We start from the raw sequence: 288,358 nt of genomic DNA, 5'->3' as shown, positions 1-288,358 counted from the left end.
GCCATTTGCAGACCTGGGGTGAAAGTTTCACCCCAGGTCTGCAAATGGTAATGGAGTACCAGTACTGTTAAATAGGGTAAAACTTGCATGCAGTGCAAACTCATAGTCTAAATAGGTGCCTTCATTAAAAGGAGTTCTGTCCTGTTATCGGCTGCTGCTGATAATTTTTAAAATATGTTATTGGCACAATTATTCTTCTCTTCCAACTTGGAAGAGAAGATGAATCAGGTTTCAATTTAGAGATTCTCCAATTACTTTATTAACCTTCTTGCTTTCTCAAATTTGCTTGAAAATGCACCATTTACCCACTCTTTTTTCAAACTTTTCTCATGGGGAGAACCACCCCAAACCTCCCTTAAGTTGATGAGGCTCGCTCACTGCTCTTGCTTGCCGCGGTGCACTCCGAGAGAAAGTTTATGCCTCACCACTTTCAAATGTCACCAGCCACCACTGCTTTGATGGCCCAAAACCTTCCAGCAGGAGGCAAGCACACACAAGCCCTTGGAGAAACTTCACAAGCAGGATACAAAGCAATGTACAGTTCTTGTTCTCTCAAAAGCAGAAGCAGCAACTGCATGCCAACCCAGCAAAGCAACACACTGCAAAGGTGCAGTACTCCTCCTCACAGCTCTTCACCTATTTTCCTTGGCAGAGGTTCCTCTTGCAAAACACACAAGACGATGGACTGATTGTTGCACATTGGCAAAACATTCACCCCCAGTCACAGATCTGGGTTTAATCCATCGTTATTTTGCTCACCACACCACCCCAGTTCAGACAGGATAGCTTGACTCCAGTGGCGTAGTGAGCACGGTTCCTCTTGAGCCAGAAACAGTCTGTGGTTTTAGGTCCAATTCTTATACCCCTTTTGGCCTTTAAAGTAGGTATTCTTCAAAGGATTATCTTTGTTGTGCAGATGTTCTTGTCTTGCCTGGTCTTGAATCCAGACACAGTCCATGGGGGTGAAGAAAGCCTTCTGAAAGACCAGGCACAGCCCTATTCAGGTGCAGGTGACAGCTCCTCCCACCACTCTAGCTCAGAAAGGCCCATCAGCCTAGTGATGGTCCATCAGGATGAATAGGGCACACCTCAAGTCCCTTTGTGGGACTGTCTGGAGTGAATGCACAAGTAGGCCACTTTCAGACAAAACCAGACGTTGATTCCACAAGCAGGCGGAGGCACAGGATACTTAAACAAGAAAAAAGCCACTTTCTAACAGTGGCTTTTTCAAACACACAATTTAAAAACCACCTTTACAAAAAAATGTGTTTTTAAATCCTGAGCTTAGAGAGCCCAAACTCCAAATCTCTACCTCTTCTCAATTGAAAGTTACACATGTAAGATGTTACAAGGCAGCTTGTTCCAATATTAGCCTATGGAAGAGCTATTCCTTGCAATAGTGAAAAACTAAATTGGCAGTATTTCACTATCAGAACATATAAACCACACCAGCACATGTCCTACCATTCACATACGGATCACTGACGAAATATCGAGAAGAAGAATATCGAATTGGCAAAATATCGAAGGAAAAATATAGAATGCCAAAATATCGAAGCCCTATCTCCAAACAGGTAAGTACAAAAATATAGAATCCAAAATATCGTTGTAAAAAATATAGTTAGTCACAATATCGAATTATTTTAAATGTCTTAAAATTAATGTAAAATATTGAAATAAAACATATAATTAACTGAAACATACTTAAAAATACTTAAATTACTTTAAAATTAATAAATAATTAGGTGCCGATTCGGATCCTGGAAAAATTTCCCCCGTCCGAATAGAATCTGGACTTTTTTCCGTCCGAATCGTACAAGTAGCGTACAAACTGCCAAGTACGATTCGCATGGGAAAAACTCCATACGAATCACATCCGGAAAAGTTCCCCACACGTCCTCGGGTCAGAAATCCCCGGACGATTTACCGTACGAATCGGAAAAATGAAGTCCGACCGCGCAAGTACGATCACTCCCGTCCTTTCGATTTCACAACTGTATGGAAAAAACACCGTACGGACCGAACTCCCATAGCAACCATGGAGACACGTGCCCGCATACGTGCCGAACACCCCACCACAGACCCCGCATGTACGCGCAAAATGCCCCCCGGCCGCGGATGTACGCGCCGAACCCCCACCAGTGTATGCATGGAGCGTACCCCCACCCGTGTATGCATGCAGCGTACCAACTCCCCACCCGTGTATGTACGGACCGTACCCCCACCCCACCCGTGTATGTACGGACCGTACCCCCACCCCACCTGTGTATGTACAGACCGTACCCCCACCCCACCAGTGTATGTACGGACCGTACCCCCACCCGTGTATGCATGCAGCGTACCAACTCCCCACCCGTGTATGTACGGACCATACCCCCACCCCACCAGTGTATGTACGGACCGTACCCCCACCTCACCCGTGTATGTACGGACCGTACCCCCACCCCACCAGTGTATGTACGGACCGTACCCCCACCCGTGTATGCATGCAGCGTACCAACTCCCCACCCGTGTATGTACGGACCGTACCCCCACCGCACCCGTGTATGTACGGACCGTACCCCCACCCCACCAGTGTATGTACAGACCGTACCCCCACCCCACCAGTGTATGTACAGACCGTACCCCCACCCGTGTATGCATGCAGCGTACCAGCTCCCCACCAGTGTATGTATAGACCGTACCCCCACCCCACCCGTGTATGTACGGACCGTACTCCCAACCCACCAGTGTATGTACGGACCGTACCCCCACCCCACCAGTGTATGTACGGAGCGTACCCACACCCGTGTATGAATGGAGCGTACCCCCACCCATGTATGCATGCAGCGTACCAACTCCCCACCCGTGTATGTACGGACCGTACCCCCACCCCACCCGTGTATGTACGGACCGAACCCCCACCCCACCAGTGTATGTACGGACCGTACCCCCACCCCACCAGTGTATGTACGGACCATACCCCCACCCGTGTATGCATGCAGTGTACCAACTCCCCACCCGTGTATGTACGGACCCTACACCCAGCCCCCCCTGTATATATGGTGCGAAACACCACCACCAATGGACGGTGCGGACCAACACCCTGCCTGTGTTCGTACGCACCCTACCCCAGGCCCACACACCAGCACCCTCACCCAACATCGGGCATGTACGAGTCGTACTAAGCCATAGCAAAGGACAGCACTGTACAACAACATGGCCCATGTACGCACCGTACAGACGCTAAAAACACTCCTACTGAACCAGGACTAACCAAAAAAACACAAGGACAGTCAATCCGAGGCCCACAACATCACTAAACATATCCAACAAGGCCAAATACATCCTATACACTGACCTGCAACAGACAAACAGATAAACAGAGGCCCAAACCACTACCACTCCTTATAACACACCCACCCAAAGTTCAAACACAGCCACACCCACAAATGGACCAATAAAAAGGCCCAACACACACAAACCATGATCCTCTGCAACAGATCCACTGCTGCCAGACCCCAGAGACAACGCACTGCACCATACTTCAACCATCAATACACCTTACACTTGCACTCTTTCACACAACCACCATCACAAACACACCCTCATCACATTCACACACACACACCCACACACCCACAACCATCCACCCCCCCACCCCCACAACCATCCACACCCACACCCCACACCATGCCCACCAACAAGAATCCAAAGTTCACAAAGGTCGAGCTGGAGTCCCTTGTCGACGAAATCATCAGAGTCGAGCCACAGCTCTTTGGAACATTGTATTTGTATTTGTATTTGTAAGGAAATTTATATAGCGCATGTATACCGACAGGTCTCTTAGCGCTGACAGAAGGTGATTTGCAAAGTTAGCCCGATAAAGACAGTCCTGGTCATAGGGAACTTAGAAACTGTCTCTAAAAAGCAGCGTTTTCAGTATCTTTCGAAAGGGGAGTAAGCCTGGTTCTTTCCGTACGACGTCCGGCAGTTGATTCCAAAGGCGAGGCAAGATCACCGAGAAAGCTCGCCCGCCCTTGGAGGCCAAGTTGCTTCGGGGACAGACCAGATGGAAAGCGTCTGTAGAACGAAGTAGGTGTCCCGGAATATACCTGGCCAGACGATCCCTAATGTAGCTGGGAGCGTGACCATAGAGGGACTTGTGGGCGATACATAGGGCCTTAAATTTAGCGCGTTGTCTAACGGGCAGCCAGTGTAGCTTTAGAAGCAGAGGTGATGCATGAGACCTTCTAGGAAGGCTAAAGACTAACCTAGCAGCATCATTCTGTGCCACCTGGAGCCGGTTAGTGAGTTTCTGCGGGAGACCTAGGTACAGTGCATTTCCATAGTCAAGGCGAGATAGAGTAGTAGCCGAGACTATGGTTTTCATGGTAGAAGTGGACAGAATGGGGGCCAGTTTCCTCAATTGTCTCATAATACCCGAGCAAGTGCCCACCACAGAGGAGACTTGATGGCTTAGTGAGAGTTCTGCATCAATCTTGATTCCCAAGCTTTTCACAACTGGGGATGGGCATGGAGGAGTCCCAAGTTCTTTGGGCCAGAACAGGCCACCCCAGGAGTTGTTAATAGTTGGGATGACGAGGACCTCCGTTTTATCCGGGTTAATTTTCAGAGAGTTAGCAGTCATCCAGCTAGCTATGAATCTTAAAATGTTTTGAGCCGTCTCCTCTGACATTGGTCAGACGGACCAGCATATCAGAAAAAACTGCCATGTGGGAGAGGATAGTCAATTCCGTGAATGCTGTTGGGGCCACCAGAAGGACCAGGCATGAGTGCCAAGCCAGGTGGTACGATCTGCGGAGGACGGTCCGCCGCAAAATGACGAATGAGCACAACCAGGCCAACATCACTGGAGGAGGTCCGTCCCGCAGACCGGTACACTACCATCCCTGGGAGGAGAAGGTGATGGCCACGCTGCTGCCGTTGGGAGTAGACGGACTAGAAGGAGTCCGAGAGCCTGGTGAGTACACAAACAACTCACCTCACATGGGGGGAACGCCATATACAACCCAAATAACAATCATGCACGCAACCCCCCCAAAGCCAGCACCGGACACAACCACACTCCAAAAACAAACACATGCCACTAGCGCCTCCATGCCCCATGCCCCAAGCAAGGCCATGCCAAGTCACAGGCCACACAAAACACCAACACAAGACAGGATGTCCCCCATGCCGGGAGGGTGGGTCTCAAAACTAACATAGAGCAACTTTGAAGCACACAACAATGCCCTCAGCCCATATGGCTTAGGGCACAGCCATACCAACAGTGTGTCCCCACACATTACTGTTTTGCCTGCTAATGGTGGCCGCGTTGCAGGACGACATGGGTATGAAGGCACAATTTGCACATAACAGCAGCCAATGAAGACGCAGCACACTGAAAGAGTGTCAGCACACACCACCACAGCAGCAGCGCAGACTCAGACACTCCGCCCAATGGGTGCCCGCAGAGAAGAAACAAACCCACATGAACAAGCCAATGGCCTTTGCAAGACCTGCAAACTGTGTGTGCCCAGGAAGCTGGGATGAGGTGACAGAGGGTGACACACAGAGGGAGGGAGAGGGGCAGAGAGAGGGACACAGACAGAGGTGGACACAGTGAGACAGACAGAGGGAGGGAGGAGGCTGACAGAAGGAGGGAGAAGGGGAGACGGACAGAGGGAAGAGGCTGACAGAGGGAGGGAGAAAGGGAGATGGACAGAGGGAGGAGGCTGACAGAGGAAGGGAGAAAGGGAGATAGAGGGAGACGGACAGTGGGAGGAGGCTGACAGAGGGAGAGAGAAAGGGAGACGGACAGAGGGAGGAGGCTGACAGAGGGAGGGAGAAAGGGAGACGGACAGTGGGAAGAGGCTGACAGAGGGAGGGAGAAAGGGAGACAGAGGGAGACCAAATCACCCTTGGGTGGTGTGGCCATGTCCGCTCGTCAGCAGGTGGAGTGTGTGCATGTAGACAAGGTTTGGCAGTGCCTTAACCCCCCCCTTCAACCTTTGATAAACACTAGGCCATGTGTCAATCTGTGCACGAGTACATCCGTGCTGCAGGCACAAACAGAACCTTACACCCAGTATACCTACCCACTGTGTTCATCAGAACCCTGTCACAAATTGTTAAGTTACCTACCTGCATTCTCAAATAGCATGGAATAAACACAGTTTGGCCACGTACAGTGCAACACCTAAGGCTTGCTACGCCCGCTCACTACACTGCTGACTGCGTTCCCAAAATATGCATCAACTAAGATTGTGTCACACATAGTTAAAGTGTCGAAAGCTGTGGCCAAGGGACATACCCATGCACAAGTGCACTGTGTGAGGAATGCTAGCCCAATCCAACCACCCAGAGGAACTGTGCCAAATCAAAAAAGAATGAAACATGGATGTTGCATGTAACACAATTAACACTGTCTCTCACACACAGGTCAACGTCATCGATCTCCCCCCAACACTGGGGGGTAAGACTCACAGGACCAGGCTCTGCGTGAAGAGGACACCACCGGCAGCGACGACTCTCACCACTCCGTGGATGACCCAGACCAACCTGGCCCCTCTGGTGTCCAACCACCTGCAGCACCTGCGTCAGCTACAACTGTGCCAACCACCACCCCCATTCCTGCCACATCCCAGGAGACACCCAGGAGCCCTGCCCGCACACAACACAGCCAGTCTGTCCACGAGGGACAAGGTTCTCCGGGCACCCAGGAGGAGGCAGGCGACACCGCAAATGCCATCCCTCAGGGGTCCCGGAGACCCGATGTGCCCACAACGGCAGGCCAGGCGCAAGTGGGCAGGGGTGGTGGGAGTGGAGGGCGGCGGAGGTGCGAACCTGACCAGTTGGCTCAGGACCCAGCTATGGCACATGTCAGAACCATCCTGGACGCATACAGGCGTGACTCCAGAGGCATCGCCCAGGTAGTGGGGACCCTCAATGAGATGAAGGCCCTGCAGGTTGAGCATCATGCCAGTATGGAGGCAAGACTTGCAGAGCTCTTGGCGGTGCACAGGGACGTGAGCCAATCCCTCCGTCAGATCGCCCAAAGCCTGTCAAACCCTCCCTGTGCCACCAGGCGTAGAGCAGCACCAGACCCAGGGAGGGAGGAGGAGGAGAATTCATCTGACGGAGCGTCCCTTGCATCGACAAGGCAGGCATCTGAGGGTCCCCGCAGGAAGGTGGGTCGTCCCCGAAAAAGACCGTTAGAGTCAGCGGAACATCACCATCTCCCAGGTCACCTGGCCTGGCACCTGGCCCTCTGGCCCAACAGCAGCACAGCAGCAAAGGACATTCTCTGCCACATGGCCTTGCTGGTCACTGTCTGACCAATGTTGACAAAGACTGTGGCACAGACTCTGATGACTGTCAATGGCAAGGACACCAACTCCCCCTGTGAACTTTGGATTCTACACTCCCGCAAAGCACCTCTTGTCACCCCCCAAACACCAGCACTAATAAAATTCATCACAATCACAAGATGATGCCATCATTTTGCATTATTCCACTACATGTGTGTGTTGTAAAGTCAAACCATGCCTGATTACTGAATTAACTCCAAACATCCATACCCTGGGGTCTGAGTCTGGCACAGGACACACATGGGTCACAACGTACCATCCAAGACAGACATGGAGCACCATACTCACCCGTGATGGGCCCAATCTGCTGAGGGGGTGCCCGCACAACTGTGCCTACAGACCTAGTTAGAAGAGCAACTGTCATGCGCAGAGGTCAGGGATCATGTGGAGTGTCCTGGGGTGGGAGGCCCAGGTATGTGTAGACATGTGGCAGAACCATGTCCTGCATGCTTGAGTCAGGTGGATGTGGAGAATGGTGGGCCGGCCAAGGTTGGATGCATGGAGATGGCACAATTGGGTGTGCGTGGATTGAGAAGGTCATCCTGCAGCTGGCAGTGATCCACTCCCCCCATCTCTGTTGGATGTTGACGTGGCCTGGTTGCCGGATGTAGTGGCAGAGCTGTGCAGATGCACCCTGGATGCGGACAAGTATCATGGGATTTCTAACGCACATGTCCGTAGAGTGCAGGGTAGGATTTGACACGGATGTCGTAGTTGACCTGGGGGATGGTCTCCCTCTTGCCTTGAGGTGGATGGAACTGGGTATCTTGTGCATAATGCAGAGTGTGCTGCCGCATGAGGCACAGATGCTGCTGATCAGCATAGCACATGTCAGCAAGCAATCCATGATGAACACCATCTCGTTTGCGTGGACACTGGGTGCCTTTGCTGCAGGGCCTGCAGCAGCATGCGCCATGTCAAGGAAACAATGCCACAAGTAGCACACAAAGACAAGGATCTCAGGAAGGAACTATGTGAAAGGTGTATGTCAAGGAAGGAATGTCTGGTTCAACATGACACACACACACAATGGATTCACATGCAGCACAGTGGCCGTCGTGGAGACTGACATGCCACAATACCTACACAACCATGGACATCATGCACAATACAGAATCTAATCCCTGACAAACAGCTTGCATCTTGCTACTCTACACATAGACTCATATGCACCATCTCTGAGAACAATGCCAGACATGCCGCATGCACAGTGGCAACAGACCACCATTGACAGAGATGAGGCACCTTGGAGGCAGAGGGACACCTTTATTACTCGTGTGTCGGAATGCTAATGCAACTCTGTCAACACATACAAAGGTCATGTGGATGAACACGTGGGACCAACACTGGCACCCCCCTTACCGCCACAGATGCTGGAAATCCATGGCACTGGCACACAAGTGACGGGTTACAGCTAAACACCCCCTGCTGCTCACGGAGAGGCTGCTATACACCATTGAGCCCCTAATTGGGAATTCACACACCATGTCAACCCGGTGCAACCCGTATGTTTCCGAGGCCAGTGTTACACACATTGATGGCTCCATCACAATCCCATTACAGATGACTGTCACCAAGTCTGACCATCAATTCAGGTGAATTCTGCTCCAGGTCATGTGCCCCATGGTGATTCTACATGTATGCAAAGTAACCAAACATAAACAGGAGCAGTGCACACACATTCACAACAAATACCACTCCTAAAAAGCCGTGCTGCATCCCTTACCCGAAGGAGATTTTCAAACTTGTCCGTGCATGTAACGCTGATTCTGCACATGTTGCTGTGTTCATGAGGAATAGCAGGAGCACAACAATGCCACCAGCAGACAGCATGCGCAAGTACCTGTGGATGGGAGACACACCAGAAGTCAGCCAAAAGAAGCACATTTGCATGCATGTACTCGACACGTATTAGGTTGTCAACATGCTAGGTGACAATGATGACTCTGGAAAAACATTGTACTATTGCACCATCACTCGAGTGACACATCCAAACACACCTCAGACTCACTTGGAAGACATGCAGATGGACACACACATTGCAATACATGCCACACACAGCCCAATGCGTGCACACTCAGACATTGGAACTCACCACTAAGCAAAGAAGTCACGTATGAGCCGACTCCGCATGTCCTCTACCGCCTCCTCCACCTCCACATCACTTGCCTCGTGCCCAAGCCCTTCATCCTCCACGGGTGGATGGTCCTGCTCATCTGGATCCAGGATGAGTGGCACAGCTTTCTCCACTGCCATGTTGTGCAGCATGCAGCACACGAGGAATATCTTGCAGACCTTCACCGGTGCATATGGGAGTGCGCCACCGGTCTTGTGGAGGCAACGGAATCGGCTCTTCAGGAGGCCAAACGTCCTCTCTATCACTCGCCTGGTCCGCCCATGGGCGTTGTTGTAGCGGTGATCGGCAGCCGTGCTGGGATAGCCAGCGTCCCCTACATGGAAACATCATGGACAAGAGTGGGTCAGGAGGAGCAGTAAGACAGGAAGATGACGGTAAATACAGGACTGCCAGAGTATACCTGTTAGAAGGCGACCTCAGAGGGGCCCCGAGGGGGCCCTGACTGCCCTGAGACCCACCCTCGAGGTATCGTAGCCGGGCACTGGCGGGAGACTCCTCAGGGGAGGAACCTCGTTCCTAGGATCGCACACTCGGCGCCACACGACAGAGAGACACCACACAAGGAGTTCTTAAGAGCAAATCTTTATCAGATTGGAGTGGTAGGATCTTTATGATCAGCAAAGCAGATATATACAAGCAGAGCGTGTGCTCCCAGAGTCTTGGAGGGGGTTAGGAGGTAGCGGCACAGTCTTGGGGATATGGATCAAATGCAGGAGCGTACCCGGCGCACAGCTCACAATCCTCGAGCTGGGGGATACGCTTGTTGTTGTGGGGTCCGGCGGGACCAAGAGAGTCTGTGGGAGCCGCGAGTCACTAAGCAGGGCTCGGATACAAGTTTGGTGGTCTTACGATCTTCGAGGAGCCGCGAGTCACTCAGCAGGGCTCAAGCACAAGTTCGGAGGTCTTACGATCTTCAGGGAGCCGCGAGTCACCCAGCAGGGCTCAAGCACAAGTTTGGAGGTCTTACGATCTTCAGGGAGCCGCGAGTCACTCAGCAGGGCTCAAGTACAAGTTCGGAGGTCTTACGATCTTCAGGGAGCAGCGAGTCACTCAGCAGGGCTCAAGCACAAGTTCGGAGGTCTTACGATCTTCAGGGAGCCGCGAGTCACTCAGCAGGGCTCAGGTGTTCCAAGGCGAATCTGCCGGACAGTCCCAGAGCACCCCTTGTTATAGGGCGACTCCTCTTTGATGTCCGGAGTCTGTGCAGGCAGGGGTCTTGTCACCTGGGGGATGGTTGTCGGGGTTTCCTGCCATTGTCTTTTGATCCTTTCAGGGCCGGGTCGGGAGGAGCCCCAGACACCCAGCAGGCGTGGAGCCAGCCCTCGGGGAGGCCGGTAGGTCGATCGAAACCCACCGTCCCAGGGAAGCGCAGAGGTGTGATAGAAACTGCTCCTCCCTCTCTCATCCCAAGGGGAGCGTGATGTCCTCCAGCCGGAGTGGCGCCTCTAGGCCAGGGTCGCGCTGGGGCCGGGCGGCCATCTTGGTGCATGAAGTGGGCATGCGGGCCCGGTGTGGCCAAAGGGCGGAAGGCCACGGACGGGAAAGGCTGGGTTGGGTGCGTGCGGGTTCTGGTGGGAAGGATCGGCGAGGCCGTGGGTTTAGGGGCTGGTGTGAGGTGCAGGGGTCATGTCTAGCTATGTTACGAGGGCCGGGTCTAACACGCGTCCCCCCCAGCTGAAAGCCGGAGAGAACTACCCATCTTCTTGGGGGTTCTCTTCGCTGAGGCGGAAGAACCGGGAGAGGCCATCGGCGTTGGCGTGGTCAGTCCCAGGGCGATGTTCCACGGTGAAATCCATCCCCTGGAGGGAGATTGACCACCGCAGTAGCTTGGGGTTTTCTCCTCGCATCTGCATGAGCCATCGCAAGGGGCGATGGTCGGTTTGGACCTTGAAATGGGTGCCGAACAGGTAAGGGCGTAGTTTCTTGAGGGCCCAGACTACGGCGAATGCCTCTCGCTCGATGGTGCTCCATCTCTGTTCCCTGGGCAATAGCCTTCGGCTGAGGAAGGCTACGGGCTGGTCTAGGCCTTGGTCATTTACCTGGGAGAGGACTGCCCCGATGCCATGCTCGGAGGCATCAGTTTGTACCACAAACTCTTTGGAGTAGTCGGGGGCCTGGAGGATGGGGGCAGTACACATGGCCGCTTTCAGGGCCTCGAACGCCTCTTGGCAGGCAGGGGACCATTGCACCTTCTTGGGCTGCTTTTTGGACGTGAGTCCCGTGAGGGGACCGACCAGGCTGTCGTAATTCCTGATGAATCTCCGGTAGTAGCCCGTGAGGCCCAGAAAGGCTCGGACCTCCGTTTGGGTAGTGGGGGGTTCCCAGGCTAGGATGGCGTTGATTTTGGGCTGTAGAGGGGTGACCTGCCCGCTTCCGACCTGGTGCCCCAGGTAGGTTACCGAACCTTGCCCAATCTGGCATTTGCTGGCTTTCACGGTGAGGCCTGCCTGGTGCAGGGCGGTCAGCACCCTCCGAAGGTGCTGGAGGTGCTCACTCCACTCAGAGCTAAAAACTGCGATATCGTCGAGATATGCGGCACTGAATTTTTCCAGCCCGGCCAGGACTCTATTTACCAGTCGCTGGAAGGTGGCCGGGGCATTTTTCATCCCGAAGGGCATCACGCGAAAGCGATAGTGCCCATCCGGGGTGGAGAAGGCGGACCGCTCCTTGGCTCCTTCTGTGAGCGCAATTTGCCAGTAGCCGCAGGTGAGATCGAAGGTGCTGAGGAACCGAGCAGCCCCGAGCCGGTCAATGAGCTCGTCGGCTCGGGGAATGGGGTGGGCATCGGCTCGGGTGACTTCATTGAGTCCCCGGTAGTCCACGCAGAAGCGGAGTTCTGGTGCGACCCCGAGGGCAGCTGCTTTTGGGACCAGGACCACGGGGCTGGCCCAGGGGCTGTCTGAGGGTTCGATTATGCCTAGGGTCAACATTTTCGAGACTTCGGCTTGGATACAGGACCGGACCCGATCAGGGACTCGGTAGGCCCGGTGTCTCACTGGCGGACTGTCCCCGGTATCCACGTCATGGACACACCAGTCGGTGACCTTAGGGACCAGGGAGAAGAGGTCCGAAAACTGCCCTAGGAGCTGGCGGCAATCTTCACGTTGCTGGGGAGTGAGAGACGGGGAGAGGTTCACTCCCTCTACGGAGCCGTCCTTCTCTTTGGTGCACAGGAGATCGGAGAGAGGATCGGACTCCTCCTCGGACCCATCATCAGTGGCCAGTAGGAGGCTCAGCTCCGTTCGCGCAAAGTGGGGCTTGAGGCGGTTCACGTGGAGGACCCGGAGGGGGTCCCGGGGGGACTGGACATCCACCAAGTACGTGACCTGGCTCTTCCGCTCAACCACTTTGAAGGGCCCGGTCCATTTATCCTGGAGGGCGCAGGGTTTCACGGGGGCCATGACCCATACCTGCTGGCCCAGCTGAAACTCGACCAGAGTGGCGTTCTGGTCGTACCAGCGCTTCATCTCCTCCTGACTCGCCTCCAGGTTGGCCTCGGCCATCTCTCGGAACCTTCTAGTCTGATTTCGGAGGGTCAGGATGTAACGGAACACATCTCGGGGGGGGCCTCGGGGCGCCGCCTCCCAGCCTTCCTTGACCAGGCTGAGGGGCCCCCTGACGGGGTGCCCGTAGAGTAACTCAAAGGGGCTGAACCCCAAGGATTTCTGGGGAACTTCGCGGTATGCGAATAGGAGGCAGGGGAGCAGGATGTCCCACTTACGCCGAAGGGGCTCTTCCAGGCCCGCGATCATCTACTTCAGAGTCCGGTTAAACCGCTCTACCAGGCCGTTTCCTTGGGGGTGGTACGGGGTGGTGAACTTATAGGACACCCCGCATTGTTGCCATACGGACTTCATATATCGGGAGATAAAGTTGGTACCGCGATCGCTCACGACCTCGCGGGGGAAACCCATGCGGGAGAAGATTCCCATCAACGCCCGGCCCACCACGGGGGCCGTGACGGTGCGCAGGGGGATGGCCTCAGGGTAACGGGTGGCATGGTCCACCAGGACGAGGGTGAACCGGTGCCCTTGGGAAGTTGGGGGGTCCAGGGGCCCGACAATGTCGATCCCGACCCGCTCAAAAGGGGTACTGACGACAGGGAAGGGTTGGAGGGGAGCCTTGCTCTTCCCTCCGCTCTTCCCACTGGCCTGGCACGTGGGACAGGACTTGCAGTGGGCTCCTACATCTGCTTTCATTCTGGGCCAGTGGAAGTGGGTCACGAGGCGACTGTATGTTTTGTCCTGGCCCAAGTGGCCTGCGAGGGGAACATCGTGGGCCAGGCCCAGGAGGAGGTTTCGGAAGCGTAGGGGTACCACCAGCACCCGGCCGGACCCTAGCTCCACCGACTTCTGTTTGCTGTACAGGAGGTCATTCTCCCAATACACCCGGTGCGTCCCCGTCTGGTCGCCTGCGGCCTGGGCCTCTGCCTGTTGCCGGGGCCCAACCAGGGAGGGACAGGTAGCCTGCTCTCGGCAGAACTCTTCTCGGGAGGGGCCCCCCTCGTGGCGCCACTGGGCTAATTCGGGCAGATCGCCTAACTCGGTGACTGGGGTAGAGTCGGAAGGCGGGGGTTCGTCACTGGCGATCGACTCTTCTGGTGGGGGAATGGGGGGACCCTCGGCTGGGACCATCCTATCTTCAGGGGCCGGGGCGTCGTCGACTTCCCTCAGGGGGGTCAGTCGAGCCGCCATGGATCGAGTGGTGGCGCACACCTACTCAGGGAGGCCCATCATCCCTAGATGGGTCTTGCCCTCCACTTGTCCCCAGGGGGAACTTTCCAGGTCGTTCCCCAGGAGACAGTCGACGGGCTGGGAGGTTCTCACTGCAACCTTCAGTTTACCGACCACCCCTCCCCACTCAAAGGGCACCAGGGCTACCTTACATAGGCTTTCTGTGTTGTCGGCTGAAATGACAGGGCAAAAGACGTTGGGGAGGACCTGGTCTTCGTGTACTAAATGGCTGAGGACACCGGTGATGCTGGCCCCGGTGTCACGGAGGGCTTCTACTTGGTGGCCATTGATCGTTACGAGCTGCCCATATTTCTTGGTGTTAGAGGGCAGGGGGCTCCCAGGGACCATCTCTCTATCTCCTAATGATACTAGGGCCATAGCGGCGGGTTCCCATTCCTTGGCCTCCTCAACCTCCTCCCCCAGGGCTACATTGGCTATCTGTCTAGCGGGGGGTGCTGCCTGGGTGGTGCGTGGGGCCATGGGGCATTCAGGGTCGTTGGCGTAATGCCCGGGCTTCTGGCAACGGAAACAAGTGATCATTACCCGGTGCCCCCGTCTAAGGGGGGGGCCGGATACAGCTGGTGGGGGTGCCGGGAAAGGTGGAGGTTGGGACTTCGGGGGACTAGTCTGGGACTCTCTCTGCCCTCCCTGGTTTCCCCCCCCTCTCTGGCGGGGTGGTCCCTGACTGGCTCGGGGGTACTCTCCTACAGGGCCCCGGGAGACCCGGGTGTTGGTCCAGTGATCCGCCTCAACAGCCAGCTTCCTTGGGTCCGTGAGCTTGCTGTCGAGCAGATGCTGGCGTAGTTCCACAAAGCAGTTGGCCGCCAGGTGTTCCCACAACATAAGGTCGGTTAGTTCTTCCAGGGTGGTTACCTTGCTGCCCTTGATCCACCTATCGAAGGCTCGGCTGAAGAAATTCACATATTCCACCCAGGTGGTACCCGGGATCTTCCTGCAGTCCCGGAACCGCTGGCGGTACATCTCCGGGGTGAGGCCGTACCTTGTGAGGAGGGCCGCTTTCATGTGTTCATAGGAGGTTTGCATGGAGGTGGGTAGGTCGAGCAGGGTGTCTCTCCCTTCGCTCAGGAATCGTCCCCATAACCCAGCCCCCCAATCCTTCTGCGGGACCCGATGGGAGGTCATGGCGACCTCGTAGGCCCGGAACCACTGCTGAATGTCATCATTTTTGTAATATTCTTTGACCACATCCTTGGGGATGTGGACCTTCTGCTCCGTCGGGGTGGCCGCCTCCCGGTTCCCCGGGGGCCGCGTTTCTTCGCTTCTTGCTTTCAGTTCTATTTCCTTCAGGCTGCGTTCATGCTCCAGTTGAAGTCTCCTTCCTTCGTGTTCTCGTTGGAGTTTCTTCTCTTCTAGTTCTCCTTGTACTCGCAGCTGTTCTACTGCTAGCTTTTTCTCTGCTAATTTCAACTCGGCCTCAATTTTGAGTTTGGCTAATTCGAGCTCGTGATGGTGACTTTTCTCTCTGTCTGCGAGTTCCTCCGGGGATAGGCCCCCGTCTGGTACGAAGCCTCGCCCCTGGTTACTGCTGCGTTCTCCTTGGGAGGGTCCCGCTTCGTCGTGGGGCTCCCCCGCTCCTTCTGGGCGGGAGGCTCCAGAATCCACCCAAGCTTTCAGTGCCTTTTGCATATCTTCTTTGGTGTTGAGACCAGTGGTAGCGATTCTGAGTTCCTTACAGAATTGTTTTAGTTCTTTGTGAGTGTACTCTTCCAGCTGTTCCACCTGGAACACGGTACTGGCGTCGTTTTCTATGAGAACCACGGCGTTTCCTTCTGCCATCTTTGTCGGTAGTGCGTCAGCCGCTCACGGTACGATCTCTAGATTATGGGCCCGAATCCCGTCGCTTGCCACCAGTGTTAGAAGGTGACCTCAGAGGGGCCCCGAGGGGGCCCTGACTGCCCTGAGACCCACCCTCGAGGTATCGTAGCCAGGCACTGGCGGGAGACTCCTCAGGGGAGGAACCTCGTACCTAGGATCGCACACTCGGCACCACACGACAGAGAGACACCACACAAGGAGTTCTTAAGAGCAAATCTTTATCAGATCGGAGTGGTAGGATCTTTATGATCAGCAAAGCAGATATATACAAGCAGAGCGTGTGCTCCCAGAGTCTTGGAGGGGGTTAGGAGGTAGCGGGACAGTCTTGGGGATATGGATCAAATGCAGGAGTGTACCCGGCGCACAGCTCACAATCCTCGAGCTGGGGGATACGCTTGTTGTTGTGGGGTCCGGCGGGACCAAGAGAGTCTCTGGGAGCCGCGAGTCACTCAGCAGGGCTCGGATACAAGTTCGGTGGTCTTACGATCTTCGAGGAGCCGCGAGTCACTCAGCAGGGCTCAAGCACAAGTTCGGAGGTCTTACGATCTTCAGGGAGCCGCGAGTCACTCAGCAGGGCTCAAGCACAAGTTCGGAGGTCTTACGATCTTCAGGGAGCCGCGAGTCACTCAGCAGGGCTCAAGCACAAGTTCGGAGGTCTTACGATCTTCAGGGAGCCGCGAGTCACTCAGCAGGGCTCAAGCACAAGTTTGGAGGTCTTACGATCTTCAGGGAGCCGCGAGTCACTCAGCAGGGCTCAGGTGTTCCAAGGCGAATCTGCCGGACAGTCCCAGAGCACCCCTTGTTATAGGGCGACTCCTCTTTGATGTCCGGAGTCTGTGCAGGCAGGGGTCTTGTCACCTGGGGGACGCTTGTCGGGGTTTCCTGCCATTGTCTTTTGATCCTTTCAGGGCCGGGTCGGGAGGAGCCCCAGACACCCAGCAGGCGTGGAGCCAGCCCTCGGGGAGGCCGGCAGGTCGATCGAAACCCACCATCCCAGGGAAGCGCAGAGGTGTGATAGAAACTGCTCCTCCCTCTCTCATCCCAAGGGGAGCGTGATGTCCTCCAGCCGGAGTGGCGCCTCTAGGCCAGGGTCGCGCTGGGGCCGGGCGGCCATCTTGGTGCATGAAGTGGGCACGCGGGCCCGGTGTGGCCGAAGGGCGGAAGGCCACGGACGGGGAAGGCTGGGTTGGGTGCGTGCGGGTTCTGGTGGGAAGGATCGGCGAGGCCGTGGGTTTAGGGGCTGGTGTGAGGTGCAGGGGTCATGTCTAGCTATGTTACGAGGGCCGGGTCTAACAATACCCACCAACAATACATGCTCGTTCGTTGCGCAGCTGCAGCATCATTTCAGGCACCCTGCTACGCCTCATGATGTACGCATCGTGTGCTGATCCTGGAAAACGAGCACAGACATGTGAAATCACCATGTTGGCAAGACACACCGCAAGGGCATTAATGGAGTGGTAATGCTTGCGGTTACGGAAGGCTACCTCCTGTGCCTGTGGTGGTACCAAAGCCACATGTGTTCCATCTATGGACCCAATGACATGGGGCATCCCTCCCAGGGCATAGAACTCACGCTTGACAGCTGTCAACTGCTCAGGAGTTGGGAATTTAATGAACTCATCAAGGTGCTCCAACATGGCCTCTAAAAAATCATGCAGAACACGGCTGAACATGGTTTGGGACATCCCACCGACATGGGCAATGGTATGTTGAATGGTACCCGTGGCCAAGAAATGTAGGGCTGCCATCACCTTCATCTTGGGTGTCAGTGCACCAGGATACCTGTGTAGCGGTTGGAGGTGTGCTGCCAGCCGTGTCGTCAAGTCCTCAATCAAACGTTGGGGGAAGCGGTAGCGGCGTATACAGTCATTTTCCCGCATGTCAGCCAAGTCCGGAATTGGTCGAAGGAGAGGCGGAGGCCTGCAGTAAATTAGAAGGGACAACGAAGAGTGAGTACAGTACACCACCATTGTCAATGTACAGAGCACATGCTCAACAGGCAATACACATATGCTACATACAGAGTCGGGTCTGTGCAATGTGCCCTGGACACGTATGGCAGCCATGTGACACTCCTACCAAGAGCCAGCTACAAACGTTGATTCTCAACATCTTTATGCCATGCCATGTAACTAGCTGTGGGCCAGTGCAAGTGAGCAGGCAGACGCATTACAGGAGTTACAGACATCCAAATATGTGCAGAAGAAGGATGTTTATTGTACAGACAGGTTGCGGAACACTGGAGGCACAGGTGACATGTCATAGAAAAAGGACAGACCACACACCTTGCCATGAAGGATTGCATGTCAAGACTGATGACACATACATTGAGAGTATGCAGATATGTCCTTGTTTGAAACTCCGTGTCAATGCATACATACACACCTTACGTCGGATTACACATGTGTGCTGGTGTGCGTAACAGTGTGCCATGCCCATCTACACACAGACACATGTTGGTTGCAGCAACAGCAGATGCATTTGACCAAACACCTACAGCAAACCTATGGGAAGACATGACACACACATGACATAGCTACAGCGTGCAACGCAGGCATTCACTTGTCAGGGGTAAAATTCTGTGTACCTGGCATCAGGGGACATTTGCGGGTGTCGGTGACTGTGCCATGCCAGTGACGCATGGCCCACCAAGTCAGTACTACATGCACACATGTCAAAGGAGTGAAGGGGATGTGTGGCACATAGGGCACCATCACACGTGACATGTGTACACAGCCCATCATACTGTAATTAGCTTCACACCTCAGGAGTATGGTGCCACATCACAGCCTGACCCACCTGTGCCCGACACATGTAGTACTGCACAGACGATGCCTTGATGTCCAGCCCTGGCCATGTATGACAGCTCAATTTATTCCTGTGTGCCGCCTGTCACCACTGTCAGGTGTGAATCCCACCATACATACGCTCCGAGGGCGTGTGTGGGGTCCCTATCACTATGGTGGTGCTGGCGTACGTGTAAGCCATAGTGATATGGACCGTACACATGCGTGTACGGTCCCTATCACTATGGTGGTGCTGGCGTACGTGTACGCCATAGTAGTCCGGACCGTACACGCGTGTGTACGGTCCCTATCACTATGGTGGTGCTGGCGTACGTGTACGCCATAGTAGTCCGGACCGTACACACGCGTGTACGGTCCCTATCACTATGGTGGTGCTGGCGTACGTGTACGCCATAGTGATAGGGACCGTACAAACACGTGTACGGTCCGGACTACTATGGCGTACACGTACGCCAGCACCACCATAGTGATAGGGACCGTACACACGCGTGTACGGTCCGGACTACTATGGTGTACACGTACGCCAGCACCACCATAGTGATAGGGACCGCACACACGCGTGTACGGTCTGGACTACTATGGCGTACACGTACGCCAGCACCACCATAGTGATAGGGACCGTACACGCGTGTGTACGGTCAGACTACTATGGCGTACACGTACGCCAGCACCACCATAGTGATAGGGACCGTACACACGCGTGTACGGTCCGGACTACTATGGCGTACACGTACGCCAGCACCACCATAGTGATAGGGACCGTACACACGCGTGTACGGTCTGGACTACTATGGCGTACATGTACGCCAGCACCACCATAGTGATAGGGACCGTACACGCGTGTGTACGGTCGGACTACTATGGCGTACACGTACGCCAGAACCACCATAGTGATAGGGACCGTACACGTGTGTGTACGGTCGGACTACTATGGCGTACACGTACGCCAGCACCACCATAGTGATAGGGACCGTACACATGCGTGTACGGTCCAGACTACTATGGCGTACACGTACGCCAGCACCACCATAGTGATAGGGACCATACACGCATGTGTACGGTCCGTTGCAATGCTTTTGGGGTGCCCTAGGGCTGTGGGACGCACCGTACCTGTGTTGTGACATAGGATTGCCATAGGGGACACATGAGGGACAAGTATAGGGGTCTAAATGCATGCTGGTTGTCATGGAGACTGAGTTTCAGGTTTGAATTTTGCATCATGTGGCCAGCAGAAGTCGGTTGGAGACAATTTACTTTGTTGCAATGTGGTTGTTGACATTACATCATGCTCAATTTTAAAACCATGCATAGCCTGTCACTGGGGTAGTTTTAAATTGATTGGAGGACACGTAGGATGCTAATGTGACTGAGCCAATCACTCTGTACTCCTGTAAATGAAACAGGCCAGCAAGGAAGATATAAGGCAGCCAGGTCCCTTGAGAGAGCACTTGCCTGCACATCCCTTCATTACACAACACTGCTGCTGCTTGTCATTCCTCTGGCACCATGTCCAGGTCTTTGGAGAGGGCCCAGCCATTCACCATGGAGGAGAATATGGCGTTGCTGGATGTGATCATCCCACAGTACACCATGCTGTATGGTCGACCAGGGGAGCAGGTGAGTGCAGACCCCACTAGCTTAAACTGTGCCCCTCATTTTTACTGTGACTTCTGGCATTGTGGTTCCCGGGGGGGGAGGCAGACATGCAGGCTTCTTCATAGTGGTTCCCAGGGGGGGGGAGGGCTCATGTCTCCCATGCAGAGCATGCTGTAGTTCCTGTGTGCACAACGCACTAGCATGGTGCTTACTGTGACGATCCCTGCATGGTGCATGCCGCTTTCGGACTGCCTAATCCTCCTGGAAATGTTGTTCCTACAGTCCTGATGTGAGTCTGTGCCCCCCCCAGGGTGACAGGTGCCAGGACCCACAGATGTGTGTCTGTTCTGTGTACCTGTGGTGAGAGTGTCCAAATGATGTGTTCGTCCCCTGGACATTGGTGTGTGTGTGTGAGTCCCCTGTCATGTGGGTGTGTGCATATGTGGAGTGTTGCACCCCAGCTGCATGTGGGATGGATACACCCTGGCCATCTGATGTGAGCAGGGAGCTGTGCTGGATGACTGCTGTGCTGAGACAGCCCCACATGTGTGACACCCCCAGTCTAGTGGCACATGTGCAGAGTGAGGTTTGTAGCGGCAGTTGCCAATACCAGGTGATTGTTCAGTGCCTGTGTGTGTCTGTGTACTCTGCTGAGGTGGCGTAAGTGGGCTGGGGCATGTGACTGCTTAGGGGTACTGTTCAGATTCCTGTTGTAGCTTGGGATGCACAGTGTGAGCCTGCATCATTGATTGTGTTGCACCCCTCATGCCACCTGTGTGCTTTCAATGGCACCTACTGCATTTGCCCATTCCCAGGAGGATGATGTCACTATGACAAAGGTGCAATGAGTTGGCAGCATACTGTGGCCAGTTCAAACATGCATGATGTGTAATATGTGTGTCTCTGTGTCATTGATAAGGTGGATTAATGTACTGTCACTTTTGCATCCTCACAGGTAAGCGTCTGTGCCAAGGGGGAGATCTGGAAGCAAGCCGTCAGTGCCGTGAGGAGGACAGATGGTCGGAAGCGGCGCCTAGCCCAGGTGAGGAAACGCTGGCAGGACATCCGGTGCTGGACGCGGAGGATCTCACGGTTCCTGCTGGGGGACTCACCTGAGAGCCACAAAAACCGTGGGCGCCGCCGTCTGACCCACATCCATAAGCGTGTGCTGGCGGTGGTCTTCCGTGATCTGGATAGGCGCCTAGCGGAGAAGCAGCAGCAGGAAGGGGGTAGGTACATGTGTGTTTGTTGTGTGTCACCAGCTTTTGGAAGTGCGCAGTTGCATGAATACACTGCCAGGGTTTAAATGTGCAGTGCGTATCCTGTTCCCCAAAGTAAAGCGGTGCTGTTCTTCCTCCCTTCCCCTCCTTGCCATGTGTTCCCTGGTCTGTGTGTAGTCACTCTTGCACAAGGTCATCTAGGCTGGCAGTAACTCCAAGTGCCCAATGCTTGCAGCATCATGTGTGGGGGTGGTGTGTAACAGGTTTTTGCACGTTGCCTGTGCCCTGGCCAGTTCAGTCATTGTGGGGTCCATGTTAGTTGGCACTGATGCTGAGTCCCGACATGGGAGTATGTGTTTCATGTGTACTGCCTTACTGCCTGCCTGTCGAATGTTGTGCCCTCTGACATGATGTGCTTGAGTGTGAGATGTGCATAGTGCAGGGATGGTGGCTTGTGTTCCAGTCATATCCATCCAGGACCATGGAGTAGTGTGGCCACTACAGTCCCCTGGGGCACCTTTTCCTAGGTATCATGTGTGTCATCAGACAATGTGGACATTCTCTGTGTCTTCAGCATAGTTTGGGCCCTGTGTCATAGTACCATGGCCTCATTAGAATTCACGTATACTGTGCTACATGTGTCCACTGTACAGGGTGACCTAAATTAGCTGGTGCATACTCACAGGGGCCAGTGCCTGTGTGTCTTGGTACAACTATCTGATGATGGTTGTTTGTCAGTGATATGTGTGGACAGGCGCACCAGGGGTAGTTTGTGTGCGATCAGGATTAATTGCAGGCCATGTGTTTTCATCCCAGACTAAGAGGTGTAAGTACTTCCTCTGTCTCAATCACATTGCCTCAGGTAGGGGGGGGGGGGATGGTGCGGGCAAGGCCTACATGTCCAAACCTGAATTTACTGTATTACCTTTGCAGCATGTCCCAAGAGTTGCTAGACATGGTTGCTGCTCATCCCTTTCTTGGCTACGCTGTGTTACGCTGATGCTGTGCTAGATTGTCCCCAGAGCCTGGCTCCTCTGTACAATTTGATATCAAGTTATTTGCTATTGTGTCATGCTCTCCATATTTTAACAGTGGCATGGTGGGTCAACAAACTGTGTGTTGCAGGGACTACATATGTACCTTGTATTGTAGATGTTACTCTTGTAGCTTTTCAGGCTATGCACTGTGACCTATGTAGAGTTGACTCATGTGACATATGTATACAGGTGTCTGATTTCTCCTGTCTCTTCACCTTGCCCACAGCATCGTCGGGGGACTACGAGGGAGACACTGGCACGGACCGTGAGGAGGGAGCGAGCACCAGTGCCAGCAGTGCAGAGTTGTCTGGCACATCGAGTGGCACGGAGGCCGACGGGAGTGCAGCGGAGGACCTGTCCAGTCAAACCACCACCGACTATGACGCAGACGGGTCCGAGGCTGAGCACTCCGAGGGGGCGGAGGCTGCTCCCACAGCTGACACCAGCACTCCATCGCTACCCGCCCCCTCCATTCCGCTCACCGGCCTCCCACTTGCTTGTGTCCCTTCCCGGCGTGCTAGGGCACCACGTGTCTCCTTCTTGCCAGGCACCGCACCCCCTGCCCCTGTCTCCACTGCTGCCACCAATGCCGAGTCTGTGGACATCCTGCGGCAGTTGCAGGTTGGTCAGACTGCGATGCTTAATGTCGTCCATGGCCACAGCCAAGTGATCAACCAGATGGAGGCATACATGGAGGGCATTTCAGCTGCGCAGTCTGACCAACGCAACTTGCTGAGGTCCATAGACTCGACACTGACTGCAGCATTGGGTCTCCTGCAGCGCTACGTCCCCCCCCACCCCTGCTGCATCCACACTTCCCACTCCCATGCCTGTCCACAGCACACCCAGACGTAGCCATGCACGCACACCACCAGACACAGGCACCACACCACCAGGGAAGGCAAAGCGCACACCTCCTGGCATGCACACACAGGGTGAAGTAGGCACACCCACTGGGTCGGGGGGGAAACGGAAGACACGCAGCCAGAGTGGGAGTCCACATTCCTCACGACCACCACCCTCCAAATCCACTCCCCTCAGCTCTCCTGGCCAGGATTCCACCAAAGACTCCTTCATGGCCGCTCTGTCCCTGAGCCCCACAGTGACACCACCCCGCAAGTGGTCAAAGGAGTCCCCGGTCAGGGTGGTTGATTCCCCCCCCTGTCCCCACCCTCCCCTGGTAGCGCTTCGACCCATCCCTGCGACCCCCCCCCTCCTTGGGGCCTGTGGTTACTTCGGGTGCAGGGGAGACGCTGGGCGACCTGGCAGTAGTGTGCAGCGCCGTGCTCGAATCCACCTTTGGCGCTGCCCCACCCCATGTGTTGGAGTCGTCCGCCCCTGCACCCACAACATCTACCCTTGCCCCTCCTGTCCCTGCGGTGCCTGGTCCTTCCCCCCCACATGATGCCCCCCCCCTGTGGATGACAAGGTTGTCTGAACTGTGCAGGCAAGCTAGGGGACACGCATCCCAATGTGTCCCCCACCTGGATTGGAACTATGGACTGCCCTATGGGACTTGTGCATTTTGAACTCTTCGTACAATTCATTTTACAACATTGCTGAATAAAGCTATTTTATTTTCCTTGGCACACTACTGCTTTTCTGGCATTGCTGTTGGTGGTACTGCTCCATGATTTGGGGTGGCGATAATGTGTTAGGTGTCTGGGATATGTTGTAGTGTGCTGTTCGTGGGGTGGACCCTGTTATCTGTGTGCCATCACACGGTATTTGCTATCAAACTTTGCTCATGTTAGCTGTTACTGCATGGTGACATTGTCCCAAGGTGTGTACCTTCCTCTGTGGACCCTGACATCTTCCCTGCAGGGTGTTGTGAAGACATTTGTGCAATGCTGTGTCTACATTTGCTGGGTGTGTGACGGACCCCTTCAACTTTGGCCATGCATGCTGGCCAAGGTCTCCACCTGCATCATTTGTGTCATCCTTGGGGGTCACTGTACTTGTGACTGGAGTATATTGACAGGACTTCATGTGTACATGTTCCCTTTTCCGCAGTATGCATGTGTGTAATCCCAGCCTCGCACACATGTGTTTCGTGTTCTGCTGGGTCTTTGAGCACCTGACTGACAATTGTGGGAATTGTATCTGTGTGTACTCAACCCCTTTCGTTCCATGGGCACAGCTGGGGGGACTCTGCACCCACCCCTCCTGTGTCTGGGCACTGCTGGGAGTGATAGGCACCCACCCATCCTATGTCTGGGTACTGCTGGGAGGACTCTGCACCCACCCCTCCTGTGTCTGGGCACTGCTGGGAGTGATAGGCACACACCCCTCCTGTGTCTAGGCACTGCTGGGAGTGATAGGCACACACCCCTCCTGTGTCTGGGCACTGCTGGGAGTGATAGGCACCCACCCCTCCTATGTCTGGGCACTTCTGGGAGGACTCTGCACCCACCCCTCCTGTGGCTGGGCACTGCTGGGAGTGATAGGCACACACCCCTCCTGTGTCTGGGCACTGCTGGGAGGACTCTGCACCCACCCCTCCTGTGTCTGGGCACTGCTGGGAGGACTCTGCACACACCCCTCCTGTGTCTGGGCACTGCTGGGAGTGATAGGCACCCACCCCTCCTATGTCTGGGCACTGCTGGGTGTGATAGGCACCCACCCCTCCTATGTCCGTGCACTGCTGGGAGGACTCTGCACCCACCCCTCCTGTGTCTGGGCACTGCTGGGAGTGATAGGCACACACCCCTCCTGTGTCTGGGCACTGCTGGGAGGACTCTGCACCCACCCCTCCTGTGTCTGGGCACTGCTGGGAGTGATAGGCACACACCCCTCCTGTGTCTGGGCACTGCTGGGAGGACTCTGCACCCACCCCTCCTGTGTCTGGGCACTGCTGGGAGTGATAGGCACACACCCCTCCTGTGTCTGGGCACTGCTGGGAGGACTCTGCACCCACCCCTCCTGTGTCTGGGCACTGCTGGGAGGACTCTGCACCCACCCCTCCTGTGTCTGGGCACTGCTGGGAGGACTCTGCACCCACCCCTCCTGTGTCTGGGCACTGCTGGGAGGACTCTGCACACACCCCTCCTGTGTCTGGGCACTGCTGGGAGGACTCTGCACACACCCCTCCTGTGTCTGGGCACTGCTGGGAGTGATAGGCACACACCCCTCCTGTGTCTGGGCACTGCTGGGAGGACTCTGCACCCACCCCTCCTGTGTCTGGGCACTGCTGGGAGTGATAGGCACACACCCCTCCTGTGTCTGGGCACTGCTGGCAAGACTCTGCACCCACCCCTCCTGTGTCTAGGCACTGCTGGGAGTGATAGGCACACACCCCTCCTGTGTCTGGGCACTGCTGGGAGTGATAGGCACCCACCCCTCCTATGTCTGGGCACTGCTGGGTGGACTCTGCACCCACCCCTCCTGTGGCTGGGCACTGCTGGGAGTGATAGGCACACACCCCTCCTGTGTCTGGGCACTGCTGGGAGGACTCTGCACCCACCCCTCCTGTGTCTGAGCACTGCTGGGAGGACTCTGCACCCACCCCTCCTGTGTCTGGGCACTGCTGGGAGGACTCTGCACCCACCCCTCCTGTGTCTGGGCACTGCTGGGAGGACTCTGCACACACCCCTCCTGTGTCTGGGCACTGCTGGGAGTGATAGGCACCCACCCCTCCTATGTCTGGGCACTGCTGGGTGTGATAGGCACCCACCCCTCCTATGTCTGGGCACTGCTGGGAGGACTCTGCACCCACCCCTCCTGTGTCTGGGCACTGCTGGGAGTGATAGGCACACACCCCTCCTGTGTCTGGGCACTGCTGGGAGGACTCTGCACCCACCCCTCCTGTGTCTGGGCACTGCTGGGAGTGATAGGCACACACCCCTCCTGTGTCTGGGCACTGCTGGGAGGACTCTGCACCCACCCCTCCTGTGTCTAGGCACTGCTTGGAGTGATAGGCACACACCCCTCCTGTGTCTGGGCACTGCTGGGAGTGATAGGCACCCACCCCTCCTATGTCTGGGCACTGCTGGGAGGACTCTGCACCCACCCCTCCTGTGGCTGGGCACTGCTGGGAGTGATAGGCACACACCCCTCCTGTGTCTGGGCACTGCTGGGAGGACTCTGCACCAACCCCTCCTGTGTCTGAGCACTGCTGGGAGGACTCTGCACCCACCCCTCCTGTTTCTGGGCACTGCTGGGAGGACTCTGCACCCACCCCTCCTGTGTCTGGGCACTGCTGGGAGGACTCTGCACACACCCCTCCTGTGTCTGGGCACTGCTGGGAGTGATAGGCACCCACCCCTCCTATGTCTGGGCACTGCTGGGTATGATAGGCACCCACCCCTCCTATGTCTGGGCACTGCTGGGAGGACTCTGCACCCACCCCTCCTGTGTCTGGGCACTGCTGGGAGTGATAGGCACACACCCCTCCTGTGTCTGGGCACTGCTGGGAGGACTCTGCACCCACCCCTCCTGTGTCTGGGCACTGCTGGGATTGATAGGCACACACCCCTCCTGTGTCTGGGCACTGCTGGGAGGACTCTGCACCCACCCCTCCTGTGTCTGGGCACTGCTGGGAGGACTCTGCACCCACCCCTCCTGTGTCTGGGCACTGCTGGGAGGACTCTGCACACACCCCTCCTGTGTCTGGGCACTGCTGGGAGTGATAGGCACACACCCCTCCTGTGTCTGGGCACTGCTGGGAGGACTCTGCACCCACCCCTCCTGTGTCTGGGCACTGCTGGGAGTGATAGGCACACACCCCTCCTGTGTCTGGGCACTGCTGGGAGGACTCTGCACCCACCCCTCCTGTATCTGGGCACTGCTGGGAGTGATAGGCACACACCCCTCCTATGTCTGGGCATGTACGGTCGGGACATACACGGGTGTGGGTACGCTCCATTCATACACGGGTGTGGGTACGCTCCATTCATACACGGCTGTGGGTACGCTCTGTACATACACTGGTTGGGTGGGGGTACGGTCCGTACATACACGGGTGGGGGTACGGTCCGTACATACACGGGTGGGGTGGGTGTACGGTCCATTCATACATGGGTGGGGAGTTGGTACGCTGCATGCATACACGGGTGGGGGTACGCTCCATTCATACACGGGTGTGGGTACGCTCCGTACATACACAGGTGGGGTGGGGGTACGGTCCGTACATACACTGGTGGGGTGGGGGTACGCTCCATTCATACACGGGTGGGGGTACGCTCCATTCATACACGGGTGTGGGTACGCTCCGTACATACACTGGTGGGGTGGGGGTACGGTCCGTACATAAACTGGTGGGGTGGGGGTACGGTCCGTACATACACGGGTGGGGAGTTGGTATGCTGCATGCATACACGGGTGGGGGTACGCTCCATTCATACACGGGTGGGGGTACGTTCCGTACATTCCTGTGCCCACGGTTTGCAGGCCTGGGTATGTACCATCCCCAGGCCTTAAGAGCATGGGTACGGGCCGTACCACGCCCACCACTACGTCACCCCGACAATGGCGGTACGGCCCGTACCCACGTTCGAATGGCCTGGGTACGGGCCGTACCAGCATTGTTGGGGTGATGTGGGGGTACGCGTGGTACGACCCGTACCAACGCTCTGAGGGCCTGGGTACGGTGCAGACCCCCAATGGGGTGCCGTAGGGGTACGCACCGTCCCCAGCCCTTCAGGGCGTGGGTACGGGTCGTACCACGCGTACCCCCACATCACCCCAACAATGCTGGTACGGCCCGTACCCAGGCCATTCGAACGCGGGTACGGGCCGTACCGCCATTGTCGGAGTGACGTAGTGGTGGGCGTGGTACCGGTATTGTTGTGTTGCCGGTTCGCGTCAACATCCACTTCCGTTGTGGCGGACGCTTGCGTTGCTGGACACGGCCCCACCCCCTCGAGGTGACCAGGTCCTGCGGGGAACAACCTTTACAATGCAACTTTTACAACGCACTACACTTACAACGCAATTTTTTAAACTACCTTTACAACGCATTCCATAACATCGCATACTACCTTTACAACGCATACCATTACAACGCATAATATTACACTACTTTATCCAACACTTACCCTACTGTTGCACCCCCTGGAGTTAGGATAGTAATTTTTACCCCTATACTATCCAACACTTACCCTACTGTTGCACCCCCTGGAGTAAGAATAGTAATTTTTACCCCCATACTATCCAACACTTACCCTACTGTTGCACCCCCTGGAGTTAGAATAGTAATTTTTACCCCTATACTATCCAACACTTACCCTACTGTTGCACCCCCTGGAGTTAGAATAGTAATTTTTACCCCTATACTATCCAACACTTACCGTACTGTTGGACCCCCTGGAGTTAGAATAGTAATTTTTACCCCTATACTATCCAACACTTACCCTACTGTTGCACCCCCTGGAGTTAGAATAGTAATGTTTACCCCTATACTATCCAAAACTTACCTTAAATGCAATGTAATATTATGTGTTGTAATTGTATGCGTTGTAAAGGTAGTATGCGATGTAATGGAATACGTTGTAAAGGTAGTTTTTAAAAATGCGTTGTAGTGTCATGCGATGTAATGGAATGCGTTGTAGTGGATGTTGTGTTGTAAAAATTGCGTTGTAAGTGCATGCGTTGTAAAAGTATGCGTTGTAACGTCATACATCCGGTCCTGCAGGTCAGGTATGTCCATGTGTGATTTGTGACTTGGGTGGGGGTTATGTGTCCTGCCCCTGCCCCCCACTTTGCCCCTGGGTGTTATTCTGACCTTCTGCGGCGTCTGCGTCAGTGCCTATAGAGCAGGTGGACTGCTATGAGGGCTGGGATGACACGTAGGTTCGGGTCCATGGCTGTCCGTCGCGTACAGGTGCTCCTTGTGCGCGTAGTCCTGATTTCCCGGCAGTTTTTGGCAGCCGGAAAATATAATCCGTGCGGGGTGACGTCGGTGCGGATCGTACTTCCTGGTTCGTGAACCGCAGCCTGAATGCGTCCCGACGTCACGTCGGAGCATTCCCGGATCACATTCGTATGTATATTTTCGTCGGTCGGTGTTTGGTACAATTCGTACGGAAATGGTGTTTCCATACGAATCGTACTTGCATGTTTGTAATGTTTATTTCCCTGGTACGAGTCGGACGGAGAAAACGCTCCGACCGACGGTTCGTACCCGGTTTCTCCAGGATCCGAATCGGCACCTTAATGTAAGTAAAAAAAAATAATAATACATATATATTAACGTAATATTAATTTTAAAAAATGCAATATTTTTTGCGTACGATAGCGGGCGGGTAAAATTTACTATTACCACTCCAGTAAGTGCAATAGTAGGGAAAACGTTGGATAGCGGGAGGGTAAAAATTACTATTCCCACACCAGAGAGTGCAACAGTAGGGAAAGCGTTGGATAGCGGGAGAGTAAAAATTTGTATTCCCACTCCAGACAGTGCAATAATAGGGAAAGCATTGGATAGTGTAGGGGTAAGAATTAATATTCACACTCCAGAGAGTGCAACAGTAGGGAAAGCGTTGGATAGCGGGAGGGTAAAATTTACTATTCCCACTCCAGTGAGTTCAACAGTAGGGAAAGCATTGGATAGCGTAGGGGTAAAAATTACTATTCCCACTCCAAAGAGTGCAACAGTAGGGAAAGCGTTGGATAGAGTAGGGCTAAAAATTACTATTCCCACTCCAGAGAGTGCAACAGTAGGGAAAGCGTTGGATAGCGTAGGGGTAAAAATTACTATTCCCACTTCAGAGAGTGCAACAGAAGGGAAAGCGTTGGATAGCGGGAGGGCAACATTTACTTTTCCCACTCCAGTGAGTGCAACAGTAGGGAAAACGTCAGATGGCGTAGGGGTAAAAATTACTATTCCCACTCCAAAGAGTGCAACAGTAGGGAAAGCGTTGGATAGCGTAGGGGTAAAAATTACTATTTCCACTCCAGAGAGTGCAACAGTAGGGAAAGCGTTGGATAGCTTAGGGGTAAAAATTACTATTCCCACTCCAAAGAGTGCAACAGTAGGGAAAGCGTTGGATAGCGTAGGGGTAAAAATTACTATTCCCACTCCAGTGAGTGCAACTGTAGGGTAAGCGTTGGAGAGCGTAGGGGTAAAAATTACTATTCCCACTCCAGAGAGTGCAACAGTAGGGAAAGCGTTGGATAGCGGGAGGGTAAAAATTACTATTCCCACTCCAAAGAGTGCAACAGTAGGGAAAGCGTTGGATAGCGTAGGGGTAAAAAATACTATTCCCACTCCAAAGAGTGCAACAGTAGGGAAAGCGTTGGATAGCGTAGGGGTAAAAATTACTATTCCCACACCAGAGAGTGCAACAGTAGAGAAAGCGTTGGATAGCGGGAGGGTAAAATTTACTATTCCCACTCCAGTGAGTGCAACTCTAGGGTAAGCGTTGGATACCGTAGGGGTAAAAATTATTATTCCCACTCCAGTGAGTGCAATAGTAGGGAAAGTGTTGGATAGCATAGGGGTAAAAAATACTATTCCCACTCCAGTGAGTGCAATAGTAGGGAAAATAATAATTTAATATTTTATTAAAAATAAATAAATTAATTATGCCAAATAAAAATATTAAAATTAATTACCAATCACACAATATTATTATTATAATAATTAATTTATTATAAATACCAATGTTTTTAATTAATAACCTATTAATAATTAATTAATTAACAACCAATCAATACCAAAAATTAATCAATAAATGTATACCAATTAATAATTAATTAAGAATAAATTAATTAGCAATATACAAAAATTATTTCAATAATTAACTATTTACAATTAAATTAATTCCCACCATATTCCCCTATAAACCCACAACCCGCTACAAATAATAAATTAATACAATTAACATAATTATCAATTAAACAATTAATACTAATTAATTACCAATTAACACAAATTATTTACCAATTAGTAATTAATCAACAACCAATTAATTTTCAATACCAATTAATAATTACCTAATAACAAATAAATTTCTTCCCACCCTATTCCCCTATAAACCCACAACCCGCTACAGAAGTAAAACACAAAATTAAATTAAAAATAATTAATAATTCCTAAAAATTATTATTTAATGTACTATAAATAAATTACTTCCCACCCTAATCCCCTATAAACCCACAACCCGCTACGGAATTAAATTACACAAAAATTAAATAACATAAAATTCATTACTTTAAAAATATTCAAACATACATTCCAAAATTTATACATACTTTTAACACATATACTAACACCTAAAACACTATGAAAAAATTCGATATTTTTAACAACTATATTATGACTGTCGATATTACTTACTTCTATATTATTTAAATCAATATTTTATTTCTTACCTGATTTTCGATATTCTTCACCACTATATTTTGGCAATTCGATATTCTGTCCATTCTATATTAAAAACTCGATATTCTGTCCTGTCGATATTTTGAATTTGATATTATGTCTGTTTACCTTCACATACACTGCACCCTGCCCATAGGAGTACCTTGGACCTACTTTAGGGGTGCCTTACATGTAGTAAAAGGTAAGGATAGGGCCTGGCAAGTGGGAGCACTTGCCAGGTTGACATGGCAGTTTAGAACTGCACTCACAGATGCTGCAATGACAGGCTGGAAATATTTCCAGGACTACTCATGTGGGTGGCACATTCAGTGCTGTAGGCCCACAAGTAGCATTTGATGTACAGGCCCTGTGCATGCACAGTGCACTTTACTAGAGACTTACCAGTAAATCAAATATGGCAATCATGGATAACTATCATAACCATAATTTACACAGAAAGCACATGCACTTCAGCTGTGATTAAATGCCCAGAGACCTAAAGTCAACAAAAAGAGGGTCAGAAAAATTGGAGGCAAATGGCAAAAAGTCAGGGGATAAACATAAAAAAGGACCAGGTCCAACAATTGGTAATTACCCTGACCCAGATCCTGGCTCAAATTTCCCACACCCAATTTTACTACAGAGTGATGCAATGAAATGTTTCTTAAGTCCTAACCAAATGTGCTTTATTGAAGACATGAGTAAAAAGCTGGTTGGGCTTGCTGATCTATGAAAACTGGGAGTGGATGTGGGTGACATCAGCGTTGGGGCACTGATTGTTTTATATCTAGCAAATGGTTTTGAAATTGTTGATCACCACTTCCAGACGCAGGTTGGCTAAAAGCATGTGTCAAAACCAGCTCTTTTCTTAATTGTCTAAATTATTTCCTTAGTGACAGTTTGTCCCCCCACACTTTAAAATTGTCTCTAAGAAGGCGTCATGAGGCATTCCATAGGTATTGTCCCTTTCCCACTTTTTTATTCAGTCTTGGGGTGATCCTTTTGTTTAAAATGATGCATTGCATCTCCTTTTCTTACATGTGCTGATGCTCCTAATACAGATGGCGGTGTAGTGCCTCTGTACCGCCCACTGGAGGCTGCCTTCACTAGACCATGAGCCTGGCGTTTGGTGGTGTGCTGGTGGACCAGCAGTCCAGCCGCAGTCTTCACAAAGCCAATCTGTCCAACTCAAAATACGGCAGTCAGCTTATCGCCATCAGACTGCCACCACCAATCCTCACAAATGCATTCTTTTGTGTTCCTGTATTTTAATGCCTTCCAAATGTGTCTGTCCTCTCACATAGAATAAGTCAAAATCTTACTAATCCTTTGGTACAAGGATTTTTCTACGGAAATTGATTGCATTCTTCATATTTTGAAATAGATTATATGCATAATTTTCACTTAAAATGTCACATTTTAATAGTTGTTACATCTTACATAGGCAACGTATGTATTGAGTAAACATAAATAAAATGTTAACATTCACATTCCTCGTCATTATCTTCTTCTGAATAGTTGTCATCATTCTCTGCATCTGTTTGATTTTCATAGAGGGGAAGTCTGCACTTGTCAGTGCAGTTGAGGTCATTTAGAGAGCAGACACATTTTGGCAGTTTGCAATTCCTAATGCAGTTCCAAGCAAGTGGATCTGGCACAGCCTGAGGTGCTGGCTACCCCTCGATCCTGTCCACTACCGGTTGCTCTGCTCCCTCGTGTTTTTCCAACTTCCACCACCTGTCAATTGCACTTGATGTCTGTGGATCATTCAGAAGACACCTCTTTCTTATAGCAGCTTGATAATTCACATGTTCTGAATGATTTTTCGAAAGTCCCTGCAAGGTGAAAGTTGATGATTGTCTATCTCATCCTTCTTTGAGCAGAAGAGGTGATATCTCAAGTCATTCATGTGATGATCTGAAGATTTTAGTGCATACAGCAAGCATGATAATTGCTCCAATTTGCCCATTAGTTCTTCAGAGGGATCCCATTCCTCTCTGAGCTGTGAAAATATTTCCTGTGTATGTTTGTTGGCAGACAGGATTTTGATTTCACTTACGTTTCCTTTTCCCACAAATGCGCTTACTGTATCACATCCGGTAAATGTATGGACACCTATCATAGCTCAACAAATATTTTCACCAAGAGTTGAAGCTTTTTTCCTAATGTCCCAATGTCAAAGACTCCCAATGCGGATTTTAGTACCACATTTCAGAAACAATTTAGCCATGGTTCTGCTATGGAATCCGAAACACATCATAAACACATTGGTGTCATCTGAACTTGTCATTACTGCCTCATAACCCTCAATAGCAGCGACTGTAGCATGCAGCTACACCCATCTGCTTCTTCGTGTGTACTGTTGAGATCAGGCACTTCGTGGCTCCCTTTAGATTAGATTTTGTAGCATTTATCTTCACAGTTCCCAAACGCTGTTTTATTCTCAAGGTTTACAAAATACTCTGGTTGCCTCCATTCATTAACAAGAAATGCGATGAGAGTTGTTTTATTCCTTAAGTGGCTTAGGAATTTCCTCCACTGTCTCATAATCTGGAAAGGTGAGATGCTCTGTAGCTAGTGCCTGAGTTCTACCCTTTCGCTTGTCCTTTCGCTGTTCTTAATAGACATCCAATTGTACATATCAAACACAACATCTATTCTTTGACTCCTATTTCCTCCCCACAAAGCCATGGACAAAACCGACATATCCACCTCACCAAAGTTTGATTCCTCTCCCTTTACTCTCTGACAAAGAACCAAACCATCAATCAAGTGACTGAATTTCTAGGTATTTTCTCAGCAGAGGTAGAATTTTAGCTTGGTTTATCTTTTGCAACAGACCTTCTGCAGTTGCTAACGCCCATGGTAATGGTCGAAAGGGATGAGAGAGTTCATCCACCATTTGAAGATTCTGATTTTGTGCTGTCACAATGATTAGACCAAATAGTGTTTTGTTTGCTTTTATGATAATTGTCCTGCCATTTTTGTTCACTGCCTTCTTCTTGGACATGTTAGTGAAGGTTTGAAGTTTGTTCATTTTTATTGGGTAATGAAACTTCTTAATAGGTGGACTATTCTCAAGTTAAGTCTGTATAGCACTGTTCAACTATTTTATATGCCTTTATTATGTTGGATACTATGCCTTGCAATGCCTTTTTTGCAGTGAATAGACTAATGAGATCATGTAGACCAACAAATGGGTTAATCCAGCTTTTAACCCGACTAACAGCTCTCGTAACAATATCTTTGTCTTTTTCAATTTGTGACGTATGTATGTCTGCGTGAGGAAGATCTGATGTTACGAACCATTTCCCTTATCTGATCCAAAAAAGTGCTTCTTTGTTTAGCTGTCATATAATATCTTTTAACAACACCCGCCTTGTAGTTGTGTCTTTGTTGACTGTTACCTCTATTGCTTGATCGACTGGGAGTTGTCCAAATTGATTAACATCTGACAGTTGCCAATTTCCTTTTTATTAGGCACACATCAGAGCCAGCTACACATTTTCAACAATATCCACATATGACATCCAAAATTTGGAGGAATCTCCATTGTCATGACGAAGATGGTCCAGGAATACATCCCACAGCTGTTTTGCTTCGGCAAAGGTAGCATTCTGCAAGAGTTAGTTTGATCTCTGTTTGCATAGGTCTTTTGCAAAGTCATTAACATCCTTAATGAAAGAGCAGACTACCTGAATGTTCTTTTTGTAATTCTTCCTCACCCAGTGGATAAATTCCAACCAAGCCAGTTTAAACATAGGTTCATACATGCACTTGTGTACTCGAACTGCACAATTGTACATATGACCTTCTAGTACTGATGATATTGATCCTTCTGCTATCATGTCTGCTTCAATACAAAGGTCATGAAGGCCAGCGTCCTGCAAGAAAAATTTACATTCTTCTGCATACACTTTTGACTTTAATGATGTTCTTCTGTTTAAGCGTTTTCTCGTGCACTCACTCATTCCAGCATCATCACTGACACTTGCTTCAGATTTTTGCTTAATAGTCTGTAAATCTCTCTTCATAGCAAAACAATCTCCTGCACTTCCTGTGGTAAAATACTTGGGGAACTGTGTTGCTTTTAACATTCTCACAGTGTATAACAGTGGAACGTGATTCCTTACTTAAGCTTCCTCTAACAAAGTTTTCCATGATGAGTAGTCCTGCAGGCTTGTCAGCGTAACTCCATGTTGGAGATTAGACCATAAATGAATTATAGACTGAGGATCACAGGGACAGGATGTGCTTGTCTCAGTCTTCTTCATGATACTGCATGGTCATTCACCACCAGCTCTGGAAAAATAAATTAAGTAAACATTTATGCATTTTACTTGGTGGATTTAATATATTCATAATTATTTTTATAATTATTATCAATTTATATACATCACATTTACTGTAATTGTAATTTATAATAAAATTCACAATAATAAAAGTTATGAAAACTTTTCCGTTTACATCAAGATATCTTGGGAGTTGAGTGGTAACACACAAAAGGCTATCACATATGGCTGCGGAGTGAACATTCTTATATTCTTTCAAGCTTTAAAACCCAAGAGCACATATGCCCAGTAACGGGGTGACCTGTATTCTTCAGCCAGCTGGCAGTATACTTGGCTTACATATTTGGGCTCTCTTTGTGTCAACATGTGTTGTTGGTCCTATGCTGAGATCATAGAGGCTGATACTTACCCAGCAGAGGTCAAAAACCAGATTAGCCATAAAGCACCATGGCAGCTAAAATTAAAACAAGTCACTGTGCGCTCATTAACTCCAGATCTATAGTAAAAATTAGAAGTCGTTGACTTGATAGACTCTCAGAAGATGGATATTTTGTTTGTTACAGAATCCCAGGGTGACCCAACATAAGGGCCCAGATTTATTTGTTGCCACACGACCAGGCTATATGTCCTACAGGTTAGACAGAGAAATCAAAAGAGGCGGAGGCCTTGCCATTTCTTATTCAATTCACAATAAAGTGAGTTTTAAATCGGTTATGCATTGTGAAGCCCTTTTCTTTAGCATAGAATTGACCAAAGCCCAACTTTTCAACAGGCTACGTCTATATCGCCCCCTGCCCTCAGAAATTTTTTTTTCCAAAATCTTAGTATTATCTTGGAATCCCTTGCAAGTTTCACTGGCTTCACTGTCTTAGGGGACTTTAATTTTTATGTTGAAAATCAAATGGATGAAGACACCGAAACTCTACTCAGATGACAGCTAATTGTGGTCTTAGGCAGGTAGTGGTAGGAACAACCCATTCTGCAGGGCACTCTTTTGCAGGGGCGGCTGGTGACATTTGAAAGAGGAGGGGCGTAAAAGTTTGGGATAAGTGCTCAGTGGCAGACAAGCGGAGCGAGCGAGCCTGTCCATTATATGGGGGGATTCGGGAAGTCCCATGAGCAAATTTTGAAAAAGGTGGGAGCAAATGGTGCATTCCCAAGCATATTTGAGAAAGCAATGTGTGCATCCTCTCCTGCCACTTATGTGCAGCCATGGATGCACCTGCTGACCTGAAAATAGGGAAACTGAGGGCAAAAAGCATGCACCACCCCTTAGCTCAGCTTAGGTTCAGCAAATGTTGCAGTGATCAGTGAGTTACAAGTTCAAGGCTGACTCAGTCTTCCCAAAGTCAATTCGACAATAACCATTTTTTCTGCTACATACCAACAGACAAGGTAATTTGTGTCTGGGTTTTTAATATCAGAAACACAAACTGACAAACCATTGACATTACACTATAGCGGCACAAATTTATTGTTGTAACTATGTATTCAGAATTAAGGGGCTATTGGGTGTAACAAATGCACTTTGTGGACATGCCTGACCTTTTATCTCCTGCCACGCACATACGTTAAAAAAAACTTGCATTTCACACCCATCACAGATCACCATATTTATCTGATAATGATATACAGCGATTGCAAGTTTTGTCCACATAAATTACATTCAATGCCAAATATTTAGGCAGCCGATATCCATACGCAATGCAAAATTAATTTGTCTATGTGTGTGCTGTCATATCGTGAGTGCAAGTGAACTGAGAAGAGGGATGCCAGCGCGCTGCCATCTTGTCCTGAGCCACTCACAAGGTGAAAGGAAGCAAGGAGTTGTAACTGTAAACAGTTCAGAAGCCAGGGAAGGGCTATGGAGATCCGAGAGGCACAGGGCTTTGCTCTCAGCGGGTTCATCGTACCGACTTTAGTTATATTTCAGCTTTAGAACCACATTAATATTGCAGCTGCAGGCCCTATGAAAGTGCATCATAAAATAAGACCTTTTACAACGCAAAGCGGAGAAGCCTTTCATACCTGGCTACCTTTGCCACCACCTCCCCAACACATGACCCATGTATAATGTCAACCCCTACTCGTGGTTAGCTCTTCTACTCACCCTCTACATTGGCACACTCCACTCCTCTTTATATTGCCCCTGCTCCACCCTTCTCTTTCCTTTCTCAGCATGGTCTCATCTACATATTCTCATTCTGAACTCCCTTTCATTGTGCATGTATCTTTCTGCAGCCTCTCCTGCACATTTCCCATTCTTTCTCCTAACCACTCCTATCCCATAAGCTTGCCGTTGCCTTTGTATACATTCTCTGCCTGTTCCACGGCATGCATGGCATGCTCTGCTCTCTGCTCTGACAGCTGAGGCTGCTCCTTCTGGCTCCCGCATCTTTGGGGAGGCCCTGTGGTTCCAAGGGCCGGCCCAGTGAGCCGACCGGTTTGCACTTTTCTTCCCGCTCAATCAGAGCTGGGCATCCCCCACCCCCACCTCCCCGGACTGTGGGCACATCTCCTACTGACAGTTCCTCGTTCTCCATCTCGTCCACCGTATCCTCGGCCTCATCCCCAAGGGCCCGCGCATGCTTCGGGCACAGCCGAGAAGTCTTCCCCACAGGGGCTCTGTTGCATTTTCTGTCTGAAGCTTCACAACATTAAACCTTGGTGTGCCGGTCGGCGCTGCAGGAGCTGCGTAGACGAACTCTTCCACAGTCCACTCCCCCAGGTAGCTTCCATTGCCCAATCAGAAGGCACAAACATGCAGGGAGTGCTTCAGTGTTACCACCCACTTCACTTCATCCCTGCAGGCCAGCCCTGCCCCTTACCATTTAATTCAATGGCGCTCTGCTGAAAACGCCTGGGCCACAGCATAAGCGCCCCATTCAAAAGTTAATCATTGCCGCTTCCTCCGGCCACTCCCAACATGCTTTCATCACCCTCCTGGTGTGTGCCTCGAGGGCGAGCAATAGCCCTCGCCCCCGGCCAGCACATGCGCAGGAGGACAGTCTCTGACCGCACCCGCACCCCTTTCTTAAAGAAAAAAAAAAGAAACTAGAATTGACATAGCACAAAACAAGCAGTGACTGAGCGCTTAATTTAAAGCTGCTCCACATGTGTACATATTCTCTGACTCTCTCTTCTTCTCCCGGATAATAGTGGTGAGGCAATGCCCCTTTCGCCCATTAATACCAGCCACGACTGCTCTCTTGATGGTATTTCCATCAACAATCCTTCTTTAACCAACGTTAACATATCAGTCAGTCAGTCAGAAAAACTTTATTTCGGCTACAAGCCATAAAAGTTCATAAAATAGCATAGTATAATAACACAGAAAAAATAGACAAAGATAAAAACATGATTCTGGCATTCAATAATACATAAGATAAAAACAAAATAGTGAAAATAAATAATACAGGTAAAATTACCTTAATGAGGGAATAGTTGTCTTCTAATTAGCCACATAGAAAAAAGAAATTTGGATATCACTATAACATATACGGGGGACGAATCGTATTTCAACAGCCTAAAGAGATCTCTATGATTCGTAACCCCTATATTCTTGGCAAGTTGAATTATCCATTTTCTACGGGGAATTTTATATGCCGGGCAGAAGATTATAGCATGAACCTCGGTTTCATCAGTGGCACCACACCCAGGACAAGATTGCGTAGTTGAGCCAACCCATTTATTTGTTCTTGAACGGAGGGGAAGGGACCCATATCTAAATTGTAAATATAATTTTTGGGAAATTACCGGGTGAATCAAATCTATTGCAGACTCAAATCTATAGTCAATTTTGGCCTCGAGAAAGGCCGAGGTCAAATTTGCATTATTAGCTGATCGAATGATCTGAGTCAGCTTATGTTCCTCCAAAATTTTTGCCAATGATCTTTTTGGTAGGGAGGAGCAAGTATCCTCAGGTGAGAGCCAAAGATCTTCTCTCCCTATATCCCTAAGTGATTTTTTGACATAGGCTAACCAAGGGATGACACCTGCCTTGGGTAGCAATAAGATGGACTTCAGTTCCTCCTGAAAGTTAACAAGTTCGGGAGTGCTCCATAGTCGTCGCCAGTACATTACAGGTCTGGAGGCGACCATGTCCGCAATTGGTTGAATACCCAGGTCCATCCTGAGCGGCTGGATGGGGGTGCTCGTCGGAAGTGCAAATAGTTGTCTAAAAAATTGATTTTCTGACTTGGTTAAAATAAAGGATGGGTTATGACCCCATAATTCAGCGCCGTAGGCGGCCACCCCCCTAGCCTGGGTTTTATAAATCTCTACCAGAGGGCTAATTAATTTTAATTGGCTGTTTTTAAGCATCTTTAGAATCCCCCCTGATATCTGGACAAGTTTTAAGTTTACTTTTGAGATCTGGGGGGCCCAGGTCATTTTGTTATTAAGGGTCAAGCCCAGATAATCAAAAGTGTTCACCCGTTCTAGGGGCAGGCCGTCCAGTTTTGGTATAGGACGATTAGTAGTATCTGCATGGAACACCATGTATTTGGTCTTATTCACGTTAATGATTAGGTTCCTTTTCCTACAAAAGGAGGCAAAGCCGTCCAGGACTCTAACCATACCCATGGGTGATCTAGATAAAAGCAGAGTATTGTCCGCAAACATAAGTGCGGGAATTTTCCTGCCTGCCAGCTTGGGGGCATCTATATTGCTTAGGGCCAGAATGTCTTCAACCAGTCCATTCAAGAAGAGGGCAAAGAGGGTTGGGGCTAAAACGCAGCCCTGTCTAACTCCCTTTTCTACCTGAAATGGTTCTGTGAGTTCTCCATGGAGTCCGAACCTGACTCTGGCGAAGGTGTCTTTATGGAGTCGTTCAAATAGGTCACAGAGGTAGAGAGGTACGCCCATCCCTTTTAGCAACTCCCAGAGTTGGCTGCGGTCCACCATGTCGAAGGCAGACTTTAGATCAACAAAGGTGAGGTAAAGACTGCCCCCTTCTAAGATTATACTTTTCCAGTGGATCATTTGCAGCCTGAACAATTGGTCCACAGTTGACATTCTAGCTCTAAATCCCGCCTGCAGAGGGGTCAAAATGTTAGATTCCTCCATCCAGGTTTGTAGTCTCCCTAAGAGAATGCGGGCAAAGATCTTCTGGGCGACATCTATTAGGCTAATAGGCCTAGAATTAGCCGGATCAAGTGGAGAACCCTTTTTATGTATTGGTATGATTTCCGCTCCAACCCAGGTGGGTGGTAGCGGCATTCCTGCTAGAATTGCATTAAAGAGACCAAATAGATATGGGGCCCAAATGTCAGGTTCACTTTTAAAAAGATCGCCTGGGATTCTATCTAAGCCTGGGGCTTTATTGGGTTGGACTTTACTGAGAGCAACTCTAACCTCGCTGAGGGTGCACATCGGGGTCAAAGCCTGAGTTGGGGGAGGGCAAGGACTAGGATGGGGGAGGGGAATGGCCAATAGTGGAGTCTTAGAAGCGTAGAGTTCTTTAAAATAGGTACGCCATATTTCTTGTCCTAGATTGGGTTGGAGCGCTCGAGTTGAACCAGACGTCCCAGTTTTGACTAAGTTCCAGAATGATTTTTGGTCCCTGTTCTTTAGTGCGTAGGAGATTTCCTCCCATCTGCTGATTTCCCACTCTTTTTTTGCATTGTTGATAGTTTTCTTAAACAGAGCCCTTGCTTCCTTTATTTTTGGCTTAATGCCGTTTTTAAGAGTTATCAAAAGGAATAGCTTTGCTTCCCTACACGATTTATTAAACCAGGTAGGGTTCTCCCTTGTAGATTGTAAGTTCCTCTTAATAGCCCGACTAAAGTGGATCTCAAGGGTGGCACATAATTCTATATGTGTCACTCCGGTCAACTCAAAATCAAAGTGAGCCTCTGGTGTAGTTGGTGCTCCCATTAATTTCTCCAAAAGGGGATAGATCTCAGAGTACATTGCACCGAGTTTCCTATCAGATAGGGCGATTTTCTCCCATCTAACTCTTCGGGAGCCATCAGTTGTAATCAGGGGAACTACACTAGATGGATCTATGGGCGGAAGGTGGTGGTTTGTAAGCCCCTCCAAGGTAACAGCAGTGGGATTGTGGTCACTTTCGCAGCGTTTAATGACTTGGAAGTCCAGGATCCTTGGCCAGAGTCTCGTACTAAGCATAATGTAATCGATAATGGAAGTTTGGCCATTTCTTTCAAATGTTGGATTACCTGGGTTATCTGCAGGGAACCTGCCATTGCATGCCCTTAATGAGAAAGTAAGTGTTAATTGGGTAAGTTGAAGAACCAATGGCGTCCAAGCCTTCGTGGGGTAAGTATTGGAAGACGGTATGGCCCACTCTTGGTCCTCTTCCTGGGATACAGGGGAAATTAGCCCGTTCAAAGGTTCATAATGGCAGTTAAAGTCCCCACCGATTATAAGAAAATAGGTATTAATAATGGTACTCAGAAAAACGTCCAAACTAGTCAAGGTAGTGGACTCCTGGCCGTAGCTCACAGGACGGGAATATATGTTTATGAGGGTCAGTACCTGATTTTCCCATGTGGACATTACTAAACACATAATATCCGGTGAGTCGGTATTAATTCTCTTGGGTGCACATCCCAGGTGAGTTCGTACCCAAATGGTCATCCCTCCAGAAGGCCTTCCCCCATTTGGCCTTACTGCGGGTTCCCAGAAGGTAGCAAACCCCAGACGATGTTGGGGCTTCAATGCCCAGGTCTCCTGGAAGAGGCAGATATCATAGCCATCTATGAATTCCCCCCAATCAGGGAATTCTAACAAACGTGATAGGCCTGCCACGTTCCAGGACAAAACTTTCAGCCCCGTAGCCTCATTGGTGGATAGATGTGGCCTAGGTGAAGTAGATGTTATGGCCGGGGGTGTACTTAAGTTGCCACAAGTAGTGGTAAATATGAGGCCTAATTGTGTAGGGCGAACAAAAGAAGGGGTATTGTCAGAGAGAGTGTCAGGACAAAACACTATTCTCTCTGGGGGTAGTGTATCGATTGACTTCGGCTCTATTTGAAATGTTAACCCTATTTTGGGGCTTCCACCCAGATATAGGGTCGGAATCAGGATGGGTGGAATACCCGGGTCGGTACCTGTTGGAGAGGGATTCCTATCATCTAAGGGTTTTAAACAATCAAGCAGCGCTACTGAGGGACTTATCAGTGTTCTCCGTATTCCAGGGTCACAGCCAACATCCGGGGATGCCCAGTTGTCTGAGCCCGTAAGTGCCTGAGGCTGTAATGATGGTGCCGAGCTCTCAGTTAGCTCCGTCTGCAATGTGGCTATGGACCTGGAGTCAGAGTCTAGCTCCAGTCAATCAATGCAATCCAAGGGACTGAACCTATTATGACAGGGTATGTTAGGATAGGCAAGATGTATATCAGTCTCTTGGATTCCACTGAGGGCTGTACGCGGTCTCTCTGTAGTCATTTGTGCAATGGGTATGTCCCTCCTATGTTTGGGTGCTCCTAACGGATAAAAGTAAGAAAGGAGGGGGGAGTGGATTCCATCAGCCATATTACTCCAACCCCCCTCACCGACATGTTTTACCACCCTTGGATCTCTAAAGTTCACAATTATACAATCGCCCCTGATGTTCTTCACACCCCGGCCAACCCAATATACTCTTCGAACCATCAGAATTTCCACGTTCAAATTTGGAGGCAAAGGTCTATTTGCGTTCAGCCAGTGTATTGTCTTATACTTCAAAGACAAATAGGGTTCAACTCTATCTTGTGGGAGTTCGGGTACGCCTGTTAAAACCACAACATATGGACTGCATTCTGGTGGTAGGTCGAGTCCTGGGAGGGTCTTGGTGGTGGGGGGGGGGAGTTAGAACCAGAGTTGGTCGAGGGAAGGGGAGGAATTTGGGTTGAAGGACCCACTAAGTTACCTTGTTCACAAGGTACACTAACCTGTCGTACTATGGCAGGGCAAGCATGCCTAAAGTCCTTATTACGGATTGGTTCCCCTCCACTTTGGGCTAGGTTAAGAGCGGAAGGATGAGCGGCCACCTGGTCAGTAGATGAAATACAGGATAGAGTGGTCGGTTGATGGTAAGATGGATTCAGAGCTAGATGTACTGGTGCCACTGTGTTAGGCTGTATTTGAATTGGTAGTAATGCTAATTTCCCTTCCAGAGCGGCAAGGCGCTCAACTAAGGGAGACAGCCTTCCATCGATTAGGGCAGCCATTCTATCCCAAAAAGCACTAGGACTCATTCCCTCAAGAGCTTTCAAACATGGAGCAATGGGTGTAGGGGGTACGACAAGGTGTTGGGTCGGGAAGTTAACTAAGTCGTTTTCAATTAGGGGTGTATTGTTATCTTGGTTAGGGACAGGCGTCTTCTTTAGTTTCTTTGTAGTGGGACATCTCACAGGAGCCTCTTCGCATTTTTTGCCTTTAGTAGCAGGGAGGTTCACCCCGGGACGTTTGCTTCTGATGGACCGATCCGTCATGGATCTCGTTGTGGCACAATTTAATATAGGAGCTGGGGAAGAGTGATCGGGCTGATTATGCCCGAGTACAGTTGGATTAAGTTGAGTGGGGAACAGCCAGAGGGGATGGATCGTCTAGCAGAACCTCAGCTGAAGAACCACCTAGTGTAGATGGCACAGAATTATCTGGGGAAGGGATGGTCATAATAGCTCCCAAGGATGATCGCTTCCCTAACGATGGATCTAGGGATAGCCTACGTTCTGTGGCGGCGATCTCATAGGCGAGGACATTACTAGCGCGTGTAATAAAATTGTCCAGAGTCCCTACAACATTACAGCCCTTAGGGGCCAACCTCAATAGACCGGTAGCCATTGCTTGTTACCTGTGGCGGAGCACGCTTTCCAAGAGATATGTCCAGCCCAGCCTCAAACAGTCTCGAACGGCCCGCTCTTTGCCCGGTCTTAGCCCCGCGCTTAGACCCACGCGCGTCCCGCTAGCGCGTGTGGGCGGAGGAATGTTGATAAGACGAAGGGAAGCGGGGGTGGGGGAGGAGTCGGGAAGAGGTCCAGGTGCAGCTGGTCAGCGTCACGCACAGCACCCTGGTCCTCGCAGTCCCGAATGCGCCGGGTACTCGCAGCAATCCAAATGTCCAGTAACACCCTTTCGCCGATCAGAGGCACAGCGTGGCGATTTGGGCAGCGTGGAGTCGGGTCACAGATGATGATCCAGGCAGCAGGCAACAAAGTCCAAACCCTCGAGCGGCTCCCGCGAAGCGGGGGCCGCGAGGCGCAATGAAGGTGTTAGGGTCACAGATAAGAATCCAGGCAGCAGGCGGCAAAGTCCAAACCCTCGAGCGGCACCCGTGAAGCGGGGGCCGCGAGGCGCGATAAAGGTGTTGGGGGAGGAGTCGGGAAGAGGACCAGGTGCAGCTGGTCAGCGTCACGCACAGCACCCTGGTCCTCGCAGTCCCGAATGCGCCGGGTACTCGCAGCAATCCAAATGTCCAGTAACACCCTTTCGCCGATCAGAGGTACAGCGTGGCGATTTGGGCAGCGTGGAGTCGGGTCACAGATGAGAATCCAGGCAGCAGGCAACAAAGTCCAAACCCTCGAGCGGCTCCCGCGAAGCGGGGGCCGCGAGGCGCAGTGAAGGTGCTAGGGTCACAGATAAGAATCCAGGCAGCAGGCGGCAAAGTCCAAACTCTCGAGCGGCGCCCGCGAAGCGGGGGCCGTGAGGCGCAGTGAAGGTGTTAGGGTCACAGATAAGAATCCAGGCAGCAGGCGGTAAAGTCCAAACCCTCGAGCGGCACTTGTATAGCAATCAATGCCGTTAATCCAGCTTCCAATACCACGATAGCAACAAGCCCTCTAGCAACACCTTTTGTTTAAATCTGCAGCTCCCATTGTAAACAAAACCAAAAATAAAAATGGAAAAAAAATAGAGAATTACAGTAACCCGCTCGCATATCACCTGTGACCTGGTCAGATCATTTAGTAATAACATTTGACATTAACTTACAATATCCCTCATAACAAGACTGGATAGAGCCGAAAAACCTCACTAACCAATCGCGGCACAAAATATCACCTGACAAACTACAGAAAACCTTGCAATCGCAATTGAGATTGATAGCATTGTTAATAAATATAACTCTTGGCTAACGTCTGCCGTCAATTTTCTTGCTTCACCTAAAGTATCTCACAGCAAGAGATCACACTCTATGGCACCTTGGTTCACTGACTCTCTTAAAGACCAAAAACAAAAATGTAGAAGGCAAGAGCGCATCTTGAGAAAGAATTATTGTGAGATTGAGAAAAAAAAGTAAAAATTAGAACTGTTTGCCTATGATCTACAGATAGGGAAGGAAAAGGCTTCCTAATTCAAGCAAAAAATAAAAGATGCTAAGAACTCAGCAAAAAAAGTTTTTCAAACAGTAAAGAAACTTACATCATTAGATACAGATATGACGAGCTGCTAAAGCCAACATTATTGTAACAGCCTGGCAACTTTCTTTCAAAACAAGGTCAAAGAGGTATTTGACATTTTTCCCTTAGCAAACTGTCATCTGATATTGCCTCCTTTGACTCCATCCATGAGAATTGTAACCTCTTTACTAAATTTAATGAGCCTACTCAAGAGCAGGTGATCACACTCATAAACTCTACAAATCAGGATCCCCACTTGACAATTGTCCCTTACTATATTTAAGCTGGCACCGGAACAAATTGCCCTAAACCTTACTGCAATTTATGAGCTCATGTTTAAGATGGGCATCTTTCCTAATCAATGGAAGACCACTTCTATATTGCCTCTTATTAAAAGAAAGCATCACTAGACCCAAAAGACACAAATAGTTACAGACCCATTTCAGGACTACCTTTTCCAGCAAAAATTGCCAAACAGATTATGAATCAGCAATTAGCTGTATTCATACAAGAAAATAATCTGCGGGATCCAACTCAATACGGATTTAGAAGCGGGTACAGCACAAAAACAGCCTTAATTACGCCAACAGAAGACATAAGAAAAATATTAGCTCAAGGAGATAGAGCAGCTCTTATACTACTCGACCTCTCAGCTGCGTTTGACAAAGTGAATCTTGTGCTTCTGATGGGTCGTTTAGCAGACATAGCCATCGGAGGAGAGGCTCTTGCTCTCCTAAAGTCTTTCCTGACAAGCGGGAAACAATACGTTTCTCTAAAAAATGTTGCATCAGAATTCTTTTCACTACCATGTTGTGTGCCACAGGGATGGTCATTGAGACTGACCATGTTTAATGTCTGTTTTTCCAAATTAGCTACCTTGATCAGACTGTTTGGGTTCTGGCAGACCTCCTACTCAGATGACACACAAATTGCCATCTCTCTAACGGAAAGTGATCTTGACACGGATTCAAGATTCAGAAAAAGTATTCTAGGATCAACACATGGATGGCAACCAATTGCCTAAAATTGAACTTCAATAAAACAGAGGTCATTGTTTTCGGAAAATCACCCTCTTTCTGGTTCCGGTCGTGGTGCCCCCTGTGCTAGGTATTTTCGCTATTCCAGTCAAAGCAACCCACAATTTAGGAGTGGTTATCGATGAGAAACTCGCATACAAAGAGCAGGTAACTGTAGTCTCCTCCTCAGTTTTTACACCATCAAAACTATCAAACACATCCTGCCTTTTTTGCCTCCCTCTTTGCAAAAAACAGTAGTCAATATGATGGTGCTTTTGAAACTTGAATATTACAATGGCCTCTATTGCAATCTGCAAAAAAAACATATGAACCAACGCCAGACCTTGGAAACTGCAGCCGCTTGACTGCTATTAGGCATTTCCAAATTTAAATCCCTAGAAAGTGCTCTTAAAAGGCTTCATTGCTTGCCAATAAGACAGTGAGTGGTATTCAAGTTGGTGTGTAATGTGTTTAAAGCTCTGCATGAAATTGGCACTGACTAGTGGAAGAATAAATTCAAGGGGTATAAGCCATCAAGAACCCTGAGCTCCTCCATAGCATACAACATCCTGGTTCCCAAATACAAGCGCACCTTGTGCGGAGGAAGAAGTTTCATCTTCAGTGCTTCAGATTCCTGGAGTGACCTTCCTTTACATTCAAAAACAATGAAAGATCTTTTGGTTTTTAAGAAAGCCTTAAAAACATGGCGTTTTAACTGTATTTAAAGGGTTCTGTTGATGCTGACACAGTAAGTAGATCTGTAAATGAGCTAGAGCCAAGACACCTCTGGGTAAACGCTGCGCTTTTAAAAATAAATTGACCGAACATAACTTTTGAAATGTGCATGGGGCAGAAAGGATTTCTTAAACATTTTAGATGTTAAGAGACTTCAACCTACAGTCAACATAACTTCAATGTACATACTGATGCACACAAATGCTTTTAAGATTCAATTCACTCCTATATATTTATACTTACTGATAGACAAAATTCCTCAAGGGCCCAGAATATGGTCAGTTGTTCGCAACAGTAAGACGCGTCTTTTACCCAGGACTGGTCTGTTGGGGCCTGTTTCCCTCCCCAGCATATTGCGACCCTACGTTTGGACAAGAGCAATAGCAAAGCAGTGAGTCTGCGGTGGGTATTTGCACGTCGATGATGTCTTGCACTGTGTTGAAGAGCTTGCGCCAGTTCCACACTAAGGGGCTTATTTACAAGTCCCTTGTGCCACCGTTGCGTCACTTTTAACATGGGGAAAAGTGACGCACCTGTGGTGTAAGGGGCATGTAAATAAGCCCCTGAATGTATATAGGTGGTTTGCGGTGCCTGGCAGCGCCGGCAGTGCAGGTCGAGAGATACCGCCATCTTAGAGAGCTGCGCTGGTGTGCGATGTAACGGGTGTGTGCACTTAAAATGCAGAAGGGCCAGACGGAGATTGGCTGATAAGATTTCTAGCTGGCTGCAACAGAACGACCATTGGGATTCGGACATGTGTTGGGCTAGGTCAGTGTTCCAGGCCTCGCGGGCCGTCGGAAGTACGATTGTATGAGCATGTTGCATATGTGTGTAGATATAAGTTATCAATTTGCACTGTGTAGGGTTGGTGTACATGTATTCCAGAGCATGAAGGGTTGCTGGAGGGGAAGGTGCTGTGTAGCGCTTGGCATGCTCTCGCAGTTGAAAGCATAAAAACGTGTCACGTGGCACAGGAAGCGTTGGCGCTTTAGATGCTGTGAGGGAGGGGAGCGGTCGTCGGGGAACCTATCCACAGATGTTTTATGGCCATTTTGGTTGCACGGCGGAGTGCGCCCTTGTCTTGCAGTGGCGGGAGAACAGGGTTATTGGCCACGGGGATTGAGGGAGCATACAGTGTTGAGTCCGGCCTACTTTCTGAGTCCATCCCTCACCCTGAGCAATCTTCCCACAGTGTCAATTTCAGCTCTAAGAATGTTGTGGGGGAGGAAGAATGCTGTTGCGAGTGGCCAAAGGGAGACTTTGTCACTCTTGATGGCCAGGTGTGGTTGGAATGGTGTGAGATGGAGCCAATAATATTAAACTTGGGCCAGCGCACATAAAGCATAGAGGTGCTCCTAAACCCCTTTGTGGCTGTGGAAGTGGAAGCAAACTGCAGGGGGCCAGGGGGTTGTCTCCCTGCCGACACTAACGATATCAAATTGTTTAGCAAATCACGTGGTGAGTAAGAGCGGGATAGTTACAAACAGGTAGAGGGATTCAGGAAGCATGATCATTTTTGCCATAGCGATGCGGCCTTCTATAGTTATCATAAGTCTGGACCATATCGGAAGCCGGTCTTTTAACCAGTCGGCTGCACGGCCATAGTTTGCTTGCAAAGCTTCCCTGGGTCCCTGCTCAGCCAGATTTCTAGGTATTTGATGAGGCCTATGGCTCATTTCAAGGGGTATTCTGTGGAGAATTGATGGGTGGCATCAGTTAGTGGAAATAGGACAGACTTTGGCCAGTTTGTTTGGAAACATAAGTATCCTCAAAATTGCACCACTTCGCATGTCAGGGGTTCCAGATTGGTCTGGGGGGCATGCGCATTAATGGTGATGTCGCCATATAAGGATATCACTAAGCCGCTGGATGTAAAGCCTTTCCCTTTGTACATGTGGTGCTGCAGCAACCCAACAGCTAGAGGCAACGGTGAATAAAAGGCCTGCGTGACTTGAAGTGGTGGAATCCAGTGGAGCAGCCGAGATCTGCGGGTGTAAGTGGCGCAACACTGCAAGTATTGTGCAGAGGTTGTCTGATGTCAATCGGCCCGATACAAAGCCGGATTGGTCGAGCCACGCAGTCAATGGCATAAGGGTAGCAGTCAGTTTGCCAGAGTTTTAGTTCTAGATTTGAAATCTTGTTAGCAATATTTATTAGCGAGAACGGGCGATAGGAGCAGCACTGCTCGGCTAGCTTGACAGGTAAGAGCAGGGTGACTATGACAGCCTCCCGTAAGGAAGAGGGGAGCGAGCCCACAGCCAGGGAGTCCTGATACAAATCTAAACGAGGGGGAGCTGGCATCTGGGCCTGTTCTTTGTTAAAGCTCCCTGTGAGAACGTCAAGGCCAGGAGCTTTGTCTCCCGGCATGCCCGCTGTGACCTGGGACATTTCTTCCACCATTATGGTGAGACTAGGTATTACTAATGTGGGCTATCTAACCATAGGAGCTGTATAGTGTCTAAGCATGCCTTAAGCTCTGCCTACCCGGCAATGGGGGTTGCGGCGTATAGTTGAGCTTATTTATTTATTTATTTATTTATTTATTTATTTAGCGTTTTATATAGCACGAACGTGACCCGTTAGGGTGTCAGAGCGCTTAACAGAGATATAGCAGTCCCGAATGCAAAGAACATAAACATAAGCATGAGGACAATATAAAACAGTATATAACAGCGGACAGTAAAAGTTCTCAGTACTTAAAATAATATCTGAGACTGACCGAATACATGAGATTACAAATGATCTTTTACAGTCAAAGGACTCAGAGTTCAAAGTTTAGCTGAGCGCTTGTCTCAGTAGCTTAATCAGATAGGGGGCCCAGGAAAAAAACTGTGTAGATCCCAATAGGTATGGATTCAGGAAGTCATTGGGGGGCCCTCTGATTATAAATCAGTAGCGAATGGAAAGATGATTCGATAGACAGATGAATTAGCTCATTCTTTGTGAAGAGTTATGGTAGGAATTTCCCCATTAGGAAGAGCTCCGCCTCCTCCTTGAATTTTGAATGGGATGGTGTTCTTCCAATGCTTGGCGGTAGCGAGTTCCCGATTCTGGGTGCAGCGCCTGAGAAAGCTCTGTTGTATGTTTTCTTCTTTTGAAAGAGCGGCGGTTTCAGCACATGGTCTTTTGTGCCTCAGGAGTACCTGCCATTAAACAAAAAAAACAAAGGTTCCTGTGGACACTTAATGATTAATATCAATATATATATCTGCACAATCGCGATACAATGGAGATACATGGATGTCAGAGAGAAAAATGACATGTAACACAGAGCATATAGAGAAACAAGGTATTTATATGACAAATTCACATTTGTTATAGAATTTTCAGCGCAAAGTGTCCCAAGTCAAAATGGCGTAAAAACAATGTTTCTATATTTTTACAGAAATTACCATTCAGTGGATACACAATAAATGATAGCAGCCTCCTAGTATAATAGTAGGAACTGAGAATTGGTTAGCTTCAAATTGTCGAAGGCGTTTCGACCCAGCTAACAGTGTGGGGTCTCATCAGGACCTTTCAATGGAGGGACACCTGAAAATGATAATCAATGTGTAAATGGGAAGCAAAGTAAGCAGAGGACAGAATCTACCCGAATTTCACAACCGAGATTGCTGTTATACCTGTTAATGACTGCCAGTTAGTGTGGTGAGCACCTGTGGGAGTGAAGAGTAGCAAAGGATACTCACATAGGGCCCAGGCGGGCACTGTATGGGTAAGGGTAAAGAGGATTATTTACAATAGGAATGTATATAAAACTGGAGTGTACCAAGTAACAACACATGGGCGTGTATCACTTACCCTATGGAGGGGAGGGTACTGGCAATTAGTAATATCCAATGGTCTGCTGGTCAAAATATATCCAGGGGGCAGTGTCTGAAAAATCATCATACCACCCTGTCAAAATCCATGTTAACATATATTGTAATAAGGAAAGGGTTAAGAGCTTAAAGGCTCTCTTACCCCGTGGTTGGTCGAGGCCTGAGATAATTGGGGGGCCTTTGTAGGTAGCAGTAAACATGAATCTGTTTCCGTGGAGGAGTACCTGCCTCCTCCGGATATCATCATTTTCTGGGCAAGGTACCCCTTTTCAGGTCTCGCTGGCGTTGCAGCGCGAAGCGCTGCCGCCAACGATTACTATTGTTGCCTAGTTGCCTCCCAAGGGAGACAGACCGGGGCACGCGCAGCGATCGGGGTCTGTGGACGCGCAGACGCACACACAGACACACGCGCGCGCACACACCCCGCCGCTGCCGACCCCGGCTGCCTAACGCGCGCGCACACACCTCATTGCTGACTTGCTCCACGGAGACGGCTTGTTATAGCAAGGCATCCTCCTGTTTCCCAACGGAGAGCAGAAGATAACACATTTATACATAAAGACCGCGACTGATACTGTAACTTTGTGGAATTTCTGATAAAGATACATGCGTGTGGAAAGCTCGTACACCCAAGATAAACATGCAGTTTCCTGCAGCAGTTCATCAATGAAGCCTGGTGCATCCTAGTTACCCTAAATGAAGCATGCCTAAATTAATAATTATGTTCTAGCAAATTTTAAGTCACTTACAGTATTGACCGTATTGACCGGCTGACTCTCTCCAATTCAACTGGTTGGAAGCGTAAGGGAAGTACGCCCCCTACCACTCGAGCTATGAATTTTTCAGTATTAAAAGGATTCAAAACTCTTCCTTTTCATACCAGTTGGTACTTTTGAAAGCAGTGTATGATCACCTATCTCACTTGTGCACTTGCTATTCCCATCTCAACCATTGTGTTCATCGTTCAGAAGCCACCTATCGGGAAGAATTGTAGTGCTTAAGAAAACCCTTCAATAAAGTTTTTAAAAAAGCTTGCAGGTCTGTGCACTATTATTACGATCAATTATATACTTAAGTGGCGAGTATATCCTATAAATAATTCCAATTAATTGTTGCAAAACCTAAATGTTCACATCATGTGTAACACACCTTGAGGCAGCCCTGTCTTTGTAGACAACAGCAGCTCTTCGCAAGTGTCACTATTAAAAGTGAAACTGTAATTCCCAGAATGCAACGTGCTACTGATTAAGAAGCCAAAACAGCCTAAGACGTTACATGCTAGACGCTAGGTGGTCTTCTGACTTAAGCCTAGTACCCGCTCACCTTGAGTCAACGATTGCGTCTCCTGCACTTCTGCTTCCTTCAGTCAAAGCCTTTGGAGCAAGGGCAGCAGCAGCGGCCTCTGTGGATAAGCTTCTCTGCCTTCATCCTTCTCTATTTCTTCAAGGTGTCTCCGCAGTGCAACCTGCGTGAACAGTTGCTCTACACTCGCAGTTCGTGAGCTGCAGGTACGTTGGAGTGGCAGCAAGAGTGACGCGTGGACCGACAGACGGGACAACACTTTACCAGCAGCTAGAAACACAAGGACTCGCCGCAGCAGCATGGTAGCAAACGAACACCCCAACTATCCCCAACCACTAGACAGCGCCCAACAGATTGCTTCTTGTGAGCGGCCATGTTGGGTGTAAGTAAATTAAATGTCGGATAGAGAAGAAGCAGGAAAATGCCCTCTTACTCACCCTGTACGTCCCCCGTTGAATTACAAAGCAACCGTGCACATTTATCGGCTTGCCAGCATATCCAATTTTACATTTTTACCATAACTTACCTACGCAAGGGGTCTCGATTTTTATTGTGATTAATTTCGCACCCGTGTGAGCTTGTAAACATAAGGAGCCACCCAAGTTTAGCAATGCGCGAAAAGTGTTGGAATAAAGCAGAGGTACCATATATTTTTTAGGCGGAGAAAACGTGGACATGTATTACTTGGACTACAATTGGTAGGTACCGTGGCCACAAAATAAGGACTACAATACTAAATGTCAGTGTTTATCACCACGTCTATGTCAGACCGGATGCTTCAGATTATGCATTCTCCTCTTTGCTTTATTTAACAGCAGCCACGTCAATTAACAGTCATTTACAATCCAATCGGTCTCACAATAGTGAAAGTTAGAGCCGTTGGCTTTGGAAATGACAATGTGTCTTAGTTATGTTTTCATGTTTGCAATGAAATGATCATTTGGCCTATCTAAAGAGATAGGAAGCAAAGTGAATGGAGTGGAAACAGTGGAAAGTAGGGGTAGTACCAGTAGTACTTTAAAAGAGAGGAAAGAGGATGTAGTCTCACTGCTAGAGCTGCTGACTTTGAAGTTGGGAAACCACACTGCTAGAGCTGCTGACCACGGTTGGAGCTTCGGGGTCGACTCCACATCCCGTCATTCTGGGCAAATCACGTAAACCCCCGGTGTCTACCAAAACAAGCATTGGTATAGCCAATAGGTCTCGCTTTTGGAACCTTATAAGTATTTAGTTATGCAGTACAATATCCTTGGTGCAACAACATCAACTGTTGCATGTCTAAACACTTATAAGGTCCCAAAGGCGAGACCTATTGGCTATGCCAATGCTTGGTTTAATAAGTTACTACTGCTGAACCCTGCCTTACATGGTTCTCTATATACCTGTTAATCATTTCGAGAAATAATCATAAAAGTGGATAGTTATTTCTAAACAGAATGACATAAAGAGAGTCTAAATCGATGCTTAGAAGGCCCTTCCCCAGTGAGCCAACAAGCACTGGCCTCACACATGTCTGATTGGTTCACTGCACCCTTTGTAGCAGACTGTAAACACAACATGATACTGTCAAGAAGTTAAATAAACTCATTTGGAAGTTTCCAAGGCCTGCAGAACACAATTTATTGCACACAGATGTCCGTGAGCTCTTGCCAAAAATGAAAATATTATTTCAATCTTTCTTTCATAAGCACATTGTCTGTTGACCATTTGTGGCCCCTGTGCTCCGAGGCTGCCACTGAAAGTGGAAAAGAATATGTTTATTGAAAAATATTGTACTAACACAAATTCATATTGAGAATTAGGCTTTGTTTGAAAGGGACCCTGAGCAGGAGGCCCTTCAATGGACATTTATTACATAAAAAGTTTAAATCTCACAAAATATGAGACCAGATCTCCAAGACAGACAAGCAGTGCTTTTTTTCAGTAACCCTATTGTGGGGCGTGCAAAGCTGCGTGACTCTCAGCTGTGTTGCAGTGAATGTCATTTAGGGGTCGCCAGGGGTCACTGCTGTGACTCCTGGCATGCCACTTGTGACCCCCGGCACTGCCTTTGCGCCCGCAGTGGCAAAATTAGTGCTAGTAACAGAAGCAGCTCGTCCTTATGGACATCGGTGGGGGCTTCATTCTCCTTGCTTTTAGTCTATTATTATTATACTTACAGTGAATAATATTACATTATTCGCTATTACTTTAATATTAAAAAATAGTACAACTAGCTGGAATATGACTTTCCCTGGCAGATGAGGTAAGTAAAAAAAATGCTTTTAAATATATGAATGTAGTCTGAGTGTTTGCAGTTTTGAGTGTGCTTATGTCAGAGAGAGTGTGTATGTGTGAATGTGTGAATGTGTGCGTATGTGAGAGAATTTGTTTATCAAGCATGTGTATGTGTGAGTGAAAGTGAAGGTCAATGGGCATGTGAAGTCACTTCCAGTACCACTGGCATTTTGGTGAATTGATGTCCATGTGTGTTGCCTACTTAGGAATGCAGTATGGAGCACAAGAAGTTGTACCCCCACAGTACCTTATTACATACCATTACATGCCTCTTTGAATTAGCCCCAAAACAACTAAAATAAAAAGAATCATTGCGGATATTCCTGTACAGATAGAAAGAACTGTGCCCTCTCTGCACATTTTCTAATAGGGTGTTAGAAGTTTCTGTCAGACACACAAAATGTGGAACTACTTCCCGTAATCATAAATGTTTTTGTGTAATGAAAAACTTATAAATAAAAATAAATAAAAAATTAATGCTTTTGTGAAGGGGTCCTTGAATCTTGTGAGGCTTCCACTGCAGAGAAGGCCAGGGGCGTAACACAGGCCCCCACATCCCCCGCGGTGCGGGGGATGCGGGGCCCCAAGCTCCAGGGGGTCCATTCAGCACAATGCTCCGGCCCGGAAGCTCCTGATTGAGCCCCGAGGGCGCCCCTCCACATACCTTGCAGGGGGGCCCCCTCAAGGTTCCTTACGCCACTGGAGAAGGCCTGTCAGGGTAGCAGGTACAGTCAACTGCCCAGAGCTCCATGCTCCTATCCTGTGCAAAGTCCTGCTGCCTGCTTAACACGTCCTGCACTGAGCCTGTCCTAAGCTGACCACCCCTCGGCTGTCCCCTCGAACCACCCCTTGACACCCCACCTCCTTGACTAAGGTTTGTCGGCTCCCACCCACCTCATATATGCAGGCAAGACTTAAGGCCATCATATGTAATCCTGAAGAAGGATGTTCTGCTGTGGTGCTGCCTGTCAGGAAGTCCTGACTTGGGAAAGGCTAGGCAAGTTTTACTTTGCATCGGGCAAAATTGTGCAACATCAGGAAACTTTGCACAGCTTCTCTGAGGCAGAGTTTCCTAACTTCAAGGAAAAGCGTTCACCCTCTGCAGTGTTTGCAAGTTTACACATTGGCGCTAATCATCAAACGTGCATGACTCATTAGAATGAAGTTGGCCATACGCTGAGATCTTTCTAAGACAAACCTTAGATCCCCATTTGTAGATGACCACACTTTTTGGTTAGGTTCCTTTTTTTTTCCTCCATTTGCCCAAGATAGGTTGGTGTGTGTTTGCGGCGTGCCCCAATTCCATTCCATCTTCAAGTCACAAAAGATGCTGGAAAGGATGCAAAAAGATTCAGTCGCAGGAGGCCCATCTGTTATATTTTGAGCGCCAAACCCTTTTCAAGTTTCTTTGCATACATTTCGACCACAGCAAGGCAGTGCTGTACACGATGGTTCTGGGATAATTAATATGTATCTTCCAGGGGCATGGCTTAGAGCCCGACGTGGATGGCGGCGTTCATGTAACGCTCCTCGAGACAGCCCGGGGCATCCGCATAAAAAAACATTGATAACCACTTACTTATGGGATAATATTCATAGGCATCTGGTTGTGGATTATTTTGGTCCACATAAAATATACACCGCTCGAATTAAGTGTTAGAATTAGTTTTGAATAATTTATATGGATGTCCGACAAATTAGTAATATCGGCAAGGTTGCACTATGCTGCAATTTGTTTTCGAGCTTCCTGCTTTCTCTTTTCATTCTCCTTCATTTTCTTCTCTTTCTCTTCTCGGGTTCTTAAACTATTAGCCTATATATATCATTCCACATGGCTTATGAGGACATGGTGTCTTTGTTTACACTATCTTAAATTTTATGATAAAAGTAACAAAATAATATAAAGAAAAAAACTCCTTTTTCTCTTCTTTTTCTTTGCTTCTTTTCCATGGGAATTTTGTTAATAGGTTAGAAATGGTAAAAACTATTAAGTATAATATTGTTGGTCTGTCTTTGATGTCTGGCAACTCATGGTTTTTTACACTGAACAAATGCAATACTGTTAGTTTGTTGTATATAACTGTATGCAATGTGGTTATGGAGTATGTAATATGTAATGTACATGGTGATATTTATGTATTTATTTGTATATTTATGTGTTTGCATCTAACAGCCCTGAAGAAGTCCGCTTCAAGGACGAAACGCGTCGGCTGTGCTGTTGAAAACAATGATATTTATGATCTTGCCTTTTAAAATGAAAAAAATGAATTACTGTTTTTTGGAATAAAAAGGAATTGGTTTTGAAGAACTCTGTTGTGGAAAACAAATCTTATAATTGGTCTTCCTGGTTCTTTGATATGTGGTGCATCTAAGCCGAGCCCCATATGTCCGGTTATTAATAATTCTTTACTGGCCTAGTTGCTCACTCAGTGTATTAGAAGCTCCTTGGGTGTGTTTTGGGCTCATTCTGGGGTTATCCGCTTTATCGTGTTATTGATGCCACTAGTCGTTGCTCACTTTAGCGCCAGATGGCAATCAACGGATTGGGTGTGTTTCTAGTTGGTGTTCTTTGTATATTCTCTCTGGTCACTGCTCGACATAGCCTTTGTTGCAAGAGCTGTGTTGTGTAGGCTGAATGTCCCTTGGGCCTGGTGGCTTTCTGCGCATTGCTCTGCTAAAGCTCCCTTACGGTTGGCATCCGTCTGGTCTGGTGGTCACTGAACTCTCTCTGGTTGTAAGGAGCCTGAGAGTTGCATGGTCCCTCTGGACATTGTGCCCAGACCTTAGGGTGTATTATGAAAATTGAAGCTCCCTTAATGTGCACATTTGTTCAGTCATCATTCTGAATGGTTTGCTCAGGGTATAAGTAGCCTCAAGGTTTCTACCTTTCTCTGCAGGTTTACAAGGTCTGTGTTGTATAAAGCTGCCTAGCCGTGTTTCTTGGTCAAACTTTCTGTTCTGTGGATCCATGATAGTGGCTGAATCCGTCTCAGACTGAAGGATTCGAAGAGGACAGTTGTATTTAGTGTCTGGAACTCGGGGTTTATTAGGATTTTAGAAACTGTGATTGTTGGCATCACCCCATACTCCTCTCCTTACATTGCGCTACACCTCACATCTCCATAATGTGAGATGATGGGATTTAGGGTGATTCTGATCATTGTCCACCTCTATATTGGCCTGTGGCACTCATTAGCCTTTGGTTCCTGTAGTCTCCTGTGTGAGGTGATGACTGTAGCTTGGAGTCTCAATGCTTCCCCCTTAATTTTGCAGTGCCTTGAAGCTCCTCAGTTTGGGTCTCCCTTAAATATTAACTGCTTGTGTTTGTGCTGTTCGTTCATGGTGTCAGAAGCTTACTTTGGACCAGTGTCCCTGGTACGGTCCCTGTCGGACCATGTCATTCTTTCCGATTAGTATCTCCTAGTTCATTAATATAAGTAATGTTCTCTTTTGTTCTGCAAGATGCTCTCTCACTCTAAGTAAAAGATATTTGCAATGCAATAGGTCTCGCATTTACGAGAGTTTGAGCTATTGACATTGTAAATGACAATGCCTTTTATCTATGTTTTAAAAACCAAAACATAAATAAAAGGCAGTGTCATTTCCAATGCCAATAGCTCAAACTCGTGTAAATGCGAGACCTATTGCATTGCAAATCCTTGTTATTTTAGTGTAGCGACTTATGTGTGATAGAGGCCTGTTGGAGTTGTACTCTGGCTTCGGATGGTAGCCAGTTAAGAGCTTTTAACTGCAGAGAGATGTGATCAAATTTTCTAGATCCAGTTATGAGTCCTGCGGTTGCGTTGAGACAGACTTTTGGTGGAGCTGGTGAGATCTTTGGCAGGCCAGATAAAGTTGAACATCTGTATTCGATCCTCGCGCTGACCAATGCCTGAACTGCCATTTTGAGGTCTGACGTTTCTAGGAATGGTTTCAGTTTTCTAAGACTCAGTTTTTAAGCCAACAAGTTGATGTGGCTTTGCATGTTCAGGTTCTTGTCCAACGTGATTCTTAGTGATTTGGCTGAGTCCACTAAGATCGGAGTGCAGTTAAGCGCAGTGATCAGTGTGGTCCATTCCTTTATTTCAAAAGAGATTTATTTGGGGGGAAATGAATAAGAATTCAGTTTTTGGCTTGTTTAGTTTAAGCTGGTTACTTGTTAGCCGTTGAATGGTCATCTTTAGCTCTTTATTCATTGACTTGATCTCCTCCAGTGACGAAACTTTAATGCAAATCTGTGTGTCGTCAGCATACATATGAAACAAGACGCTGACGTGTTGTAGTCTCTCAGCCAGAAGTTCCTTGTAGAGGTTAAAAAGAGTTGGGGAAAGAGTTGATCCTTGCGGTACACCAATCGTAATAGGGGACGGCGATGATAGCTTTTGATTAACTAAAAATCTTTGTGATCTGTTCTCCAAGAAAGATTTAAACAATTCGAGGACAGTTCCCGACAGTCCCATCCTGCTTCCGAGTCGATCTAGCAATGTATCCTGAAAGGTCCAGAAGAATTAGAAGACAAACTTTGTCGCAGTCTAGAGCTTGCAAGGTGTCATCCACTATCTGAAGTATTGTAGTTTCTGTACTATGGTCTGGTCTGAAACCTGATTGGCAGTCGTCCAGATGATTACATTTAGAGATGTGTTGGCACAGTTTTTGAGCAAAAACCAAAGGAAATGATGGACGGAGTGTTGAACATTGCAAGCACTCACCCCCAGTCAACTGATCTGGGTTTAATCCATCACCGTTCTTTAGCCCACTCTGCCACCCCAGTTCAGACATGGCCATATACAAATCAGTCTGACCCTGTGCCTCATGGGCACAGTCCAGCCCGAACTGCCAAGCCATGTCTTCCCTGGACCGGAAACAAGCTTTCTAGGACTGGTTTCTGGCATTTCAGCTGACTTCAGCCAGGCTTGCTTGAATCCAGTGGCAAAGTGAGCAAGGGACTCACGTCTGAGCATACCCTGCCAACTTATGGCGAACAAAGCAAAAACCAAAGGAAATGATGGACGGAGTGTTGAACATTGCAAGCACTCACCCCCAGTCAACTGATCTGGGTTTAATCCATCACCGTTCTTTAGCCCACTCTGCCACCCCAGTTCAGACATGGCCATATGCAAATCAGTCTAACCCTGTGCCTCATGGGAACAGTCCAGCCCGAACTGCCAAGCCATGTCTTCCCTGGACCGGAAACAAGCTTTCTAGGACCGGTTTCTGGCAGTTTTTGATGCACACAATTTTCTAGCACTTTCGCTAATAAGGGAATATTGGATACAGGCCTGGAATTATTTGGTTCAGGAGTGTTCGATGTTGGTTTTTTTATGATGGGTATGACTTGCCCAGTTTTTAGGCAGTCTGGTAAGGAGCCTTGAGACAGAGAGGCGTTGATTATCGTGGTCCAGATATAGACAACAAATTGGTTGGTTGTCTTCGAGAATTTCAAAGGGAGAGGATCGTTGAAGTGGTTATTTGACTTTGTAGACGAGAGGATTTTGGAGATGTCGTTATTGTCATATAACTTGAATGAAGACCATTGAGCTTCATTTTTGGGCACTGCTTGGAGGGAGTGTGAAGGTTCATCGATCTGTGAAGCCGACAGGAAGGGTAGTTTTAAAGCGGCTGCTCTAAGCTCACTTCTCAATGAATTGATTTTGTCTGTGAAAAAGGACGCAGTTCCACCCAGTTTATTAGGGGTATTGTTGCTTCTTTAGAGGATTTGGCCAATTTATTCAACTGCAGCTTTACCATTTCAAAGAGTTTATATGGTCTATTATGAGCATTCTCCAGTTACAATCTAAAGAAATCTTTCTTTGATTTGAGAATGCTTTTGTTGTATGTGTTTCCGGTCTTTCATAGTAGTTTTAGTTGGGGGGATGATGGGTGTTGTCTCCATTTCTGTTCGGTTAGGCTCAGCTCTCTTTTTTCGTTGTTCAGGGCACTTCTAATCCAAGGATTTTTGTCTGCATCCATGATTCTTCTCAGTTTTAGAAGAGCAACTGAATCGATTATATCTGGCATCATTGCATTGTAGTGGTCCATAAGTTTCAGACATTTGTAATGTTAGAGGGCGGGGGAAGATCCTTCTGGCAAAGCACAGCCAGTTTCTCATAGTCTAGGTCTTTCGTATCTCTAATCCATCTCTTTGGTTTGACAAATTGTGTAGATCTTTCCTTTATAACTCCTGGAATTTGGAAGGTAATAGAATGTTGGTCTGACCAATCGCATGGAGAGATCAATGTGATAGAGAGCTCACTGTCCTCGAGAGTGGGGCTAGCTTTAAACACCCCCGTAGTTGTTACTCTATTCACAGAAGTAACAGAAGAAACAACTCTATCCGGGGGGTGGGGGGGGGAGGGTCATATGGTCATATGGCTATTGGTGGAGTTCAGTGATACACTCTGGGTTATCTGAGTAACTGGTGCTGTGGGTTTAGTGGGTGTAGAATTTATGGTTGTTGCAGTTAGAGGCACAGGTCGGCTATGTTGTTTAGACAATGGTTGACCGTAGACCTGTTAGCTTTTAGGTGGTTGCAACCCTGAACCCAAGGGGAGGAAGTAGAAATTCATAATCCATGACATTGCAGGGTTGAGACTGTGAGAAGTTGAATGGGAGGCAATGTCCCCTCTCCCTTATATGGGCATGGGAGCGAATATATAACATAACAGCTGGAGGGAACCTGGGCATCCGTCACAGTTAGAGTGCACAGGAAGACTACAATACATGACATGCCTGGGGAAGGGGAAGGAGGGGGTTGGGAGGGGAGGTCGTTAGTTCATAGGAGACATTTGTCTGATCTGCATTATGGCCTTGGACAAGGCAAGAGTGATACTAATGTTGTATTCTGAGAAGGGTTAGTGTGGGTAAACGAGGGAGTAGGGATGTTGGGGTATATAATGTAGCAGAGGGATCGCACAAGCAAAAATTACAAGACATACAGGTTGTAATGATAATGGTAATGGAAGAGTGCGGTTTGCAAGATAGCTTGAATCTAACCAAAATGAAAGTTGTAAGACAGGTGTAAGTTTGAATGATTAAATGCTCAAAAAAAAGTTGTTTGAAAAAAAAACCAATTGGGGTTGCAACCCTGAGTTATGTGTCGGCTGGTCAACACGATTGGAGGTATAGGGATGGACCTATCTTTAATCATAAGTGTTAAGCATCTATTGCTGAGACATGCTTGATTGACCTCTGAGTGCTGTTGTTCGCTGTCCTGAGGCTCTAAACTCGTTGAAATGAGCTAGATAGCTGGCTTTTTTGTGCCGTCTTTGTGTCTGCTCTGGTGGGAAGATTACTTGGCGGTGAGTTAGATTGGGTGCCCGGGTGCTGAGTAAGTCTTGTGGGAGTGTTATTAAGTACCTGCGCTTTCAGATTTGTGACGTTGCCACCGATTTCTTTTGGTTCTTGTTAGCCGCTTGAATAAGTACTGTGCTGTTTTTATAGATTGTTATGTCTAGATCTGCTCTTAGATCGTGTGAATGGGCGATCCTTAGCTTGGTGCCATGCGGTATATTTTTGGTTTCTTGTGTTTTTAATAATTGTATTAAGGTTGTCTGCCAAATTGCTATTTTTCTAGTGAAGAATATCAGTTCATTTACAATGATGCCTTTTTTATGTTGAAAGAAGAATCACAAATCAGTGTCTCTGTGTTTTCTCAAAAGAATGTATTTAAAGATTTTAGCTGCAGCCCTGGGGAGGTTGGGGGATAGTGAAGGAGTGTCTGCCTGCTATTTTTAGGCATGATCCTGCCATGTTGATGGAAGGTGCTTTCGCCAGTTATAAGAGAGATTACTTTCCCCTTCCCCTTCCAATTCCAAACTGTGAAAGTGGACTAAAATGCCCGAAAAATTGGAGGCTTTTTTTCCAAAGTTTCTGAACAGGAATCTGTATTGGCAGATGTTTCAAGATGGACACATCTTCGCACGCAGCAGACCGCTCTAGGCTGGAAGTCCTCTTTCCCTTTCCAATCTAGACTGTCAGTCCTCTTTCCCTTTTAATTATTTTCCTATCTCCTAGATTTAGCCACAGTGAGGCAGAGTTTGGCCATGTTGGTCCTGAACAGGACCCGACATAAATTAAAGAAGAATAAAGATACGTATAAGTAAAATACCATAAAACAGAAATAAAAATGGCCAATGAGAGTGGTGCAATGAGCCTGAACAGCAACGTGCTGGCTTTTTCTGCAGACTGAGTGCTGCCACGCCCTGTGCACTACCCATGTATAGGAGGAGAGGGACCTCTCCAATTGTACCTAAGAAGTGTTAAACTGTTGCTCTCTGCGCTCTCTGTGCAGGCGGGGGGGGGGGGCTGCAGCCTCTGCAATTGGCTCAGATCATCCCCCTCCATTTCCTGCAGTCACCGCACTCCGCCGACATGCCAGAGCTCCTCCTGCCAGGACTGTTGGGATCGGGAATCCCCCCGCAGAGTCAGTGAGTCTTCAGACCTGAAAAAGCACTCCAGGAGAGCCCCGCCTGCTCTGCGCTTGCTCCAGCGCTGCCCTCACCATCCGATCACTCCTCGGGCGGCAAAGTAGGAGGGCTTCTTAGGTGGTTTGCTCCCTAGGCAGGCAAAGCAGGAACCAGGACACCTCCACCTCAGGATCTGCCTCCTCAGGCCCCGCAGACTCCTCCGGGCCCGTCGACCTCCGCAGATGCTCCCACCACAGACCATTGGTCAGAGGCAGCCAGTTCCCAAACACATCTGCGACGCTCTGATGAGTGAGAAAAACAGTGCTCTTCCTGTGAGTAGAGCGGGGATTGCACGTGAGTAGAACTGGGGATTGCACTTGATAAGATTCCCTCAGCTGGGGTGGTAGATGGCCAGGGTAATACATGGATATCTACCTGTTGGTAATCCCAAACCTGGTAGCCTCAGTGAGGTGCTCCTGTTTGGCAGCTATCTTCCTAGAATGCATACCTCACATCCAGTAAGTCAAATGGGTAAGTACAGATTTGACCATCTGTATTGTGGAGCACAAATACATAAGCAGATGCATGTGGTTTGCGGAGCAACCCAGCAATGATCTGGGGGCAGTCTCCCTTGCTATACCATCAGGCTTGGGACTCTGTCTAAATAGTGTGTTTAATGAGGCACCTCCTCTTGATATTCTGCCACTTTTTCAGGATACTGGCCAATACAGAGCCGTCTTGGATAATTCGGATTCCAAGGCTCTAATATCAGGATCAATTCTGGACACTGACCCACATCTAGCCCTGAGAACACTGTGTTGCTTTGCAATGTAGGTGCCCCGTATGACCACCTTAAAGGCCCCCCACAACCCTCAGAGGGAGACCGCACCAAGCCTGTGCTCTGCTCAAAGTATTCGATAATGGATGCTCGGGTTTCCTACCTATACACAGCGTCTTGTAGTATTCCAGGTGATAGGCACCAGGTGAATGCTCGAGGTAGAGTGTGAGGGATCTCCAGGATGAGTTTTGCCGGCACTTGAGCTGATAAGGTGTATGGCAAGTGAGTTATTGATTGGTCCATGCCCGCATATCTTTGGAGATCAACGAAAGATCAATTCTTGACCATGTGTTATGGTATGTGGAGATGCATGTACCTTCACAAGTATCCCAATGATTGAGGCACCAGACGTCCTGCAAGTGATTGTCAGAGATCAGTGGGTGTGGGAGTTTGACCGCCTGAGGTGGGGGTGCCTAGAAATACTGGCTCTATCCTTTACATCTTCTAACAAGAGATTAAGTCTTCTCTCCACAGCACAGAACAGGGACCAAAGCCGGATATTAGTTTCCACACCTCTTAAAAAAATAAAACCTGGATCATCCATGTTAGGGCCATACAGAGTGGCCAGGGTCATGGGATATGTATAAAGTGTGATTACCCTCGTGGAAGTTCCGTACCTTGGCCGGGTACGAAAGTGCGTATGCTATTCCAGCTTGCGGTAGTATCCTCCTGGCCGGTAAAAAGTCCCAGCGGGCCGCATGGACCACCATTGTGAAGTCCAGATAGAAGGAGATATTGTTGCCCTGGTGTTATATCGCCCCTTGCTTGTTGACCAGCTTGAGGACAGTGTCGCGGTCCCAATAGTTGAGCAGGCAGGCAGGCTACAATCCAGCAGGGAGGGGCTCCCACCGGAAGTCTGGGACCTAGGGACCTGTGAGCCCTCTCTACTATGAAGACTGAGAATAACTTCACTCCAAAGAGCTCACGCAGTAGGGTCTTGATGAAGTCCTCCATTCTAGAAATTGCTGTGATTTCTGGAATTCCTACTATGCAGAAATTGTTACAACTGGAGCAGACTTCCAGGTCTTCACTTTTGGCCTTCATTAGCTCTAGTACTTTATCCATTCTCAAGAGGTGTTCCTCAGACTCCGGTGTCTGAGACCTGATTCTCCACCCTATGTATAGCCGAATCAAGTCAATTTGTGACCAAGTCCAGTTTGGAGTCTATGGTTTTCACAGTGGCTCTAACTGCTCATTTGCTCTCACTACAGTTTACTCCCAGTCTTTCATTCCTATATCTTTGTTATTTTACTCTTTCATTGGTTCCCTAAGGCCCTGACCCTTTTTGGAGTTTGAGCCTTGGTGCACCTTTGCCACTTTTTTCCCTTTTCTCAAATGTCTCCATCCTGGTACTGCAGAGAAACTTACTTTGATTCTTAGGCAACATTCCTGGTTGCCTTAGTAGCTAGTCACAGATTACCTGCACCAGGAAGTCAAACCTTTATATGTCTGCTTTATTCTTGTTTCCTTAATAACCTTGTGCTCCCGCTCTTTCTCTTTTGGCGGAAAACTTGCAGCCCCTCTACTTAGTCTTAGATGCTGTGCTTTTATTGTTGGTCTTGTGAGTTCAGTCCTATTCCTCAACTTCAAACCTCTCTTTTCTCATTGCACATGGGTTCTCATCACTTTCCTGAAGTTTTACTCAGGAAGTTGTTAGATCCTCATTAGAGAAGGAGGGCTTGAGTTCAATATCCTGCACTTGTTAAGAAATGGGTCATTACACCCTGCAGCTCATCTAAAGGAGGGAAGGGCTAGGCTGCTGAAGTGAGGTCTGTCTGATGGTAGAATGATCTGCCATTTTGATACAGGGGGTCCTGGGTAATTGTACATTTAGGCAAAGAGGAAGAGCCACATACAGTACAAAATTAGCCAGGATTTGGTAGGGAAATTCTCTTGACACACATGATGCAACTAGCATCTCAGCATCACCTCCTCAAAAAATTCCTGCACCTGAAACATTTCTGTGCTTGGAAATAATACACACGAAGAAAGAGGCCTCCTGCTGAAAGAAGAGGGCTCACTCAAGTACTAAAAGAATCTTGCATTCAGGTGCTGGAACTGCTTTGCAAGGGTAAATTGATACACCTCCAGTTTCCTGCTTCAGAGATATAAAAAAGTGAAAGACTCCAGACTCCAAAAGTGTCTAGCTGACCACAAAGGATTGGACCCTGCAAGATACTAGGCTGGAGATAGACCTGGTATCTAGAAGCTTGCCTTAACAAGCTAGGGGCCGAAGAACTGATCAGAAGGTTCATTTTTTCTACCTATGGATGACAGGCAAGGTGCTGAGTCTTGCCTAGTGAGGTCACACCCAGGATGGGCAAGGAAACCAGATTTATTCTGCTCTGTGCTTTTCACTGCATTGAAAATAGATTCAGAAGGGCCAGTAATAAAGGTATCTAGTCTGAAGGATACCTGCCTGGCTCTAGGAACCACCTTGCTTTGCTGGAGGATTTTGAGAACCCCAAAAAAACGATTATGAAGGAAAAATATTGAACTGTGGCAAAGTGGCATATCTGTCCAAACTTTTTAAGTGACCTTGGTGGCTGCGAAATCCAGCTTTATAATCTTCTAAACGTTTTGTAGCCACAATCAATGACCAGTCAGAAATCAACAATGAGGCATCTGAGTTTGAGGGGTACTCACAGGTTCCAGCCTTGGACCTTGCCCTGAAGAACGATTCTAACTTCCATTTAAGGGACTAAAGTCAGAAGATAAATCTTTGACTCAAATGACCAGCTCGGTGTATCTGACCTCCTCTCCATTGCAGTTTGCCTGAATTGCCCCTAGATCCTGGTCATCCATAAACTGTTGGTTTTCAATAGCACTTTACATTTTCTAGATGCTTTTAGTAAGCACACTCTAAAATTTCATATCCACGTTAAACCCTCATCCAACCTTTTTGCTCAATACATTTTTTGCTATTGTTCTATATTGATTTTGGAATTTTATGGTTTTCATGACTTTGAATTTGTTGTCGTTGCTTGAATCTAATATGCACTTTTCTGGGGAATTGCTGCCACATGCTTCATAGCTATCAGGGGCTGAGCAGAGATTCTTCAAGAACTTTGTTTTCCCTAGCAACGATTGTGTTTATTATGCTGATAGGGTGTCACGGCTACCAAAACCAATAACCCAATTTCTGACAGTCCACTGAATATATTTTCTTACAAATCACCGGGAAGGACCTTGGGAGCAGCCAACCACAGAATTCTCTTTTTGTAGGTCTGTACTGTTAGAAATGGCCAGCAAAGGGAGCATTTTGTTTGGCTAACTAGCACCCAAAGTTCTACTATGGGTACTAATAGAAACCAATAGGCATTCCACTTACAACCTGAACTGTTCCATTCAAAAATACGTTTTTGGGAGTAGCGATGCTTTACATCACACAAAGGATGGACACTTACAGACAAAGGGCCTTATTACAAGGTTGGTTGGACCACTGGTCGGAGGCTTTCCGACCGACATGGTAGGTTTAAAGTCTGACCGATATATTATGTTGATGGCGTTCAGAGTTTAAACTGGCAGGGTAATCTGAAGCGGTACAGAGCTCATCGGCCAGTCGGAAAACACTCATAATCCCTTAAGAGCGTTGTTTCCACTTTCGGGATTATGATGTTGGTTTGCGACAAATCCTTATCGGCCTTTCTGACATGGATTAGCTGTCAGAAACTGACTTTGGGGGCCCCTATCAGGGCCCTCTCCCCCTGGTCCTCCGCATTTGGGCCTGGGGGGCACCAATGGTGTACCCCTAAACAACGTTGCACTGTGTGACAGGTACCGTGAGGTGACTGCCACACAGTGCAGGAATGTTTAAAAACTTCAATTTTTCAGTGGGAGCTTGTGCTGTGGGCAGTTAAGGCCTGCCGTACAAGCTCCCATTGAGAAATGGAAGTTTGTGACCGCACCATTGGCTTGTCGGAACCGCCGACCTATGGTCAGGTGGTTCCTTCTCTGAAATGGTGCGTCCAACCGACATCGTAATGAGGGCTAAAATATTTTATGAATCAGGGAGTTAAAGCTTTATTTCATGTGTAAGGATATCGTACTCCTGAAAAATTATTGGTAAGCAGTGCCAAAATCTGGAGTTAAATACGAATAATTATGGAAAAAAACTTTGTAAATCATTCCTGGCAATTCTGATGTAATTTACACCCCATAACATGGTAAGACACAAGTTCTCAAAGAAGAGGTTTAGCTTGTTTGTATGGCTCTATGAGAGAAGATCTACTTCACTTTTTAAAGAGCAACGCTTGTTAGTGAATTCATCAGAAAATTGCGCATGGAGTTCTCAGGTGCCTTTCACTTCCCCAACATAGATTGTTACTACACCAGCATGAAGGGAGAAGCTGACTTTTGAAAGGCTGTCACGGTCACACTTTAATGTGACCTAGTTAGTGTACGGGTACCCTGAGCACAATTTTTAATTTTGAACTGTAAGGTTGAGCCACTTACATAGCTCCAAATTTGTAAATTTGTTGCATTTGTAGGCAGCAACACCTGCTGTTTATTTATTTGTGTATTTATTAATGTATTTATATGATGTTTATTTATTTATGTGTTACTATATTTATTCATCTTTATAAAGTGTAACACTCTGATAATGTATTTTACTTCAGAACATTAGGCTGGAGAAATGCAGAGTATAACAAGCATTGGTAAAGCCAATAGGTATGGCATTGACTACCAGCTTTTTTGCAACGATTGAATTTTGAGTTTTGTCATGGTGTTGGACCTGTCAGCCTTAGGGTGATCTTCCCCCAAACCTTTTGCTTTGAACCTTTACGGTTTTGCTGTATCGTTTTGTTTGCCATAGGACTCTGAGCACATTACGACTGCTAACCAGTGCTAAAGTGCACGTGCTTCTTCCTACACATGCCTGTGATTGGTATATATCTGATTGCCCTATATAACTTACTTGTAAGTCCCTTGAAAAATGGTACCCCATGTACACCAGACATGTAAGTTAAATGCCACTAGTGGGCTTGCAGCACTGATTGTGCTACCCACAAAAGCAGCCTTTTGAACCTGTCTCAGGCCTGCCATGGCAATACATGTCAGCGCAGTTTACTGCCACTTCAACGTGCCATTGAAAACCTACTTGCCAAGCCATAAACTCCTCTTCTAGTACATATAAATTACCACTTAGGTACACCCTAGGCAGGCCTAAGAGCAGGGTGCTATATATGTAAAATGTAGGACATTCACCTTTATGTTTTGCATGCCCTGGTAGTGACAAACAGCCTATTTATTTTTCACTACTGTGGGGCCCACCGCTCTCATAGGGTAGCAATGGTAATTCCTTAATATTATTTTAAGCTGTAATTCCTAATAAGATGTGAGTAGCTTTTTGATGTTTCAGATGTTTTAAATGGTATTGATTCATCCTACTTACTGGTGAGGTTGGATTAACTTTACTATTTTAGAAATGTCAGTTTTAGAAAGTGGACATTTCTCTGCATTCACTGCTCTGTGTGTCTGACAGCCTGTCTCCGTACACGTCTGGGCTGGGTGACAACTACATTTGTGTGTCTCCTGTAGACAGCCACAGCATAGGACATTCAACTGCATCTGCATTCATCTGCATATTGATGGATCATCATGGGCAGGAGGGAGCAGAGGAGAGAACACTTCACTTGAATAGTTAGTGTCCTGTCTCCACACAAGGGCTAGCTAGAGTGGCAGTCCATACTGGGCTGGAAGGGGGCCGGTGCACTTCAGAAAGTTCTTTTAAAGCCACCCCCTACATCAAACACACTTCTGGGTATAAATACAAGGTCCCTGACCCCATCTAATCAGAGAATTCCAGACATCACTGGCTCTATAGCTGCATATTGCCAGGAAAGACTGCTGTGCTGCCAGGAGGGTCCGCCACTCTGCTAACTGCTCTGCTGTGTTGGCCTGCCGCTTGCTGAGCTGCAGGAGGGACTGTCACCTTGTGACCTTCCTTGCTGTGCTGGCCTGCTGCCTGCCACCTTTTGCTGTGATACCCACCAAAGTGGCTTGTTGGCTTGTCACCTTTTACCCAAAGTCTCAGTGCCATCAAAGCCATTACATTTCTGCTGTGGGACTCCACTCTGCATCAAGTCCGGCATTAATCCTGCATCTACAACACTCCTGAGCCGGTTTGTCAGCATGCCGGCAAAACTCTGAACGCTTCACTGGGCTGGAGGGTCAACAACTCTGCTCTGACCCAGCACAACTGAAATATCGAGTGCATTGCCCCCATAACACTCCCAGCATCTGTTACCCCGATGCTGCAATGCCAAGAAAAGCCCTTGCTGTGCATCCCTGCTGAATTCCCCTGGATGACGGCAGTCATTGTGTCAGCACCGAATGCCCCTGTGTGCAGCTCAGAGGCTATGTGCAGACATCAGCAATAGCAGCATGAGACCCAGCGGCTCTAGAAAGGTACTGGGATTCTGACCTTGAGCAAGAGGTCCGTACACCCACCTGCTCACTTGCAGCCCACCTGCTTTTCTGCATGCCCAGGTCCCAGCAAACCCACGCCGTCCCATCAACAAGTGCTGCTTGGGCACTACAGGTGTCCATGTGCACAGAGCGATCCCCGCTTGGTATCAAGAAAACTGTGAAACCCATTTGCACTACCGTCCAGAATCTTATAGTAGCAACTGCATATTTTTGCACTATGATTCCCTTGTGCATTGAGAGTAATAATTTGACAAGTATTATTCGGATTTATATTGTTTTGGTCTCATTTTGTTGATAATGCAGAAAGCTATTTGTCTAAACCTATGTAGAGTCTTTTTGTGGTTTATTCATTGTGTTACTGTGTGTGTGTGTTGTACAAATACTTTAGACATTGCCTTTTTAGATAAGCCTGTCTGCTCTTCGCTAAGCTACAAGATGGTGAGCACAGGTAATCTCAGTTGTGCATCTAGCTTACCCTGACTAGAATGGTGGGCTCTGCCTGGCTTGGGTGTCTACCTTAGCCAACCAAAAACTTCATTTCTAACACATGGTGTTTGCAAACTTTATTGTTCGGAAAGCTGCTGGGCCCTCATCAATGTAAACAAACACATTTGCCAAAGACAAAAAAAAATGTGGGTAATAAAAAAGCACACATTGTCATAGTGCTCCTTGACACTGATGGGAACTCATTTGTGTGTTGATGTGTTTCTTGTGAAAGGGCACCAAGCCATAACTCATTGTGAAGTCAGTCAATAACTGAAGTGGGCTGACACATTGCCTCTTGATGCATGCTGGAGTGCGTGGAAGAAAAATGTGGATGACAGAACCACAGACTAATGTCTGGCTGAATACCCTTACAGGTAACTATGTTGTACACATAATTTAAGCATAATAAGAAGATGAGAGAGAAGGAAAGAAAGAAAGAAAAAAAGAAAGAAAGAAAGAAAGGTACTTAATGAAAGTAAAAGGAAAGAAACATACTTAATGAAAGTGAAAAGAAAGGAGGAAAGAAAGGAAGAACAAAAGGGAAAAAAAGGAAAGAAAGAAGGAATGGTAGACATTTAGGGTTCCACAGATAGAGCACCCTCATGACCTGATATTCAAGAGTTCATATGAGCTGCTAACATGGCATGAAAAAGCATCTGTCAGATAAACAAAGGCCACTTCAAAAGGAATTTACAACAGGTTTGACAGGAGACAGGGACTTATAAAGCTGGAATGTGCCCTATGCTCTCATCTGGTGAATAGCCTCCTGCTATCACATCAGGCTCTACAAACAAAGGCAACATTAAAATAAAAATACAGAAAAACAAAATACACTGGCACTGAAGGGAACTACCTTGTGTGTCTATGTGATCCTTGTGAAAGGGCTAAATGGAGTCACTCAAAGTGAAGTTAGCCAGGAGCTGAAGTAGAGTTACCCACTGCCCCATCATGTATGCGATACTGTGCGAAAGTAAAATGTGACTGACACAAGAACAGACCAATGGATTAAGAGAGGTTGAATGAAGTCCCTTTATGTGAGTATATTATACATACAACTTCAGTAAAATCAAAAGGTCTTAGCTAACTTCAGACCTAATTAAAACAAGTGAGGCTGTAAGCTGTGCAGTCAAGCCAGATCTGAGTATGGGAAATCTTTCTAAATCCTACGTACTCATACATGAAACCCTTTTGCCATGTATGAATGTGGCGGGTGCACCTATGTGTATGCATGCATGTGACTTCCAAGGGCCACTGCAACAAATATTTTTTTATTAGTTTCTCCAAGTGAAAAAAATAATTCCTATGGTGAAATCTCTTGAATTATCCCAATCGTGTCACCTCCCAATTCTCATTCTAGATAGTGTTGTTTTCCCGTCCTTGGTGGCAGTAAAACTCTGACCCTATCCAGAGCAGGTATGAGACAGCCAAGAGTGTGTATGTGCCACACACACACACAACTCAGTTTCTGCCCCAAAGAAAAAACACACACATATCCCTTGAAAACTTTTTGGATTAAGCTGATATTATGCAATACTTGGGCAATATTATATGTGAGAAAATACATTTATCAGTTTAAATTAACATCTGTAAATTCAAAAGCAGAATATACACTTTAATTGGAGGTTTTTGTAATGTAAATGGGGATCCTTTACATTGTTACTTGTTATCCTAAAAATCTGGAATTGCATCTCCCCTATGGAAAAACGTCGGACACACCTGGCTCAAAATTTGATTATAAAATCAAATATTGAATGATTTATTTGCCCGATTTTTGTTTTGATACAATTTTATTTGTTCACTATACGTGTTTGAACTGTACACACAATGAACATGTCCTGTGCTGGTGGAATATGACATTTCTGGGGAAAACATTTCCTCTACTTTTGTTATTAAGATTCCTAAGAATCAAAGCAAACTTTTTATTTTGCTCACTTTATATTAAGCACTTAATTATCTAAGAAACTTGGGCCTCTGTTCATCTCTGTGTCTGTTTAATAATGGAATCTACTATTTTCAGGTAAAGGATGAATTATTCGACCAAAGAAGTTCTACCTTGCTGTGGGAAAACCAGGACAGTTTCCACTAACATGGAATAAAAAAGACTTCTCCACAGTTCAATCATGTACAATGAGGCCCTAATGAAACACAACACAAGTTCACGGTTGAGTTGAAGCCCGCTTAGCCCATATTCACGATGGGCTCAACAATGGAAATGTCGGTCCTTCCTGAGTTGGCATTAGAGGTTGACCGGTTGCTTTTTGAGGGTTTCCCACTCTTATAGTTACCGTTTTCCACCCAGGCATGCCTCAACGGAGGGGAGATAGCATGCAGGGCGTGGCCTTGGGCAGCGCTCTTCCGCCGGCACACGCACAGGAGAGACTTGAGTTCCGTACGGAAGCTCTCATTCAGCCAGCAGTAGATGAAGGGATTGTAGCAGGTGCTGCTCATTGCGAACCAGTGAAAGGCAAAGTAGAGCGCGTTGTTGCTGCTGATGACCTTGCTGGACATGAGCACCAGGTAGCAGTTCAAGGGGAACCAACAGACGGCAAAGACGACCACCACCAACATGAGCATCTTGAGGGTCATCTTCTTCTTACGGCGGTGCGCGTAATACTGTTCCATGGTGATGTCCCCTATGGCATTACGCAACCACAAGTTCTTGGCCACTGTTGTGTAAGTGATGGAAATGACCAGCAGGGGTAAGACGTATAAAAGTACAAAGGTTCCCAAGTCCAGATATTTCCAGAAGAGGTCTGATGGCTGGGGGAAGCTGTGCAGACAGACCATCCTCACCGTGGTGCTGGAGAAGAAAGAAAAAAGATTTTCATTTGACAGATATAAAGAACGACTCTGAAGCATGGTGAATGTAGTACTGGTTAACATGATGAATAAAACACTGATCAGATTTTATTCTGGATTAAAATAGTTTTTACTGAATTTGACTCACAGTTCAAAACCTGAGTAAACCAAATATTAAATGTATTTATTTAAAAGAAATGTCATCACTACATACAGACACATCAGAAGATGTATTGCTTCTTCCTCAGTTGTCACAGTGGTGGCAGGACTGGCTGAAGTGAGCGACTGCCTGGGCAACAGTAAAGCCGAGAAGGCCTGATGCTCTGGCAGCATGGCGGTAGTGCATGAGAAGCATGCTGAGCAGGCCTGATACATCGGCAGCATGGCGGTAGTGCATGAGAAGCATCCCGAGCAGGCCTGATGCATCGGCAGCATGGCGGTAGTGCATGAGAAGCGCCCCGAGCAGGACTGATGCATCGGCAGCATGGCGGTAGTGCATGAGAAGCATGCCGAGCAGGCCTGATGCACTGGCAGCATTACGGTAGTGCATGAGAAGCGTGTCGAGCAGGCCTGATACACCGGCAGCATGGCGGTAGGGTAGTGCATGAGAAGCGCGTCGAGCAGGCCTGATGCACCGGCAGCATGGCGGTAGTGCATGAGAAGCGTGCCGAGCAGGCCTGACACACCTGCAGAATGGCGGTAGTGATTTAAAAAGCATGCCAAGCAGGACTGATGCACCAGCAGCATGGCAGTAGTGCATGAGTAGCACACCGAGCAGGCCTGATGCACCAGCAGCATGGTGGTAGTGCATGAGAAGCGCGCCGAGCAGGCCTGGTACACCGGCAGGATGGCGGTTGGGTAGTGCATGAGAAGCACGTCGAGCAGGCCTGATGCACCGGCAGCATGGCGGTAGTGCATGAGTAGCGTGCCGAGCAGGCCTGATGCACCGGCAGCATGGCGGTAGTGATGAGAAGCATGCCGAGCAGGACTGATGCACCAGCAGCATGGCAGTAATGCATGAGTAGCACACCGAGCAGGCCTGATACATCGGCAGCATGGCGGTAGTGCATGAGAAGCATCCCGAGCAGGCCTGATGCATCGGCAGCATGGCGGTAGTGCATGAGAAGCGCCCCGAGCAGGACTGATGCATCGGCAGCATGACGGTAGTGCATGAGATGCACCCCGGGCAGGCCTGATGCATCGGCAGCATGGCGGTAGTGCATGAGAAGTGATCTGTGTAGGTCTGATGCACCGGCAGCATGGCGGTAGTGCATGAGAAGCATGCCGAGCAGGCCTGATGCACTGGCAGCATTACGGTAGTGCATGAGAAGCGTGTCGAGCAGGCCTGATACACCGGCAGCATGGCGGTAGGGTAGTCCATGAGAAGCGCGTCGAGCAGGCCTGATGCACCGGCAGCATGGCGGTAGTGCATGAAGCGCGCCGAGCAGGCCTGATGCACCGGCAGCATGGCGGTGGTGCATGAGAAGCATGGCAAGCAGATTGGCACCATGTTGAGAGCCAAGGATGATAGGCATGGGCCAGGAAATGTAGTTTGATCATCTGTTAACTGCCAGAGTCCATTGCAGATTTCAACCAAAATGGGTTAATTAGTTGAAAGAAGGTCTTGCCACAAATGGGAAATTAGGGATTTGGATCTTAAAATAATGTCAGAAATTGAAGTTTATCAAGAGCCTTTTTAAAGCCTCTGTACTCCCTTAATCCTGTCACTCGCATATACATTTCAGATCTTTCTGTTCACCAAAGCAGCCTCAGAATGAAATGTTCTTCTGAAAAGAGGGTGAAAAGCTACAGCAGCACTTTGGTATTACTACCTCAATGCTGGTCTCCTGGCATGCATGCAGTGCTGCAGTATCTACTTCTGATAATCTGACACAGAACTTCCCTGGAGGTAAGACACAGGGATCCTGATCCCACAGATGTGGCTGTGGGTGGTGTAACTTACTCTTTCCGTTGCACTGGATTACTCCTGACTTTCTCCTGGATTTAAATTTGCCGCCTGCTCCTAATAGGTGGCAAATGAATGTGGTGACTTCTGAGTTAGGTGTGTGGGAGGGAGGATGGCAGGAATAGAGGAGGGAAGAGGAAGGCAGATTTTGCCAGGGAGAGCACGTATTCCAAATGCGGAATGACGCAGGGGTGCTGCCACCACTAAAGCCTCATGTAATTTTCAGAAGTATCAGGTCTGGTCTCCCACACCTCATTGGACAGGTCTGAAAACCCGACCCTTTCAGAATCAGGTGGCGTGGAATTCAATGTGGTATTTGCACTTTGCCTGGCTTGCAATGAGGAGCTAAGAGGGGTTGGTCATTCGAGATCTTTGGAGAGAAGGAGATAATTGATGGAATGGACGGTAGTGTTGGAGAGCGGCTGACTCCTGCCGCTGATTATCTTGGTTCCCTGAAAGCCTGCAATGAAAAAAAAGACTTCCCCATCCCCCAAAAACAGCAAGAATGTTGCATTATTGTCTTTAAATATTCGACTATTGGATTGTAACATGACTCAAAGAGAGCCTCTTTTATGAATATGTTATAGTCCAATTCAGGAAGCGTAGGGCCCTGTGCATGTAGTGCTGAGTGACATCACGATTGCTGCATATAGTGCCTTACAGGGTGAGTGTGGGGTACCGAAAGAAGGATTACTAAATGCAAAACAGGATAATATGGGGGAGTTAAAATGAGTCGCAACATCCAGTTCAAACTGCCAACATATTTTTATTGTTGACGACTTGCACAATACAAGGATCACATAGCGCACCCAAGGTATATGAATAGGGCGACATATGTATACGTCAACATTTTTAACAACAATATAGGATTCATTGCACCCAAAATACAAGGAGAATCATAAGTAAAGAAAAATAAAAAGAGAAGAAAAACAAATGTGTCACATTACCACTCGTTAATATCCATTGCAATCTTAAGTATAAAGAGATGTTCCTCCATGTGAGAAGTTGGCCTGGTATATGCTGTCCACTAGTTATAATCGGCACCTTGCACCAGTCCAAACAACCCTTATTGATGATTAGGTTAAAGACAACCTTTATTGAAAGCTATCCTAGAAGTAGCTATGGAGAGCAGCCTTCAGGCTAAGTCTTGAGGAGTGTAAAGCAGCGTGGTTTACCAGATTATAACCTCTTGAATGACCAAATGAAAGGAGAACCACAAATGGTATATATAAAATATAGGTATTTATTTCGAAACACTCTCTAATAATCTCTTTATCAGATTAGAGCACAATATACACAATATTAAATCACTAGAACGACAGTAAATAGCACAATATACAATGGGCCCCAGGGGAAGAACAAACCATATATTAAGAAAGTGGTATAAGAACCACGACTTGACTAAACACAGTGCCTAGACCACATAGAATTGCTGGGACCCCAAGGAACCTCCCAAGGTAGTGACACAGGGTTACCCACGGGGGTCGTGTTCAGTGTGAGACCACAGCCGCAAGCTCCGTACAATCCTATGGGAAAGTCGCGGTTGGAATTTTAAAAATTAAGGACACTTAGGAGAGGACTTGGAGCAAACCCTTGGAGATTTAGAAGGTTTTAAGGCCAGCCCATTTGAGCACCGGAGTACTTGTGTTACCTAACCCAGGGAAGCCGGGTGCATAGGTGTCAAATAGTGTTGGGAATCTTCGTCATTTGCAATGGAGAGTTGCTGCAAAGTGCTTCTGCCGTGAAGAGGAAAAGTGTCCTGGATCAGAGATGTGAAGAATCTGAAAACAGAGGGGACAGAGTCTGTGTCACTTCAGGGTGACCAGGGGCACGGTAGACCAATGCCCACCGATGTTGGGTGTTTCAGGCGCGAAGAAGTGAAGCTTGACTCCACTGCCACGGAGACCAGGAGACGTCGACGATGACCACAATCCACAGGCGAGCTGTCCCACAAAGGATGTCGAGTGCTGGGGGGTCAGTGTTCGGTTTGGAGACCAACAAGCCTTGGCAACGGCAACCCACATGGTAAAAAGGCTTGGGTGTGGAACAGCAAGGTCATATGGACTCCCCAAGCATTGGAGAGTCAGGGCACATCTAGAGCAACCAGGTAAGCCCACTGAAAGTTAAAGTACCCACAAGTCGACGGACAAGGGATTGCGAAGGGACCTGGAGAGGAATCATTAAATACCAGCCCACAGGACACTCGAGGAGTGTAGGCCAGTAATCTTCGGTGGAATCAATGTTAGGGGTCTGGACTACAAGTAGCCCAAAGCACAGCCAAAGGGATCGCCAAAAAGCATATGCTGCTGCAAATGTGCACGGGGTTCGGGTTGCACAGTCCCCACGAGGGCTTTGGATCTCAGGTGTGCTGAGAGCACGGATCGGCCTCGGGAAAGCTTGAAAACCCACCTCCTGTGTTGCAAAATCTTCGGAGTCCTTTAGGAGCTGCATAGTTGCAAACCGGACAGATGTGTTTTTGGTGCCTGCATTGCAGGGGAGTAACTCCTTTACTCCAAGGGAGATTCTTCGGTCATCCAACATCGTGTAGATAGTTGAAGTTCTGGGATTCAGTAGCAGAGTTTCGTCCAGGTAAATCTAAAGTCCTGGAGTCAGGGGTTCCTACTTTATACCCTAGGAAGGGGTGGGACAAACTCTGGGGACCCACCTATGGGAGGGTCAGGACAGAGGGGCGGCTACACCCATGTCCTTTGCCCAGTTTCACGCCAGAGCAGGGCCTGGTAGCCCCTGCAACCAGTTTGAGCTGGACTATGCACAGGGACACCGAATGTACCCCCAGTGCAGACATCAAGGCACTCTTGGAGTGCACCCACTCAGCCCCAATACACTAAAGCCTGTCTGGGAGCTGTTCACACCGCCCTCTGACAGGAAACCTATTGTCCAGCCTCCCCTCCTGGAGTTTCGTCCAGCAGCAGGAGGGCAGACACGTGTCTGTGGCTGGCAGCATCCATTTTGTGATGCCAGGGTTCTGTGAAGCTGGTACCGGGTGTACTGGTAAAGTCATATTTGCCCTCTAGTAGGGTGGGTTTTGCTAGTGTGAGGCCCAGGAATAAGAGGTGGCGCTTGTATCTATTCCCACCAATGTCTTCTGTGATATGTAGTATAGCTAATCTTGGCAAGGGTGCAACATCCCATCCCAAAACCTCTGAGAGGCACATGAACACGCCTCTCCAGAATCTCGACAGCGCTGGACAAGACCAGACAGTATGTAGGAATGTGCCCTCCATAAGTCTGCGGCGTAAGCATTGAGGGGACGCAATAAGCCCAGCACGCCACAGCCTGCGCCTTGTATAATAGGCTCTGTGTAAATATTTGAACTGGATAAGAGGCAGACGAGCTGCAATTGCTGCACTATGAGGGGATTCCAAAGCCTCCACCCAGTCCTCCTCCTCTAACGGGCCTAGTTCTTGCTGCCATGCCTTTCTAGTTTTGTGGATGGTAGTGGGGGTGTTGTTAAGGAGAGTGCAATTGATTTTGGGTATCTTATGGTCCCCCAAGTCGCCCATGAAGACTTTAGCCTCAATGGGATTAAATTCAGGAAGCTCGGTAAGGCGGCATATATATGGGGTAAAGGCATGCCCAAACTGAAGATATCTGTAAAATTGTGTACGGGGCATACTGTATTCGACCTGTAAGTCAAGGAAGGACTTAAGAGTGCACCCATGCATCACTGCTCCCACCTTGTCTATTTCAATGGCCTCCAAGCCCCAAAACCCGGACAGATGTGCCACTTTCACAAGTTGTCCGTTGCTCCATAGTGGAGTTTCCCTTGTAGGTTTTCCCCACCAGCCCATTTGGTGAAGCACAGACCTCCAGAGCCTAAAGACCGTGGTTGTAGCTGGTGGCAGTTCACAGAGGAGTGTTGCTGAGTATAAAATCTAGTGAAGAGCGTTTTCTCCTAGTAGCCAGCGCTCCACCTCATAGGCTGGATCCTCACAGTGACCATACCACCAATCATTGAGGACAAGTAAATGGGAGGCCAAGCAGTAGGCTTGAACGTCAAAGGGTAGCCACACCGCCGGAATAGGTAGATTGAAAGCAGGATCTCAGGGATACTTGCAATGCCCCACCCCCCACACCCCCCAAAGAAAGCAGGCCAGGATAGCATTTAGTTGGCGAAACTGCGTTGGTTTTATCAGATAGGGATGATTTTGCAGTTGATAGAGGAGACGGAGCAGGGAAACCATTTTAAAGATGGCAGACCTACCAAAGAGAGTTAGGGGCAAATAGGGCCCCACACATGTCTGGTCACTAACCTGTGCCCATAGAGGGGCTAGGTTTCTGTCCCACGCCAATGCCTGGGATGATGAGAGATAAACTCCCAAATATTGAAAGCCATCAAACCCCACCACTACCTCCCGCAGCCAGTCACCCAGCCGCTCTCCGCCCCTCAACAGCCATAAAAAGGACTTCCCTCGGTTCATATAGAGACCAGATGTATCTTCAAAAATCTGCATGATGCGGAGGAGGCGTGGGCCAGATCGGTCGAGGTCTGTAAGAAAAAACAAAACATCATCCGCCTAGAGTGCTATGCAGTCGGATATGCCTGGTGCCCACTCACATCCGCGTAATTGCGCGTGAATGCATATCCAAGCCACTAGTGGCTCCATGGCAAGAGCAAAGAGATAGGGGGAGAGCGGACAGCCTTGACTTGTCCCTCGTTCAATAATGAAGCTCTCTGAAGTCGAGTCGGCCACTCGGACTGAGGCAGTTATGTCTATGTAAAGTAGGTGGATAAAGCTCAGCAATCGGGGACCAATATTGAGACGAATGAGCAAGGCAAACAAATACGTCCAGCTGAGAGAATCAGAGCCTTGTTCATGTCTGCCAGCAGGAGTGCGGCAGGGGTATCAAGCTTGCTATCCGCAGCAATTACATTGTGGGCTCGCCTGATATTATGACGTGTAGTGCAGTTTGGCATGAATCCTGCCTGGTCGGGATGGATCAGATCGGTAATATAAGGGGCTAGGTGGTTTGCTACCAATTTAGCCAGAAGGTTAGCTTCCACATTAAACAGAGAAATCGGGCGATAAGACGAGTACTGTTCCGGTGGGCGACCCGGTTTCAAGAAAACGACAATCTCTGCATGCCACCAGTCTGGCAGGAGAGCGCCACTCTCCAAGGAAACCTCCAGCACTGCGAGGTAGAGCTTTAATAGCAGAGGATGGAACTTCTGGTAAAACTCGCATGGGGCCAAGTGTTATTGTTGAAGAAAGAGGCACAATGAAAGGATTATGGTAAATAATGCTGCCTTACCTTGTAGATTTTTTGCAGGGCCTCAAACATTTCTCAGTTTCTAGAATTATTATATGCCAGTTTACAGATGTGACTAGGCAACCACTGATGTTGTGCCATGTGCATGGGTAATGGGGATCGAGTAGTCCCTGCTTGGCAAACTAGAGCAACTTCTTGTCTCTTAGGCTAAGTTTAAGTGGAGCGAGGCTGATATATGTGTCAGCTGTATTACACAACTAGTAATGTCATCTAGTAATGTTTTAGAACATATTACTCAAAGGCACAATGGCTTTCTATAAAACAGAGTAGATTTCTGTACAAATTTTAAAAAACGACTGGTTTCGATTAAAATCCAACTATCAGATTTGATGGCATGGAAGGATTAAAAAAATATATAATTTATATATTGGTGAGAGGGTGTAGCCTTACAGCTAGAGCGATCGATCTATAAGCTGGGGAACAGGGTAAGAGGCATATTATCAACGGAATGCGATAATTATCGCAAAGCACACTTAGCGCGTCTTTTACTATCGCCGGCTATCGCTGGATTACATCGCCATGTTAGCGGCGGATTATCAATACTTTGCTCAGAGGTGATGTAAAATCCAGCGATAGCGGTGAAAACCCGCAATAGCGCGAGAATTCCAGTGATATTTTGACTGCGCTAATGTAAACTTGGTAATAGGCAGGCGTGGACTCAGCCTGACAATCCACCTCCCATTGACAAGATGGCTAAATTCAGGTTTTAATCAGGCATTAAATACCAGCGATAATAACGGTTAGCGTGACTTTTATTATCACTTTGAGGGTCCGGGCCGCATTGGTAATAGAGGGAAGTTGTGTTTGTGACTGTTTCCATGTTGTTTTAGTGAGGAACGCATACTTTGCATATCATTAGCGATAAATATCGCTGACATTCAAAGCGGCAAAAGAAAACGGCTGCTATCGCACGGAAACAAGCGCTAATGCATGTTAGTGCGCCCTTGTTGATAGTGCGATAGGAAAATCGCCGATTTTCTGGTGATATGTGCCGGAAAGCGGCAACACTTCTCTCGATAATATGCCCCTAAGAATCTCGGCAATAAAGCTCAACATCCTGTGATTCTGGGCAAATCACTTAATCTCCCCGTGCCTAAAAAAAATGAACGTGTCCATTTGTAACGAAATGTGTGCTCATGTAAAGCGCTCTGATACCTGATATCTTCGGGTCTGATTTCCGCTATATAAAACTCTAAAAAAAAAAAAAGTGCAGTGGCTCCTGCCACATACACGAATTGCGAGTAATTATGTGGAAATCACTTTGGGAAGACACACTTGCATTTTTTGCCAGGTCAATTTCAGTGGGGAAATCCTGATTAAATTCACTAGGGGAAGAAACCCTGGCAATTAAAGAGACATAAATGTTTTGAAGCCGAAAGCAGCATTTTTCAGAAGTTGATTGCCCTTATCAGGAACAACTGGTAATATGTGCTGTGTATTGAACCCAGTGAATAATACCCCAGGGTGTGATAAAAACTACAACGAGTACCCGGCGACTCGCAATATGGACCTGGGAGAAAGGAAAGTTTTAACAAGAGCGATTACACTTCTTTCGGGGTACTCTAAGCAAGAAATAAAGAAGTTGCATATGTCTACGAAAATATTATTTTACAGTGATATCGAAATCAACAATTTGGGCCTTATGCTAGGAGTAGCTTGAACTAAACACCTCAGCTTTCAGTAATTTCTTAGGAGACTGTCTCAGGGAAGAAGTGATCATTACTATAAGCGAATTTAGTTGAAATTACTATATGGAGCAAATTATGAGGGGGTCATTTCTCTTGATTTGATGTAGTTGCTAAAAAATATCAAATACCATTGTAAAAATAAAAGACTCTAGAGTGATTGACCAGCATTATATTTCTGATCTTGCAGAAATTCCTTGTGAATTTTGAGGCAAAATTAGGCCATGCTGTGTGCGCTTATCTCCAAATTATTATTAAATTATTGGATTATCTCCAAATATCATTTGGAGATAATAGCGTTCTTATCAACATGGCGGGAGCACTTTCAACACAAATGTAATGCTAGAACGCCTGCTCAGAACTTTTAAAGTCAGAATCCGTTTCAATGAAACATAAAGTGAATTGTTCTGACACATAGGGATTTTTCTCCAAGGCCTGACTTTTTTTCCTAATTTTCTAGCTTGGCTCCACCATGCAAAGCGTGGTGCATCCGGCTTGAATACTTAGAGGCCCATTACGGTGTTGGGAGGATCATTTCCACCCGACACCGCATCGCTCATGGGACCACCAACACCCGGTCGATGGTCCCAACCACCTCACTAGGATGCGACTGAACCCTGTTCGGTCGCATTACTACATTTTACAATGGGAGCATGCATTACAGCTGCAAACCGGCTGTTATGCATGCTCCTATAGTAAAATGTGAGGTGAGGTTCATCCCTGCACCCAAAAGGAGGCACCTCAAGGTGCAGGGATCAGCAAGGGGGTGCCCCTCAGCCTTCAACCGGAGGCCGTACACCAAAAGGGGCCCCCAAAGATGCTTTCCGATATGGTTTCCATGTCAGACAGGCCGGCATGGTAACCATGTTGAAAACCATGATCGTAATCTCAAGGGCAGAGGCCAGCCCTTGAGATTAATAAATGGCTTCCGACTGGGGGACGGGCTCTCCAAGCCCATCGGATGCCAGCCGGAATGACCGGTTTGTTTCCTTTTCGACTGCCTCCATCCTGTTGAGGCGGTCAGAAAGGAAACTGAGTGGCTGATTCCAATGTGGGTGTAAAGGCTCCGATCCTAGGTCGGAGCCTAAACGAACTGCATTGTAATCAGCCCCTTAATATTATAAGGCCCACCCTAAGTAGGACAGGGTTTGCAGTCTAGCCAGTGACACTGTGTTAAACAAATATGCCAAGATGGAAGGCACCCATTCTCACTGCAACCTAACTTGAATTCATTTATTCAACTAAAAACATTCTTGCAAAGGTTACATTTTATGCAAAGATTGTTTTGGGGCGTTGAAGACAGGGTATGCAGATGATCTAAATTGCCATAAATTATCACATAAGTAATTACAGAAGTAAAGATTTAGGGCCACATGTATCAACCAATTTTGCTATCGCAAATAGGCCGATTCGCAGAATTGACCCATTTGGGAACGCAAAAAAAGGCTTTTTACATGTATCAAACCCTATTTTGCGATTCGGTAACCTGTTACAGAATCACAAAATGGGTTTGCGTATTGGAATTAGAAAGGGGTGTGTTTAGGGCATCCCTTCCAAATACCGAATTGCAATGGTATGAATGTTTTGTGACCATAAATGCAGTCGCAAAACATTTGCATTTTACCACCAACTTCAAGTTGGTGATAACCCATTCGCAAACAGGAAGGGATGCCCAAGGGACCCCTTCCCATTTGTGAATGTTTGTTAAAGCATTTTTTAAGAGCAGGCAGTGGTCCCATGGACCACTGCCTGCTCTTAAAAAATGAAAGGTAAACTTTTCATTTTTATTTTTGTAAAGCAACCCATTTTCCTTTAAGGAAAACGATCTATTTACAAAAAAAGATTTCTTTATTTAAAAACAATCACATACATTGAGGTTTGCTGACCTCAATAGGCCACCATTGCTGTGATTTTTACGATTCCTAATGGGTCCCAAATTATGACCTACCAGGGGTGTAACACAGGCCCCCGCAGCCCCCACGGTGCAGGGGGGCCCGAGATGCAGGGGGCCCCCTCAACACTTTACTTAGGCCTGACAGCTCCAGATTAAATCCGGAGCGGGGGCCCCTCTGTGTACCTTGCAGAGGGGCCCCTTCAATTTTTGTTACGCCACTGTGACCTACCTCATTTATATAATGAGTTAGGTAATTTGAGACACACTGGGAATCACAGAAATTGTTCAACACAATTGCATACATGCTGTTTTACGATTTCCTAATTGCAAATTGCAAGGATTCGCATTTAGGGACCCTGTTCCAGGCAGGTAGCTCTCCACGCCGCACAGCTCCACCTAACTGTCCCCGTGCTCCCGCCCTCGCTGCTGCGAGTTCGAGCCACCAGTGGTGCTTTCTCAGTTTTTCCTGTTCACCGTTTTTTGCCTTGTCATTTGCCTTTTTACATGTCTGCTGTATCTCTATTCTCTCTATTCTTTCCCGCCTATTTTGCCATTTCTGTTTTTTTTCTCCATAACCTCTCTCTAACTGTTGGCCTTTTGCCACCTCACTTTCCCCCCGCTGCATCCCCTGCGGCCCCCGCCCCCTCGCTCACCCATTCGCCTCCCACCTCCCTTTCTTAATGGCGGCTGTGGCACGCCTAAGGTGTGCCTAAGGCAAGCCCATCTGCACCCGTCTGTGCCTGGAACGTGCCCAGCATTAGACCCCCTGGCTCCCGCAAGCGTCACGACACCCGACGCCGATACAACACCAAATTCCTCAACGAAATCAACGTCGGCCGATCTCCCACCTGCTTCCAGGCCACCCCGAAACTCACCCACGGACCCTTCACCTGCCGAAGACGCCTCTTCAACAGACACCAAACATCGGCATGCCCTGCCCCTCCCTCCAGAGCAGGTCACAACCATCTCAGATGCATACTTCTTAACACCCGCTCCATCCACAAGCACGCCATCGAACTCTGGGACCTACTTGACTCATCCTCCCCGCACATCGCCTTCCTGATGGAGACCTGGATGAACCCCTCCTCGGCGCCCGACTTTGCAAATGCCATCCCGGACGACTACAAAATCACCCGCAGGGACCGCACCAACAAACCTGGAGGAGGAATCGCCATCGTCCACAGGAACACCCTCAGAATTTCGACAAGCACCGAAGACACCCTCAGCACTGCCGAACACCTGCACTTCCAGATCTACATCGATCCCAACACCACCCTCAGAGGAACCCTCATCTACAGACACCCGGACCCCGACCACAGCTCAGCGACTCTATCACCGACGTCATCAGCACACATGCCCTTGCATCCACAGACTACATCCTCCTCGGAGACCTGAACTTCCACCTCGTGAACGCCAACGACAGCAACTCCATCACCCTGCTCGACAACCTCGCCAACCTCGGACTCAAACAGCTAGTCACGACACCAACACACTCCGCCGGACACATGCTCTACCCCATGTTTTCCGCCAGCAACCACGTTACCTTCAGCAACACCACCGAACTCCACTGGACCGACCACCGCTGCATCCGCTTCTCCTTCAAGAAACACAACATGCACAACCACCCGGAAGGAATGACGGCCGTCGCAGAATGGATAAAGAGCAGTAGTCTGAAACTGAACTCTGACAAGACGGAGGTCCTCATCCTCGGCTCTACCCCCTCTGCCTGGGACAACTCCTGGTGGCCGGACATGCTGGGAGATGCACCGACACCCATCAACCATGCACGCAACCAAGGATTCATCCTGGACTCAACACTCTCTATAACCCAGCAAGTCAACACTGTCTCCTCCTCCTGCTTCAACACCCTCTGCATGCTTTGCAAGATCTACAGGTGGATCCCCACCGGAACCAGACGGCTAGTTACCCAAGCCCTCGTCAGCAGCAGGCTGGTTCGGCAACACCACCTACACAGGAACCACGGGCAGACTCCAGAAAAGACTGTAACGCATACATAACGCCTCCGCTCGCCACATCCTCGACATCCCCCGACACAGCCACATTACTGCCCACCTGAGAGACCTGCACTGGCTCCCCATCAACAAGAGGATCACCTTCAAGCTCCTCATCCACGCCCAGAAAGCACTCCACAACAGCGGACCATCATACCTCAACAAACGACTCACCTTCTACACCTCGAACCACCAGCTTCGCTCCGCTGACCTCGCCCTCCCCACCATTCCACGCATCCACTGAACAACCATCAGTGGCAGATCAGTCTCCTACCTCGCCACCAAGACATGGAACACCCTCCCCTTACTCCTGCGACAGACCAAGGACCTGCTAACCTTCAGGAGACTCCTCAAGACCTGGCTGTTCAAGCAGTAGCAGCATCCCCTCCCCAGCGCCTTGAGACCCTCACTGGTGAGTAGTGCCCTCTACAAAGGACTGACTGATTGATTGATTGAGGGAATCTCAAAACGGTGTCTTCAAACACCTTACCCTTAATATTTTTTCAAAAAAGCATTAATTTAAGATTTTTCACAATGCAAGATGGCATTGCAGTTGCCTTGACCGGGCAAACTTTGAAGAAAGGTGTCACCGTTGCTCCTACATTCTTTTAAAATTAGCCTTTAATAGTTTTGGGAGAAGATTGGTGTACAACAAATTGAGCATTTCTAGTGCCAGACACATGGTTAAGTGTTCTCATAAATAAAGTGGTGACAATGATTGAATAGTTTTCAACCAAACCAGGAGTTAAGCAAGTATTTGTACTCATCTCTTTTGTTTAAAGTATTCATTGCTGACTTTCCAGTTGCTTTGATGGTTTAAGGTTGGAGTTCACATCCCTACGGTTTCCTATGCTGTTGACATTATTCATGTGTATTTCTGGAAATAAATATTCATCAATTTGGAAAACGCTATGGCAATATTCTTTGCTAGTCCAAAATCACCTAGAAATGGTTTCTGGTGGCAATTCGATGGGCTATGGAGATTAGTTAAATTACTTTAGGATTACAATTAATAGTAAACTAAAATGGATACCTGAATTCAAAGTAAAAAATTTCCTGCACCTGCCTCTATGAAATGTCCAAGGCTATTCAAAAACAATCCTGGGGTCTTGTTAGAAGAGTCTTTGAAGATAGTCTATGTCTTCGGTTTGCAACGAGTAGCTCGGGAGCTATTGGGAGCTCACCAACATTCTTGACGTAGCTCCCCAAAGTGAAGCTCAGCCCAGTACCTCCTTCTGAGGGGATATGCACGTTGCTCATCTCAAGACCTTTAGAGTGGCAGCCAAAGTACTGGAAGGGCACCATGCTAACACACAGACATATCTATGAGCCGGCAAAGTGACCATCTGTATGCACTCTTAACCTTACAAAGACACAAGCCACAAGGAGATTGGACATGTCGTAGGCCCATCTCTCTCATTCACAATATGTTTGTGAACAATGGGCCAGAAAGAAGAATGCTGGCAGTAACCAGAGTAGAAGATAGAGCAGAGTCACATAGTGTGGGATTTCAGGAACCAGAGAGAAAGTGTGTGAGTCGGTTGCATGTTCAGCCCTAGAGCTGCCGGGAGCAGTGGCTAGATCCAGAGCTGAGATCCACTTCCAGGCCCCACGTTGCCTACATCTTTGTGTGTGTATGCATGTGTGCCCTTTTCTGTGTGTGTCTTTCTGGGGGAGTGTGTTTGGCATTGTGTATCTCTTGGATAAATATGATTGGTTCCTGGAAACAATGGCTAGTGTCAAAGACCACAACATGCACAAGGCTTTCTTTCAAACGGGGTTTCAACTCTGGCACAATTGTGTTAGTTGGTGGCATGGTAGTGGCCCTTGCATAATAACTTTCATCTTCGACATATATTGGCCTAGTTGTACATACTCTAAGCCATCAGTGACATATTGTGCGCATGACTGACCTGCATCTCCAATCACTGGCATCATAATTGCCATTACTGCTGTATTGTTAGCATCCTGGTCATTGTGGTGTCCATCCTTGGCACGGGGGTACTTCTCATACAATGGAGAGCTTCATTGGCATATTAGAGGGATCTTTGGCATTATGGCATGTAATCGTAGGGCCTGTACATTTGAAACAGATTCTGTTTATGAGAAGCATTTCGTACACTTGTATGTTTGGGGCTGTATATTTACAAAAAATGGAACCTTGTTTTCTGAAGGGAATATTATGTTATTTTCATAATGGAAAATTTAGGTTTTTTTCCCAAGATGGAAGAAGTGTGTGGTAGAAAAATGTGTTAATTTTCAGAAACTGATATGCTGAAGGAGACAAAATGGATGTATTTGGAAGACATATTTAAAGCTGGTAGTTGTACTGTCTGATGGCAGCTCAGGGTGTATTTCCTTGGGGAGAAGTAGCTCTCAGTATTGAAAAGGCCATAGAACCTGGTCCATAGTGTAAAATGGATCCAGCTGTTGTATAGTGAGTGCCAAATTGGGAAATGGAACCTGAACTGGCTGGGAGCAAATAGTTTGAAATTCGCATCAGACGTAAAAACTATTACTCTTGTGGAGGCCATTGTTTGTTTGAATTTTCAGGATAATTTAGATCACACAAATTAAATCCTTTGAGACCTGCTTAGCACTTTTTTTCACAGAAATAAACAAAGAAAGTGTAAACATTTTATTGAAACACAAACTAAAACAAAGTAAATTGTTCTGACACGTAGGGTTTTTTCTCCAAGGTCGGACATTTATTTCTTATTTTTCTAGCCTGGCTCCTCCATGATAAGTGCAGTGTCGTCCAGGCTTGAACATTTAATATTATAATGCCCACCCTAAGTAGGGCAGGGTTTGCATTGTTCATTCATTCATTCATGCCAGCGACATTTTGGTGGATGGGCTGCAATTTAAAGATTTCCAATGGCAGAACAAACTCAGGATCCACCATCAGATATCTGTGTTTCCACTACTTCTGCATTATGCGCGGTAACAACAAATTTGGTGGTACGGGAGAACGCAGATCTGCAGGTGTTCTGCCACCCTTCTAAACCAAAATATCTCTCTGAGGTACTTTCATGTGTGGAGAAGATGGTATACAGTTTCCTATTTCTAGGACGTTTAGACGGTATATTTAGATTTTTTTTTTCTTAATTTCTTCAGTATTTGAAAATGTTTTTCTTATAAATATTACTTTAGATTTTTAACTTATGTTTGCTTGCACAACAGCCTCTTTGGAGTCGAAAGTGATAATTAAGCATAAATGACAATTAACGAAAATAGGCCTTCTGGCACTTTGGAGACAATACCCACCAGGAGAGGACATAATTCTCTGTAAATGGGGACTTTCATGGCCTAAAGCTAATTGCAGGCCTCAAAAGCTGTAAATCCTTGTTATAGGTGTCACACAGAGACCACTAGTTGCATTTTGCCTACACCTTTCAAGTGAAGTATTGTCTTATTACTTACAGGTCATCTTCATTACTCCTGGTCCTGTTGTCCTCGTCCCAATTATGACATATGGAGATAACCATCTCCCAGACATAAAAAAAGAACAAAATGAATGCTGGTACCCTCTACACCAGCCCCTCCCACCAGGAGTGCTTAACAAGTACTTATCCAGCATTCGTTCTGAACTACCGAACCACCAACAGGAAGGCCAGCTGTTCTGGAGGGAGGGAGGGGTGTCATGAATGGGACGAGGACAACGGGACCCGGAGTAATAAAGATTACCAGTAAGTAATAAGGCATTACTCCCTGGGTCCCCAGTCCTTGTAACATTCATGACATGTGGAGCATACCAAAGCCAGAAACCCAAAGCTATACGAACTTCCAAATCACACCCAGGACACCACACAGACATCAGCAACCAAAGTGAAGCCAACAGAAGAACCAAGAGACGAGAAAGGTGAACAACAAAACAAACAAGGAAGTCCACATCACAGCCCCACAACCATAGCAATGGACAAATCATGCCACACAGCCCAGGAGGCAGCCATCCCACCCCGGGAACTCCCCTACATCCCTGCAAGAGGAGGAGCACCAGCTAGGGAACAAGCCAAATAAGCACCTGTCACAGCCATCAACCGAAGGACAGCGAGAAGGCCTACTCCCCAATAGGAAGAGGGCCCAATAGAAGCAAACAAGGCCACAGAAGCACGAAAGACCCAGTGCAAACAGAAACACCAGCAAAGCCTGGGTCACAAAACCAAAGTACTGGACGAACCAGAGCCCAATGCCTGTGCCAGTAACACCAGACCCTGAGACAAACGGAAAGTAGAAGCCACCACAGGCACAAAGGAGGCAACCAACTCCAAAATCCACAGAAAAAGGACAAGTAGGGCACCCTGGCCACCAGAGTCCCCCAACAACCTAAACCCCCGAGCGGAAGGAATTGCCTCCAGAAAACCACCACGAAGGAGAAAAAAGGAATGAAAACCACACTAAAGGCTCGAGAGTATGCAAACAGCAGAGACTCCAAGCCCAAAGGCAAAGCTACTGAAGGGAAACAGTGGCATCACCACAGGATGGGAAAGAGAGAAAAAGGCGCATCAACCACACCACCAGAACCACCACATCAGGCCAAGGACCCTACAGGGCATGAAAAGCCTGAAGGCCACACACTAGGCCCTCAAGGTTGCCACCAACCTGCGAACTTCAAACCTGCCCAGAGACACAGCAGCAGACCTGACAGAGATCACCCTAAAGGGGACAACTGAAGGAGCCCACTCCTATGGTGAAAGGCCCCACAAGATAGCCCTGAAAAGAGCAGAGGGGAAGTAGGAGATTCCACAAAAGCCACATGCTCCAAACAGGAAACCAAGAGCGGCACAGTCAACAATGGGAGAGTACCACCACCACCTGTGAGTACCATCGTCGACCAGCCCCAAAAAGTGGGAGGTCCCACCACCAGGGCCAAGGTAAACACCAAGAGGACTAGCCAAGGAATGGACAACACAGCCACACTCCTGACTCCTGCACAAGAACAGCGGACAAAAAAACATTGAACAGGCACACAAAGAGGAAAATACCAAATGCGAAAAAGACAAACCCAGCTAGGGAAGAGGCACTGACCAAGGGCCAACCTCCCACCAACCGGACAGGCTTGGCCACCAGTGACCGCAGAGGACCCCAGCGCCACTGAAAATACCCAGAGGAGGGCCAGGCCACCAAAAAGATCCCAACAAACACCAAACAATCCATCCAACACAAATGGCTCTGCACTCAGAGCAACAGGTAGGTTAGCGGTAAAGGCAAATTATCGTGCCGGGACACCTCTGCTGGAGGTAGCTGTTTGCGCTCTACAAATGGCGATATTACTATTATTATTATTATTATTATTACTTCTGGAGACATACACACTGTGCATTCCTCAAATTCGGGAACCGGACACCGGTGTATGATATTGGGATAATTACTATTTATTTACTCATCGTAGTATCGATCTTACAAAAGAGCCATACCTCAAAGAATCTTTATCATAAACCTATTAAGCCCTGAAGAAGTCCTTAGGAGGATGAAACGCGTCGGCAGTTTTATCCATTGTGTGCTCTGTTTTAAGAAATGTTCTATGAATTGAAAGAATAAAAGGAACCATTTTCTACAATCAAAAACGATCACTGTTCTTTTCATTTGGAAAGACACCAATTTTTTTCTTTTATATTTAATTATGGACAATAATTTGCCTTTACAGATAACCTACCTGTTGCTTCGAGTGCACAGCCATTTGTGTTTGATTTGTGTCAATGGTTTGTATACCACTTTCTTGGGACGTATGGGGGTCAAGTCCCAGGTTCACGGCACCTAGTTTTAATCATAACCATAGCCATGATGAAGTATAACGACTAGTGCAGGATTTTCTTACCCTGACCCTCCTTTTTTGTTCTCTGACCAAACAATCCATGGCAAAACACCCTGCACCAATCACCAGCACAGATACTGGACGACTGCCAACACACCAGAACCAGGAGAATGAGAACCGGAGTTGTGGAATGCAAAGCCAGAGGCTCTTACAAAGATCGCAGGTGAGACGGGGCCCCAAACAACTGGAAACACTGCCCAAGGAAACCACAGACACCCCACCTGGACAGTAAAATACGTGGGGACTGCCAGCGACCAGAACAAAGCTAAGCACAAAACCTCACCAGAGAAAAAGGCCAACAACAGGATTCAAACCAAGACTAGTCACCCCCAAAGGATGGACACCACTAGCCCCTAAAGTGCACTGAACTGGATCAGGATAGAAAAACCATAGAGGACCAAGGGTGGAAAGAGGCAGATCCCCAAGTCCATGAGACCAGGGGAACAGAAGGGCCAAACCTGAACTCCAGGGAATACCAGCCCACAAACAACACCCACCAAGGACAAAACCCCACCAGCAACCCCGGGAGACGAACCAAGGCATAAAAGCAGCCTCCGGAGAACGACAAACCCAGAGGCTAATATAGGTGAGCCACCAGAAAAACACCCAGAGCAACCAGCTACCACACACCCATGACTCACCAGGCAGGGCAAGGGAAAGGGGACACAGGGTTAACCAGCCCAACCTGTGCAGGAGGAACCCCCACAATCGTACAACAAGTCAACCAATCAACCAGGAGACTAAAGGTCTTCACAAAGGGAACACCTCATGCGAGTCCCAACACAACCCGCAGAAGGAGCTAACAACTAAGCCCCACGACCGCCCAGAGCAACTGGAGCTGCTGCCAGCCACAGTCCCCAGATCCCCAGGGAACACCCCCCCCCCTCCCCAGGAGTGCAGGCACCGTGCAACCAGGCAGCCAGAAGAAGGCGCCAAGAAGTGTAACCAAAGCAGTCAAGGGGTGAAGAACTGAGCCACACAGCAACCCCAAATAAAGCAGTGCCAGACTACAAGGGCAGGGACGCCAGAAAGCACATCAGTCAAGCAGGGAGGCCAAGAGCCCAACAGTGCCGATGCCAACAGAAACGCCCAAAAACCCAGCTGACTGAGCCTGACACCAGCCAGTAGAAACAGGAGAAAGAACCCTCTGCCGGCCACAAAAAAGTGCAGCCGAAGCACAGCCCAGAAGAACAAGCAACAGCACCCAAACACCCAGGCCAGTGACCCGAGGCCAGAAAAAGTGAAAGCAGAGGCCCACAGAAAGGTATGCAGCAGGCAACACCCAAACCAGCAGCAGTGCAACAACTGCCAGCCCTGGGAACGAAACGTAGCAGACAAAGACGGCCCCGGCGCAACCCACAGGGCAGGGAGAAGAAGCACCCCACAAAATGGCCAGCTCACATACCTCCAGAAAGACAGCAGAAACAGGAGCGAGGAGGTCCCCTACAGTCCTGGAAACAAATGACCCAGGGGCCACCAAACAACTACACCCCAGGAAAATGCCAACCTAAGCAAGGCAATGGCTCAGACTGTACTGAAACCCAAGATTGAACCAGGCACCTTCAGATCTTCAGTCTAACACTCTCCAAACTGAACTATTTCAGCCAGCCGGGTGCTACCCTCGAGGGCAAAGAGACACGCATACCGCAACCAGCCTCATCCAAAGCCACAAAGGCACCATACCTCAGAAGTGGCCAGGAAACCATGGCACAAGCTGCACATGACACAAAGAAATGGATGGGAAACCAGAACACTCATGTGGCAAACCCACAAAAGGCGAACCACAAGGGACCAATGCCCACAAAGGCTGGGACCGGACGTATCCCCAGGAGGCAAGGCCGAAGAACTCCAAACCTGGGAGAACCCAGACCCTGCAGACATGGGCAGAGAATGCACAGCCAACACGTTAGGTGCAGCGCAACCCAAAAAGAGCACAAATATGAACAGTGAGGTAACAGAAAAATGCATGCAGAAGCCACACCTGCCCAAGTGAGACCCAGGCTGCGGAACAAACTGCTGCTTAACCCAACAAGAGAACAGAGGGTCCGGGAGAGGAACAGCTCAGAAACGGATCCACTCAGTCACAGTAATTGCAGGGCAACTGTAACGAAGCTGGAAGCGCCTCTAACACAGCCTATACCCAAAACAAGAAGAGAATGCCACCATCAACGGCGTGTCCCTCCAGAAGACAGGACGACCTGGTCCCCCACTGGCTGACAACCCCGCTCAGCTGGAATGCTGGCCAGGGCAGGGAAAACATGATCCAACAGGTCAATACAGGCAAGCCAATCCAAAAGGCAGAAACACCAATCCCACTAAGGGGGGGCTCCCAAGAAAGGCCAGGAAGCCACTATGTGGGCCTTACCACCTGGGCTGGCAGACTCACCTACCACAAACTGGAAAGTGCCACAAAAGGCCCCCTCCAGCCAGTTCTGGTGTACACCACCTGCCAGCACACCCGGGTAGCAACCACGCGTCTTTACCAGCAGCCCAGCATCCACATGAGCATCCCCAGGCCCAACTCCACTATTAAAAAAAAGGACTCTGCAATGCATCCTCCACCCGGCCCAGCCACCAGGAAGACGTGTGCCTGTAACCCAGAACTGCGCTGCAGGCCCGGCGCACCAGTCGCAAAGGGCTGGCAATCACACTACTGACTCCAGGCAAGCCCAGCAGGCCTGGAGGCAAGCGAAAGCACTGTCGGGGAGAGCCCAGCAGTCAGACTGGCAATCCAAGGGAGAAAAACAGAAGACCACCACCCCAGCCCATCAGGAACAGCACCCAGCACACCTCGTCCCAATCTGTCGGCAGAGAGAAAAAAAACAACAGAACGTATGCTGGGTAAGTACTGGTAAAGTCTACTTGCTGGTGGGGGGCGGGTGGGGTAGTGGGTCCCAGCATTCCTTGTGCTCTTTTTTCTGTCTGGAAGATGGTTATCTCCACATTTCATGAAGGGGACGAGGACTGGGGACCTGGGTTTAATAGCTGTTTACGTCATATACCTAGTTCTTACAAAGCCAACATCTCACACTACTAATACCTCCTCTCAATTACGTCATAAAAAACAGCTAAAGCAGAGTATCGTGTTGGGACTTAACAAGTGCAATGAGTGTGTTGCTCAAGGAATCTTACATTCTAATGATAGATTGAAAGGAATGCTAGCTCAGGAGTGGGAAGGAGGTCTCTGAAGTGAGCAAAAGGACAAGCACAAGTACGCGAAAGAAGGATCACGAACAGAAGAAACGGACAGAAGGGATGCACAATGAGAGATAATGTCAAAAGCAGACCACCCAATGAATAAGGCAGAATGGCATTGGTGGATTCAAAACAGAATTGCAAGAGATTTAAATAATTTGCACTGATGTTCCCTCATCTTACCCAATGCAAAATTGCTCAAGTTTCTGATACACCGCATGCGGCATAGAGAAGCAGCTCGCCAACACCCAGATGATGATAATGCAAATAACGCCCTTGACGGTGGACATCCGAGGTTTCAGCGGGTGCATGATCACCTGAAAAGAAGGCAAACGTTGTTGAGACCTCAGGTTAGGATGACTTGCACTTTGTCTTACACTGCAGCTACTCTGCTGTTCAAGGCAAAATTTGCAATGGTAGAGTCAACTTTATATTTAATTGCACTAGATGATACATTTCCAGCATCCTAACGTGCTTTAGTAGCGGTAAGAGAATGTGAAAAATTCTCAACTATGTCCTACACCTGTGGATGCAGTTTTACAAATAATATGGCCACAACTTTCCCATCCTATACCACTATGGAACACATTAGGAGTTATGCAAAGTGTTGGTTATAGTAAGTGCAAAATCCCACCCAGGTTTCCACACCCAGCAATATGACATCCGGAATTGACTTTTCCAGTAATATTTCTCAACCTGCTAAAATCTGGTGGAATATACTATTGCTGAAAAGCCCCAGCAATGATGAAAATTATATGGCAAACAACCCTCTAATTCCTGGTGCTATGTGTTATTCCCTATTCTGGGTCAAAGCTTGCAGCAAAGTGATACTAACACAACCTGGAATCAGTAATGCCCTATCAGGTATTACCATCCTATTTTTACAAGATAATTTATAGTGGGGTCCTAAAAGGGCTACAACGCTGAATCACTATCAATTATAACTAAACGCATCTACAAAGCCCTTCTCTCAGCATCCTTATACTACATCTTCATTGCTTTCCCAATGCATCCGGCCTGTGTTTTCCTTACACCTACATCCTGTCAACCCATTTCTTTTGTATCCCTCTCCCATAACTTCCTCTACTCTCTTTTAATCATGCTGAAACAAATTTCAGAAGTACCGTACCACTCTCCATTTATAAGGATCCCCTGGTGAACTTTCTTCTAAATCAATTTCTCAGAGGTAATGTTTTTCACTAAGACATTTGTCCCTCAAACAAAAGTCCTAAAGTAAAGTCCTGGGTCAACACTTACATTCTCACAGTGCACAACTCCTGCTAACATCTCCACCAGGTTCATTGGAGATATTTTCTTCTCAGCCGCTTCTCCTGCTGGTATCTCCCTCGGCTTGTGAATGTAGGATCTATACTCTCAGCTGTCTCCAGACTATTATGTGAGAATCACTAGGGCGGGGCTTTGGCTCCATCCATACGATGGGAGCCAGGTGTACATGCTTTGATTGAGCAGAAGTTGTGTGCTTCCACAAAAAAGGGCTCGCCCTCCATGCAGTTGTGATCATGTTGTTTATTTATCCAGCTGCTTAAGCTTGAACTATCAGGGACACATATGACATTGAAATGCTACTAAAGTGTTGTAGATAATTAGATAGTTTGCGTTGTTCTTCTTTGGCAGCAGCACAGACAGGAAGAGGGAGGGATGTGGTTAGCAGCGAGAGCGGCTGACTCTGGAGCACGGGGCTCATGGCTCCATCCCTGGCGGCAACTCAGCTCAGCATCATGCGACTCTGGGCAATAGCTCACTAAATCTCTCAAACAGCGCCCCCATACTTTTAAGGGTGATCAGTTAGCACTTTAGAATTGTGGAATTATTCATTCTTATTATATATTATAACCTACAAGTATTTTTTGGTCTGGCTTGACAGTGCAACTGTCACCTGACAGTTTAACTTACACCATTATTATTCTACCGAAATGCATATATACTCCCATGCTATTTACATGTAATGCTTCACATTACCCTACAACATTCCTTTAAAGTCAGACCTATGGGCATTGTCAAGGCTTTTTCATGTTCAGATATCGCCAAGGGAAGTATGTGCAATTGCACATAATTTCTGGTCATTTTAACAAAAGTTTACAAACAATTAGATTTGAACACCCGTAGTCTAACCTTACCACATTTCGAATTGTGTCAGTACTGATATTCATTATTGTGAATGTAACAAACTTTCAGACTTTACGAAGCTGGCTAATTTGCCACAATTTCAATACATCAACTTTGGCTAAAATTATACAAACAACAAAACCCCTCAACCTGCTTTCTGGAGTATTTTCACCTGCTACTTATTTGTTAAAAAAAGTACAACTTTTTGAAGTTGATAAAGATTTTTTTTTAAGCCTATTTAGTTATTATACTCATGTTTTTGGTCCATAAACCATTACAAAATTAGCCTCAAATAACTAACGTTCGTTCCTGTCGCTGAATTGTTCAGCACGTTCACGGGTAGAGATGTTGACTTCTTCGGTGGCCAGTGTCCTCTTCCCGAGGTTATGCAAAGTTATTTAAAAATGCCTTCCTTTAACAGGTCTGAGTCATTTTTATCACTTTCAATAATGTCTGCATGGATACCACAGAATCCCTGTGATAATTAAACAATATGAGAACAACATCTGGCTTTTCCGGAAATAGCATTCTATTTCAGACTTTTTTCATGTGCTGATGTCATTAGTCAGTTTCCATATCCACCGCAGACATCAGACTTCATTCAACATTATGTGGTATGCATTTTTTGATTAATTTTGGTTGGATGGGCTTTATTTGTAAATGTTGAGATATTTTGGGGCATATGTACAAGGCCATAGCGCCTACGGAGAGTCACTTTTTTGACGCTCCGGTGGCGGTATGCTCTGCATCATATTTACAAACTTTTTGTGGCTTAACGGTGCTTTATAAATATGATACCCTTTCACGCAGATATCTGCGTGAAGCGTGCAATGGGTGTTGCTGTGGGCGTTCCACTGCAACACCCATTGCTTTTTGAAGCTGCCCCAGATTTACAAGGATCTGTAAATCTGTGGCATTGCCAAAAACTAACACCAAGCGAGAGCAGGTGTTAGAATGGCGCACAAGGAGAAATGCTTTTATTTGTCCTCGTATTTGCTTTTTCTGTGTGTGCTGCATTCTGCAGCACACATAGTAGGAGCAAAAAGCCAATAATGATTATTTATGTGCAGGAAGTGATCTTCCTGCACATAAACAATAATTAGATAATGATGATTAGCTACTTCTATGGGTGCTGCACAATGCAGCACACATAAAAGTAACAAACAGCCATTATGGGACAGCTTCCTGCACATAAACAATCATTCCCTGCAATGCAGGCACCCTTACACTATAGTGCAAGGGTGCATGTGTTGTCGCTACAGGTGGTGGCACTAGGCAGCTAAATTTAGCACCAGCGCTAGGAAAACAGGGGTGCGCCATATTGTAGTAAATACAGCACATCCCTGCATTTTGAAAATGTCGGAGCACTGCGCTTCAAAATTTGGTGCACCTCCGCCCTCCGACATTTTCTAGCAGATATGCCCCTTTGTGTTAGCTGATGCATATTATCATGGGGCACATGAAAGAAGTAGTCATCTATTTTCAAAATCATTTCTGCACAATGCAGCTGAATTGGTGAACGTAAAATTACAGTTGACAATACAGATATGTGCATGTTAAACAACAGTTCACACACAGCAAATTGTTGTGAATGGAACTGGCGTATCAACGGTGTGCAGTCAGTCATGGTTGCAAGACACTGACTGTTTATTGTCTCGTCAGGTACATCAGCAAGCATTTCTAAAGAGGAATGCAGCCCATGGAGGATAGCGTTCATTATACAAAGTGTGGCTGTTGGTATTGGGGTAGTGTAGAGCGGCTTCCTGGCCAGAGTATACCCGACAGTAAATTCCTTATTGTTTCACTGGTTGTGGAATTGTGAGCCCTGCCTTTTGAATGCACATTGGTTGCAATAACGAACGATCGTGAAACAGTAATTAAAGACAAATGTCTCTTGCGACCCTGCGTTCCTCCATCGCTGCCTGCTGAAGGGCAGCTGTATTTCAAAATATAGACTACAGCTTGATTCCAGTGGCACAGTGAGCCCAGGACATTGTTCTGCATTCTGTCCATCAATTGTTCTTTTTGCATTTACCACCCGAGTGGGATGGGCATGCCCAGACGTGGGTCCCGTGCTTTCCATGCCACTGGAGTCAAGCTATCCTGGCTGATGAGGGCTGAAAGCCCGAAACCGGTCCTAGGATGCTTGTTTCCAGTCCAGTAAGGACCTGGCTTGGCAGTTCGGGCTGGACTGTTCCCATGAGGCACAGGGTCAAGACTGATTTGCATATGGCTGAGTCCAAACTGGAATAGCATGGCGAGCAAAAAAATGATGGATTTAGGCCCAGATCTCTGTACTGGGGTGAATGTATGACATTGTTCTGCATTCTGTCCATCAATTGTTCTTTTTGTATTTGTCACCCCGAGTGGGACGGGTATGCTCAGACGTGAGTCCCATGCTCTTCATGCCACTGGAATCAAGCTATCCTAGCTGAAGAGGGGTGAATCCCCAAAACCGGTCCTAGGATGCTTGGTTCCAGTCCAGGGAGGACCTGGCTTGGCAGTTCGGGCTGGACTGTTCCCATGAGGCATAGGGTCAAGACTGATTTGCATATGGCTGGATCCAAACTAGAATGGCATGGTGAGCAAAAAAACGATGGATTTAGGCCCAGATCTCTGTACTGGGGTGAATGTATGACATTGTTCTGCATTCTGTCCATCAATTGTTCTTTTTGCATTTGTCACCCCGAGTGGGATGGGTATGCCCAGACGTGGATCCCTTGCTCTCCATGCCACTGGAGTCAAGCTATCCTGGCTGATGAGAGCTGAAAGCCCGGTCTGAGTTTCTTTCTGAAGTCCACCAGGGAGGATGCTGTTCGGAGCTGGAGGGGCAGGTCGTTCCAGATCTGAGCAGCGATGAAGGAGAAGGAGTGACCCCGCTGCAGCTGTGATGGATGCTAGGGGTGAGCGAGGGTGAGTAAGATGGAGTGTAGGTGTCTTGTGGGCAGGTGGAAGTTCTGTCGATGGTCGATGTTTGATGTATGATGGTCCTTGATCACATTGAGCTCTGTATGCATGCATGAGGATCGTGAAGTGGTATTTCTTCTGGATGAGGAGCCAATTGAGGTTTCTGAGGTAAGGGGTGGTGTAAGTCTGTTTGAGGAGGTCCAGGATGAGTCTTGCTCTGGTGTTCTGTATCGTCTGAAGTTTTTTGAGGAGCTGGATGGCGATTCGGGCATAGAGAGAGTTGCCATAGTTGAGGTAGCTGGTGACAAGGGTCTGCATGACGGTCTTTCTGGTGTTGACGGGGATCCATCTGAAGAGTCTGTGGAGCATGTAGAGAGTGTGGAAATAGGAGGAGGCGACTGTGTTGACTTGTTGTTTTATGGCAAGTTAGCTGTCGAGGATGATGATGAGGTAGCGTTCATGGTCTTTTGGCTTGGGTGTTGGTCTGAGTTCTGCCCGCCACCAGCTGTGGTCCCATACAAAGGTGTTTTTTCCAAAGATCAGCACTTCTGTTTTGTCAGAGTTGAGTTTGAGGCAGCTGTCTCTCATCCGTTATGCCACGTTGGACATGGCATTGCAGAAGTTGGTTTTGGCGTTGGAGGTGTCCTTGTTGAGTGACAGTATGAGTCCATGGCATCTGATGACGTCTGTGAGGGTGGTCAAGTAGATGGTGAACAGGGTGGGGCTGAGAGGTAATCCCTGGGGTACGCCACAAATGATGTTCTTGGGTGAGGAAGTGAAGGGAGGCAGTAGGATACTCCGGGTGCATCCTGAAAGCAATCCACTTGAGGGCATTGTTTTGTATTCTGACATTGTGGAGTCTGTCGATTAGTGTGTAGTGGGAGTTGGTGTCAAATGCAGCAGAGAAGTCGATAAGGATCAGGGCCATAGTTTCTCCATGATCGAGGAAAGTTCTGATGTCATTTGTGACGGCGCTCAGTGTGTTCTCAGTGCTGTGTTTGGCATGGAATCCTGATTGTGAGGCATTGAGTTGGTGGTGTTGTTCCAGGTATTCAGTGAGCTGTTGGTTGATGGTTTTCTCAAGTACTTATGCTGGGTAGTGGAGCAGGGAGATTAGTCAGTAATTTTTGAGGTCGCTGGGATTGGCAGAAGACTTCTTTAGGAGGAGTCTGACCTTCCATATGTCTGGGAAGGTTGCAGCGGAAATGGAGGTGTTAGGATGCAGGTGAGTTCTGTGCTGATTGGGTTGGCTCTGAGGTTTAAGAGTAGATGGGGCGGACGTCGTTGGGCGTCCAGGAGTGGTTGGACTACATGATGGCTGTGGTTGTCTGGTTGGTGAGCGGAGACCAGATGGTTATTGTTCGGCTGGTGTTCACTGGTTGGTTGAGGTTGTTGAGGCAGAGAGTGGGGGCGGTTGGGTGTCAAAGTTGTTGTAGATGGTGGCAATCTTGCTGTGGAAGTAATCTGAGATGCTGTCGCAGAGTTCTTGGGAGGGGTGGATGATGTTCTCTGTGTCTGTCAGGTTGGAGTATTCCTTGACAATTTTGAAGAGTTTTCTTGGCTGTGGTTTTGATAAGGCCTGGGTGGAGTTTGTGGAGTGTCACTCCGCAGAATTATGCGGAGTCACAGAAAAACTCTGTGGAATTCCGCGGAGTGATATATTGCTCAGCCACCCCTAGACACACAATGCTGCACAGGGGCGACTTGCCTGGACTCACCACAGTTGTGTTCTTGCTGTAACATTTCAAAGACCCTTCATCATGCTTACATTTTTAAAGTTGCCCTGGTGCTGCCTGTCCACTAAGGCAAAACTCCACTTGCTCCGGATTAAGGGCGTGGCCTATCGGAATGGACGAGTTGGTGGGTCTGCAGACTGCACTTTGCTGTCACCTCGGAGGCCTCTGCTGGTTTTGATTTGGCCTGGGTGATGCAGCAATGTCCACCTTCCTGTACTGTGCCCTTGCAGCCAAGAGCTTGCGCGCGTGGTAAAGCACTGCCGCTCACTGACGAGTGCCTGAACTTGAAGCCCGTCTCCCTCCGAATAATCATACCATAGCCAAAGCATGCCAAGTCAAGCTGCTTTGACCATTTCCTAGCCTCTTGTTTGTCTTCACTTTAGGATAGCCTGGGACGTGGGTGCTAGTTCAGACACATTTGTCAGTGAGTGTCAGGTGCTGGGAAGGAGTGCTCTGTGACAAAATGAGTTCTGCTGTCCTTCTACTTTTGTCTTTCTTTTCTTCTGTTTTCTTTACCACCGCTTAAGTTTCTGGGTTGATAAAAGCGTTTGTTTTTTTGCCTTTATACGCCAGTTCAAGATAGCGATGATTGTTTATTTTTTAGTCCTCTGGCAGTCTTCTTTCATTCACTAACATTACATGCAGTTTAAAACGAATGCAGAGACCATGGCAAGTTAAGAGGCACAGGGAAGCAGGACTGACACGGTAAGAGATAGGAGCATGGGGCATGTTCAATCTTGAAGCATGTCTCAACACTTCGCTTGGCATTATCATCTTATTGACTCAGTTACATGTGACATTTTAAGCGTTGGGCATTGATGTAAGGTTTGCTCACAGGCCCTTTTATGGGACGGCTCACTTGGAGATGTGGTTTGAACTTTATTTAATATTTACAAGCGAAAGGTGCATTTCTATCCTCAAAACTTGTTCGAACATTTGGTTCGGTAATTCTGTAATTTGCGATGTTTAAGATATTGAAGACTGAACAGTTGTGTTGGCCGCTTGGAATGTTTTGCATGCACCTGTTGAGCTGCACACTAGAGAGCTTTAATGCTATAATCAATTATTAGTTGTCTGGGTGTGACTTGCACGCACATTTAGGTCCAAGTACCATATACAATTGATTGTGCAGCTCTGCTGTTATAGTGACGTGCGCATTCGTGTCACTCTTTGGCACCAGTCAGAATCCAAGTAGGGAACAAGGTATGACTGCTCCTCTCAATTGAACAATCACAACATGTCTGGAGTGTGTCGGAATTGGCTAATGAATACAGTTTGCATAAACATCAATAGTTTCATCATATAAAACAAAATGTGATTCTTGTGAATAATGAGTGCTAGTTTTGCGCCTGGGGTGTGAAAAGGAGGCCCATCTTTACAACGTTCCTCTGTTTTCAAAGGTTGTTTGATTCAGGGACACAACCAAGGGCCCTGCAGTCCCTGCCTTGAAGCTAAGTACCGTGCAAGTCTAAAGTTCGATAATGTCACCGCCGTGTGGCTAGTCTCAGCTGGTGAGAGCGCGGCTCAGTGTGTCGCATGCAACGCACCCCTCTGTCTTTATAGGTGACCATGAATGTGTTTGAATAGTGACAGACCACGATGAGGCCCTTCTCCCACTCAGGTTTAGCCATGCACATATTATCAACCCACAACTGGCTACGTCTTGGCACTATGGCGATTTATGGCTTCTTGACAGCCGCACCATAGTGGCTTGGGAGAAAGGCTTGGCAGCCACTGTCCTCCATGATGGAACTGGGTGAACAGCGAGAGAGAGATGGTAAACTCTACTCTGCCGGCTGTAGGTGGAGTTTTTTGCTGTACTTCATGCTCGAAGCAGGGATGTATGACGTTACAACGCACACTATTACAACGCATGCACTTACAACGCATTTTTTACAACGCATAATCCATTACAACGCATGACATTACAACGCATGACCCTACAACGCATTTTTAAAAAATACCTTTACAACGCACTACCATTACAACGCATACTACCTTTACAACGCATACCATTACAACGCATAATATTAAATTACATTTAAGGTAAGTATTAGATAGTATAGGGGTAAAAATTACTATTCTAACTCCAGGGGGTGCAACAGTAGGGTAAGTGTTGGATAGTGTAGGGGTAAAAATTACTATTCTAACTCCAGGGGGTGCAAAAGTAGGGTAAGTGTTGGATAGTGTAGGGGTAAAAATTACTATTCTAACTCCAGGGGGTGCAACAGTAGGGTAAGTGTTGGATAGTGTAGGGGTAAAAATTACTATTCTAACTCCAGGGGGTGCAACAGTAGGGAAAGTGTTGGATAGTATAGGGGTAAAAATTACTATTCTAACTCCAGGGGGTGCAACAGTAGGGTAAGTGTTGGATAGTATAGGGGTAAAAATTACTATTCTAACTCCAGGGGGTGCATCAGTAGGGTAAGTGTTGGATAGTATAGGGGTAAAAATTACTATTCTAACTCCAGGGGGTGCATCAGTAGGGTAAGTGTTGGATAGTATAGGGGTAAAAATTACTATTCTAACTCCAGGGGGTGCAACAGTAGGGTAAGTGTTGGATAGTATAGGGGTAAAAATTACTATTCTAACTCCAGGGGGTGCATCAGTAGGGTAAGTGTTGGATAGTATAGGGGTAAAAATTACTATTCTAACTCCAGGGGGTGCATCAGTAGGGTAAGTGTTGGATAGTATAGGGGTAAAAATTACTATTCTAACTCCAGGGGGTGCATCAGTAGGGTAAGTGTTGGATAGTATAGGGGTAAAAATTACTATTCTAACTCCAGGGGGTGCATCAGTAGGGTAAGTGTTGGATAGTATAGGGGTAAAAATTACTATTCTAACTCCAGGGGGTGCATCAGTAGGGTAAGTGTTGGATAGTATAGGGGTAAAAATTACTATTCTAACTCCAGGGGGTGCATCAGTAGGGTAAGTGTTGGATAGTATAGGGGTAAAAATTACTATTCTAACTCCAGGGGGTGCATCAGTAGGGTAAGTGTTGGATAGTATAGGGGTAAAAATTACTATTCTAACTCCAGGGGGTGCATCAGTAGGGTAAGTGTTGGATAGTATAGGGGTAAAAATTACTATTCTAACTCCAGGGGGTGCATCAGTAGGGTAAGTGTTGGATAGTATAGGGGTAAAAATTACTATTCTTACTCCAGGGGGTGCAACAGTAGGGTAAGTGTTGGATAGTGTAGTGTAATATTATGCATTGTAATGGTATGCGTTGTAATGGTAGTATGCGTTGTAATGGAATGCGTTGTAAAGGTAGTTTTTAAAAATGCGTTGTAGTGTCATGCGTTGTAATATCATGCGTTGTAATGGATTATGCGTTGTAAAAAATGCGTTGTAATGGTAGTGCGTTGTAAAAGTTGCGTTGTAAAGGTTGTTCCCCTCGAAGCAGAGCGCGCAGTAGGCAAAACTCTGCAAACTCCGCCACGGACCGGAGTTTGCCACCTCCCCTAGTGTTTATATGGATATGGATGGCTGCTCTCTTCGTGTCCTTGATGCTCAGGTGGTAGTTGGTGTGGGCTGATTTGTGTGTGGCTCTTTCTGATGGGTCATTGATGGTGCGACATTGCTTCTCGAGTTCTAAGCTCCAGGGTGTTCCTGCTGGCTTGTTTCAAGGTTTTGTTGATTTTTGCTGGTTGCAGCGGGGCAACTCTGTTGGCACATTCGTTGATCCAGGCAAAGAAGTCCTGGATGGCCTGGTCAAGGTCTGCTGCAGTTTAAGGTTGTGTGGTGCTGAGGGCTTTCTGGCTCAACCAGTGTGAATAGTGCCAACTTTGTGTGGTATGCACCAACATTGTCTGGAATGTGACGTGGCAGGACAGCAGTATCATGAATGATCTATCCTTAGAATGAAAGGGGTTTCATTCAATGCTTTCCAATAAATAAGGTGGGCATTGTGTCATTTCTTTACTTGTGGTTTGCAACTGCAGGAGTTGCATATGGGAAAGAGAAAAATGTGCAACCTCTATGAACCCTCCTTGCACAAGGTACTTAGGGGTGCATCACCTATGCTGTTTGTGCAATGGCTTGTACATTCTGATCGTGTGCCTTTGTGCATTTAGGAACTGGCACATCTAGCCAGAGTCTGTGTGTATGACGGTTATTCCCATAGGGGCCATACACACATATGATTACCTTGTGTCTACTTTCATGTCCGTCACCAGTATGAATCTTAATAGCTGTGCAAACAGATTTCATATCAGAGCCACATAAAGACAGAATTTCATCGCTTGTGAAAATAAAGTATTTCAGTATGTGGGCCCTCTCAGGTAATGCAAAATATTGGGGTTTCTGAGGAATTATGAGTGACTCCTTAGTCTCCCATACCAAACAGATATTCAATGGTCTTGGGCTAAATGGACCACCCTGAAGGGTTGAGGAGCCCTAGAATTATTTCCCCCTCCACCCCTCCTCCCTGCCCTTCAAGGGATTCAGGGGCATGGTACTCCCCTTCTTCCCTTGTGGGAACCAGGTGTGCAGCTCTAGCAACTACAGTGTTATACCACATTGTTAATCAGGAAACCAGCGCGCAGCATGGGTTGGTCGCAAGCCTATGACACTCAGGGGCATATTTCAAATATTTTGGAGTAGGGCAGCTCCACAAGGCTTCCAGCTGTGCTGCCCCATGTCAAAAGAAAAGGGCAGGAATGCACCGTAGCTACAAGATACGGTGCATTTCTGTCCTTCCTGTCAGCGCCGGTGCACAAACTGCAACTGAGCGCCAACGTTGGCACCCTTACACCATGGGGTGTCTGTGTTGTTGGCTTCATTATTTTGTGCGGGAAGGGGCACCTGGACAGAAACAATCAAAGGATGTGTTTTCCTCGTTCTATGTGTGCTGGAGAATTCAGCACATGTGGAAAGAGGAAAAACTGAGGAGAAATGTCAACATAGCTCCTCGTTACTGGCAAGGCTTTTGTTTTGGCGCTGCCCCAGATTTACTCCACGTTGTAAATCTGGGGCAGTGTCAAAAACCCTTGATGTTACATGTAACTACCCACAACCCTTGGAACGCCCCTTCCAAGCAGAGTAAGGCATTGCCTTGCTCCATATTTACAAGGCGGTGAAAATCCACGCAGGGTGGCTTTGCGGGGCCTTGTAAATATGGGCCGGCACACTGTCCTTGCGGAGAGTCACAAAAGTGACGCTCCGGCAGTGTAAAAGTGCTGCAGGGGCATTGTAAATATGCCCCTCCGTGTACCTATCACAAACTTGCGATAGCGAACTCTGTGCATGTGGTAGTTTGTCCTGGCGTGATGCCTGAGCCACTCTTGCGAATGGGTGGCTTATTTGGCTCGCTGTAAACATCCATTTTTGCTGACCTTTCTAACAAATAGATCACGATTGACTCAATAAGATACCATTTTCAAAGTGCACATGTCCAGGGTGTCATGCGGGAAGTAGCTAGACCTAGAACAGCTGATTGAGGACAAGGGTGAGAGCGCAGGCAGAACATTAAGAGCGGTTGCCATGGCAATGTTTTCCTTTGCTGTTGCAAGGTACCACTCAAGAATCTGATCCCTGCTGTAATGATTCCCGCCAATAGTTTGCTTATCCTTTCATATTTCAAAATGCAGCTTATTCCAAAGACCATTGCCATATTTTTCCGCTCGAAATGTGACTCCATCATATTATGAATATACCAAGTGATTTCACTCAAATTCAAGTTGAATGCCTGCACAAGGAACATTTCCATTATTTAAAAGTGACATCACCCTTTTCAGGACTACATGGACGCATGCCAACTAGCTGTAAATATCAATGCTTGCACTACCATCTAGACTGCCTAAGTGTTAGCCCTTGGTTAGCTGTTTAATTAAAAAGAATGTAGAGGAAATCTGCAATTTAACTTTAGGAAGTTCCACATACATTTTGCAGTAATGTATTAGTGTACATGTTAGCAAAATATTACTTTTGTTGCTTAATTCTTTCTGTGTGTCCACCGGTACATTTATTAAGTTTGCACTGCTGAGTGTCCCTTTTCATATATATAATATATGAGATAAAGTACACCCTACCACGCATTGCAAGGATACTGCAAATCACCGAGGAGTTCTGTGACCTCAAAGATGAACAAGACTGAAGGCTGTGTTCCTTTATAAGGTGATGGAACTCTGAGTCACATTACTCTTTTCCTGGTGCATTGCCTTCTGGCTGATATCGTTGCCTCATCGATCAGATGCCGTCGTCATCTCGCACCAAGTGTTAAGAATCTGTGCTTCCTCCACTTCCATGCTTTGAGATCCACCATCTACACCGATGAAGGAGAGATCCACCAGGCACATTTCTCTCTGCACCCGGACCACTGTCTGTTGACCTAGTTTCATTAGTTTGACCCATTAGAAGAACCCTTCTATTTGGTTCCCCACCCCAGGTGCTCTGAGGCTGCTGTTCAGGGCATTCAGTGCATTAAATAAAAGAACTAAGTTTATGAATAGCCACCAGTGATATGCATTCACTATACACATTCTATAGACTCTCTCAAGTATAATGTAGGGATAAAGTATGACCAAGGGTACATTATAAGGACATTGCAAGTCACAGAGGAGAATCACAACCAACGGCCAGGTTCTTTTGTAGGGTCACAAAGATGTCCTGCACCGAGTAGTTTATTTATTACACACATGGGTATCAAAAACCATTTCTCTTTCTCTAAACCCTCTGTCAAATTCAGAGCTTCTTGCTGTAAAATCTGTACAGTGAAAACGAACGTGCCAATATGTACTTTGTACTTCATTACAAGCACATATTTAATTAATTATAATGCAGAGTGGCTTTCAACTCTGTGGGATGTCAGTAGACATAGGGCTTGATTTAGAGTTTGGCTGACAGGCTACACTGTCACAAATATGGTGTGTATCCCGTCAGCCTTATTACAAGAGCCACGGAATATAATGCACTTGTAATGAGGTGGACGGGGAGTCCGCCACATGTGTATTGGACTAACCTATCCACCAAACCTTAAATGTCAACTGTATTTAATGACTACAGAGAAGTAGTAATATTAGTAATAACTTGAGTTTCCTATTTCTTTTCATACCACAGTTTCAGTTGCACATAAGTGGTGGAGTCAACAGGCATTAATATTACTCCAATTTGATGGCACTCAGTTAACCGACTCCAGAATGATTAAAGTTGAACTGATCTTGCTGTGATTCACAGTCTGGAGACCTGATTTATAAAGGTAACTTACACTCTTGAGTAACTTTACACTCTTGAGTAAGTTTACACTTTTGAGTAAGTTTACTTCTTTTCGGTTTTTGCAAACTGTACTTTTGTAGTAACTTACACTCTTAAAGTAACTTACACCTTTGTAGTAAGTCCAGAGGTTAGGACTTACTACACAAGTGCAGGTTCTGAATACTGGAAAGTAGTAAACTTACTAAAAAGTGTAAGTTACTACAAAAGTGCAGTTTGTGAATAGCACTTTGTAGTAAGTTTTGTAGTACTGTTCTGGTGCTACAAAATGCAGTTTGTTATTCATGCCTATGGTCTGCAAGACAGCAAATGTCAGCAGCGAGCATGCAACTCACTGAGCCATATTGTTGGTAAATGTAATTTGGCAGGTTGTTGTCTTAATATAACAGAGCAGTGGTGTCCCAACCGGACTGAAATGGTGAAATGCGAAATATTTATAGGTTTTGACCATATATGTCTTCTACAGCCTTCTTTTCGAGCGCGAATCTTTTATTTTTGTTTAGGAGCCGCCAGAAGTAATGCTGAATTTAATCGAGAAAGCAGCTATTACTCGCTGGGATCTGAAGTTAAGAAAAACAACTGGCTGATTTCAGGCCCTCTTCTCCTTTTGTACAGTGTGTTCCTCGTGTTCTGAGACAAAGACGTGCTCCTGTGTGTGCTTCTCTCATTTACCCCCCCATGTTAAGTCCAGTATCTTGGATACGTTCATTGCGCAGTATCCGGGCTGAGTTTGTAATGCGGTTACTTTTTCTAAGTTAGGATTTCGCTAGAGTCTTTTTTCTACTTTATAAATCCGACATGCTTCAGATCCATTTTCGTGTTCTGTCTGTACCGGGGTATGTGAGGAGTCATTTCCCAAACTTGATGATTATGTTTTTATGAGCAGAAAAGCAATTTCCTCTTCTGAAATCCGCTATTCAGTGAATCCTCAGCAGGCGCAGCGGGAATCCGTGGCAGATGCCTCTTAAAATGAGCGGATAAACCATGACTCTCTCTGGAGCCTTGTCGTCCCTAATATTATCACGGATGTAGGGTCTACTGCTTGCCCTTTGTAATGCTTCTCGGGATACTACCCAGATAAGATGTACCAGTTCCTCTTGCTTTCTGACAGGTGTTTATTTCTACCTTGGCCGCAGATTCTGTTTACATCATTAACCTAGAATCCAAGGGCCCGATTCACAGAACTAACTTAAAACAAGATCCTAAATTTACTACCATTTTGGTATTCACAGAAGGCACTTACTCATTTTGGGATTCACAGAAGGCCCTTACTCATTTCGGTATTCACAGAAGTTAGGAGTCCTAACTTTAGGACTCCTAAATGCCTCCTGTGAATACCAAAAGTCTTAAAGTTAGGATTTTTCTCAGTTTAGGAGTAGTAAAGTTAGGACTCCTATCTTTAGGACTCCTAAAAGCCTTCTGTGAATACCGAAAGTCTTAAAGTTAGGATTTTTCTCAGTTTAGGAGTCCTAAAGTTAGGAGTCCTAACTTTACTACTCCTAAATTGATTAAAATCCTAACTTTAAGACTTTCGGTTTTCACAGAAGGCATTAAGGAGTCCTAAAGTTAGGAGCCCTAACTGTACTTCTTCTAAACTGAGAAAAATCCTAACTTTAAGACTTTCGGTATTCACAGAAGGCATTTAGGAGTCCTAAAGTTAGGACTCCTAACTTCTGTGAATACCGAAATGAGTAAGTGCCTTCTGTGAATACCAAAATGAGTAAGTGCCTTCTGTGAATACCAAAATTGTAGTAAGTTTAGGATTTTGTCTTAAGTTAGTTCTGAGATTCGGGCCCATAGGGTTTCCAGTGTGGGCCCAGGAAGGCAAGGGCTCATGATACATTGTCACCATCTCCACTTGAGCTACATGTACGTGCCTTAAACCTCTGCCTTACCAAAGGCTTGCCTAAAAGACTGGCTTGGTTCATGCCCCTCTGGACCTTTTTTCAACGTTCCATACACACCCGATTTACAAAATCTGCCACAAATAACAACTGTGACACATTTTCATGTGTACATGGCACACATACCATATACACACCTAACAGTCCCAGATATTCCTGGGGAATTTGCATGTGACAGTTGATCACATGGATTTGCATGTAGGCATTTAATTTGATATGTTCTATATGGGAAGAGAATGGATGCTGATAAATGGACCTTTCCAAGTCAAAATCATTCCTTTTGAAGTCTGCTCCAATGGTGTTGTAGGACTCATTAGTGTATGAGCTACTAGGTACAATACTTGCATCTCAGAGCAGATGGTGACACTTGTGATCATGCTGGCCTGAAGAGTGGTCAGATACACGGCTACACAGAGGACAATGTCTTTATGATGCCACTAGATTGTGACAGGAGCCACTATACTGCAGGGTGGCTACATTGGACAGAGGATCCTACCTGCTTGGAGGTGAGAGAAGCTCCAATGGAAGCTAGTGACATGGAGTCTACATTTTGCACACCAAGCAACATTCCGCCATCTACTGTGTTTTTCTGGAGTTCAATGATAGTTACTTCTCCCACCGAGGCTGCAACAACAACAAAGTGATGTATGGAAAGCTTAAATTAATCTCAGCCACTGGCAATTGCTCAAATCCACTTTCCGGTCCATTGTTTTTCACCGACCATGCCCCCTGAATTTGGACCCAGACATATGCAAATCAGTTTTGACCCTACTCCAATAGAAACCAGAACACAGGCAACCCAAGACAGGCTTCGTCCTGATTGGGGCTCCTTCAGTAGGTTGCAGCTTGGTTCCAGTGGCACAGTGAGGGACTAATATCTAGACAACCTGTCACACTTAAGGTGCGACAGGAGAAATGGTGCATGTGCATAAAATGGTGGATAGATCATTCAGCCAAACTAGGGATTCCATCACACCATTTAGACGTGAAGAAAATGCTTGATTTGTGCTGATACAAAATCAGCCGTGGAGCCAACAGAAACCCTTGACCGGGTGGTTCATGCACCATAAGATTGCCTGGTCAATGTGGAGGTCTCCTAGCCCTATTTATGTTGGACTTACCATTACTCACTTGCTGTTCTTTGGATGGCCTGTGAGATATGGCATGTCAGGTGGGCAAATCTTAATACGGCACCCACACACAAGGAGAAACCTTCCTGCATTTTGGAATCACTATTATTTAGTTTTGTTAGAACAAACTCTTGCTTTGAGAGTTTTTTCTTGCATAACAATCCAATTTACAGAGTAGGCATTACAAATGTGAGTCCCTCTTCAAAACGATTCAGTGCCTTCAAGGAAACCACCCCAGTGCTGATTTCACTGAATGAACTGAGGTCCCTGCCAAGCAGGCACTCTTAAACATATCTAAGGGGTGTGGAACGATAGAGTATTAAATTAGTCACAAAAATTAAGGAGTGCCAGAAAAGTGAAAGAAACTGCAGCACACATGAATGTGTACTTACAAAATAAGGAAATACATAGAAATCTGAAAAAATCAGGAACAGTAATTGGTGGAATCAATTACAATAAAAAATAAAAAATGACTTAATCGTGAATATTTGATACTCTATGTTCCATGCCCTTTGGGTTTTTTGAAGAATGTCTTCTCATTAACTGCCAATCTGACGGTTCCTCTATTACTCATCAGCAGCTTTACAGCATTATGTAGTTGCTCCACATTACTAGATTTGTTTTCATTTGCTCTCCAATAATTGAATCACTACAATTTATTTGGTCTTACAATGCTGTGTTCTCCTTCAAGTGGCATATATCCTGAGGATGATGCTGTAATGATCCGAGGCTCGAAACACGTCTGCTCCCTTTGGCAACTAAGACTAGAAATTAACTAATTAGTAGAAATTTTGGACTCAGGGATTTTGCAATCTTCCCTGTGCATACTTTGGTCTATCTGTTGGTGATTACAAGATACATGCTTTATATTATTGGTTTATGTCTGCACTGCGTCATCACCTGTCATGGTGCATGGGTGATGTGCCAAATATCCTTTAAAATGCATATGATTAATAATACATCTAATTTTATTTTAAACATACTATTTGATTAATCTTGTTCTAGAATATATCCGTGGTGTTTTCAGTTTTTCGAAGGGAACTCGGAAATTTCTATTGGAAACTGAACAATTAATTGAAATGAGGGAAAATGAAAATTCCTCTCTCAAGATTTTGATTTATCTATTTTTTCATAAACACTACCTCCATGAATCAGTGTTGCTTGCTATAGTAAATGTCCATATTTCTCAGAGGTTTACAGAACAGCATTACTTGCTTTAAGTTGGTCTACACTTTAAAGTAGTCTTGTCATAGATCAGGAGGCTTCTGACACAAGGGTAAAGGATCCCCATTAAAAATTACCATAATGTTGCTCATTGTCAAAAGGTGGGTAGAGAAGGGAAATACATTCAACCAGCCTAGAAAGCCTTCACTCAGACTACAGGAGAGGGTTATGATCTCCACCAGTAGACTGCATTCAGATATTGTATTGTATTGTATTGTAATTGCATTTATATAGCGCTTACTAACTCTGATGAGGCGTTGAATCGTTTTTTCGGTGAGTAGTGCGCTACTCCGGAACCCATGAAGGATTAGTGTTGAATTAGTATAGTGAAATATGAAAGTAATTTGAGTGGTGGATAGGTTAGTCAGTTATTTGGATTCAGAAGGATAGCAGAGGGATACAAGAGGGAAAAAGGTTTTCTTTAATATAGCGCTTGTTACCCCTGATGGGGTGTTGAAGAGCATTTTTTTGGCGAGTAGCATGCTACTCCAGAACCCATAAAGGATTAGTGGTGAATCAGTATATTGAAATATGAAAGTAATTTGAGTGGTGGATATTAGTCCGTTATTTGGATTGAGAGGGATAGCAGGGGGATAGAAGAGGGAAAAAGGTTTGCATTTATATAGCGCTTGCTACCCCTGATGAGGTAGTGAAGCGCTTTCTTCAGTGAGTAGCACCTTACTCCGGAACAGTCAGTTCCTTTCCCCCTTTGTTCACTATGATGCATATTGGTATTACTGAGTGAGTGTCAGCATGGTGCACAACACACATATATTGGTGTGACATTGGTCTTAAACAAGGGGCTGTGTGCTAGTGGTGCGAGGATACCACGCATCTTCAGTATGATGAAACACAGGAGACACCCTTCACACTGTTACCACACTAGGTAAGGTGTTTTTTCCAGGACACCAATGGAGAACCAGCCAGAAGCACATCACCCCTTAAGCGAGTAGAGAGCAAATGCCTCATATAAATCTCAACACTTGAGTTTACCACCAAGGTCTGAAATATCACAGACATATTTATACTTGCAATATAAATCTAACAGTTAGTATGTTAGCAATGTTTATCCATAATAGTGCTTCCCAAACTTTTTGGAACCACAGCCCACTTTTTAGGATGCAACCCACATAGCTTTAACGGATATGAAGCAGGCACATTTTTACTATAACTGATGCATCCTGGGGCAGTGTGGTGTCATCTATAGGCAGCACATTTTCCATTGACATGGTCACTAATTTGCACATGCATACAGTTTTTTTGATAAAGCTATATTGCACACAAATGATGTGTGGAAATCGGATGTCAGTGAATTTTTATTATGTGCGCACCACTAAGTAGAGTGTCTTGATTTGTTCTCATCCTATTAACATCTCTGTTTTCAAAACAGTGCAAAATTAAAAAATGTGCTTCATATTTGCTTTCTTACCTGTTGAATGTGTGCAGTACTTTTACAATTATTTACATCCCTCCCGTTCCCACTTTATGTACTCCAACACGATTGTCATGTAATTCATTTTCAAATTAATTTTTCGGACTGCAAAGTGAGAGCTGTTTGTAAACATTAGACCCTATTAAAAAAATTAAACAGCAGAAGACATAACCAGACAGTTGACATCTGTTTTTGAAGCAGATCAAGTGTGACATGATAAATACAGAATATAAAGGCATCTTTATTTGTTGCTTGGACTTTGGAGACCCGCCAGATATCAGCTGCGACCCATCAGTGGGTTGCAACCCACACTTTGGGAAACACTGATCTACAACATTGTTCTAATCATTAGGACAAATTTACAAAGGTTTTGCTGTGAGTAACTCTTCTAGCCTGTAAGATTTAGCGACCGCATCTGTCATTTTGGATATGCTTTGCAGATTTACTATCTACTGTGGTAGTCATTATTTACATGTTCAATCTCCATTTGTCAAGCTAGCCGTCCTGTCAAATTGAAAATCAGTCTAACATCATGTTTCTGAAAGCTCCTACTATTCACATGAAAACTGGCTTTTGCGTTATCATCTTTAGAAAACGATGAATAGTCTTTTGATTGGGACAGTCATGAAAGAAGGAAGCAGAAAACATTCTCTTGAGATGTCTGGGAGAAATGTGCAGATGTTCAGCTCACAAGTTTAAAAGTGTCCTTTTTTAAAAGCCTCGAACACCATCAACAACATGGACAGGCTTAGAACAGAGATGTGTGCCTAATTTGAAAGAAATCAAGGCCCAGATTCACTAAGTTTTAGTGTTGGGTTAGTGTTACTTTTTCAAAGCTAACCCGACGCTAAACCTTTTTGGGGATTAACAAACCAACCCTAATTGGCATTAGCATTGGTCTGTATGGAAAAGAATCATAAAGCAGCCCAAAACTCTGCTTTGCATTACTTTGTGCCAAGGGGGCGTTACATGGGTGGAATATGGGCATCCCCATCCAACAAACCATGCTTTTTTATGCTAAACCATATCTACTAACCATCATCATCATCATCATCATAGTCTTTATTCGAATTTAAAAAAAATTCATACAAGACACAAACATTTAAAAAACACAAAAAAAATTACCAATCACATACCCTATATAATACATAAAATCATCCAATAAATACCTAAAAATTACTGTTAAAAAAGAATTAAACATATCAACAGACTAAAGATGGAAACACATTTTAAAATGCAAAACAAAAAAGGGAAGATAAAGCATCAATTGGAACAAGAAGACTTAAAGTCTACACCCCAGGAACATAAAGCCCTACGTAGGTACTCCCACAGTTTCCCCAAGAGCCTTTTGCCTTAGGGACCAAGCCCAACCCAAGAATTTAGCTAGGGCAATTGAAACAAGTGGAGAAGTGCTTGTGCGTAAGAGTCTTAGAGCAACAGCAGAGCTCCTTATGGCCAAAGTTTTGCACATAGGAGACAACCATGTTCGTCTAGGGATAGCGTATACAGGGCAAACAAACAGAAAATGGGCAATTGATTCCTCGTGAAAGCCACAGACAGGGCAAGTTCCTACACTTATACCAAACCACCCGCTAGTAAGGGCCCTGAGTGGTAAAGAACCTGCTCTGAATTGGAAGTAAAGTTTCCTTGCTCTAGTTTGGGTAATCAGGTCCCAATAAGGTTCAAAAGCTGGAATAACCTTCGCCTCCAAATATCGGCTAGTCATCGTAGGGGCGTTAGAATCGCTCCAGACCCGATAGTTTACCCGTTCCCAATAGAGCGTTTTCAGAAGGCTCTTGGGAGGAAACACGGCAGCCACTGGGTCTTTCCATAGCCCCTCCAATCCCAGGTCTAACAATGTCTCCCGGGGACAGGGTTTAGTGCCAAAAATAATGCCGCTGAAAAGCAGGCATAATATTTTGTACTTTTCCCTATACTTTACAATAGAGACTCCACAGTCAGGGTGAAGGCCTCCATATGGTAAAGTATTGGGAACAGCAAAAAAGTTAATTAAACTTGGAAAAAGTTAGTCACAATATTTGTATGTTAAATAATATTGTAAATTGTTTTAAAATATTTATTTTAAATGTACAACAAAATGAAAAAAATGCTATTAACCAAATTTTGAATTAAATCTTGAATTCATTTAAGAATATTAAATCAAATAAATGTTCTTTTGCAGACATTTAAATGAAACAATACATGCCCACATAAAGTGAAAAAAATATGTATTATGCATTTATAGTAATAAAATTATATTAAAAATTATAACAGTGATATGCAGGTAGTTATAGTTAGGACCTAGTTTCCATAGGAAAAGCATTTTTTGATTTGCCAATATCTTTGGCGCTGTTTGCTGAATCTTTGTGAAATTTTCCAAAAAACAGGGTAGGACTGCTCAGTTTGTATGTTGGAAGTTTCGTTTGATTCATCAAGTGGGGGCCGAGAAAAAAGGGGGTCCCTGCAGCCCCGGGGACCACCATCTCCCCGGGGCTGGTATCTATAATAATTATAATGAGTGGGGGGACTCAAGCCCCCACACACACCCCGGGGACCACCACCTCCCTGGGATTTAGAAGAGAAGGGAAGGGGCGGCATTACCCCCCTCTTGGAGCCCTAGCAGGCCCTGGGGAACACCACCCCCAGGGCCGGCTCTTGCAGTGTCCCGGGGTGCCCACCCCCGGGACTATGCTGTGTGCTATCGCAGGACGGGAGCACAGCTTTGCTTCATTGAAGCGAGAGCAGGAAAATCTGCTTTCGCTTCAATGAAGCAAAGCAGATTGCTTTTGAGTAAGGGGAGCTGCATGTTAGCAGCTCCCCTTGCTCAAAAGCAATGCCGGCTCCCGCAGGAGATGGGGAGCCGGCGGGACCGTGGGGGCATTGGGGTTCCCCCAACGGAAAGGGCCGGCCCTGGGGGTGGGGTCCCCGGGGCCAGGAGTGGCCCAGGAGTGGGGCCACGTGGCACTCTTCCTGTTTGTTTTAAGAAAAAAAAAAAGAAAATGCTCAGGCCCCGGGGATGGGGTTCCCAGGGCCAAACGTGGCCAAGGGAAGGGGGGCCACACAGCCCACCTACTATAAAAAAGACATAAAAAAAAGAAACCGGCAACTCGCCGGGGGCCCGCCCCCTCCCTACAGCCCTCTATAAACGTGTCCCCTGGCATGTTCTAAGTTGGGGGATTAAGTCCCCTTGAATACTGATGGTCTCTGGGGGCCAACTAGCCCACCAGGTACCTCCAGTAAGCGGCACAGAGCTGCATTGCAGAGAGGTTGTCCTAGGCCACGCCCCTTTTTACCCCACTCTGGAAACACGGCTTCTGGTGCACTGCTGGTGGGGCGATGAGGTCCTCTTGTGTCCTGAGGACATCAGGACACAAGTGGACTTCATCCTCCGAGCAGTAGTGCACCAGAAGCCGCGTTTGCAGCGTGATGTAAAAAGGGGAGTGGCCTCAGAACACCTCTTTGCAAAGCAGCTGTGTAGTGCTTACTGGAGGTACCTGGTGGGCTAGTTGGCTCCCAGGGACCCTCAGGATTCAAGGGGACTAAATAGGGACATTATAGTTAGAAATTAGCATTTAAAAAACCTTAGAAATTTACTGAAAACAACATAGGTTTTAGGGATGTTATAGTTAGAAATTAGCATTTAAAAAACCTTAGAAATTCACTGAAAAAAACCAGAGGTTTCAGGGATGTTATAGTTAGTTGGACATTTCACTTGTACAAAACCAGAGAAATTTGGCCGTTATAGTTAGTAGACATAACTATAACTTGCTCCCCCGCAATGCACTGCTGATGAAGTCACATATTACATCACTCATGACATGGCCAGTGACATCACTGATGATATCACTCTTGACATCTCAAATGACATCACTGATGGTAATAAATGGCTTTGTTTTAAGATAGTGATACATTTATACTGAAGATGTAAGGGTGGTTGGCTTTATACATTTCCATTAAAATTTTTAACAATGGAAATTACCTTACCTTCTGAAGTTTTAAAAATTGGTTATTATCAAGAAATGGTTTTGTCACTTTATAACAGGTAGTTAATTTCCCGTTTGACTGCATGTAATACAAATTCAGTGAAAAGTATGGAAGAAATATGTCAGTTAAAAAATAAGTTATTTCTAAAAACCGGAACACACTATGAAAAAACAAAGAGAGGCATATAGACTTTGTTCGCAAGGGGAAAAATGTATGCTAAATGTGAGAGTCGCTGTTTTCTATAAATTTATTACAGTTATTATATTCAGAGAAAAGTCACATTTCTGTATCAAAAAAATGTTATGATACCGGAACAAGATGTTAGGGGCTGATTACAATGAAGGCGAAACGTCGGTGGCGCTCTCACCACCATCTGAACCACCTTCTCTGCCTGCCACATTAGGATGGCGGGCGGTGTGATGGCGGTCGAAAACACCAACAGCCACGCATCCAACGGTCTCCTTGAGCCGGCCGATGTGGCGGAGGGCCTCGCAATCCCTGCAATGGTGGTGACCCCTACCAGGCAACACCGTAGGGATTACGATGTCCCTCCCTGCCAGCCTTTTCATGGCGGTTCACCCACCATGGAAAGGCTGGCCCTCTGATGTAGGCACTGGGGGGCACGTATGGTGCCCCCTTCACGTCCCTGCACCAGCATGGTGCCTGTAATGTAGTACAGGGATATATCAAGTAACCTCTTTATGTATTGCCGCATGTTCTGCAGTCAGCACCACCCGTTGCAATACAAAAGAAAGACATTGCGACTGCCTATGTCAGGATGGCCGACAGTCTTTTCGGCAGTCCCGATTTCTGATAGGGTGCCATCATAGTCAGCCCCTAACTTTTTTACAGTTTAATTTTAGGTGTTGGTTTTCGGGATTATAGGCATAAAAGGTGGAGAGTTAATTAATTGCTATGTGTTTTAATTAGTTTTTAATTAATATTATTTGTTTAAGTGCTAATTAATTATGCTAATTATGCACACAAAAAAAGAAAATCTAGATGTGGGTTGTGAGTTGTGTGGTGTTACAGGGTAAGAAGTACTCGCCCCAGCCCAGTTCTGAATGGTATCCCCCTTGAAAGGGTGAAAACGTATACTTACTTGGGGATTACATTCCAAGAAGATCTGGGCTGGGGAGGTCAGGTGGTTAATTCCACACTCAAGTTGACCCAAACAACAGGAGGTATGGCTAGATTGTTTAGCGGCACGGTTTTCAAACCAGCGGCTCCAGTGGTAGAAATCTTTAAAACCCAAGCCAGACCTGCCTCAACCTATGGAGCAGAACTATGGGGTCATTCCAAAATAGATAGTCTATCGAGGGTTGAAAACTCCTTTATTAGGAAATTATTAAGTTTACCCCCTAGCACCCCGTTGGTCCCAATTAGACTAGATTTGGGACTGCTTCCTATTGAAGAGGTGGTGGCGGCACGGCCTGTCCACTATTGGAAGAGATTATGGTCTAACCCAGACCTGGAAATTTTTAGAGATGAATTTCTGGAACTCTGGCCCACACTTAAACATATGAAGATTCCCTGGTTAACCCACATAAGGGATACTTGTTCCAAGATTGGTCGCCAGGAACTCTGGGATACCCCAGAAGGTTCCTGTCTATCTGTTTCCAAAACCAATCTTGCTGAAGAATTAAGATATTTCCATCTAACACGCTTGCACATGAATCCAAATATAGGCAGGCTGACTGAGCAGTTCCTTCAGATTAAACCGAACTATGGGAGGGAGTTATTTTTGGATTTTATTTTCCCTCCCATTGCCAGGAAATTATATGTTCAATTTAGAATGGGTACCTTACCACTCAGGTCTTTTACTTCTAGATGGGACACCAACAAAAGCATTTCATGCCCAGCATGTGGCTACAAATTGGAGGATGAAATCCATATGTTTTTTGTTTGCCCTGCGTACCTCACCCACAGGAAACGTTGGGTAAAATCAATTTGTAAGAACCTTGGTTTTAGAGACTGCGCTAATGCCCTGCGAGTTTTAAAATACGACACCCATCCCCCAATTGTGTTCGCAGTTTCACGTTTTTTAAATGCTGTATGGTTCCAGCGTAGGAAATTTTCCACCAATTATTAATAATTTTAATCTGATTATTTTATTCTGTTATGGTGGTTAAAATGTGATCTGCTTTTGTTGATATATAATTGCTGTATTGTATTCTTGCTTTTATGGCCTTTGTGGCCGAAATAAAGTTTTTTTGGATTGGATTGGATTAATGTTTTCGGTAATAAATTATTTCTGAATCAAAATATATATTTGTTTGAAAATAATTATTTTATTTTATTTAATATAATATTTGTAGGTATTTGTGATATGTATTTAACATTATAATATGTTTTTATTTTTTTAATGTTTAATATTGAGTGTATTTTCATTTTTAATATATATACTTTTTCATTTACTTTACTTCCCCTACTGTTGCACTCACTAGAGTGAGAATAGTAGTGTTTACCCCTCTGCTATCCAACACTTTCCCTATTGATGCACCAACTGGAGTGGGAATGGTAAATTGTATCCTTCAGCTATCCAACACTTTCCCTACTGTTGCACTGACTGGAGTGGGAATAGTAAATTTTATATCTCCGCTATCCAAAACTTTCCCGACTTTGGCACTCACTGGAGTGAGAATAGTAGTGTTTACCCCTTCGCTATCCAACACTTTCCCTACTGTTGCACTGACTGGAGTGGAAATTGTAATCTTTACCCCTCCGCTATCCAACACTTTCCCTACTGTTGCACTGACTAGAGTGGGAAATTTAGGCTTAAATGTTTTAATAGTTTAATGTTCTTTTTTAAAAATTAATTTTTTTGTTGATGATATTTTGTTTGTTTTTAATTTTGAACTCAATGGAGTGGGAATAATAAATGTTACCCTTCCACAATCCAACACTTTTCCTATTGATGCTCTGACTGGAGTAGGAATAGTAAATTGAATCCCCCCGCTATCCAACACTTTTCCTACTGTTGCACTCATTGGAGAGAGAATAGTAATTTGTACCCCTCCGCTATCCAACACTTTCCCTAGTGTTACACTCATTGGAGAGGAAATAGTAATTTTTACCCCTCCTCTATCCAACACTTTCCCTGCTGTTGCACTGACTGGAGTGGGACATTTAAGTTTAAAGATTATTAAATAGTTTAATGTTTTAATTTATAATAGACTTTTTTAATAGATTTTCTGTTATTGGTATATATATATATATATAGTCTTTATTACAGGACCACAGCAAAGCAACCAATTGGGACAAGCTTCACTGCCGCCAATGGGAGAGCTAATATGATATTTAAAGGAGGGAGGTGGGATAACCCTGAGCTACTGACATCTGAAGAAGGCGATTGACGCCGAAACGCATCGTGCCTAATGAGCTGTGAATAAATGGTCTCTCAGAAATTCCCTGCTGTGTCCTCTGATTGCCCAGCAGTGTAGCGGTCTCTTTTTGTGATATTTTGCGCGTGTTGCCAGTCACGCGCCAAAGAGGACCCATCCAGCAAGAGGCCTGAGGGAAAGCTGGCAACCAGGCAGTTTGACATTCAGGGGATTGAATCCCACAGGCCTGCCCCAAGATCAGGCCAGGCAAGTGGACGCTGCCAGCTGACAGTCCGTGACTGCACAGAGGATCATGGTGACTGCATTGTCGATCCACAGCCCGGTTTGACATTTGGAATTGTGGCTTGGACGTAGGGGACTCGAGGAGCCCATGGACACGCAATTATGGGGTGCTCCCAAAGCATTAACTCCCCTCGCTTGTTTGACAAAGCAGCGCTCAGTGCGGACAGAAAGCTGTTCCGCTGGTGGAATTTACCATTACAGTGCATGCTGGGTATAGGAGTCTTTATTACAGGACCACAGCAAAGCAACCAATTGGGACAAGCTTCACTGCCACCAATGGGAGAGCTAATATGATATTTAAATTAGGGAGGTGGGTTAACCCTGGGCTACCAGCGTCTGAAGAAGGCGATTGATGCCGAAATGCATCGTGCCTAAATAGCTGTGAATAAATGGTCTCCCAGGGGCGTTATAGTTAGCTGGACATTTCCCTCGTACAAAAACCTAGAAATTCCCCTGTTATAGTTAGTTCAGCTAACTATAACTCGCGCCCCCGCAATGCACTGCTGATGACGTCACATATTACATCACTCATGACATGGTCAGTGACATCACTGATGACATCACTGATGACATCTGAAATGACATCACTGATGACATCACTGATGACGTCATCCAGTGAGTGTGTGTTTCTGTAAATTTTAAATATGTTTAATATATATATAGGGAAAAACCTATGGAAGAATGAGTGGGTGTATAAGTGCGTGAATGGATGATTTAGTAGGTGCGTGACTGACTGTATAAGTGAGTCATTAAACGTATCTTACTGCAGACTAGTGACTAAACTGTGTGAATGTTTGTATCTTTCTATCTGTTGGTGTATAAGCGGTTGCATGGTTTTGTGAATACCTATATGAGTGTGTCTATGGGTTATTGATTGGTTGTCTGAGTATCTGTTTGGGTGCCTGAGTGTTTGTGTGGGTGGGGTGTGTGTGGCTCTGTGCATACATATGTGAGTGGGTGATTCTATGGGTGCATGGTTTTAAGAGTGCATCTGTGATGGACTGTATGGTTGGGTGACTGTATGTGTGGGTGTGTTAGTGATTGAATGTATATCTCAGTGGTACATGTGTGAGTAACTACATATGTGAAAGGCAGTATATATGTCTGTAAGAGTATATAAGTGGGTATATGTGAGAGCGTGTGATTGTGAGAGTGGCTGTATGGATGAGTGTGTGCTTGTATCAGTGATTGTATAAGAGCATAAGAATGTGGTACTATTTTTATGAGTAAGTGAACTTGTGTGTGTATAACTGCATAGGTGAGTTAATGGGAGTGTGATTAATTATTTGCATGACTGACTAGGTGTGAGAGTACCTCTATGGATGATTGGTGGTGTGTGAGTGTCTATGTAGGTGTATAAATGCATATGATAGTCCTGTACTGAGTGACTGTACAGGTGAGTGAGTGGATGTGTGTTTAGATCTAAGAGTCAATGAGTGGGTATGAAGTTATTGGTATTGGAGTATCTATGGTTTTGAGAATGCACGTCTGAAATTTTGATTGAGTATATCAAAGGGTGTGAGAAGATGCACTAATGTATCACATGGATGACGTCATCAGTGATGTCATCAGTGATGTCACTGACCATGTCATGAGTGATGTAATATGTGACGTCATCAGCAGTGCATTGTGGGGGCGCGAGTTATAGTTAGCTGAACTAACTATAACAGGGGAATTTCTAGGGTTTTGTACGAGGGAAATGTCCAGCTAACTATAACGCCCCTGAAACCTATGGCTTTTTCAGTGAATTTCTAAGGTTTTTTAAATGCCAATTCCTAATTATAACGCCCCTGAAACCTATGGTTTTTTCAGTGAATTTCAAAGGTTTTTTAAATGCTAATTCCTAACTATATCAGGCCTGAAACCTATGTTTTTTTCAGTGAATTTCAAAGGTTTTCTACATGACAATTTTGAATGTATTAATTGTTATACTGATTTTTGTGATACTGATTTACTACATTTTTTAACTATTTATTTTTAGATATATTTTTTTATTACATTATAATTACATTATACATTACAATACAAAATATACTTTCTCAGAATGAATTACTTTAGTTTAAATACTTGGCAAATAGGCAACAGACTTTTAAGTGCAGTAGTTACAGTTGTTGCAATGGGCAACACAATTTCAAACACAAAGCAACATTGAGCTCAATGTGTGTTTCTAGTTAAATGCAATTAGTTACTTTATGGATTACTTTTCTAACCACAAGACTGGATCCTAGATTCAGTCCTTGGACATCTCCTGTAAACAGTTGAGTAAAAGCGCTTTGGTTACAGTAGTGATTTTTAAGGAATATTATTGTATTTTAAAAGATGACACTTAGAAACTTCTTCCCATAGAAACACCAATGTTATCCTATGGCAGAAAATTCACTTAGCAGGTAAGTAGTGTTATCGTTACTTTTTCTTACTCAGTGGTGGATCCTGGACCCAGCACTGGCCAACCTCCTGTAAACAGTTGAAAGAATGTGTTTAAGTCATACAGACGATTTTTTAGGAATATTTTTAGTTTGTGAAAATAGACACTTAGAAAATTTTCTGGTGAAAACCACACAATTGATTCCTATGGAAGGAAATACAAGTTACTGGTAAGTACGCTTAGAATTACTTTTCAGGGTCAGTGCTGGGCTAAAAGATGCAGCCCTGGGTTCTCTCCTGATAACAGGTGAGTAAATCGGAATTCAAAGTTCGGCTGATTTTAGAGGAATATTTGTACGTTTCAAAAATGGACACTTTGAAAATCTCCTGGTGAAAACCATACAATGGATTCTTATGGAAGGAAATACAAGTTACTGGTAAGTACGCTTAGAATTACTTTTCAGGGTCAGTGCTGGGCTAAAAGATGCAGCCCTGGGTTCTCTCCTGATAACAGGTGAGTAAATCATAATTCGTAGTTCGGCTGATTTTAGAGGAATATTTGTAAATTTTAAAAATGGACACTTAGAAAATTTTCTGGTGAAAACCACACAATGGATTCCTATGGAAGGAAATACAAGTTACTGGTAAGTACGCTTAGAATTACTTTTCAGGGTCAGTGCTGGGCTAAAAGATGCAGCACTGGGTTCTCTCCTGATTACAGGTGAGTAAATTGGAATTCGTAGTTTGGCTGATTTTAGAGGAATATTTGTACAATGGTGAAGGAAGGGGAAGGGGCCTGAGGTGACGTGTGCAAACACGCCCTGTGGCGCCTTTTAAGTTGGGGAATTAATTCCTCTTCAATCCTGAGGTCCCCTGGGGGACAACTAGCCCACCAGGTACCTCCAGTATGTGCTAGGGAGGTGCATTGCAGAGAGGTATTCAGAGGCCACGCCCCTTTTTACAACACTCTGCAACACAGCTCCGTGGCACTTACTGGAGGTACCTGGTGGGCTAGTTGGTCCCCAGGGACCCTCAGGATTGAAGAGGAATTAATTCCCCAACTTAAAAAGCGCCACAGTGCGTGTTTGCACAGATCTCACCTCAGGCCCCGCCCCCTACATTCACCACTGTGCAAACGTGCCCCGTGGCGCGTTTTAAGTTGGGAGATTAAGTCCCCTTGAATCCTGAGGTCCCCTGGCGGCCAACTAGCCCACCAGGTACCTCCAGTATGCGCCAGGGAGCTGCCTTGCAGAGAGGTGTTCAGAGGCCACACCCCTTTTTACAACACTCTGCAACGCAGCTCCATGGCGCTTAGTGGAAGTACCTGATGGGCTAATTGTCCCCTAGGGGACCTCTAGATTGAAGAGGAATGAATAGCCCAACTTAAAATACGCCACAGTGCGTGTTTGCACAGTATCACCTCAGGCCCCGCCCCTACCTTCACCACTGTGCAAAGGCACCCCGTGGCGCGTTTTAAGTTCGGAGATTAAGTCCCCTTGAATCCTGAGGTCCCCTGGCGGCCAACTAGCCCACCAGATACCTCCAGTAAGCGCCAGGGAGCTGCGTTGCAGAGAGGTGTAAAAATGGGCGTGGCCACATTACACCTCTCTGCAACGTAGCGCGCTGGCGCATACTGGAGGTTCCTGGTGGCGAGTTGGCCCCCAGGGACCCCCAGTATTGAAGGGCAATTCGTTCCCCCTCTGCAAACGCGCCAGGGGGCGCGTTTGCAGAGTGATGAAAGAGGGGGCGCTTCGTTTTTTTTTTCATTCGCGGGATGCGCAGGCCCTACCAGCATCCCGCGGTCCTTGTGGGACCCCCTGAGCAGGCCTAGGGGGCCAGGGTGTTTCTACCCTGCCCCCTTGTCGCGTTTTGCGTCTTTGTTTTTGTGATTTCTTGGCTGCCAACACTTCCTGATTCAGAGTGTTGGCAGCCAATTAGCATTCAGCTCGGGCTCGGGAGGGTTCGGGGAGGGTGCGGGGAGGACCCGCGGATCCTCCCCGGCCATAGATATATATGTACATTTAACTCTAATTTTCTCAGGAACTACTGAACGGATTCACACCATTTAAGCAAAAGGCACGAGTCCGAACTGAGGATTACCTCTTTGCCAAATTTGGTGTCATTCCGTTCAGCGGTTCGGGCTGTAGCTGCGACAACAGATCCTATGGGAAATTGCATGGGGAAAACGCGTTTTGGGACCCCCCTTTTTTCTCAGCTCCCACTTGACGGATCAGCGTAGGAGCGGAGCGGAGCTGGCCACAAGTTTGGAAAATTTTGCGAGGATTCGTCAACCGGCGCCAGACTTATTGGGAATAGAATGTTGCGGATTTCCTATGGACAATAGGTCCTAACTATAACTACCTACTGGCGACCGCCAGTAGGTAATATATATATATATATATATAAATATATATATATATATATATATATATATATATATTATCTACTGGCGGTCACCAGTAGGTAGTTATATATATATATTATCTACTGGCGGTCGCCAGTAGATAGTTATAGTTAGGACCGTGTTTCCATAGGAAATCCACAACATTCTATTTGGAATAACTTTGGCGCCGATTGACGAATCCTCGCGAAATTCTCAAAATAGGTGGGGCACTCCGCTCCCCTCCTTCCCTGAAAGTCTCGGGGGGATTCGTCAAGCGGGGGCTGAGAAAAAGGGGGGGTCCCAAAACGCGTTTTCCCCATGCATTTTTCCTAGGACCTTTAGTCCGAGCTACAGCCCGAACGACTGAACAGAATTACTTGAAATTTGGCAGAGAGGTAGCCCTCAGGTCAGGGATGTGCCTTTTGAAGGTCTCGTGTAAATCTGTTCAGTATTTCCTGAGAAAATAGCATTTAAATCAATATATATATCTATAGGCGCGCTCCGAGCGCGTACCGTAAGCTTACTGTACGCGCATGCCGCCGTGCGCGAGCGCGATTCTGATTGGTTGTTAGATCTTAGTAAACATTCGAATCAGTCGAAACCAGGAAGTGTCGGCCGCCATTTTGTCTCTCGCAGTCTAAGGGGGTGAAAAACAAAGGTGGAGAACGTGGAAAGGGGGCAGGGTGGACAGTTCCTGACCCCCTAGCCTTTGTCAGGGGGTCCCAGAAGGACCCCCAAGGGCAAAAATTAATTGTAATTTTTTTTCGAAAAATCGCCGAATGCGCGTAGCGTACGCGCACGGCGTAAACGGAAAAATTCCGCAAACTTCGCGCAACGATTCCGCGACTACGCGTACCGTGCGCGCACGGCAAAAAAATAAAAAAAAATAAAAAATACATAACTTAGCATTTAAAAAACCGTACAAATTCACTGAAAAAACCATAGGTTTCACACACGTTATAGTTAGGAATTAGCATTTAAAAAACCTTGCAAATTCACTTAAAAAACCATAGGTTTCACACATGTTATAGTTAGTAGGACATTTCACTCGTGAAAAACCAATGAAATTCCCCCGTTATAGTTAGTGCAGGCAACTATAACTCACGCGACCGCAATCCTCTGCTGATGACGTCAGATATTACATCACTGATGACATATGTGTTTTTCTGAAAAAAAAATATTTGTAATATATGTATAGCTAAAAATTAATGGAAGAAGACATGGGTAAATAAGTGTCTAAATACAGTGATGTAATATCTGACGTCATCAGCAGAGGATTGCGGTCGCGTGAGTTATAGTTGCCTTCTAAATAGGCCAAGCTATAGGAACTCTATTAAAGATAGCTGATTTCCTGTTCAACAACGATGGTGCAATGCAACCAAATCCTCTGGCAAAATAACTGTCTGTATGCAGGACCCCTGTACTAAGTACAGATATTGGAAGCAGGTATGAAAGATACACATAGCCCAACTTCTCCTATACCATTGCATCCGTATTTATATTACATTGTTTCTCCAGCAGCCCATGCTACTATTCACGCTGCGTAATATGTAATTAATTGTTAAATCTATAACCTTTGAAGGGAAAGCGCTACTAGTTCCTAGGTATAGGTAAGGTTACATGAATTCTGTGATTCTGCAGCCACAGCGTTTTCCACACAATTACAGAGTTACCACACTTTCTACACAATCTAACATCTTCTACATACCATGTATATTTAACAGAAAAATATTTATCAAGGTTTTGCTTCGCCCTTGTACCACGTAAGGGCACGCATGGGTGACAATACCTAAATGAGTTTAATCAAACCATGTAAGGCCACCTTGTGTAATCCTGCATGGCTTGATAAATCTAGGGTAACACAAGGCAGTGCAAATTGGTGTCATGCATTATTCTGTGCAGGGAGACGATCCATGGGTGGAGTGTGGGTGTTCTCACGCATCCACCCATGCATACTGACACATTCACAAATTGAACTGGGAGTATATCAGAATTGTATGCCTCCCGACCAGAGGTTCAACAATGAGAACTATCTTTATTTCTCCTATTGGAATGTGGTTAATTAGTAGGTGTCGGTAGGTACCTTCCACTAGAAAAAAGACCACAATCATAATATAAGGTCAAGTCCTCAGGACACAAGAGGACCTCATCGCCCCACCAGCAGTGCGCCAAGAGGTGCGTTTGGAGAGTGGTGTAAAAAGAGGCATGTCCTTGGACCACCTCTCTGCAATCCAACTCTGTGGCGCTTACTGGAGGTAAGGGGGGGGGCCGTGAGGCCCTCCCACCCTATTATAATAAAGCCCCGGGGAGGTGGCTGTCCCTGGGGCTGCGGGGGGGCCACGTGCCATCACGCATAAATCATAAAGCCCCTGGGAGGTGGCAGTCCCTGGGGCTGTGGGGCCCCCACAGGCCCCTGTCTACAGAAATGAGGGTTGCCCCGGGACCTGGCCCACCCGGGGGCTTTAAAAAACGAAGCACGGGAGCCCGCGCTTCATGTTTTTTTCATTTTCGACAGGGTTCACGAACCCCGCGTGACACGGCCGAAAATGTAAAACAAATGCTTTTTCCCCCATGAGCAGGCCTAGGGGGTCAGGGTGTTTTTACCCTGCCACCTTTTCTTCTTTTTAATGTTTTACTCACCTTTTTCCTTCTCCCTCGGTACCGAGTCACAAGATGGCTGCCAACACTTCCTGGTTTGAAGTGTTGGCAGCCAATCAGTGGCAAGCTCATGCTCTGGAGGGCTCAGCCAATCAGATCTCACAATTCTCAAATATCGATATCTGTAAATCTTTAAGTATCTCAAAAACTACTGAACGGATTTGCACCATTTAAACAAAAGTGTGCTGTCTGGACCAAGAGCTATCTCTCTCCCATATTTGCTGTAATTCCATTCAGCAGTTCAGGCTGTAGCCGTGTCTAAAGCTTCCTATGGAAAATAACATGGGGAAAACACGTTTTGGGACCCCCCTTTTTTCTCGGCCCCCACTTGACGAATCACCCTGAAACGTTTAAGACAGGAGCTGACCTGAGAAAACAATCAGTTTTGAAGATTTCGTGAATATTCGTCAAACAGCGCCAAAGTTATTGGCAGATCAACAAATGCTTTTCCTATGGAAACAAGGTTCTAACAATAACTACCTACTGCACATTTCTCCAATTCCAAGGAGCCCCCGACCCTTCAGGGTGGCCTCGTTACACAGTGGGCATGGAGCAGCCCACCAACGTCAGCACGACAAGGAAAAACACTGAGGCCCTTTCCAGGGATGAAACAATTTATTTGCAGTGGCAACAGCACTCCTTCCCCTTTCTTTACGCGTTTCAGCTCTCGCCTTGGTTACAGGTGGCAAAATTTGGTCAAAAGCAACGTGCTTTGTGCTGGTTTAAAATACATAATGTCACATGACCTCCTGATGGAAATACAAGTCCCACAATGCAATGCACTGTACAGGCTATGGTAAGTTCCAAAAGGAATTTCAATAAATTCTCTTTAGCACAGATGTTCTGCTGTTAATTATATCGTTATATATATATATATATATATATATATATATATATATATATATATATATATTCACTGAAAAAAGCCCCGTTATAGTTAGTTCAGCTAACTATAACTCGTGCACCCGTAATGTACTGCTGATGACGTCACATATTACATCACTCATGACAATGTCAGTGACATCACTGATGACATCACTGATGACATCTCAAATGACATCACTGATGACATCACTGATGACATCATCCAGTGACTGTGTGTTTCTGTAAAGTTTAAATATGTTTAATATATATATAGGGAAAGGCGTATTGAAGAATGAGTGGGTCTATAAGTGTCTAAATGGATAATTTACTAGGTGCGTGACTGGCTCTATAAGTGAGTGATTAAACGTATCTTACTGAATGCATGGGTTAGTGACTTAACTGTGTGAATGTCTGTATCCGTCTGTCTGTTGGTGTGTAAGCGGCTGCATGGGTTTGCGAATAGCTACATGAGTGTCAATATGGGTTATAGATTGGTTCTCTGAGTATCTGTATGGGTGCCTGAGTGTTTGTGTGGGTGGGGTGTGTGTGACTGTGCATAGATGTGTGAGTGGGTGGTTCACTAGGTGCATGGTTTCCAGAGTGCATCTGTGATGGACTGTATGGGTAGGTGAGTGTGTGTATGGGTATGTTAGTGAGTGAATGTATATTTCAGTGGTATATGTGTGAGTAACTACATATGTGAAAGGCAGTATATATGTGTGTTGGAGTATATAAATGGCTATAAGTGAGAGTGTGTGATTGTGAGAGTGGCTGTATGGATGAGTGTGTGCTTGTATCAGTGATTGTATAAGAGCACAAGAATGTGCTAGTATTTGTATGAGTAATTGAGCTGGTGTGTGTATAACTGTATAGGTGAGTAAATGGCAGTGTGGTTAATTATTTGCATGACTGGCTAGGTGTGTGAGTACCTCTATGGATGAGTGGCGGTGTGTGACTGTCTATATAGGTGTATGAGTGCATATGGTAGTCCTGTACTGAGTGACCATAAGTATGAGTGACTGTACGGGTGAGTGAGTGGATGGGTGTGTAGACCTAAGAATCAGTGAGTGGGTATGTAGTTATTGGTGTTGGAGTGTCTATGGTTTTGAGAATGGCTGTCTGTAGGTTATATAAGGGTGTGAGAAGATGCATCAAATTATCACATGGATGATCTCATCAGTGATGTCATCAGTGATGTCATTTGAGATGTCATCAGTGATGTCATCAGTGATGTCACTGACCATGTCATGAGTGATGTAATATGTGACGTCATCAGCAGTGCATTGCGGGGGTGTGCGTTATAGTTAGCTGAACTAACTATAACGGGGGAATTTCTCTGGTTTTGCACGAGTGAAATGTCCAACTAACTATAACTTTCGCTAAAACCTATGGTTTTTTCAGTGAATTTCTAAGGTTTTTTTAAATGCTAATTTCTAACTATAACGTGCCTGAAACCTATGTTTTTTTCAGTGAATTTCAAAGATTTTTTAAATGCTAATTTCTAAATATAACGTGCCTAAAACCTATGGTTTTTTAAATGAATTTCAAGGGTTTTTTAAATTCTAGTTTCTAACTATGCCTACAGAGGTAGGGCATGTGAAGAAAGAAGAAACACACAGAAAGAAGCAAAAGAAATGCAGAAAGAAGCAACAGAAGTCCACAAAGACAAAGAAAAGTACAGGAGGAAGCAAGACATGCGCAGAAAGAACCAACAGAGGAGCAGAAAGAGGCCTTGTTGCAAAATCATCCTGTCCCCACAACTTTTTCAGACGGGTACTGGTGGTAACTGACTCTGACTAACCAGTTCTAGAGCCAGTGTTATGCTAAACGACACTTAGAATACAGTGAAAACACCTACATACACTAGGGAACACTATGCGTTGAGGTACCCATGTGATTTGCATGACCTCCTCTGTAAGGCCCTAGCACATAATGGGGCAGGGGGATTAAAACTACCTATAAGTCAGAGGTGCAGAAATCTGCCACTTTAACTAGTAGTCGCGTTTGCAGAGTGGTGGAGAAAGGGTGCTGGGCGTCCAACCAACGCTTAGGAATTCCGCTGCGTAGGACTTACAGGAGGTACCAGGTGGGATTCTTGGCCCCCAAACTCCCTCAGGACTAAATTGGACTTCATCCCCCATCCTGTAGTCTGCCATGAAGCATGTTTGCAGAGTGGTAGAGAAAGGGAGTCATGGCCTCCGAAGACGTTTTAGCAATCCCACTGTGTGGGAATTACTGGAGGTAACAAGAGTGGTAGTTGGCCACCAAGGACATCCTTGGGGGCCAACTTCCCAAAATATTACCTCCAGTCAGTCCCACACAGCAGCACTGGTAAGTACTCGTACCTGGCCACACCCACTTCACCCACCACTCTACAAACGCGCTCCCTGGCATGCTCTTGGATGGGGATTGAAGTCCCCTTCACTGCTGGGGGTCTTTTAGGAGCCAACTAGCCTACCTTTTACCTCCAGTAAGCCCCACACAGTGGGATTGGTGAGAGGAAGACATAGGCCATGCCCCCTTTCTCAACCACTCTGCAAACGCGCCCCGTGGAGCGTTTTAGGTTGGGTGATTAAGTCCCCTTGAATCCTGGGGGTCCCTGGGGGTCCCTGGGGTCCAACTAGCCCATGAGGTACCTCCAGTAAGCGCCACAGAGCTGCATTGCAGAGAGGTGTTAAAAGGGGCGTGACCTGGACCACCTCTCTTCAACGCAAGCCTGTGGCACTTACTGGAGGTACCTGGTGGGCTAGTTGGCCCCCAGGGGCCCTCAGGATTGAAGGGGAATTAATTCCCCAACTTAAAACATGCCACAGGGCTTGTTTGCACACATGTCACCTCAGGCCCCGCCCCCTGCCTTCACCACTATGCAAACATGCCCCGTGGCACGTTTTAAGTTGGGGGATTAAGTCCCTGTGAATCCTGAGGGTCCCTGGGGTCCAACTAGCCCACCAGGTACCTCCAGTAAGCACCACAGAGCTGCGTTGCAGAGAGGTGTAAAAAGGGGCATGGCCTGGACAACCTCTCTGCAACGCAGGCCTGTGGCGCTTACTGGAGATACCTGGTGGGCTAGTTGACCCCCAGGGGCCCTCAGGATTGAAGGGGAATTAATTCCCCAACTTAAAACGCGCCACAGGGGCTGTTTGCTCACATGTCACTTCAGGCCCCGCCCTCCCTTCACTACTGTACAAACTTGCCCCGTGGCGCGTTTTAAGTTGGGGGATTAAGTCCCCTTCAACCCTCAGGGTCCCTTGGGTCCAACTAGCCATTCAGGTACCTCCAATAAGTGCCACAGAGCTGCATTGCAGTGAGGTGTACAAAGAGGCGTGGCCTCACACCACCTCTCTGCAACGCAGCCCTGTGGCGCTAACTGGAGGTACCTGGTGGGCTAGTTCCCCCCCAGGGACCCTCAGGATTGTAGGGGAATTAATTCCCCAACTTAAAACGTGCCACAGGGTGCGGTTGCATAGTGTTGCTGGGAGGGGGCAGGGCCTCTGGCGCGATGTCAGCTTTTTTAAATACATTTTTGGGGAAGGGGGCTGTGTGGCCCCCCTTCCTTTCCTTTTTTTTAGGCCCTGAGGACCCCATCCCCGAGGGCCTGACCCCTAATTGATTTATTTCATTTTTTTAAAAGGGAAGGGGGCCGCGCAGCCCCCCTCCCAAAGCCATTTTGGCCCCAGGGACCCCATCCCCCAGGGCAAGGCCAGGGGGATGGGGTCCCTCCCCTCAGGAGGGGACTGCGTGGCCCCCTCCTGAGGCTTCTGTTAGCCCCGGGGACCCCATCCCCCTGGACTCTACCTTGTTTTTTGTTTTTTTTTACTGGGGAGGGGGGCCATGTGGCCCCCCTCCCGGGCCACTTCTGGCCCCGGGGACCCCATCCCCAGGGGCCGGCCCTCTCCTTTGGGGACCGTGGGGAGAGCCCCAATTTCCCCATGGACCCAGCCAGCTCCCCGCCTCCTGCGGTAGCCGGCATTGCTTTTCCACATGGGGAGCTGCTAACATGCAGCTCCCCATGTGGAAAAGCAATCTGCTTTGCTTCATTGAAGCAAGAGCAGGTTTCCTCGGGGAGTGTGGGGGGCTCGAGCCCACCCCCGAGGGCTTGGGGGGGCCTTAGAGGCCCCCCCATAGATTAAGAAGCATTGCATTGCCAATAGGTCTCGCCTTTGGGGCCTTATAAGTGTTTAGCCAGAGCTATTGACGTTGCCAATGTCTTTAAGCTGTGCTGTAGAGAAGTGTGGCTGCTGTGTAGCTTGCTGAAAAGTTTTAATAAAAAAGTGTCAGAAGCCTTTTTGTTACCTTATATATGACCAAGAAGGCATTATATATAACAACCATATTAAAAAAGTATTTACAATAAAAAATGTCCTCAGTTTTCTTTTGTTCTTGCTATGTTGGTAACTTGTTTCTGCCTATTCCAATGGTTGTTTGTTAAAGCTTTTTTTGAGGGGGCATAAACAATCGGAGGGTGAAGGTTGGGAACTAGTACCTCTATTATAACACTAGCAGCGGCCAGATGCTAGGGGAGAATCAACAGATGCCAGATTCTTAGAGCAGGCTGAGGTGGTGCTGAGGGATGCTGAGGTGGTAGTGATGGTGGTGGTGCTGACTGGTGCGGAGACGATGCTGAGGTGACGCTGAATGTTAATCAGGTCTTGCTGAGTGATGATGATGTGGTGGTGTACTGGTGCAAAGGTGATGCTGAGTGATACCGATGTGGTTCTGTGTGATGCTGTGGTGATGCTGAGTGATGCTGTGGTGGTGCTTAGTGGTGCCGTGGTGGTGCTGAGTGATGCTGTGGTGGTGCTGAGTGATATTGTTGTGGCGCTGAGTAATGCTGTGGTGGCCCTGAGTGATGCTGTGGTGGTGCTGAGTGATGCTGTGGTGGTGCTGAGTGAGGCTGTGGTGGTGCTGAGTGATTCTGTGGTGGCGCTGAGTTCATTACACTTCGCTTAAACACTGTTGTGTAAGGGGAAGCTGATTTCCGTGTGAAGTGCTATAATGCCCTTGGTTCAAGTTTGCGCTATAATTATGCAGGACAGGCAAGCGGGTGTGGCCTAATGAAATGTAATCGGACAATATCAGGGGAAAGCACTACGTATTCACAGCTCAGGGAGTGCTTCTTCTTATGACAAATCTCCTAATATCACACCCATTGCGGCTAGGACTGCGGATGTTAGAATTGGGTAACTAGGTTAGAATCTCGGCTCAGGCACAGCATCATTTGATACCGTGCAAATCGCTTCGTTCCACTGTGCCTAAAAACTGTTGTGTAAGGGGAGCTGATTTCCGTGTGAAGCGCTATAATGCCCTTGGTTAAAGTTTGCGCTATAGTAAGGCAGGACAGGCAAGCGGGTGTGGCCTAATGTAATGTAATCGGACAATATCAGGTGAAAGCACTACTTATTCACAGCTCAGGTAGTGCTTCTTCTTATGACAAATCTCCTAATATCACACCCATTGCGGCTAGGACTGCGGATGTTAGAATTGGGTAACTAGGTCAGAATCTCGGCTCAGGCGCAGCATCTTGTGATTCCGTGCAAATCGCTTTGTTACACTGTCCTTAAAAACTGTTGTGTAAGGGGAGCTGATTTCCGTGTGAAGCGCTATAATGCCCTTGATTCGTTTCGTTTCGTTTAACTTTATTTCGGCTGTGTAGCCATAAAAGCAGAATACAAGAAAATAAATAACAAACACATTTGTATATACATAACCATAACCATAATCCAGAAATTAATTAATTTACCATGTAGCGGGCGAACAAAATATAATCATATACGAGAGCATTATCGCGTTTAAGATCATAAATACAATTATTAAATTAGCTAAAATCCAGACACTAAAATATTTTAAAACTACGAGGATCAGTGCATCTGAGATTCTATACAGGATAAGGCTTATCAGAAATATGTGATCTAACATTACAGTTTATAACCAGACCGTTTCCGAATAAGGTACACATTAAGTAAAAATCTACTTGTACCAAATACCACAAGTTGCGAGGTATTAGACTTGATTATGGGTTCTGCTTCGTTATAGGATCTTACCCCCATATTTTTGCATAGAGGTTTGATCCAACAATTTCTCGGTTTTTTATAAGCCGGGCAGAAGAAGAGTAGATGGACATCGTCTTCTTTTGCCCCCAGAGCGCAGAGAGTGCATATATCAGAACCATTTTTCTCCCCCCACCTACACGTGGTTGCAGCGGTCTGTAAGATCCCACATCTAAATTGCAAATACAATGTTTTTGCTAAAGGAGGGCCTATCTCGTCCATAAATTGCTCAAAGGAAGGGATATCTTTTATGGTCAAAAATTTCTGGGTCAGTGAGCCAATCGAAGAACTATATAGTACGTCAAAGTTGACATAAGACCAGAATGAATCCTTTACAAGTTTTTTAGAGGAATAAGACATGTTTTGGGGAGCATCCCATAGGTGGGAGAGCCCTAACCTCTCATACCACTTGAAAATATGTTTTAACCAGGGTATTTTCATATGACCATCAAGCTGGAATATTTCAATCAAACCACTCTTGTAATCACCCAACTCCGAGGTTGTCCATAACCTGACCCAATACAACAAGGGTCTTAGTATAGCTTGATAATCAGTCCTTTTAAGATTGATATCAAGAAACACTGGTACTAAAGGGGTTCTAGTCGGAATTTTGAGCAACCTACGTATGAAGTGGTTTTCTACCTTTTCAAAATTGTTTTTACAGCTGCATCCCCAAAGCTCGGCTCCATAGAGGGCCGCCGATTGCGCCTTTGCTTTAAAAACCTTGATTGCCGGCGTAATTGCTTTAGAGTGGCTTGCACCGTGCACTTTTAATATGGGAAGTGAATTCTGTTTAAAGGTCAGGTTGCTTTTTTCCAACTGACCTTTCCATGTAAGGTTGTTATCCAGCATTAATCCCAAGTAATTAAAACTATCCACATGTTCCATTTTTTGGTTTTCTAAGAACAGGTTTTTCCTAAATGACTTTTGTGGTTTGATGGACATAAATTTAGTTTTAGTTGGGTTTATTTCTAGGCCCTTCTTCACACAATAGCTTTGGAAGGAATCCACCAATTTTTGTAAACCCCTCGGAGTTTGTGAAATAAGAATGGTATCATCAGCAAACAATAAAGATGTAATCACCTCACCACCTAGCTTTGGGGAATCATGGTCAATATTACTTAAATAACTGGGAATGTCATTGACATATAGCGAGAAGAGTGTGGGTACTAACACACACCCTTGACGCACACCACGTTCCACCGGTATAGGCCTTGAAATTTCTCCACCCTTTCCCCATCTAATTTTTGCATAATTCCCTGTGTGTAGTTTGATAAGTTCCTTTAGAAGCTCGCCCAGGACCGCCATATTCTTGAGTGTACTCCACAACAAGTTGCGAGGGACAAGGTCGAAGGCGGCTCTCAAATCAACAAATGCTACATACAGGCTGCCCTTCCTTATGTTTATGTATTTCCAACAGATACACATAAATCTAAACACCTGATCAACCATACTCGTTTTAGATCTAAAACCTGCTTGATATTTAGTTAAAATCTTCTTTGCATCGATCCAGTCTAAAAGCCTATTTAAAATATGTCTGGCAAAAATGTTTTGTAAAATATTGATTAAATTTATTGGGCGATAATTGCTCGGATCGTAACGATCAGCCTTTTTAAAAATAGTTATAATTTCCGCCCCTTTCCAGGATTCAGGAATTGGTGTTCCTACCACTATCGAATTACATAGAAAATTTATATACGGCCCCCACACTTCTTCATCGTGCTTTAAAAGATCACCAGGGATTTTGTCAAGACCAGGAGCTTTACCCATCTTAACAGCCTGCAAAGCCAGAATAGTTTCATCTAGACTAAATCGCAAGGGAACAATACTCTCTTCTGGGCTAATCTCTGGATCCCCTGAGATTAATCCCTCCTTATCATTGGAATAGAGCTTAGAAAAATGATCACACCAAGTTTTCTCATCTAAATAAATATCCTTTGGTGATCTACCTTTTTTGTTTCCATTTGCAATTAAATTCCAGAATATACTCTGGTCTCTAGTCTTGGCCGCACTTAGAAGATCGTCCCAGAATCTACCATCCCAATCTTTTTTTGCTTTGACCAGGGTTTTATTGTATATCTGTCTACCATAGCTTATGTCCAGTTGATTCTTAGATTTTACTGCCTGTATCAACTTGGACTTTGCTATCCGACACTCTTTATTAGGCCATGGGTTCATTTGTTCATAATGGTTCCCTTTTGAGTTTGCACCCTTATTATATAGTGCACTTAAAAAAGGAGATAGATCATCTACCAATTTGGTATGCAGATCTAGGACGTCCTTGGAGCCCATTAAGAGCTTCTGTGAAGCTTCAACGGTATCTGAAAATGGGTTATAAATATCTTGTAATGATTTTTCTCTTCCCAAGATATGTGGCCATCTTAGAGCGCGCCTATTGTTTGTTATCTGCGGCTCCTCTTCAATAGCGTTTAATAATGCTTCTCCAGCTAGTCTCGAAGAGAAACACTTGATTCAAGTTTGCGCTATAATTATGCGGCACAGGCAAGCGGGTGTGGCCTAATGTAATGTAATCAGACAATATCAGGTGAAAGCACTATGTATTTACAGCTCAGGGAGTGCTTCTTCTTATGACAAATCTCCTAATATCACACCTGTTGCGGCTAGGGCTGCGGATGTTAGAACTGGGTAACTAGGTTAGAATCTTGGCTCAGGCGCAGCATCTTGTGATTCCGTGCAAGTCGCTTCGTTACACTGTGCTTAAAAACTGTTGTGTAAGAGGAGCTGATTTCCATGTGAAGCGCTATAATGCCCTTGGTTCAAGTTTGCGCTATAATTATGCGGGACAGGTAAGTGGTGTGGCCTAATGTAATGTAATCGGACTATATCAGGTGAAAGCACTACGTATTCACAGATCAGGAAGTGCTTCTTCTTATGACAAATCTCCTAATATCACACCCGTTGCGGCTAGGGCTGCGGATGTTAGAACTGGGTAACTAGGTCAGAATCTCGGCTCAGGCGCAGCATCTTGTGACTCCATGCAAATCGCTTCGTTACACTGTGCTTAAAAACTGTTGTGTAAGGGGAGCTGATTTCCGTGTGAAGCGCTATAATGCCCTTGATTCAAGTTTGCGCTATAATTATGCGGCACAGGCAAGCGGGTGTGGCCTAATGTAATGTAATCAGACAATATCAGGTGAAAGCACTATGTATTTACAGCTCAGGGAGTGCTTCTTCTTATGACAAATCTCCTAATATCACACCCGTTGCGGCTAGGGCTGCGGATGTTAGAACTGGGTAACTAGGTCAGAATCTCGGCTCAGGCGCAGCATCTTGTGATTCCGTGCAAATCGCTTTGTTACACTGTGCTTAAAAACTGTTGTGTAAGGGCAGCTGATTTCAGTGTGAAGCACTATAATGCCCTTGGTTCAAGTTTGCACTATAATTATGCGGGACAGGCAAGCGGGTGTGGCCTAATGTAATGTAATCGGACAATATCAGGTGAAAGCACTACGTATTCACAGCTCAGGGAGTGCTTCTTCTTATGACAAATCTCCTAATATAACACCCATTGCGCCTAGGGCCGTGGATGTTAGAACTGGGTAACTAGGTTAGAATCTCGGCTCATGCGCAGCATCTTGTGATTCTGTGCAAATCGCTTTGTTACACTGTGCCTAAAAACTGTTGTGTAAGGGGAGCTGATTTCCGCGTGAAGCGCTATAATGCCCTTGGTTCAAGTTTGCGCTATGATCATGCAGGACAGGCAAGTGGGTGTGGCCTAATGTAATGTAATCGGACAATATCAGGTGAAAGCACTACGTATTCACAGCTCAGGGAGTGCTTCTTCTTATGACAAATCTCCTAATATCACACCCGTTGCGGCTAGGTCTGCGGATGTTAGAACTGGGTAACTATGTTAAAATCTCGGCTCAGGCGCAGCATCTTGTGATTCCGTGCAAATCGCTTTGTTACACTGTGCTTAAAAACTGTTGTGAAAGAGGAGCTGATTTCCATGTGAAGCGCCATAATACACTTGGTTCAAGTTTGCGCTATAATTATGTGGGACAGGCAAGCGGTGTGGCCTAATGTAATGTAATCGGACAATAGCAGGTGAAAGCACTACGTATTCACAGCTCAGGGAGTGCTTCTTTTTATGACAAATCTCCTAATATCACACCCATTGCACCTAGGGCTGTGGATGTTAGAACTGGGTAACTAGGTTAGAATCTCTGCTCAGGTGTAGCATCTTGTGATTCCGTGCAAATCGCTTTGTTACACTGCGCTTAAAAACTGTTGTGTAAGGGGAGCTGATTTAGTGTGAAGCATTATAATGCCCTTGGTTCAAGTTTGCGCTATAATTATGCGGGACAGGCAAGCAGGTGTGGCCTTATGTAATGTAATCGGACAATATCAGGTGAAAGCACTACATATTAACAGCTCAGGGAGTGCTTCTTCTTATGACAAATTTCCTAATATCACATCTGCAAATAATGAATGAAAGCCCCGAGGGGTGGTTGTTCCTGGGGCTTGGGGGGGCCTTAGAGGCCCCCCACAGATTAAAAAAGAAGCCACAGGGGTGGTGGTCCCCGGGGATGCAGGGGGGGCTGCGTGCCCCCCCCACAACTCATTAATCAGGCCCTGGGGAGGTGGTGGTTCCTGGGGCAGTGTGGGGGGGATTGAAGCCCCCCCACACTTTATTTTTCACTGCCCCCGGTACATGGCCAACCTGCCAGAAGTAGGACAGGTGAAGAAAGAAGAAAAAACGCACAGAAAGAAGCAAAAGAAATGCAGAAAGAAGCAACAGAAGTCCACAAAGACGAAAAGTGCAGGAAGAAGCAAGACATGTGCAGAAAGAACCAACAGAGGAGCAGAAAGAGGCCTTGTTGCAAAATCATCCTGTGCCCACAACTTTTTCAGACGGGTACTGGTGGTAACTGACTCTGACTAACCAGGCCTTAGTATAAGTATAAAAAGTATAAAAAGGCTTATTAAGCGCTCTAATGCCAAACGGCGTCTTGGCGCTGTGGTGTGAGAAGAGCAACGGAGACGAGGGGACTAAAGAACTAGAGGATGTTAAACAGCCTAGACTTCAGAGCTTTCCTAAAGGAAAGAAGGTCTGGCTCCAGGCGAAGAGAGGCTGGGAGCTTATTCCATAATTGAGAGGCACAGATGGAGAATGTGCGGCCGCCCCATCTAGCACGTCTGTATCAGGCAGTACACATAAGGCCAAGATTGGCTGAACGTAGGTCACGACGGGGAACATAGGGTCTGAAAAGATTGTGGCAGTAGGTAGAGCCACCGCCGTATCGTGCCTTATGGACAAGGCATAATGCCTTAAGCTCGACTCTCTGTTGGACCGGGAGCCAGTGCAATGATCTCCTAGCAGAGGAGATGGAGTGGCTCTTAGGAATTTGCAAAGGGACACGAACAGCGGCATTCTGGAGTGATTGAAGTTTGCTGATCTGGAACTTGTCCATGCCCAAAAACATAGCCATGCAATAGTCAAGTCTTGACATGAAAAGAGCGGCCATCACCGTCTTCTGAACAGGAATAAAAGGAAAGATCTTACGGAGAGACTTGAGCAGGAGAAAAGAAGCAGAAGTTATGCTGTTAACCAGCGCTGACATATTCATCTTAGTGTCAAAAATGACGCCAAGGTTTCTAACCTTTCCCACAGGGAGAGGACAAAGTCCTGCCTCCGGTGCCCACCAAAGGTTGTTCCAGATTGGAGGTCCATTCCCGAATTCCATAACTTCAGTTTTCTCCGTATTAATCTTTAAAAAGCTCAGCGACATCCAAGCCATAAGACACATATGGAACCACCCCGCTGTTAACTCTGGTGTACCTGATAACGAGATGACCAGTTGCGAGTCGTTCTCATAGGAGAAGAAAGAGAAGCCATGCTTCCTCACAACGGCGGCCGGAGGTCTCACGTAGAGATTAAACAGGGCAGGGGATAGAGCAGAGCCTTGCGGAACGCCACAGGTCAGATTAAAATTATCTGATTTTAGGCCCTTCCAATTAAGAGATTGCTGTCTGTCCTGCAAAAAAAGAAGAAAGAAGGACCAGGGCTCGGTGACTAATGCCTGCCTCCTTTAGTCACTGCACTAAGACCGTATGGTTAACGGTGTCGAAGGCAGGCAACAGATCGAGGAGGACTAAAATAGCTCTCCCACCTCCGTCGACTGCCATCTGGATCCCCTCCGCTGCTGCAATAAGAGCAGACTCGGACCTGACCGGCAGTGTGACCGCATAGCGCGCTGCGCTTAGAATGGCAATAGTGCAATTTTCGGCTTGTATTTTTAACGATTCCCGTTTTTGGTATTTTATTTTATTTGCTTTCTTGTTCCCCTGGTTTTAAATCGCTGGCCCTCTTACTTGCACTATAATTATTGGAACACTCACCGCTCCTTTAGCGGGTCCCTTTTCCATCTCCACTACCTACGGCGGACATATTGGGGGGAGAGAAGGACGCCTGGCGGCGCTAGCTTTGTTGACGGTCTAGTCGTCAGAAGGACGCTAGACCTCTATTTAAGCCGGGTAAATCTAGTGGCAATTCTTGACCTGACCTGCAGTGTGATCGCATAGCGCGCTGTGCTGAGAACGGCAATAGTGCAATTTTCGGCTTGTATTTTTAACGATTCCCGTTTTTGGTATTTTATTTTATTTGCTTTCTTGTTCCCCTGGTTTTAAATCGCTGGCCCTCTTACTTGCACTATAATTATTGGAACACTCACCGCTCCTTTAGCGGGTCCCTTTTCCATCTCCACTACCTACGGCGGACATATTGGGGGGAGAGAAGGACGCCTGGCGGCGCTAGCTTTGTTGACGGTCTAGTCGTCAGAAGGACGCTAGACCTCTATTTAAGCCGGGTAAATCTAGTGGGAATTCTTGACCTGACCTGCAGTGTGATCGCATAGCGCGCTGCACTTAGAACGGCAATAGTGCAATTTTCGGCTTGTATTTTTAACGATTCCCGTTTTTGGTATTTTATTTTATTTGCTTTCTTGTTCCCCTGGTTTTAAATCGTTGGCCCTCTTACTTGCACTATAATTATTGGAACACTCACCGCTCCTTTAGCGGGTCCCTTTTCCATCTCCACTACCTACGGCGGACATATTGGGGGGAGAGAAGGACGCCTGGCGGCGCTATCTTTGTTGACGGTCTAGTTGTCAGAAGGACGCTAGACCTCTATTTAAGCCGGGTAAATCTAGTGGCAATTCTTGACCAGACCTGCAGTGTGATCGCATAGCGTTCTGCGCTTAGAACGGCAATAGTGCAATTTTCGGCTTGTATTTTTAACGATTCCCGTTTTTGGTATTTTATTTTATTTGCTTTCTTGTTCCCCTGGTTTTAAATCGCTGGCCCTCTTACTTGCACTATAATTATTGAAACACTCACCGCTCCTTTAGCGGGTCCCTTTTCCATCTCCACTACCTACGGCGGACATATTGGGGGGAGAGAAGGACGCCTGGCGGCGCTATCTTTGTTGACGGTCTAGTCGTCAGAAGGACGCTAGACCTCTATTTGAGCCGGTCATGCTGACGCGCAGCGGGCACGCGCAGCGGGCACGTGCAGCGGGCACGCGCAGCGGGCTCGCCGGATCTCTGCCTGAGTTCAGCCCGTCTGCGCCCGTCCACGCTCGGCCGGGCTCAGGGGCTTGGTCTCCTGGTCCGCGACAGGTATTCTCTTCTAGAGATCTACATTATTTAGATATTGGTAGGCAGAAGCTAGGTCTCACTATCATGACTAAGCTAGAGGATATGAATATCCTTCGACCTCCCAGAGGGAGGTCTGGGACTGACCCGCCTTCTCTGAAGCTAACCAGCCTGAACACAACGTCGCTTCATAAGCATCATCTTGAAATCTTCACTCTTCTTCAGGATGAGGACATTGATGTTTTAACTCTTACGGAGACATGGTTGGGCGATAATTCCTTGCCTGACATTATAGCCGCCCTTCCCAATGAATACGATGCGGCATGGCACAATCGTGCCGACAACGCTCGGGGTGGGGGGGTAGCAATCTTGTATAAAAAATACCTATAGGTCGTCAAAATAGCGGCTGAGACCGTAGATCTATCCGACATACTTGGAGTGAAGATTACTCTGAATAATTCATGCCTTGTGATTCTTACAGTTTACCGTCCTCCAAATTCTACCTCAGCATTTAACGATTTATTTGCCCCTATTATGTCTGATTTTCGCACAAGATACCAAAAAATTGTGGTAACTGGGGACTTTAACATGCATTGGGATAAAGCCCATAAAGATCCGGCAACTCGACACCTGGAGAATATTATGTCTTCACTTGGCATTGAACAGCTTGTAGATGTCCCCACACATATTAAGGGGCATACCCTTGATCTTATTTGGACCTCAGACCCAAAGGTAAACCTTGTGGACATTTTACCTTGTATCTGGTCAAATCATCATTTGGTGAATTGTGAGATCCCCACTGTTGGTTATCCGGCCCAAAAACCACTAAAACTGAAAAAAGTTCGTCAGTGAATAAAAGTTGATTCACAATCTTTGACCAGTATTCTTCCTGATTATGCCCAATCATTGGCCTCTAGTGGGGATTTAGATCAGGACTATAGGGACATAATGCGGAATTTGAGTCAGGCGATTGACCAGATAGCACCCGAGAAACGACAAAAAGCAAAAGGAGTAGGAAAAGGGGCTCCATGGTTCACCCCGCTTCTGAGGGACCACAAAAAGAAGCTCCGCCATCTAGAAAGGAACTGGAGGAGAACAAAAGATGGTATAGACCGGGAACAGTATAAAATCTCACTCAACTCATAAAAAAAGTTGATTATGGCAACAAAAGCAGAATTTTACGAAAGCCGCATAAATCAGGCCGAGAATATTCAGAAAGAAACGTTTAAAATCTTAACAGAGTTGAGTAAAAAACCAGAAACGACTGAAACCACAATAAAGGTTGATACTTTTCAACGTTTTTTTCTGGAGAAGGTGGAGACTATTATTTCTGAGATTGAGAATAGTACCTTGAATGGCCCGCTTCCGTCACAGGAAGTTCAAATCCCCTCGGAAGCCTCTATTTCAAGGTTCCCTGAGATAGACTCTCTAAGTCTTGAGCAGCTCATGAGTAGAACCAAGTCAGGTTCCCCGGCGGACCCGTGTACCCCCAGGGTTTTTCATCTGGCGCGTCCTATTCTACAAGATCATATCATCTCCTTTCTTAATAGCTCAATGGAGACTGGCCATTTACCATCGAGTCTCAAGGAGGCACGAGTTAAGCCTTTGTTAAAGAAGCCAGGAGCCGACCCGGCTATTTTTAAAAACTATAGGCCGATATCCCAACTGCCTTTTCTGTCCAAGGTTTTGGAGCAACATGTGCTGAAGTCCCTTTCCTTATTCCTGGAGTCACACCATCTACTCCAGGAGCGTCAGGCAGGGTTTTGTGCACACCACAGCACCGAGTTGGTGATGCTCTCGGTGCTGGATGAGCTTAGAGGCATGGCTGACAGTAAGAAACTGAGCGCCCTGATACTTTTAGACCTATCGGCGGCGTTCGATACTGTCAGCCATTCCCTGCTACTGGACAGATTGGCCACTTTTGGGATAAGGGGCTTGGTCCATCAATGGCTTCAATCTTTTTTGACGGGCAGGACGCAGAGGATTCAACTGGGGGACTGTATCTCCGATGTAGGTATTCTGGAGTGCGGAGTCCCTCAGGGCTCTGCATTATCCCCACTATTGTTTAACCTCTACCTGCAACCGTTGATTGACTCTCTAGTGAACATGGGTTGTCGTGTGTTTAATTACGCTGATGACACCCAGTTGCTACTGAGTATTGATAATACGGCTTTGGCGCAAACCAATGCCCAGAACATCCTTAGACATACGGTTGGCTGGATGACTGCAAACCTGTTGAAAATAAACCCGGAAAAAACGGAGGTTTTGGTGGTTTCGACCGTAGTCTCACCCTGGAGTGACCTGTATTGGCCCCAGGAATTAGGTCCCACAGCGATACCACGTGATAAAGTAAAAAGCCTTGGTATCAAGATTGACAATGAGTTGTCAATGGCCAGTCAGATTTCCTCCGTAGTAGGGATGTGTACCGGCTTGATCAGACAGCTGCGTAAGTTAGCTCCCCTCCTTTCTCTTTCCATGCTCCGTATGGTTGTCTCTGCTACAATCATTTCGAGGTTGGATTATGGGAACGCTCTCTACTTAGGTCTGCCTAAAACCTTGACCAATAGATTGCAGGTTGTCCTGAATTATGCGGCGCGACTAATTTTCAGGCTACCTAGAAGAACCCATGCCTCTCCTCTACTGCTTAAGCTACATTGGCCCCCTATTGAGCAGAGAGCGGAGTTCAAGAGCTTATGCACGGCCCATAAGGCAATTTATGGGCAAGCCCCCGCCTATATTAAAGAACGCTTGGAGGTCTATAAGCCCAAACAAATTCTTAGGTCTTCTGATTCCCAGCTATTGGTCTGCCCTCAATATAAGTTAGCAACCAAAGGAGGGAGATCCTTTTCGGTTTTGGCTCCACAGATATGGAACAAACTACCAGAACCGCTTCGGAGAGAAGTAAATCTCCTGCGTTTTAGGAAGCTGCTAAAAACGCTTTTATTTAGGGAGGCATTTGGCCCATTTAAATAGCTGCATTGTAGGCCTTTCTCTGCCTCTCTTACGCTTTGAATCATAGCTGTTTGTCATCGGTCTTGAGCGCCTAGAGACCTGTAGGTGAGTTGGTGCTATATAAACCGAAGTTAACAATAACAATAAGTGATTAGAACGGAAACTATGCTGAGCCGGGTCAAGTAAACAGTTGCGGTATAAAAATTCCGCAAGCATGGTGCTCATATGCTTTTCCATGATCTTGGCAACGAAAGGCAGACCCGAGATTGGTCGATAGTTTTTGAGCTCAGAGGGATCAAGCGAAGCCTTCTTCAGGATTGGTCTGACAGTCGCCGTCTTCCACGCAATGGGACAGGTCCCTGAGACGAGAACTTGGTTAATTAGAGGTGTAAGAATGAGGCTGATCTTATCTGCAACTGGATGCAAGACTGACGGGGGGACAGGGGTCAGAGACAGACCCTGACTTAGTGATTTTTAACAGATCTGTTACAGCCTCAACAGTCAGGGAGCCAAAACTAGAGAAACCACCGTGCCTAGTCTCGAGTGACGGAGTAAGTTGGGGGGAAATAACTTGACCAGGAGCTGGGATTGCAAGATTCAACAAATCATCATATATAGTTTGAACTTTATCTTAAAAGAAGGAGGCCAACTGATTGCAAAGTCCCTGGTCGGGGCGAAATAGGCAGCCCTGCTGAGGTTTGGTCAGATGAGATACGAATTTGAAGAGTTCTTTATGAAGGGCGATGTTATAGAGATCTTTACTAGCCCTGGTATAGTCCTGTCTCCAGCGGCGCTCAAACCGTCTACATTGAACTTTTAAGTGTTTGAGATCAGGGCTGTACCATGGGGCACCCGCCGGACGCCTGTTAAGAGTGGCTGTCTGTGTGGGGGCAACACGGTTGATTGCAGCCATGATCCAGTTGTTAAATTGTGCCGCGGCCACCTCATTATCTACATTTAAAATAGGGGGGAGATGATCAAGGGCAGCCATTAGGTCAGTGCTAGGGATTTTAGACCACCGCTGAACTACGACCTTAACTGGTGTTTGAGGGGGTTTCATACCAGCAAGCCTGGCCGCGACCTCAAAGTGGTCAGTCCAAGGAAGCGAATCGGCCCTGCAATAACTAATATCTGGGTGGTTAGAGAACAGCCCGTCGAGAGTATGGCCCCCTTCGTGTGTTGGTGCGGACACTAGCTGATGAAGGCCAAAGGCTGCCATAACATCACGGAGGCTGTTCGTATCAGGACAAGTGGTAGATTCCGAATGGAAATTAAAATCACCCAAAATGGAATACGAGTCTGAATCCGTACAGGATTCCATACAAGTCATAAGAGCGAAAGAGAAGGCTTGGCCACTGAACGCACGTTTAAAAGAATGCCCTTAAACGTCTTCAGTGAAGTCTGCTCCGCTGTCCTACTCAGAGCAGGTATTGTGCCTGTGCGTAGGACAGCCGGAGAAGGAAAGACATCCTTACCGCCGAAAGCGGTGTGGCATGCGCCGTCAGCTGGATTAGGCATAATATTGTGAGTATTAGTAAGCGTTGCAAAGTTACAATAAATGCAACGGTGCAAACCAACATCATCCTGAAGATTGAGTGTGACACTGGCCCCACAAGGTGGTGGCCGGAGCTTATGGAGTGACTGAGGAGTGATTAACATGACCTCCTCTGTAAGGCCCTAGTACATAATAGGGCAGGGGGATTAAAACTACCTCTAAATCAGAGGTGCACAAATATGCTACTTTAACTAGTAGTTGCATTTGCAGAGTGGTGGAGAAAGGGTGCTGGGCGTCCAACCAACACTCAGGAATTCTGTTGCATAGGACTTACAGGAGGTACCATGAGGGATTCTGGTCCCCCAAACTCCCTCAGGACTAAATTGGACTTCATCCCCCATCCCGTAGTCTGCCACGAGGCACATTTGCAGAGTGATAGAGAAAGGGGGCCATGGCCTCCGAAGACATTTTAGCAATCCCACTGTGTGGGACTTACTGGAGGTAACAAGAGGGGTATTTGGCCCCCAAGGACATCCTTGGGAGCCAACTTCCCAAACTATTACTTCCAGTCAGTCCCACACAGCAGCACTGGTAAGTACTCGTACCAGGCCATGCCCACTTTGCCACGCACTCTACAAACGTGCTCCCTGGCATGCTCTAGGATGGGGATTGAAGTCCCCTTCACTTCTGGGGGTCCTTTAGGGGTCAACTAGCCTACCTTTTACCTCCAGTAAGCCCAACGCAGTGGGATTGGTGAGAGGTAGACAAAGGCCATGCCACCTTTCTCCACCACTCTGCAAACGCGCCCCCTAGCACATTGTAAGTTGGGGGATTAAGTTCCCTTGAATCCTGAGGGAGCTTGGGGTCCAACTAGCCCACCAGGTACCTCCAGTAATCGCCACAGAGCTGTGTTGCAGAAAGGTGTCAAAAGGGACATGGCCTGGACCACCTCTCTGCAACGCAGCTGTGTGGGGTTTACTGGAAGCACCTGGTGGGCTAGTTGGCCTTCAGGTGCCCTCAGGATTGAAAGGGATTTAATTCCCCAACTTTAAATGTGCCACAGGGCGTGTTTGCACACATGTCAGCTCAGGCCCAGCCCCATCCCGTCACCACTGTGCAAACGCACCCTGTGGCGCGTTTTAAGTTGGGGGATAAAGTCCCCTTCAATCCTGAGGGTCCCAGGGGTCCAACTAGTCTATGAGGTATCTCCAGTAAGAGCCACACAGCTGCGTTGCAGAGAGATGTAAAAAGGGGCATGGCCTGGACCACATCTCTGCAACGCAGGCCTGTGGTGCTTACTGGAGATACCTGGTGGGCTAGTTGGCCCCCAGGCACCCCCAGTATTGAAGGGGAATTAATTTCTTAACTTAAAACGCGCCACAGGGCAAGTTTGCAGAGTGTTGCTGGGAGGGGCGGAGCCACCCGCACGATCGCGTCTTTTTTTTTCTTTTTTAAGAAGGGAGGCTGTGTGGCTCCCCCTTCCTTTTCTATTTTATGGGCCCTGGGGACCCCATCCCCCAGGGCCTGACCCCTTAATTTTTTGTTTTTTTAAAAATGGAGAGGGCCACATAGCCCCCCTCCCAAGGCCATATTTGGCCCCAGGGACCCCATCCCCCGGGGCATGGCCAGTATTTTTTTTTTTTATGATTTGGAGGGGGGCTGCGTGCCCCCCTCCTCATGCCATTTATGGCCCCCATCCCCCGGTGGTGGCCTTTGCAAGATTTTTCTTTTTAAATATCTTTTATTATGTGGAGGGGGGACATGTGGCCCCCCTCCCTGGCCACTTCTGGCCCCGGGGACCCCATCCCCCGGGGCCTGGCCTCTCGTTGGGGACCTTGGGGCGAGCCCCAATTCCCGCATGGTCCCTGCCTGCTCCCCACGTGCTGCGGGAGCTGGCATTGCTTTTCCACATACGGAGCTGCTGACATGCTGCTCCCCGTGTGGAAAAGCAATTTGGTTTGGATTTTGGAAGAGAGAGCAGGTTTCCTGCTCTCTCTTCTAAAACCCAAACCACAGGTTGCTATGGCTGGGCAGGAGCCGCAAGGCTCCCACCCTGCCATAACAAACAGCAGTGTCCCGGGGGTGGGCACCCCGGGACACTGCAGGAGTTGGCCCAGGGCCATCACAGGCTCCAGGAGGGGGGTCCCACAGCCCCCATCCCACCATAGGCAAAGCCCTGGGGAGGTCGTGGTCCCCGGGGCATGTGGGAGGCTTGAGCCCCCCCACACAGGTTATTTACATTAAAAAAACAAGCCCCGGGTGGTGGCGGCCTTCGGGGATTGGGGGGGCCTTGGAGGCCCCCTAACATTAAAAAAACAAGCCCCGGGGGTGGCGGTCCCCGGGACTGCAAGGGTCCCATGGGTCCCCCACAATTAGATTACCCCATGCCTCTGGGACTTGGCCCACCCGGGGGCTAAATAATAATGAAGTGCGGGAGCCCGCGCTTAATTTTTTTTTCCGGCCGGATTCGCACACCCAGCACAAATTTGGTCAATTTATTTTATTAAAAATGCTTTTGTGGGCCCTGGGGGTCCTTGTGGGACCCCCTGAGCAGGCCTAGGGGGCCAGGGTGTTTCTACCCTGCCTCCTTTTCTTGTTTTTTGCGTTAGTTTTCCATGTTTTCTTGTGCCTCTGTTACCGAGGCACAAGATGGCTGACAACACTTCCTGGTTTTGAGTGTTGACAGCCAATTAGAATGAAGCTCGTGATCGGGAGAGTGCGCGGATCTACCGCGCCTCTAAATATCGAAACTTTTATTTTTGAATTTTCTCAGCAACTACTGAACGGATTTACAACATTTTAAAAAAAGGTCTCTTTCTGAACCAAGGGCTACATTTTTGTTGTGTCTAAAGTTTCCTATGGGAAATTGTTTTTCCGACCTCTATTTTTTGAATTTCTCAGGAACTACTGAATGGATTTACACCATTTAAAAGGTCTCTTTCTGAACCAAGGGCTACCTTTTTGCCAAATTTGGTGTAATTCCGTTTAGCATGTCCGGGCTGTAGCCGTGTCTAAAGTTTCCTATGGAAATTAACATGAAGAAAACACGTTTTGGGACCCCCCTTCTTTCTCGGCCCCCGCTTGCCAAATCACCCCGAAACTTTCAAGATAGGAGCTGACCGGAGTGTCCCACTAGTTTTAAAAATTTCGCAAAGATTCGTCAACCGGTGGCAAAGTTATTGGGAAAAAAATAAAATGCTTTTAGAATGGAAACAAGGTCCTAACTATAACTGCCTACTGGCGACCGCCAGTAGGTGATATATATATATATATTGAATAGTGGCCTTAGAGTAAGGTGTGGGCATTTTCTGTGAATAACTACACTGATTACGCTTCTGTAGTGTTCTACATTAATGGTGTTTTACCTTGCAGAATTCTTTGGTCCAAGAGGTGTGCCTCAGTCCACCATGCTCCGTGCAAGATGAGTCCCCTCACTAGTCAGGTATATTTATTGTTTTGATGCAACTCATGCACCATGAGAATTTGCTACCAGGACGACCAGGTGCGATTTTCAGCTTGGACGAAGACTTGTTTCCCATGTGGCTCCAGGCCACCCTGGACATACCTTATTCAAAATCTCAATATTAGCAATTCTTGGGTAGGTCATATCTAAATTATCCCCTCGATTGAGCCTTTGCTGGCTGGTTTTTTTTTTCTAAAAAGAGCCTTCAAAATATTGAGAAGGAAAAAAACACAGTTATTTAATCAATGAAATCTCTGAGGCTCATTGATAGTTTGATGGAAGCGTCACCAGCCTGCCAAGTTGGCAGGATCCTCGCCTTCACCTTTCTGGTGGAGGACTCTCTCTTTAGTGAGAGATCCCTGTCTGCTCGGCATGGATCGCTGTGCCTAAAGCACACCCATTTGTGCAGATGTTACACTTTAGGTATGGCTGAATACCGAGGGGGACCTCATGTTAATGTGGTAGACTCAGTATTCTTGTTTGTTCTGCAGAATGATACCCCTAAAGTGGAGGTTTCATTCCACCACATCGACTACATCCCCTACATCGACTGTGCTAGCCGCTAGCTGCGCTTTTCGGCTGCTTTCTACAATTTTAAGATTCCCGTTTTGTATTTTGTTTATTTAGGTGATTTTCACCCTGTTTTTATCAACGCTGACCTTCCTGGCCTTATCCTTGCACTTTAAACCCCCCCTGGGGACCATCTACACCGCCTTTGGCGGGTCCGGGATCACGGGGTTTCGGGGGCTACTATTTTGAGCGCTATCTTGCATTGGGCTGGGGCACTCTCGCGCAATCTCGCGAGATCTCGCCCTTCTGAGCCTACTTGAGGCTGCGAGTGACGGCAGGTCAGCCTGGAGAAGGTGACCCTACATCGACTGTGCTAGCCGCTAGCTGCGCTTTTCGGCTGCTTTCCACAATTTTAAGATTCCCGTTTTGTATTTTGTTTATTTAGGTGATTTTCACCCTGTTTTTATCAACGCTGACCTTCCTGGCCTTATCCTTGCACTTTAAACCCCCCCTGGGGACCATCTACACCGCCTTTGGCGGGTCCGGGATCACGGGGTTTCGGGGGCTACTATTTTGAGCGCCATCTTGCATTGGGCTGGGGCACTCTCGCGCAATCTCGCGAGATCTCGCCCTTCTGAGCCTACTTGAGGCTGCGAGTGACGGCAGGTCAGCCTGGAGAAGGTGACCCTACATCGACTGTGCTAGCCGCTAGCTGCGCTTTTCGGCTGCTTTCTACAATTTTAAGATTCCCGTTTTGTATTTTGTTTATTTAGGTGATTTTCACCCTGTTTTTATCAACGCTGACCTTCCTGGCCTTATCCTTGCACTTTAAACCCCCCCTGGGGACCATCTACACCGCCTTTGGCGGGTCCGGGATCACGGGGTTTCGGGGGCTACTATTTTGAGCGCCATCTTGCATTGGGCTGGGGCACTCTCGCGCAATCTCACGAGATCTCGCCCTTCTGAGCCTACTTGAGCCTTCCTTCGGTCGCGCAGCGGTGACGCGCAGCGGGGCGCCTTCATCGCGCCTGAGTCCAGCCAGAGTCCTGCCCGTCTGCGCTCGTCCGCGCTGAGGACGCGCTGGACGGCTGGCCCCTGGACTCTGGCAAAATGTCCTCCCCCCCTTGCAGCTACTCTTTCAGCCAAATGCTGGCCCTTAAACCTCACACAAAACGCTGCTCACACTCTTATGAACCTGATGACTTTCTCCTCCCATTGCGATGTGGATGTCTTTCCACGCTTAGTCCTCGTAACTCCGCCCCCACCCATCCTCTCGTGGAACACCCCGTCATATCTAGTCCTCACTCAGTAGGAATAGAGGGCATCTTGGTTAATGCCCGCTCCCTTGTCAAGAACAGGGTTATGTTCAAGGAGATGGTTTTGGATAGAGCACCCACCCTAGTGTTTGTGACCGAAACATGGGCCAAGGACTCATCCGACCCTGACCTAATCGAGGCGGTCCCTGAAGGGTACTGCCTGGCCAGACTCGATAGACAGGGACGAGTGGGAGGGGGGATAGCGATCCTTTTTAAAGATCACCTACAATGTCATATCGTCCCTATTCCCGATTTTCCTGATAGTTTTCAAGCACTTTATTTTACAATAAAGTAAGCGCAACGCCCCTTCTTCAATGGTATCTTAGTTTATCGACCTCCCGGCTCGAGGACCCACTTTACGCACAATTTCCTTCAGTCCCTTGAACCTTATTTTGGCCGAGACAACCTTTCTATCATGGGTGATTTTAATTACCACCTAGAACGGCTTGACCTTTCTGATACCTCCTGTCTTACGGAGGCCCTTGAATCTTGTGGGCTCACGCAACGTGTTTTCGGAGCCACACATCGGGCAGGACACACTTTGGATGGTATCTTTTCCAATGATCCTCATCTGACCACTAAGGACCCGATTCATCTATCCTGGTCCGATCATCTGGCGGTCCCTTTTCTTTTGAAATATCATAGGATAGACTCCGGTAAAAAAGGGAACCACCTAATGGAGACTGCCAGAAACTTCAGGAATATCAACAGCGACTCTTTTAAGCCCTGGGCTGCTAGCCTTACTATCTCCGGCCTAGATAACGTACAGACTGCAGTCGCTCGCTTCGAAAAGGTCACCACCGAGGCCTTGGATAAATTGGCCCCAGTACAATCTCGGCGCCGAGCCAGAAAGAGACCATCTGCCCCCTGGTTCTCTGACTCCCTCAGGCTCCTTAGGCAAGAAGTGAGGAGAAAGGAGAGGCTTTGGCATACTAGCTGGGACCTCAAGAACAAGGAAGCTCATAAACTCCTCGTTAAAAAATATAAAGCTAAAATCTTGCAAGCTAAACAAGATTACTTTGTTACCGTGACCTCCTCGCTCTCCTCCCCGAAGGAGCTCTTTAAAACTGTTGATTCCTTGGTCAAACTGCAAGCCCCCGATCCTGTTATTCCTTCGCAGGTTCTATGTGATAAGATTGCCTCCTTCTTCCACACTAAAATTGAGGATATCCACTTGGCCCTCGAGGAACAAAGAGCTGGTCTCAGTGCATCTACACCTGGGGTAGAGATGAGTTTAACCATCACAGAAATCTCCCCCTCAAGCACCCTGGACTCTTTTCCCCCGTTGGTCTTACAAGATCTGGAGCTATTGCTAACTAAGACCAAGTCTGGTTCCCCTTTGGATACCTGCCCACTGAAAGTCATCAAGCAGTGTAGGGATACCCTCTTACCTCCTCTGCTAGAGGTAAGGAATCTAGCCATTAGAGACGGTATTTTCCCTATAGAATGGAAGAAGGCGGTAGTAAAACCCCTGTTGAAAAAGGCCTCCTTGGACCCGGGCGTCTTAAAAAACTACCGGCCTATCTCTCTGCTCCCTGCCCCAGCGAAGATGCTTGAGACTCATCTTAACAGGCATCTCGCTGTTTTTGTGGAAGGCTCGGAATGCCTAGATCCCTCCCAGCATGGATTTAGGAGAGAATTCAGCACCGAGTCAGCCCTCACCATCGTGCTCGATAAAATCCGCACGACAGTAGATGAGGGCCAGACCTCTCTCCTGGTCCTGCTCGATTTAACTGCGGCTTTCGATACCCTCTCCCCCTCAGTCCTTACATCTCGACTGAGGGAGGTGGGGGTGAAGAACGCAGCTCTGGATCTTTTGACCTCGTTCCTCACAGGGAGGGAACAAAGAGTCAAGCAGGGGGAGTTCCTATCTCCATCCCGATCTGTGCTATGTGGGGTCCCTCAAGGGTCAGCACTTAGCCCAACCCTTTTTAATATCTATGTTACCCCACTAGCCAAACTAATAAGATCTTTCGGGATGGAGGTAGTCTCTTATGCAGACGACACCCAAATCCTCGTCTCTCTTCCCCATTCAGATGAACTAATCGCCTCCAGGTTTAGATCTTGTATGGAGGCGGTTGGTCATTGGATGATTCAGAACTCTCTAAAACTGAATGGGGAGAAGACTGAGGTGATGGTGTTCGGGGGGAAAGAAAACATCTGGTCAGCCAATTGGTGGCCTGACTCACTAGGGACATGCCCTTCCCCTACAACATCTGCCAAGAACCTCGGGGTGCTGATAGATCCTGCCCTCGACTTAGGCAGCCAGGTGAGCAGAACTGTTTCCACCTGCTGGGGTCTGATTCACACTATACGAAGGATCAGGAATTATCTCTCCCTGCAGGCAAGAAAACAAATAGCTGTTGCGCTCATCGGATCGCGCTTGGACTACTGTAATGCACTGTATGCTGGGCTTAATAAAGGCCAGCTGCAGCGCTTACAGGTAGTCCAAAACGCCATAGCCAGATTTGTTCTGGATACCCCCAGACGCTCTTCGGCCACTGCAGCCAGAAAAACGCTGCATTGGCTGCCGGTAGAACACCGAATCCGGTTCAAAGTTCTATGCATGACCTACAGAGCCATTGCCAAAAATAGCGACACAGGAATTGGGTCCATCATCTCCCACTATATTCCCGGAAGGAACTTGCGTTCCTCTGGGAAACTGCGTCTGACTGCCCCCCGTGTGCGAAGAGCCAAATGGGGTGGTAGAGCCTTTTCCACTCTGGCTCCTAAGTGGTGGAATGACCTTCCCCTGGACCTGAGATCTCTCCCGTCCTTACAGCACTTTCGCTCTGCTCTAAAAACCCTTCTCTTTCGGCAAGCCTACATGTAAGGTTTCCTGTCTCCTTCTCTGATCATTTTCTGATCTTTTCTGTTAGGCGCCTTGATACCTGTGGGTTATTGTCTTGCGCATTACAAATTGCCTTTCATTCACCAAAACACATACAAATGTCCCTAATGCACGGGGACTTGTCTCTTTTCATGTGAGATACATGTGTTTGTTTCCTGTGTAGGACTGCCATGCTTGACATGGTGATCCCATCCAAGAAAGAAATCAGTGATGATGGTCTGGCTTACATGAACCAAGATGACTGTCAATGTGAGCTGGTGGCCTATGTTGGGTGGCACTCTGCTCTGGGTCAGGTGTCTCTAATGTTGAAGCCAGCTGAGCCTTCACCTTGAGAATCCGGTGGGTCCCTCAACTCTAGTCGAGGCAGGGAACCTCACATTTAGCAGGAAGAGAGCTCCACCTGTTTACCGCAGGACCCTCACTTGGCCGAACTCTAAAGGACCCCCTGGGAGTTTGACTTAGAATGAGTTGGTAACGAAAAATCCTCTGCTTTGTAAAGGAAAGAGTAATTCTGAGTTCTATTTGATTCTGCAACAATATCCCCATGGGAATTTTCTATTAGGAGCTGCCACGTCCTCTACATTTCAGGTACAAGTACAATATGTTTGTTTATGGGTCGCATGTCCAGTTTAGTTTTGGAAAACTATTCATATAAATATCTAATAGATTGATATATCAGACTCTAATCTCTCAGGATATTCAATTATCTACGAGGTGAATATCCCACCATTGAGCCCAAGTACATACATACATTAGTATATATGTACTTGCATGTATGCATGTATGTATGTATGTAGTTATGTATGTATGAGTACAAGTACATACTTCAGCTTTCTTTGGACACCCCCTAACTTGCAGGTCACACCAATCATCCCGAAGACGAGTACACTTGACATGTTTCAGCCTCAATAGATCTACGTTCAGATCACTCTTGTTACCTGGTGTCGATCCAGAGCGATGGCGACCAGAGTCAGCACCGAGACGTGGACCGAGCAGTACTGCGCGAAGCGGCTCAGGTGACACATGAGCTTCCCAAACACCCAGGTGCTGCTGACGAAACGGACCTGTGGGACAACCATCAACAGAAACCCATAAACATACAGATGATCGGTACTTCATAATGTCTTTACACAACAACCAGGAGGCCTTTTAAATATGACTCAGAGTTTTGCCATTGGAAAACATGACTTTCTACAATAAGTGCTCGGTTTAAATATTTATAAACAGTGATTGAAGCTAATGTGTGCAAATTAGGACTCGCAAATGTGTGTTCTACAGAACATTCGACGAGCCCTGGGCCTCGGATTTTCGTCTGCTGTCTTTAATGACCTTCACAAAGTTTTGCAAAGTTCTCCTGCGCCTTTGCCCGGGGTTTCCTCAAATGTATCCTGAATGCGCGACCAATAATTCTCGTTTTACTCCAGTTTAATGTTCATGAATATTTTAGAGGGAGGCTAGCAGCTCCCCTGCGACTTGTTAAAGAAACAAGATCGACATTTGCATACATATAAGTGGGAGGGTGATTACAGAATGTAAAAGGTAATTCGTGTAATTGAAAAATGGCGACAAATCACAAAATGCACCCCGAACTATGGTGGACTGCCCTGGAAATGGAAATACTGTTCTAAGGCACAATGCACCCACATCTAGGTCACACATCAATGCCACAACAATGAACACCACATGAGAAAATGTATATTAAACATCCCATAGAGCATATACATTAAATGAAACTTGCAAAGTGGCATAGAAAATATTTCGAGGCGTTTGTAATTAGAAAGGAAGGATTTGCCCACAAAGCTCGCCCTTCCGACACCGGCCCCTGCATGAGTCTACACTGAGCCTTGGCAAACCCGGCTTTGAGCAATCACTGGGCTCTCACATTTCCATTGAAGTATTTTGTTGCTGAACTCTTTTGCTAACTGATGAATGCACGAGCCTGGTATGGTAGAAGTCATATGTTAGAAAGCTTTGCGTTTAGTGGCGAGTGATCCTTACAAATGCATTCTTTTTATGGGAATGTTTCATCCCATCCACAATCCCCTGGCTTCAACCACCATAGTCCTGGCTACTGGCTCTTTGCTATTCTAATTAAACGTTATTAATCCATCCGGGTTATTCACCAGTATATCAGATAGAGAGCGGATGTGTGAGAGAAAGTGTATGTGCACGCATGCGTGTCTGTGTGTGTGAGAAAGAAAGGAAGAGATAGTCTGGGTGAGCCTGATAGATAGAGGCATATTTATGGGGGCTGTGGTTTCAGAATGCTTGCACCACACAACGTGGTACATGCACGATGCAAACCTAGAGAGCGAATGTGTGAGAGAAAGTGTATGTGCATGCATGCGTGTCTATGTGTGTGAGAAAGAAAGTAAGAGATAGTCTGGGTGAGCCTGATAGATAGAGGCATATTTATGGGGGCTGTGGTTTCAGAATGCTTGCACCACACAACGTGGTACATGCACGATGCAAACCTAGAGAGCGAATGTGTGAGAGAAAGTGTATGTGCATGCATGCGTGTCTATGTGTGTGAGAAAGAAAGGAAGAGATAGTCTGGGTGAGCCTGATAGATAGAGGCATATTTATGGGGGCTGTGGTTTCAGAATGCTTGCACCACACAACGTGGTACATGCACGATGCAAACCTAGAGAGCGAATGTGTGAGAGAAAGTGTATGTGCATGCATGCGTGTCTATGTGTGTGAGAAAGAAAGGAAGAGATAGTCTGTGTGAGCCTGATAGATAGAGGCATATTTATGGGGGCTTTGGTTTCAGAATGCTTCCACCACACAACGTGGTACATGCACGATGCAAACCTAGAGAGCGAATGTGTGAGAGAAAGTGTATGTGCATGCATGCGTGTCTATGTGTGTGTGAGAAAGAAAGGAAGAGATAGTCTGTGTGAGCCTGATAGATAGAGGCATATTTATGGGGGCTTTGGTTTCAGAATGCTTGCACCCCACAACGTGGTACATGCACGATGCAAACCTCTGAATGGCTTCACAAATATCGACTAATGCAAGGCAGAGCAAATCGCTGCGTTGCCTTACTCTGCCCAAGGGAGGCGGTCCATGGGTGTTGCTGTGGATGTTCTTATGCAACTCTCATGGCTTTTGATGCACTCCCAGATTTACAAGGAGTTGTAAATCTGGGTAGGTGCCAAAATCTTACGCCTCCCCAGGTTTGTTCCTCGTTCTATGTGTGCTGCATTCTGTAGCGCACATAGAAAAAGGAAAACACCTTTATAAATAGTTTTTGTGCAGGAAGGTGACCCTTCCTGCACAAAAACAATCCTACCTTCAACACGGGAAGACTTGCACCATAGTGCAAGGGTGCTTGTGTTGGCGCTAGACTGCTGAAACTGAGCCAGTGCAGAGGGAACGGACAGGAATGCACCATATTGGAAAAGTAGGCTGTATTCCTGCCCTTTCCCTGTGACGGAGGGCAGCGCGGCAAGGCAACTTGCTCTGCTGCCCTGCACCACAATTCCAGTAAATATGCCCGTAGAGAGAGAGAGAGAGACACACACACAGACAGACAGACAGAGTGTGTGTGTGTGCGCGTGCGTGCGTGTGTGTGTGTGTGTGTGTGTGTGTGTGTGTAGACCAGGAATGTGCGCATTAGTTCTGCGTGCATTAATATAGGACACACTTCGGGTTGTGAAGGTCCTGTCATAGCCCAGGTTCTCACCCATCGCCAGGTTCACATCTGGTCCCACTGAGGGAGGGACAGGGTGGAAGCTATTCTGGCGAAGCCGAAGGCCTCCCTCACCCATCATCCTCACTGTAATCTACACACAGACGTATGTACTCCTCCCTCTTCACCTGAGGTCCTACACTCTCGTTATTCTCAGCTTAGGCATCTGTGTGTCACAAGCCCTCAGCTACCAGCCGTCCACGTGGCCTCGGGACCCTGAAGCTGGGGTGGACTCTACTTCCCCATCCCTACTTCCTGCCTGTTCAAATCCACCTACATCTTCAGCCAGGGATGAGTGAAGACCTATTTAGGGCATGTGTGCGGCCTTCCAGCATACACTAGCATTAAAAATGGTGTGTGATATCTCAGTGGGCTAATGCATCCACTGCAGTGACATATGGGGCTTTGCTAAGGCTTTCGATCTTCCAAGGCTAATAAAATGAGTAACTTCAAAACACCAATAGCGCCAATAGAGCACTCCAGTGTGAATGTGAGCGCTACAAATGTGCCTGTTATGCTAAAGGTCTGTCTAGCGTTAGAGGCTACCTCAAGATTTCCAGATGGCTTGTTGGCTTTCATGTTACATTGGCGAATTATATCTTTATTCTAAAGTACAGTAAGCTTTTCGAACTGTACTTCTACCAGATAAAGGCTCACGCAAAGCAAAACAAGTCAGCCGAGAAGTGTTTTTAATTAGGAAAGTGTTTAACGAAAGGAGGAGACGGGTTATCACGACCAACAAGAGTTAAACAGACGTATCGAATGAAAAATGTAATATTGGACGATCGTGACAATTGTGAGCGTCTAGAAAAGAATAACACTTGCAAAACACAGGCTGGCAGTTATTGAGAGTTACTGAAACGTGTTGCCTATTGTCTACCAACCCCAGATGGTCTAGAGGCAGCTACTGTGAATAATTCTGCGGTTTTGGAAACAAACTGTGTATTGTTTGACAGTAATTGCGCATATGTTTTGTGGTCGAAACAAAAACCTAATACAAATCTGCGAAGTGCCCTCGAAAATCTTTTTGTTATATAAATACTTAAGAGCTGCAGCAATTTGTTCATGGCGCCACCAGAAAGGTACTGACCAGGGTTGGATTGGGATTCAAAATCGGCCCGGGCACGCAAAAAAAAAGTGGCCCATATTTGCATATTGGCCTTCCTCAAAACGCTACTTCGGCGAATTTTTTTTCTTTTTTTTTTAAAGGGGAGGTGGATAAAAAAATGCACGGATTCGTTTACACTGGTGACTGAAAACAAGTGAGGCCGCTTCTGCTCAGGCCCCCTGCCCTGCTGAATATGCATACATTAATGGGACAGCCCTGCCAGAGAAAGAAAGTGACACCCTTGCCTGTTGCTAAACGGGAGGTAATGAGCGCCCATCTACCTCCAGAAAGGCCACTCAGACACCCACTGGGCCGCTGGCTGAATCGAAACAACAGCAACACCTCCCAAATCTGCCCCCCAGACTGCTCCAAAAAACAGCCAACATTTGGAACTCAGCGCCAGCCCCTCGGGCATTGCCCGAGTGCCCGCATTACCAATCTGACGCTGGTACCGACTCTGGACTGACTGTCAGCTTGTTCAGGTTTGTCTTAAACAGCGATAAAGAGCGACCTAACAATGTTCGTGAATCGGTTCAGTGAGTGCATGGCTGAACCCCCCTGCCACACCAGCCTGAGTGTTCTCTGCTGCTGTGTGAAGCAGTGACTCACACTGCAGTGAAAGCACTGCTCTTGTTCCTTGGGAGAAGCTTGTGTTGTGTTTCTGGGAATGAAGCATTTATTCTCCTTTAACATTCCTGGAAATCATATTTCTGACCGGTTTAAGGTTAAGCAGATGTCATCAATACGTCTAAATCAATGTGTGCAATTCAATAGGTCATTAGTGGTCTCTCGTCTTTGCTAGAAGCAAAATGAAAAGCATTTTTACCGGCTCAATGAATTACATTGGTGACTCTGTTTATGTCTGTTTGTTGTAGAGAGCCCATCTCACGTCTCACCGCGGCAATCATGGTGCTAAAAACATGTCATAAACCAGTTCATTTCTGCTGCATACTAGTTCTCCTGGTTAGGCCAGGGGTAAAAGCCATGTCTTCACATTTTTCCTGAATTTCAGATGGTTTGTGTTAGACCTGGCATCTTTTGGAGTGGTTTCCCCTGTTTTTTTGCTTCTGGCCCACTCTTTTGACTGTGTGCTGAATTTCATTTTTGTTAGCTTTAGGACTCTGGACACTTTACAACTCCTGGCCAGTGCTAAAGTGCAAGTACTTTGTGTCTATAATCTACGAATAATTGGTTTCTCCATGACTGGTATATTTGAGTTACTAGTAAGTCCCTAGAGCAGTACAGCATGTGTACCCAAGGCCTGCAAATCAAATGCTACTGATGGCCTGCAGAACTGATTGTACCACCCATATGAGTAGCCCTGTAAACCTGTCTCAGACCTGCCACTGCAGAGTCTGTGTGTGAAGTTTTAAACTGCCATTTCGACCTGGCAAGTGCACCCACTTGCCAGACCCAAACCTTCCCTTTTATGACATGTGTGATACCCCTAAGATAGGCCGTAGGTAGGCCCATGGGCAGGGTTCAGTGTATTTAAAAGGTAGGACATGTACTTGTGTGTTTTACATGTCTTGGTAGTGAAAACCGCTAAATTCATTTTTCACTACAGTAAAGCCTATTTCTCCCAAAGGTTAGCACTGGAGCTGCCTTGTAACATCTTACAAGTGTATCTTACGATTTGGAGCAGAGAGAAGATTGGAGTTTGGTGTCTCTGGACTCACAATTTAAAATACATCTTTTAGTGAAGTTGTTTTTAAAATTGCAGGCCTGAAAACGCCACTTTACGGAAATGTTGGCATTTTCTTACCTTTCTGTGCCTCTGCCTGCCCTAGAATACATGCCTGGGTCAGGGAGATAGTTTGGCTTTTGTGCATTCATTCTAGACAGCCACACAAAGGGAGCTGAGGTATGCCAAGCATACCATGATGGCCACCATGCTGGTGAGCCTTCCTGAGCTAGAGTGGTGGGAGGAGATGACACTGACACCTGAATAGGGCTGTCCCAGTCCCCACACAAAATAGTCTTCACCCCCCTGTAGTGTGTCATGAGCTAGGGCAAGGAAGGGCAGGGTCCTGTGCACTTCAAAGACCTTTCTTTGAAGTCTCCCTACTTCAAAGGCTACAATGGGTATAAGTACTGGACCTCTGAGACAATGTACTCAGAACACTTCTGGACTTAGGGCATTGTGCCAGAAAGAAGAGCAGTTGGGCTGCCAGGAAGGGCTACCACTTTGCTGTTTGCTTAGCTGTGTTGCCCTGCTGCTTCTGTCCTGGGAGTTAGAGGACTGGGCTTTGCTCTCTACATCCTGCTTTCTAAAGTTTCTCCAAGGACTTGAGTTGAGCTTGCTTCTTGTTGGAAGTTTCAGAGTCAGCAAAGACTTCACCTACAGCACCTGGGGGGCTCCTTTGCTGACAGCCCTACCTGCCAAGTGGTGCCAAATCTAGTTCCTGGGCCCCTGGAAGTGAGTTTTTGGTGCTACAAAGAAGAAACCAACGCATTGACGCAGAGCATCACTTTGGAACTGTGGGGTCTCTGCCAATTCTAACAATGTGTTGCTGCCTGCACTGAAGCTGTGATCCCTGCTTAACAAAAAGACTGCAACTTACAATGCAGGCTTTAATGATGCCCCCGTGCCTCTGAAAAATTGCCACTGTATGAGTCGCGAGCATCGCATCACTGAAATCCGTGACGCACTGCTCCAATGCATCACCTGCGCTGCCGCAGCAGTGCAGCGGAATACAAGCCTCGTGGCTTGACCACTGATACCTCACCGACGCAGCATCGCCATCAGAACCGACACCTCGCCGACAGCGATGCATCTGCTCCCATGCGCAATGTGGTGTCTTTGGGCACCGGCTTCGTCATCAACACCCCACAGTAGTTAGGAACAGAGGTATTGCACCTGCAGCTGCCTCATTACCTCCCCTGTGCTTCGCATATTCTGAGGGCGTCAGTGACTCCACGACTCTGCACCACCTCCAGGAACTGATGCCTCACTTGCTTCAGTGACGCCTCACATTCTTTGTGCAACGCACTGTCTCCGAGCGCTGACACGCCAATGACCTGCATAGCGCTAAAGAAGCGGCGCTGCACCTGCATCGCATTGCCTCACCTCCCCTGCGTCTTGCATTGTCTTTGATTTCCAATGCATTGAAGGTACAGTACTGGGCTCTGCGTGACTCCTGATGCTGGTCCTCACTCCACTGAGGTAAAACTGAACTTGTGGATTCGCACAGGTTAAGCACCAGTTGGAGCTATTGTTTTCCAAGTGCTATACTTTATTTAATCTTTAAAAATTCATACCTTGATTTGTGTATATTGGATTTGCGTCGTTTTGGTCTTGTTTTACTCAAATAAGTATTGACAATTTTTCCAAACTGGTTTTGGGTACTTTTGTGGTGTTTTCACTGTATTACTGTGTGCGTATAAATACTTTACACATTGCCTCTGGGGATACGCCTGATTGCTCTTTGTCAAGCTACCAAGGGCTGGTGAGCACGGATTATTCTTAGTGTGTAACTTACTTACCCTGACTAGAGTGAGGCTCCCTACTTGGACAGGGTGCATATCTCTGTCAACTATAGACCCCATTTATAACAACCTGGCTCACTTTTAAGTGCGTCCAGGACCAAGTTGCACTTATGGGCTGCAATTACCGAAAAGGCTCTACCACCAATTGTGGTTCATTCAACTTTCAGCACTGTAAGGTTCAAATGAAAGTGATCTTAAAGTACGTGTGGGACAATATAGTTTGAAACGTGAACAGAGAGGTGAAATATTTTATTGATGTACCATTCTATGAACCAAACAGCGTGATTTGAACATTATTGGCAATCAATGCAGTTGTGCACCTGTGGCCAATCTTGCTGGAACATTCTGAACTGCTGTAGTTTTTCAATAAGATATACTGATATATCCGGGTGGGTAAAGTTGCAGTAATCCATGCAAGGTGACACAAATGCATTTAAAGCAGTGATCTTTTGAGATGAAGTAAATAGATGGAGCACTTGTTTTAGTGAATGCAGTTGGACTAGGCAAGTTTTAGTCACAGTTAGTACTTGACCTGTACATCCAGGCTTTTACCTGTTGGCACCAATGAAGGAAACATTTCTAAGCTACCCGGCCAGAAGGTAGGTGGGAGTAGTGTCATGGGTTTAAGAAGTAGCATCTCATTTTGCATAATTTAAGCTACAGATGGTTAAAATGTATCCAACACTACACTTTCTTCAGACAAAGGCACAGATTAGATGCAGCTTTAGGGTCACCCTCTTGGAAGCCAGCTGCTATGTGTGTGTCCTCTGCACATAAGGAAAGGCTTGAGCCAAGTGACTTCATCAACTGAGCCAGTGGAGCTACTTTAACTGGAAAAAATCGATTTGATAAGAAGTCTTCAAAATATGTTCAGACTGCATCTTGAATCGAGATATTCTCAAGCATTATAGTATGGTTTGCGGTGTCAAACGTAGCTGTTAAATCAAACCATATCAGAGATGTTGGTATGTCCCTAGGGCTGGGGCAATCATCAGCTCAGAACTATGTACTTTCTTCGAGGCCAGCCATTTGTGATCGATTTAAGAAATTATTTCAATCAATCATTCAATAACTTTATTCGATACTTTTCAGTAACATAAAATACAACAAAATAGATAAAAAGCTTAAAAATGTTAAATGTCGCAGAGACATTTTAAAACGTAAGCTTTTTATCTATTTAGTAGTATGCTTTTTATGTTGCTGAAAAGTATCGAACAAAGTTATTGATTGAAGAAATTATTTGATGTTTCATATAAAAATCTGAAAAAGAAAGTGAACATTGTCACTTGTGTTTTCACACCTGCTTTCCTGAACACTTGCATTTACATCAATATCATGGAGTTTTTTCTGTGGCATTTCCTTCTAGATTGTGAATCTAAATGATTGGGAATGAATTTTTATTGGATTGCGACTGATCACACAATAGCAGGATTTAGATTTCACTTACAACATGTCTGCAGGATTTTAATATGTATGGCTCAGCTCCAGCATCTAGAGCCCATCAGGGATAGTATTGGGATGTCACCAGCCAGCTGGACTTGCACCTCCCAGCCCCTGAATGAGGCAAAACCGAAGAGCAACACATGGACCAATCATGGGACTTCATTTCAGCACAATTCACCTCCACATATCTTCAGTTTGCAGTTGTGCTACACTTACACACTACACAACAAAGAAAGCTGTGAGCTGTGTGAACCGGGAGATGGGTGAAATCCTCTGTGGATTACTAACATTTTAACAGAGGAGGTTTGCTCTCTTTGATGATACATTTTAAAACACAATTGATGTTCACTCATATTTCATCATCGTGTGTTCACTTTTATTATCAGATCCTTTTTTGCTAAGTACTTACAGTCATACAACTGCATTTGCATGACTAAAGGTGTATTCCTTTTTACATGTGTTGTGCATGCATTTTAAGAGACACACACACAGTCAGGTAAACTCTCCCATGCATTGATACAGTTATTGAAATCATTGAAGTCCAGGTCCTCACCTCTTCTTTAGATTGTTTTTACTCTCGAATGAGACTGTGGGAACTGTGAACATGCTCTCGAGCCCCCCAGTGCACGTGCTCTGCCCCTACACAGAAGGTGATATTTGCCTTACTAACTTTGTAAGTAATCCCACTGTAGCTTGGCACAGGAAATGCACCAGTGGTATAACATGTGCATGGTTCAATGTTGCACATGGACTTCAGTGTGCATTTAACACCACCCACGTGTGACCGGAAAAATATGGTTTAAGACATTTTTTTATTGGCTGGCTTCATCATAATAGATAACCACATTTATACATAACTAGGTGACCCCTGTGTGTTCCCGGAAGCCCACAATGATTTGTGCATAGTGTCTAAAGTAAACAACAAACAGCCTTTGCGTGTTTGCATAAAGGTGATGGAGTTAAGCAGTCACGTGGTCTCCCACTCGCTAGGCTCGAGCACCCTCCTCCAGGCATGCAGAATGTTCCCTGCTGCTGCTGCTGTGCAGAGTGAAAGGGAGCAGTGACTCACCCTGCAGTGAAAGCTTTGCTATTGTTCTCTATGAGAAGTGGGTGCTGTGCTATAAAACACATAGCTGCGGGATAGCTCTGGCAATATTATTATTGATCAGTTTAAAGGTTTAGCAGAAGTCATCAGTATGTTTAAATCGATGTATTTAGTCATATAGATTATAAAACTATTCTCTTTGCTATCACAAAAAAATAACTTTCACAGGAACACATGAATTCCATTTCTGAATCTAAAAATAAACATTGCCACTGAATACACGCATCTGCATCAGTGTCACAGCTCGTTGACCTTGGCATATCATTGAATATTGTGAATCCAAGTGATGGGCAAGGAAAGGGTACTGGATTGCAACAATCCATGCCAGTGCATAATTGAGATTTCACTTAGAACATGACTGAAGGATTTTAATCATTATGACTCACCTCCATCATTGAGCATTTGATAGAATGCTAACATCACCCTGTCAGTGGTGAACCTCTCAGCCTCTGTGCAAGGCAGAATATACAGGGAAGCCATGGACTGATCATTTTCCAAAATTTCAGCTCAATTCATTTCTATATATTTTTAGTTTGCAAATGTCCTACACACAGAAAAGGCAGCCTTGGTTTGCCCTCAGTCATGATAAATTATGTATGAAAGTGGGTTCTGCTTACTTAATCTCCCTACATGTTCTGCTTCTTGCTACCTGATTTGTTGTGTTTTAATATGACTGATCTTATCAGCTGAGTCTCTTTCACTGTAAATTCTGCAGAAATGGACGGGGTGTGCTAACTGCCAGTGTCCCCCTCTGAAGGCCACTGTTCAGCAGCTAGGGTAAGAGGCTCTGGGCTGGTTACATGAGAACACGTAATCACACGTGTGTGCACATGAGTGGGTGAGAGTGTGAGACTACCATCTAGCTCAGCCTGATGTCTGCGCACAGGTAGCCTGTCGCAGAAGGAACTTTTCAGGTATTGGTGCTGACCTGGGGTAGTCCTTTTATTGGCAGGGGGCATTCATAGAGTTGGTCTGAAGAGTTTACTAAAAAGAATGAGTCTTCACTGCATTACACATTATGGACGAAATATGCGCCACTGCAGTTTTGTGAGTCTGAGGCTTAGCAAAACCAGTCAGATATCCATTTTAGAATAAGCATTCACAAAGTGCCGATCCACAGTCACGTTTGTGATAACTGTACTCCTTATGGAACTTTAAGAAGTGTCATATTTCCCTGACTCTACCATAATGAGATTCAAGGCCTTTGCCCCCCCCTACTGGGACAAGGTAATCAGTCTGCAGCCCAGCAGGAGGATCAATAGTGCCATGTTCAACTTCCTTTTTGCCTTCACCCTCCTTTTTTCGGAACTTGTTTTTTGTTGGCTTTAAGAACTATGGCAAGTTTTTCACTGTTAACCAGTGCTAAAGAACTTGTGAGCTCTCCTGGTAAAATTGGCTTATACCCAATAGGCATAATTAATTTACTTCTGATATTACATGAGCCCAGAGCCTGTAAATTAACTTCTAGTAGTGGGCCTGCAACACTGATTGTGCCATTCAATTAAGTAGCCCTTTCACCATGTTTCAGGTCTGCCATTGCAGAGCCAGGTTGTGCTGTTTTGTTTTAAGATGCCATTTCAAACTGGCAAAATAAACCTTTTTCCAGGCCCTAACTTCCTTCTTAGTACATACAAAACACCGCTAGGATAGGCCCTGGACACCCAGAAGAGCAGAGTGCAGTGTATTTAAAAAGTAGGGCATGTACTTATAAGATTTATATGTTCTGAAAACTCTTGTAATCGTTTTACTCTATTGCAAGGACTGCCTGTTCCATAGGATAACATCAGAATTACATTTAATGAGCTCTAACTTCTAAATGGGAACAGGTAAACAGTTCATGTTCGGTGTCTTTGGAATGGTCATAAAAAAAGTCTGGAGCTTCTGATTGGATTCTTGTATTTTCTTATTAAATTCTACTCTTTTTTCCTACATTGGTGTGAGATTTCTCTTGTGTTGTGTTTTCACTTTATCACTATTTGAAGTGCTGCATGCATATTTTACACATTTCCTCTCAGTTAAGTCTGACTGCTTTGTGCCAAGCCACTAGAGGGTTGAGAACAGGTTAATTTAGGGCTTGCTTGTAACTTCATCCTGACAGGGATTGTAGTTGCTGCGCGAGTAGGGTTTCACCCCTCCTCAACCAGTAACCAAATTTCTTACATGCCAATAATGCATGGCCCACCTCCTGGGAGAGAAGGTGGTGGGAGGAAACCTTAATTTGCTAATTAACTCTTCACACTGCACTGACAGGGGCAAGTCCAAGCCCACAGAAACAAACGAGGATGGGCAGACCTCGGGAGCCAAACACAGGAGGGGCTCACCTTTGCAGTTTTGGTGGGAAGAGATCAGGCAGCTGTATCAGTTGGGGGAAGGGCTGAGGCTCCCAGGGAAAGTATTTTCATAGACCACTTGAAGTCACCATCTTTAAAAAAAAAACAGAATGTTGTATAGGAGGGTTGGGGCAGGGGTGGACTGATGATGCGGAACCTTAGGATTGAGCAGAGGTGAGTACCCTCCAGAACATTTCACCCCCACTAAAATCCCCACATAAGAGAGAGACGCTTGTGACGGCCCTGCTGAAAGGAGAATCCACCTAACTCCCCATGGAAGACTTAGGGACTTTCACTTCATCTGGTACTCAGGAGTCGGATGAGTTTCTCCAGAGCCAGTGCTGCTATCTATTGTACGCCCCCAGAGGAACAGTAGGGGGAAGTGCCTGAAAGGGGAGCCCTGGAGGGCTCTCCTCGAACTTCTGTGAGCTGGCTGTTGGCTCCATTGACACACAAGTGTCCATCAGGTATCTAGGAGGCTGTGTGAACTGGGGAGTGCAGCAGGGAGGGTGTTTCATGTCTTGACTAAGGAGGAATTGTGGAAGATAGCCCCCAAGCAGAAGAGAGCATCTGGAGTCCAGGAAGAGGACAGGTCTGGCAAGGGAGCAACTAAATCAACAAAAAGTAAGATTTAGATGCATAAGGCCTGGAGAGAATGCTTTTGGTCACTAGAGCTAACAACCATGAGAAAACTTAAACCAAAATCAGCAAAATTGGCCCTACTGGGCAAGATAAACCAAGACCTGAAGCTGCATCTCCTGGGGGGACTATTCAAAGAAAAAAGTGTGTGGCACTTTGCTGTGGTTGTGGAACATGCCCTGGGGGAGGGTTAAGTCCCTGGGGTCAGCGCAACCTCAATTATTAAATGTTTTATAGGGATGGGACATGCATAGGACCCTTACCCTCGCAAGGCCCAAGGTACCCTATCCCCAAGGACCCAAAACAAAGCAATTGTCCCACTGGACCCCCATTCCCCTTGGACACAAAGTGAGCGCTGATGCACTTGTTGCTGGTGGTGTGCTGTCCCCACTCCCTATGCCCATGCCTAAGGAGAGTGAGGTGTGCGAAACATCATTTACCACAAAGTCTAAACCAAACACTACCTTCATAATGTGGTCTGTACAGTGACCAGTCTTTACCACTGCATTTCTTTACCATGCAATTCTTTGCAACTACTTGCCATAGGGGAAGCGGCATTGGACATTGAAGTCTAATGCTTTCCTTACTGTTGCGTGGACCAGAGTTGAAATACTAATTTATACCTCTCCAAAGTCCAGCGCTTTCTCCTAAGGCACAGTGGTTGTGCGTTGTAAAGACTTGCGTGGTAAAGGAATGCTGTGGTAAAGATGGCTTATTGTAAAGACCATGTTGTAAAGCCATCCGTTGTAATGGCTTGCGTGGTTCAGCCGCACATCTGTGGGGTGAACCTCCAGCATTATACCCTCATTGAACAGGCAGGGAAGAATGAGATGCTGGCTCCGGTGGTATTACCAGAAGCAACTGCAGACATGGGCTTCCTGTGCTGCCGCAGTATAAAGCCGTGGTCACAGGCACCCGGTACTGAAAAAAGAAATACATGCAGCACAAGGCCACATTTTGGATAATACAAGCCATGGATACAGCACAGAAGTTGTGTCTTTAATAGGCAAGCCATGGGGGCAGGGTCTCATACCATAAACCCACTGCCCTCTCTTAAAAGGAGCATATTTGCTCTGGTTGTAAAGCTTGGAGAACGGGTTCTTCCGGGGGGCTTCCACAGTTCTGCAGAGTGTTTGAAGGACCTTGGTCCACTCATGCTTCTGAAGAGTGTTTGAGGGCTGCAGGAAATCCAACATAACTCCAGAAGATGTCCAAACAAAAGTTGCCGTATGTGTCCCGGGGGTTAGTTATATTGATGTCCACAGGAGAAGCTTGCTTGGTTTCCAAACACCTCATAGAGCCTGTGCGCTTGCACTTGGGCTTGGGAGTGTAGAGACACCTGTTGGTGGGTCCTATGGATGTATTTGCAGCAGTGTAAAGATATCAATAAGGCTCTGGGGCACACTATTTAACATGATGCTTTATTGACAATGTTCATAATGTAAGGTTTTCTGCTACAATGAATAGTTTTGAATGATGGTACTATTCCCATTGATTGCAAAGGCATTCTGATGGCAAATTAGTTTTCTGCTTCTACTAATGTGCGGACACCCTGAAAAGCCAGTAGGAATGCCTTATTGATACTGACACACCTTTATATGTTATGGAGGTAGTGTAGGCAGGGGAATTGTGCGTTTAGGGATTCCTGGGGATGTAACTTTTCTATTGATGTCACCAAAGGTATTTCCATTTACCTGATTGTATATATCTATAAGTGAGGTGTAGTATTTAGTAGTGTTTGCATAATAAAACGAATTTTCTTATTACAATTAAAAGCACTGAATAGACAATACTTTAATATATGTGGTTTGTTGCATTCCAGCAAGCTCGGGTACTAGCCCACACCACCTCCCCTGAGTAGGCCTTAGCCTTTTCTGCTTTGTGAACCTGAGAAGTTCAAGTGCTACAATGGGGTGCCTGGTCCCCAGTAAAGGGAAGTCTGCGGACCTTTTACTTATAACTCAGAGCCATTGTAAATCTTCATCATTTGTTCAATTTCATTATCATATTTTTTGCGAAGTGCTTACAGTCACATAACTGCATTCGTAAACTTACATGGGGCAAAATATTCCACCCTTTTTACATGTATGGCACTGCATTCTAAGTGACACATACAGTAAGAACTCCGCGTAAGAAGCACACTGACTCAGATATTAAAACCATTACAGTCTTACCCCCAACCCCCATCTTTTTTTGATTTCTGGAATGCGACTCTGGGCACTGTGAAAATCTCATTCACTCTCTAAACAGAAGGAAACAATGTCTAAACAAACAACTGAATTAATCCCTCTTATATCCCTCCACTATTTTTTTCAATCCAAATAACAGATTAACATGCCCAGCACTCAAATTAATTTCATATTTCAGTATACTAATTCACCACTAATCCTTTACGGGTTCCGGAGTAGCATGTTACGCACTCAAAAATCACTTCAACACGCGAAACACCCGTTACATTACATTACAAAACATGTTTTTACCCCGCATGCTATTACAACAAACACATTCCCTACTGTTTGCACAGACTGGAGTTGGAATAGTAAATTATACAATTACAAACTCCAGTGCACCCCCGACAGAAAGTCATTGTAACAACTTGCGTTGTAATGGCATGCGGGGTAAAAGCATGCATTGTAACATCATACAACCCTTTAACACCTCATCAAGGCTTGCAAGCACTATATAAATGCAAACCTTTTCTCTCCTCTATTCCTCCACTATCCTTCTCAAATCAATTAACTGATTGACATATCCACCACTCAAATTTCTTTCATATTTCACTATACTAATTCACCTCTAATCCTTCATGGGTTCCGGAGTAGCATGCTACTTGCTGAAAAAGCACTTTGATGCCTCATCAGGGGTAGTAAGAGCTATATAATACACTTACAATACAATACAATACAATTATCTTATAGGTAAGGCCACTGCAAGGTGGCACAGGAAATGCACCAATGGCATGAAAGTTCATTTTCACAAGTCTAATTCAGAGCGCACTTATTCCATCCACATGTGGAATTGGCAAACATGGTGCAGGCCTACCACAGGAGCAGGCTTGACTGGCTTCAGAATGACAGTTTTGTATGCTCAAAAGCTACCTTTGTACATTAAGTAAGTTACCCCGGCATGTGCCTGTCGCCCACACGTCTCAGTGCCTTGTATGCAAAGTTACAACATCCTAAATATTAAAGATAGTATGGGCCCTATTTACGAGAAACTAAAGCAGCGCGGTGCCGCAAGTCATTTTGCTGCACCACGCTGCATTAGTTTCGAAGCACAGGGATGTGACATATTTCAAACATTATGCTGTATCTCTGTGCTCTTCCCTGCGCTGGTGCACACACTGCTGCCATGATCCGACGCAGGCACCCTTGCACCATGGTGCAAGTATGTCTGGGTCCTGGGGAGAATATTTTTGTTCAGGAAGGGACACCTCCCTGCACAAAAACAATCAATTGAGATGATTTTCTCTTCCAATGTGTGCTGTAAAATGCAACACGCATTGAAAGAGAAAGAAACGAGGATAAATGAAAAAAATTCTCCTCGTAGTGACTTGCTACACAACCCCTGGGGTGGCGTTGCAATCTGATGCATTTCAGGTTTACGATTGCTTGTAAACTTCGAAATGCATCAGTGGACATGGGTGTTGCATGGGAACACCCACAGCAACACCCATGTTAAGCCCCTAACACGCAAAGTGTTGCATGAAAAGGGGATATATTTACAAGCACACATAAAGCCACGCAGATATCACGCAACAGGTTGGGCGACCGTTGCGTTATGAAATGTGTCGCACCGGCGGCCCAAGGGGCTTGTAAATAAGCCCCCAAGTTCCTACAGTGTCTACATACAAAGTGCTCTTTTCACTGCACAGGCTGATTTCGATGTTTTCCATAGACAAGCCAGGTTGTAGGCCATGGGAGCATAAGTTCCTCAGAACCTGGAGCCTGCTTCCTTCCAACTCGAACAATGGCTTCTGGAATACTTTTCAGGCACATAAACATGAACTGCTGCCCAGGTAAGATGGCTGGACTGTGACAACTCTGTGCTGATTAGTTCACAGTTGTTATTGGTCATTGTCTAGTGAACAGAATGAAAGTGACTTTGACCCGCTTGCTGATCAAAACGCAAATAGGCATGGTAAAGACCAAGAAGAAGAATTATTCTGTGTGGGCCCACGCGTGAAGAGGACTGAAGGGTGCCTTGCTCTCCACCTGTGCTGAGAATTGGAAGCGTTTTCTAAGTTTCTACTGCCTAGCCTTCTGTTTTGTCTTGGCAACATAAATGTCAACCCAAGTTAGTAGAGAAAATCTCAAAACAATTACAATAAATGTTTCTTTAAAAAAAAACACTTACATTCTTAAAATTCATGTAACTCCAGCAACATTGCTTTGAAATCCCCCCACACGTGTCAGCTGTGAGAAGTTGGCATGGTATATGCTGTCCACTAGTTCTAGTGGGCACCTTGCACCTGTCCAAACAACCCTTATTGATGATTAGGTTAAAGACAACCTTTATTGAAAACTATCCTAGAAGTAGCTATGGAGAGCAGCCTTCAGGCTAAGTCTTGAGGAGTGTAAAGCAGCGTGGTTTACCAGATTAAAACCTCATGAATGACTAAATGAAAGGAGAACCACACCAGGTTTATAAATAAAATATATGTATTTATTTCTAAACACTCTCTACTAACCTCTTTATGAAGCTAGAGAGCAAGGCACACAATCATACAGTTATTAAACGACAGTAAATAGCACCATATACAATGGGCCCCAGGGGGAGACCAAACCATATATTAAGAAAGTGGTATAAGAACCACGACTTGACCAGACACAGTGCCTAGAGCACGTAGAATCGCTGGACCCCAAGGAACCACCCAAGGCAGTGCCACATGAGACCCACGGGGGACGTGGGCAGTGTGAGAACACAGCCACCAGCCCCGCACTTTGATATTTAGACGGTTCTAGTGTTGTAAATTAAAGCAGAATGTGATTAAGCATTTACTGAAAACATTAATGCTTCCCCTTTAATCGTGTTTTCCTCCTCATGTTGGCCGAAGTCCGGACTCCATTTTGTATTGACATGCTGCCATGTGTTCACCACGAGGAGAGTCCGACCTCTGTGTTAGTTGCTCTTGTAATCTGCCTAGCAACAGTTTATAAATAGTCCTCTTGTCCATCTGGCGCATGCCCAGACTTGACCACATCTGTTATAATTAGCTTTGCTTGACCATGTGTTTTCACGGGCCTAAGGAGTGTGTTAACTCCGCCCATGTATTGATTTGGTATCGAGAATGACCCTAAATGGTAATGTTCTCCGACTTCATGTGGTATCCACCCACTCATGAGCCCCTCTGTTGTGTATAAAAGGGGACTGTGTACGCAAGTTCTGTGTGCTACTCCTTGCAATACTGAAGAGTGTTGTGTGGATTGTAGGACCACCCTTAAGGGTTAATAAACGTTGTCTTTGTACTTTGCAGTTTCCGTGCCAACTTCCTTATAGATTTCGTTACAGAAGAGCGAACCCTTGTCTCTTGCGGGCCTAGCTGGGGCTTGTATTCATCAATTGGCGCCCGTCACGTGGGGCTCATCGGCGACTCGGATGCTCGAAGGACTGGTCGCGACGAAGGTGAGGAGTTTGGCCGGGGACGTGATCACTGCCAGCGGCGTCTTAGCCCTGGCATCCCGAGGTTTTTTCTTCCTTCCCTTCCGAGCTGACCATCTGGGTGGCGCCGGTCATCGACTGAGACCTCTTCTGTCGGTCCTGCCGTGAGAGCCGTTTGGGCGATTGTGGAGCTTGGCAGTTGGAACCTGGACTCTTGATTGGTAAGAACCGTTGTACGGTACTTGCTCCGAGTTTTGAAGCCTGGTCTGGCTATTTGAGTTTGATTGATGGTGACTAGTCATATTTTTGAATTTGTCTTTGTGAAAATATATGCGTTGCAACACATATAGGCAGGTAATGTGGAGAAATTTCTCCGGAGCTGTGTAAACTTGGAACGGCGCAACGATTAAGTGCCATTTTTACTTGATAATACTGCATATTTTGCATTATTCCTAGCATGCCTGCTTTTAGCGCACTCCGTAAGTGGTGCTGCTGTTTGGGTAACCGGTTGAACCTCGAGGAATCTGCTCCAGCTCCCCCAGAGGGGACTCCTAATAGGGATATGTACGTGAAGCATGGTCTTTCTTCCATAATGTACAGCACGTTGTGGAGGAAATATACCAAGAAGGATCCTGAGTTGCGATGGCCTTTGTATGGATCGTTTGATATACGTAAGATTGAGTATGTGGAACAGTGTATGTGTAAGCGACGTGCTCGTCAGGATATGTTTGAGTGTGTGCGATTATGGGTGAAGGAAGTGCGTGAGCGAGAGAAGCGTGAGAAAGCGCTGTTTGATAAAGAGCAACGGAAGAATGATCATATGCGAGCGCAGGAAGCGAAGCATCGGGAGGACAAAGAGCAAACGGACAGACAAGAGAAAGAGCGTAGGCTACAAGTTTCGGGTCAATATGTTGTTCGCCAGCCGCTTTATCCTGTCCTTAATAATCCTGATGATGATTTTTATTTGCTAGATCGCTCTCCGCCCCCTTATGTTGGCGCATCCGCTCCGCGGCCGCAAGATTCTGACCCGGCTTTGGGTAAGGTAGACACACGGTCCATGCTGCCGGCCGAGCAAATGGCTGAGCTTCGGCAAATTTCCTTCCGTGCGCTTAAAGGCAAGGTATCCATGGAGGACTTATTTCAAATTTGGGGGCCATGGCAGGAGAGAGATAAAGTGTATTTTTTGGGTCATTTCGCGGATGAAGTGATTAATGCTTTCCGAAAATATTCTCATGTTTTTGAGCCTGACGAAGTGTCTTCGGATGCAAGAGCAATACGTAACGGTGCTTTTTCTCCCTCTAAGGCTCCTGAGGCGGCTCGGCGGCTGTTCGCCTTACGGGACGAGGTGCTGGCCCTTCGAGAGAAAGCACGCCAACGAGCGGAGGAGGAGAAGCGGTCGGATTCAGTTGCGGCAGGGGGCCACCCATCCGCCTCCCAGTCAGATAAGGATAATGTAGTGCATGCTAAACCGATGCGAGAGGCGGCACCTTTGTATGTCCCTCCGAAAGGAGCAGGGACTAGCTCGGACATTAACTCTGCCGATGCTAGGGGATATTTTGTGTATAATTGGGTTTATACTCCTTGGCATAGGGCCGATGTTATGGCGTTAAAGAATGCATTGCCTGACCCCCGCAAGAATCCAGCGGCCTTCTATGAAGAAGTCGAGGGGGCCTTGAATTCTTGCATTATGACCTTAGCGGATATAGATCTGTTCTTTGGCCTTATTCTACCACCGGACACGTGGCGGTCTGTCCGAAAGGTGGATGATGCAGTTGCTTTTAAGGCCCGGTGGTCTGAGCTTGAGGATGAGGATAGGGAACGGAAGCCCGCACAGAAACCACCCCAGAATATTCTAGATCTCCCTGCTGCTATTGTGGCTAAATTGAAAACAATAATCCCCCCTAAAAAGATTGACTGGAATATGTTAGCGGCATGTAAGCAGAAAGTTGATGAGTCAGTTGCAGATTTCTTCACGCGCTTCGAAGAAACGTTCCATGACTTTAGTGGCCAGTCGCTTACCGACGACACAGGCCGCCACCTTTTCGCGGACAAATATGTGGCCAATCTGCTGCCGGCAGTTGCGGCCCGGTTAAAAGCGAGTGAAAGTTCTTGGTCCTCCGCGACACCGACGGCCCTTCTGACCATCGCTCAGTATTATGAGCGTCAGGAGCACGAGGCGAAGGGCCAGGAGGAGAAGAAATCGAAAGATCTCAAAACCAAAGTGATGTTAGCACAAGTATATGGCCCGCCCCGCCGGGGTAATAATAATAGGGGAAGGGGCGGATCTTATGGTCCCCCTTCGGGCCGATCTGATTTGAATAAGAACCAATGTGCGTACTGTAAGCAGTTGGGCCATTGGGCTAGGGAGTGCCCAGCATTGCGTGCTTCGCGGCAGGGGCACACTCCGGGTGGCCAGAGAGGTAGAGGGGGCTTCTCGAACTTTAGAGGAAATTCTAACGATGATGTCCGTTTCGGCACTGCTGGGCAGCACCGAGATAGCTCAAACGTTTTCGATCGCCAGCATCAGTATCATGTATCGGACATCGATCATTCGGGATATCATGATTCTCAGCATGCATAGGAATGCGTAGGATGGGGGTCCGAATCAGTTGAGGTGCCGGTCGATCAGACGGGTCCTTATGTATCGGCTGAGGTTTTAGGTTCTACTGATCAGTTCCTAGTGGATACAGGAGCGACACGTAGTGCATTGTCTAGGTACTTGGTTCCGGGGGCTCCCCCATCCGGCTCAATAGTTACATCGGTAGGGTTTGACGGTACACTCTCCCGAAGCCCTCTTTCACAGCCCCTTGCGTTTAAAGTTGATTGTTTTTCTGCGCCTTGTCCGTTTCTGCTTGCTCCGTACACACCGGATAACATTATGGGCCTTGATATGTTAAAGTACTTTAGGGCTACAATTCGTTGTTCCCCTGAGGGTGTGAGGGTGATTTTAAATGACAACTACCCCCGATCTGGGCGGATGTGTACGATCTCAGAGGATGTGTTGTTGGCTACCCTCCCCCAAGCTTTATGGGCGACTTCGGACACAGATGTGGGACAAATGGTGATTCCTCCGGTCCACATTAGTGTCCAGGAGGGGGCGGTGCTACCACGCCTCCCACAGTATCGTATTTCCCAGGAGGGCGAGGAAGCTCTCATACAGATTGTGCAGGATTTGATCGCAGTAGGAGTAGTGGAAGAAGTTCCCTATAATATCTGTAACAGTCCGATTCTCCCTATTCTGAAAAAGGACACGGATGCAAAAGTCTATCGGTTTATAATTGATTTGAGGGAGGTAAATAAGATCGTGATACCTCAGTACCCGGTGGTTTCCGATATCACGACGTTGCTTACCTTGGTTCCGCCTACGGCGACCGTGTTCTCAGTGATTGATTTGAAAAATGCCTTCTTTTCTATTCCCATTCACCCTGATAGCCGATTTCTTTTTGGGTTCACATTAAACAATAGATCTTATCGTTTTTGTAGAATTCCCCAAGGCTATACAGAAAGCCCTAGTATTTATAGTCAGGCCTTGAAGCGACAGTTGGATTCCTTTGTTTTACTCGAGGGGGTCGCCCTCATTCAATATGTCGATGACATCCTGTTGGCGGCTGACACCCTGGAGTTGTGCGAGAACAGCACGATAGCCTTACTTTCCTTTTTAGCATCCCACAATCACAAGGTCTCTAGGAAGAAATTGCAATTCTGTAGACCAAAGGTGACTTATTTGGGTCACCTTTTGTCTAAGGAGGGGCGTGCACTCACACCAGATCGTATCCAAGTAATCTTGGACACACCGAGGCCATCCACGCAGAAGGATGTGCGTGCATTTTTGGGCCTCGTTTCTTTTTGTAGACAGTGGATATTGGGGTTTTCACACATAGCTAAGCCATTACTAGCGCTCTTGACAAAAGACACGCCTATCCCAATCCCTTGGTCAGATGAGTGTGATGCTGCTTTTCAGCAATTGCGACAGGCCCTTTGTTCAGCACCAGTGTTAGGGACCCCTGATTATACAAAACCCTTTTCGTTGTATGTGCATGAGAAAGATGGATGTGCATTGTCAGTCTTAGTACAGATGCACGGCGACAAGCAGCGCCCTTGTGCATACTTTTCGGCTGTACTTGATCCTGTCGCCCGAGCATTGCCGGGGTGTTTTCGCTCGGTTGCGGCGACAGCTGTGTCAATACGGCAGAGTGAAGGAATTGTATTGTCCCATAAACTGTTGGTGTTAGTTCCCCACGCTGTTGATGCCCTGCTTAATCAAACAAAGACGCAGCATTTGACCAGTGCCCGTTTAACGGGATATGAGTTGACGCTTTTAGCTCCTCACATTACGTTAAAAAGGTGCGTGACGTTAAACCCGGCTACATTGTTGCCATACCCCGAGACCCAGCCTGAGGCGCAGAAAGCGCATGATTGTATTCTTGTGACTGAGGAACAAACAAAGGGTCGTATTGATCTCCAGGATACGCCCTTTTCAGATGTAGATGGAGAGTTGTGGGTAGATGGATCATGCCTGAAGCTACCAGATGGTACGACTTCAGCAGCATATGCAATTACCACGTTACAGACGATAGTGGAGACAGCACGCATACCGCAGAAATCAGCTCAAGCGGCGGAACTGATAGCGTTAACACGAGCGTGTGAGCTTAGCACAGGATTGTGTGTGAATGTTTACACAGACAGCCGCTATGCCTTCGGAGTAGCGCACGATTTCGGCCTACTCTGGAAGGAGAGAGGGTTTCTAACGTCACATGGGGTGCAGATAATGCATGGGGAGTTAGTCCACAATCTTTTAACTGCATTGACATACCCAAAGAAAATTGCCATTGTTAAGTGTAGCGCCCATAGGAAAGTGGTTGATAAGGTTGGAGAAGGGAATGCGTTAGCGGATCGAGTAGCACGGGAGACTGCGATGCAGCCCGGTACTACTGCCATGTATGTAGTGAAGTCACAGGTGGAGAGATGGCATGATGCGAAGGAGGAAGTGCGAGAAATACAAAAGACCGCTTCTGACAAAGAGCGGGAACAATGGGCTAGCGAAGGAGAACTGGATGACGAGGGTTGCTGGAGAAATAAGCAGATGGATAGATGGAAATTACCCACGGCTTTTGTACAACCTATGGTCCAGATGGCACATGGGCTAGCACATGTTGGAGCTTCCGCGATTGTGAAATTGCTTACCCAAGTCTGGGAGCATCCAGAGATTGCTAGCACGGCAAAGAGGGTGGTGCAGACCTGTATGATCTGTCTGAAGTATAACCCAGGGAAAGGCACGCGAACTCCAGCAGGAGGATTTGCGACACCCACTGCACCCTTTGAGGTTCTGCAGATGGATTACATCCAGCTTGAGCGCTGTAACAATTTGAAGTATGTTCTAGTAGTGGTTTGCGCCTTTAGTAAATGGGTCGAGGCGTACCCTGCGAAAGACAATACTGCAATGACTACAGCGAAGCTATTGCTGAAAGAGTTTTTCCCCCGATACGGCGTCTGTAGACTTCTGTGGAGTGATAATGGCCCTCACTTTGTAGCGGATGTTATAAGGTATGTCTTGAAGGGCCTAGGCATCACCCAGAAGTTCCACGCCGTGTTCCACCCTCAGTCTGCAGGACTAGTCGAGAAATATAATGGTACACTGAAGCTTAAGATCGCCAAAATTCAAGCTTCAACGTCTTTGACTTGGCCAGACGCTTTGCCACTGGCGTTATTGTCAATTAGGTCGGTGCCACACTCTCGAACCGGCCTTACACCCTATGAGATTGTATTTGGACGCCCAATGAATATTTGGGGTCCACCAAGACCTAAGGCTGTGTATGATGTACCTTGTGTGATGATGAGTGATTATCTGGCACAGTTAACGGATAACTTGGTTTCTATTCATCAACAGGTCCGAGAGGCGCTCCCTGATCGGTCTACCGGTGAAGGACATGGTCTCCGGCCTGGGGATCATGTCATGCTGAAGGTTTTCGACAGAACGAACAGTTTGGAGCCGAGATGGGTCGGACCTGAGCAAGTTCTTCTTGCAACGAGGACGGCAGTGCGAGTCTCGAACAGGAAGAATTGGATCCATTCCTTGCACTGTCGAAAGGTACCGCCCGGATTGGTGGAATCTGCCGTGCTGACCGATCAACGAGACATCTTAGCAGCAGAAACAGGCCGTGCTGCAGAGCCAAACGACACTGAGGAGCTCTTTTCGGACCACACGACTTCTGGAGGAAGGCGATATCATCTGCGACCAAGGAAGTGAGGTTTCCAGTACCGGGACATACTGTCAGAACGGCCCTTGGGTTAGTGAAACGGAGAGCCGATGAGGCAAGGGGGGGGGATCAGCCCTGCATTAGTGTAGCGACACCCGTCTTGGCCCGCTGGTGAAGAAATCAACCGCTGCCCAAGGGGAAGAGTTCTGACAGACTCTTAGTTTCAGGAAGATACCAGGGTATTGTTTCCTTTGACATGGAGAAGAAGAAAATCCTTTGTGCGTTGGGGTTCATACTAACAGTAGCTATCGTTGGTATAACCACATGGTTCGTGGAGGAGGCAACTCCTGCCCGAGAGACACTTGTGTTGACGACTCCAGTGCCTGCGGAGCACTACTTTTATACATTGCCATACCAAGAGTTGAAGCATCGACAATCCTATTTGAATAACACTTTTATTCAGATGCTGCATCACACCCACGTTGCTACGAACGCTACGAACTGTTGGATATGTGGGATGATGCCAGCCCATCAGAAGAAAGGAGGTACGCCATTCATACCCCTTCCTTTCTCTCACAATGGCTCTTGTAGAGCATGGTACACTCTGTTGTTTGCCACTCGAAAACCGACAGTGGGACGATTGCTTTTCAGACTTAATAAAGAATGTCATCAGGACAGAAATGGATATCCACAAGCAAATGGAACAATTTGGGAATGGGAAGAGTACCGACCGGACAATGAATCCATTCCCTATATCTTCACGAATACCAGAGACACTGTGGGAAAGGAAAAATTTGTGATCCAAGTGGCCCAAGCCCAAGCGGACCTGTGTGTCCAGAGTGTGGGTTTTATCCCTGTTGGTGTCAGTGATTGTATAACTGTGTTAAACATTGATGGGTTAAATAATAGCACCTTCCTAGCATCCCATAATACCTATTTTGTATGTGGAAATAAAGGTTATTACCGTTTGCCGGCTGGGTGGTCTGGGGTATGCTATGTATCATTCCTATTACCTCCTGTATTTCTAGCACCCGCGTCATACCATAAGGATTTGAAATTGCTGAATAATGTGACTATAAATAGATATAAACGTACTCTATCTATTAATGAGGTGGATCAAACTGATACTAGCTTGCAACAGTATATTGATTTCAACTTAGGACTGTTTTTCTTTGTTGGAGCTGCTTTGAATAGTAGGAAGATCCGGAGATTAACGAGAGTGGTAGAGGCTGTGACTAATCAGACTGCTGCTGCTCTTGGGAATCTTACGGAAGAATTACAGATAACCAGGATTGTTGCATTGCAGAATCGTATGGTATTGGATGTGATGCTAGCTGATCGAGGAGGAGCCTGTAAAATTATTGGAAGTAGCTGCTGTGTGTTCATCCCTGATCATACGCCATCCGTTTATAATGCCATTAATAAGCTGCATAAAATAGCAGCTGAAATCCACACAGAAAACAGCACTTGGTCCTTTTCTGGATGGTTTTGGGCGTTGATTACTGCCTGGGGTTGGAAGGTTCTAACTGGTCTCTGTATTATTGTAGCAATTCTGTTCCTTTTTTGTATGTGTATTCAATGTGGACCATTGTGCTGTTCCGTATGCATTTCATTTTGCATTCCAGATAAGAAAGCTATTGCCGATGTTACCCGCCAGAAGGGTCTAGCTAAAGAGGTTAAGGGAATGATGATAATTGACATATACGATGATTATTCTTGGAAACCGGATGTCTTCAGTAAATGCTGAAAGGGTCGTCTGTTGTAAATTAAAGCAGAATGTGATTAAGCATTTACTGAAAACATTAATGCTTCCCCTTTAATCGTGTTTTCCTCCTCATGTTGGCCGAAGTCCGGACTCCATTTTGTATTGACATGCTGCCATGTGTTCACCACGAGGAGAGTCCGACCTCTGTGTTAGTTGCTCTTGTAATCTGCCTAGCAACAGTTTATAAATAGTCCTCTTGTCCATCTGGCGCATGCCCAGACTTGACCACATCTGTTATAATTAGCTTTGCTTGACCATGTGTTTTCACGGGCCTAAGGAGTGTGTTAACTCCGCCCATGTATTGATTTGGTATCGAGAATGACCCTAAATGGTAATGTTCTCCGACTTCATGTGGTATCCACCCACTCATGAGCCCCTCTGTTGTGTATAAAAGGGGACTGTGTACGCAAGTTCTGTGTGCTACTCCTTGCAATACTGAAGAGTGTTGTGTGGATTGTAGGACCACCCTTAAGGGTTAATAAACGTTGTCTTTGTACTTTGCAGTTTCCGTGCCAACTTCCTTATAGATTTCGTTACAGAAGAGCGAACCCTTGTCTCTTGCGGGCCTAGCTGGGGCTTGTATTCATCACTAGGGCCAGCACCCATGGGAGCATCAGAGTACTCGTGTTACCTCACCCAGGGAAGCTGGGTGCATAGGTTTCAAATAGTGTCGGGAATCATCATTGATTTCAATGGCATTGTGCTGCAAAGTTCTGGTGCTGTGGAAAGGAGAAGTGTCCAGGGTGATCCAAGTCCGGATCAAAGGTGTGAAGAACCTGAAAGCAGAGGGGACAGAGTCTGGGTCACTTGCCAGTGACCAGGGGCATGATAGATGAATGCCCACCGATGTCGGGTGTTTCAGGTGCGAAGAGGTGAAGCTTGACTCCACTGCCACGGGGACCAGGAGGTGTCGACGATGACCACAGTCTGCAGGCCCACGAAGGATATCAAGTGCTGGGAGGTCAGTGTCCGGATTGAAGACCAACAAGCCTTGGCAATGGCAACCCACGCGGTGAGAGAAAATGGCTTTGGTGTAGACCAGCAAGGTGCTGTGGACTCCCCAAGCAATGGAGAGTCAAGGAACGTCTGGAGCAACCAGGTAAGCCAATTGAAAGTTAAATTACCCTTCTCAGGGACCCACAAGTTGACGTACAAGGGATCGCAAAGGGACCTCAACAGGAATCACTAAATGCCAGCCCACGGGCCATTCGATGAGTGTAGGCCAGTAATCTTCAGTGAAATCACTATTCGGGGTTTGGACTACAAGTAGGTCAAAGCACCGTCTCAGGGATTGACAAAAAGCATATGCTGCTGAAAATGGTTGCTGTGTCCAGGGATTCGGGTTGCGTAGTCTCCATGAGGGATACAGGCCTCAGACTTGCTAAGCACGCAGATCGACCTCAGAGACCATGGGAACCCACCTCCTGTGTTGCAATCTTCTTCTGAGTCCTCAGGAGCTTCGGAGATGCAAACCGGACAGATGCTTCTTTGGTGCCTACCAAGCATGGGAGTAACTCCTTTACTCCAATGGAGATTCTTCAATTATCTAGTTCAATGTAGGTCATCGAAGTACTGGTTTCTGTAGCAGAGTTTCGTCCAGGCAATATTTAAAGTCCTGTAGTCAGGGGTTCCTACTTTATACCCAAGAAAGAGGTGGGACAAACTTTGGGGACCCACCTATGGGAGCAAAGTCTCCACAGTAGCAAAGCCACCACAGCAGCTACACATACAGCTGTGCCTCACATGGAGGTCTTAGTACCAAAACGGACGGCTTCAACTGGAGCCCAGACACGATGGGGCATATTTACGTGCCCCTTGCACCGCTGGAGCATCACTCCAGTGGCGCAAATCACAAAATCATATCTATGAGGACACACAAAGCCACTATGCGTGACTTTAAATCGCCTTATGGATATGGAGTAAGGCAAGGCACTGCAAGTCGCTGCGTGCCTTACTCTGCGCTCGGAAGGTGTTCCATGGGCATTGCGGTGAATTTTCCCACGCAACACCCATGGATTTTGATACTTCCCCAGATTGACAAGCGCATGTAAACCTGGGGAAGTGCCAAAACCTTACGCCTCCAGAGGTGAGGCGTAACAAAGAGAAATATCTTTACTTCTCGTTTTTTCCTCTTTCTCTGTGTGCTGCTGAAAACGCCTCTTAAGATTTTTTCTATGCAGGAAGGTGCGCCTTTCTGCACTAAAATAATCTTGCTGACAACACAGGCACCCTTTTATCATGGTACAAGGGTGCCTGCGTTGACGTAGGCTGCCCAAACGGTGTCAGCACAGGAGGAACAGACAGGAATACACCTTATTGCATAAATACAGTGGATTCCTGACCTTTCACTTTGGCGTAAAAAAGTGCAGCAAGGTGACTCGCTGCGATGCCCTATGCCAAATCCCCATAAATGAGGCTCCTTGTACTTGAGTTTGAGGATTCTTATAGGTTTCAGCATACTACTTTGTGCCAATAGAAAGAGAAAACACTAGTGGCCTGATATACAGTGTGGTGGGCTTCCCACCGGCCTGCTATATCTGGAGGTACCCTCCTGCCTGGGGAGGACCCCACTGTGCTGCAGGTGTGCTGTAGACAGGCCTGAATGCCAAGTGGGTGCCAGGTTTCGTTGGCCCGCTCTATTTTTGTTCTTTTTACCCAAATAAACTTGTTGATCTGGAATTTAATTGCATAACGCAAACACTGCCTGCACATAGAGGTCTTTTGAAGATTTTCTTGTCTGGGTCCACAATGGTTTGTGGGTAGCAGGGAAATTCCTTGGCCGTCGCCCCTCCCTCGATTGGGCAGAGCGAGCAGTACTGTGATCTGGCAGCCTGAGGGTCGGCAAGCAGAGAAGTCTAGACTTTTCAACAGTGGCGCAGGCTGAGGCCCTGTTAATCCCATCGCACAGATCTCTAAATGATGCCCTTAGTCCCAAGGTAAGCATCTTTCCTGGTGCAACGTCCAATGCTTGCCTCACCCTGCTCTTTTGCAGCTAGGATCTGCACATAGGCCCTGCTAATCTGCGACCCATGACTTCGATTCGCATTTTATTATTTCTTGACCCTTTTGCTGTAAAACTTTATAAATGCATATCACGTTATCTTTATCCACTTCAAATCATTTTTGTCTTATTTCATTTATTACAGTTTTACATTTTCCCAATTCAGTTTGGAAGTATTATTGCTTACATTTTATAATGTAACATTATTTTGCAGCAACTTAAATACTCCGCTTTCACCTCACTGGGAAACAAAACTTCCTGCTTGTGCCATGGTCACCGAGAATTGAACATGGAACTGTGATTTAGCTTAGCCAAGATACTGGGCTATTGATGAGGTGGAATTCCATAATTAATGAGTCAGCATTTCACAAGGGCACATATGGTGCATCACCATGCACACGACTGCCGGAGTCCAGGCATTAAAGACAACCACCCACCAACTGTTAGCCCATTCTCCAATCTTTTATAGCATAAGCAGCCCCAGCCAGGCATGAACTTTCCATTCTTACACTCCATTTGTGTAGCCAATAGATGTTTTTTAAATATTGGTGCTTTGCTATTGACTGTTTAAAACAGTCCAGGCTGCACTGTTCTCAGTCGCTTTTGGTTTCTTCCTTTCTAGAGTGGTACTGTAGGCCAAAAATGACAGCCGCAAGCATTCGCCAGCATGTGGGCCATTTGCAAACTTTCCACCTATCATCCTTTGTTGTTTGAATATGACACTCTAAGTGTGACTGGTATCCCATATGTGGGTCCACTGCTCACTATACCAAAACTGGGTTCCATACTCACTATGCCATAGGTGGGTCCCATGCTTACTATGCCATAGCTGGGTCCCTTGCTCACTATGAAACAGCTGGGTCCCTTGGTCACTATGCATCCCTAGTAACCTTGCTCGCTATGCCATATCTGGGTCCCTTACTCACTTTGCCATAGTTGGGTCCCTTGCTCACTATCCCATAGCTGGCTCCCTTGCTCACTATCCCATAGCTGGGTCCCTTGCTCACTTTTCCATAGTTGGGCCTGTTGCTCACTATCCCATAGCTGGGTCCCTTGCTTACTTTGCCATAGTTGGGTCCGTTGCTCACTATCCCATAGCTGGGTCGCTTGCTCACTTTGCCATAGTTGGGTCCCTTGCTCATTATCCCATAGCTGGGTCCCTTGCTCACTATCCCATAGCTGGGTCCCTTGCTCACTATCCCATAGCTGGGTCCCTTGCTCACTTTGCCATAGTTGGGTCCCTTGCTCACTATCCCATAGCTGGGTCCCTTGCTCACTATCCCATAGCTGGGTCCCTTGCTCACTTTGCCATAGTTGGGTCTGTTGCTCACTATCCCATAGCTGGGTCCCTTGCTCACTATCCCATAGCTGGGTCCCTTGCTCACTTTGCCATAGTTGGGTCCCTTGCTCACTATCCCATAGCTGGGTCCCTTGCTCACTATCCCATAGCTGGGTCCCTTGCTCACTTTGCCATAGTTGGGTCTGTTGCTCACTATCCCATAGCTGGGTCCCTTGCTCACTTTGCCATAGTTGGGTCCCTTGCTCACTATCCCATAGCTGGCTCCCTTGCTCACTATCCCATAGCTGGGTCCCTTGCTCACTTTTCCATAGTTGGGTCTGTTGCTCACTATCCCATAGCTGGGTCCCTTGCTTACTTTGCCATAGTTGGGTCCGTTGCTCACTATCCCATAGCTGGGTCGCTTGCTCACTTTGCCATAGTTGGGTCCCTTGCTCATTATCCCATAGCTGGGTCCCTTGCTCACTATCCCATAGCTGGGTCCCTTGCTCACTATCCCATAGCTGGGTCCCTTGCTCACTTTGCCATAGTTGGGTCCCTTGCTCACTATCCCATAGCTGGGTCCCTTGCTCACTATCCCATAGCTGGGTCCCTTGCTCACTTTGCCATAGTTGGGTCTGTTGCTCACTATCCCATAGCTGGGTCCCTTGCTCACTATCCCATAGCTGGGTCCCTTGCTCACTTTGCCATAGTTGGGTCCCTTGCTCACTATCCCATAGCTGGGTCCCTTGCTCACTATCCCATAGCTGGGTCCCTTGCTCACTTTGCCATAGTTGGGTCTGTTGCTCACTATCCCATAGCTGGCTCCCTTGCTCACTATCCCATAGCTGGGTCCCTTGCTCACTTTGCCATAGTTGGGTCCCTTGCTCACTATCCCATAGCTGGGTCCCTTGCTCACTATCCCATAGCTGGGTCCCTTGCTCACTTTGCCATAGTTGGGTCTGTTGCTCACTATCCCATAGCTGGGTCCCTTGCTCACTTTGCCATAGTTGGGTCCGTTGCTCACTATCCCATAGCTAGGTCACTTGCTCGCTTTGCCATAGTTGGGTGCCTTGCTCACTATGTCATAGCTGGTTCCCATGCTTACTATGCCATAGCTGGGTCCCTTGCTCGCTATGAAATAGCTGGGTCCCTTGGTCACTATGCATCGCTAGTACCCTTGCTCGCTATGCCATAGCTGGGTCCCATGCTTACTATGCCATAGCTGGGTCCCTTGCTCACTATGAAACAGCTGGGTCCCTTGGTCACTATGCATCGCTAGTACCCTTGCTCGTTATGCCATATCTGGGTCCCTTACTCACTTTGCCATAGTTGGGTCCCTTGCTCACTATCCCATAGCTGGGTCCATTGCTCACTATGCCATAGCTGGGTCCCTTGCTCACCTTGCCATAGTTGGGTCCGTTGCTCACTATCCCATAGCTGGGTCCCTTGCTCACTTTGCCATAGTTGGGTCCTTTGCTCACTATCCCATAGCTGGGTCCCTTGCTCACTTTGCCATAGTTGGGTCCCTTGCTCACTATCCCATAGCTGGGTCCCCTGCTCACTTTGCCATAGTTGGGTCCCTTGCTCACTATCCCATTGCTGGGTCACTTGCTCACTATGTCATAGCTGGTTCCCTTGCTCGCTATGACATAGCTGGGTCCCTTGCTCACTATGACATAGCTGGGTACCATGTTTGCTATGCCATAGCTGGGTCCCTTGCTCGCTATGCCATATCTGTGTCCCTTGCTCGCTATGCCATAGCTGGGTCCAGTGCTCGCTATGCGATAGCTGGGTCTCTTGCTCACAATGCGATAGCTGGGTCCTATGCTCGCTATGCCTTAGCTGGGTCCCATACTCACAATGCCTTAGCTGGGTCCCTTGCTCGCTATGCCTTAGCTGGGTCCCTTGCTCGCTATGCCATAGCTGGGTCCCTTGCTCACTATCCCATAGTTGGGTGCCTTGCTCACTATGTCATAGCTGGTTCCCTTGCTCGCTATGACATAGCTGGGTCCCTTGCTCACTATGACATAGCTTGGTAACATATTTGCTATGCCATAGCTGGGTCCCTTGCTCGCTATGCCATAGCTGGGTCCCTTGCTCGCTATGACATAGCTTGGGTCCCATGCTCGCTATGCGATATCTGGGTCCCATGCTCGCTATGCCTTAGCTGGGTCCCATGATCGCTATGCCTTAGCTGGGTCCCATGCTCACAATGCCTTAGCTGGGTCCCTTGCTCGCTATGCCTTAGCTGGGTCCCTTGCTCGCCATGCCATAGCTGGGTCCCTTGCTCACTATGCCATAGTTTCCAAACTGCACGTCACTGATGAGGCCAAGCAGGCTACAGCTGGGCTGAGTCTGCTTGCGTTACCGTCCAGAAGGTGTCTGGTTGGACGGTCTGGGCTAGACCATTGATATTACAGCCAAACCAATCTGATTGTTTTTGGTTACTTACTCCCAGTCTAGAGTGGAACAACGAGAAAAAAAATGATTGATTTGAATCAGGTCATGTGACTGATTGTGGCTGAGAGTTTTTTACCTCTTTGCATTTCACATTTTCATCCTTGGTAATGAGAATACAGCTCAAGATAAGATGCGTCTGTTCGATTTCCTTCTCGAAATAAGTGGTGCAGAGTTTGGCCCTGATTACAGGCTTCGTGGTACTGGTGGGGTGCAAACTCTGCCTATGAAATGTATGTGACTGTGCGCTAACACCGCGCCAGTGCTATGTAGTTGCCACTTATACACCGAAGTGTGGAACTGGATTCACAGGATGGAAATCCACATGAATTCCCATTTCCTGTAGGGGTTTAGTGCACACATTTACAACCTGCTTCGAGCACCTGCTTCCAATACGGGGTAAATGTATGGCAAATGGCGGCAAAGTTGGTAAATGCTTGGGCTGTGTGGGGTTGGTTGTGGTGTGGGAAGTAAGGAGTAGGGAGAATCAGATTGTGGAACGCTGTTCCATTTAGAATCAGGCACAGTGGAATTACATAGAATGATTGTGTTCTGCCTGTCTATTAATCAAGGCCTAGTGTGACATCACAAGGACCTTTATTTAGTGCGTCCGCACTGGCAATACAGCATAGATTCAGGGGCATGGCATTCCTTCATTTGAATATGGCCACGCCCCTTGTACAAGAGTGGGTGCTCACTCCCTCACCCGACATTGAGAAGGTGACGGCATTGCACAAGGGGAATGTCCATCACAGTAGCTGCCTCACTAACACATGGTCTCTGGTGTAATCTGAAATTATGATCGTGTTACAGCCACTTACACGAGCGCACTGCTCTAAGAAACAAATCACAGAAGACAGGCAGTCTCCAGACCGGCACCCAGGATCTCGAACAACATCCCACCACAAGCGAGGCTCCCTCCTCGATTCCCCCACTTCAGAGTGAAGATCAAACACATCTTTACAGCCACTCTGAATCTACCAGCGAAAGGAAATCCGTTAGTCGTCTAGAAACAGTGTCCAAAATGTTAGTTATGAGGGACACCCTCCCTGTCCTGAACCTAGAATCCATGGGCCCCGTTTTATATGGAGCACTCCGTTTCTCATTAGCTATGCCCACAATACACGTGTCAGTATCAAGTACTGACAGAGCTAGGGGATTTAACTTTTGGGGTGAAACGAAAACAAAGTACTAATAAGAAAGAGAGCGCGAAAGAAAGAAGAGACAGAGAAAATATGGAGAGCGCGGGAAGGAGCGAGAGAGAGAGGAACAACATACAAAAATATTACTGCAACAATTTTTGTTACGACCCTAAATGCGACCTTCTGAACGATCACTGTCTTCATAATGGGTCAGTGGGGGCCATCTTGGGAGGGACGGACTAGTCTTTTGGCAGAGCTTACGAACAGTATAAAAATAGAGCTAGGGGGCCGCCGCGCAGCGGGCGCGCCGGTGGCGCGCCAAAGGCAAGCCCGTCTGCGCCCGTCGGCGCCAGTTAGACGCCAGACATGCTGCCCTTTTTAGGAGGGATAATGTAACTTATGCACGGGAGGACCTGTTGAAGTTTAGGAATCTGGGGAGTGGTTGCGGGCAGGTCTGTGGGTACATCGTTGAGGGCCCTTTTTGCTATCTACGATGTGGTTTTCAAGCTACACATACTCTACCCTCTTGCCACCACCTTTCCAGGTCGAGGAGGCATACTAGCATATTCAGCCTGAATTGTCCTTGTTTAGCTAAACATCATGCTGATGTTTTTGACCTGTATGAGGAAGCCTCCTCGGACGTCCTCTTTCTTACTGAGACATGGCTCACTGATGCTATGGCAGCTGAACCAGGCCTCGCGCTTCCTGCAGGTTATAGCATCCTCTCACTTAATAGAGCATCCAGAGGTCGGGGTATAGCGATTATTTTTAAATCTTGCTACCCATTCTCTTTTATTGGTCACCGGCTGCGAGAGTGCACACTTTAAGGTCACCTTGAGCCCGAACTACACTATGTCTGGGCTCTTAGTCTATCGGCCTCCGGGGCCATCCCTAGGTTTTGATCCCGGTCGATCAGCTATTAGCACTCTGCAGTAGGATCAAGTCGGGATCCCCCGTCGACCCACTTAAACCAGACCAATTCAAGAAAGTATTGCCGACAATCTTATCTTCCTTGAACCAGGTGATAAATGGGTCCCTTATTACAGATACTGTGCCCAGGGCTTGGAAACAGGCCAAGGTAATTCTGTTACTTAAAAAACCTGCGCTCGACCCAGCCAAACCAGAAAATTACTGCCCCATCTCCCTGCTTCCCTGGGTGGCAAAGATTACGGAGGCATATGTGAAGTCACTTCTGTCGGATTTCTGGCCTTGAATAACATATTGGACCCCTCCCAGAATGACTTTCGACCAGGTCACAGCACGGAGTCAGCTCTCCTGGCCGTGACAGAACATCTTTGGTCAGCAATGGATGAGGGGCAAACGTCAGCGCTGATCCTGTTGGACCTGAGTGCCGCGTTCGATACTGTGTCTCACGACATACTGTTGAGACGCCTCGTGGAGGTAGGAATTACGGGCTTGGCTCTGGAGTGGCTAGCCTCATTTCTCCAGGAGTGTGGTACTATACTCAAGTAATACTCCAGTGGTGTGGTACTCTACTCAAGTAACACCCCAGCGCTGTGGTCTTTCACTCAAGGAAAACCCCAGCAGTGTGGTACTCTACTGAAGTAACACTCCGGTGGTGTGGTACTCTAATCAAGTAACACTCCAGTGGTGCAGAACTCTACTCAAGTAACACTCCAGTGGTGTGGTAGTTTACTCAAGGAACAGCCCAGTGGTATGGTAGTTTACTCAAACAACACCTGAATGGTGTGATAGTCTACCCAAGGAACACCCCAGTGGAGTTTTGGTCTACTCAAGGCACATCCTGGTAGTTCGGTTGTTTACGCAAGGAACACCTCAGTGGTGTGTAGTCTATCCAAGGAACACCCCAGTGATGTGGTGGTCCACTCAAGGAATACTCCAGTGATGTGGTGGTCCACTCAAGGAATACTCCAGTGATGTGGTGGTCCACTCAAGGAATACTCCAGTGATGTGGTGGTCCACTCAAGGAATACTCCAGTGATGTGGTGGTCCACTCAAGGAATACTGCAGTGATGTGGTGGTCCACTCAAGGAATACTCCAGTGATGTGGTGGTCCACTCAAGTATACTCCAGAGATGTGGTGGTCCACACAAGGAATACCCCAGTGATGTGGTGGTCCACTCAAGGAATACTCCAGTGATGTGGTGGTCCACACAAAGAATACTCCAGTGGTGTGACATTACATCCAAGCACTCCCTTGCTCTGCACCAGGAGTATAAGCTAAGGTTCTCCAAAAAACCCTCACTTATTTTAGTAAAAGAGACATGGTGGGGTATTTTTAAACTGTCTTATTAGGGGTAAATCATGAGACAGGGGCTGCACAGTCATGTCAGTTCAGTATCACTGGGAAGGCTCTGAACTGATTGTGCATGATTCTTCGATTGAGCTCGGGTACAAACTTGCATCTGTCGATGGTGAATGGGGGATGAGGGCTGTGAAGGTGTAGGCAGGGGCACCAAAACAATGTATGGGAATGGACGTAAGAGAAAGGAGGTAGGGGCACTCATGTTCAGGCTGATGTGGGGTAGGCAAAAAGAGACAGTCTGGACATGTTTTATTGTCAAATATGGTAACAGGAGGGGCTGATGTGCCTCTGGTTCCTATGGGTAAATTGAAAGATTGGAGCATATCTAGCAGGGGAAAACCGAGGAAAGTGGCAACCCAGGTGACGTTTTTGGAGTAAAAGCTGAAATGATCTTTGCATAGATAAGAAACGCACATATCACTTTATGCCACATGTCAGGAGAGATTATAAGAGACATAACTGAACAAGTTGCAGATGTTCATAGAGAATAAAAGTAAACAATACAATGTAATATATTTCATTATTGTGAAGTGGGAAGACAAATAATTGGGAGAAACATATAAAACTATGAAAGTGAGGTGAAACATTAACATGCTGGAGGCGTGAAGGGAGAAGGGCAGTGGTACCTTAGCAGAGAGGTGGATAGAAATGTACTTACTGTAAATAGTAAAGGCAACAATTTTAATAAGATACATTAAGAATAAAAAGCAATAAATCAACAAGGACCAGAAATTGGATAGAAAGTAAGGATCAACTAAATTATTTACAAAAGTACAAAAATGTTTTATTCATAATCAATTCAGTAAAAGGGAAATTCAATCATACAATACCAGTCATGTCTACAGTCACACTCTCATACCATCCACATAGACATTTGAAAAGAGAATGTCGTAGACGAACACTAGTACAAAAACTTATTTAGATGTTTGTTTAAATAGACAAATAATGTGGCACAATAACGTTTCACTGTTGTGTTCTACGCGCGTTTCGGCACTGAAGAAATGCCTTCATCAGGAAAGGCCACAATCCAACAACGGTGATATCCTATTATCTCGAGAATGGTTGCCCTGAAATGTCTCTTAGTAGTTTGACATAGACTCTGCTTTGAGCTACTACATTCATGACTTGATATAAAGGTCATTGGATGAGGGCATCTCAATGGTAGGTAATTCACTCATGAAAAAGGGGGGTTTCAATATAATAATGATTAATGAGAAGGTTAAGTCAATAATGAGGGATGATATTGTATTCTTATGTGTATCTGTATGGAAATGATCGACATACAGATATCTGTTGATCGAGAAAAGGTCCTTGTTGATTTATTGCTTTTTATTCTTAATGTGTATCATTAAAATTGTTGCCTTAACTATTTACATTGATGACTTTAGCAGTGCCTTAAGGAACTTCCATTATATTAGCAGGGGGCCACTTTCTTTGCACTATACAAGTGTACTTACCCCACCTCACGACAGCAGTGAGGTCTGAGAGCTCAATAATACAGCTCGTTTATTACACCGGGAAATGAGGGCAGAAATATTTCATATCAAAGTGGATCACCACAAGGGGGCGAGTCAGCACGTCAGTTCATGGGCAGAGGGAAGGTACGGACTCAGTTAATAAGCTTTGCTCTAGCAACGAGATGAAGTTAGGGACGCTTGCTGATGTGTCTTGTCAGTGTGAAGACTGAAGAGGGAAAGTGAAGATAAGGCAGACACAACATTCCACCATGTTAAAGCGTCCTTTCCTAGAAATGGCTATTTCCGGGGTCACTCTGGGTGTAAGACTAGACTCAATGGTGCCCCCCAGATAGGAGCAGAGAAATGAGGAGGGGGCAGGGGCATGAATACTGCGTGCCATCAAGTAAGACTAATAATTAAGGAGTAATGTGCCATTATAGGCTAGTTGCCCCTGCACAGATAAGCCAGTGATAGAAACCCTGAACGTGTGTCAAGTGGCCAAACTGTCCATTCACGGTCACTCTGAAGTACACATCTCAAAGGCTAACTGGGGAAATATGGCAGTCCTAAAAACCTGCTATGGTTAGACCAACCATGAGAAAGTACCTGAATAAACCCCATCTGTGCAAAGAGAGGGGCAAAATGCCATTTGAGTATGTCTCGTCAGCATGAAAGGGGCGGCAAGGGGCATTTCCTAATCTTTACCATTGTAAGTGGAAGAGGTCAGTCAGTACTAGACGGATCTTTACCACGGAGTGCCGGTGCTCGGCACTATGCATTTCCATGGGTATATAAATTATATTGCACATAGTGCAGTCCTAGTCACATATCCCACATCACACATTGCCTCGGTAATCCTGTTCTGCTCTATGTACAGCACATCGTGTCTGCTCTGCTCCACCTGCAATGCAAGATATTCTCTGTAAGGCACTCTACTACTCCTTGGGGCTAGGTGTGTGCCACATGAAATACACACGAACATCAGACACATATAAAACACTGACAGCAGCCTCAACACATCTTTCTACTGATGAGCGGTCACTTGGATATGTTTTTCCAATGTCTCAATGCCATATATCAGGACAAAATTAAAATATTTTTAAAAACATGGAGGCATACTTACAAAGATTTGGAGTAGGGCAGCGCCGCAACTCATTTTGTTGCGCTGCCCTATGCCAATTCAAAAGGACTGAAATGCACAGTATTTGCAAGATATGGCACATTCCTGCCGCCCAAAAAGTGCAGCCGTGAGCCAACGCTGGCACACTTGCACCATGGTGCAAGGGTGTCTGTGTTGTTGGTATTTGTTTTTGTGGAGTAAGGGGCACCCTCCTGCACAAAAACAATCATGAGATGCGTTTTCCTCCTTCTAGTTGTGCTGCAGAATGCACCACGCATGGAAAGAGGAAAAAAACAAGGAGAAATGTAAAAGTTTCTCAGCAGGCATAAGTTTGCGGTGCTGCCCCAGAATCACCCTATGTTGCAAATCTGGGGCAGTGTCAATATCCATTGGTGTTGTGTGGGAACACCCATGGTGCGAGCCTCCCGTCCCAATGTAAGCCAATGCTGCAACTTGCGCTGCATTGCCTTACACCTTATCTACGAGGCCATGAAAAGCCGCACAGGGTGGCTTTGTGTGGCCTTGCTGATATGGCCCTGCACTGTGCGCCATCGGAATGTAAAAAAAGTGATGTTTCGGCGCTATAAGGGGCTTGTAAATATGCCCCATTGTCCCTTCTGCATCACATATTTCCCCATAGACACAGAGGGGCGTATTTACAAGCCCCAAACTGGGTAAAGGCACTTGTACATTAGGCACATAGCTTCTGTGCTGAAAGTTGAGTGAGCAGCTGAGATAAATCAGAAAGCAATGGGCAATCAGACTAAGGAATGTACATATTCTGTGGGTGAATGTCGGGTACACTGAGCGCATGCATCACCAGCGTAAGGACTGAGGACATTTAGAAAAAGCTGAATCTCAACACAGCAGCACTGAGGCGATCACGCATGCGCAATCTGGGTCGAATATTCAAATGAGACCAGGGCACCGAATATCCCTGGTCACAGTAGTGTTAACACTGGTAAATGGACCACACTGATGAAGAGTGAATATATAGCTGTGGGGTGAGGGGGGGGGCACAGAGCTGACTTACCAGGGTGAAGGGGGTGTTCAGAAGAGTGATCATGATGTCAGCGACGGCCAGGTTGACGATGAAGAGGCTGGTGGCCGAGTGCATGCGCTTGTTCTTGATGACCACGTGACAGACCAGAAGGTTCCCGAACAGGGAGATGAGGATGATGACGGAGTAGGCCACGATGAGCAGCGCCTTGACGGTCGAGCTCTGGGACTCGGCCTCATACTTGCTGTTCTCAAAGTCCCCGAGGTTGTCAAAGAAGGAGGAGATGTTGGAGTCCTCGTAGAGACCAAAGAGGAAGTCAGTGCCGTTCGCCTCCTTCGTGCGCCGGAAGGACTTTGAAGCGTAAGGGAGCGAGAACCAGGCGTGCCGGGTCATCTTTACAAGAAAGCTAACCTCAGCATCAACTGCCAGGAAGAAGATTCAAGGCACTTGGCAACTTCTCATAGCGCTAATGTTTGTTGGAATCGGATGATTTATGGGGGCTACTTCCAATTCTAATCCGCAATTTTAAAAGAAAGTTGGAGTTTCAAAACCTATTAAAAGATACACAGTTGTGTTTGAGAGCGGTTTCCGGTCCAGTAAGTTTGCTTCGTCTTTGTTATGTGTTCATGTAACTACCGAGTGCCGACAAAAGCGCTTTTTAACAGTTTGCAGTTACGGATTGCAACTTTACCAGTCTGGTGCGCCAGCTCAACCCTTACATTTGGAAATGTTCTTCATGAAGGAATCCTGCTTTCTTTTTTCTTTTGTAGAGTATCATTTGTGCTTCGAAAGGGGTGTCTATGTGCCAGAGAACCGCCAGCGCAATGCAAACTTTGAAACAATAGCGTCAACTGTGAGTCTTGCTTCAGTGAAGCTTTGAATGAGGTGCAGTGTCTCTGGTCGACAGTGTCAGAGCTGGATTCTGAGCTCTGTCCCGAGTCATAAAGCGCGGCAGCTCTGTCCGGAGTGTGCACCTGTAGTTGATGACTTAGGGCCCAAACACGGACATTTCTTTCCGGAATATACACAGGGAGTTGTAGTCGGTCCTGGAGCAGAGCAGAGTAGTTCTGTCCCGAATGTTCTATGAAACTGTCCAATTTGCTAATGTCCAGAATGATCACTTGAGCTCTCTGCGATCCCGAAGCAGCTCTGTCGGGAATGTTTACTGGAGCAGTGCTCTGAGCCAATGAGGAGCAGCTCTGTCCGGGAGTTCACTGTGACCTGCCCCCGGTGCTGATGAAGAGCAGCTCTGTCCGGACTGTGCACGGGGTGCTGTCGCCAGTACAGACGCAGGTCAGCTTAGCCAGGAGTGTGCAATGCTAGTTATTCTCTGCGCTAAAGTATATTAGATTTACCCGTCAGAGCCTTTCACTAGCTCCTGTCCCCAGTGCTGAAGTGCGGCTGCTCAGTCCGGAATTTGCTACCGTTCTCGGTGCTGGAGTTTTTATCAGAGGGCACCGGCAGTTCCAGCACCTTGTGCAGCACCTTGTCCCCAGAGCCGGAGCAGCAGGGCAGCTCTGTCCAGCTGTCCAAGAGCGTGAACCTGGAAGTGTCCGGTAGAACCAGGGCTTTGAAGTGGAAGGGGTGCTCGGCACTACACAGTGTCGGTCCTTCACGGCGGAGAGTTCTGAGCTCTTTTAAAACTGTCGGAGACTCACTGGGGGAGCTGTCATTTGTATTGAAGTGTATCAGATGTTTCTGACAGCACCGAAGGCTTGCGCAAGGAGCTGTGCATAGCTGTTCCCGAGAGTGCCGGAGCCTTGCACGGAGAGCTGCCCAAGGGACTGAAGTATATCAGCTGTTCCTGCCAGTGTCGCAGCCTTGCGCGGAGAACTGCCCAAGGTACTGAAGTATATCAGCTGTTCCTGCGAGTGTCGCAGCCTTGCACAGAGAGCTGTCCACGGCACTGAAGTATATCAGCTGTTCTTGCTAGTGTAGAAGCTTTGCACGAAGAGCTGTCCAAGGTACTGAAGTATATCAGCTGTTCTTGCTAGTGTAGAAGCTTTGCACGGAGAGCTGCCCAAGGTACTAAGGGATATCTGCTGTTCCTGCGAGTGTCGCAGCCTTGCACAGAGAGCTGTCCACGGCACTGAAGTATATCTGCTGTTCTTGCCAGTGTTGCAGCCATACAAGGAGAACTGTCCAAGGTACTGAAGTATATCAGCTGTTCCTGCCAGTGCTGCAGTCGTGCACGGAGAGCTGTCCAAGGCACTGAAGTATATCAGCGGCTCCTGCCAGTGTCGCAGCCTTGCACAGAGAGCTGTCCATGGCACTGAAGTATATCAGCAGTTCTTGACAGTGTCACAGCCTTGCAGGGAGAGCTGTCCATGGTACTGAAGTATAGCAGCTGTTCCTGCCAGTGTCGCAGCTTTGCGCGGTGAGCTGTCCAAGGTGTTGAAGGGTATCTGGTGCTCCTGTGAGTGTCGGAGCCTTACATGGGGACCTGCCCACAGTAGTATATAAACTCCTACTGACAGTGTATTAGTCGTGAATAGTGAGCTGTCCTCGACTCTGAAGTATAACAACTGTTGCTGACAATCACCGAGTCGTCCACGAGGAGCTGTGCACAGTCATATCACCAGCTTTGCTCGGGAGCTATCCTGGGCAATAAAGTGTCTCAGCTGTTCATGACAGTGTCGAAATCTAGCCCTGGGAGTTCTCCTCGGCACTGCAATGTCTCAGTTCTTCCTGAGAGTGTCAATGCCTTGCACTGGAAGCAGTGTACAGCAGCGTGCCAGTTCTCCCTGACAGTGTCGAAGTCTTGCACTGGGGGCTGTGCACTACAGCGCACAAGCTGTTCCTGACAGTAATAGCCCCTACGACAGCTCCTCGGTGCTGCAGCGTCCAGCGTATTAGTTCTGCCTCGGTGCCCCTGGAGCTGTCCTCTGTGCTGAATGGCATCAGCTCCGAGCGGTTGTACCAGAGCTCCGCACTGGGAGCCGCTCTGAGGACCAAGCCTGGTTATATTGTGCACACTCCTCACCAGCTGACGAAGGAGGGTGGGTCTTGGGGACCACGTCCAATAGGAGGCAGACGGGCTGTGCGGGAGGCAAGTATCAGCTTCATTTTGCCCAGCACGGCTGCTGATGTATTGCTTCCACGAGGGAAGGTAGGAGCTTGGGGGGAGGAATTTTGTAGGGGCGAGGGGGGGCGGTCCCCAGCGCGGAAAAAAATGGAATGAAAGAAAGTCAAAGGTCAGACCCACCCAACCACGAACTTTCCTTACCTTCTGCTATCTCGAAATGTGTCATATTTTGGTTTTTGTCGCCCAGTCCACACAAATGCTTTTATAATACACACTGAACATGGCTCGCACAAAACAAGACGCATTTAGAAGCGGTTTTAATTTTCGATTTTTATTTATTTTGCTTGTGCTTTAAGACCATTTTACTGGAAAGGTTTATTGACGTCTGTTGTTAGGATATTTACGTTTCATTTTACATACGTTTGCAGAATATTTGGAAGATTTTTTTCTATTTACTTTTATTTTTTGTATTCCTTGCTCTCATAGGGGCTACGTTTCTGGCAAAATGATATTTACACAGTGCAATCGCAAGACTTTCGAGAGAGCAAGATGGTTTACGCAGTGAAATCGCTCGCAAAGATATTTATATAAATTGGGATTGAGAAATCATTCTGCTAAATAATATAATGAAAACCTAAATTTTTATTTCGGTTTTGAAAATTTAACAGATATCTAGGGCTTTTAAAGGATTTTTGTACCCGAGAAATTGATGAAAACCGCAATAATATCTTAAGAATAAAACAAACGAGAAGTCGTCTACACTACTGTGCTGAAGAAAATACAGGTTTATTCTAGCATCCACTGTTCGTTTTATAGAGGTAATTAAACTAAAAATACTCCTGGAAGCCATCCTCGAGGAGCTCCAGAATATCCACTGATGAGGAAATGTTGAGGTGCATCTGCCACGGGGGCAACCTATGAGGATAAGGGACTCTGTATAAAGCCTTTAACCTGGTTCTGTATGGCGATCTGAGGGTAAATAAAGTAGTCGTAAGGCTGGTAGGGTGATCAGATCACTGACACTATCTGGTCACTTTTGCTATTATTGTGCTCCAGATAGGACATATAATTCACCTAGCCAATGAATGATGAGCTAAAAATCGCCACAGTAAATCACTGATCTCAGCGAAGGGGGAAGAGAAGCTGCCAGTGATAAACGATGCTGCTGCTTTGTGGCTACAATCACTTAAGCAGCAACACTTTGTTTCATTGGTTTCAATACAGTAATGCACAGACTGCAGCAAACATGGACCTCTCAGACATGCAAAACGTAAGGCTGCCTTCGCCATCCTGGTCTACCCCACTTCTGTGAGGGGGTAAGCATAGTTGGTGGAGGCTGAAAACCAAATGGAAGAAATCCGAACTCATTGAAGACCAGTGCACACCTAGGCCTCATTTACAAGGTCATTGCACCGCCGGCGCATCACTTTTTTGACGCCCTGGCGGCATGCCTGCCCATATTCATACCCTTTGTGACTTTTCATGGCCTTGTAAATATGGGACCTCTGCATGAAAGGGGTGTTCCATGAGCATTACTGTGGGTGTCCCCAGGCAACATTAATTGAACCTGACACATTCCCAGGTTTACAAAGTGTCCTAAACCTGGGAATGCGTCAGAATTCTACAGCTCTCCAGGGGAGGCGTGGGAGTGGGGCAACAAGGAATAATTATTGTGAGTAGAAGACGCTGTGTAAATCCGGCGGGGAATCCAAGGGGGGGGCGCACGCTGGCGGACGGCCAAAAGCGTATGAATAAATCTGGGGAGCCGGTCCAATGGGCCAGAAACTGGGCAAGTGGGAGAAAAGAAGTAAGTTTGTGAAAGGGCATCCCAGGAGGGAGGGGTGAATCAATCCATTGGATTCTCCATGATTCAATGCGTGCCCCCCCTTGGATTCCCCACCGGATTTACACAGCGTCTTCTACTCATTACAATCTACAACCTTACATGACGTCTCTGGTTTTCTACTAGAAGCACTACCCTCAAATTAATGACCTATTGTCCTGATGATGACCTGAAATCATCCAGGTTGAAACGCTGTCGACTACACAGCCTAGAACTCAGGCAATCTTGTGGTCAATTCAATTACCTGAATAATTTTTTGATCACCTTAAATTCTCCTCTGTCTCGCCGTTCATGCTGTTTTTTGCACCCTTGTGTCACTGCGCCGTCCACTTTTCACTAGCACGTCCAGTGCCCACCTTGTTTGTTATGGTCATTGTATAAATATATGTACTGTAGTGCTTCCCAACTACTTACAAAATTATATAAAATGTGACTTTCTCTACCTCACCCCTATGCAGTGGTTTCCCCTCCTTTGTTCCCCTACCCTCATGTGATTAATTTCACCGCTCGCAAACTGTCCCTTCTTAAGTACTCTCCAGTTGAGACGTTGTTTTTTTCAAAAGTGAAAAGAGCAGAGGCCCAAAATTTTACTACTATCTGCCTAAAATACCTTCAGAGAGAGCACGGGTCCCAAAGGTTTGAGAACTGACAGAGAAGAGGAGTGATTCAGCGTCCGACCAGGATCTGCAAAAGAAGAGAGCGTGCGTGGCTCTCTCGCGAGCTTTTACCCTGGTTCAGTACCAACTCCCTGCACCTGGGACCTCCTGGGTTTACTGCACCCCGTGACTGGGCCTTGGCTGCATTATTGCCTGCACCTGTGCATAGTACTGCACGCCTCATGAGTGAATATGAACAGCACCTGTGCTTCTCCCGCACCACCATCACCAAATATGAACAGCACCTGTGCTTCTCCCGCACCAATGTCACCAAATATCAACAGCACCTGTGCTTCTCCAGCACCAACGTCACCAGATATCAACAGCACCTGTGCTTCTCCTGCACCACCGTCACCAAATATCAACAGCACCTGTGCTTCTCCCGCACCAATGTCACCAAATATCAACAGCACCTGTGCTTCTCCCGCACCACCGTCACCAAATATCAACAGCACCTGTGCTTCTCCCGCACCAACGTCACCAAATATCAACAGCACCTGTGCTTCTCCCGCACCACTGTCACCAAATATCAACAGCACCTGTGCTTCTCCCGCACCACCGTCACCAAATACCAACAGCACCTGTGCTTCTCCCGCACCACCGTCACCAAATATCAACAGCACCTGTGCTTCTCCCGCACCACCGTCACCAAATATCAACAGTACCTGTGCTTCTCCCACACCACCGTCACCAAATATTAACAGCACCTGTGCTTCTCCCGCACAACCGTCACCAAATATCAACAGTACCTGTGCTTCTCCCGCACCACCGTCACCAAATATCAACAGTACCTGTGCTTCTCCCGCACCACCGTCACCAAATATCAACAGTACCTGTGCTTCTCCCGCACCACCGTCACCAAATATCAACAGCACCTGTGCTTCTCGCTCACAACCGTCACCAAATATCAACAGCACCTGTGCTTCTCCCACACCAACGTCACCAAATGTCAACAGCACCTGTGCTTCTTGGGAGGCACCTTGCTAGTCCTCTTGAGAACACATACTTATTATCGAAAACACAAGCTGAGGTACAGCCTTCCCAGTGAGAATGACACGCATCTACGAACACTGTTAGCCCACAGAAACATTTCACTTCATAGAATCCAAATGAAACCCAAAAACCCAAACTAAACAATCCCTCTCTCCAACTGCATCATTCAACTAAACACGCACTACACTGACATGCCTTCCACTAACATTTGTAATAAATAAAATTAAGTTAAAAGGTATTTACCCCGTGTTGCACCATGAGAGTCCTCCCCAGGGTTCTTCTGAAGACAGTCTGTGGCCCGAAGAGCTCCCGTAACCAATCCTGATGCTGTTCTCACGCTGTTAACCAGCATGAGAGCAGCATCAGGATTGGATGGAGTGGGGTGGACAGACGTTCCTTCAAGCCCTGGAGGCCGGTGCTTGCTCTCCACACAGCTGTCTAAGACAGCTCGGGCTGGACAGCTTCAAAGTGTGCTTGTTAGGCTGGCCGTCGAAAGATTGCCAGCCAAACTGACATGCGCACCTTAGAACATCCTATCAGCATCTGTTCCAGTCTTGACTCCTCCAGTCATGGTGCAAATCTACAGAGGAAAAGCCTAGTATTTCTCCCGGCCTCGGGGGCAAGGACAGACCGGTGAAAAACAAAATGGTAATGAAGATTGCCATATTATTTTTCACTTTTATGCCGGGCTCACAGCGGGCAGGGGGGCAAAGCACCTCTGCCCCCTTGAAGAAACCAACGCTGGTGTCTTGATAAATTTAGTGTTACGCAAGGCATCACAAATTGCATTTGTCTGCAGCAGGGTGGGGTGCCATAGGTGGAGCATGGGTGTTATTACGCATCCACCCATGCATTCTGACGCATTCCCAGATTTACCAACATTAGTAACCTGGGAATGCGTCAGAATTGTACGCCTCACCACCAGAGGCACAAGGAAGAGAAATGTCTTTATTTCCCTTCATTGTTTACTCTTTCTAAGGGTCCTGCATTCTGATGGGGTAAATGCGTCTGAGGATTGTTTTTGTGCAGGAAGGTGTATCCTCCCTGTCACACATGCACCCTTGCAACATGACACAAGGGTGCCTGCATTTGAGCTAGGCAGCTAAAAGTGCGCCAATGCAGGAGAAGGGCAGGAATGTGCCATCAAATGGTAAATATGGCACATTCCTGCCTTTTCGCGCAGTGCAGCAACGTGGCTTGGTGTGTTGTTTTTGAGTTGTTTTATTTGTTTTCCTTAATGTTATAAAAATGTAGCAAGTAGGACTACCAACACTCATAGCTGGTGATAGTTTGTCAGTAAAAGCAGTCGCATGGTGGAGTCAAGGGTGGGAGGTGGGGAAGAGAGACATGCCCATACACCCTAAAATCCAACTCTCCTCGACCTAGAGAAGCTGAAGCCTGGGAGCAGGGCATTGTAGCCACAGCACTGCGCCTCAGCCCTGGCAGGATGGCCCATAGATGAAAGGAAAGAGTGGCAGCAAAGCCGCTGCTTTAATATTCATGCCCAGGGGCATAAGAGCACCCCATAATCCCTTTGGAGGAGCAACTCATTTTATGACTCTTCTCCTGTGATGCCCCATGAGTGGGTAGAGGAACCACTTACGTTCTACCCACCTTTTGGGGGCTGCAGGAGGATAGCAGAACCTCGATAAAAAGATGCTCCATAAATGACACCCTAAGGCTCGCAGTGGGTTAATTTGATTCCCAAAGAGTAGTTTTTAAATGTTTTCAAGCACTCCTGGAGTCTGTGCTTTTGTATTTTGTCTTTGGAGTGTAGGGATTTCTTTTGTTTGGATCTAAAGCTGTAGTTTAAGCATGGCAAAAATAAGAAATGCGGGGGGCACGTTATTCAATTTATAATGTTTATTAACCATGTGGGTGACTAACAATGTATGGTCGCATATTGCGATTAGTAGTGTTGAATGTTGGTACTGTATCTGTTGATCGCAATGGTGCATTGTAACATGGTTCCACGTTTACTAATCTGGTGATACCCTGACCAAGCCAGTAGGTCATCCTTATTGATAATATCACTCCCTTATTTCTTGGCATTGGGTCTTGTATAGCTGGGAGGGATTCTGATTATGGAGTCATGACTTTCTGGGGGCGTAAATTATTCTGAGGGCGTCATCACAGTGATTTCCATCTATCGAATTGTACATATTTGTAATTTAATGTTTAGTATTTAATAGTGTGAACTGATAAAGTACTTGTCCATTTTATAAGAAAAAGCTCTGACTGAAAATAATCTATTGAGTGTTGCTGTTGAGTACCAGCGTGCTGGGGTTACTATCCCACACCACCTACCCCGAGCAGTCTTTGGATTGCTCTCCTACATTACCTTGAGAGAGTCAAGTGCTACAATGGGGACCTTGCTTCACAGTAAAGGGAAAGTTGTGGACTTGTTATTTGGGAAGGACTTACATCCTTTACAACTAATAACCGAATATCTTACAACCATAATGACTTTATTCTGCTTTGATATTGCTACTAGGGGATACCAGACCACCATTCTGCATGTTCCTTGCCTGGAAGACTCAAAAGGAATCTCACTTAAATACATTATAGGTCAATTATTTTTGGGCTGATTCAACTGTTTGTGTAGCATTTTAATTCTATAGAAAATATTATGCATTACTGCAAACTACTTTTACTTGTATCCGGTCTGCTAGTAACAGTAAATTGGGATCTTGATAAGATTGGGAGTGAATAGATATCTATTTTACCCTAAAACACTGCCTGTCCCCTGACCACGAGAAGCAGAGACTCAGTTAAAAATTATCCCAGCAATGAGGGTGGAGTGCTGTGTCAGTTTTGTTCACTCAGGGCCATATGTAGGTAGCATCACATTTACCGATTCATAAATACCGAATTTTACCGATTCGGTATTTATGAATCGGTAAATGTGATGTAGGTAATAATTCGGTAAATTTTACCGAATCGGAAAAATTCGGTAATTATGAATCGGTATTTACCGATTCGGTAATGAGGCATACCATCCCATTGATTCCTATGGGCCTGGAGGCCCATAGGAATCAATGGGAAGGTATGCCTCATTACCGATTCGGTAAATACCGATTCGGTAATGGGGGAGCATATTCAAGGGTGGCAGGGTGTCACATTGACACCCTGTTGCACCCCTGAATCTTGCATGTGTGCACATGTGGCGCACATACATGCCCTAAGGGCATGTATGTCTGCCACATGGCACTCTTAAATCTGCAAAATATTACTTTTTGCAAGGTATTCGTTATTTATCACCAACCTGTATTTGGTGGTAAATAACGAATTCTTAATACTAATTTTCACTCTTTAGAGTGCTCCCTACATATGATTTCAGGATTCGGTATTTACCGAATCGGTATTTTACCGATTCGGTAATTTACCGAATCCTGAAATTATGCCTCCTACATCTCAAATAGCTAAATACTGGTCGGTAACGGGATATTTACCGAATTTCGGCCGTTACCGACCGGTATTTAGCTACCTACATGAGGCCCTTAGTCTCCCAGAGAGATCTCTTTGGGTAAGTACCGTGATTGCCCCCAGCTCCCTGATTTCCATTAGATCTCATCAAAGTCAGGATCCCTGCCCACTTCCCTTATTTTGCCCTAAAACAACAGACTCAAAAATCGAAATAAAAATAACTTCTGTTCCTCTGTCTTACCAGATTCTCCTGGCTGCACCTTCTGTCCTCACTGTTGGTAAATTGTCCAAATGAGTTTCTAGGAGGACTAGAAAAAACAAAACAAAAAAAAAAGAATATGAGTGCCAAGGTCCAGATCCACTTATTTCTCAGAATCGGATCACATGTGACTCAGTGATTGCTAGAACTTAGACCCAACCCAGGAGTTACTGGTGGAGTGTGGTATACTCCCCGTCCCTTACTTCTATTCTGAAAATATGACTGTTAATGGAGAATAACATAAAGGTGTGAACCTACAGCGCCTGTTTCATCACTTCTCCATCAGTGGCCCATTTTCTGGCTGTTATTTACACCTCCATTTGGCAGGTGGTACTAGGCCCAGTTTCACCGCACCAGGGATTGTATTTTACATACAGCGTATTTCACTTGATTGCGCCGGGTGCACCTTTTAAAAGGTGCACTCAGCACAATCAAGGAAAATGCACCACATTATGATGAATGCCTTGCCCCCAGGGCAGCCGTGAACCCGCACTCCACTGGTGGCAGCACATTCATGTGAAAAACGGAGCAGCTGCTTTGAAGCCTCTCTGTGTTTTACTGTCAGGTGGCAACCCGCCTGCACGTTGAAAGGGGATTACAAATCCACTTGCAGGTGGGTGGAGTAAGTGACTGCACCCTCCTGCAAGGGAACGTCTGGAGTGTCCATGGGATCCCCCTCCAGATGGCTGCTTTCAGGGGGCACACTGACAGTGCGCCACGCTTTAGGTGGTGCACTGTCAGTGTACCTCCCGATAGCTTCTTTGCCTCTGTGCCCGCAACTGTAATATGGCAGGGGTGCAGAGGCAAAGGGAGGGAATGCCGTCTGATGATAGCGCTGGCACTTTATTTTCACCAGCACTATTGGTATTTGAGAAGGGGACATACAAGCGTCTGCAGCCCCTTCTGTAATACCAAAGTGCCCCAGGGGCACAAAAACGGAGCACAAACGCTCGTGGTGCCCCTGGGGAACTTTGGTAATACGGCCCAGGTGTTTCCAAGTATGATGAAAACAGGGGACTGAGTCAGAACTGGGCAGGCCTGTGTCAGAGATTCAGCACAGCCCCCTTGTCTTGAGGCTTTAGCCTGAAACTTCTCACCATGCCATGTGTCCCACTGTGTTTTATTTTAAATGCAATGACTGTGAATACTTAAGATTGTCGAAACACCATAAGATATCCATGAATTTAGATTGCAAGATTGAAGCACATTAATAATAGTGAATATTCTTCCAGAATACAAAGTGAAATATTAGAAACAGATCAGTGGACTTTCATGGGGTGATAAGGGGATGGGGGAAAGGATAACCATGAGGGGGAGTTGTGTTGCTTTTCTTTAAGTATTTTGTCGACATTATTGAGCAAACACGATCCGTACGGAATCTAATTATGGCCGGAATGTTATAGTTACAATGGGATGGTGACCAACTATAGATTGCTATCTTCTGGATGGCAAGGGGTGAACAAGGCTCTATAACAAAAGGGAAACTTTATTTCTAGATAGTATGGGCGCAAATGCTTTGTGGAAAGTGCACAGAGACCACAGAAGAATCGGAAAGAATAGAATCCTTAAGAAACTTTGAGATAACATAAGTGTTATTTTATGTGATGTTATCCTGATTTGTATAGCGCACTAATTACCCAAGAGGGTATCCAAGTGTTTGCCAAGGTGTGTAGGTGTGTGGTTCCAAGGTACTTAAATCAAGAGCCAGGTCTTCAAATTCTTGAGAAACTCAGTAAGTGAAGTGGAGGCTCTGATGTGTTGAGGGAGGTCATTCCATGTCTTGGGTGCAAAATAGGAGAATGAGCAACCTCTAGTTATGCTTTTGTGGATACTGGTAGTGGATACAGGTGAAAGCTCCTACTGTGGTGTGAGGTGCGGTGGAAGCAGCCGAGCGAATGGCATCTGGGGTCTAGCAACCTAATGAGTGCTGCAGAGTATCACTGAGCATTAGTCAGACTAGATTTGTGGTGCTGGGCCAGGTACAGGAGTAGACGGGCACACACAGGCTTGCTTTTGGCACACCTGCTCCTTACATCCTCTGAGCGTCCGTGATGCAGATGTCATTTGAAGAAAATTTGTAAGGTGGCAGAAATCTCCATGACTAAGCAGGTCAATGCCATCTCCTCCTCCTGCTTCAACACCCTCTGCATGCTCCGCAGGATCTACAAGTGGATCCCCACTGAAACAAGAAAAACGGTCACCCAGGCCCTCGTCAGCAGCAGGTTGGACTACGGAAACGCCCTCTACGCAGGAACTTCGGCCAAACTCCTGAGACGGCTGCAACGCATCCAGAACGCCTCTGCACGTCTGATCCTCGACATCCCCCGCCGCAGCCACATCACACCCCACCTGAGAGACCTGCACTGGCTCCCGGTCAACAAGAGGATAACCTTCAAGCTCCTCACCCACGCACACAAAGCACTCCACAACACCAGACCAGCATACCTCAACAGATGACTCAGCTTCTACACCCCCAACCGCCAGCTCAGCTCCACCGGCCTTGCCCTCGCCGCAGTGCCCCGCATCAATAGAACGACTGCTGGCGGCAGGTCTTTCTCCCACCTCGCCGCCAAGATCTGAAACACCCTTCCCACCCACCTACGGCAGACCCACGACCTACTGACCTTCAGAAGACTCCTCAAGACCTGGCTCTTCGAGCAGTAGCAGCACCCCCCCACCCTCAGCGCCTTGAGACCCTCAAGGGTAAGTAGTGCGCTTTACAAGTGATATGATTGATTGATTGATTGAAAGACACTGGAGGAAGGACTATGGGGAGCTCAATAAAATTACATACTGCTTGCTCAGGCTGCTTACTTTGAAACTAAGATTATGAAGCTGGTAGTCTCCCTAGAGAAATGTTTAAAATAACTACATTTTTGCTTGACTCCCCTATCAAATCCCCTGTATCCGAACCCTCTGTTGATAGATGTAATGTGTTGCCCTCCTTTCATAATTAATGTTTTGGGGATATTTATCAATCATTTGATAAAGTCAGTGGAAGTGTACACTCGATCTCCCTAATTGACACTAAAGATAGCTCTACTGCTGTCTTGGCTCAATTCCCTCTCCTTTCGTTGGAAGAGATCACTGCCCTATTCAGTAAAACTAAACCAGGATCTCCCCTTGATCCTGCACCTCCGAAAATGATTGCCCTTGGGAAGGAAGTCATTTTACATACTCTGCTTAAAATGATGAATCCCTCTTTGGAGTCAGGGATTGCGCCTTGACCCTGGAAGCATGTGATTGTTAATACCATTTTAACGAAACCTAATCTTGACCCCGCTATTTTGCTTCTCCCAGTCATAGGTAAAGTGGCTGAAAAATATGTAAACAGGTGCTTCTCTGAATTTCTGGAAGCCAACTATTTCTTGCACCAAACTCAAACTGGCTTCCACCCTAGGCATAGCACTGAGACCACCCTTTTAGCGGTGCAGGAAGAGGCTAAAAAAGAGACTGGTTCTTAGGAACGATGATGGCTTCTAGATCTTACTGTGGCCTTTGACACCGTTGACCATTCAATACTTCTGATAAGATAGATAAGATAAGGTTATAAAGCGCTCGAATGCGGTGGCATCTTGGCTCTGTGAGTGTGAAGAGGGGCTGCACTGAGCAACCTATGAGTTCAGTTAGGGAGAAACAGCCAGGATTTTAGGAGTTTCCTGAAAAGCTGCCTGTTAGATTGTAATCTCATGGCAATAAGCATCTGATTCTGTAGTTTGGCTGCGCCGTGTGATAGACTCCTACCTCCCCATCTTACTCGGCGAATTTTGGAGATGTGAATGAGACCTGCATTTGTTGATCTCAGGTTTCTCGCAGAAGAGTACCATGGAAACAATTTCTGAATGTCGTCCGAGCCACCTCCATATCATGCCTTATGAACCAAGCATAGGGCCTTGAATTTCACTAGTTGGTGGACAAGGAGCCAGTGTAGCGACATTGTGCCTGCAGAGGTAGAATGGCCTAGGGGAATATTTAATAACAGTCGTGACACAGCATTTTGTAGTGATTCGAGTTTAGTCATCTGCACTTTGTCAATGCCGATGAAGAATACATTGCAATAATCCAATTTCGAGAGAATGAGAGCTACTACCAACGCTTTCCTAAGTTCCCGAGGGATAAAAGGGAAAATCTTCCGTAAGATCTTCAGTACAAAGAAACAGGATTAAGTTAAATGGTTGATCTGAGCTGCAAAGTTAAGCTGATCATCAGAGATCATTCCCAAGTTCTTGGCCTTAGCTGTTGAGCGGGAACATTCACCAGCCTCAATGGGCCACCAAGTCGGACTCCACAGGGATTGACCCTTGCCAAACTCCACTTCCTCCGTTTTTTCGGTATTGATCTTAAGAAAGTTTTGACTCATCCAGCTCATGATTTCCTTCATGCAAACATGAAATCTGGTAGCTGTGGCCTCTGGCTGTTCAGATACGGATATGACAAGCTGCAAACCGTCTGCATACGAGACCAGAGTAAAACCATGCTCTCTGATGAGTCTGGCCAGTGGAGTGACGTATATGTTGAATAATGTGGGTGACAACGCTGATCCCTGGGGCACTCCGCAGGGAAGATGGAATGTGTCAGATTGCAGATTATCCCAATGTATAATCTGCTCTCTTGAGGCTAGAAAGGAGGAGAGAAGGGCCAGAGCAGTACCCCCTATCCCCACAGTCTTCAGCCACACTAACACCGTATGATTTCTGCCAGAGTTTGCGGAGATTTGTTAACTACGCATTCCAGCAAAAACTCAGTTCCTCCACGTAGCAGAGTTAGCTACTAAACTGCACCCACAAATGCTTTGATAAAGCAACTTTGCATGCTAAAAAGCATATAACCAATCCACAAAAGTGAACTTTGAAAATGAAGAATACCAGGCAATGAGAGAGGTGATGATTTTAGGGTCCCCCCTAACCTAGAGGGAGGACCAAGCAGATGCCATGAACACAAAGAGCATATCATGCTGAACGATCCAGTGGTGGTTCCATCTTCTTAGGACCATCCCAAGCACAATTAAGGGCAAAAATACAATCCCAACCAAAGGCCCTGCAAAGCATTATGGGACGAGATTAGCAGGGAGCAGTTAATATTATAGTATCTAATATCAAAATAATTCTTCAAACAGCTGCATTTCAACTAGTCGTTACTAGGTGTCCCTCATGAGTCAAATACAAAAGCATTGAAATTATTACATCAAGCTGCAGTTCAATTGGTCGTTGCTAGATGGATGATGGGAAATTCAGTGATGTCACTTCATGGGCAGTTGAATAATGGGAGGTTCAGGGATGTCACTTCCTGTGCTGGTGGGTGGTAGGAAATGAAGTCCTCATGCTAGGCTTCTTCTTTTAAAGACAGTTTTGGCGTGAAAACAGTAAAGGTGGAACCAGTCTGTGTTATGAAAACCTAGAATATAAGCATCAAAAGGATATGGAGCAGCAACACAAAAGGATGTTTTTTCAAAAGACAAACTAACAAGAAGGGAGGTTACTTATACAGGACGCTGTTGACAGAAAATGCGTGGATATATTCAATGTACAACAATTCATACAATTTGTATAGATTTACACACTTACAAACTACACTCATTTCTAGCATACTCCTGGAGATTGTCCACAAGGTGGACAATGCAGTGCAAATGTGCGACAGGACATTTTTTTATTTTATTTTTCATCAGAGAAAATATATTTCCCAAAGTTCCTGCCCTAGACATTTAGGAAATATGTTGCATAGGCTTTCTGTTGCCTTATTGTAAAACAGGATGATTGACTGATTAAGCGCCTCTATATGGCGCTCACTATAAGTGGGTCACTTGCCGCATTGCTCTTGTCTGGAGTAACTTTTCTAAAGTGGGAAGCACTATGCAAAATGTTTGCAAATTCCTCAAGAATACGAGGTTTGTATGTTCAAGGTCAGTTCTCCACTCCACCTTGCAGCAAGTTCTCCCTCCTGCCCAGAATTACTGCAAGTCCTGTCTCTAGATACTTATTCTGATCCCGAATTGGTGATATTTTCTGGCTGCAGATCATTTTTTGTGCATGTGAGAAAATGTTTTTGTGAATCTGCACCAGATCTGAAAAGTTCCTTGTCACAAAAATCAAACTTTTTAGATTAGATTCCGACTCTATGAACATTTTTCTTCCCAAAAGATAGCTTTATGGTTTGGCTTAGATCCTTCCAAGTATGCCCCACGAGAAACTTTTATTTATATGGTGGTTATAGTATTTAAATCATTGCAAAAAATATTTTTTATGATGTACAGCAGCAAAATATGTTTTCATTTTCCTAATGGAAATAGGTAATGAGGATCAGGCTATGCTATGAATCTTGAAAGATTTTCTGATTTAATGCAATAATTCAATGGATTGAGTAATAATGTAATGCTGACAAATCATACAGGGGCAGATTTACAGGAAACTCACGCATCTGTAGAGATGCGTCAGTTTCCCTACACCAGCCTGCGATACCCTTGTGCCACATACGGTGCACCATGGTCCAAGGATTGACAGATGCGTTAGAAAGTCTGAAACTTCTGTTTGCCCAAAAGTCACGCATGGCTGGAGTCATGTCGCAAGCATGATGCAACTCCAGCAATGCATGTTGAGGCCTATACTTATTGTACTGTATCACTCCTTACACCTGCTTCAAGCAGGTGTAAGGTTTTGACGCAGTGGCCTCCTAGAAATGGCGCAGTGAAATCTTTTACTGTGCCACCTTTACAAGGCTTTCCGGTGTGAGAACGCCTACCCTGCATACATTATACCTGACGCAGGTATAATGTGACGCAGGGCTTTACAACATGGCGCATCTCCCTAGATGTGTCATGTTGTAAATTGGCCACATTGTTTACATCACCGCTGCATAACAAAAGTGACGCAACGGCGGTGCAAAAGTGCCGCAAGGGTCTTATAAATCTGCCCCTCAGTATTTTTTGTATTCAGACGAACATACATTAGAATGCAAATTACACTGAGGTGGGTGAGTTTTGCCTTCATTGGTCTGTGATCTTCTACCTCTTATTTCACTCCACGGGAGTGACAGTTCCACTTATCACCCTACCTGGAGAAATAAAAAACACACCATTACGTTTGGTGAATAGTAATCTGTGTAAATTCATAATACTGTGAAATGTTAATGCTGTGGCAGTAGGCACTATGTAAAAACAGGAAATTATGGGATGAACATTAGTAGCGTTATGTGTTTTGAAGGCAGGCATTCAGAGCACTAAGGCTAAATGACTACACCATACATGCCTGGTTCTTTTATAATATTCTAACAGGAAACAATTTTCATTAATTCGTGCTTAATAGCTTCACCCTCCATTTATAAGATCAAAACATAGGGTATGCTGATGAGGATTAGAGGGGCAGACAAATGAGATGTGATATGATTTGTTGTGATTAATTATTATAAGAAAGGGGAATTAAATGAAAGCCGACTTAGAAGGTTCGGGATCCTCCTTTATAAGCAGCACATTCAGAGGCATTCAGCATCTAAAACCTTTTCAGATAATTATGCATTTAGATTGATTTTTGTTACAACTTCGCTCATCTTACCAGCAGGAATGCAGATGCTCTCACGCTCTAAGTGACAGATTGTTGTCCCTCTGTCTCTCAGAGCGTTTCTCAAAATCCTTATTTAATGCCTTTCAACCATGCCTCACTGCTCATGGGTATTCATTATTGCAGCCTGATGTCAATATAATATCGCCGGTTTTTATCACCTTGCGTGGCACAGAGTGGCTTCCTAATTCTCGAGTTCATCAAGGCAGGGCAAATCACTGCATTGCCGAACTCTGCACCAAGGAAGCAATACATGGGTGTTGCATGGGTGTTTCCATGCAACATTTATGTATTTTGAGACATTCCCAGATTTACTAGAAGTGGTAGACCTGGGAATGCGACAAACTCCTACGCCTCCCCAGGTGAGGAGTAACGAGGAGAAATATTATTTCTCCTCGTTTGTTCCTCTTCCTATGTGTGCTGCTGTTAGACCTGGCTTTTCAGTGGATTCTCCCCCAGACTTTTTGCTTTGTGGCCTTCTGTTGTTGACCTTTTTTTCGTTGGTGGTAAGACTCTGGGCACTTTCCCACTGCTATCCAGTGCTAAAGTGCATATGCTCTCCATGTAAATTGTGTCATGGATTGGTGTTTCTCTGATTGACTTATTTGATTTACTACTAAATCCCAGCACATTGCACTGTGTGTCCCAGGGCCTGTAAATCAAATGCTGCTAGTGTGCCTGCAGCACTATTGAGCCACCTACACAGGCAGCCTTTCAAAACTTTCTCAGACCTGCCACTGCAGTGTCTGTGCGCAGTTTTTACTGCTATGTCGACATGGCGAGTGCACCCACTTGCCAAACCCTTACCTTCCCTTTTCTCATATATAAGACATCCCTAAAGTAGGCCCAAGGTACCCTTCTGGGCAGAGTGCAGTGTGGGGGAAAGGCAGGATATGTACAAGTGTTTGTGACATGTCATGCTAGTGAAATATTGAGCATTTAAATTTTCATTATTGAAAGGCCATCTGTCCCATAAGGTAACATGGGAATTTATTTGTATCATCCTGCAAGTATAACTTCCATTGGGGCAAGATAGAGAAATGGACTTTAGGCTCTCTAAACTCAGAATTTAATAACACATATTTTAGCACAAATGATTTTTCAATTGTGTGTTTGAAAATGCCACGTTAAGAAAGTGGGCATTTTCTTGCTTAGCCATCCTATGTGCCTCTGCTGGGTTGTGTATTGACTGTCTGTTTTTGGAGTGACAAGGACTTGGCATTTGCATTTACTGGAGACAGCTACTGGGGGGTTGAGGTGTGTCCTGCTTTCCCTGGATTACTCAGAGCTGAGTTAAATAGACCTGGGCTGCATTTAGAGTAGTGGGCAGAGTTTTTTTTGCACCTGTATAGGCCCTGTCTCCAGTGCCCAATGCTATCTCCACCTCCTGCTGTGAAACTGCACCAGAGAGGACAGAACTGGTTTGGACAGACTTGAGAGCCTTTTTGCCACAAGAGAGCAAAGGAAAATGTGGTATAAATATTGGGGCGTAAACTCAGACCTTTAGAATACTGTATTCTATAGGAACCTCTTCCAAGGAGAAGAGCTGGAGAAGCTGAATGAGGAGTACTGCCCCATTGCTGTGTGGATACTTGACTGGGTTGGCCTGCAGTAGCTGCTTCTGCCAAGGAGAGGACAAAGGACTGGATTTTGCTGTGTATTCTGCTTGTGAAGTTTCTCCAAGGGCTTGTGTGTGCTTGCATTCTTTTAAGAAGTCTCAGAGGCACAAAGGACTTCCTGCAACTCTGCTGGTGCTGCTGGACTCTGCAATCTGTGAGTCCTACCCTTGTCTGAGGTGCCATCCTCCACTCAAAGGTCCTCAGAAGTGGGTTTTGCAGCTGATCTTTGTATGAACTGGAGCGAAGCAATGCAAAGCCTCCCAAAGTCCGCCGAATCCTGCTGCACAGCTGTGCACTTCTCAAAACCGACCCCAGATGACGCGAAGCCTCGCCGATTCTCACCGCACAGCTGCACACTCCTTTGAAACGACGGCAGAGGACACCAATACTCGCTGAGTCCCGCCGCACAGCTGCGCGCTTCTCGGAACTGACGCCGGACGACACGAAAATCCCATGAAGCCTTACTGCACAGGCTCCAGTACCGTTCCCGGATTACACAAAGCCTCTCAAAGCGATGCCTCACCTCCGGTGCACAACACATTGCACCTGGGTGCCAAATCTACCACAACGCTGGGGCCTCAGTAAGAAACTGACCCATCACTTCCCCAGATGGTAAGAAACCGACATATTACCTCCTCTCCAGTAAGGAAATGACACTTCAACTCCCCTGCGTGGTAGTAAGGGACCAATGCATCACCTCCCCTGGAGCAAGGAAACAACGCTTCACCTTTCCTGGGTGTAAGGAACCAACACATCACCTTCCTTGCAGCTGTTTTTGCCTGTGATTTTTGACGCATCCCAGGTACTTTGGGCCCCATTAGGATGGCGAGCGGATCGCCCCCGCCGGGTCGGCGGTAGCCACCGCTGGCCCGGCGGGGACGATCCGCCTGCCTTCCATACCTAAAAGGCCTCCCGCCATATTAGGATGGCTGGGGGGCCGGCGGCGGATGGAAAGACTGTCCGTCGCTTTTCTGCCGGTCGACTCGTCGACCGGGCAGAAATCCTGTATAATATGGTGGCGGGTCTGCAAGACACCACCATTCATATTATGATGATGGCGGCAATTGGCCTTTCCATGGCGGCGATGCTGCCATGGAAAGGCATGCGGTCTTCTGTGTTGGGGGCCCATTGCAGGTCCGCAGGAGGTTGGGGGGGGTGCACATGGGGGGTACCCATGGTACCCCCCTGCATTGGCATGGACAAGGTGGCAGGCACCGCGCAGTTCATTCCCAGCATTGTGGCGGGCGGTACACCGCCCGCCACAGTGCTGGAAATAGGGGATGCCACCGCCACAGTGGCTGTGGCATCCTAATTGCAGGTGCGGGACCGCTGCACCCCTGGCGGTCAGTCCCGCATTCCGTAACCGTGGCGGGCGGATAGACCCCTTTGTGTTGTAAGTGACACTCCATCGTTTGTTATGGACAGAACTGTTTTTACCTTCTAAGGTCATAATTTGATTAATGTATGGTGGAATTTTGTTGTTTTGTTCTTGTTTGGTTTAGATAAAGATGTCCTATTTTCCTAAACTGGTGTGGTGTCCATTAGTAGTGTTTTCACTTTGTTACTGTATGTGTGCACAAATGCTTTACACATTGCCTCTGCCTGCCTGCTCATGCCAAGCTACCAAGAGGGTTAGCATAGCAGGGGTTGTCTAAGGGCGTAACTCCCTTACCCTGACTAGAAGCAAGAGTCCCTACTTGGAAAAAAGGTGCTAACCATTGCCAACTAGAGACCCCCATTTCTAACAGTTGCATTCTGCAGCACATATAGAAGGGAGAAATGCCTCAGGAGATTGTTTTTTGTAGGAAAGTACCCCTGCACAAAAACAATTGACCTTGCAACGCAGGCACCCTTGTACAATGAGGCACGGGTGCCTTTGTTGACTCTAGTCAGCCAAAAAGGTCCCAAAGCAGGGGAAAAGACAGGAATGCACCATATTCATTTAAATACAGCACATTCAGGCACCTCCCTGTCACACTGTGCAGCACAGCCTGGGGACTTGCTGGCCTGCCATGGGAGACAATCTCATAAATCTGGCCCTTAATTTAAAGGAACCTCTTGTTACTGGCCTTGAAAGGATGGAATCCTGAGTCTGACTTACTGGGATTCAAACAGGTAACAGCCAATCATTGCAGATGGCTTCCACCTTGAACATACGTGTCCCTAATTAGTTAGCAAGGTGTTAGCTGCTAACAAGCCAAACTGCAAAAGATTGAGGCCCCTCATCCTCCATCATGGAGAAGGTATATCCTGAAGGAGAAATGCATACATCTTCTTGGGTCTCTTGAGTGCAGGGGGACCTGGGAAAAGTATCTTTTGAGTGGGTTTGTATACTTAAAAACTGAGCTAATGTAGTTCAGAGAAAAGGAATGCAAATAGAAATGCTTGATATGATTACGAAGGAAACTGTTGTTCCATAGATAAATATAAAAAACCTACAATTTATAGGGTTTGCTGTGTGGTGAAAACTTATGAAGAATGGTTGTTTGCAAATTCGAACACTTTTTAGAACAAAAGTTTACATTGTTTGCTAATCCTGAAGGTGGCAAAGATCAAAAATAAATTCTATGGCGCACATGAACTGTGCAAGACCTTTAGTATAGACACACAGGGTCAGAGTAGCAGACACTTGCCTGGTCTTGAATGCAACATAACCAGTCGCCATTCTTCTAAAGGGGAAGATTTTCAGGATACACAACTTTGGAACCACTTAAGATAGGGAAACAGAGACAAAGCATTGCATGACCACCAAAATTTCCCCCCAGCTTGCTATCCAGTCCATGATGGATGGGACATCAGGATGCAGAAACATTGTGAATTTTATGTACAACCAGCACTTCTACTGCAACATCTGCACCCCTCAAGGAATCTGTTCATGGAAGACAAACATCGCCCCTACTCACGGTCCTATTTCAGAAAAAAAGCATATTTCTCTAAAGGGCACATCTCTTTCCATTCCTCCACACATAGCCAGAGATAGGAAAGTGAGTGAATGTCCTCAATGTATTAAAAAAAAACAATCATTGCCATTTAGAGGATGTTAGAATTTTATTAAAGGTCATTTCAGGGACCCCAAAACAAGACAGGCCACAGTCCATTAACACTGCCCCACTGATGCTTAGATTAGTAGTGTGAGAAGATCTCACTACTCCATCTAGTACTAGAGCAGAGGTGCCACAAAGGAGCAGCATTGGTGGTAGCTTTGGTTTCAGCCCAGGCCCTGATCTGGATCTTAGAAGAGACCAGGAATCTTTATTCAAATGTAGCCGAAGAGGGTAACTTTGCAGGGGAGAACCTATTGGGGCTGGACTCAGGTGCTTAGTTTCAGGGGGGCTGGAGGTTGAGGTGTTACACCCCCCCTAATAAATGTATTTTCTGGTAAATTGTTGGCTATTGTATGGTGAGGTGTCTGTCAGATTTCAAAATGGCATTTTTACATAAAAACAGACAAAGGCATATACACACACTCTCCCCCTCTCCCTGTTTCATATACAGGCATCTCTTGTTGCACACACCAATGTACCATATGGGAGAGGGAGGGTGGGGCAGGATTTGTCCACCTAGCAGTGATGTCCCTCTTGACCGCCATGAGGACTGTTCCTAGGAACGCCACGTCAGCCCTCGAGCCTCCAGAGCCATGACTCCCAGCAAGAGCATCAAAGGCAAAAGACCCACTTTCTATCCCAACACATTTGTCAGTTCCCCCGCCACCACAGCCCAGAATTCTTGAACCTTGTGGCACACCCACACCATATGGTTGAATACTCTGGGGAGACGTGTTTGCAGCGGGAGCAGGAAGAGTCAGGGATAAGGCCTACTCAGTGACGTTTGGCCGGAGTGAGGTATGCAAAGTAGCAATAATAGGTCTGTATTAGAAGCAACCTGGAGGAAATGGTCGTAATCCTAGGCGGCATCAGAGCATCCCTCCAGTATTCATCTTCAAGGGGACCCAGCCAACCCTCCCGACAAATCCTAAGATGATCCTGTGTGCCTGTACCGTTAAGTATTAATGTACAGTATATTTTAAAGGCGCCTCCCTTACCCAGTGCCCCCATAAGAAGCTTGGCAGTGCGATGAACTCAAGGAGAGCGGGAGACAGGCATACAGTGTGTAATGTGCATGTGGAAGCTGTGGGTATTTAGAAAATTGCGTGAGCGCATATGTATCTTGGAGTTCCAGAAACGACCGTATATGGGTGCCTGACCACGGTTCACTGATAACACATCAACACTCAAAATATCCCCATACCACAATATCGAGTCATAAATATAGATGTAAAAAATATCGACATCCTATATTTATAAAGGTAAGTACAAAAATATCGAAGCAAAAATATCGATGACATAAATATAGATGTAAAACATATTGTTTATATATATGTATATGTAAATATATATATATGTGTGTATATATATATATATTATCTACTGGCGGTCGCCAGTAGATAGTTATAGTTAGGACCGTGTTTCCATAGGAAATCTCAAAATTCTATTTTGAATAACTTTGGCGCCGGTTGACGAATCCTCGTGAAATTTTCAAACCTAATGGGGCGCTCCGTTCAGCTCCTACCCTGAAAGTCTCGGGGTGATTCGTCAAGCAGGGGCCGAGAAAAAAGGGGGGTCCCAAACGCGTTTTCCCCATGCATTTTTCCATAGGACCTTTAGACGCAGCTACAGCCCGAACGGCTGAACAGAATTACTTGAAATTTGGCAGAGAGGTAGCCATAAGGTCAAGGAAGTGCCTTTTGCAGGTCTGGTGTAAATCTGTTCAGTATTTCCTGAGAAAATAGCATTTAAAAGCATATCAATATCTATATGCGCGCAGGGTGCGCGCACCGTGCGAGCACCGTAATGTGCGCGAGCGTAATTCTGATTGGTGGTTACATGTTAGTCAACGTTCGAATCGGTCGAAATCAGGAAGTGTCGGCCGCCATTTTGTTTGTTTTCAGTGCGAGAGTGAAAAAGGAAGGTGGCGAACGTGAAAAGGGGGCAGGGTAGAGAGTTCCTGACCCCCTAGCCTTTGTCAGGGGGTCCCTAAATCGCGGGGTGCGCGTACCGTGCGCGCACGGTGAAAACCAAAAAAAAAAACACAAAAAAATTTTAATACGTAGTTTATTGTAAAATAAATATATAAAAAAAATTATAATACATAAATAAATTAGCATTTAAAAAACCGTACAAATTCACTTAAAAAACCATAGGTTTCACACATGTTATAGTTAGGTGGATATTTCACTCCCGCGACCGCCACTCTATCAAAAGGATGATGTCATCAGTGATGTCATGAGTGATGCCACTGACCATCTCATGAGTGATGTAATATGTGACGTCATGAGCAGTGGATTGCGGGCGCGCAAGTTATAGTTATCTGAACTAACTATAACGGGGGAATTTCATTGGTTTTTTACGAGTGAAATATCCACCTAACTATAACATGTGTGAAACCTATGGTTTTTTAAGTGAATATATATATATAAGCCTCGTTCCAGTAACACTGGCCGCCCTTCAAGGTCTGGGTTTATTTTGCGAGGCAATCTGTTGTGGGACAATTATTGTTAGAACCGGACCTGCTTGCCCTGCGTGAAATGTTTTCAGTTTGTGGCGAGTTGGGAGCTTAAGGAATAATTCCCTGAGGCTGCGAGCTGATGCTGTGTTTTTAGTTAATGGAAACTTGAAAAAACGAACTGTGCATTTTGGCTGACTGTATTTAGCGCTGGGGGATTGACAAGCAAAGAAGAACACGCATATCAAAGCGCTTCGTTTAAAATTGTAAATAACTTTCCCCCTGCGTGCTCTGCAAAAGAATACGGCCTGCAGTGATTAAAAGGAATCACGTGGGTCATTCAAAAGTCAGAGACTCCTCCCGTGATCAAGGCTTGCAGAAGCAGAAATGTTGGGAAAAGGATGCCTATTGCCTTCGTGCTTTTCCATGAATAAACGAAATGCAGCTTTCAGCCAGAGTCGGTGTGCCTCTTTGTTTAAGGAGCATTTTGTGGTATTTATGACTGGAAGCCTCGTTCCAGTAACACTGGCCGCCCTTCAAGGTCTGGGTTCATTTTGCGAGGCAATCTGTTGTGGGATATATATATATATATATATATATATATATACATATATTCACTGAAAAAACCATAGGTTTCACACAAGTTATTGTTAGCGGACATTTTACTGATAAAAAACCATTGAAATTCCCCCGTTATAGTTAGTGCAGGCAACTATAACTCACGCGACCGCAATCCTCTGCTGATGCTAATACTGTATTTAGACACTTATTTACCCATGTCTTCTTCCATAAATTTTTAGCTATACATATATTACAAATATTTTTTTTTCATAAAGACACATATGTCATCAGCAGAGGATTGCGGTCGCGTGAGTTATAGTTGCCTGCACTAACTATAACGGGGGAATTTCAATGGTTTTTTATCAGTAAAATGTCCGCTAACTATAACTTGTGTGAAACCTATGGTTTTTTCAGTGAATTTGCAAGGTTTTTTAAATGCTAATTCCTAACTATAACATGTGTGAAACCTATGGTTTTTTCAGTGAATTTGTACGGTTTTTTAAATGCTAAGTTACTTTACGCCGTTCGTGGCGTGCGCGCCCACTTTACGCAGTTCGTTCCGTGCGCGCACGGTGCGCATCGCGCACCGCGCGCCCACTTTACGCAGTTAGTGCCGTGCACGCACGGTGCCGTGCACGCACGGTGGCCACGCGGTGCGCTACACGCACCGCGTGCCCACGTTACGCTAAATGGGCCATGTACGCACGATGCTCTTCGCGCACCGTCCACACACGGAGGCCGTATTAGGCACTTTGTTGTTAATGGTTATCTACAGATTGTCTTTTGTATATATATGCCGTGCACAAAAGGTGCCCTTCGGGCACCTTTTGCGAACAGGGTGTGGAAAATGTGGATATTGTTTTTTTTAAAAAAAATTTACCGTACGCGTACGGTAAGCGTAATCGGCGATTTTTCGAAAATAAATAAATTATCATTTTTTGCATTTTGGGTTGTTTGGGGAAACCATAACAATGACTGGGTGGTTGGGGGCTGTCTATCAAGCCGCTTTTACTGTTTTCGGACTTTGTTTTTCCTCTACTCCCCTCAGAGTGCGAGAGAGAAAATGGCGTCCGACACTTCCTGGTTTCGACCGATTCGAATGTTTACTAAGATCTAACAGCCAATCAGAATCGCGCTCGCGCACGTCACCGTACGCGTACGGTAAGCTTACCGTAAGCGCACGGTAAGCGCACCGTAAGCTGGCTCAGATATATATATTGATTTAAATGCTATTTCTCTGGAACTACTGAACAGATTTACACCAGACCTACAAAAGGCACTTCCTTGACCTGAGGACTACCTCTCTGCCAAATTTCAAGTAACTCTGTTCAGCCGTTCGGGCTGTAGCTGTGTCTAAAGGTCCTATGGAAAAATGCATGGGAAAAACGCGTTTTGGGACCCCCATTTTTTCTCAGCCCCCGCTTGACGAATCCCCCCGAGACTTTCAGGGTAGGAGCGGAGCGTAGCGCCCCACCTATTTTGAAAATTTTGCGAGAATTTGTCGACCGGCGCCAAAGTTATTCCAAATAGAATGTTGCGGATTTCCTATGGAAACGTGGTCCTAACTATAACTATCTACTGGCGACCGCCAGTAGATAATATATATATATATATATATATATATATATATATATATATATATACATATTCACTGAAAAAACCATAGGTTTCAGGGGTGTTATAGTTAGCTGGACTTTTCACTTGTACAAAACCATTGAAATTGCCCCGTTATAGTTAGTTCAGCTAACTATAACTCGCGCGCCCGCAATGCACTGCTGATGACGTCACATATTACATCACTCATGACATGGTCAGTGACATCACTCATGACATCACTGATGACATCTCAAATGACATCACTGATGACATCACTGATGACATCATCCAGTGAATGTGTGTTATTCTGAAAATTAAATATGTTTTATATATGTATATCTCAAGGTCGATGGAAGAATAAATGGGTATATAAGTGTCTAAATGGATGATTTGTTTTTGAAAAATTGATTGTGTAACTGACTGATTAAGTGTATCATAGTGAATACATGGCTTAGTGAGTAATGTTTAAATATGTAAATATCTGTATCAGTCTCTCACTTTGTGTATAAGTGGCTGCATGGGTTGGTGAGTAGCTACATGGGTGTCTATATAGGTTATTAGTTGGTTTTTTGAGTATCAGTCTGAGTGTCTGCATGGTTCGGTGGGGGGTATTACGTAGTGCATAGGTGCATGAATGAGTGACTCACTGTTTGTATGTGTTGAACACAGTATGTGTGCAGGACTGTATGGGTGGATGAGTGTGTGTATGGGTGTGTTAGTGAGTGAATGACTGTCTCAATAGTGTCTTTATGAGTAACTACATATGTTTTAAACTAGTATATGTGACTATTGGTGTATATATGTGAGTATATGTGAGAGTGAGAGATTGAAAGAGTTCCTGTATGAATAAGTATGTGTTTCTATAAGTGATTGTTTAAAAGACTAAGTATGTGTAAGTTTCTGTAGAAGTAAGTGTGGTGGTGTGTGTATAACTGTATATGCAAGTAAATGTATGTTTGATTCTTTATTAGCATGAGTGACTATGTGTGTGAGTAACTCTATGGATGAGTGGCATTGTGTAACAGGATGTATAGGTGTATGAGTACATATGATGAGTGAGTACATGTATGAGTGACTGTATTGGACTGTTGGTGAATGAGTGGATGTGTATGTGGATCTTAGAATTACTGAAGAGGTTGTTGTAACTGGTATTGGTATGTCCATTGTTTTGAAAATTTTAGTCTCTATTTTTTAATGTGTGTATCAAAGGTTATATTAGGGTGAGAGGAGGCCTGCCACTATCACAAGGATGATGTCATCAGTGATGTCATCAGTGATGTCATTTGAGATGTCATCAGTGATGTCATGAGTGATGTCACTGACCATGTCATGAGTGATGTAATATGTGACGTCATCAGCAGTGCATTGCGGGCGCGCGAGTTATAGTTAGCTGAACTAACTATAACGGGGCAATTTCAATGGTTTTGTACAAGTGAAAAGTCCAGCTAACTATAACACCCCTGAAACCTATGGTTTTTTCAGTGAATTTCTGAGGTTTTTTAAATGCTAATTCCTAACTATAACGTGCCTGAAACCTATGGTTTTTTCTGTTAATTTCAAAGGTTTTTTAAATGCTAATTTCTAACTATGCCTACAGAGATAGGACATGTGAAGAAAGAAGAAAAAATGCACAGAAAGAAACAAAAGAAGTGCAGAAAGAAGCAACAGAAGTCCTCAAATACGAAGATAAGTGCAGGAAGAAGGATAACGTGCAGAAAGAACAAAAAGAAGAGCAGAAAGAAGCCTTGTTGCAAAATCATCCTGTACCCTCAACTTTTTCAGACGGATACTGGTGGTAACTGAGTCTGACTAACCAGTCCTAGAGCCAGTGCTATGTTAAAAGACACTTAGAATACAGTGAAAACACCTACATACACTAGGGAACATTATGCGTTGGGGTCCCCCTGTGATTAGCCTTACCTCCTCTATAAGCCCCTAGTATATAATAGGGCATGGGGATTAAAACTACCTCTTAAAACAGGCCACAGGGCGTTTTTGCACACGTTAACTCAGGCCCCGTCCCCTCCTTTCACCATTGTGTAAACACGCCCTGTGTCCGTTTTTAGTTGGGAGATTAAGTTCATTTGAGTCCTGAGGGTCCCTAGGGTCCAACTAGCCCACTAGGTACCTCCAGTAAGTGCCACAGAGCTGCGTTGCAGAGAGGTGTAAAAAGTGGCACGGCCTGGACCACCTCTCTGCAATGCAGCTCAGTGGCGCTTACTGGAAGCACTTGGTGGGCTAGTTAGCCCCCAGGGGCCCTCAGTATTGAAGGGAAATTATATCCCCAATTTAAAACGTGCCATGGTGCGTGTTTGCACACGTCACCTCAGGCCCCGTCCCCTCCCTTCACCACTGTGTAAACGCGCCCTGTGGCTGTTCTAAGTTGAGAGATTAAGTCCCCTTGAATCCTAAGGGTCCCTAGGGTCACACTAGACCACTAGGTACCTCCAGTAAGCACCACAGAGCTGCGTTGCAGAGAGGTGTAAAAAGGGGCTTGGCCTCAGAACACCTGTCTGCAGCGCAGCTCCCTGGCGCATACTGGAGATGCCTGTTGGGGGCGCGTTTGCAGAGTGCTGCATGGAGGGGGCATGGCCTCCGGCAAGATGCCAGTCTTTTATTTATTTTATTTTTTTAAGAAGGGGGGCTGTGTGGTTCCCCTTCTTATTCTAATGTATTGGCCCTGATGACCCCATCCCCCAGGGCCTGTCTCCTAATTATATTTTTTTGACCCCAATCCCCAGGGCCGGCCACTGTTTTTTATTATTTTTTAAAAATATATATTTATAGACACACCTAGGACATGCTGGACAAACCGTACGTACCTATCACCATGACGATTTGCGTGATATTCATTAAAAGGCGACTATGCATGCAATTAATCCACGTGGAATGTATTTACACCACTAGTGAAGCTCTGACATGTCTGATGCTCTACCGTGCCTAATCCCGGTAGACACCCTTGTCGTTTATTTATACAAACATGGGTAGCTATTGATGGGCACATTTAATACACATGCACACCAAGCCATTCAAAGGGGATTCGACAAAAATTCGACTAAAACTATGCAAGAAACCCCCCTCACAGTTAATAAAACACACATCCACTGCCGGATGTGTAATACTTTTTATTTTACTCTCTGGAAAGGGGACGAACATCACTTGCGAGTCACAGCGCGCTCCTGACAGAGCCCAATGCTGTGTTACACCCACCATTGCCTGCCGAGTGCCACACACCTCTGTATTGTATTCCACTAGCTAGTGCATATGCTATGACACTCTCTAGCCCATGTGCACTGTAACACCACCCCGTGAAAATGTCATGCCACACTTGTCTTCGCACCGGTTATATTGCCCCATCTAACGTGCCTTCCTCGATGCCTATGTTATAACGCACAGTGCTATGCCATACATATTACAATTTGGGATCCATATCTTTGTCACAGTGCATATGCAACGTTACACTCCCCAGCACATATTTTACAACTTTAGAGACTAGTTAGGTTACACAACACTGCCCTGTGCATATTACACTCCAAGGCGCATATCGCATAGCACGCGCTAGTGCCTGTGCTATCTCGCGCTCTCCAATGAATCTGTCATTGCGCACAATGTATTGCATATTATATTTCACGCCTGGTTCATCTTATATCACACTTTTTGGTGCATAGTTTATACCATACACTATATCTAGTTTTCATTTTCAATCGTGCTCTCAGGACTATGTTCTATATAACACTGTGTTCACCTACCCTTTTCACGGGCATTACATTTTGCGATAGGGGGTGGAGGGTCAGGGGGTGTTTTTGCCAAGTGAGCCCGGAGTCACAGTCACTAACGTCTTCTTCTTCCTGAATAAAAGTGATATTATGCTGCATACTTGTTCATATTTTAAGTAGTTTGCACAGACAAAATGTTTTAAAAACAATAAAGTTTCTAATACCCGCCTTCTCTGAACAGTTAGCTTGCTGCCCCATCCCCCTCCTCCCTATCCTCTGTTGTGTGAATCCATGGACTAGCCTCCTCCCTCCTGCCATGCATGGTCTGATGTGCTGCCACTGCCCTCAATTTAGTATGATGTACCAGTCCACTCCTCCATTGCCCAATTCTATGCCCCATCATTGACCTCCTGCTTAAACTCTGTGCTTAGCTTGCTGCCCCTATTCTCCTTCCCCCTGCCCTCCGATGTCTTTGTGCATGCCCCTGCTCCATCCTTTTTGCCCACCATGTCCCATGGACCTGCCACTCCTATCTACTCTGAGTGTTCTGTTGAGCTGCCACTCCCCTCCCACCTGCCTAGCATTGTCAGATGACTGTAACCTGTCCCTGCCACCTCCACCCTGCCTGTCCACATGCCATGCCTCTATCCTCTTGCTCCTGTCCTACATGGTCCATTGTACTGCCACACCCTTCTGCCCTCCCTGGTCTGTTGTGCTGCAACTGCTCCTCCTGCCTGCCCCGTGTGGTCTGTTGTGAGGCCCCTTCCCCTGAACTTTCTTGTCTGTGCACAGGTCCTGACCCTCCCTTCTATCCTCCATCGTCCTTTGTGCATGCCCCTGCACCCTCCTTCTTGCCCATCATAGCCATTGTGCTGCCACTAACCCTCCCACTTGCCATGCATGGTCTTCTGTGCTGCCATGGCCCCTCCCACCTTCCCTGTGTGGTCAGTTAGCTGCCCCTGACCCCCTCCCACCTTCCCTCCATGGTCTGTGTGTATGCCATCACAGTCTCACTGTTGCTCTTCATGTTGTGTCTTGCTTCTAGTGCCCATCCTGCCTGACCTCCATGGCTATCTTGCTGCTCCTGCCCTGCCCCCTTGCCCCCAGCCCTCTGTTTACATGTGCAGACCCCTACTCCCTCCCTCCTGGCTTGTCTGTTCCATTGTAATGCCCCTGATCCGTCCCTCCTGCCCTTTATGGTCTGTTATGCTGCAGCCTTCTCTCCTGTCTGTCCATTATGGTCAGCTAGCTACCATTGCCTCTTGCCCCTCTGTTCTCTGTTGTCCATGTGCATGGTCCTGTCCCCTCCCTCTTGCTTTCTATGGATTGTTGTGCTGCACTCCCGTCCTGCATGCCCTGTGTGGTGTATTGTGCTGCTGCAAACCCTGATGCCTGCCCTGCAGGGTCAGTTTGGTGCACCTCTCCATGTCTCTCCTGTCCTCTGTTATCCAAGTCCATGTCCCTATCCCATTTCCTTCCATGATCCAATGTACCATACTTGCGAACATTTTGAACTTGGTAAGAGGGAGATTTTGAAAAAAAACTGGGGTATTGATTTTCCCCTTTGAGTTACATTGAAAAAGAGGATATTGTAGACAGGAGACAGATCAAATAAAGCCCATTTGAGCTTAAAAACATTGGACGTTTCCTGGCTGAATCGGGTCTGTTGGCATGTATGGTTGTACTACCATTGCCTCTTCCTTCTGCCCACAATGGTCTATTACATTGCCACAGCCTTGAAGGAGGGTAGATTTTGTATCACAGGGGGCCCCTGGCCCGTTCTGTCCACACCTGAAGTATGAGACCCTTGTCCTTGCCCTGCCAGCCGCATTTGTAGGCCGTATTAAATTGACCAGCGGGTCCTGTGTTGCTATATAATTATCCTGAGACATCCTTACCACTCAGCCAGCATAAAACCCCTGTGTAGGCCCTTCTGTTCAATATGTAGGCCTCTTTGTTAAATTGACCATAGCTCTGCAATTTTAGTGTATAGCAGTCTGAAGGCAGGTCTGCGAGGCCTTCTGCTCCAAACTAGTAGCCCCCACCCTACCCGAGTGCTCCGTGCTCGGTATCAAAGTTCAACATCCCCCTGAAGCTGTCGACATACAGTAGGCTGCATCCTGGACTGGTACTTGCTTCCTGGGCAGGTTTCCCGTTTTTAAGGAAGTGGCAACCGCAGAGCGTCAAGTTAGGAGAACTGAGGAGATTTTATACATGAATATATTGAATTCCTGTACAATACCCATTATTTTCTGCTTGCTCTATGGAACTTACGATAAGCGATTGGCCTGAGAGACTGACCTTTTTACCCAGTCCATTGTCAGCATTAAGTGGGTAAATGACGAAATGTCTGGTAAAATCTGCAGACGAAGCTTTTGGGTAGCATACGTAGGTAGATGTAGCGTGCAAAGGAGCCCACAAAATGATATAAAAAGGGAGCACCCACAGATATCGACGGACAACCTCGCCGTCTGTATGTAGGTTAACAGGCTGTGCAGGTTTTCCCCAAGAACTGGGAGCTCTTGTCTTCCTTTGCTTAAAATGTCTTGCTCTGCTTTGCTTGAAGTATCTTATTCTATTTTACCTATATGAAATGTCATGTTATGTTTAACCATTGTTCTCTTTACTTTTGCATTTAAAAGATGTTGTATTGTAATTGCAGGAATGCTTGCTCTAAGAGTAAATGTGAGTGTCCCTAGGTAACATTTTCCTTGGTGTAACTTGTTTCTCATGATGCATTTATAGATGTGTTTTCTCTCTCTCTCTGTCAGTCCATTAATTGAGATACAGAGAATATCATGACAGCTGTATGATTATCTGGATTCTGTATTTTGTACTTTATGTCTCTATTCTGCGGTTTCTTTGAAGTTGCATCTTCTCATTAAACTGCCATTGTATTCTGCCTCCAATTCCATGTCTCATATGTCTGTTTTCTTCATTTTTGGAGCAAGCGTTCCTAGGCACCCCGGCTCAAATTAAGGTGCCCCTTTTGTCCCTGACTCACTCTCCTGCTCAGTTCTGTGGTGGCTCCCGGGGCTCCGGGGACCGCCCCTAGCTTCCTTGACCCGTAATAGATCTTCCCTCCAACAGCCTCTCTTGCAAGTCCTGTATTGTTGGTTTGTTGCCCCTGCCCCCCTTTCCACTGCCCTCCATAGTCTGTTGTGCTTCCACGGCCCTTCCTGCCTGCTCAGTGTGGTTAAATTGTTGCCTTTGCACCCTCCTACCTGCCTTCAATTTTCAGAGTCCGTGCCCCTGGCCTCTGCCTCTCAACAGTATCCTAATAAACAACTAGATTGCTAACATTCTATATTTATTACAAAAGTGTGGAACGCCTGACATCATCTTGATGTAATCAAAACTGTAATACCTAGAGCATTCCTTTAGAAATTACATATATGAGAGGGTCTTATTGGCATCAAAATTATGGTTAGTGCTCTAAAAGACTAAAATAAGGACATATTTTCTGAGTTTTCAAATAGCGACAAAGCACTTTTAAATTATTTGTTATCTTTATGTTTTTTTATCTAGTTGACAACTTGATTAAATGTTGCACTTAGGGGAGAGGATGTGGTGTTACTTCCAGAACTGCAGACTTTGCAACTGGGGAACCAGGTTGAAGTTTCTGCTTCAGCTCGACATTCTGTGATTCTGGTCAAATCACTTAGTCTCCCCATGTCTACAACCAAAATGAATTTGTTCTTCTGTGATGTAACCAATGCTCATGTAAAGCACTCCAATACCTGACAAGTCTGCACTATATAACACTGCAAAAACACAAAATAATAAGTGTTTTGCACACTTCTGTCATTGGGCTATATTTGGGCTATATCTGGGTGATTTTGGGCTACATTTGGGCTCTTTTGTCTCCGGTGGCCATCTTGGGAGATTTATTTGTTATGAAGTTTCCTAATTTCCTCATGTACTGCAGTCTCCTCAGTCGGAAATGCTTTCAGTTTTTTACTTTGATTCCATCATGAAGGTATTCAGATATGTCACACATTTGCCATAAATTCTGAATGTTAGCACTCTAGTTGCTCATTAGATCACTGTAGTAAAACTACTGTTCACCATGGAAGTCTGCTCCTGGTATTAAAAGTGCATGTTTCAGTCTGCATGTCAGAATTTTTTAATGAAATAGAAGAGGATTTGAGAAGTCACTCAAAATGTGCCCTCATTTTCTTTCTTCAGCATTAATCATAATTTCTATGGCAAAATGAACCCCCTCATTGTGTTCCTTTTTAAATTAAATGTTTTAAGTGTTACCAGTTTATTCCAATCAAGATGGCTTCAGGTGTGCCATACTTTTGTCATAATGAAGACAGTAAGTGCTCTAGTTGTTTTTAAGAACATTCTTGGACATTCTGTCATTGGGCTATACTTGGGCTACATCTGGGTGATATTTGGGCTACATTTGGGCTCTTTTGTCTCTGGTGGCCATCTTGGGAGACTTATTTGTTATGAAGTTTCCTAATTTCCTCATTTACTGCAGTCTCCTCAGTAGGAAATACTTTCAGTTTTTTACTTTGATTCCATCAAGAAGGCATTCAAATGTGTCACACATTTGCCATAAAATCAGAATGTTAGCACTCTTTTTGCTCATTAGATCACTGTAGTAAAGCTACTGCTCACCAGGGAAAACTGCTGCTGGTATTGAAAGTGCATGTTCAGTCTGCATGTCAGAATTTTTTAATGAAATAGAAGAGGATTTGAGAAGTCACTCAAAATGTGCCCTAATTTTTCTTTCTGCAGCACTAATCATACTTTTTATGGAAAAATGAACCCCCTCATTTTGTTACTTTTTAAATTAAATGTTTTAAGAGTTACCACTTTAATCCAAGCAAGATGGCTTCAGGTGTGCCATACATTTATCATAAGTAGGACGGTTAGCGCTCTAGTAGTTCTTTGGAACACTCTGGAAAGCTGCAGTAGAACACAAAGGAATCAACTGACAGTCTCTGCCCTTGTTGGATGTACATGTTTTACTGAGAATGTCAGACTTCATTCTCACATGACTGAGAAAGATAATGTGAATTTACAGAAAATAAGCTCTCAGTTTAGCTTATAGATCACCTTCCAAACCTCTGTGGTAAAAGCATGAGAAAATATTTTTCTCTCAATCATGATATCCCAGCAGAAGGCTTTTTCACATGGTGAAATCACCTTAGAACATACCACAATTCCTAAAATGAGTATGGTACCATCAACAAATGATTTATAATGTAACTAAAGTCTTAAAACCTTCTATTAACTGCAATGCTTTTTAATGAGGTGCTATCATGTATATTGGTCCCAAGATGGCTGCCAACACTTCTTGGATGAAGTGCTGACAGCCAATCAGATCTCAGGATTATATGTGTGGTTAGGCTCCGCCCACATATATATATTGATTTAAATGCTATTTTCTCAGGAACTACTGAACAGATTTACACCAGACCTACAAAAGGCACTTCCTTGACCTGAGGACTACCTCTCTGCCAAATTTCAAGTAACTCTGTTCAGCCGTTCGGGCTGTATCTGTGTCTAAAGGTCCTATGGAAAAATGCATGGGAAAAACGCGTTTTGGGACCCCCCTTTTTTCTCAGCCCCCGTCTGACGAATCCCCCCGAGACTTTCAGGGTAGGAGCGGAGCGTAGCGCCCCACCTATTTTGAAAATTTCGCGAGGATTCATCGACCGGCGCCAAAGTTATTCCAAATAGAATGTTGCGGATTTCCTATGGAAACAGGGTCCTAACTATAACTATCTACTGGCGACCGCCAGTAGATAATATATATATATATATTCAGTGAAAAAACCATAGGTTTCACACATGTTATAGTTAGCTGGACATTTTACTCGTAAAAAACCAATGAAATTGCCCCGTTATAGTTAGTTCAGCTAACTATAACTCGCGCGCCCGCAATGCACTGCTGATGACGTCACATATTACATCACTCATGACATGGTCAGTGACATCACTCATGACATCACTGATGACATCTCAAATGACATCACTGATGACATCACTGATGACATCATCCAGTGAATGTGTGTTTTTCTGAAAATTAAATATGTTTTATATATGTGTATCTCAAGGTCGATGGAAGAATAAATGGGTATATAAGTGTCTAAATGGATGATTTGTTTTTGAAAAATTGATTGTGTTACTGACTGATTAAGTGTATCTCTCACTTTGTGTATAAGTGGCTGCATGGGTTGGTGAGTAGCTACATGGGTGTCTATATAGGTTATTAGTTGTTTTTTTGAGTATCAGTCTGAGTGTCTGTATGGTACGGTGGGGGGTATTACGTAGTGCATAGATGCATGAATGAGTGACTCACTGTTTGTATGTGTTGAAGACAGCATGTGTGCAGGACTGTATGTGTGGATGAGTGTGTGTATGGGTGTGTTATTGAGTGAATGACTGTCTCAATAGTGTCTTCAGGAGTAACTACATATGTTTTTAACTAGTATATGTGACTATTGGTGTATATATGTGAGTATATGTGAGAGGGAGAGATTGAAAGAGTTCCTGTATGAATAAGTATGTGTTTCTATAAGTGATTGTTTAAAAGACTAAGTATGTGTAAGTTTCCGTAGAAGTAAGTATGGTGGTGTGTGTATTACTGTATATGCAAGTAAATGTATGTTTTATTCTTTATTAGCATGAGTGACTATGTGTGTGAGTAACTCTATGGATGAGTGGCATTGTGTAACAGGATGTATAGATGTATGAGTACATATGATGAGTGAGTACATGTATGAGTGACTGTATAGGACTGTTGGTGAATGAGTGGATGTGTATGTGGATCTTAGAATTACTGAAGAGGTTGTTGTAACTGGTATTGGTATGTCCATTGTTTTGAAATTTTTAGTCTCTATTTTTGAATGTGTGTATCAAAGCTTATATTAAGGTGAGAGGAGGTCTGCCACTCTATCACAAGGATGATGTCATCAGTGATGTCATCAGTGATGTCATTTGAGATGTCATCAGTGATGTCATGAGTGATGTCACTGACCATGTCATGAGTGATGTAATATGTGACGTCATCAGCAGTGCATTGCGGGCGCGCGAGTTATAGTTAGCTGAACTAACTATAACGGGGCAATTTCATTGGTTTTTTACGAGTAAAATGTCCAGCTAACTATAACATGTGTGAAACCTATGGTTTTTTCACTGAATTTCTAAGGTTTTTTAAATGCTAATTCCTAACTATAACGTGTGTGAAACCTATGGTTTTTTCAGTGAATTTCTAAGGTTTTTTAAATGCTAATTCCTAACTATAACGTGTGTGAAACCCATGGTTTTTTCAGTGAATTTGCAAGGTTTTTTAAATGCTAATTCCTTACTATAACGTGTGTGAAACCCATGGTTTTTTCAGTGAATTTGCAAGGTTTTTTAAATGCTATTTTTTTCTTTTTTTCTTCATTTTTTTCAAACATATTTTTATTTTAATTTTCTTATCTTTTATAAAGACTATGCTTAAATTTTTAAAATCCTTAAATATATTAAATATATATATTTTTTAAAATAAACATGTAAAATGTATTTCCAGATTTTTTTTTTTTTTTTTTTTTTTTTTTTTTTATAGTACGCGTACCGTAAGCTCACGGTAAGCGTACGGTTTACGCAACGTCCGTAATCTATCTACGCTGCTTGCGCATAGTTACGTACTTTGCGTAGCCGCTCGTACTGCGCGTGGGACGCGTGCGCGCTTACGCAACACGCGCACGTTACGCGGAAGTGCCGGGAAATGACTGTTATGCGCATGCGCGCAAGCGCGTGTCTTTTTTACGCGCACGCGTACTTTTTGCCGTAAGCGTACCGTAAGCGTACCGTAAGCGTACGGTAGGTCATGTGATCTTGAAACACAACTTTTGATTGGTTGAAACTACTTTCAGTTCTAGAACTCTCCTACACCACACCCATTCCCCTCATTTCTGCTTGTGATCCCTTGGGAGAAGGAGCTGGTTTGTCTTTGGGATACGATGGCAGAACAGCAGAGCTCTTCTGAGAGTGAGGCTAGCACCAGCAGCACTGTCTTGAGGCAGAGAGCGAGGAAAGTAAAGCCTTCTTACGTTTGGGAGTATTTTACTTTTCCAGAAGGCCAGCAAAAGGTGAATGCACCCTTAGTTACTTGCAAGCTGTGTAAGCGTGTACTTTCTAGAGGTAATCCTAACAGGAAGTATTCCTTTGGGAATCACACCATGAAGAGACACCTCCAGGAAGTACACAGAAGGACACATGGTCATCTTTTTGGAGGTAACTCTTCAGAAAGACGAGCCAGTACATCCACAGCAGCTCAGCCTGGACCATCACCTGCAGGGCTTACTCCTTCTTCTGCAGGTCAGGTGAGCCCTTCATCTGTGGGGGGAGAATCTCCTTTTGCTGGCCCTCTGGAAATGAACCTTCGATTTCGGAAGGTTGATATTCATTGCACATTTTGTAAAGGTCTAATTTGTCATAGGGAGACCAGTGTTTCCCTAGTGAACAACAAAATAGATCAGCACATTTGTAGCTTTGAATGATTTTCCCATGCTTCCTTTCCTCTGTCCCTGCATGAACACAACGGTTCTTTTAAGAGCCAACCTTATCTTCCATCTTTTTTTTACTTGTTTTTAAAAACTTTTTTTTTTTTTTTTTTTACCGTACGCGTACGGTAAGCGTACCTTTTTTTTATTTTTTAAAAAAAAACACTAAAAATCATTTATCACATTATAAAGTCCTTGAGAGACTACAATTTTTATTATTGACTTACCATACTCACTCAAAAAAAAATTTATTCATTTGTTTTTTTAAAAAATAGTTTTTAAAATGGTTGTAGTTTCCGAAAATTTTCTATATCGATCTGAAAATAAAGAAAAAAGTATTAATATTTTTAAACCATTTAATAATACAGTACACATATTTACATTTTTTACCAAAAAATATTTTTGCCTTATTTTTGCTGTTTTCAGAATAAATTGCATTTCACTATTAATTGTGAAAGCAATTGCATTCAGCCTTAGTGATGCTGAATGTATTTGCATTACAGACTTAAACCTGAAAACCCCACTGGCTTGTACATACTGTGCATGACTATACACGGCAAGGACATGGGTGTGTGCTAAGCCTCTGCTTCTTCCCCCAAAAATTCGCTCCCCCTTTCCATCTAATGCAACTGTGAAATCACCAGAGCAAGACGCAATAAATCTCTGTCTATAATTCTTCTATGCACACAGAGTCATGTTTTCACATTAGTGCCAAAACGAAATTTCTTTGCCAATTTCAAAGCACACTTACTGCTCTTTTTTTTTCGGGCCAAGTGAAAATCTCTTTTTACAATTTGAAATCACTTTTACAGAGTGACACATTATGAAACCACTATTTTTGCTTTATTTAATTGCACGTGTCCAAGCTGTTTTTTTTTCAGACTACCACCATGTGCATTCTCTGTGACTGCCTACACTCCACCAAGGGCAACCAGCCTTAGTGATGCTGAATGTATTTGCATTACAGACTTAAACCTGAAAACCCCACTGGCTTGTACATACTGTGCATGACTATACACGGCAAGGACATGGGTGTGTGCTAAGCCTCTGCTTCTTCCCCCAAAAATTCGCTCCCCCTTTCCATCTAATGCAACTGTGAAATCACCAGAGCAAGACGCAATAAATCTCTGTCTATAATTCTTCTATGCACACAGAGTCATGTTTTCACATTAGTGCCAAAACGAAATTTCTTTGCCAATTTCAAAGCACACTTACTGCTCTTTTATTTTTTCAGGGGCAAGTGAAAATCTCTTTTTACAATTTGAAATCACTTTTACAGACTGACACATTATGAAACCACTATTTTTGCTTTATTTAATTGCACGTGTCCAAGCTGTTTTTTTTTCAGACCACCACCATGTGCATTCTCTGTGACTGCCTACACTCCACCAAGGGCAACCAGCCTTAGTGATGCTGAATGTATTTGCATTACAGACTTAAACCTGAAAACCCCACTGGCTTGTACATACTGTGCATGACTATACACGGCAAGGACATGGGTGTGTGCTAAGCCTCTGCTTCTTCCCCCAAAAATTCGCTCCCCCTTTCCATCTAATGCAACTGTGAAATCACCAGAGCAAGACGCAATAAATCTCTGTCTATAATTCTTCTATGCACACAGAGTCATGTTTTCACATTAGTGCCAAAACGAAATTTCTTTGCCAATTTCAAAGCACACTTACTGCTCTTTTATTTTTTCAGGGGCAAGTGAAAATCTCTTTTTACAATTTGAAATCACTTTTACAGACTGACACATTATGAAACCACTATTTTTGCTTTATTTAATTGCACGTGTCCAAGCTGTTTTGTTTTCAGACCACCACCATGTGCATTCTCTGTGACTGCCTACACTCCACCAAGGGCAACCAGCCTTAGTGATGCTGAATGTATTTGCATTACAGACTTAAACCTGAAAACCCCACTGGCTTGTACATACTGTGCATGACTATACACGGCAAGGACATGGGTGTGTGCTAAGCCTCTGCTTCTTCCCCAAAAAATTCGCTCCCCCTTTCCATCTAATGCAACTGTGAAATCACCAGAGCAAGACGCAATAAATCTCTGTCTATAATTCTTCTATGCACACAGAGTCATGTTTTCACATTAGTGCCAAAACGAAATTTCTTTGCCAATTTCAAAGCACACTTACTGCTCTTTTATTTTTTCAGGGGCAAATGTAAATCACTTTTACACACTGACACATTATGAAACCACCATGTGTAACTACAACAAAAACAATTCCCATTTCTATTATTCATTTCTTAAGTTACCACATACATACCCTCTCAAACTGTAAACTCACCTTTAAAATTAGTTAGTTCTGAAAGAAATGTGACACTCAAACAGCAGATTATCAGAGCCAGGATCTCTGTTGTGTTCACCTGTCTCCTCTCAGCAGAACCAGATAATGGCAAACTTTCCCTCTAATTTTCCACACATATACATGTAAGTTTCAAATCTCAGTGCTTCCCCCTTTTTTTTCAAATGTAATCACACATTTCTATTGGTTGAAAACCAACCCTTTTCCAAAAGTACCCTGCCCCCAACTTGACTTCTGCCTAGTACCCTTCCCCCAACTTGACTTTTGCCTGCTACCATAGCAACAGCTCATGGAACACTGCTGTGTTCAATTAGGTCAGAAGTTCGACACACAATGTTTCAATTCCACAGAGCAAGAGTGCTTGACTTTTCAAACCTAACAGCAAATCCATAGTACTGTTCTTTGGTTACACATTTTTTTGTACCAATACAAAACATGCTTGTATTAATTTTCACATACAGCCTAGTTTTTTTTCTAGAATGGTATGAAACAGCCAATCAGTTCTTTTTGTTTTGTAAAAAATATGTATGCCTCCATTTCCAAACTGTCTTTCTTTTCATATTGCCATTCTACTGAAAGACACCTCCTGAGTGCATCCAGTTCTCCTTTGAAGATGTTCTCAGTGTGGATTGTAGGGCACAGCTATGTCTTCTGGAGTGAAAAGTTTGCAGAGAAAACAGATATGGTGAGAGACCTTGCTTTGCCAAATGTAGACATTAAATGGATTGGTCAGAGAGGGTTAAAGTGGCACCAATTGATGCCATTGGTGAAATCCTTCATTCAAATCCAACACCCTGACCTCATAATAGTGCACTGTGGTGGCAATGACCTAGGCACTTTGACTGGGGTAGGTCTGGAAATGCTTATGAAGGACACCTTTGCACAACTGTTTACACTTTTCCCTAAAACTGCCTTTGTGTTTTCCAACATATGCCAAAGGCAAAAATGGAACTGGTCCAATCATTTCTGTCCGCAGATTGACAAAGCAAGAAAGCACGTCAACAAATCTGTTTCTGCTTTCCTCCGTGACTATGGTATGGGTGCCATTTACCACAACAACTTGCGTTATGACATGCAAGACATTTATAGAGGAGATGGTGTGCACTTCAATGATGAAGGGAACAGAGTCTTCCTCTTGAACCTTAGACTCTGCATCGGTACTTACTTGTAGGTACCACTAAAAAAATGACTTCATAAACACAACAGCTCTTTTTAGAGCTCCCTAATTTCTAAACTCTTAAATCTGCTTTTCATTTATTTTTTTTTATTTTTTTTACCGTACGCTTACCGTAAGCTTACCGTACGCGTACCCCGTGATTTTTTTAAAAATCAATAAATGTTTTTATTGTACTTTTCTGTCCTTCTTTGACCCCCTTACAAATGTTAGGGGGTCTGTAACTCTCCTCATTGCCCCCTTTCCTTGTTTTCACTCTTTTTTTAGAGTGAAATACACAAAATGGCGGCCGCCGCTTCCTGGTTTCGGCCGATTCGAATGTTTACTAAGATCTAACAGCCAATCAGAATCGCGCTCGCGCACGCCACCGTACGCTTACCGTAAGCGTACGGTAAGCGTACCGTAAGCGGGCTCAGATATATATATTGATTTAAAGGCTATTTTCTCAGAATCTACTGAACAGATTTACACCAAACCTACAAAAGGCACTTCCTTGACCTAGGGACTACCTCTCTGCCAAATTTTGAGTAATTCTGTTCAGCCATTCGGGCTGTAGCTCGTTCTAAAGGTCCTATGGAAAAATGCATGGGAAAAACGCGTTTTGGGACCCCCCTTTTATCTCAGCCCCCGCTTGATGAATCCCCCCGAGACTTTCAGGGTAGGAGCGGAGCGTAGCGCCCCACCTATTTTGAGAAATTCGCGAGGATTCGTCGACCGGCGCCAAAGTTATTCAAAATAGAATGTTGAGGTTTTCCTATGGAAACGTGGTCCTAACTATAACTACCTACTGGCGACCGCCAGTAGGTAATATATATATATATATATATATATATATATATATATATATATATATATATATATATATATATATATGTATATATATATATATATATATATATATATACATATATATATATATACATATATGTATATGTATATATGTATATATATATTCACTGAAAAAACCATAGGTTTCACACACGTTATAGTTAGGAATTAGCATTTAAAAAACCTTAGAAATTCAGTGAAAAAACCATAGGTTTCACACATGTTATAGTTAGCTGGACATTTTACTCGTAAAAAACCAATGAAATTGCCCCGTTATAGTTAGTTCAGCTAACTATAACTCGCGCGCCCGCAATGCACTGCTGATGACGTCACATATTACATCACTCATGACATGGTCAGTGACATCACTCATGACATCACTGATGACATCTCAAATGACATCACTGATGACATCACTGATGACATCATCCAGTGAATGTGTGTTTTTCTGAAAATTAAATATGTTTTATATATGTATATCTCAAGGTTGATAGAAGAATAAATGGGTATATTACTGTCTAAATGGATGATTTCTTTTTGAAAAATTGATTGTGTAACTGACTGATTAAGTGTATCATAGTGAATACATGGCTTAGTGAGTAATATTTAAATATGTAAATATCTGTATCAGTCTCTCACTTTGTGTATAAGTGGCTGCATGGGTTGGTGAGTAGCTACATGGGTGTCTATATAGGTTATTAGTTGGTTTTTTTGAGTATTAGTCTGAGTGTCTGCATGGTTCGGTGGGGGGTATGACGTGGTGCATAGGTGCATGAATGAGTGACTCACTGTTTGTATGTGTTGAACAGAGCATGTGTGCAGGACTGCATGGGTGGATGCGTGTGTGTATTGGTGTGTTAGTGAGTGAATGACTGTCTGAATAGTGTCTTTATGAGTAACTACATATGTTTTAAACTAGTATATGTGACTATTGGTGTATATATGTGAGTATATGTGAGAGGGAGAGATTGAAAGAGTTCCTGTATGAATAAGTATGTGTTTCTATAAGTGATTGTTTAAAAGACTAAGTATGTGTAAGTTTCCGTAGAAGTAAGTGTGGTGGTGTGTGTATAACTGTATATACAGGTGAATGTATGTTTGATTCTTTATTAGCATGAGTGACTATGTGTGTGAGTAACTCTATGGATGAGTGGCATTATGTAACAGGATGTATAGGTGTATGAGTACATATGATGAGTGAGTACATGTATGAGTGACTGTATAGGACTGTTTGTGAATGAGTGGATGTGTATGTTGATCTTAGAATTACTGAAGAAGTTGTTGTAACTGGTATTGGTATGTCCATTGTTTTGAAAATTTTAGTCTCTATTTTTGAATGTGTGTATCAAAGCTTATATTAAGGTGAGAGGAGGTCTGCCACTCTATCACAAGGATGATGTCATCAGTGATGTCATCAGTGATGTCATTTGAGATGTCATCAGTGATGTCATGAGTGATGTCACTGACCATGTCATGAGTGATGTAATATGTGACGTCATCAGCAGTGCATTGCGGGCGCGCGAGTTATAGTTAGCTGAACTAACTATAACGGGGCAATTTCATTGGTTTTTTACGAGTAAAATGTCCAGCTAACTATAACATGTGTGAAACCTATGGTTTTTTCACTGAATTTCTAAGGTTTTTTAAATGCTAATTCCTAACTATAACGTGTGTGAAACCTATGGTTTTTTCAGTGAATTTCTAAGGTTTTTTAAATGCTAATTCCTAACTATAACGTGTGTGAAACCCATGGTTTTTTCAGTGAATTTGCAAGGTTTTTTAAATGCTAATTCCTTACTATAACGTGTGTGTAACCCATGGTTTTTTCAGTGAATTTGCAAGGTTTTTTAAATGCTAATTTTTTTTTTTATTCTTCATTTTTTTCAAACATATTTTTAATTTAATTTTCTTTCATTTTATAAAGACTATGCTTAAATTTTTAAAATCCTTAAATATTTTTTTTAATATATTTTTTAAAATAAACATGTAAAATTTATTACCAGATTTTTTTTTTTTTTATTTATTTTTTTTTAGTACGCGTACCGTAAGCTCACGGTAAGCGTACGGTTTACGCAACGTCCGTAATCTATCTACGCTGCTTGCGTATAGTTACGCAATTTGCGTAGCCGCGCGTACTGCGCGTGGGACGCGTGCGCGCTTACGCCACACGCGCACGTTACGCGGAAGTGCCGGGGAGTGACTGTTATGCGCATGCGCGGAAGCGCGTGTCTTTTTTACGCGCACGCGTACTTTTTGCCGTAAGCGTACCGTAAGCGTACCGTAAGCGTACGGTAGGTCATGTGATCATGAAACACAACTTTTGATTGGTTGAAAGTACTTTCAGTTCTAGAACTCTCCTACACCACACCCATTCCCCTCATTTCTGCTTGTGATCCCTTGGGAGAAGGAGCTGGTTTGTCTTTGGGATACGATGGCAGAACAGCAGAGCTCTTCTGAGAGTGAGGCTAGCACCAGCAGCACTGTCTTGAGGCAGAGAGCGAGGAAAGTAAAGCCTTCTTATGTTTGGGATTATTTTACTTTTCCAGAAGGCCAGCAAAAGGTGAATGCACCCTTAGTTACTTGCAAGCTGTGTAAGCGTGTACTTTCTAGAGGTAATCCTAACAGGAAGTATTCCTTTGGGAATCACACCATGAAGAGACACCTCCAGGATGTACACAGAAGGACACATGGTCATCTTTTTGGAGGTAACTCTTCAGAAAGACGAGCCAGTACATCCACAGCAGCTCAGCCTGGACCATCACCTGCAGGGCTTACTCCTTCTTCTGCAGGTCAGGTGAGCCCTTCATCTGTGGGGGGAGAATCTCCTTTTGCTGGCCCTCTGGAAATGAACCTTCGATTTCGGAAGGTTGATATTCATTGCACATTTTGTAAAGGTCTAATTTGTCATAGGGAGACCAGTGTTTCCCTAGTGAACAACAAAATAGATCAGCACATTTGTAGCTTTGAATGATTTTCCCATGCTTACTTTCCTCTGTCCCTGCATGAACACAACGGTTCTTTTAAGAGCCAACCTTATCTTCCATCTTTTTTTTACTTGTTTTTAAAAACTTTTTTTTTTTTTTTTTTACCGTACGCGTACGGTAAGCGTACCTTTTTTTTATTTTTTTAAAAAAAACACTAAAAATCATTTATCACAGCCTCTGCTTCTTCCCCCAAAAATTCGCTCCCCCTTTCCATCTAATGCAACTGTGAAATCACCAGAGCAAGACGCAATAAATCTCTGCCTATAATTCTTCTATGCACACAGAGTCATGTTTTCACATTAGTGCCAAAACGAAATTTCTTTGCCAATTTGAAAGCACACTTACTGCTCTTTTTTTTTTTCGGGGCAAGTGTAAATCACTTTTACACACTGACACATTATGAAACCACCATGTGTAACTACAACAAAAACAATTCCCATTTCTATTATTCATTTCTTAAGTTACCACATATCCCCTCTCAAACTGTAAACTCACCTTTAAAATTAGTTAGTTGTGAAAGAAATGTGACACTCAAACAGCAGATTATCAGAGCCAGGATCTCTGTTCTGTTCACCTCTCTCCTCTCAGCAGAACCAGATAATGGCAAACTTTCCCTCTATTTTTCCACACATATACATGTAAGTTTCAAATCTCAGTGCTTCCCCCTTTTTTTCACATGTATTCACACATTTCTATTGGTTGAAAACCAACCCTTTTCCAAAAGTACCCTGCCCCCAACTTGACTTCTGCCTAGTACCCTTCCCCCAACTTGACTTCTGCCTGCTACCATAGCAACAGCTCATGGAACACTGCTGTGTGCAGTTAGGTCAGAAGTTCGACACACAATGTTTCAATTCCACAGAGCAAGAGTGCTTGACTTTTCAAACCTTACAGCAAATCCATAGTACTGTTCTTTGGTTACACATTTTTTTGTACCAATACAAAACATGCTTCTATTAATTTTCACATACAGCCTAGTTTTTATTCTAGAATGGTATGAAACAGCCAATCAGTTCTTTTTGTTTTAAAAAAATATGTATGCCTCCATTTCCAAACTGTCTTTCTTTTCTTATTGCCATTCTACTGAAAGACACCTCCTGAGTGCATCCAGTTCTCCTTTGAAGATGTTCACAGTGTGGATTGTAGGGCACAGCTATGTCTTCTGGAGTGAAAAGTTTGCAGAGAAAACAGATATGGTGAGAGACCTTGCTTTGCCAAATGTAGACATTAAATGGATTGGTCAGAGAGGGTTAAAGTGGCACCAATTGATGCCATTGGTGAAATCCTTCATTCAAATCCAACACCCTGACCTCATAATAGTGCACTGTGGTGGCAATGACCTAGGCACTTTGACTGGGGTAGGTCTGGAAATGCTTATGAAGGACACCTTTGCACAACTGTTTACACTTTTCCCTAAAACTGCCTTTGTGTTTTCCAACATATGCCAAAGGCAAAAATGGAACTGGTCCAATCATTTCTGTCCACAGATTGACAAAGCAAGAAAGCACGTCAACAAATCTGTTTCTGCTTTCCTCCGTGACTATGGTATGGGTGCCATTTACCACAACAACTTCCGTTATGACATGCAAGACATTTATAGAGGAGATGGTGTGCACTTCAATGATGAAGGGAACAGAGTCTTCCTCTTGAACCTTAGACTCTGCATCGGTACTTACTTGTAGGTACCACTAAAAAAATGACTTCATAAACACAACAGCTCTTTTTAGAGCTCCCTAATTTCTAAACTCTTAAATCTGCTTTTCATGTATCTATTTTTTTTTTTTTTTACCGTACGCTTACCGTAAGCTTACCGTACGCGTACCCCGTGATTTTTTTTTAAATCAATAAATGTTTTTTTTGTACTTTTCTGTCCTTCTTTGACCCCCTTACAAATGTTAGGGGGTCTGTAACTCTCCTCATTGCCCCCTTTCCTTGTTTTCACTCTTTTTTTTCAGAGTGAAATACACAAAATGGCGGCCGCCGCTTCCTGGTTTCGACCGATTCGAATGTTTACTAAGATCTAACAGCCAATCAGAATCGCGCTCGCGCACGCCACCGTACGCTTACCGTAAGCGTACGGTAAGCGTACCGTAAGCGGGCTCAGATATATATATTGATTTAAAGGCTATTTTCTCAGAATCTACTGAACAGATTTACACCAAACCTACAAAAGGCACTTCCTTGACCTGAGGACTACCTCTCTGCCAAATTTCTAGTAATTCTGTTCAGCCGTTCGGGCTGTAGCCCTGTCTAAAGGTCCTATGGAAAAATGCATGGGAAAAACGCGTTTTGGGACCCCCCTTTTATCTCAGCCCCCGCTTTACGAATCCCCCCGAGACTTTCAGGGTAGGAGCGGAGCGTAGCGCCCCACCTATTTTGAGAAATTCGCGAGGATTCGTCGACCGGCGCCAAAGTTATTCAAAATAGAATGTTGAGGTTTTCCTATGGAAACGTGGTCCTAACTATAACTACCTACTGGCGACCGCCAGTAGGTAATATATATATATATATATATATATATATATTTATATATATATATATATATACATATATATATATATATATATATATATATATATATATATATATATATATGTGAACAAGGGCGCCTAAGCCCGAAACGCGTCATCTATTGACTGCTGCTAGGTTTTAAATAAACATCTTGCCTGAAAAAAGAAGTGGTTCGTATCTCTTTCTTCGCTGCCGAGGCTTTGGTAGAGGTGGAAGGAGTGCTGTTTGTGATATATATATATATGTATATATATATATATATATATGTATTCACCACAAATCACCCAGACGGAAGAAGGGTCGCACTCCAACAGCTTGTTTGTCAAACTTTTAATCATCCATTGAATAGCAAAATCAAAATCCACCAACGCGTTTCGGTATCTACAAATACCTTGTTCACGGTCGTTGTTTTCACTGCTAACATTGCATTTAATGTTTTTAAATAAAGTCAGTTGAAAGAAGCAACATGACATCATTTCCTGTTCCCTTCTCGGGCCTCCCCTTGAATTATGGGAGATGTAGTCATTCTTAGTCCATATAATATTACCTTTTTCATTCACTCTTTAAATGGTTTCATTTAACCTACTTTTCAAAAGTATTGTCTATATGAAGTGTTTTTTACGTATTCATTTTATGACGATGTCTGTAAAGTTGTTAAGTCTCAGCAACTACTTGCAACCCACAATGGGTATTCTGGATAATTGTTCATTCACTTAATTTCTAGCCCTCTGGTGGGCAACTACTGAGACTGTCATTTTTAAGCATATCATGCTTGGTTCAAGTCATTGATCGGTTACTCCATTTGGACATTGAAAATCCTATTATTGGATTACTCACAGGTGTATGTACAGTTCTTCTGATTGGTTCAAACCAAAAGGGGTCATAGTTCGGAAATTCAAAATGTGCCGGGATTCTCTTTGACGCAATGTTTTCTCTCGGTTTCCGCCACGTATATTTATAGGGACAGAATCAATACCATAAAATTTCAGGAGTTTCCTATTTGCGTTGTGATGCGTCTCCATATGTTTCGCAACTGCGTTATTTCTGTCTTTATTTTTTGTGGCCCGTACACGTTCCAGTATTCGTTTCTTGAGATCACAGATGGTAGACCCCACGTATTTTAGTGGGCATGGGCATTCTATGACATACACTATGTATTGACTTTTACACAATATTACATTTTTGATTTGCCAAATTTTATTATTTGCCATTGTGACTTCCATTGTTGGCTTCGCGATCTCACAAACTTTACAATTATGACATTTGATGAAGCCCTTTGTATTCAGCCATGTTTCTTTAGTTTTCTTTGCTTTGAAATGGCTATGTACCAATTGGTCTTTCAGATTTCTGGCTCTTCTGTACGTTATCACTGGATGGGCCTCCATCTTTTCACCAATGGTTCCATCTAACTGTAGGATTTTCGAATTCTTTTTCAGAATATGTACAATTTCTTCAGATTCTAAACTGAAGTCCATAATGAATCTTATGGGATCCTCCGCGGTGCGTGCTTTTCTGCTCTTAGGTGTTAGGCATTCTGCCCTGGTTTTTTCATTAGCTCTATTCCAGCATCTGTTTACGGTGTTCCTGGGGTATTTTCTTTGCACAAAGGTATACCGTAGGGTATACTTGATACAAGTGATGACTGGTGAAAGCTGGTTGCTTCCAAAGTTGCATTGGTTGACGTATTTTTGCGGTGTAGCGTGGTTTCTAGACAATCGTTTTTTACATAAATTTCCGTATCCAGGAAAACTACTCGTTCTCTACTGAGATCATGTGTGAATCTTCAATTAGGTGTACTTGTATTTAGAATTGTAAAGTACTCCTCAAAATCCTCCTCCTTCCCATTCCATATGATGAGGAGGTCGTCTATGAACCGTATCTAGCTGACAATTTGTTTCGTGTATTGATGATTTTTGATTTTCCAGGCTATCTCTTTCTCCCACCACCCTATTACCGAACAAGCGTAACTGGGGCTGAAAGAAAATCCCATAGCCGCTCCATTTTGTTGGCGATATAGGTTTTCCCCAAATGTGAACACATTATTTGTTAGGCAGAATATCCAACAACATCTCATTATGTTCTTTGTAGTGGATATTTCTCTCTTGCAGAAAATATTGGCAGGCATTTAACCCTTGGGTATTATCTATCGTAGTATAGAACGCCACCACGTCCATCGTGACTAGACAGAAGGTGTTTTGCCAGGTTATATCTTGTAAAATTCTTAGACAATCTGAAGTATCCTTTATGTCTGATTTTAAATTTGCTACAGATGGTATCATAAAATGGTTGATGAAATTTGCCATTGGTTCCATGAGTGAGCCTTTTGCTGACAGAATCGGCTGCTCGGTGGTGTCTTAGAATTTTTGTGCATTTTTGGGAGAAAATACATGGTTGCTAAAATTGGAAAATACACAGTTAAATATTTATGCTCATCTTCATCAATCAAATTATTGGCTAACCATGTCATTAATTTCTTATCCAATTCTTTCTTGATTGTCGTCATGGGATTAGTATGGAGTTTCTCATAATATTTGGAATTGTTTAATTGGTGTAGGGCTTCTGTTGTGTACAAGGTCCTATCCCATAACACAACATTGCCTCCTTTGTCCGCCATCTTTATTTCAAAATCCTCCGCATGTTTATGTTTTATTTTGTAAAGGTCTTGAATGACCTTGAGGCGGTCATTCAAGACCTTTACAAAATAAAACATAAACAGTTCAAGGATAATTTTAAAAAGACAGAAAGAGAAGCACTGTCCAAATTATCCAATGCGGAGGATTTTGAAATAAAGATGGCAGACAAAGGAGGCAATTCTAGAGTCACTGCCTATTTTGAAATACCTGTGACTCCGAGTGTGCATATTACTGGCGGATTGGATATATAATATTGCCGGCTTTGGGCGTACCGGCACTTTGCACCAACTGACAATGGGCTCGGCCTCCTAATGACCCGCTTTAAGAACTGAATACAATTGAGGAACCTTGAGCCGGCTGCAACCTACGAATTGGTGATACATAGCAGCCAAAGGATTGTCGGGGGAGTCCTACTCAGAGGTAAGCTCGGCCCTGGGGTTGTCACTCGGTAGGGGAACATCGCCCATAATTCTAGGGGCGGGAGGTTCACTCACGAGTGGCAGCGTGTACGGGGGAGTACTTACGTCTCTGAAAGTGGGTGTCAGGGCTGTCAAACCCCAATCCAGAAAGACATTGTTGATAAACACCGTAAGATTAAAATCAAGAGGAAGAATAGGAAAGACTAAGAACCAATGTAAAAGATGGCCCAAGACTAATGCTAAGATGGCCGCCAAGGATTTCCTTTCAGAACAGCGAGTTGGCGCTCTAGTGTTTACCCGCAATCAGGCAGATCCAGGTGAAGAGCCCGCTCTGTGGCGCACTTCACCTGAGCATTGAGGGAGAGTAGTTCGCTGAAGGTCGTCGCGGAGTTCCTCAGGAAAAAACTTCGTCACGCCTAAGCACGCTTTTCCCCCGTTCCAGAGTTTCCTGAGAAGAACGTTTGAGGAGAGTTTCGAGCCAGTTCGAGAGAATTCATGTTCATAGAAGAGTGCGGTAAGACTGTTCCGTGAGGAGCAGTGGAATGCGCACTAGTTTTAGATAAGGCGGAAGTTTAGACCTCGGCGCAACAGTAGAGAATACGCTAAGAGGTTTTAGTCGACATCATTTCCTGAGTAAATTTCAGCGAAGAATTTAGCCATAGCTGGTAAAACGAGAGGCAAGCAAGTAATTCATCTGCAATCTTGCAAGGAACGCTTATGGAGAAATTGTAAGAAGCAAATTTGCATAGACATTTCCTGAACGAATTTCATTCGCAACCCCAAGAGTTAAACTGTTAAATATTCAACTGCAGAGCACTACTAAATATAGAAGGAGTAGCAAGCAAAGGACACTTACCTTAATAGAATCCCAAGTACCGCCCAGCTGTAAACTCAATAGGTGAGGAACCTGTAGAGTAGAAATAGAATTAGAAAGAGAAAATACCAATAGGAAAATTAACTCACACTATCACTTCAGTTACAGCACATTGAAGCAAGAAAAGAAAAGAAAACAAAAGATACACAACAGAAGAGAGGCAAGGGTCACACACAGACAGGGTAGGTAATCAAATGAAGGTTCTAAAATAGCGAGAGAGAGAGAGAAGCTAACAGACTTAGGACTAATTGTGTTACTTATATTTACAGTCTCTAAGCTGTCGCGCTAGCCAGAAGAAGACAGAAAAAGAACTCAGAAGAAAGAAAAAGACGCAGCAGTGTGGCCGTCTCTACTCTGTCCAATTCCCCTTTCCCCCCCCTGGGTTTGTTTGGCACTCGTGCAAATATGGTGCAGTGCTGAAGAATCTGGGAGGGGCATTGGGAGCTTGCGACGTTCTGCTCCTGTGCATTGACTCGAGTCTGGGGTCTAACAGAGTGAAGTGCCCACGTTGAAATAGCACCTGAGCAGAATGGCGGAAGGTTTGGATTTGAAGAAACTAGGGGAAATTTTGGAAGGTATACAAAGGGAGTTAATCTCAGTTCGGGAAGAGAACAGAGAGCTTAAAAAAGAAACTACAGATTTGGCCCACAAAGTGAGTAGTTTCATGTCCGGTCCTAGTTTAAGCTTTCCAGCTCCACAAGAAGGGAATCTTAGTGACACCGCAGCTCCCCACCCCAAGATAACAACTCAAGTTATTCATTCTTTGTCTCCGGTAATTCCGTTGGCACCTCCTGAGCGTTTTGGAGGAGATCCCCAGAAGGCTCAAGTGTTCATTACACAATGCACTCTACACTTCATGTGCCGTCCAGCAGTTTTCCCTGATGCGCAGTCTCGAGTGGCATTTATGTTGTCGTATTTAAGCGGGGACGCGGCGTCCTGGTCAATGCCCTTGGTGACCCGAAATGACCCAATATTATACGATCTGGAGGAGTTCAAGAAAGAATTTCTTCGAATATTCGACCGACGAAGGGTTTCCCAAGCTACCGACAATGAACTATTGGAAATAAGACAAGGCAATCGAGACTTGGTGGCTTACTTGGCCCAGTTCAATAAGCTAGTAGTAGAGACTGAATGGCCAGAGAATAAACGAGCAGCAGTATTCTATCGAGGCTTAAAAGATGAACTGAAGGATGCCTTAGCTCAAGTGCCCAACAGACCCACAGAGATTTCGGCGCTAATAGATTTGGTGTTAGAAATTGACTTCCGTCAAAGTGAAAGGAGAGGAGAGAGAAAGAAGGAGTATCATCCTAGTGTACCGAGATTTGATAGAATCAGAACCGAAGGGAACAAGGATGGTGATTTAGCCAAGGGAGGGGAGCCAATGCAAATTGGAACCATTCGAGGTCCTCTCTCTAAGGAAGAGAAGGAGAGGCGAAGAGTAAACAAACAATGTCTATATTGTGGAAATGGGGGACATTTCATTCGTAATTGCCCCAAGAAGCCCAAACAATCACCGGCGGAAAACGCCACGCACCACCAGTAAATGGAGTTGGACTGGTGGTCGCAGAATCAAAGACAACTCCAGAAGCACCAGAAGCACATACCCTGGCTAATACCCTGCAATCCGCATCTCCACACATGGTGTTAATGATGACTTTGCGGTTCCGAGAAAAGGTGTTAACACAAGTCACTGTCATGATCGATTCAGGGGCCACGGGCAACTTTTGTGATCTTAAGTTCGCTGAAAAGATCGGATTGAAGGCCATCAAGAAAGAGAAGAGTGAAGCAGTGCGAGCTGTAGATGGGACGAACCTCTCATCGGGACCCATAGTGAGTCACACGGAGCCGGTAGAGTTAGAATCTGAAGAAGGACATTTAGAAATATTGGAATTCAATTTAATTGATGCTCCACAGTTTCAGTTGATTCTAGATCTCCCATGGCTAACTGAGCACAATCCCACCATAGATTGGGGGGCACGAACAATAGCCTTGAATTCAAGTTATTGCCAGTCAAATTGCCACCGGGGATGTAAAAGAAATCGAGAGAAGTCATCGGCATATCATTTGAGTGAAAAGGAGACGACCATTTGTGTGATAAGCACCATTAAACTCCCCGAAGAATACAATGAATTTCAGGATGTTTTTAACGAAATGGAGGCAGAAAGACTCCCTCCGCATAGAGACTACGATTGTAAAATAGATCTAGAACCCTGGTCCAACCTTCCCTGCAGTAGAATCTATGCTTTGACTGAGCGAGAAGATGAGCATTTGAAGAAGTATATACAAAGATATCTGGAGAATGGATTCATTAGACCATCCCAATCGCCGGTCTCATCTCCATTATTTTTTATTCCAAAGAAGAACGGAGAATTGAGAATGTGCATAGATTACAGGGCGATCAATCGTATTACCATCAAGAATCGCTATCCATTGCCTCTCATATCTGTGCTATTGGATCAAGTGAAAGAAGCAAGATTTTACACAAAATTAGATTTGAGAGGGGCTTACCATCTAGTCAGAATTCGTGAAGGAGACGAATGGAAGACAGCATTCCGGACCAAACAGGGGCTGTATGAGTATCAAGTTATGCCTTATGGATTGTGCAACGCTCCAGCTGCCTTTCAACATTTCATAAATGATGTTTTGAAGGAGTTCATAGATCAGAGTGCTATAGTATATATTGATGATATACTAATTTATTCTGACACCGAAGAAGAACATAAGGTGCATGTTAAGAAAATCTTACAGAAATTACGAGAAAACAGCCTGTTTGTCAAGTTGGAGAAGTGCGCTTTCAATGTAACTACTGTGGAATTTTTGGGGTTTGTGCTGGCACCAAGCGGAATAACCATGGATGAGAATAAGATCAAGGCCGTCATAGATTGGGGAACCCCTAAGTCAGTGAAAGAAATTCAAAGTTTCATTGGGTTCGCGAACTTCTATAGGAGGTTCATTCAAGACTTCTCCAAAAAGTTAATCCCCATTACAAGACTGTTAAAAAAGGGGGTTCAATTTGAATGGTCAAAGGAAGCAGAAGAGGCATTCCTACAATTAAAGAAAGACTTTACCACAGCACCAATCTTACTCCATCCTGATCCTTCTGAGCCCTTCTTCGTAGAAACTGATACGTCGAATTTGGCCTTGGGAGGAGTATTGTCTCAAAGACACAAGACAACAGGGCAATTGCATCCAGTAGCCTTCCGTTCCAGAAAATTGACACCAGATGAGATAAATTATACAATCACCGAAAAGGAGTTGTTAGCCATCAAGGATGCTTTTAAGGATTGGAGGCATTATTTGATGGGAGCCAGGCATGTGGTCACTGTGTATACCGATCACCGGAATTTGAAATTTTTAAAGTCAGCCAGAACGTTAACCCCCAGGCAATTGCGATGGTCATTGTATTTTGCAGATTTTGACTTCGTAATAACCTTTCGACCAGGATTGCAGAATGGTAAGGCTGATGCCCTATCCAGATTGGGTACCGAAGGAATCTTGGAAGAGGTCAAGGATCAGGCTATTATCCCAGCAGAGAGGCTGGTAGGAGCGATCTTACAGGAGACCAAGAAGAAGGAGAATCTGAATGCAATGACATTGGTGGAAATGAAAGACTGGTTGGAAGGAGATTCAAGGCGAGAAATTCGTGAAGGTTTACCATATCACGATGGGGCCCTATACTTGCCCACACCAGAAATGCAGCAAAAGGCCTTGAGGGAATGCCATGATAGCATTTTGGCAGGTCATAAGGGCATGACGAAGACTGAAGAATTGGTGAGAAGACGATTTTGGTGGCCGGATGTGAGAAAAGATATACGACAGTATGTAGCCACATGTGAGATCTGCGCTAGGGGAAAATCGGAGCGGCAAGCACCTCAAGGGTTATTGCGACCCTTACCCACACCACCTTACCCCTGGCATACAGTTACCTTAGATTTAATTGTAGATTTGCCATCGAGTCAGGGGTTTGACACAATATTAGTTTGTGTGGATGCCTTTACCAAGATGGCACATTTTGTGCCTTTAAAGGGTGTACCAACAGCTAAAACCTTAGCACATACCTTTAGTCAGAATATTGTTCGAGCACATGGGATTCCTAAGGTTTTAATATCAGACCGGGGTTCTCAGTTTTTGTCCCATTTCTGGAAGGCCTTCACCCAAAAATTGAACATAGAAACTCGATATTCCACTAGTTATCATCCTGAATCTGATGGGCAGACTGAGCGTGCCAATCAAGAATTAGAGCAGTATCTAAGACTATGTTTGTTAGATCAAGAGGGAGACTGGCCAGATTACCTGTGGGCAGCAGAGTTTGCACATAATAACGCTAAGAACATGTCCACTGGTTATTCCCCTTTTTATTTGAACTCAGGTAGGCACCCCCATCATGCATTAAGTTTTCAGGAAGTGGACGTTCCAGCAGTTACAGATTTAGTTGAACACCTGACACGATTGCATAGCCTAGCCACAAAAAATCTAACCAAAGCAAAAGAAAACTACAAACACTATGCTGATAAAAAGAGAAGGAGGGAACCTGAGTTACAGGAAGGTGATAGGGTTTGGCTGAATACAAGAAACTTGAAACTAAAAGGGGTTAGGAAGTTTCAACCAAGATTCATAGGTCCCTATCAAATAGACAAAAAGTTGAGTACCCTGAACTATCAGCTAAGGTTGCCCAAGGGATTGCGCGTACATCCAGTATTTCATGTTTCTCTATTAAAAAAGACCTTGAGTGGATCCCGGATCAACAAACCTCCCAAACCAATTCAAACTGAGATAGGTGAGGAGTTTGAAGTACAGCAGATAGTGGATTCTAAGTTGCGGAAGAGTAAACTGTACTACCTGCTAGATTGGAAAGGTTATGGCCCCGAGGAAAGGTCTTGGGTGTTGTCCTCAGACATTCATGCCCCTCAATTGATTAAGGAGTTCCACAGTAGATTCCCCAAAAAACCCAAGCAGAAAGGAAGCACTTTGAGGGAGGGTACTGTCAGGGCTGTCAAACCCCAATCCAGAAAGACATTGTTGATAAACACCGTAAGATTAAAATCAAGAGGAAGAATAGGAAAGACTAAGAACCAATGTAAAAGATGGCCCAAGACTAATGCTAAGATGGCCGCCAAGGATTTCCTTTCAGAACAGCGAGTTGGCGCTCTAGTGTTTACCCGCAATCAGGCAGATCCAGGTGAAGCGCCCGCTCTGTGGCGCACTTCACCTGAGCATTGAGGGAGAGTAGTTCGCTGAAGGTCGTCGCGGAGTTCCTCAGGAAAAAACTTTGTCACGCCTAAGCACGCTTTTCCCCCGTTCCAGAGTTTCCTGAGAAGAACGTTTGAGGATAGTTTCGAGCCAGTTCGAGAGAATTCATGTTCATAGAAGAGTGCGGTAAGACTGTTCCGTGAGGAGCAGTGGAATGCGCACTAGTTTTAGATAAGGCGGAAGTTTAGACCTCGGCGCAACAGTAGAGAATACGCTAAGAGGTTTTAGTCGACATCATTTCCTGAGTAAATTTCAGCGAAGAATTTAGCCATAGCTGGTAAAATGAGAGGCAAGCAAGTAATTCATCTGCAATCTTGCAAGGAACGCTTATGGAGAAATTGTAAGAAGCAAATTTGCATAGACATTTCCTGAACGAATTTCATTCGCAACCCCAAGAGTTAAACTGTTAAATATTCAACTGCAGAGCACTACTAAATATAGAAGGAGTAGCAAGCAAAGGACACTTACCTTAACAGAATCCCAAGTACCGCCCAGCTGTAAACTCAATAGGTGAGGAACCAGTAGAGTAGAAATAGAATTAGAAAGAGAAAATACCAATAGGAAAATTAACTCACACTATCACTTCAGTTACAGCACATTGAAGCAAGAAAAGAAAAGAAAACAAAAGATACACGACAGAAGAGAGGCAAGGGTCACACACAGACAGGGTAGGTAATCAAATGAAGGTTCTAAAATAGCGAGAGAGAGAGAGAAGCTAACAGACTTAGGACTAATTGTGTTACTTATATTTACAGTCTCTAAGCTGTCGCGCTAGCCAGAAGAAGACAGAAAAAGAACTCAGAAGAAAGAAAAAGACGCAGCAGTGTGGCCGTCTCTTCTCTGTCCAATTCCCCTTTCCCCCCCTGGGTTTGTTTGGCACTCGTGCACATATGGTGCAGTGCTGAAGAATCTGGGAGGGGCATTGGGAGCTTGCGACGTTCTGCTCCTGTGCATTGACTCGAGTCTGGGGTCTGACAGTGGGACGGGTAAAGTGGGAACTACGTAGTACACACTGTTGTGACTTAAAAAAAGTACCACGCTTATCCAGCGTGAAATTGGTGACTGAAATTCGGAGTGGAGTCACAAACACTCCTCCCCTTTACAACCCCTGTCGATAGCGAAACAAAACTAAATTTGTAGTGGCATCAGGAACCGCTCATTTGTGGCAGGGAGTCCAGGTATGACAAGGCAGTAGTTTTCAAGTGAATAGTACGAGAAAAAAAGAATAAAAAGAACAAAATGAAATGAAGAAAACGAGTAGACGTCAATATTGAATATCAGCGAATTACAAAGGACACAGACAATAGCTGTACATTACATTCCCCTGAGATCTAGGGCAATAGAGTGATCAAGCAAGGGATACATATGCTCCTGTAAAACGAAACATCTCTGGAATATGGAGGAAGAAAAGGAAAGACGAGCTGCAGCACAATCCCACTTTGCACGCACTCCTGGAAAAGGAAAATCAACACCAATACCAGATACTAATAAAAAAGACAATGAGCTGAATGATTTACTACGCAAATACGAGAAACTAAAAAAACAAGAAAGCTCTAAGTGGTGGGAGGCAATATCTCTCCAAGATTATGTGGACAAACAGATGATACCGAGAGGCTTAAGAATATATGTCACACCCTCACATGAATCTCCTAATCCGCGAATGCTCGATGAATGGGCAAAGAACTCCACTGAAAGTTCAAAGAATATGATGTTAATATTGATCAAATATGCCTGGGAAGATCGAGATAAAATCATCAAAGAATTAATTGAGATTGAAGATAATTTAAAAAAATATGGAGATCAATTATATATCCAGAAATTCAAGGATGAACTCAAAGGAAGACTAATAAAGTATGAAGATGATATAAAGCAAAGGAAACAAAGAAAATTACACAGAGACTGCGTGGACAACGAAACAGGACGTATCCTGACGTACAGCCACAAGTACGATCATCTGTATAACCAAACAATTGAAATTCAAGAGAGAGCTACCACAGATGAAAATGTGATAATTCAACCAGATATGAATGACTCGGATACAGATGTGTCAATACGTACGACGAGTTCCTTGTCAGATGTAGAGATTATAACACATCAAGCTACTTTTTTAGACGAGTTCAGGGTAATGAAGAGGAGCCGACAATCGGGTAAGACAACAGCAACGCCCACTCCACCACTGAGAGGACGGGGAAGAGGCAGAGGGAGAGGAAGAGGCAGAGGCAGGGGCGCAGCAAGCAGAGACGCCTCAAGCGGAAACACAGAACAAAGAATAGAGCCCATGGGAACAAGGCAAAGAGGCTCGAAACCAATGCAATAATGGATGCCCGAATGGTAAACAAAACTATTGTTAATCTCTCTGCTCGTACCTTATCCCAATTTGAAAAATCCACTCTTTGTCTTGGGTTAACATTTTGTCCAACAGAACTGTTCAATTATGCCAATACACGCATAGACATTTTTAAATTTATAAGAAAAGTAAAACTAAAGAAGTGGCATATATTAAATGACAGGGGAGGACAATCCTGTATGGCCCAATTGTACGACACTTCTACCCAACCAGGATTGACGTGCAGGACGCAGATATATTGGATACAGTAATTGATTTAGGAGCACCCTACTCTATTGGTGTAGAGGATTTGGTAACTGATAAGGCAGCATGTACTCAATTCAAACCTCGCTCAATATTCTATCCTAATTTACCCCATGATGCAATTGACACTTTTCACGATGTTATTACCAAGGAACTTGTAAAACATAAACACAACTCTAGTAATTATAGAAAGGAAACTCAGAATTTGTCAAACAAACAATGCGAATTTATTCTATCACTATCCAAGGATAAGAGTTTGGTCATACGACCATCCGACAAAGGAGGCAATATTGTTCTCTGGGGTAAGGAAATGTATATTAATGAAGCGAAAGACCAACTGAATAATAATGAATATTACTGCATATGTGATACTGCAGCGTACAATGCTAGCATAACTGCAACATGGCAAAAATTGTCGGAGTGGCAGGAACTTGGTATCATTTCTTGGCAAGAATGCTGTTTCCTAAAACGTGATTTCCCTAAATTACCTATCTTATATCTCCTTCCTAAACTCCACAAACACCCCACTATTCCACCAGGGAGACCAATTGTGTCTTCTATGGGCAATGTGAATGAAAATGTATCTAAATACGTGGATCATTTTCTTAAGGAGCATGTTATGAAATTACCATCTTTTGTAAAAGATACAAAGGACTTCCTGAACAAACTTGAGGGTCTTATCTGGGATGAAAATTACCATCTCATCACCCTTGACGTGAATTCGCTATATACTATAATAGATCACGTCCAGGGGGTGGAGGCATGCATGTATTTCTTAGGTTCAAGAAACATTATGTACCTTGAACATACACGCATGCTAGCCGACATGATGATGTTATGTTTAAAAAACAACATCTTCATGTTTGATGGGTTACTCTACAGGCAGGTGCGAGGCATGGCAATGGGAATGTGCTTCGCACCTAGCTTTGCAAACCTTTTCCTGGGAAAATGGGAGGAGGAAATCAGATCCAACTTGAATTTCGCCAAATACTTTGAGTCAGTGATTTTATGGCTCAGGTATATTGATGACCTGTTAATTGTGTGGAACGGTGCAAAGGAAGAAGCAGTTGAGTTCCTCAGTGAACTCAACAACAACCCATATAACATCAAACTTACATCTAACATCAGTAAGAAGGAGGTAGAGTTCCTAGATACCCATATAGAAGTCCAAGATGGGAAACTCATTACAAGTCTGTATAGGAAGGAAACGGCTGGGAACAGCTAACTTCATGCCCTTAGTGGTCACCCAGAACCTTTGAAATGGAGTATTCCGTACGGGGAACTACTGAGGGCAAGAAGGAACTGCAGTACAGATGAAAACTTCTTAGAAGAACAAAATAACATGCTCAAAAGGTTCCGTCAGAGAGGGTACCCCGAATGGGTCCTAAAAAATGCAGTGATGAAAATTACCGGTGTCAGTAGAACAAAGGCACTAGAGCAGAGAGAGAAGGATCAGGATGATGCAGACAGTGGCATTAGACTAATAACTACGTACAACAAATCACAGAAAATAAGCAAACTGCTAGCAGATAATTGGAAGATTCTCCAAACAGATGCTACTATAGGGAAAGAAATAGGAGAAAGACCCCTAATTACCTATAAGAAAGGTAGAAGCCTTAAAGACATAGTGGTAAGAGGCGATATAACCAAACTGAAAAACAATAGCTTTCATGATTTAAAAGGGTTCTTCCCCTGTGGGCACTGTAAAGCGTGCAAATTCAGCCACTCTGTCAAAGGTTTTAATATCCCGGGAAGAAACAAAGAATGGAAAATTAACCAATTTCTGATATGCAGTAGCAATTTTATTGTATGAGTACTTGAATGTCCTTGCAAACGCAGGTATGTGGGAAGCCCGACCTGCATGGTAAAGAAAAGAGTTATGGAACATCTGAGAGCAATTACGAATGTGAATGTACAGTACCCAATTGCGAGACATTTTCTTGAATTCCATCAATCTAATAATTCTCTGCTCCGTTACTTTGCCATTGAACAAATAGATCTGGGGCCAAGAGGTGGTAATAGAGATCTTAGATTAAGACAACGGGAATCGAAATGGATATTAGATTTGGAAACTAGATTCCCTGGGGGACACAACCTTGACGAGGAACTAGCTTCACCTCTCCATATGGAGTAAAAATTGTTTGAAATCCTGGCAAGAGGTGTTATAATTTTCAGGAATGAATAGTATGTATTTTGCTTATATGGAAATTATGTTGCCTCTGAAGACAAAAAGTAATGACTGTATATCTGTTATTTGTGTTTTTTACAGGAGGAAAGAAAGGGGCCCAGTCAAGAGTTGATCATCTCACAGGTTCCCTAACCTTTTCTTCCCCGGGCTCGGGACAACATTAAAACTCAGATAAGAGAATTTTGTATATTGAAATGTCTATTAGTTTCAATGAAACAATTGATTTCATTTTTTCCATAAAAAATTCTTTTATAATTTTTTACAATTTTTTACACTTTGTTAGATCACGATTTGGGACAAGGGTATTAATTAAGAATATGATCTTGGTATATTTATATGCAGCAATAAGTATTGACTAGTGCAAAACCAGTGTAGAGAGGATAGAATACAAGCATTTCAGGCACTAGGCCGATGAAATTTCTCCTGACTATGGACACTCAATGTGTATTAAGAAGCCACTAGAGCGTGTTTATAGATGATGAAACGGGTGTTTTCTGATACTGCAAAAATACATGAATTAGTAATGAATGTATCAATAGAAGATTACATCAAGCCAAATATAAAAAATATGGCGATTTGTATAACCCTTTTGTTTCAGAATCAGAAATATTTTGTATTTAACGAATGCCGGTATAAAACTAACTTGATAAATTATACCTGAAAAATGTGGATTTGCCCATTCCAACATGTCTGCCACTACGTAACATCAAAACAGATTACCTGAAAGTATAGTCCTATTTTACTGTCACTTTTTGGGTGAATTCACCTCAACAAACTTTATTTATAATGATGTAAAAGTGTAGGTACGTTCGTGTGAACAAGACTTCGGTTGAAACGCGTTATGAACATTAAACTACTGCCTATTTTGAAATACCTGTGACTCCGAGTGTGCATATTACTGGCGGATTGGATATATTTATATACATATACATATACCATTAACATAAAATTTATGTTACCAAAACACTCTATTATTAATTTAAACATGAAAATATTGAAAAATATTTAAACTTAAATTTCTCACTCTAATCAATGCAACAGTAGCGAAAGTGTTGGATAGTGGAGGGGTAGAAATGACTATTCCCACTCCATTGAGTGCAACAGTAGTTAAGTGTTGGATAGCGGAGGGATCACATTTTATATTCCCACTCCAGTCAGTGCAACAGTAGGGAAAGTGTTGGATAGCGGAGAGCTAAAAATTACTATTCCCACTCCAGTCAGTGCAACAGTAGGGAAAGGGTTGGCTACCGGAGGGGAAATACTTAATATTCCCACTTCAAAGAGTGCAACAGTAGGGAAAGTGTTCGGTAGCAGAGGGGTAAAGATTACTATTCCCACTCCAGTGAGGGGCCGATTCCGATCCGGGTCAGAAGGGCACCGTACGCGATCCGGACGGAAAAACTACGAGCCGTCCGCGTGTTTTCCGCCCGACTCGTACAGCTGTACGAGCGAGCCAGTACGATGCGAGCTACATGAAATTCACCGAACGAGTCGTTTCCGGGTCTGAACCGCTCCGTACATCTTGGTCGTAAGCTAACCGTGGCGTGCAATGGATGCGATTCACGACCCAGCCAGTACGATGCACGCGTCGGACAGCCTGTGCGAGCCGGAGTGTCCTTCTCGCAAAATCTCCCGGAGTCGGAATTCCGACACCCGCCGCCATACGACTCGCACACAGGGGGAGTCCCATGGGTCTCCCCCACACAGGTATGTACGGCGCGGATGGCACCGACGCGTACCCACTGTAGGGGGCGCACTTGTTCAAGACGCACCCATTCAGTCAATGGGAGCGCATGTACACGTTGTACAACTTACTCCCATTGACTTCTATGGGAGCCCGACCGAACCGAGTCCGACAGCATAAGTGCGCATCATACTCGCTCGGTCGGACTGTAGGGGTCCAGCTCGGTTGGAAAACACTCCGGATCCGACTCGGTCGGAGTGCTCTCCGACCCGGATCGGAATCGGCCCCTAAGTGTAACAGTAGGGAAAGTGTTGGATAGCAGAGGAATAGAAATTACTATTCCCACTCCAGTCAGTGCAACAGTAGGGAAAGTGTTGGATAGTGGAGGGATAAAATGTAATATTCCCACTCCAGTCAGTGCAACAGTGGAGAAAGTGTTAGATAGCGGAGGAGTAAATATCTATATTCCCACTCAAGTGAGTGCAGCAGTAGGGAAAGGGTTGGATAGTGGAGGGGAAAGACTTAGTATTCCCACTCCAATGAGTGCAACAGTAGAGAAAGTGTTGGATAGCAGAGAAGTAAAAATGTATATTCCCACTCCACTCATTATATCATTAGGGAAAGTGTTGGATAGCAGAGGGGTAAAAATTAGCAATCCCACTCCAGTCACTGCAACAGTAGGGAAAGGGTTGGATAGCGGAGGGGAAAACATTTATATTCCCACACCAATGGGTGCAACAGTAAGGAAAGTGTTGGATAGCGGAGGGGTAAAGATAACTATTCCCACTCCAGTCAGTGCAACAGTAGGGAAAGTGTTGGATAGCTCAGGGGTAAAGATAACTATTCCCACTCCAGTCAGTGCAACAGTAGGGAAAGTGTTGGATAGCTCAGGGGTAAAAATTACCATTCCCACTCCAGTCAGTGCCACAGTAGGGAAAGTGTTAGATAGCAGAGGGGAAAAAACTACTATTCCCACTCCAATGAGTGCAACTGCAGGTAAAGTGTTGGATAGCAGAGGGGTAAAAATGACTATTCCCACTCCAGTGAGTGTAACAGGGGGGGAAGTGTTGGATTGCAGAGGGATAAAAGTTACTATTCCCACTACAGTCAATTCAAAATTAAAAACAAACAAAATATCAACAACAAAAAATATTTGAAAAACAATTTTTTATATATATGTAAACAATTAAAATACACATATAAATATTATTAAAACATTTAAAAATCATAATATAATGTTAAATACATATCACAAATACCTACAAATTTTATATTAAATAAAAAATAAACATATGTTTCAAACAAAGAAATATTTTGTTAAAATTATTTATGAATGAAAACATTATTACATACATTTATCTTATTTACATCCTTCCCTATAACACCACACAATTAACAACCCAAAACTAAATTAATAATGAAATGTACTTCCATACTTAACATAATTAATTATCAATGAAATAAATATTAGTAATTAAAAAACAAATTAAAACACATAAAAAATAATTAACTTCTCATCTTATACCCCTATACATCCCACAACCCACAACCCACATCTAAAATTAATTACACAATTCTCATATTTAATTTTCAATTAATGAAATATTATTAATTAACAACTAAGGGGTCTATTAGGATGGTGGTCGGAAAATCACTCCGACTGCCATGGTAGCGGGTAAACACTGCCCGCTAGGACTGTGGCTTTTAACATTGCGGTGCTTGCTGCTGCCAGCAGCACCGCCGCGATGTCCAAAAAGGCATGTCCAGCATATCCCTGCACAGCGTGGCAGGCACTGCACAGTGCCTGCCACCTGGTACAGGGACAGGTCCCCAGTACACCCATACCCCCCAAACACTTTGGGGGCCTGCAATGAGCCCCCGGAGACATTCTCCGCATGCCTTTCCATGGCGGTTCTACCGCCGCGGCAAGGCTGGCTACCACCGGCATCATAATCATGCCGGCGGAGCCTGGCCCTGCACCAGCCCCATTTTAGTGGTCTAGCTCCACCCGCCAGGCAAGCATGCGGACTGCTACTGGCAGAAAAGTGGCGGGTGGAAAATCTCACCGCCGCGGTCATCACCGCCATGCTAATGGGACCGGCAGTTTTCTGGGTTGCGATCGCAGGCAGATGACCGCCGCCGAACATCTGCTTGCCATCCTAATAGACCCCTTAGTATTAAATAATTAAAAATAAACTACTTCCCACCCTTCACCTCTATGTACTCCACAATCCACACCTTAAAATAATTACACAATTTCAATATTTAATTTTTAATGATAAATTAATAATAATTAACAACTAATTATTAATTCGTTAAAAATAAATTACTTTCCACCCTTTACTCCTATAAACCCCACAACCCAAACTTAAAATTAATTACACAAATTCAATATTTAATTTTCAATTAATTAATAATAATTAACAACTAATTAAAAATTAATTAAAGATAACATATTTCCCGCCCTATACCCCTATAAACCTCACAACCCACATCTAAAATTAATTACACATGTTCAATATTTAATTTTCAATTCATTAGAATTAATTACCAACTAATTATTAATTAATTGAAAAATAAATTACTTCACACTCTATACCTTTATAAAGCACACATCCCGCACCTAAAATTAACTACACCATTTCCATATTAAGTTTCAATTAATTTATTAATGTTAATTAACAACAAATAAATAATTAATTACTTATAAATTACTTCCCACAGTTAACAATATAAAATAGCAATTAAATAAATATTAATAAACAGAAAACTATCTTTAATTTATCATAATTAAATTACTTCCCACCCTATTCCCCTATAAACCTACAATCCGATACGGACTCCTATATTTTTAAAAATGATATTTCCAACCTTTAATCCGATATTCTTGATCATAATATTCTTGCTGTTGATATATCCCACTGACAATATTTAGGACTTGATATTCCTGTACTTCGCTAACTCCAACTCGATATTTTGTCTGCACACTCCTGACCACACATCTGTGATAATCCAATAAGGTCCCATTTCCTGAAAACCTTTCAGCGCCAGCACCTCATGTAACAAGGTGCCATGTCAGAGGGGAGTTTGCTTTGTAAGCTTAGCATCCTATGAGTGTGATGAACTGCAAACCTCCAGGCGAGGAAGACCACCCTGGTCTCTGCAGGGATGGTGAGAGGGATCAGAGAACCATAAAGCATGGCCATAATTTAGGAAAACTCCAGGATTGTCAAATCTAGCCATGCAGGAGGGATCTGACCCCCACTCTGTTTAACCAATCATGGACCACCAACAATTGTGCTGCAAGATAGTACAGATATAGGTTGGTCATCCCCAACCCTCAGTCATACAGGGTACGCTGGCAGTGAGCAAGGGCCAGAAGGGGTCTAAAGGAGTGCCAAAAGAAAGAGGTCACAACTCTAACCAGAGCACGGAATCAAGCCCACGGTAAGTGTATCGGGGCGATTCGACCAATTACGTTCAAAGTAAGGGACCGCCATTTATCAAGGTCTTCCTTGTCCTTCCATGTCAGGGCCCCAGATTGAGGGACCTAGTGAGTTCAGGGTGAAGCGCCACCCATAAGTCTAGATAGCAGAAGCTGACGGTGTATGGGTATTTTGTCCTGCCAATCAAAACAGTCCTGGGCCAAGGACAGAGGCAAAACACTGACTTAAATAGGTTCACCTGGAGATCTGAGACTACTCCAAAGTGCTGAAGAATTCGGAGACTCTGGGGTCAACTCACCACAGGGTTTGCAAGATAAAGGAGGACATCATCTGCGTACAGTGCTATATGGTCTTCATGCTACGCTCCACCTCCATTCATGCACCGGAGCGTCGCTACAGACGAGGTGCATCAGCGGTTCGATCGCAAGTGCAAACAAGCATTTGCAATGCAATCGGTCTCGCCTTTGGGGCCTTATATGTATTTAGCTATGCAGCACATTAGCCTGGGTGCTGAAACATCCACTGTTGTTTAACATGGAGGGAAAGTAAGCATCAAACTGCGTAGCACACCAGGTATGGGAACACATACACAACACTTCTGAAGGAAGAACAACGTCTTGGAGAGTAATGAGGTTGACTAGCCCTAAAAGTATGAGCCTCTCCCCAAGAGCAGTAAGTCACCATTCACTCCAGAGAGCAACACCACAATTGTCCATTTTGTGTATTTTTTTATTAGGCTCTCTCTGCAAAGCCTTGGAGTAGTCAATTCACAGATGAGCAAAACAAAGATAAGTGCCATATATATTTTTGTTTTATAACAATGTTGTTTACATCCACTAAACTAACTCTAACTATCGCAAATATGAATGTGTTGTCCCACCAAATGATCACTATTGATGGAAATTAGCCAGCTTAGATCACCATTTGTGTAGCTATTACAGGGTGTCAGAGCTCTGGAACCATCCGAAGCAATACCCAAATATGGAGCCTAAGCATTTGATGGTATCTATGTCCAAATACATAACAAAACGTTTGTTTTTTCTTATGAAGAGGTTATAACTCTTCATTCCAAATACTTTACATACTGTACAGTCCTGGGACGCATGCTTCTCCTATAACAGTACCAGATGCTAAGCAGCAAATTAAACAACATCAGAAAGTTAACAACTATATAAATGATAGGGGCCCAACTGATTCGCATGACTTATACCCTTGGCCAGACCGTATGTTGCTTTTTAATGGATAAACAAAAAGTCAACATCCCCAACCAACGTGGTCATTACAGCAGTATCGAGTAAATTGTAAAGACCTGACATTTTGGCAAAGTGGTTCCCAATGCGTAAATCTGTGGGTGAATGCATACGTTTTCTACACTTACTGCAGTCTGTGGTTAGGATGTATGCCACAAATGCTGGGACACACACCAAAGCGTCCTATTCCAACCACAATGGATGTGATAATAAACTCACCATTTAACAAAACTGATCACTTAGCAGAATTGAAGTCCTAGGAGAGCCTAGGATAAAGGGTGAAGTGTAAAAACACGGCTGCTGATGTTGGAATCATGGTCTTGTTTTTAGGTCTCACCTGGCGTAAGAATGCGCAGACATGCGCAGTCTCGCTGGCGAGATTTAATGATTTTGAGGAGATTTCTGTAGTGGGCTTTAAGCCCCGCCCCTCTTTTCCATTGGCTGGCATCACCGTTTATGCTAAACGGTTGCCAGCGATTGGAAAAGAGTGTCTAGTGACGTACACTTTTCTCGTTTAGAGCCGTCCCAGTTGGACTGGCTGCCCAGACTTACTGCTGGCGTAAAAGTTTTTTTTATCTTTATGGGCCAAACACATGGCCCCATAAAGATAAGAAACCTTTTAGCACAAAAGGAAGTCAGGTGAGCCAGTCCAACTGTGACGGCTCTAAAAGAGAAAAGCGTACGGACGAAAAACGTCATGGCGAGCGCTTGTAATATGGGAGCTGTCATGGACTGCTTTTTGCAATGCGTCTATGGTGGAACTCTTACAGCCACCCCGCCCCTTTACTACACATGAAGGCTCTGTTACGGAGCGTCGATATGTATTTAGTTGTGCTGTATTTATGAGGGCACTATTTAGAAAGAGAGATGAGAAGTCCCTTTCCTCAAAGTAAATATGGGGGAGCAATGTCGAACGGCTGTGCGACCATGTCACAGACTCCCCGCCGTTTACTTTGTTAGGGTACTGGGACACATTAATCTTGCCTAACAATAGATGGGGGTGGTGCGGGGGTTACAAAGCTGCCGCCTCACTGTGATTATGGGGAAGTTGTACTGCTCCCCGCCATCACAGCAAAAATGAGGGTGGTATAATTGGCCGCCCCTCACAGTGATACTGTGGTGCTGCCTGGGGCTACTTCTCACAAAGAATATTGGGTCGCTGTTGTATACCCTCTCCTAGAGGTGCTTGTGCCCACAATGAATCCAGAGTTTTTGTAATAGACCACCACAAAGCGGATATGGGGGTACTCTTAAAGGATCGCCTCTCAATGCTTTTGGGGGTCCTGCTATAGATCCTCTCCTCATAATGGATGTGGGGTGGCACTGTTACAGACCCGCCCCCTCACCATGACTATGGAGGTGATGTAATAGACCCGTCCTTACCGAGACTATTGGGGTGCTGTAGTACACCCCTTCTCGCAATGAATCTCGGGGTGCTGTATTAGATCCATCTTCACAGTAAATACTGGGGTGCTTTTGTGGGTCCTTCTCACAGTGAAAATTGGGGTGCTGTAACAGACACGCCTACAGTAAATGTTAGGGTGGTATAGAGCCCTTTCGGTTATGGAATTCTGGGCGTTGATTTTTAACCATCCGCCTCGTGAATATCGGGGTGTTGTTATAGGCACAGTGAACATTAGTGTGCTTTTGTAGATGTTTCCCCTCAGTGACTGTGACTCCTGTCGAAGACTTCCCCCTCACAGTGAATACCAGAGCACTGGCACAGTCCTCTCCATGAACACTAGGAGGCGCTGTTACAGCGAACACGGCTGCACTGTGCAGCCGGAGTTTCCAGGCTTGGTGGCACATACAACCCCCACCCCCCCTCCCTCCCAGTGCTGGTGAGCTCAGTGGTTTGTGGTCGTGAGTTTCCTTGGTGACTCATCGCGCCCTCCCCGTGACTCTGCTTCCGGCCTCCTCGGTTCTCCCCACTTTTAGCACACATGGCAGTCACGCTGCTGATGGGCACTGGGGTGGGGGGGAGAAACCTTGGCTCACTATGATTACATCGTTGTGCGGGTCTACATATTTATGTGCGCACGAGCAAATCTGTATGTGAGCGCGTGCACGTCTGTGAAATCTCTGTGTTTCTTCTGTGGAAATCTCTGCATGAATGAGTGGACGTGTATGAAATCTGTGTGTGTATGTGTGTATGCGTGTATGCGTGCGTGTTCATATGTCTACGTGTGAATGTGTGTGGAATTGTGTGTGCGTGCACTTGGGAGGGCGTGAGCGTATTATTTTGTGGCCGTATGCCAGCCTGAGGGGGTACTGGGCCGTATCTCTGGTTTGTTTACCATTGGTCCCCAGTAGCTCAGGTAATACAGTGATCCAGTTGGACAAGCAAGTGACCCCTGTTGAATAACTGATCTCCCCAAAGATACCAAGGCCAAGCAATCAAGGCTAATATCACATAATAAACTTCTGTGTCCAGTCAGCACTATTTACAAGCATTTTCATAGACAATTGGTCTCTCCTGTGGGACCTACTGGCTTTGCCAATGGTTTTAGATATGCTGCGCTGTGCAGCATGTCTAAAGTATTACCCATAAAAATGCTTCTGATGTGGCTGAGTAATTTTGTAGGTGTGTGCACCACACACTTGCGCGCCTATAAAATGATGCTGTTGGATCTGTGACTAAAAAGAAAAAAAATGTGCTAAAACTTTTTTTTTTAATGGGTGGTGAGTAAACAACTTGGGGAGACGATGCAACACGAGATAAAAGCTACATGGGTAGGGAATGGAAGCAACACGGAGTATGAAGGGCAGAAGCAACATGGGGCCAAAACAAAACAGAAGTCCAGATGTGGAAAGCAACATGATATCCAATGGAGCGGAGGAGCGTCGCCCCACTTAAGCACCCCCCAAAGCCCCAGAGATGAAAACTACCGAGCCTCAGGACGGGGTGGGGCCTGCTGAGTGAGAGCAGGGAGGAGTGGTGGGCAGAGGGCTGCCTTGGCACTGTTTATTGTGTGCATGTCTCTTGCCAAGGCCAGCCAGACAAGCGCACTTTAAACCTCTCAACCCAGCTGTCTTATGACAGCTATCTTGAGAGCAAGTGCAGGCCTCCAGTGCACTGGGGAACGCAGAGAAGGGACGCTCACATCACTCAGGGCACTGCTCACATGCTGGTTAAATGTGAGTAGGCCAGGATTGGTCGAGGGAGTTTGCTGGGGCCTGCACTGAAGTCCCAGCAGAAGAGTTCACAGTGAGAAGGATGTCACGATCCGGTAAGTGTTTTCATTCATTTTTTAGGTCGAGCATTTGAGACCTCTTGTATATACTTTAGTATATACTTATATGTGTTTGTACTTTGTGGACTCTGGAGATCAGCCCTAGGACTTGTCTGCTTCCACTTAGGGACTTTTTTCCTGTTCAACTGCCTCTATTTAACTGTCTTGATAGGAAATGAGCAGCAGAGGTCAGTAAAATTCCAGAATCACTCTAGCATTGTCTAGATTCCAGTCCATAGAAATTGTCTTCCACAAGCACCCGTAGATAATCTTTTTTTCAATTCTTGTACTTTCAGTGATATGACCACCGAAAATTCCTGATTTTTTATTAAAAACAGGGCTTTGAACTATACCATTTCCCGCTGAAAGGCAATATTTCTCTTATGTGTTCCCATACCTGGCGTGTCACGCAGTTTGGTGCTTACTTTCCCTCCATGTTAAAGAACAGTAGATGTTTCAGCACCCAGGCTAATGTGCTGCATAGCTAAATACATATAAGGTCCCAAAGGCGAGACCGATTGCATTGCAAATGCTTGTTACTATTTACCCTCTGACAATCCATAAAATAGTAATTTACATACAGACATACAAATATATACACACACACACATATATTTTATGCACTTCCATCTAATGCAACGTGTTTGCAGGGTCCTTCCCTCCCAGTCTAACGGAGCAATTACAAAGCCATTAACGGCTGCTGCTGTATCCCTGACAATTGCCAATAGCTAGTTAAATTAATCAAATCAGTATTGTGGCTAGGAGGGGGCAACAGCAAATAATGCCCTGATTTGTACATGTAAATAGTTTTGCAGAAAACATGGGCCAAGTGAAGGAGAGCATAAAGGCCACCAGAAGGAACACAACTGCTAAGATCAACGCAAGTGCCTTGTGGAGCACGGAGTTTAGGAGGTGCATTGTAAGTGCTGCGCGGTGCAGTATTGGAGCTGTGACAGCACTGACTTGCATTCCAGAACACCGAGGCTGCAGCTCGCAGCGTGCACTGTACAAAAATCCAGAGAGATTCAGACATGTTAATGGGCATAGTCTAAAAATGAATTGTGTGCATGTGTTGCACCCTTAGAAAAAAAAACCTGTCATGTGGTAGCCTTGTGTAAGAACTTGCAAAGAGTGTAGACTGCAATGGAAAATATAAACACCGACTGTGGTAAGGAGAAAATCAATCACGGGCTGTTGAAAATCTGAAGATAAAGGGGAAAAAAACACCTAAAGGGTCATGTGCAGAATCAGTGGGCCGTCCGAATATGTACTGTAAACATAGAGACCCTACTAGTGAAGTCGATATGTGAATCCTACACCTTGAAACCCTCACTGTTTCATGTAATATCCTGTACATTGATTTTGACGCGTGTGTGATCTATTGTATAATGTGTGTATGTGATGTTCAGCGCTCTGACACTACACTGGGATGAGTAGCGCTATAAGACAAATGGAAGATCGTGCGCTCTCAGAGTTAGTGTATACAATAGGAGCACATCAGTGAAACAGAGTCTAGCATGTAAACCTGATGCTCATGTTTCTCTGCAGCAGACCTCCCCGCCCCCCTTTATTCCTTCGGGGGGCCGAGGCCCTGAAGGCATGCACCCACCCTCATTAGAGCCTTAAGCCTGCAATGCCTGCACCCCGGGCCAGCCTTGGGGGATAGCAGGGGAGGGCGATTCAGACTTGCACACAGGACAGGCTGCCCTTGTGGCGGATCTGTGGAGTCCTTAAACTGATTTACGGACATGGACACGAACATGTGCAGCTGGTCGTCACCGCCCGGGCTCAGGCAGCTCTGGGAGTCCGGGCACAGTTGGGGAAGGTGCAACTCAACCAGTGAGAGCCCTCTCCAACCCGCCCCTTCGGGGAGCAGAAGGGCGCTTGTAAAAACACGAAGTGCAGCCTTTGTGGAATGAGCTGGGACACGAGGTAAATCTGAGTGCAGGCGGGTGACAAGGCACGAAGGGGAGAGGGGGGCGGCGCAAGATGGCACGAATGGGAGGGGTGGGCAGCACGAGAAGGCATCAGACTGTGGGAGGGGGGGTCACGGAAAATAAGTAGTCTGCAGTGAAGGGGCCAGTAGCCATGGAAGGACACAAATGACGACATGCTCGTCATAAGGAGGGACTAACAAACCTAAAACCAATCAGAAGGCAGTATTTAGGAACTATGCCAATCAGAAAGATGGGCAGAGAATGGGCGGAGCTTCTATGAAGCTTCCATGCTATAGTGTATACTGCATGCCTCGCAAGGCGATGGCAGCGCTTTCGCGCTGCATCGGTACGCGAGACCTAAAAAGAGAGGGGACTTAGGAACCCCTGCTGAATCCCTTGTTTAATAGAAAATAAGTCTGAGAGTATGCCATTCACCTGGCCTGTGCTGTGGGGTTAGTGTAGTAGTCCTTGAAAACGAGGCCCAATTCAAGCGTGTTGCAGTAAACAATGCATATAGACCCAGTACATTGTATCAAACACCTTCTCAAAATCAATAAGGAGCAAGGCCAGATTGAGCAGGAAGAGATGGCGATGGGTCACAGCCACGTGGAGTCGCTGGAAGCAGTATCTCGTACTGGCGGCCAGCATGAATCCGTACTATTCTGGGAGTATAAGTGTATTAAGAACCCGCTTGGGAAGTGTGGCTAGGAGTGTGGCATATATCTTACCCTACCCATTGATGAGGGATATTTGACAATAGTCAGCGCAGGAGGCTGAGGGGGGCTAATTCTTCAGGATTGCTACAATGGTGGTCATATCTATCTCTGGTAAAAGGCCCTCTTGTGTTAGACCTCATTATAGATGGCAAGAATCTGGGGTTCAGGTTTTCCCCAAATGTTGCGTAGTACTGTGCAGAGAATCTGCCAGGGCCAGGGATCTTTCCAGATGCCACTGCAGAGATGGCGGCTCAACTTCCTCTGCCATTAATGGCTCGTCCGGCATCTAAGTCACAAAGCGGGACAGTCGAGGAAGGGGCACTTTACTAAGAAAAGAGGAGACAGGGTCAGAGCCTGCTTGAGGAGGTGCCGCAGAAAGGCGGCCGTTGTAGTGGGCCAACATGCGCTCCATTTCAGGAAGGGTATGGTGAATTACACCAAGCTCGTCCATAATTTCAGGCATAATTCTGGTCATGGCAGATGGGAGGCCAACCAGTATAGCAACTTCCCATTCTTGGACCCCACCCATAGATCCTAGAAGTTGTAGCGCATAACAGGTGCTTTGTGGGCTTTGCAATCTTTAGCTCAAATATGTCCCTTGACATGCCCCCTAATGGTTTCTTTACTGGTGTCCCAGAGGGTGCCAACAGCCTTGGCTGAGCCCTCATTAGTGAGGAATTAGGCTTGCAGCTCACCCCCAGGGGCCTGAGTGAAGGATTCATTTTGGAGATACCATTCATTGAGATGACACATGGAGCGTGGGCCGTGTCTGGAGGAGCCGAGGTGAAGGAGAAGAAGAGCATGGTCAGATTGCCACGAGGAAAAATCTGTGGTTTGAGACCTCTCAGCAATCTGGGGCCGGCATGAAGATAAGATCAATATGAAAATGGGTATGGTGCACTGCAGAGGTGTGAGTGAACTAAAGTTGCTGGGGATACCACACCCTCTATACATCACATAAGCCAAAGGCAATGGCCCAACCAGAGTGACGACAAGCCCCAGCTCAATGGGAAGTGGGTGAGGGGGCCTGTAGCATCTAAGTATGGGGGAGGGACTGCATTGAAGTCGCCTTCCATCAACATTAACCCCTGTGGAATATCCAAGAGTATCTTATATAAATCTCAGCGGAAGGTGTCCTTTGTCGTTTGGGGTGCATATACACATACCAGGTTGATGGATTGGCCCTCAACCGTGCCGGCAAGGGCAATGTATCGACCATGAGGGTCTCGTACTTCATGAGTAATGGCCACTGGGAAGAAACAGCTCAGTAAAATTTGCACCCCTCAGGAACCTCGAGCAAAGCCCGAGTGGAAGATTCTGTTGTTGCCTTTATGTGCTACAAAAGGACAATGGTTCCCAATTAAATGGGTTTCTTGTAGCTTCGGGACCTCAGAAAGTGTATCCCAAGACTGCGGTGTGCTTCAATCGATCCTGTAGCTCATTAACATTCCAGGACAAAACTCGTATGGGTGCCATGCAGCAAATTCTTCCTCCTGCCCAGAATTATTGCAAGTCCTGTCTCTAGATACTTATGCTGATCCAGAATCGGTGATATTTTCTGGCTGCAGATCAGTTTTTTGTGCATGTGAGAAAATGTTTTTTGTGAATCTACACCAGATCTGAAAAGTTCCTTGTCACACAAATCAAATTTGTTTCGTGTAAATTATTATCTGACTCAATTAACATTTTTCTTCCCAAAAGATAGCTTTATGGTATGGCTTAGATCCTTCCAGGGATGCCCCAGGAGAAATCTTTAGCTACATGGTGGTTATAGTATTTAAATCATTGCATACAATATTTACTATGATTTACAGCAGCACAATATTTTTTCATTTTCCTAGTGGAAATTGATTATGAGGATCAGGTTTTGCTATGCATTGTTTAAGATTTTCTGATTTAAAGGAATAATTCACTGGATTGAGTAATATTAGGGGTGGGCGGAATTTGCAAAATTAACTTTCGCAAATTATTGCAAAAATGCTGAAAATCTCCGCAAACACGCCGGAAATATCGCGAAGACGCGGAAGTTTATTTCCCGCTTGTTCGCGGTATTTTTTGCGTGATCGCGGGTCGCCAACTTACCCATGCGGTTGCTCACGGGCGCGGCTATCTTGTTTTCACTTGTCCCGCCCTCTCGTGATGCTTACTTCCTGTTCCGGGTCGCGCAATGCATGTTCGCGCCCGTTCGCGGTTGATATTTCCTGTTCACGACCGCTTTTACTTGATCGCGTTGCTTTTTGCTTGCTCAGGAGAAAATATTGCGCGAACTTGCGCACGTGGTCGCAATGGGCGCGGCCATCTTGTTTTTCATTCTATTGCATGGTTCTGGGGCCTGAGTTTGAATCCTCCCAAAATCTTTTCAATCCTTTGTTTATAGCCACTTTTTTTGGATCTTTATTACTTATTATTTCTCTAACTATTTTCCTGCCGCTATATTTTTGGTTTTTGTCTACTTTTTTTTTGTTGTTATTTAGCTACTTTTTCTCTTTCTATTGCCTGCTATTTATTTCCTTTACTCCTTTATTTATTTTACCTTTTCTTTCCCGCCCCGTCCCCAGAACCATGTTCAAGGGTAGGGCTGTTCGCCGGCTCAGCCAGAGCCGCGACCGCCTTCCTTGCGGAAGGCGGCGCCCACAAGGGGTGCAGGCACGGGCTGTATTTGGGGAGGTGGAGTTGGCTGCACTTATTTTCTTTGTGCAGCGCCACCTCCCCTCAACCCTGGCAGCAGGTGGCAGGACTGGGTCCGGGTACGGCCTCCGGGAGCGTCGGCAGCGGTGGGGGAAGGTGCGCCGGGCAGTGTCACACTTCTCTGGTGTTCGGCGCACCCAGGCGCAGCTGACGCACCAGTGGTCCGACATCTTGGACCGTGAGCAGGACCTGCTGAACCTGCTGGGAGTGGAGGTCCCGGGGCTTGGTGAGTACTTATTTAATTATTACTACTTTGTGTCTGTTCTTCTGCTCTGTGTTATATATTGCGAATATCTTTTTTTTCTTCCAACCAGCTAGAATGTTGCTGCTTACATTCCATGTTAATTACGTTTAAAAGTCTGTGATTTTTTTGACACAGGTGCTCTTCTGCGCTAATCTTACTTGTTTGCAGCTTTGCGTTTGCGCTTGCTTAGCGTGATTCTTTACGAGTTTATGTTATAGAAATTAAGTTACGGAATGCTACAGTGACTCTAGTCCACTCCTTACTTTGTCCTGTCACTAATAGATAGGGGCGGATTGATACTTCGGTTTAGGTACTTTGTATGAGCTTCTAATTTGTTAGTGGTATGCGTGATGCCCCCTCACTCAGTTACGTGACGTGCTGGTAGTACGGCTGTCTTTATTAGAACCTTTTCTAGTTTTTTCAATGAGTGGTGGTAGGCTTAGCAATTACTTAGCACTAGCAGATCAGCATCAATCAATCAAACCCAAATTTGGTGTATACAAAACATGTAGTCATGTTCATGTGTCCTCCATGATTTGACCATATGCATTGTTGAGGAATACAGTGGAAATGCATACTTAATGTACAATTGCCATGCCTGGAATAGGTGGGCTAGGTTGGGTGGTACGTTGTACTTAGGCTTAGTTGTAACTTGGTATTCTGGAATCAGAATGGAAGACTGGATTACTGTTGATAAATAGTAACTTAAGTAGTCGAACTGCGAATCCCCCGATATTACTTGTTGACCAGATGAGATCGGTCAATTTAGTTATTGCAATTGTTGTTTACATAAGTGTTTTTTGACCGTTGTTGAAAAATATTGTATTTGTTTGACACCATCCATCAATGTTTGTCTCTTTCTTATATCTTTCCTGTTCATCAAGGTAACTATGATTACTAGTGCGCCATTGTACTAAGCGCTGTGGTGTAGGCGCGCTGTGCATTTATCTCTATTTTTTAATCGTTACCCGTTTTTTCTATCTTGTTTAATTATAAGTTAATTCTCCCTGTTTTTAACCTGGGGAATGCCCCCTTACCTGCACTGTAATTTGTTGTAACACCGCTGCTTAGCGGGTCCGGTCCCGGGGTTTCAGGAAGTTTGGGAGGGAATCGGCCGCCATATTGTGAGTGGACTGGGTGACACAGTTTGGGCGCCATCTTGAGTGTCCCAGTGGTGCTGATCACTCGCGGACACCCTATTTAAGGCGGTGCATCTAGGGGGTCAGCTGGACAAGGTACCTATGATTACTAGTGCGCCATTGTACTAAGCGCTGTGGTGTAGGAGCGCTGTGCATTTATCTCTATTTTTTAATCGTTACCCGTTTTTTCTATCTTGTTTAATTTTAAGTTATTTCTCCCTGTTTTTAACCTGGGGAATGCCCCCTTACCTGCACTGTAATTTGTTGTAACACCGCTGCTTAGCGGGTCTGGTCCCGGGGTTTCAGGAAGTTTGGGAGGGAATCGGCCGCCATATTGTGAGTGGACTGGGTGACACAGTTTGGGCGCCATCTTGAGTGTCCCAGTGGTGCTGATCACTCGCGGACAACCTATTTAAGCCAGTCCCTCAAGCGCGCAGCAGGGGCGCCCTCCCTGCGCCTGAGTCGTGCCAGAGTCCTGCCCATCTGCGCTCGTCCGCGCCGAGTCAGGGTTAGGCAGGGCTCCGTAGCCATTCTTCCGGTTGGTGTAGTTTTTGTACATTTCTATATCATGCATACTAGATCTGCTCTGCTTAGTTTTCGTAACACATTGCCCTGCTCGCATATTCCGCTTCATCCTCTCTCTGGCCCTATTATTTGTCCTAAGTGTGATTTCAGACTTCCATCTCCTGTTCCTATCTCTGCATATAGGAAAGCTCCCTTAGGCTGCCTAGCTGCTATTCCGCCTCTGCTGGAAAAATCTCAGGACCCGTTTATTTTTAAGGTTTGCCATCTTAATGTGAGGTCTTTGGTTAGACATCATCAGGATGTGCATAGTCTACTTACAGACGAAGCCCCTGATGTTCTGTTCATGTCAGAGACATGGTTGCATGATGATGCCTCGGCTGCGGTGAACTTGGCTCTCCCCTCTGAGTATGTGATTTTTACTCATAATCGTAACTCGAGAGGAGGTGGCATTGCGGCCGTTATCAAATCCTGCTACTCATGCGTATGGAAAGCTATGGATATAGCCGGCTGCGAAAGCGCTTACTTTCGCATCTGGGTTAATCCCCATTTTACTTTCTCTGGCCTACTTATCTATCGGCCTCCGGGCCCGGAGGCCGCTTTCAGGTCAGCTCTTCCCGAAGCTGTCAGTACATTAGCTTTAAGGACTGCTAATGTATCATTGGCGATCTAAATCTTCATTTTGATACTCCCCTTTCCCCTGCTGTTAGTAGCGTTCTTGTTGATCTGGAAGCTCTCCAGCTATTTCAGCTGGTCAACCATTGTACTTATGTTGGTGGACATATTTTGGACCCTATTTTTACCAATCTATCTGCGGCTAAAGTGCTGCTTCCCAGGCCTATGGCCTGGACTGATCACCATCTTATAGAGCTGCACCTTGTGATTAAGGACCTTCCTCACAGAGTAATTTCATCTATGCCTCTTAGGCGTCCATGGAGAAAGCTGAAATTAGCTGACTTTCATCGGCTTCTTGGTCAATATCCTCTGGGTCCTTTCTTGGATGTTGAGTCGGGATATGACCTATTTTGCAATTGGCTGACTGGAGCCTTGGACTGCCTGATCCCAATTGCGGAGAGTAAACGCCGTCGTGCTGAATCTAGTCCTTGGTATGATGATTCGCTTCAGCTCCTTAGGAAAGCATGCAAACAAGCTGAAAGAGCCTGGTGTAAGTCTTATTTGCCAGACATGATAGCGATCTACTGTGCCAGGACTAAGAAATATCATAGAGCGGTTAATAAAGCTCGAGCTGCCTACTATTCTCGCGAATTCAACACCAGCACCAATCCTACTAAATTAGTATTTAAGGTGCTTAAGGATCTTACAGCCAGTAGAGCTCCAGTCGCTGAGATCTGTTCTGCCTCGCACTGTGAGGACCTGGCTGCCTTTTTTGTGGAAAAGGTGGAGGCCATCTATCGTTCCTTTTCTGCTCCATTCGTCTCTGTGGAGAAGTTGGAACCCTGCTCAATGACTACTATGTCTTTGTGCTCTTTCCCAGAGCTTTCGATGGAGGAGTTTAATAAAATTGTGGCGAAAGTCAAATCTGGCTCCCCTAGGGATCCTCTTCGGCCTGCCCAATTTAGAGATTCAGCGTTACTTTGTCTTCCTCCCCTGCGTGATCTTGTCAATCTATCTTTGACGTCTGGTTCTGTCCCTGCTAGCTGGAAACAAGCTCAGGTGATGCCTATTTTAAAAAAACCTGCCTTGGATCCATTAAAGCTGGAGAACTATCGCCCTATATCTCTTCTCCCATGGGTCGCAAAACTGAATGAGGTTCATGTTAATGCCATTTTATCGAATCATCTTCATTGTGCTCACATTTTGGATCCCTCGCAGAATGGCTTTCGACCCGGCCACAGTACTGAGACTGCGTTGCTCTTTATGGTTGAGCACCTGCGTACTCTGGTCGACTCTGGTCAAACGGCGGCACTGGTGCTTCTCGATCTCAGTGCCGCCTTCGACACCGTCTCCCATGCCATTCTAATACAGCGTCTGGGTGAGGCTGGTGTCGATAATGTGGCACTTGAGTGGTTTCGATCGTTTTTATCTGGTCGCACGTTTAGGGTTGTTACTCCTCCTTTTCAGTCTAAACCCTATCCTATCACTCAGGGTGTGCCGCAAGGGTCAGCTCTGAGCCCCACACTTTTCAATCTCTATGTGCAGCCGCTGGCTGCTGTCGCCAAGCGTTGGAACCTGACTATGGTGTCCTATGCTGACGACACGCAGCTGGCGGTTGCATTAAGTGGGGCGTCTGACCTCGAGGCTGCTAAGTTCCGCGAGGGACTGAGCTCAGTGGCCCGTTGGATGACAGATAATTGCCTGCAATTGAACGCTAAAAAAACCGAAGTGCTCATTGTCGGCAAGCAGAGTCATCTCTGGGGTGATCATTGGTGGCCACCCGAGCTTGGTTCAACTCCTCTTCCTGTCACCGAGGTTAAGAACCTTGGGGCCTGGTTGGATTGTAAACTCAGTTTTGCCTGTCATACTAAGAAAACTGCCGCCACGTGTTTTGGGATTCTACGTAGGCTCAGACCTATCTTTAAATTTTTTGATGCTCCAACCAGACAGCTTATTATTCAAGCTACGATTTTGTCTAGGCTGGACTATGCGAGTTCTCTTTTGTTGGGGGCTAACTTGGCCGAAATTTCTAGACTTCTACGCGTTCAAAACGCTGCCACCAGGGCTCTGGTGGGCTTACCGCGATTTTGCTCGGCCAAAAATACCATTGTCAAACTTCATTGGCTCCCTGTCGCTCAGAGGATTAAGTTTAAATCTCTGTGCCTTGTGTTTAAAATTCTGAAGCACTCATCTCCTCAGATTCTGGAGCATTTTATTCTGCCTTATGTTCCCTCGCGCTCTCTAAGATCCTCGGGTCTTCACTTGGTCACAGTCCCGCGCTTTAAGAGAGCTAGGTCTGGCGGCCGCTCTTTCAGAGTACTTGCTGCCAGGCTCTGGAACTCTCTTCCTGTCCATGTTCGCACAATCAACAAACTTTTTGCCTTTAGGAAGGCTGTTAAAACTTTCCTTTTTCCTCTGGATTCTTAGTGCTGCTATGTTCTTGTCTTTGGTATTACTTGTGTCCGGTATTTTGTCCTCTATAGCGCCGGGACGCCCCTTTGCTGGGGCAGCTGTGCGCTCTATAAATCCGGATAACATAACATAACATCATCAGTACCCAGGGGCAGACCGACAGGGACTGGGCAGTCGGCGGGACACACAGAACACCACCAGGAAGGCACCGCTGAGGGCTCCTCTGCTGGCCCCAGTAAGTTTTGTTTTTAATAATATTTCTTATTCCATAACTTGTACTGCCCCATATTTTTCCCGAACTATTGTTTGTTTCCAAATGCTATTTCTTTACCACCAATTATCCTTCGATCTGTACGGTTTCAAAAATCTTATCCCTGCCTCCGCTATGATGACTCTGAGTACTACTACTACTACATACTATCAGTCTGTCTGTACTGTAGCAGCTAGTTTTGCCCAGTTGGCCAGTGCCACTCTTTTTGAAAGGTTGTAATATAAAACTCATATTCACCAGTAGCTCGAGCCATTGAGTCCAATCCGTTGGGTCGTCGTCTTGTACTACTTTTACTCTTATTGATCTTGAGGCTTTGAAAATTCACAGCAACAACAGCCCTACCAGATTTATTACTATTTTGATATGATACCCTATAGGACATGCTACTGTTGTAGGGATCTTGCACATACACAGACATTTGCACCAGAAAATAGGATGTTGGTGATGGTAGGTTGGACCTTCCTTGCACACCTCAACCAGAAATTCCGCACCCACCACAATTCCACTGCTTGACTATAGTACTGTCTTGTCATAACTATTAGGTCTTGGAACCCTCCCCCCAAGATACCCAACAAGTAGACAACCCAGAACATAACACCCCCAACCTCTCAGTCGTGGAAGCAATTCACATGCACACCCTTACTTTAATTTGCTCACTCGTGTAAGTTAGTCCACACCAAATACCACCAAGTCTATGTAAGTTCAAAATGTTTATTTCAATTTGAGAAGGTCTGTACACTGTTTTCTTATAAATGCAGCGCCAACCAGAAAATCAATAACATTAAAACAATATACATTGTTTACACTTATACAGTTGGGAATTAAATCATGATAACTGAACAGTGGTGGAAGGCAGCACCACCATCCCATAGCAATTTAGTTTATATAAATTTATAAATGAAGATGTGAGTGAAGGGACCCCTCACCTTAGAAGAACCTAGTACTGGTAGTTGTTGCGTCATTCAGAAGCTCTGGTTCGTAGAAGGGAATCTCGCGTCTGTAATGCGAAAAATGAAATGGTGTGCGTTAGTATATTGCAACTTGCAAGCATTTCTCAGCCGTGCCAAAAAGTGTAGCATTTATGGATAAGCAATATGGACTAACAGTAACAGTAGTACACCATAACTTCCTAAAAAAGTGGCTTGTTAATGTTTGTTGAATGCTTGTACGCAGCGCGTAGACTAGACAGTAGCAGTGTGAGGCAGGTCATGTGGGCTCAAAGGTGTCTTAAGAGGCTGCACGGTAAAGGTAACGTCACATGTGCAAAAATAAAAGACACAAAGGTAAAATGGTAGCATGGCTAGGGCTAATTAAGCAAAGGCTACAATGATCATATATAACTATTAGTGTCTACTCTACTACTACCTGATTTGTACTAGTGATGTATGTTAGTATTAACTCATTTTTCAACCTTGCTACTGATCAATAGGGGGGAGGTGTATATGACGCCTAATAAATGTGTAATGTTTTCTAGGCGCACTGCCGACCACCATTGCCGGGGCCAGCGAACAAGGCGACGCGGAGGGCGAGGATGCGGCAGTTGCTGCCGATACCGACGATGGAGCGGTAGGGGGAGTGGCAGCACTAGTGGCAGGCGGTGGTAAGTTAGATTCATAATCCTTAACTATTGTTGAAATTGACAGTACACTCACTGCAAGGGTGTACTGTATGTATATGTATACTGTACAGTTGTGACTTAGGGCCCCATTAGGATGGTGGGCGTATTGCCCCCGCCGGGTCGGCTGGAATTCACTGCCGACACCGCAGGGGCAAACCTCCCGCCATCCCTGTAGAAAATATTCAGACTCCCCACATGTCGACCAGGCGGAAAAGGGTTCAATATGCCGGTGGTGTCTCTCTGAACACACCGTCAGCCATATAATCTGCATTTTGGAATGCCTTTGCGTGGCGGCATTGCCGTCCGCCACGGAAAGGCATGCAGACATTGCAGAGTATGCTTGGGTGCCCCCATGGAGGTTACCTACCTATGCTATGGTACCCCCCCGCCTTTCAAAGCAAAACGTGACAGGCTCCGTGCGGGGCCCGTCATGTTGTGCTTGGAAAAGCAGCACAACATTTTAGCATTGCTTTCAGCAAAGCCAACCAGAATGTAAAAAAAAAACAGGATGCGCCCGCCACTGTGCCGGGCGCATCATCCTAATTAATTGTCCCCACGGGACCCCCACCCTTATTAGCATGAGGATGGCGGGCAGACAAAGTCCGCCCGCTATCCGATGTCGTAAGTAAGTATGAGTTGTTGGGGACGTTTGAAGAGTGAACTAGAAGACTAGAATTCCCTTTAATTGGCATACGAGCCGGAGTATTGAGTAACCAATGGCCTCATCTATCTGATTTCAACTCAGCTTTGAAAGTTTTATGGAGAAGAGCACCTGGTGCACTGTTCAACTAAAAAGTGAAAGGCGGGTGGAAGGAAGAAGGACGGGCGACATTTAAAATGTTATGTACTACTGTGCTTTATTGTGCTACTCTACCATGCCACTATGTGTATAAATAATGACCTTGTCCTACTGTTTTTCTAAGAGTATATTTTACAATTTTCTTGTTTTTTTCTTTTTGATACACAGCTACTCCGAAACAAAATCGAAAGGAGTTGGCCGCCAAGGCACGGCGCCGGAAGCTGGAGGCAATCCAGCGAGAATACCGGCGGCTGGTGGTCTTAGCCGAGGAGGAGGAGGAGACTGTGTCTGCAATTGTTGAAGCCTCCTCCCGTGGCCCGGGCCCCAGCCACCGCCCTCCAGCGGTATGGCGCCACCGTCTGGCGGCTGCCCGCCGCCACCGTGCCATCTCCGGTGCCCCCCCCACTGTGACTGCAACTGCCGCACCCTTAGACGCCGCGTCGCCCGTTTAGAGGGCGAGATGCGCCAGATGCGTGTCCTCCTGGAGTCCCGCTCCACCACCTAGTCCCTGTCATCTTGTTCTGCCCCTTTTTTAATTCTTGTTTGGGTGGGTGGGTGGGAACTTGTTTGGACGTTACAGACTTCTATGGACATTGGTTGGGGTTAGGGAGGGGGGTGGGTCAGCTTTTGTGGGTTTAGTTTATTTGTTAGGGTAAATTAAATATATGTTTCTATGTTACATGCAATGTTGTTAATGTTTTGTAGGTGGGGTAACTGTTTTACATCACACTGTTTCCTTGCTGATGCATGGCCGCCCATAGCCTGTGTTTGATTTCAATAATTGGCTGACTGTATAAGACACAGATAGATGCGACACACCTCACTCATTGACTGGTCCTTCTAGTACTTTCAGTCTGTCCTCTAGTCTATGCATTCTTTGTACTGGTGTGTGAAAATGAAATCATTGACAACATGTCCATTATTAATTCTGCCTCCCCCAAACTTGTCTCTTACCGGTGCTTGATGTTTATGTCCAACTGTGGCACAGCACTGGCTGCATGGTGAAGATGGCTCCTTTTTCATTCATGCCATGATTGGGGTGGTGGTGGTGGTAGCAGCATAGTAGTAGTAGTAGACACTGGCAGGGCGGCAGCATTTGCAAAAAAAGAGAAGGAGACAGTCAATCGCCTTTGAGAGACTGTTAGGAGTAGTTGAATGAAGTACAGTACAGAACTTACCGAGCAACAATAATATGCTCAAATATTTGACAAAAAAACAGAATGGTGGTTAGGAGGATAGCCTACTAGACAGAGTTACAAACTATAGTTGTGTCGAGTCACTTGACTAGGCCTACAGCCTAACAGTTAGTGCTGTATATGAGGAATGACAAGAAACAAATCCAATCAATGCCGGCAATTCATGCTGAGGTATATGTTCCTTTGTTAAAAAAAATAACCTCTGAAATATCCTACTCATGGGTGGCCAAGCAGAACAAGATCATCGCTCTGCCTTGAAATTGAAGTAGTGTTGCTTTCACCACATCCGCCCCAGCAAGTGTGTGATTAAGTATTGGTGTACATTTAATTTAGTTACACCTCGACAATAAGTCACACAGCCCGGGGGAAGAGGGTTAGGGTTTGTTGAATGGATGGGAAGGGGTTTTTTGGGAAAGGTTTGACATTGAAAAACAGTATGCACACATAGACAAACAAACGACAATCATTGAAGACTACCATATCCATATGTTAAGGGAGAAAAAGGCAATACATGCATGATGATGAGAGACCCGGATTACATACACTTCTAGTTCTTGTTCTGTTGTTCCGGCCTTAATACTTTAACAGATAGCAAATAGAAATTTTAAATGTTGGTAGGGAAGAATCGTAAACACAGAGCAAACCTAATGATGATAATAACAACTCCAAGAACACACTGTTGTAAAGATTGTATACAAGATATTAATCAAATTATTTAAAAGAAGATAAAAGTGGATACTGTTACTGTCTTATCCTGGTCAAAAATGTGGACTGGATGTTTGCATCTCGGCATTCCGCTTGCTCCTCTCGTCTATCAATCTTGGGTGTGTTGCCTCGCCACTCGCCACTGCCCGGCTGGAAAAAAAAAGGTGATTGATTGGTAAGGTAATTAATATGCATTGTAATGTTTTACAAAGTTTCGGGCAAGGCCCGGCCTGTAATTGTAGATGGAAAACCAAAGGGGATATTGAGAAAGAAAGTTAAAACAAATGCACAAGTGATGGTGTAGTGCAACAAGAACACATTCCGAGGTGGCATGTATGCATCATCTCTACTCTAGTCTGTTTCCAGCATTGACCTTCAACAGTAACAGGAGAGAGCAGGATCACAGTGCTTAACATTAGCACATCCTACGTTAACACTTAAAATTCTTTTTTTTTCTCTCAAAGAGTTGGACAAACGCAAAGCACATTATCCATTCCAAACATAGCATTTTACAGTTTAAGTTAGTAAAATCAATGCACTGCAGTTATCCCACCGCTACACTCTATTCAACTTCTACACTGACATTTGGGTCTGCTGTGGTTGTTGTTGACGTGTTTACCTTTTGGCTTTTCCGTTTTATGCCACTCATGAAACGTCCTCCTGAGTCCTGACTTAATCATCATCATCTCTGATACTTTTACGGACTGACTGTGAAGATCGGCCTGCAGTATAAGTAACATTTTTATGACACAACAAGAGTAGAAATATAAATATTACTGACTTGAGTCATTCTTTATTGTGTACAGAAAGATAGATTACTAGTACACTTTGACATCACTTTGTGCACAACAAACAAACAACGCAAACACAAAGACCAATAGCTTAGTGTCAGGTGTCCAATGCATGCCATTAATTGTCATCATTACCTGTTCCTTCTCATCTTAAGTTAACGGGCCATCTATTTCGCCATCATCATGACGGAAGGTGCTGTTGTGTCAATCATACTCATTGCTCAGATTGAGTGAGTCCCCTTCCTGTATTGAATTAAAAGCAATGTATCACCAAGCTGCAGGAGAAGTACAAATTTCTTATTTGCAAGAAGGGGAAAATTAGTGTGTTCTGTAGAAAGTTGATTAGTGGCAGTGCACAATTACATAAATTCATGCGCAACAAACACAACAAAATCTAAATCATTCAGTCTGCGACTTTGCGTCCAATGCATGGCATCAATCATTACCTGTTCCTTCTCATCTTAAGTTAACGGGCCGTGTATTTCGCCATCATCAAGATGGACAGTGCTGTTGTGTCAATCAT

General features: G+C 45.8%; 1 protein-coding gene across 1 annotated transcript; it reads right to left on the bottom strand.

The window, feature by feature from the left end:
* Nucleotides 1-74,106: 74,106 nt before the first annotated feature.
* On the bottom strand, nt 74,107-200,023 carry LOC146829606 (G protein-coupled receptor 83-like). The gene is made up of 4 exons (XM_085606703.1): nt 199,576-200,023; nt 159,367-159,492; nt 96,811-96,944; nt 74,107-74,769 (listed from the first exon to the last, which is right to left on the bottom strand). The coding sequence occupies exons 1-4, from the start codon at nt 199,933-199,935 to the stop codon at nt 74,148-74,150; spliced, it is 1,242 nt and encodes a 413-aa protein (XP_085462829.1). The 5' UTR covers nt 199,936-200,023; the 3' UTR covers nt 74,107-74,147.
* Nucleotides 200,024-288,358: the final 88,335 nt, after the last annotated feature.

The sequence above is a fragment of the Triturus cristatus genome, chromosome 5_2 (assembly GCF_964204655.1).
Source record: "Triturus cristatus chromosome 5_2, aTriCri1.1, whole genome shotgun sequence".
In the NCBI taxonomy this organism is placed as follows: Eukaryota; Metazoa; Chordata; class Amphibia; order Caudata; family Salamandridae; genus Triturus; species Triturus cristatus.
The sequence above is the reverse complement of the archived record's forward strand: the minus strand, read 5'-3'. Positions and strand labels throughout refer to the sequence as shown.

Excerpts from the sequence above, each read along its gene's own strand:
- LOC146829606 (XM_085606703.1), bottom strand. The coding sequence starts at position 199,935 with ATGACCCGGCACGCCTGGTTCTCGCTCCCTTACGCTTCAAAGTCCTTC. Across the intron at positions 159,493-199,575 it reads TGAACACCCCCTTCACCCTG|GTCCGTTTCGTCAGCAGCAC; the intron begins GTAAGTCAGCTC and ends GTTGTCCCACAG. Across the intron at positions 74,770-96,810 it reads CTTGAGCAATTTTGCATTGG|CACCACGGTGAGGATGGTCT; the intron begins GTAAGATGAGGG and ends TTTCTTCTCCAG.